The sequence below is a fragment of the Mytilus trossulus genome, chromosome 6 (genome assembly GCF_036588685.1).
Source record: "Mytilus trossulus isolate FHL-02 chromosome 6, PNRI_Mtr1.1.1.hap1, whole genome shotgun sequence".
Classification (NCBI taxonomy): domain Eukaryota; kingdom Metazoa; phylum Mollusca; class Bivalvia; order Mytilida; family Mytilidae; genus Mytilus; species Mytilus trossulus.
Genome location: NC_086378.1, coordinates 85764085 through 86052442, shown reverse-complemented (window position 1 = coordinate 86052442; position 288358 = coordinate 85764085). Strand labels below are relative to the sequence as shown.

The 288358-nt window shown below is 32.4% G+C and overlaps 16 protein-coding genes across 30 annotated transcripts in view; 9 read left to right on the top strand and 7 right to left on the bottom strand.

The window, feature by feature from the left end:
• Window positions 1-2707: 2707 nt before the first annotated feature.
• LOC134722090 (casein kinase II subunit alpha) lies at window positions 2708-17727 on the bottom strand. The gene is made up of 12 exons (XM_063585559.1): window positions 17189-17727; window positions 13768-13879; window positions 13121-13222; window positions 12478-12528; window positions 11917-11976; window positions 11564-11647; window positions 10808-10918; window positions 10005-10106; window positions 9571-9671; window positions 8546-8694; window positions 7583-7672; window positions 2708-5843 (listed from the first exon to the last, which is right to left on the bottom strand). The coding sequence occupies exons 1-12, from the start codon at window positions 17281-17283 to the stop codon at window positions 5734-5736; spliced, it is 1167 nt and encodes a 388-aa protein (XP_063441629.1). The 5' UTR covers window positions 17284-17727; the 3' UTR covers window positions 2708-5733.
• Window positions 17728-28363: 10636 nt separating this feature from the next.
• Window positions 28364-38523, top strand: LOC134722089 (coiled-coil domain-containing protein 113-like). The gene is made up of 8 exons (XM_063585558.1): window positions 28364-28539; window positions 31890-32196; window positions 32923-33078; window positions 33533-33613; window positions 34006-34161; window positions 35358-35465; window positions 37108-37263; window positions 37772-38523. Exons 1-8 carry the CDS (start codon window positions 28433-28435, stop codon window positions 37868-37870), a joined length of 1170 nt encoding a protein of 389 aa, XP_063441628.1. The 5' UTR covers window positions 28364-28432; the 3' UTR covers window positions 37871-38523.
• An 8518-nt stretch (window positions 38524-47041) lies between these two features.
• LOC134723089 (uncharacterized) lies at window positions 47042-52432 on the top strand. Its single transcript, XM_063586729.1, has one exon. The coding sequence runs from the start codon at window positions 47042-47044 to the stop codon at window positions 52430-52432; it is 5391 nt and encodes a 1796-aa protein (XP_063442799.1).
• A 3400-nt stretch (window positions 52433-55832) lies between these two features.
• Window positions 55833-58945, top strand: LOC134722088 (uncharacterized). The gene is made up of 4 exons (XM_063585557.1): window positions 55833-56009; window positions 57005-57145; window positions 57518-57634; window positions 58752-58945. The coding sequence occupies exons 1-4, from the start codon at window positions 55920-55922 to the stop codon at window positions 58908-58910; spliced, it is 507 nt and encodes a 168-aa protein (XP_063441627.1). The 5' UTR covers window positions 55833-55919; the 3' UTR covers window positions 58911-58945.
• A 3456-nt stretch (window positions 58946-62401) lies between these two features.
• Window positions 62402-92802, top strand: LOC134722086 (sodium- and chloride-dependent transporter XTRP3-like). Its single transcript, XM_063585556.1, has 9 exons — window positions 62402-62732; window positions 65316-65773; window positions 74473-74583; window positions 82596-82837; window positions 83479-83650; window positions 84335-84542; window positions 85328-85487; window positions 85915-86077; window positions 87815-92802. Exons 1-9 carry the CDS (start codon window positions 62522-62524, stop codon window positions 88127-88129), a joined length of 2040 nt encoding a protein of 679 aa, XP_063441626.1. The 5' UTR covers window positions 62402-62521; the 3' UTR covers window positions 88130-92802.
• Window positions 92803-104141: 11339 nt separating this feature from the next.
• On the bottom strand, window positions 104142-110775 carry LOC134722085 (large ribosomal subunit protein eL14-like). Its single transcript, XM_063585555.1, has 5 exons — window positions 110667-110775; window positions 110083-110178; window positions 109326-109520; window positions 104778-104831; window positions 104142-104273 (listed from the first exon to the last, which is right to left on the bottom strand). Exons 1-5 carry the CDS (start codon window positions 110679-110681, stop codon window positions 104172-104174), a joined length of 462 nt encoding a protein of 153 aa, XP_063441625.1. The 5' UTR covers window positions 110682-110775; the 3' UTR covers window positions 104142-104171.
• Window positions 110744-123830, top strand: LOC134722083 (probable D-lactate dehydrogenase, mitochondrial). 2 transcript variants are annotated; one of them, XM_063585552.1, is made up of 12 exons: window positions 110744-110896; window positions 113170-113294; window positions 114051-114192; window positions 114957-115098; window positions 115867-116026; window positions 116577-116682; window positions 117294-117387; window positions 118016-118144; window positions 118665-118792; window positions 119993-120083; window positions 120598-120712; window positions 121030-123830. In XM_063585552.1, exons 1-12 carry the CDS (start codon window positions 110810-110812, stop codon window positions 121196-121198), a joined length of 1488 nt encoding a protein of 495 aa, XP_063441622.1. In that variant the 5' UTR covers window positions 110744-110809; the 3' UTR covers window positions 121199-123830. The 2 variants fall into 2 exon arrangements, with proteins under 2 accessions (XP_063441622.1, XP_063441623.1); XM_063585553.1 differs by lacking the exon at window positions 120598-120712 and adding an exon at window positions 120466-120577.
• A 5658-nt stretch (window positions 123831-129488) lies between these two features.
• LOC134722082 (organic cation transporter protein-like) lies at window positions 129489-148795 on the top strand. The gene is made up of 10 exons (XM_063585551.1): window positions 129489-129633; window positions 131678-131889; window positions 138839-139066; window positions 139463-139665; window positions 144458-144721; window positions 145028-145162; window positions 146123-146208; window positions 147149-147269; window positions 147507-147579; window positions 148538-148795. Exons 1-10 carry the CDS (start codon window positions 129501-129503, stop codon window positions 148697-148699), a joined length of 1617 nt encoding a protein of 538 aa, XP_063441621.1. The 5' UTR covers window positions 129489-129500; the 3' UTR covers window positions 148700-148795.
• LOC134722084 (uncharacterized protein KIAA1958-like) lies at window positions 140008-142201 on the bottom strand. The gene is made up of 3 exons (XM_063585554.1): window positions 141610-142201; window positions 141087-141308; window positions 140008-140819 (listed from the first exon to the last, which is right to left on the bottom strand). Exons 1-3 carry the CDS (start codon window positions 142079-142081, stop codon window positions 140116-140118), a joined length of 1398 nt encoding a protein of 465 aa, XP_063441624.1. The 5' UTR covers window positions 142082-142201; the 3' UTR covers window positions 140008-140115.
• Window positions 148796-150206: 1411 nt separating the features above from the next.
• LOC134722078 (protein FAN-like) lies at window positions 150207-179876 on the bottom strand. 2 transcript variants are annotated; one of them, XM_063585548.1, is made up of 33 exons: window positions 179742-179876; window positions 176046-176144; window positions 175514-175592; window positions 175033-175088; window positions 174197-174290; window positions 173438-173551; window positions 173043-173095; window positions 172447-172579; window positions 172116-172187; window positions 171618-171726; window positions 170796-170838; window positions 170690-170740; window positions 170102-170184; window positions 169430-169509; window positions 166963-167053; window positions 162416-162479; window positions 161662-161767; window positions 161131-161200; window positions 160781-160912; window positions 160218-160260; window positions 159635-159837; window positions 158994-159084; window positions 157887-157945; window positions 157531-157598; window positions 157153-157220; window positions 156644-156705; window positions 156278-156339; window positions 155530-155586; window positions 155157-155292; window positions 154271-154309; window positions 153413-153515; window positions 152790-152899; window positions 150207-152225 (listed from the first exon to the last, which is right to left on the bottom strand). In XM_063585548.1, exons 1-33 carry the CDS (start codon window positions 179777-179779, stop codon window positions 152143-152145), a joined length of 2751 nt encoding a protein of 916 aa, XP_063441618.1. In that variant the 5' UTR covers window positions 179780-179876; the 3' UTR covers window positions 150207-152142. The 2 variants fall into 2 exon arrangements, with proteins under 2 accessions (XP_063441618.1, XP_063441617.1); XM_063585547.1 differs by lacking the exon at window positions 170690-170740 and having other exon boundaries at window positions 170745-170838.
• Window positions 179877-179923: 47 nt separating this feature from the next.
• Window positions 179924-190367, top strand: LOC134722081 (dolichol-phosphate mannosyltransferase subunit 1-like). Its single transcript, XM_063585550.1, has 9 exons — window positions 179924-180188; window positions 182814-182913; window positions 183468-183501; window positions 184042-184118; window positions 184620-184645; window positions 185176-185271; window positions 185958-186026; window positions 187919-188033; window positions 190232-190367. Exons 1-9 carry the CDS (start codon window positions 179959-179961, stop codon window positions 190334-190336), a joined length of 852 nt encoding a protein of 283 aa, XP_063441620.1. The 5' UTR covers window positions 179924-179958; the 3' UTR covers window positions 190337-190367.
• Window positions 190368-196820: 6453 nt separating this feature from the next.
• LOC134722077 (putative phosphatidylglycerol/phosphatidylinositol transfer protein DDB_G0282107) lies at window positions 196821-203054 on the top strand. 2 transcript variants are annotated; one of them, XM_063585546.1, is made up of 4 exons: window positions 196821-197503; window positions 197993-198090; window positions 201489-201674; window positions 202333-203054. In XM_063585546.1, exons 1-4 carry the CDS (start codon window positions 197242-197244, stop codon window positions 202411-202413), a joined length of 627 nt encoding a protein of 208 aa, XP_063441616.1. In that variant the 5' UTR covers window positions 196821-197241; the 3' UTR covers window positions 202414-203054. The 2 variants fall into 2 exon arrangements, with proteins under 2 accessions (XP_063441616.1, XP_063441615.1); XM_063585545.1 differs by having other exon boundaries at window positions 196825-197503; window positions 197993-198085; window positions 201484-201674.
• Window positions 203055-218097: 15043 nt separating this feature from the next.
• LOC134722075 (gamma-aminobutyric acid receptor-associated protein-like 2) lies at window positions 218098-226396 on the bottom strand. 3 transcript variants are annotated; one of them, XM_063585542.1, is made up of 4 exons: window positions 226245-226396; window positions 222798-222853; window positions 220169-220341; window positions 218098-219571 (listed from the first exon to the last, which is right to left on the bottom strand). In XM_063585542.1, exons 1-4 carry the CDS (start codon window positions 226276-226278, stop codon window positions 219481-219483), a joined length of 354 nt encoding a protein of 117 aa, XP_063441612.1. In that variant the 5' UTR covers window positions 226279-226396; the 3' UTR covers window positions 218098-219480. The 3 variants fall into 3 exon arrangements, with proteins under 3 accessions (XP_063441612.1, XP_063441613.1, XP_063441614.1); XM_063585543.1 differs by lacking the exon at window positions 226245-226396 and adding an exon at window positions 224328-224510; XM_063585544.1 differs by lacking the exon at window positions 226245-226396 and adding an exon at window positions 224278-224381.
• Window positions 226349-239653, top strand: LOC134722074 (serine/threonine-protein kinase PRP4 homolog). 6 transcript variants are annotated; one of them, XR_010107964.1, is made up of 16 exons: window positions 226349-226461; window positions 227992-228909; window positions 229690-229890; window positions 230616-230801; window positions 231305-231389; window positions 231984-232170; window positions 232921-233045; window positions 233658-233742; window positions 234094-234241; window positions 234484-234621; window positions 235439-235592; window positions 236116-236230; window positions 236634-236872; window positions 237794-238065; window positions 238495-238562; window positions 239253-239653. XR_010107964.1 is itself a non-coding variant. In XM_063585541.1 (14 exons), the coding sequence occupies exons 1-14, from the start codon at window positions 226403-226405 to the stop codon at window positions 237995-237997; spliced, it is 2844 nt and encodes a 947-aa protein (XP_063441611.1). In that variant the 5' UTR covers window positions 226349-226402; the 3' UTR covers window positions 237998-239653. The 6 variants fall into 6 exon arrangements, 1 of the variants encoding a protein (XP_063441611.1); XR_010107963.1 differs by having other exon boundaries at window positions 237794-238562; window positions 239253-239330; window positions 239618-239653; XR_010107962.1 differs by having other exon boundaries at window positions 238495-239653.
• Window positions 239654-249811: 10158 nt separating this feature from the next.
• On the bottom strand, window positions 249812-256826 carry LOC134722073 (NF-kappa-B inhibitor-interacting Ras-like protein 1). 5 transcript variants are annotated; one of them, XM_063585540.1, is made up of 8 exons: window positions 256802-256826; window positions 254842-254987; window positions 254073-254168; window positions 253450-253497; window positions 252753-252848; window positions 251750-251840; window positions 250865-250951; window positions 249812-250294 (listed from the first exon to the last, which is right to left on the bottom strand). In XM_063585540.1, exons 2-8 carry the CDS (start codon window positions 254938-254940, stop codon window positions 250239-250241), a joined length of 573 nt encoding a protein of 190 aa, XP_063441610.1. In that variant the 5' UTR covers window positions 254941-254987; window positions 256802-256826; the 3' UTR covers window positions 249812-250238. The 5 variants fall into 5 exon arrangements, with proteins under 5 accessions (XP_063441610.1, XP_063441609.1, XP_063441606.1 ...); XM_063585539.1 differs by having other exon boundaries at window positions 256711-256820; XM_063585536.1 differs by having other exon boundaries at window positions 256630-256816.
• A 30073-nt stretch (window positions 256827-286899) lies between these two features.
• The window catches only part of LOC134722072 (protein phosphatase 1 regulatory subunit 3G-like), a 3177-nt gene continuing 1718 nt past the window's right edge, over window positions 286900-288358 (bottom strand). The window contains exon 1 of the mRNA XM_063585534.1: window positions 286900-288358. This exon is cut by the window's right edge and continues 1718 nt beyond it. The gene's annotated coding sequence lies outside the window, so the exon portion shown is untranslated.

The window sequence follows — 288358 nt, the reverse complement described above, 5'->3', positions numbered from 1 at the left end:
CCCATGCCACTGTGTAGCTAGTCAGACATCATGTATTTTTTCTCATTTTCATTTTTTTACTCGGGTGATTGTGTTACTCTAAAACTTTTATTCTATTACACAAAGATGGATGTTTTTCCAAATGTATATCAAGTATACACGGGGATTTTCAATTGCACGAATTTGAACAGAATCAAAAGGATGTAGGTTTTTGTTTAGTACAATGCAAAATATAGACAAAAAATTCTAAAAGGATTGTAAATGCACTTCACAACAACTAATATGAAAAAAATATTTTTCATTTATTTAAAAATAAATAAAAACTTTTCCAAAATCTCTCCTATCCTGGCATAGATTATCGCATATTTTTTTGCTTTAAATGCAAGACTCACGCGAGACTACGCTGTAACATTTATTTTCATTGTAAAGATTGAGTCGTGTCAAATTATGACATTATGATTGAGAACAAATTAGGGTTCACGAAGTTGTTCATTGTGTCAGGTTGGTGTCAATTAGGCACATCGAAAGGTGATCGAACGTTTAAAAATCCTAATTTTTATGCCCCACCTACGATAGTAGAGGGGCATTATGTTTTCTGGTCTGTGGCTCCGTTTGTTCGTTCGTCCGCAGGTATAAGTTTTTGGTCAAGGTAGTTTTTGATGAAGCTGAAGTCCAATCAACTTGAAACTTAGTACACTTGATGCTTATGACATATTTCTAATTTTAAAGCCAAATTAGACTTTTGACCCCAATTTTACGGTCCATGGAACATGGAAATTATAGTGCCAGCGGGGCATCCGTGTACTTGGGACACATTCTTGTTTTTATTTATTTTACCTCAAAAATGATAAAAGAAAGAAAAAAAAATACCTTGCAACACCACTCACCACCTTCCATTCCACAATTGATTTTTTTTGGGTGTTATGATTTTTTTATTCAGCCTTTTTAAGTTGTGAAATCTTTGTCTCGACTTGTTTTTACATAACTTGTCATCCAGCGTATTTTTTTCTCACTCAAACCTGCTGTCCTACCTTTTCGTTTCCAAAAACATCCTAGCTCCCTTACGATTGTCATTTCATTTTTTTATTTCTTGCCATGCAGTGTTGTTTTTCTTTTATTGTTGCAGGCTGTACATTGACCCAAAGTTGCTAGCTACTACATCATTTTCGTCTTTATTGGCGTGCATGCAACGCATTATTTTTTGTATATTTTTGTTAATCATTAGCTGCAATGAACTTTTTAATTGTTACATGGAAAAACTTGTCTCGTTATTCAATTAAAATCTTTAATACTTCAAGAATATATGTACTATAATTATCTTTTTTCTCGAAATTGACTGCTGTTGTTTAGTATATCTGCAATGTGACCTCAGTTCTGTTTTTGCCGCACTATTGCAGACATAAAATGCTCCACATGGTGCAGCTTGATACGACCGCATAGGTCGAACCCTGAACACTTGGATCAAGTATTGACATAACATTCAAGCTTGATACAGCTTTGGATTTGGATTGTGATTAAATATTTGTCACAGCATAGGTTTCTGTCATAATGAATGTGGTCCAAGAACTTTTTTTTTTTAAACAAACCAATCAAGATCCAATATCTAAAAACATGATTAGGTTTAGCATATTAAAGAACCTCTAAGAATAAAACCCCATTGAAATTGGTCATGATATGCAATTAATTCAAGGTATAAGAAAAGTTTGGTTTTTTTTGCCCTAAATTCCTCAACAGTTAGGACCAAAGCCCCCAAAATAAATCCTTACCTTCTTTATTTAGTATGGAACCTTTGTGGTACAATTTCAGAAAGATTCATACACTTGCACACAAGTTATTGTCTGGAAACTAGAAAAATATTTGGACACCTTTTTAGGTCCTTAACCCCTTTAATCCAAGCCTTCCATCTGTGGTTTTAAACCTTGTGTTTAAATTTCAGAGTTTAAGTTATTGTTTGGAAACTGAGTGTCTTCAGACGATGCAGACGTGATACCATTATACAACAGCAAAATTTGTTTTTGCTAAAAATCGAATCTACCTTTGCTTCTATAGCCCATGTTTCGAAATGTCATGGACATTGCTTGTTGAAGACTCATATCAATGGTCTATAATGGTTTACTTTTTAAATTGTTATTTGGATGGAGAGTTGTCTCATTGGCACTCACACCACATCTTCCTATATCTATCTAAAGTCTGTCGATAGGCTGCTAATAGGCAACTGTTGTATCGCAAATTCCTACAACCAATGATCCCATTTTTCAATCCACTTAGCAGATTTTACCAGCTGATGTCTCATTGTAAATTGTTTTAGACTAGTCGGACTTAAATGTCTCATTTAAGTTGAAGGATAATTTTACCACTCAGACATCGTGTGCTCTACCGTTCAATTTGTGAGAAGAAAGCATTTAAATACATGCATTAGTATTCACAAACCCCACTATACCTAGACAAGTACTTCACATCTAATTATACTTTCCATGCTCAATGATCACTAAATCTGGGCCAAATTGGCAATATCCTTAGTTGGCACATCTAATAAAAGTTTGCATCAACTCATAATGACCATGTGTAATGTTTCCACAGCTTAATAGTACTACAAGAAATTCATACCTTTTTTCATGGTTTTTCTAATTTGATTTCTCAACATTATTGTGTACCTTTTATTACAGTCATATTATTTTTAGGACTATTCATCAACTTCAAAGTTTGGCCATAAAAAACAAGAGTGAACTTTATTAAATGTTTCATATTTGACTTGGCAATAGGTAGACATGAACCACAGCTAGTTCATCTACCTTTACATATAAAAGTATTCTATGATATGACACGCACCAGAATCAAATTATAAATCTTCAACCAGTCATCTCAAATTTAAACTTTTATAAAGAAAGGGAGAAAATATTCATAATTATCTCCCTTGCAATATCTACATGGGAGACAACTTCAGATTGAAATAAACATTCTGTTGTTGTAGACAAATTCATTTCATATTCATTTCACAAATGAACAATACAAAAAACATATCACATTTAAACTTACTTAACTGAACTGTCTTTTTTCTAGACATATTTGATCAAAAGCAATTTCAAATTAATTGTAAATACACATGGTTTAATGTTTTATACAAATGAAATTTCATGTAAACAAGACAAAAGAAACTAATAACACAAGTGAAATATCAAAAGAAAAATTTGTCTACAACAAGAAATAAACTGAATCCCTTTTTCCACATGACAATAAAAAATAAAAGGACAACTCTCATTTCTGGGGCAACATGTGAAAAAATTAAATTAGGTAAGATGGAAATAATTAACAAAACAGTAAATTATGAAAAAACAGAGCAATCATTCAAAAAATTAACAACTTGTCACCACTGAATTAAAAGAGACAATAACCTTATTTGAAGTACTTTTTCACAGGATATTCTAATACTGACAATATAATTGTTCACCATGATGTAAATACATAATTTTATATAGAATATATTGTTAAAGCTGTTTTCTCCAAGCACAATATTTGTGAAGGAGAATTTGAGTCATTGAGATTATCCATTCAAGGTCCTTTGACTGACACATACACTGATGTGTTGATTTTAAATAATTGCCAAAAAAGATTTCAGATCTATACCAAAAGGTTGTGCTTCGGACAATGACAGCACCATAAGTGTATCTTAGCATACACAGTATGACTGATGTTTGTTATTATCTTTAATTAAACACTTTAAGAACAATGTTGAACATTTATGTGATGCCAGCTTAGAGCTAATCAAACTTTCTTTGTAAGGATCTTTGGAGTCTCACTCAACTGTCACAAATACATCATAACAGCAATGTTAATGATAATCTTCATCAATAAATGCACCTTCATATGATTTTTCCCTGGAGGCTGGTCTCTCTTGCTATATTTATAATATGATTTGTTTTTTTATTATTTAAATCATTTATTTTTCAATAACCTCATTGTATGAAGACATTTATGCATTTCTCCTGAGACCCGTTATCATAAAAGTGACTTTTAGTCAGCATATATTAGACTCAATTTGTACAGTCGAATGCTAATGTGAATGTTCTTTTCTGATGCAGATATTAACCAGCCATAAACAACATGATGAGAATATTTATATGAAAACAGATCTGTGAGAGTCAGACGATACAGTGATGATAAACTATACATTGTAAACTGAAAGACATTATAATTCCAATGAGACCTGCTTTACAATATTATATAACAGCAATTAAAATCATAATTAGTAATAATACCTTTACATTCATAAATTCATTGTACCTAAAACATTCCTGTCTTCCAAGCTTTATAATATACCTAGTTGTACATTCTGGTGAAGTTATACAATGGCTATCATTATGTATCAGCCGTCCATGTCAGATGATATCAAAAACGGTAATGGTTGTAGTCGATCAAAACCAAAACTCTGTATTACATGAACACAGCAGCATTAAACTTGTTTAAGTACATACTAAAGTGTACATAACACGGCTTTGGCAATATCTAAAACCTTATCAAATCTCAACAATCTCTTTTTATAATTGATATGGATTCAATATTGACCGCCATATAAAATTTATATTTGATATCTGCATTCAGTTTAAAGGGTGTTATTCAAATTCATTATTAAATGATGTATCAAATTTTTTATCTAACATGTTTACCAAACATTCCCAGAAAACAGTTTTAAAAAGACATTGGTATGAAAATAAATATCTTTTAGACTAAATATAATCAGATGTTAAACATGTGTAGAATTTTCAAAGGTCAAGCAATTGATGGCCCAGCCTTATGTCTAACAACAGGTGTACTGTTTTTAACAGTGAAATATCAAGTCTAGTAAGAACCTAGAAGAAGCTGCCAATGCATACATCTTACTGGACACATTGCCTCTCACTTTTCTCAACAGCTCTGTAAATCAAACCTTTCCCAGATGCTCACAAGATAGCACCTGTTAGACAGTTGTGTATAAAGCTTTGCACCAATATTTGTTTCTATGGCAACAGTATTTATTACATTTTCCCTACCTACTATTTATTTATTAAACATTATACAGCCCATATCAGTATTTTGCTACACCTCTTTTCAATTATGCTTGGGAATATATTTAATCTTAATAAGTTTCTTTTACTTCAAATAAAAACAGAAAATATCAGGTTCAATTTTAGCACTTGTCAAGACATAAATTATAAAATCATCAAACAAAACATACATCATAAATGAACAAACTAATTGACATAAACAATGCTGTTCAAGAGACAATATTATCTTTCCATTCATTTAATATCATGTATTATGTGAAAAAGTAAAAAAACAAAATAATCTATATCTTAAATGATTTAACCCCATTTTTCAAACCACTACTTATGATTAATGATAAAAAGTAAGAAAGTTGACATCTTTTCTTTCAATCTTTTTTGGCAAAAAAATAGTTCTTTATTCAATAAAACAATTAAAATGTCTTATTTAGCTGTCAGAAACATGACTAATATATTTGAGAAGAAACAGTTTTGCCGCTGGGCGAGTATCGTTACCCTATAATATGAATGATAACAGGTGAACAAATGACATGTTTATCTTTGTATTGCTATTGCCCTGTTGATTTGTTCAGGTCATCACAATTTGCATTAAGTCGACACAACACCAGCTCACTAATAAATATTCGTCATCATCACCAGGCGTTCCCTGTAGCTGATGGCAAAGTTTTAGTTATCACAATAGACACGTATCAAGCCCAAGCAGACATATATAGCACTAAGATTGGGCGGTGGCCGCGGTGGCAGCTGTACTGTTAGGAAGGGGCGACATACTGGGGGTGATGACAGGTGAACTGTTCACAGCTGCAGTACTGTTCATGGTAGCACCTGTAGGCAGAAAAGAGCAGAAAAGAAGGATATGGTTATTGTTCTGTATATATTATACTAGCATGCACAAATCATTCACTAACAAGCAAATAAGCATAAAAGTCAGATCAACTCTTGTCAATTAGTCCTCAAACCTTCAAAGTCTGGATTGTTAGTACGGTGACATTTCTAAAACACATTTAAGCACTGAAATATGTGAATAATTTTTTTAAATCTTTCTTATTCAAACATGTAAGTTTATTTACATTTTCGAAACACTAAAGCAGAAAATAGTGTATTGTTTTTGAAAAATTGACTACAATTTGGTTATTAGTAAGATTCTTAGTACTGATGTAGAATTTATGGATGATTCAAAAAACATTTGTGGTATACAGGAAAATTAGTCTGGAAATGGGATATCCATACACAAACAAAAATCTTCCATGCATTTCTCAGCAGTCAATTCTTAGAACAATACATTTGATCCAATAAAAAGCCCTAAATAGTGAAGAGGGTTTTTATACTTGAGAAAATATTCAACACAATTGTGTTTGACATATGAATCAAATTACTGACCAGAAATCTCGAATTTTCTGTTTTCTCACATTGTTAATGAATATAACTATCGATCTTCAAATATTAATTAGGCAACCTGCATTTGGGTTACAAAAATTACTCCAAAAAAGCTCATTTCTAGAAAGATGTTTTGAATGGCTCTTTCAATTCTTGCACAATATTGTTTGAATTGATTTTCTACCTTTTGCACAAATTTAAAAGCTTTTAAATTCATTAAAAATATTACTTTCTCAATTCCACAATGATTGCCCTTGAAAATGCTTTTTGCAAAAATCTGGATATCTTCAATTTTTTTTCTGAGGCAATTTCCATTTACTGTGGATTCATTTATTTTTGTGGATACCATTTTTAGTGGATTGAGGAAAACTTATATGTTCTTGGATATTTAATTTTGTGGTTTTGGAGAAATCTGCACACAAGCCTATAGAAAATTTGGTATTCGTTGAATATTTTATTTCGTGGTTCGTCTGTTCCCATGAAATCCACGAAAATTGGTATCCAACGAATTATAATGAAACCACAGTAATATAAAATAAACTTCAACCTCTTAAAACGACTAAACCTTCTAATGTTTATGTCTCAGTAAATATTATAAACACTTTACTTTTGCAAACCAGAAGTTTCCTATAAGCTGAAATTTGAAGAATACAAGTCTTTGATTACACATTTAGAAAAAAAATAAAGCTTATAAAATGACAAAACTCATGCTGAGCAAATAAGATAGTGTCACCTTTTCTAAATAGCGAACAAAAGTAACAAGGATGCAACACACAATTCTATACTAATTAATCAAACAAGGCAAACAGCTGAGTGATTAATGAAAGCATATTGCACCAGCTTACCCTCACATTCTAGAATCATACCAAGTTAACATTTGGAGGTGGACAAAATCGTACCCCAAAAATTGAATTTTATATAAAGTGACCATTTCAAAAGGGGTAAAGAAATAACAAATAAACTTTCATCTTACTTCAATTCAATTCACTTCATTCATTTTTCTAGACACATTATAAAATTATAAAATTAGCAAGTCTTTTTTTCAGTGTCAAATAATGAAAAACCTGAAGTTGGAAGAGAACATTATGTCCTTCTGGGAGACATTGCAGTAATTAAGGCTGTATATGATTACAAGTCCAGTATCACAGTTTATATATACACTATAACTATATGTTATCGGGGTATACCTCCGATAGTTCCTTGATTAGGTACAGGTGTCGGTGAATTGTGCCCTGACATTGATGACGATATTCTTCCTTGCTCTTTTACTATTGGATCTGTTTAAACAAAATTATACACATTACATAAAGGCTTATCAACAATAAATGATTTATTTCAAGGAAAGAAAGAAACTCTAGAGCAAAAAGCTCATGGTGTAAACGCATTCTACATTTTAAAATATTCAAATAGTTTTTGTGGGTCTTTGAAATAGTCTATCTTTCTTTAATGATTATCTTGTATTGAAATGTCTCCTTGATTTGTTGTTCTAAACATTGTTTGTCTGGTATAACGGGATATTAGACATTCCTTTAAATTAAGTAATCATAAGTATAAATGTCCTTCATAAAATAGATTGTTGCATGGTAACAACCGGTCAATATTCATAACCTCAGAACATGTCACAAAATTCTAAATCTCATTATTTAAAGGTGTATTCCATATTGCATCTGGTCAATAAATCTATTAACACAAGCTTAATTTTGACTCCTAAAGACCTTTGATATGATCCAAAATAACCTTCTGACATCAAACAACAATCAATTTTAATCATGAAACAATTTTCTTTTTAATTGTGATGTCAAATTTAACAGGACCTTACAGTGATTTTAAGTAATGGTAGACAATTTTGCTTGTGTGAATACTTCAATAACAAGCAGGGACTCTTAGAAAAAGTTACTCATTCCAAAAAAATATCTTTTCTGTCTAGTTAAATCACACGTTTCCTTTTCTTTGACCTAAACACAAGTTTACATATCACAAAATTAACATTTAACAACATTAGCAGTATTTAAACTTCACTGTTTTTTTTAGTATAAAGACTAAGTTGTTCCTACATTTCAAGATGCAAATAAGATCTTGTAAGAAAGTTGTACCTGTGTATATTCTGATCTATAAAATGATATACCAATTCATAATTTACTATAACTTACAAAAATATGGGTGTTCCATTGCTGCCCTAGCCGTTAATCTGTCGAGATGATCATATCGCAATAATTTATCTAAAAAGTCCAATGCTTCAGGACTTACTAAATGTTGATTTTCTGAATGTACAAATCTTTCCCATCGTTTTCGTGAATGCCTGCATATAAAAATATTCAATTAGTGTTATAACGCTAAGTTATATGTACAAAAGAGTAATGCTCAAATTGTCATGATTGTTCATACTAATGAACAGAAATTGCTTCCATGTTTGAATAAAAATAATTTAGGTTTTCCTTGACTTTGATATTAATCAAAGAACCTTTGTGAGTACCAAACATTGACACCGGACAAACAAAATCTCACCGGATTCATATGTTCAAAGACTCATAACTCTACAAAAGTCAACTGATTAAATTTCTTGTGGATAGGCACATTAACATATTATGTCCTCATTAACTAAAAGATTTCATGAAATTCTGTTGTGAGGCTTCAGAGGAGTTGCTATGAAAAGCTGTTGCAGTAGTTTACTCAGGCAAGAACTCTTAAGTTCAATGGGGCATAACTCCTGGCAAAACAAAATGAATCATAATTTCCTGCCTATATGCACATCTACATAGTATATCCTTATTATCTACAAAGTTTCATGAAATCCTGTTGTTGTTTCAGAGGAGTTGTGATGACAAGAACAGGACAGATGTACAGACAGCTCAAAAACATTGTACCTGACTAAATTGCATGGAGTATAATTAGTCAGTCTAAAAGGAATTAAGTGAAAAAAAGTACAAACAACAAATCTTCAATAATGATTTAAGGGCTGTTCCAGAAAATACTATGTCCCCCCCCAGGGACGGCACTTTTTTCTAACCCCCACCACCCACAGAAATAAAATATAATTAGAACAGCATTTCCTTTGCATTTTGGTACTTCAAATACAACCACCCACATAATATTTAAAAAAATTGCCTTCCCTGGGGGGAAAATAGTATTTTCTGGAACAGCCCTAACAAGAAATCAAATTAAAATTTGTACATACCTTCCTAATATATCATTAAATCTAGGATCTAGATCTATTTGATACTTTTCTATGTATGCATACAATTCATCTGTTCCTAATACTTTAGCTATTCGTACAAGCTACAAAAAAAAAAAGTTTCACATGTGTTTTCTTAACCTCATTTCAAACGTTCTGTAGGACCGAGTGTTTAATTGTGCCAAATTGTTGCTGGATGATAATAGCAATTTCATGTCATATAAAGTAAATACAAGATTTTTGAAGAGTTTAGTAACAATGGTTGATCAATAAATCCTACAAGGGACCATATATATAGGTTAATTGACCTTCCTGCACATTAATATGTTATTCACAACTTTTTTTCTTTGATCTCCTAATTCTCAACATTTCTGTTGTCTGCCAGATTGATGTCTCATATTTTATTTACTTATAAAAATATATATTATAAAACAAACCTGATCATAGTTATCATGACCATGAAAAAATGGTTCTTTTCTAAAAATCATACTAGCAAACATACATCCTAGACTCCACATGTCTAATGAATAATCATACATCTAAAATAAATAATAATCATGTTAAACATACATCTGAGCCTCTGGCCTTTGTTAGTCTTGTATTATTTTAATTTTAGTTTCTTGTGTACAATTTGGAATTTAGTATGGCATTCATTATCACTTAACTAGTATATATTTGTTTAGGGGCCAGCTAAATGACGCCTCCGGGTGCGGGAATTTCTCACTAAATTGAAGACCTGTTGGTGACCTTCTGCTGTTAGTTTTTTTTCTATGGTCGGGTTGTTGTCTCTTTGACACATTCCCCATTTCCATTCAATTTTATCCTAGACTCCACATTTCTAATAAATAATCATACATCTAAAATTAATTATAATCATGGGGATTGTACATTTGAAATGAAGAAAACTGCCAGGCTGCTATTTTTTTTTTTTTATAAAAACAACACTGACAAACGTCTTACAAAATGAAAATGAGATTACACTTCAGGATATGGCTGTTCCATAAGAACAATTATGGTACACAGGGAAGACACTTTCAGACTTTTTACTTCCACTTGTACTGTAAATAAACCCCATTCATTGAGAGGATTTTGAAGTGCCTTCTCGAGATCCCAAGTATGTTTTAATGTAACAGCCTTTTACATCAGCAAAATAAAATTAGGATAATTTTTACCATTTTTTCTGATACATGTAATTTGTGACAAATCCAAATAATAACAAATATTCTTGTGTTTCACTTACCTGATAGTCAAGTAATAATTCTGGACCTTTAAAATATCTAGAGGCTACTCTTACATTGTATTCCATTCCACAATGATAAAATTCAGCTAAACCCCAGTCTATAAGTCGTAGCTGAAGAAACAATTAATTCGTTATAAATTATATCTTCCTATTTGAGAATTATAAATATTTTAGTGAGAAAGTTTTTTATCTTTCATTTAACTTTTGATGTCATCCCTTATGTTCAGTAGTTGTCATTTGTTGATGTGGTTTGTAAGTGTTTCTCATTTCTCATTAAATTTTTTATATAGATTAGACTTGGGTTTCCCCATTTGAATGGTTGTACACTAGCCATTTTGGGGGCCCTTTATAGCTTGCTGTTTAGTGTGAGCAAAGGCTCTGTGTTAAAGACTGTACTTAAACCTATAATTATTCTTTAACAAATCTTAAGTTGGATGAAGAGTTGTCTTATTGGCACTCATATCATATCTTTTTGAATCTATGTGTTGTTCTGCTATGCATACCCTCACTTATAAATAGAAAGTATCTGACATTTACAAAAGGTACTCACACATATATCATCATAGTCAAGCTGCGACCAAATGTGAATCATTTATAAAGTTTTTAAGAAAAGTGGCAAAAACTCTTTGTTGGACAAGCAGTCAAATATTGCAATGCATCCTGCACTCATAGAGTTGAGGTACAATCAGTGTAATGTATGCAACCTGTGTTGCCATAACATAGAAACTGCTTAGTCCACTATTTACTATGACTCACCTTTCTAGTTTCATGATCTATCATAACATTATGTGGTTTGACATCTCTGTGCATTATACCCATACTGTGACAATAATCTAATGCCTGAAAGGACAGGTCAAACACATTGGAAAGTTAAATGTTATTAACTCACTTTCTTATATTTAACTTCTAATGGAAATATCTTAAGAAAATTATTCACTTTTACTATATCTGCTGCTTTGCAAGAACTTTTACTACTAGTGCTACTTGAAGACTATTTTTTTTCAAAATGAGATTTGTTTCTGTCAGCAGTAAATTTTCAAGTTTTAGTAAATCATAAAATGCAATAATAATGTTATTGTTATACTTCAGCTGTGAATTTCTATACTGACCTTGAGTAATTCAAATAAATAAAATCTGATGTCATAATCTGTAAATGTCTGATACAATTGCTGAAATGAAAATAGATCATGTAAAATTATACTGTTTAATAAGGTCTACAACCATGCCATGTTTCACTGTCAGACTATTAAATGTGATGACTTCGTGTAAACTTGTTTTTGAAATATAGACATTCTTGAAAAAAATATTGAAGCTGAGGATAATGAATATATGAATGAGCTCAGAGCCTTGGATGTATAAGATGCACACAAACAAGTGAATTCTTAACTTTATGTCAATAAGGAGGAAAAGTTGGACTGGTTTTGGTAAAACTTCAGGAAAAATCCTTAAAGTAGTCACATCTTTTTAGTTGTAGTTTAGAGATAAACTGTGTGTGATGTTGATGGTATTATTCATGCAAGATTTCAGTATTTGCTTCAACTCCTAATATACCATAAGGTCCTTTTTTATTAGTATAAACTAATATATATTGGTAAAACTTTCCTAATAAAAATCTGTTACACTTATTTAAATCAGAATCAAAGAATATGTAATGGTCTCTACTGACTTACTTTAAAGTCTGTATTGTTTACATGTTCGAATACCAATGCTGGTGTTCTTGACTGCAAAGAAAAGAAAACGAAATTAATAATATGGCACGCAATTAATGATATGGCAATCAATAAAAAACAAATCAAAACATCCAAATTTTATGAAAATATCTGATAACTTGTTTTTTTTTAATAATACAATGCCCCCTGCACTATTGAAAAACATTAGTTTAGGAACTGAAGGAAACATTCACAGGAAGATATTTATTTGTGTAAAACAGATAATTGTTAGTGGAACAGGCTGTTAGTTTTCTTGTTTGAATTGTTTTACATTTGTGATTACTATACAGTATGGGTGTGGTTTATTGTTGAAAGCTCTACAGTGACCAATAGCTGTTAATTTCAGACTCAGTTTCTGGAGACTTGTCTCATTTGCAATCATATCACATCTTTTTTTATATTGGCCTATCGAAAACTATACTTAGCCTGAATCATTGCATCAGTATAATAATATCTTTTTGCATCAAGTCCGATAAAATTTCCTTCAAGTTGTCAGGTCTAACCATTAGATATATGTACAGAGATAGCCAAATAATCTCTGCGAATTAATGTAAACAAAAAGTTAAATTTTGCAATTGGATTATCCCCCTAACAGTTTCCTTACTACTGGGTCTTTAACAATCGCCATAAGCGATATTATATTAGTTCCACCACGAAGATTTTCCAAAATCTTTATCTCTCTCTTTATTTTCTTCTTTTTTACTGGCTGAAAATAAAACCAATAAACACTATATCCCAAAATGTATCACACATGTCATATAGAAAACACTGAATAAAAGAACAGTATTTTGTCATGCAAGGCCGTTTATAGCTAACTAAATTGTGTGGGTTTTGCACATTATTGGTAGACATGTAGAGCCTAACAGTTGTTAATATTCTATTTCTATGGTCTCTGATAAATAGCTTTCACATTTGCAATCAAAACGTATCTCATAACTTAAATGTATTTGCTAATGAACCTTTAACTATCAACAACAAATAAGACATGTCATCATCATACCTGGAGACATTATTTTGGCTTATTGGTCTTTGCTATTAGTTACACTTCTTTTATGTGTGTTTAACAGTCAAGCAGTACCAATATCAACTTTGTAACTGACAATCCTTGCAGTCATAAAAAAAATAATCACTCAGACTCAGGAGTCAACCAATCAAAATACTGGATTTGATGTTTCGAGCACAAATTTTGGGTGCAATTTTATAACTGAGAGTCCTGGCTGACATGTATGACTATGTATATGAATACCATACCTTTAAAATTTTGATGACACATTTTTCATTATTTGTGATGTTGACAGCTTCAAAGACTTCACTGTACTTTCCTCTGCCTAGTTTTCTGACAATCTGATAATCATCTTGTTGACTGAAATACATAATGAATGACAAGGACTTATTATAAGTTCAATTAATGGTCATAACCTCAACAAACAAATAACAGATGTTCAGCTGATGTTATGTTTCAGCCGAGCAAACATACTACTATGTACATTACAATTTGTACTACACTAGATAGTCAATTTGCTAACTGATTTTTTTTTATTTGCATTTATACCATGGTCATGGATTTTTCTTTCATGATGGGATGTTGGGGTTTTGCAACTGGGAATTGGTCTTTTCTCTTAACCTACTTCCTTATGAAGCACTAAAAATTGTTGAAATAATTCTATTTATAACTACTTACATGTACTCTATTTATGACAGGCTCTTTTTGTTATTTTGTTATTATAACTTATACCACTGGCTTAATGCAGAAAATGTCTGACAAATAACACGTAAAATGGGAGAATAAACATCTTCGACTAAAAGAGACAATTGGCTGACAAATAAAACTTAAACAAATTAATAGCCACTATTTCAAACCAGAAATGTAGACAAAATTTCCATTGGCATAATCACATCGATCAGGTTTTAAGCTACGATTTTAAGGGCTTTAGTCACTTTGGTGCGCTATGAAAATTAACCTTTTTTTTTGTGTGTAACAGCAAGTGACCAAGGATATATATTAATAGCTTCATATTTGACTTTGTCAGAGTTTAAAGGACTTAGGCATGATTGGCAGTCAGTATTGTAAGATTTTATTATGATAGATTCTGTCATGGGATGTTGAAACTTAGTTCACAATTTCTCTTCAGTTTGTTCCAAAGGACATTACTGATCAACAAAGTTGGATTCATTTTTCTTAAACATTAAGGAATCATAGCAGAAATTAACTAGGCCAAAAAAAATATATGTCTGTTTACGGTTACCCTACCAATCCTATTTTGAGCGCCGATCCTAAGCCGTTTTATTTCCGTCGTAAAGTGAAAAATAAACTGAACTCGTGTTAAAAGTACCCGCTAACATGTTTAACCCCGCCACATTATTTATGTATGTGCCTGTCCCAAGTCAGGAGCCTGTAAATTCAGTGGTTGTCGTTTGTTTATGTGTTACATTTTTGTTTTTCATTCATTTTTATAAATTAGGCAGTTAGTTTTCTCGTTTGAATTGTTTTACATTGTCTTATCCCGGCCTTTTATAGCTGACTATGCAGTGTGGGCTTTGCTCATTGTTGAAGGCTGTCAGTGACCTATAAATGTTAATGTCTGTCATTTTGGTCTTTTGTGGATAGTTGTCTCATTGGCAATCATACCACATCTTCTTTTTTGTATAGTGCTGCCTGATATATCCCAATGTTCATAATCGTGAAAATGATAGCTGTTCTAAGGAAATTCTTGACTCGTGTGATGAAATAATCAATTTGCCGCCATTTTTTTCCAATCAATAACAAAGGGAAATAATCCAATCATTAAAAATATGGGTAAACTCGGCCCATGGAAAGACGGACCGCACGACTCAAAATCATGGCGAAAAAAATAAAATGGAAATACCGACCTACCTACCCTATTTATTTTGATGATTTAACCTTAAACAGACATATATTTTTTTGGGCCCTAGCAGTGATTATATCACTGCATAATCATTATCCTTATAAAATGTCTAAATCAATATTTGGAATTCATTTCTTTTGCGTTTGAATTGTATATAATCCTTTTTGGAACGAGTATAACGACTGAAAGGAGTTTGTGAACAAATCAAGAATAGATCACGTTTAATTACAAATTTCTGTTTCTAAATGAAACGAATACCGGAAGTGACACGTAGAAGATAAATTCAAAATGAGTCCGGATTTATCAAAAAATGATCATTTTTCGGTTTAAATTCCTTAAATAAGAGGTATTTAATTGTCTCTCTCGTTTCATTGATTTTAAATGATTTTGTATTTAACATTTAAAATCAGGGGCTATAAATAGTCATAGGAATACTTTCATGCATGCGTAGCATACAATACAGGAAGCACCTGTTCAACTTGTAAAGACATCTCTGAACGTTTTGATTAAAGTTCTATATTCTAAATAGAAATTGTCGAAAGATTTTGATGGCAATTTATATCAATTATAACGAAAATGCGTTCATAAGACGAAGCTACAAAAAAACAAACGTGAAATTGTGATCGTTTGAGAAATATTGAAATTCAAATGTGAACTGTATGGGGGGTAACAATTACAATCAAATGAAGAAACTATACTCCTGGTTGTTGAAATGCGAACTGACTGTTTTCCTTGGGAAATAATCATGATGGTCAATTATGAGGTTTATTAATAATTAACGGATAAGTGACCCAGCGGATCAGTTGTTATCTCGACTTGTGACTCTTTCATATATTACGAAAGTGATGAGTGCTGGCAAAATCACTGCATCGATCGCTATACATCGGTGCAGCGCAAACAGAAATTTATAAAATTTACAAGATATAAACACCACTATACAAACAATATTTCAAATTCTCGAATATTAAAGTAACACCAACAGTCACTTGTGATGTACACTAAAATAAAAACAAGCATTTAAGTGAACAATTGATAAAGTTTCCCTTGAAACGAGGCTTGTATGTTGCCACTAACATTTCAGGAAACAAGCATCATATCTGCATTATTCTAGTCCAAATAATTATGACGTCTTGAAAGGCTATTATAATTTTTTTCTTTGACGCCTTACATCAACGTCATAACGCCAAACTCATATATTCAGTTGGACTTTGATAGGGAATTTACTGCTTTATAAAAACGTTTAGCTGATTTCTCCTCAAGATGCTTCATTTAAGGTGTATAAAATATATTTTTGAACCAAACTCGGTACATTTTGACCAACCTGAATTTCCGGATAATGTAAAACAATGGTTCCGGAAATTCGGGTTTTACCGAGTTTGGTGTAAAAATTATTTTATAATCTCCTAAAAAGAAATCCGACAAACGTTTTAAAAAATGCAGTCGACATGTTCCCGCCTCGGATGGAATTGTTACTTATATTATTATTTCTGTAGGGATTAATTGGAAATATTTTCGTAAAACAAACACATAAAAGGTAAGAATTTTTATATATGCATTTTGTTTTAGCCTTCTTTGAAAATTTGATGGCTAAATTGGGTCTCAAAGTTGAGAGCAAAATATGCTCTCAAAGTCCAACCGAAAATGGCGGCTTCAGCATTATGACGTCGAAGTAAGGCGTCAAGGAAAAAAATTATAATAGCCTTTCAAGACGTCATAATTATTTGGACTAGCATTATTCATGCTTTTCATGTTTCCATGACTCAAGCCAACCATTATATACGTTCATATAAGTTAGATACACATACCCCCATTCAACGACATGAGACTCGTAATCCCAATACTCCCTTGGTCTCAATGCATTCACATCTGCATACACTCTGGCTTTACTGGTTGCCGGCATTTTTTTCTTTGTGGTCAGTCTGCGAACCGAACTCGAAAACCCTTTAGACGAAAATATTCTACACAGATGACTCAAAGTGTGATAAATTTTGTATCCAAGTTACTTATAACATTGATAAATAAGATGGTAAATAACAAGCACCAAAAATATTTCCGTTACAGGATCACTTTTTGGCGCTTTTCCTACGATAATCCACACCGTGCACACTCAAGTCCATACCACACCTTATTACGGGGTAAAATATTACAATTATATGACGGTCACAATCATAAGAGTGGACTTATATGTGTTGATAAATGTATGATCTTTAAGTTACACTATCTATTTTTTCATTTGGTTTTAACTGTAGTGTGAAAATCGTCCGAAATCAGTGACAGGTCGAGTCATTCTTTCTACAAAATGGCTACCATCACCCAAGAAATAGCAGAAACGAGGCTCAGCGCCTCGTGTAAAGTACGAGTTGTCTCCCGCAAAATTCACAAAAGATTACAATACAGTCATTTCAGTTTTAACGCATTTTAAATCAGTGAAAAGCCAGTGTTACAATAGGTGGGAGTATACTAGATTATTTAACTTTCGTGAATATTTTTTCAATAAAAATGAAATATGGAGTTTTTGGAGAACTGAAAAATAATTGGTTTTTGGCCCTGAGAAAAAAAATGTTTGTTTCACTCTCAGTTGCCACTATATGTAATACTAAAATTGAAAGTAAAAAAAAGCCCCCCCCCCCTTAAAAAAAAAATCAAATGATTGCTGCCTTAGATCCCGGGATATTGCCATATTAAGCCCGATTAAGGCATATTTACAGAGAGAGAAAAAATTAAAAAAATAAATAACCGAACTTTTTCCAACTATAATCCCTGAAGATAATAGAATCATAACTAATACTATAACAAGTGTAAATACGAACAAAATCGAAAGACAAACGTGACACGCAGTGACTAATAACACTAATTGAATCCTCGACACTCCTCTCTATCATGGTATGACTCCAGTGTACAAATGCACCACTATTTATATCTTCAGTTGGTACTACTGATTAATGTATACCACTATCCTGTATGAAGCCGGTATTATTTTGAGATCTAGATGTCCTATATCTTTATGTCTTTGTAATGCTGTCAATAAATCTGAACATCATGTATTGTATTTGATTGGTGTTGCGTCTGCAGCGTAGAGCAGATAAAAAGTCGGTGGTAAATTATAATCTGATTTCAAACAACTTGAATATGAACCGTTTTTTATTGTTACATGTCCAGTATACAATCTCAGACTACTTTATTTAACACAGTTATAGAAGTTTCAGATACAATTGCAAAACTGAGATTTAATTCAAAGTTTAAGAGATAAACAAAATGTGTCACCGCCGTGAACCGTTTGCCGCCGCGTATTTTACATTTCTAAAATAAGGCAAACTATTTGTGGTTATTCAGTATAATGAAAATGTGGTCATGATTATTTCATAGTAACAGCAGCGATATAATGTTTTGTAAAATGAACTAACAAATACTAACTGATATATTTACATGTTCTATTGCTAACATTAACGAGACCGTTAGTATGTTTTAAAATTGAATTTTGGTGAAATCCGCGAACGTGAATTTGACAGCTTTGATTAGAAGACACTTTAGTACCTCAATACGTATTGTATACATTTTACTTATATTTTTATCTGAGCAATTCTTAAGTATCTCAGAACACACTCTGTCAGAGATGAATTTCGCCGTCACACTATATTTCTATAAATGGCCGGCATCAGGAACGTAGGTTATTTCAGTTCTATTTTTTATCGGGATGATTTTCACATCATGCATGTCAACGAATATTTCAACTGCGATTTATATTATCAAAATTTGTTTTAATAACCACATACATGCATCTTTTCGGATCCCTTTTCAACTTGCTGTTCGGTGTGATATATATAACGGTATTAAAAAACGCCGCCAATTTCTAAACAAATGTAACTCATTTTCGTCTCTGAAAAATAACCCTATAGTTATAGCCAAGCAACAATTCAAGCTCCCATGTAGAAACATTACAGCTAATTTCCTAATGCATGTAAAGCAAAACTTTGGTTGGCTTGTTTGCTTTGCTTGTATAATTGTTTATACATATTGTTGTTTCATTGATTATATTAAAGCCTTTGATAGTGTTTTTCATGTAAAATTGTGGTTGAGATTAGTTAGATGTGGCGTTACTGGTAAACTTCTTACTGTAATTAAATCTATGTATTCTAAATTGAAAACTTGTATAAAGTGTAATGGAAAAATTTCAGATTTTTTTAATTGTAATACTGGCTTGATGCAAGGGGAATCTTTATCCCCTTTATTATACTCGTTGTATGTCAATGATATGGAAGTAGACCTAATCAGTAATGGCTGTCAGTCATATGAATTGAAATCCTTAAATTTATTTTTACTTATGTACGCAGACGACACTGTTTTATTCAGTGAGAACATAGATGATCTGCAAAGTATGATAAATACTGTAAATTCTTCGGCAGAGGAATATGATTTATACATTAATATGTCTAAAACTAAAGTTGTAGTGTTTAGAAATAGAGGTAGTGTAAAAATGGTTTTTGAATAACAACCAAATAGATATATGTGACAGTTTTGTATATTTGGGTATTCTTTTTAATTATAATGGCAGTTTTTTACATACTCAAAAAATGTTAGCAAATCAAGGAAGAAAAGCTGTTTTTGCATTATGTAGTAAAATTGTAGATGAATATTATAACTGTGAAACATTACTGTCCTTATTTGATACATATGTATCTAGTATACTTAATTATAGCTGTGAAGTGTGGGGTAATCATAAAGCTGGTGATAGAGAAAGTACATTTATGTTTTTTAAAACGAATTCTAAAGGTTAGAAAAACTGCTGTTAATAACATGGTTTACTGTGAATTGTGAGGTTATCCAATGTATTATGAAAGACAAAGAAGACTGATTCAATTTTGGTTCAAATTATTAAATACTGATAACTGTATACTTAAAGCATGTTATGAAGATATGTTGGAGAGTTCATTTAAAAAACCCAATGACAAATCGAATTGGGCTTGTTCAGTCAAAGATATATTATGTAGTTATGGTTTTCATGATGTATGGCTAAAACAAAGTGTAAATAATGTTGATATATTCATACATGAGCTAAAACAAAGAATGAAAGATACCTTTATTGCTGATGCTAATTCTTTTTTTAATAATTCATCAAAATGTATACTTTATAGATATATATATGACACAGATAATATACTGCAGTTTTATTTAGATAGACCTGTTAATCAAATATATAAACCTTTTATATGTAAATATCGTATCTCCGCACATAGCCTCAATATAGAAACAGGCAGATATTACAATGTAGATAGAGAAAATAGATTTTGTACTATGTGCACTAACAATATTGTAGAAGATGAATACCATGTTATTCTAGAATGTAATAGATATAGTGATGTAAGAAAACTATACATTAAGAAATATTATTGGCAATATCCATCCACTTTTAAACTTATACAGTTGTTATCAGTTCACAATGTAAAAAAACTTAATAATTTAGGTAAATTTTTGTTTAATATTGAAAAAATTCGTAATATGTAGTTGTATTATTTATTTATCATATGAATTTTTGTCTCATTCTCCGCCATGCATGTATTGTGTATAATTGTTGTATTTATATTTCACTGATGCATTCAAAAAATATTGTAAAATTGTATATTCTATAAGCTGTATTGCTTCTGAATAAAGTATTATTATTATACAAGCCTTGTAAATAAGATTGACATCTTTAAACAATATATATAGGCATAGTTTTACCTCTATATATATTATATTTGAATTTAATTAGGTGTTATCCCAATGATTATACAATATAAAAACAAAACAAGCCAGCTCACTTAAGTCTTGCTCTACATGCTTTAGAAAATTAGCTGTAAAAAAATAGGAACGGAAAGGAGTTTATATTACAACTGAGGACGACTCATATATTTTTTTTTTATTTCTAAAATAATCTAAAAGATAAAAAAAATGATATGGTTTGATAAAATATAGCCAGGTGTCTCCCGGTGTTAGCTTATCAGAAATATGTAGTTAAAACATGTCTACACGATATTAATGTTTTAAAACTACAGTTTTTCGTGTTTCTATTCACCATCCATTACACACATTGATGTCTCCTGTCTGATCTTAGTCAGCAGTTTTCTAAGTAGGGAAGTAGTGCATGCGTTTTAGCACCATTATAGAATTATATATTCACGAGGGAGATAGTGAAAAATAAGATATGGCCATCTCCCACTCTAAAGTTTATTTCGTACCATTGCTTCATGATCCTTCATGAAATAAAGTCTTCAAATCACTTCAAGAATAAGATTAATTGATTGAATGGTGCTTAACGCAACTTTTGATGCTTGTAGGATATTTCGTGGCGAAGGAGGATGTCCGAGTGTCACCGAGCTTGTTTTATTGCCAGATGTAAAACATGAAAATTTCACTATCATTCCAGCAAAAAACTTTTACTTTTTATATAAAGAGTTCTCTTACTTGAAATGGTTAAATCTTAAAATTGATTCTAAAAACACAAATATTTACTATTTGTTCAATCATTTTTGATAATGCCAAAAAAATCACGTATTTTTCTTTATAAAATCAAATAGTCTTACACATTAATTGCAAATCTGTCTAAAAATATGCAGACATAGGCAAAGGCCTAGACAGATTATGTAAGTTGCTATTATATATACAATCCAAAATAGCGGTATACATGCAGTGAATCTATATATGTTACAGGCAATTTCTAAATTTAGGCATTTTGTAAAATGCCTGAAATTTTTAGGCATTTTCTAAAATGCCTGCATGCATGATTTAGGCATTTTACAAATTGACTATTTTTTTCAGGCATTTTATAAAATGCCTGAAAATATTGTAAGGCATTTTACAAAATGCCTAAAAGACTAAAACTGAATGGAATGTACTCAAAATTTAACGACTGGAAATATCAAACAGATGATTTTATTCAATCATAAAATATAGCATGCAATTTAAACAGTTACAGTTTTTTTAATTGTAATTAAATCATTTAACACTGAAGATGGCAATTATTTTTGCTTCATGTAATGATTGGATGACAGCAACTGTTATACAGTTTTTCTGACTTTTTGCAAGGACAGCGTTTAGTATTACATCTAGTCTTACCACAGCACTACAGTCACATTTTGTGTAACCCTGACCATCACACAAAGGAACTTTACTAACAGCTTTTCAAAAGGATATTTCATTATCATAATTTACAAATTGAATAGCAATAAAGTTACTGAAAGACAGTCCAAACTGATTCCTGGTGTAAAGTCCACGTAGTATTCCATCTTTAATTTCCAGTCTATAACCATGCTCTTCCTTACCAGTAACAACAGCCATAAGGTTACACGGGTCTCCTTTCTCTCAATCCACATGGGGAATTGCAACTAATACATTCACTCCAACATCCACCTCTGTCAAAACTTTATCTGATAGATTTCTAACCTTAGACGCAACGTTAGATATTGCTACCACTGCGAAAAATAGCGTAAAGTAAATATTTGACGGGATATTTTTAATAGAAATGCTGAAATAAATATTTCAAATTATACATGAAAATAAAGATTGATTCTAAAATTTTCACATTGTGATAGAAAAAGAATAAAAATTTAATATCCCTAGGCTTAGGAAGACACAGATTATCCGAAAAAACGTTAACTTAGCGTTGTCCCATGTAACAAACTCGAAACATAAAACTCGAACAATTCGCGAAAAGTGCACGCAACTCTTCGAAATTTTGCATGAACATTCTATGACGTGATATATTTCAGTATTTGTTAACATGGCTGTCTCCATTTCAAATTTGCATACATATTTTCAAAAGAATATAATGTACGGAAATGTCCCATCGGAAATTAAATTCGGAAACTGAAAACATTTCAGTTCAAAAATAAAATTTTAGCAAGATAATTCATTGAATTGTATGCACGATCGTTTTGTACTAAGTGTTTGCTCCCGAAATTCGAATTGAAAAATAAATGGAGCTACATCATAAATTCAAAACAATAGATTTGCAAGGTCTTGCGGAAATGTCCGAGTTCAACTTTCATGCCTTCACAAAACTTTTACGGAAAAAAAAACGAAGATTTGATTTTGTGAAGATTATTTTTTAGGCCTTGATAACTATACCAATAAAAAGTACTTTTAAAGTTGAAGTTGGTACACCAAATAACATTAATATTACAGGGTTATCTATAAAAAAATACGGATTAATGAAAATGTCTTGCAAGTTTGTCCATTATCATAATTTGACGTCGCTACAAGCGTAATATGCTAGGAACGGCATGCCGACTGCGTGTTCCTTCCTCCACTAGATATAAATGTCTTGCTTTCAACAAAACGAAATGATACACACATTACAAAAATACATATCTATAAGACTGTCAAAAAGTAAGAAAACTTCAGTATCATTAGTATAAGCTATTGTAAGTCACTGCTTGTATAAAATCATACTCGGGTTGAATATATAATGCAGCAATATTCCTCCAAAAACACATAATTACTAACAGTAAAATTGAATATCCTATGTTAATTATAAAATCATATTGGATTTGATTCTCACGGCATTTATACCTGTGTTTTATAATTTGCATTTACCCAAAAAGGAAAGCAGGAAGAATTAGATAAAGCGCGTTTCCAATTTAACGTCATTTTTATGTTACACTAAATGGTAGCAGTATCTGACGTTGCGTCCTTACAGCTTGTTTTGTCATTGAGTCTGATGCATACCTTCTTTCATTTTTGATAACCTCTTCCATTTGAACACAGATAACAAGTGATAGTATCAGACATTGAATGGCGCATGCTTTTCAAGTGGCAAATATTTCATGCATATTCAATTATTGACCTATGAGGCAACTTAATGGTAACAGAAGTCGTCAACTCAATCTTCATATGTGATTATGTCCTTTTTATTTTTTACTTAACCAATTGTTAAAATGTCCCTTAAGTGTATTATACTTTTATTTTCAATATTTTGCAAGATGAGCAATTCAGGCTCCTACATGTCTTAGAAACCTACAGATTTTCTTGTTAATTTTTTTAAAGAATAATCTTAAATTTATTTTACTCGACCCTTTTTGTACCTTTACACTATTTTTTTATGTTCTATTTCATGTATTTCATATTTACACAATTTGCCTGAAACAGATCAGGCAATTTGTAAAATTTTTATTAAAAATTTCAGGCATTTTACAAAATGACTAGGTTTTTTTAGGCATTTTACAAAATGCCTGTCAACTTTAGGCATTTTAGAAAATGCCTAAAAATTCAGTCATTTTACAAAATGCCTAAATTTAGAAAATGCCTGTAACATTGTATATATAATATATCTTGTTTATAACGTACTTTCTATTTTTTTTTATTCTAGGAACAATTGTATTTGCCTCCCTTGATGTTATAGATAATGCAAATAATAGTTTAAGGGTTTGACAGCCTTAAAGTTTGCATTAACTGACTCAATATTATTTTCTGCAATTATTTGCCATTGGGATTTGCATCTCATTTTAGCGACAACATGCGCTAAAGTGGTATATATTTTTATCTGGTGCGTTCAGGTTGAATACGACTCATTAATTTAGATCTATACTATTAAACGAGAAGACCTCATTTTGGGTGTCGCTTCTCTTCCTTCCACAATAAATCAATCATCATGCCTCTGTGTCCTACAGGTAACATGCATAGTCGCATTTGTCATCCATTTTTATGATTATTCAGATTGAGTTATTTTGGGAGAAAAACGACAAAAAAGGAGTCCGGATATGAATCCATCATCGGACTAACTTTAAATCATAGATTAGATTTCCGGTTTGAAAGATGCACAAATACAACCAATCGTATGATAGATAACTAAATTATGAAAAATAAATAAGCCAATCAGAGCGTTCACCATAGCATGGGGCTTAGATCGCATGAACCACATCTATTATTACCTCCTTATAGAGGACAATAATTATTTTTCGTGTTTATCTATATGTAAACTACGATTATGATACTTTAATATATGGAGACTCTCTGTATTCTGTCTACTGTTTTCTTTGAAATGTTTACTTTTTAAGGGGTCATACCAGTTGTATATATATATCTATTAAAATAATTAAAATATTTGACACAAGTACAACCAATCGTATGATGGATAAAAAAAAATGGAGAGAAAAAAATAAGCCATTCAAAGCGTTCTCCATATCATGGTGTTTAGATCGCAATAATCACAACTATTATACCTCCTTAGAGAGGACAATTACTTTTCGCGTTTCATATCACGGTGTTTAGATCGCAAGAACCACAACTATTATACCTCCTTAGAGAAGATAATTATTTTTCGCGTTTATCTACATGTAAACTACGATTATACTACTTCAATATATAGAGACTATCTGTATTCTGTCAGGGACTTTTTATGTTAGTATAGAATGTCGGCCCTGATTCTTTCTACTGTTTTCTTTGAAATGTTTACTACTTAAGGGGTCATACCACTTGCATATATGTTAAAATAAGTAAAACATGCTTAACTTCATCTAAAACTACCTCGACCAAAAACTTTAACCTGAAGCGGGACAGACATGGACGGACGGACGGACGGACAGACTAGCCTGAAAACATTATGCCCATAAATGGGGCATAAAAAATGTATTGTTGAAAGGGAAAATAGTGATTTGGCAAAAATGAAAGTAATGTAGAGATTAAAAGTAGGCGAGCATTTTTCGGGGCGTCGGGATCGTGTGTTTTTAAGCTCGGGATTTGGGGATTGATCCTTACTGGATCCGGGAATATATTTTTCGATTTCGTGATTTCGGGATATGCATTTCTTTTAATTCTGCATCTCTGGATTTCATGGTTTTAAGCGCGGGATTTCGGGACCAGGACCCCTCCGACCACCCCTCAAATTAGCCTTAGTCATTTATACATGATGCATATCCTACCATTGACATCTTAGTGAGGCTCTCAAATGAAAAAAAAACACGGATTGTCCTAGAAGCATATTTTATTAGACTAATAATGGTCTATATATAAGCAGTTAGATTTATTTCATGTTTGAAACGGTGCAAATTGTTAATTTTATTTGACTTTTACCAAAAGCAGCATTGTAGCAAAGGAGGATAATAATTTTGGTCTGTGGCCAGACACACGAAAATATTTGAATTTAACAGATAGGAAACAAATATCGGACTTTTGAACAAGGGAGAAGGCTGTTGATACCTTTAATGAAATTTCCCATACATACTATCTTTTACAAAAAAAAAATATCCTACAACAATCTACAAGCTGTATATACCCGCGATTTCGCGGGTGTGTTCTAGTATATAATAAACTTTGAATACAGTAAACATATAACTGTAGGTACAGCTGCATGAAGCAAGACACAAATGAACTGTTACGATGATATATACAAGTCATTTTGTAAGTAATTATACAGTTTGGAATTCAAGGTGTGGATTTATAGCTGACCATGCGGTATAGCCTTTTCTCATTATTGAAAGCATTTAGGTGATTTATAAAGTTGATAATTTCTATATCAATTTGTTTCATTGGCAATCATACCACATATTCTATTTATTTTACGTTATTTAAAGCTGCAGAACTGCCAATTTTGCCACAACGACTTAACAAAATATATGGCCGATACGACTAACAAAGTTTGGCCGAAATAACTATAACCGAAACGACTTACAAAGATTGGTCAAAAACGACTAACAAAGTTTGGCCGAAACAACTATGGCCGAAACGACTAACAAAGTTTGGCCGAAACAACTATGGCCGAAACGACTAACAAAGTTTGTCCGAAATGTTAGTATTGCCGAAATATCCGCGACCGAAACGTCTTTGGGGGTTCTGTTCTAAATACTTAGTCACTGGCCGGGCAATTCAAGACTACTATTCACGACTTTAAGATCAATGCGTGGCAAAAATGCACGACACTTATGACCAAAACGACAACACAAAGTTTGGCCGAACTGGTAGTATGACCGAAACGACTCTAGTACAAAGTTTGCCCGAACTGGTTGTTGGCATGGCCGAAACGACTAACAAAGTTTGCCTAAACTGGTTGAATGGCCAAAACAACTGTGGCCGAACCTTCCCGTATGGCACTGAGATTCTGTTATCTAAACACTCATGCAGGCACTCTATGCATAATTGCGATTCATATCTCTTATTTTATACATATAAAGCTGTAAACAATATATAACCATTACGTTTTAAGTTTTAATCATGCACAACTTAGCAGAACCAGAGACATATACAGACTACTACATAACAAATGATTATATGTCTCTTTTTTTATTGGACTAGCCAATCAGGTTCGTATCAGTTGCGGATCCAGAAGGGGGGGGGGGGGGGGAGTGTAACCCCGCTTTTTTGAAGATCAATGTATTTGAATGTGGACATATGGTTGGAACCACTCTTCCTTTTTTTCTGGTTTGGGACCCCTCAATCCCCCTTGAAAACTGCTGGATCCGTCCTTGCGTATGTTTAATGTGCACTCACGCCACATTTTCCTATCATGATCTATTGTACTTATTGAATGATTTGGGGGAGGTTAACTTTCTGGCAGTAATTAAGACCCGTCACAGCCAGGGCTGAAAAACTGGGTACCATATCAAATGGTCGCATACCGATACAGTGTGTTTAAATGTCCTCATTTACGCCATAACCCATGGTGGTGCTCTTAATAAAGGAGGAAGATACAAAACATGCATAGTCTTCATGAAAAAAGAGCAAAACTAAAATACCTTTTTTACAGCAAAGTTAATGAAAAAATCTGAGAATGTTATAATAAAAACTTCGGCCCTGAAAGAATGTTGAATGATTTCTTATAATTATTTATATAATTAAAAATTGTGAAGTTTTTAGAGAAAAAATATCTAGTTAATTGAATCAAAAACTTTCTCTTTGAGAACACGCAACAAATTAACAAACAAAAAAGGGTATCCTGATCCAACTGTTTAGAAAGGTTTTATATATGAAACGCATTTAAAAAAATCCAACTACGGATTTTGAAATATTGATTTTAGAACCACCTTAAAAAATTGACAATAGTGCCCGGATGTCAACCATTAGCAACGAAAACAAGCAATATGGCGGACTCGGAAAGTATGAGTTTGGACACAAGTAACGAAGCTGGGGACGATCCCCTGATGGATCTAAATGATGAACAGCTGGACAAACTGATACAACAGAAAATGTAATATTTAACACACAAAATTGGCTATCCATATGGATCCGACCCATATATACACACCCAGCGAATAATCTTCAATAAATGAATGATCCTTTACTCTTTAGAAACGTTATGTGACATCTAAATATAGTAGACTTCGGATTCGTGCATACATGTGTATTTCCGATGTTAAAATGCCACCTCAAAATTTCCATTTTCAATGGGTATCTTCAATCTTTGTTGTGATCACAGAGTATCTCTATTTAATCGCAGGACATCTCTCTTGTAAAAATTATACAGTGGGGTCCCCGTAGTCCTATAACATATGACCTCGGGGGCATTAATTACTATTTCTATTAACTGACTTTTACTGTTCTGATATTTTTTTTTACTATCAATGTGCAATTCGCATTCAGAAAAAATAGATGAAAATATCATTATCAGTATATAAAAACGTTAAAAATTGAATAAGAATGCGAAGTCATATATTATAGGACAAGGGTCCCCGGTGTCCGTGCAGCCAGTGATATCGTGCATTAGCTGTTCTTGTCATATCAATACAGTAACACAAATCAAATCGCTCTTGTTTATTGTTTAAGCCTTCCAAAGAGATAAAAGAATAAAATTGATAAGTTTAAGAATAAAAGTTAATACACCTTATCGCTAATCCCAGCTGACCCGGCTAATTGAATTTTTGACCCATACAACAATCACTTTTCCATTGAAGCATCAGATATTTTGTATTGTGACGTCAAAATTTTACCGGACCCTGTGTCCAGTAATGGCGGACAAATAGCGATAAGATGTATTGATAACAGCATTCCCGAGATTAACCATCATGACCACATTTTGCCAATTCAATTAAAAAAAATTACATCATCAGATTGAATTAATTTTTACTCTGCATCCTTGTCAGTGTGCTTGGTTCAAACTCAGCTATATTTTGTAGTACAAAATCTTTCCATTATAAAATAAGCTATTTTTGGAAGGAATGCGCGGGATAACCGGACATTGAAGGAACTCTCAGAAAAGAGTTTCCCTAATTTTGGACACACATTACACAAAATCTAGAGGATGAAACCATACAAACAGAAGATTTTTTGAAATAAAAGTATGTTATGAATGTGTTTACACAATATTATCCAAATATTGTAATTTATCAGTTGATTAAGTGAAGTCATAAGTCTTCGGTGCACAGATACACCGGACTGCACTGTAAACACTAATGTAGTTTCTCCCTTGTACTTATATATTTAAGTGTGTAATTTTTGTTGAGCTTGCAATTTTTGTCACAAATTTATACAGCTTTTTTCCACGCACCATCAAAGATTGGAATATATACCTTACCAATATGACTGTAAAATATATATAGAAGATGCAAAGGCATACAAGAACAGCCTTGCATCTTATTTAACAGCTCGTAGTCACGCAACAAACATTTAATTTTAATTTCACACATATATATGTTTTTAATGCGCATCATATTGAATGACTAAAGAACTTGCATGATGGGTCTTATAGTGATCCTCTGCATTTCAACGATGAAAATGTAGAAAAGGGAGACATAGTGATCTTACAATCACTTATCTGTGTGTTATCATTAGTGGCATCTATTAAAATGTTCACTCTGTGGTTAAAGTTTTTGAAAATTTATTAACTTTCCTTAATTTCTACCAAACCTGGTCAGAACCTTGTTTTGATCATAAGATGCATTCACATTGGAGTATCCAGAAGTATTTTTTTTTTTGTAATCCTGTCTTTCTGTATTTAACTTATAAATCAGGGGCGTAGCTAGAAAGAAACAATGTGCAAGCAACCCACGGCGAGCGGAGCGAGGCGAAAAAATTTTGGGGCCCTTTTACGCAGAAAAATGTTGTTTTTTTGGTTTTCGGTTATAGGGCAGTTGAAAGAGGAGCTACATGTAGATAGGACTTATAAACAATTTATGAATGTAAAACTATTAATAAAGCTTCTGAATAGAGTAAGTCATGGTTAATTGAAAACATGAACTACACATTTTTCTTATACAGAATTTACTAAAAATTGTCCAAAATCTGCTCTTCGGGTCTAGGCAAAAACGAACTTCTCTATTACCTTGTCAATATTAACACTGCAACACCGATGAATATGCAGTAATGCTAGAAATGATAACCAGTAGCTGTGCATTGTTAATCGTACAACAGACGTAGTACACTGATAGATTTCCATTGTAGCACTTACGAGATGTTATAAACCTGCAACGTACGTATTCGCCATCGAGCGACCTCCCAATTGAATTCGTCAAATTACATACCAGGTCAGTTTCGTATGTCTCAGAAAATGTTGAAATTTGTTAGTTTGTTATATTTCCTACAACACGAAGCAGCAGATACGGCACAAAGAAGCGATTTTCTGATAATACCAGACGCGACTACACTCTCCAGTTCCATTATCATATGGTCTATAAACGCAAATTATAATGAGACTTTCCAATACTGTTTTGGCGTGTTTGCAGGGTGATTGGCTCTGTAGTCTGTCGAACACATCGCCGTGTTATATTTTTAACGATATCGAATGGTTCTGAAAAATGTAATGCCGATTGGTACATCTCATTCCAAACAGATAAACCGTACTCTGTAAAATGTGCTCCGAAATTACATGTCTTAGACTGAGTATAACAAATTCAAATCTTGTAAAAGCATGAAAAGATACAAGTTACTGTCCGATTTTGTCATGATATTCAATAAAACTTCTATTTTGAAACCAAATGTCGTTATTTAATGACATTTCATCAATTAAAAAAGTGACAACATATGTGTTTCCTTTAAACATTTAATTTATAAATATTTATAAATGTTTATTTTGCAATTTTATTTTGCATGCCAAATCGATGTGCACGCAACTGCGTGTTGGCGTATAGGGAGCTACGCGCCTGTAAATGTAGTTAGTTTTTCTGTCAGCCACATTTGTGTAACATTACATTCACTCTGTGGTTTAAGTTTGTTTATTTCTACCTCGGTTGTTTGAACGAATTCACCATTTCAGAATCTAATGCATTCTGGGTAATATTTTCAAAAGAGTACACCAAAACGTTGTGATTGGTTGAAAACGTTCTAAACAATAAAAATGAGCCAATGACGTAGCATTATTTTCATTTTGGTGTACAAACAAAGAGATCACCCATAGTCCTTTAGATTCTGAAAAGGCGAATTCCACCAGTCTGGGGCTACAGGGCTAGTGGTATGAATCACAATGCAGGATTAAGGAAAAATTATGAAAAAAATTGAAAAAAAGTTTTTGGCCAGTTTTAATTTAACAAATAACAATACATGTTGTTGTCAATGCTGATACATATTACCGATTAATGCACAACCCCACATATTTAATATTTTCAGGATTGAAAACCAAGTGTTACAAAATGAGACACAAATGTTTGAAAAGTATCTTAAGAAGAGTGAACCAAAAGATTCAGGAGGACCACTGGGTGGGATCGGAGCTGGGTTAACAGTGTCATCATCTAATCAAGATCTATCAAGAGGAATGAACAGAAAACGATCCAAGTCAAGGGGAGCTAATCTGGACAAATCACTTCGATTAACAACAGAGCAAAAATGTGATATAGCCCAGAAGGAATTAGATGATCTAAAGGAAGATATAGAAAAATACAGAGACAACTGTGAAAGAGTTATTGACAATTTTAGAGTAGGTGTTTTGAGTAGAGTAGCTGAGTCTTATCTTTTTGTAAGGGTACATAACGTAAAGGGATCTCACTCTTAAAAAAGTTAATCAAACCCACAGTAAATAGATACAGTTTATTTATGTCAATTTATCTGTCTGTCTCAATAAATACTTCTGCGGATTCATTTATTTTATTAGTGGGTACACATTTTTATGGATTAAAGAAGACTTAAATTTTTGTTGTTTTGCTGAAGTCTGCATATAAACCTATAGAAAATTTGTTATTAGCTGAACATCTATTTTGGTGCCAGCACATGTACAAAATCAACGAAAAACTTGTATCGAAAGAATAATTGTGAATCCACAGTACCCAATAGCTATTCATGAACTTGACATTCTTTTCTCCACTTTCAGTAGTATATAAAAAAGGCAAGTTAATAAATTCTTCATCAAGATGCAAACTTCATGTACATAAAATTGCTGTTGTACATAGATTTTAAGTTGGTAGCTAGCCTCAGATATGTTATGTTCACTGAAGTCAAACTATTTTCTTTCTTTATCTTACCTGAACGAACAAACAATATCAAATTCACTTGTTGAAACATTTCTTATGAACAAATTTTGGTAGTTTTCTTTTAATCACTGGATAAGTGGGGTAAATAAAACTTTTATGAATACTTTTATACACATTCACCAATATTGAAGACTAGAATGATTGTTTATATTAAACATGATTTGTATTATTTTCAGGCGATAATGGAAGAATGTGAATTAACACTGAGTGAAACCAAGAAAGAAAGTTATGAATTTGAAAGAGACATTTTGAAAGGAGCAGTTAATCAGAGAACAGGCAAAGTTATAGCTGAAAAAGTTTCCAGACATTTTGAAAACAAAATTCTTTCCAGGGTAAGTGACGACTGTTGGTTTTGTTGAACACACCAAGTTAACTTTCTGCATTAGTTATTTATGGTAGATATCACTATATATCATCTATTGTATATGGTGTAAGTATATAGTTTTGTTTAAACTTCTAGTTAAATTCTTTGCTCTTTAGTGAAATTAAAATACCATTTAAAATATCAAAGTTTTGGAAAATATTTCCAATTTTCAGCACTTTATCAACTTTTGATTTGTACTATTCTAAAATTGAACAGACCATTAGTTCAGATATGGTGAAGCATTATGGGAATATAAAGTGTTTATGAATGGTACAGAAGAAATTTACTTAGATTCTGAGATCACACAGTGTTATTCATGGGCACCAGGGTTATTCTGAATTGTATCTAATTATGTAAGGAATGTTAAAAAAAAATAATGTTTGATTGTAAATAGTCTGAATTGTTTTGATATTTCATTGCAGGACACATTAGTGGAAAAATTACGACTAAAGAATTCACAGTTAAAAGTACAGAAAATGAAATTAGATCTTCAGTTCAAACAGGTACAGTACATGTGTTGTTGTGAGTCTGTGGCAACAGTCTATTCATTTCAGAGTAATGATATATCAATTAGGGTTGTCAATCAAGATGTAATAATTTCTAACACAATTTTGAAGGATTTCTATTAGAAGATGTTAATGTAAAATATGATACACAGTAAAAGCATTTGTATATCATCTCTCTTAAATGTCAATTTAAATCACTTTTATTTTTTAAAATGTCCCTAAATTGAAGAAACATCATACCCATTCTCCGTCCAAGATACAATGTGTAAAATGTAAACAATAATATGTCAAAAGTCTTCAACACAGAGCCTTGGCTTTATAAGTAAAATTGAATACAGATTTAAATAACATGCATGTATTACAGGATTTGTTATAAATTTCCATTTTAGAAAGAAGAAATGGGAGAGGCATTACATGAAGTTGACTTCCAACAATTAAAGATTGAAAACGAACAGTATTTAGAAAAAATTGATGAGAAAAATACAGAACTCATGGATCTAAAACTAAAAGCCAGTAAATCTTTACAAGTATTAAATTCATATAAAGTAAGTCATCAATTTAATCATTTTTTTATTTAAAATAAACATTTATAAAAGATATGAGTATATTAGGTAAACAATTATATAAGACTGCTTACTCATTTTCTATGAGTCCAGAGGGTGTTTCTTGGGTACAATTTCAACAAGGGTGATGGTCCTCAAATTAGATGTAGCAGAGAAACAAGTATATATTTTTATTTTCCAAGGCCATGTTTGTTGATGATGTCATTGCGTTTTCAGTCTCCTCAGATGAAGAAAAACCTCAGTTGAGTTGCTGGAGATGGAAAATTATCAGACAGAGGGATGAAGGCAAAATTTAAGAAAAAAGCAATTAAGGTGGCTCTCAGGTTAAATTTTATTTTAATATAGGATTTCGTTATATTTTTCTACGAATGAACTTTATCATTTACTCAATAGAAAAATAAAATAAAAAGATGTGGTCACCATTTATTTACGCTCACAATCTGCCTTCGAAAGAAGCATACATTTTTGTAAAGTTACTTTTTTTCTGTTGAACTAAAAGGAGAAAAAAAGGTAATATGGAAATAAAAAAAACACTAAATTACAGAAATCACTCAAATTTTACAAAAGTTGAGTTTCAATACAGCTTATTTGAAAATGATAATAAAAAATATGGATCACTGATGAGTTAAAAAAAGATTTTTAATTTTAATGCCAAGTAATAGCATTTTTGCATCAAAGGGAGATAATTTGGAGCTTTTTCAATGATATATATATATATTCATTTTAAAAGTCATCTGGGGCAAACACAAATTGTTAATTTTGAATGATTTTTGTTCCATATGATAAAAAAAAAGTAACATATATATATTAAAAGTAATAAATAAAATTTATAATGAAAAATAACTATTTTTTTTTCCAAAATTATTATATCCTTGAGCCTCCTTAAACAAAATCTGTTCTAGTAAATTATAAATTAAGAGAGTTTTGTTTCTACATTTTCTCATTTTAAAATTATTACCATGATGCATCTATGAACTATATATTTGTAAATTTATTTTAGTAAGGAAATGATATGTGACAGAGCTGATAAAGGGAAGTAATTAGAATTCATTATCATAACTTAATTTGTATTTCAAGATATATATACATATATGCACTTGCATAGATGTAACTTGAATGATGGCTTTTAAAGTTGAAATAAATTTATCATTCATGTGTTTTTAATTTGATCTTTTCAGAAAAAGCTACATACACTGACAATGGAATCTGAAAGATTGAAATCGGAAATATCATCACGGAATGAACTATTGACAAAGATAGATGCTGAAACTACAGTGGTAGAAGATGTATGAACAAATCTTAATCCATTGCTTATAATATGATTACAATAAAATCTTCTATATCTATTGGTATATATCAATGTGACAGCAACCAAAAAATTAAGAACAATAATAGGCATGCATCTTTACATTGAGTAAAACTCAAAATTGCCTTGAGTCTGAAAACATTGTGAATACATGTAACAGATTTACTATAAATAGCACCAGATATATAAATGCAAAAATATAAGATGTCATTGATTGACACCTAGATTCCTCAAGCTAATGTTTTCTATACAACAATGAAAGTATTGAAAGGTTGGCTGATAATATCTATCTTTTATATTGATATAAAGAAAAAGTAAAATTTTATCAAAAAGTTATACATACCGGTACAGACAACATACAATACAATACAAATAATATTTACTGGAAAGGACACATTGTTGTTGAGCCTTCAACTTAAGTTGAAAAAGTGAGACATAGCGATCCTACATTCCGTTGGCGGCGGCCACATATATTCACTCCGTGCAGGGTTTCCCCTGGGTCAATTATTTTTTTCGCCACCTCTTTCGCCAGAAAAATATATTTTTCGCCACTTTATTATTTTAATCGCCAAGTAACACACATTTATTTTTCTTTTAAAAATTTTCTTTTTTTTAGCCCCCCTCCCCCTAAATAAGAAGTTGTTTTACAACAAAACGAAGCATCTTATCACTTGGAATTGATCCCTCGTGTAAGGTGCAGTCATTACATTGAAGGGTTACTTTCATGCCAACCTTTTGAATAGATTTCTTCATAACGACAGTTTTCTTTTCTAGACCATCGTAAATAAGTAAAACTATATGCTTGAAACACATGTCACTGAAACGACTTTGAAGTACCCACTCAAATCAATGATCTATATGAAAGTTAAATGATAAAGTTTTGAATCAGAGACCTTTCTTGCTTTTAAACATTTTTCATCATAACAACAATTTCTTTTCTGAACTATTATTAAAGAAGGTGAGGAAGCGTACAAATTTTGCCTCAAACACGTGCGTCGCAAAGTGGTTAATAAATCTCTTTTGTGACATGTGACAGAAGCCATTTAATCATATCATTTTGTCATATTATACACTCAACACTTTTATTAATTAGTCCTTTGATGTCATAGCTATGAATGCAATCAGCTGATTATTGATTTTCTCTCAAAGGCTTAACGAGTTCAAGGTGAATTCCGAGTATTGTCTGATTGGTAAAATCAGAGAAACCCTGAAAAAAAGTAAATAAACAAGATGGCTGAAAATAAATCGTTATATATATTTCTTTCGCCAAATTCTTTCGCCAATGACGAATTTTAATCGCCATAATTATTATTTTTTCGCAAATTGCGAAAATGGCGACCGCCAGCGGAAACCCTGACTCCGTGGTTAAAGTTTTTGAAATTTTAATAATTTTCTTGAACTATCCTGGATTTCTGCCAAACTTTGACAGACGCTTGTTTATGTTCATAAGATAGTATCCAGAAGAAAATTTAAAATAAGATAAAATTCCATTTTTTTTGTATTTTACTTATAAATGGACTTAGTTTTTCTTCCAGTTTAACATTACATAAAAGTTGAATGATAAAGGGAGATAATTTATTAAACATGGTAATGATAAAAATATATGATATATATTTTAATAGGAACGAGCCAAAGCTGAGAAAATAAACCGTAAACTTCGACAACAATTGACAGATTTCCGAGTACCTGATGTCATGGATTATGTCACAGAAAAAGCTGATCTTTATGAAATCCAGAGAAAAGTCAAAAATTGGGAAAGAAAAGTTGAAATTGCAGAGGTAACATCTTAAAAATTTTTTTTAAATGTTTTACTGGTCTGTGCCTCTGTCCGTTCATTCGTCCCTCCGTCTGTCTCGCTTCAGATTAAAGTTTTTGGTTGAGGTAGTTTTTGATGAAGTTGAAGTCCAATCAACTTGAAACATAGTAATCTTTGATATGATCTTTCTAATTTTAATGCCAAGTTAGAGTATTTACCCCATTTTCATTGTCCACTGAACATAGAAAATGATAGAGCGGATGGGGCATCAGTGTTCTTGGTACACATTCTTGTTTTCTTCCAAAAAAAAAATCCACAATTTTACCTAAATTATCAGTGAAATGCTGTAAATGTCTAGCTGTTTGATCAATTAATTAATGCCAAATTATTTGTTTTTTCTATTTAACCCAGTATATATGTTACAGAGTAATAACTCAAATAAAATCGGCTGCCAGCCCACAATGGTTTTGCTATATACTACTTTAGACTATTTTTAATTCTTATGTTCAAAGAAGATCTTTATTTTCCAGATGGCACTTAAAACACATAAAAAGATGTGGACCAAAATGCAGATTGGGAGTGAGATGGCCAATCAACAATGGAGAATGATGGAACAGGGGGTCATGTGATAACAATGGAGAACAAAGTCATGTGATAAAAACAAAGTTCCAAGTCATGTGATATCAATGAAAACAGTACATTCACAAGTGTTGATGGATGAGTGCTGTAATTTTCAGTATATAAAGAGAAATATTTGTATAAATGAAAATAAAAAAAACATGAGTAAAAGATAGGATAAATTAATCATTCTTTCCTGAATTTGTAATTACAGTTCTGAATTAATTTATTATAAATGCCTATAAGGGTACCTATGCTATACAGGAATCTACTGAAGTGCTTTTTCACTGTTTTATTGTCAAAATATATGGAAAATGTTTCCATTTCAGACATCCTATTACTAATGTAAGTGTTGAATGTGTTCTTCAATGATGCACGAGTACATGAGTAAGAATTAACATTGGTAAAAAAAAATATTTCTTAATGTTTTGGTGTACATTTTTGAAAATATATCCATGAGTTAGTGGTAAATTGAAAGTAATAAACAGTAAAAATATTCTTCCTTTTGATCTAAAAAAAAATATCATTTTATTAATGAGAATGTCTTTAGACAGAGACACATTCCTGTATTCTTATATTTTATGAGCATTTTTATGCATGTTGTCTGTGATAGCATACTGTACATATACATTTGTTATGTAAATAAAATATGTAATATCTATTAGTCTGTGTTAAATTTACTGCCTCTATATTGTATAATATAATGAAGTTTTGTCAGATTTGTGTAATGTTCAGAAAAAAAATGGTTTATTTGATTGATTGTTGGATGCTAAATGTCCAGTTGCAAGTATTACAGGACTATTTATGGTTTGACATGAGTTTTTGAATAAACTGTATGATAAGAAATTGTCTGGGATGATCTGCTTTAAAATTCATTTGATAGATAACATCTTAACATTTAGTGCTTAATTGTGGTTGATGAGCACTTGCTTAAAAGTTCCAAACAGCTTTTCTTTTTTTTTTTTTTTTAATATTTAAGATTAAATGATTGGTGCTTAATGCCTCTTTCACTACTATTGTGCTATTTGGTGGTGGTAACTTTTTATTTGTGGATGAACTGGAATGCCCTGAGAGAACAGAGAACCACCCACCTTCCTTAGGAAAACTAAGATTGAGGTCAAATGCAACTGCCCAGTACAATTTTCGAACTCACAACCTCATCTTAACTTATACTGATATAGCATTCTATAATCAATGACAGACATGTGACAGACATAACCTGGCGTATAAAATTATAATCCTGGTACTTTTGATAACTATGTGACCAACTGTAATATTGTCTACTGGTCATAATAAACAATATTGGTACAGCTTTCTTTAACCAATGACACACATTTGACAGACTAATGTTGTCTAATAATTCTTATATGATTTTCAAATTGATAAATACATGTACTTGAATTGGATTGGTCAATTAGAACTTTTCTCTAAGTTTACACTTCGATAAACCATGTTTCTGAAACTACTTTCTTAATCTTTTCATGGTTGACACAAGCTTGCAGGGATCCCAGGATATTTCGGCAAATAGAGATTAAAAAACAAATGCATTACAGTTGTGTCTATTTAAGTGCATATATGACCATGAATAAATACACTTAAGCTACGAAAAGCTTATTCAGTTTGTGAGTTAATCATCCCGGTTTACACATCAATAACCTCTAGAAAAAATTTGTAAGGGTTCCGCGGAACCCAGTGTCTCGCCTACTTTTGCTGAAAATCACAGGCTCAACAGAAATGAGGGAAAAAATCAATAAAAATATTCCTCTTGATACTATCTTTTGATTGTAAGGAGCTTCTGTCCAAGTTTTGTAAAAATCCAGGATAGTTACTTTATGAATCTAATAAATGTTTTAAAAACTTTAACTGCAAATGGTATGTAATGTTAACTGAAAGAAAAACTAAGTCCATTTATAAGTAAAATACAGATACACAGGTACAAAATATTAACAAAATTTCCTTCTAGATACTAGCTTTTGGTCATAAACAAGCTTCTGTCCAAGTTTGGTACAAATTAAAAATAGTATCAGAAAGTTATTATTTTTTTGAAAATTTAACCACAGAGTGAATATAATGTTTCAGTCAGAAAAACTAAGTCCATTTATAACAGGGTATTAAATAATCCTAGAATTATTATTTAATTGGAATTTAACAATATCTTTATGACACTTTTATAAGTAAAAAACGGAAATAATGGAATTTTATTTTTACAAAATTAACTTCTGCATACTATCTTATGATCATAAACAAGCTTCTGTCCACGTTTGGTAGTAATCCAGTACAGTTTAAGAAAGTTATTAAAATTTCAAAAACTTTAACCACAGAGTGAATATTTGTAAACGCCGCCGACGACGACGACGGAATGTAGGATCGCTTAGTCTCGCTTTTTCGACAAAAGTCGAAGGTTCGACAAAAATGAATTTAATTCTATACTGGTCATTAATATCAGTACACTTTTCTATAACCAGTGACAGACGTGAACAACTGTAATATTATCCACTGGTCACAATAAACAATACTATAAAGCTTTCTTTAAACAATGGAAGTCATTTGATCGACTGTAATATTGTCCACTAGTCATAATAAATAATATAAAGCTTTCTATAACCAATGACAGTCATTTGACCGAATGTAATATTGTTCACTGGTCATAAAAACACTATAATAAAGCTTTCTTTAACCAATGACAATCGTTTGACCGATTGTAATATTGTCTACTAGTCATAATAAATAATATAAAGCTTTCTATAACCAATGACAGTCATTTGACCGAATGTAATATTGTTCACTGGTCATAAAAACACTATAATAAAGCTTTCTTTAACCAATGACAATCGTTTGACCGACTGTAATATTGTCCACTTATCATAAAAAACAATACTATAAAGCTTTCTTTAAACAATGACAGTCATTGGACCGACTGTTATATTGTGTACTGGTCATAAAACAATATAATAAAGCTTTCTATAACCAATGACAATCATTTGACCAACTGTAATATTGTTCACTGGTCAGAAAAAAGCAATACTTTAAAGCTTTATATATCCAATGGCAGTCATAGGCCGACTGTAATATTGTCCACTGGTCACAATCATCCCGGTTAACATCATAATAACCTCTAGAAAAAATGTGTTTAATCATATACTGGTCATTAATATCAGTACACTTTTCTATAACCAGTGACAGACGTGAACAACTGTAATATTTTCTACTAATCATAATAAACAATACCGATACAGCATTCTGTAATCAATGATGGTCATGTGAATGACTGCAATATTGTCCACTGGTCATAATAAACAATACTATAAAGCTTTCTTTAAACAATGACAGTCATTTGACCGACTGTAATATTGTCCACTGGTCATAAAAACAATATAATTAAGCTTTATTTAACCAATGACAATCATTTGACCGACTGTAATATTGTCCACTGGTCATAATAAATAATATTATAAAGCTTTCTATAACCAATGACAGTCATTTGACCGACTGTAATATTGTTCCCTGGTAATAAAAACAATACTTTAAAGCTTTCTTTAACCAATGACAATCATTTGACCGACTGTAATATTGTCCACTGGTCATAATAAATAATATAAAGCTTTCTATAACCAATGACAGTCATTTGACCGACTGTAATATTGTTCACTGGTCATAAAACAATATAATAAAATTTTCTTTAACCAATGACAATCATTTGACCGATTGCAATATTGTCCACTGGTCATAATAAATAATATTATAAAGCTTTCTATAACCAATAACTGTCATTTGACCGACTGTAATATTGTTCACTGGTCATTAAAACAATATAATAAAGCTTTCCTTAACCAATGACAATCATTTGACCGACTGTAATATTGTCTACTGGTCATAAACACAATACTATAAAGCTTTCTATAACCAATGACAGTCATTTGACCGACTGTTTTATTGTGAACTGGTCATAAAAACAATATAATAAAGCTTTCTATAACCAATGACAATCATTTGTCCAACTGTAATATTGTACACTGGTAAAAAAAAAGCAATACTTTAAAGCTTTATATATCCAATGGCAGTCATAAGCCGACTGTAATATTGTCCACTGGTCACAATCATCCCGGTTAACATCATAATAACCTCTAGAAAAATGTGTTTTATCATATACTGGTCATTAATATCAGTACACTTTTCTATAACCAGTGACAGACGTGAACAACTGTAATATTTTCTACTAATCATAATAAACAATACCGATACAGCATTCTGTAATCAATGATGGTCATGTGAATGACTGCAATATTGTCCACTGGTCATAATAAACAATACTATAAAGCTTTCTTTAAACAATGACAGTCATTTGACCGACTGTAATATTGTTCACTGGTCATAATAAACAATATTATAAAGCTTTCTTTAAACAATGACAGTCATTTGACCGACTGTAATATTGTTCACTGGTCATAATAAACAATATTATAAAGCTTTCTTTAAACAATGACAGTCATTTGACCGACTGTAATATTGTTCACTGGTCATAATAAACAATATTATAAAGCTTTCTTTAAACAATGACAGTTATTTGACCGACTGTTTTATTGTCCACTGGTCATAAAAACAATAAAATTAAGCTTTCATTAACCAATGACAGTCATTTGACCGACTGTTATATTGTCCACTGGTCATAATAAACAATAATATAAAGCTTTCGATAAACAATGACAGTCATTTGACCGACTGTAATATTATCCACTGGTCATAAAAACAATATCATTAAGCTTTCATTAACAAATGACAGTCATTTGACCGACTGTAATATTATCCACTGGTCACAACAAACAATACTATCAAGCTTTCTTTGAACAATGAAAGTCATTTGATCGACTGTAATATTGTCCACTGGTCATAATAAATAATATAAAGCTTTCTATAACCAATGACAGTCATTTGACCGACTGTAATATTGTTCACTCGTCATAAAAACAATATAATAAAGCTTTCATTAACCAATGACAATCATTTGACCGACTGGAATATTGTCCACTGGTCCTAATAAATAATATTATAAAGCTTTCTATAACCAATGACAGTCATTTGACCGACTGTAATATTGTTTACTGGTCATAAAAACAATATAATAAAGCTTTCTTTAACCAATGACAATCTCATTTGACCGACTGTAATATTGTCCACTGGTCATAATAAATAATAAAATAAAGCTTTCTATAACCAATGACAGTCATTTGACCGACTGTAATATTGTCCACTGGTCATAATAAATAATATAATAAAGCTTTCTATAACCAACGACAGTCATTTGACCGACTGTAATATTGTCCACTGGTCATAAAAACAATACTTTAAAGCTTTCTTTAACCAATGGCAATTATTTGACCGACTGTAATATTGTCCACTGGTCATAATAAATAATATAAAGCTTTCTATAACCAATGACAGTCATTTGACCGACTGTAATATTGTTTACTGGTCATAAAACAATATAATAAAGCTTTCTTTAACCAATGACAATCATTTGACCGACTGGAATATTGTCCACTGGTCATAATTAATAATATTATAAAGCTTTCTATAACCAATGACAATCTCATTTGACCGACTGTAATATTGTCCACTGGTCATAATAAATAATATAATAAAGCTTTCTATAACCAATGACAGTCATTTGACCGACTGTAATATTGTCCACTGGTCATAATAAATAATATTATAAAGCTTTCTATAACCAATGACAGTCATTTGACCGACTGTAATATTGTCCACTGGTCATAAAAACAATACTTTAAAGCTTTCTTTAACCAATGGCAATTATTTGACCGACTGTAATATTGTCCACTGGTCATAATAAATAATATAAAGCTTTCTATAACCAATGACAGTCATTTGACCGACTGTAATATTGTTTACTGGTCATAAAACAATATAATAAAGCTTTCTTTAACCAATGACAATCATTTTACCGATTGTAATATTGTCCACTGGTCATACTAAATAATATGGTCATAATAAATAATATAAAGCTTTCTATAACCAATGACAGTCATTTGACCGACTGTAATATTGTTCACTGGTCATTAAAACAATATAATAAAGCTTTCTTTAACCAATGACAATCATTTGACCGATTGTAATATTGTCCACTGGTCATAATAAATAATATTATAAAGCTTTCTATAACCAAAAACAGTCATTTGACCGACTGTAATATTGTTCACTGGTCATAAAAACAATATAATAAAAAGCTTTCCTTAACCAATGACAATCATTTGACCGACTGGAATATTGTCCACTGGTCATAATAAATAATATTATAAAGCTTTCTATAACCAATGACAGTCATTTGACCGACTGTAATATTGTTCACTGGTCATAAAAACAATATAATAAAGCTTTCTTTAACCAATGACAATCTCATTTGACCGACTGTAATATTGTCCACTGGTCATAATACACAATATTATAAAGCTTTCTATAACCAATGACAGTCATTTGACCCCGACTGTTATATTGTGTACTGGTCATAAAAACAGTATAATAAAGCTTTCTATAACCAATGACAATCATTTGACCAACTGTAATATTGTACCTTGGTCAGAAAAAAAGCAATACTTCAAAGCTTTATATATCCAATGGCAGTCATAGGCCGACTGTAATATTGTCCACTGGTCACAATCATCCCGGTTAACATCATAATAACCTCTAGAAAAAATGTGTTTAATCATATACTGGTCATTAATATCAGTACACTTTTCTATAACCAGTGACAGACGTGAACAACTGTAATATTTTCTACTAGTCATAATAAACAATACCGATACAGCATTCTGTAATCAATGATGGTCATGTGAATGACTGCAATATTGTCCACTGGTCATAATAAACAATACTATAAAGCTTTCTTTAAACAATGACAGTCATTTGACCGACTGTAATAGTGTCCACTGGTCATAAAAACAATATTATTAAGCTTTCTTTTACCAATGGCAATCATTTGACCGACTGTAATATTGTCCACTGGTCATAATAAATAATATTATAAAGCTTTTTATAACCAATGACAGTCATTTGACCGACTGTAATATTGTTCCCTGGTAATAAAAACAATATTTTAAAGCTTTCTTTAACCAATGGCAATCATTTGACCGACTGTAATATTGTCCACTGGTCATAATAAATATTATAAAGCTTTCTATAACCAATGACAGTCATTTGACCGACTGTAATATTGTTCCCTGGTAATAAAAACAATACTTTAAAGCTTTCTTTAACCAATGACAATCATTTGACCGACTGTAATATTGTCCACTGGTCATAATAAATATTATAAAGCTTTCTATAACCAATGACAGTCATTTGACCGACTGTAATATTGTTCCCTTGTAATAAAAAACAATACTTTAAAGCTTTCTTTAACCAATGGCAATCATTTGACCGATTGTAATATTGTCCACTGGTCATAATAAATAATATAAAGCTTTCTATAACCAATGACAGTCATTTGACCGACTGTAATATTGTTCACTGGTCATAAAACAATATAATAGAGCTTTCCTTTACCAATGACAATCATTTGACCGACTGGAATATTGTCCACTGGTCATAATATACAATATTATTAAGCTTTCTATAACCAATGACAGTCATTTGACCGACTGTTATATTGTGAACTGGTCATAAAAACAATATAATAAAGCTTTCTATAACCAATGACAATCATTTGACCAACTGTAATATTGTACACTGGTAAAAAAAAAGCAATACTTTAAAGCTTTATATATCCAATGGCAGTCATAGGCCGACTGTAATATTGTTCACTGGTCACAATCATCCCGGTTAACATCATAATAACCTCTAGAAAAATGTGTTTAATCATATACTTGTCATTAATATCAGTACACTTTTCTATAACCAGTGACAGACGTGAACAACTGTAATATTTTCTACTAATCATAATAAACAATACCGATTCAGCATTCCGTAATCAATGATGGTCATATGAATGACTGCAATATTGTCCACTGGTCATAATAAACAATACTACAAAGCTTTCTTTAAACAATGACAGTCATTTGACCGACTGTAATATTGTTCACTGGTCATAATAAGCAATATTATAAAGCTTTCTTTAAACAATGACAGTCGTTTGACAGACTATTATATTGTCCACTGGTCATAAAAACAATAAAATTAAGCTTTCATTAACCAATGACGGTCATTTGACCGACTGTTATATTGTCCACTGGTCATAATAAACAATACTATAAAGCTTTCGATAAACAATGACAGTCATTTGACCGACTGTAATATTAACAAAACTCGTACAGCTTTCTTCAATCAACGACAAACGTGTAACGACTGATATATCGACTATTTGTCTTAATCAATATCAGTTCAGCTTTCTATACTCAATAAAAGACAATTGACCGACTTTCTCAACTGGTCATAATTAACAATACTGGAAGGGCTGTCTTAAACAACAGACGTTTGACCGACTGTAATATTTTTCACTGGTAATTTTTAACAATACTATTACAGCTTTCTTAAATCAACGAGAGACATGTTAACAACTGTAATATTGTCTACTGGTCATAATTAACAATACCGGTACAGCTTTCTATAATCAATGACAGACATATGACTGACTGTAATATTGTCTACTGGTCATAATTAACAATACCGGTACAGCTTTCTATAATCAATGACAGACATATGACTGACTGTAATATTGTCTACTGGTCATAATAACAATACCGGTACAGCTTTCTATAATCAATGACAGACATATGACTGACTGTAATATTGTCTACTGGTCATAATTAACAATACCGGTACAGCTTTCTATAATCAATGACAGACATATGACTGACTGTAATATTGTCTACTGGTCATAATAACAATACCGGTACAGCTTTCTATAATCAATGACAGACATATGACTGACTGTAATATTGTCTACTGGTCATAATAACAATACCGGTACAGCTTTCTATAATTGTTAGAAATTACGCACAGAAGAACGTTAACGTAACGCGCCATCATTTTAGATCGGACGTCGTGTTCTTATGACGTTAATATTGTATCTTTAGTCTTCAATACAAATTCATACAGTTTAGACGTCTTTGTTATTACATGCAGTTTTTAGTAAAACCACTTTACGATATTGGTACCGTGACCAGATGAAGATGACTACAAAGCTTAAATCTATTCGAGCGGGACACAGAAGCGCAGTTTCTAGGATTTTAAGAAGATTTGAGGAGAGAAGTGAAACAGAAGATAAACCGGAAGAGGACGAGTTAGAAACAATTTTGGATACATTGAAGGAAAAGCAAGATATTCTAAAGGATTTGGATAAGAACATTTTGGATAGTGTACAAGAGGAGGATATAGAGCAAGAGATACTTGACACAGATGAGTATAAATTTAATTTAGAGACGAAAATACGCAAAATTCGTAAATTTATTCAAGCTCAAACATCAAATTTAAATGCAGCCGCTAGAAGTTTTTCGCCACACAATGAGATACTGCAACCCATTCAAAATGTTGGTCCTGTATATAGCATAAGAGATGACTCACAAAATACTGACCTCAATTTCACGTCTTTACGTTCAAATTCAAGCGTCAATAGCAGCAACTTTCATAAACTACCGAAATTGAATTTACCTACATTTGACGGAAACGTACTTGAATGGCAATCCTTTTGGGATTCTTTTGATTCCGCAATTCACAACAACAACACTCTAACCGACGTTCAAAAGTTCAACTACCTAAAATCTTTACTAGAAGGAGAAGCGTCATACACCATTGCCGGATTTGCTCTTACGCACACAAACTACAACAAAGCTATTGAACTCATACATGAAAGATTCGGACAAAAGCATAAGATAATTCAGTCGTACATGCAAGCATTACTAGACATACCCGCACCAAAGAATACGCTTACGCACCTTAGAAGCTACTACGACAGGACAGAAACATACATACGAGGCCTTGAATCTCTCGGACAGGCTCAAGACTCATACGGCTCGTTATTAGTACCAGTCATACTCAACAAAATGCCCAGTGAAATACGCAAAAACCTGACTCGTGAACACGGTTCAACAGATTGGTTTCTCGGTGATCTTAGGAGATCTATCTTTAAGGAGCTGGCCATTTTAGAGTCTGGTAACAGTACAGAAACAGGTGAGAGTCCGAGCGCTACAGCTACGTTCTACACAAATACAAAATCACGTAAAATCTGGCCAAAAAACAATTCAACCAATTCAACACAGAAATCTCATACCATAAACTGTGCATACTGCAAGGAGCCCCACTATTCATCAGAATGTACTAAATATACTGATCCAAACGACCGCATGACAATTGTAAAAAAGGAAAGACTGTGCTTTAATTGTTTAGGGCGACACAGTGTAGCAGATTGTAAATCAAAATCAAACTGCAAAAAATGTAAAAGACGTCACCACACAAGCCTATGCAACAAAGACCACGACAAAGAAACTGCAAGTACAAGTAGTACATGTACAGTACAAACACACAACGCGGAGGAATCTGAGACAACAGTTTTATATTCATCTCTAGGCCGTGATCGCCCAAATGTTTTGTTGAAGACCACAATTGCACCACTAAACTACAGAGGACAAACAATTGACACCAATATACTTTTCGACGAAGGCGCCCAAAGGTCGTTTATAACTAGGCAAGTAGCAGATACATTAGATATAAGACCAACAGGAAGAGAGGCAATAGCATTATCGGGATTTGGAGACACTGACAAGAACAGCAGAGTTCAACAACTAGATACTGCAACAGTTAAGTTACAGACTATTTATGGCGACCATATTTCAGTAGATGTTTTAATTGTACCAAAAATAGCCGCACCATTGACGACTTACATTCATACTGCCAAAACTATGCCGTATTTACAACATTTAAGATTAGCTCACGCCGTAAATAAAGATGCATCATTTGAAATAGGATTACTTATTGGAGCTGACCAATATTGGAACATAGTTGAGGATGAGAACATCAGAGGCGAGGGACCTACAGCAGTAAGGTCCAAACTAGGATATCTACTCTCAGGACCTCTGAAAGGAACCCACTCAGTGAACACAAACGCATCAATGATGAATGTAATTGTTTCAACCAAACGAGAAGAGTTTGATCTAGAAAAGTTCTGGAAGATAGAAACAACTGGGACCGAGAATATGGACGCCGATTTTAAGTTTAATCAGGAATTTCAGGACGTGTATGAAAAAACTTCGATCCGTTACTATGACAACCGCTATTTTGCAAAACTTCCATGGAAAGAGGACCACCCAACACTACCATTGAATAGACATATTGCATATCGACGGACAGTAAACGTTGTTAATAGATTAAGAAAAGATCCAAACATGTTAACAAAATATGGAGAAATCATCGCAGAACAGCAGAGAAGAGGCTTTATAGAAAAAGTTGACGACAAAATTCCACAAGACAGAAAAGTACATTATATTCCACACCACCCGGTGAAAAAGGATTCTGCAACTACCCCAATAAGAATAGTGTACGACTGCAGTTGCCGTGAAACACCTGATATCCCTTCACTGAATGATTGTTTACTAAACATTCCACCAAATCTGAACGACATAGCTGCAATACTTCTCAGGTTTCGTCTACATAAATATGCAGTAACAACAGACATCGAGAAAGCGTTTCTTAATGTGGGACTAGAAGAAAAGGACAGAGACGTTACAAGATTTTATTGGTACAGCAACCCAACAGACCCAACAGGACAGTTAGTAACTTACCGTTTTAAATCCGTTCTTTTCGGTGCAACATGCTCTCCTTTTATTTTGAATGCTGTTTTGCTGAAACATTTGAAAGACAACGTGTGCACCTGGACAGAGAGGTTAACAAATGACCTGTACGTCGACAACATTATTTCAAGTTTTTCAGAAGAAAACGATTTAATAAATTACTACAACCAGACTCGACCATTATTTGCCAACGCAGGATTTAATCTTAGATCATGGGCTTCAAATAGTGAGATATTACAGGAATTTGCAAGAAAAGACAGTGTTGTGGACAATGACAAAATTATCAAGGTACTTGGTTTAAAATGGAATGCTGAGAAAGACACAATTACATTTGCTAAAAAGGATGCACTTGGTAATAAAAACAAAGCTGTTACAAAACGAGATGTACTAAAACAGACATCTAGAATATACGACCTGTTGGGAATTTTAAGCCCAATCACAGTGAGAAATAAAATGTTTTTACAGGAGTTATGGACGAATGGACATGATTGGGACCAGTCGTTATCGTCAGAATTTACAAAACAATGGACAGAAATCGCTCAAAATACAGAAAAGGCGCTAGAAACGGAAATACCCCGCATGTACCTTCAAGGAGAGGAAGATATTTCGAACTCAACCCTACATATATTTACTGATGCAAGTGCTAAAGCTTACGGAGCATGCGCATATATTGTGACAGAAAAACAAAGTTCGCTTGTTATGGCAAAAAGCAGAGTTGCTCCGTTAAAACAGATAACAATACCAAAGCTAGAGTTAATGGGAGCAGTAATTGGCGCAAGGTTATTGGATTATATAGGAAAAAATATACATTTTTCTACCGCATTTTTATGGACTGACAGCCAAATTGTCTTGCAGTGGATGAACACAACAAAACCGCTTAACGTCTTCACAAGAAACAGAGTACAAGAGATCAAGAAACTTAAAGAGAAATACCAATGGAAATATTGCCCAACGAACTCAAATCCAGCTGACCTTTTATCGCGTGGAGTAGACTTTGATAAATTTGCCGACAGCGACCTCTGGTTTAAAGGACCAACGTGGATTAACGAAGAAAACTTGTGGCCTAAGTGGAATGGCAATGAAACAATAATTCTTACAAATTTAGAAGACACAGAAAATACACAAACTACCGAGGATAACACAGACAGGAATTCTATTAACATTGCCCATATTTCTGGAATAGTAGACATTTCAAGGTTTGACACTTCCAATAAGTTGCTACATGTTACTGCCTACGTCATCAGATTTATTGAAAATTGTAGGACAAGACAAAGGACCACTAGTCAATTGGCCGTGAATGAAATAGACAGATCAGCATTAATGTGGATAAAAGATATTCAACAAAACAGATACTTGGATATTTACGTCGATTTAGAAAGAACTGGAAAGTCAAAACATTCTCTGTTCAAACAACTTAAATTATATTTGGACGAGGACAAATTAGTTCGTTGTGCGGGAAGAATACACAATGCACCGATTAGCGATATGGCGAAATATCCGATACTTTTACCAGCACATGACAAACTCACAAATTTGATAATACAAGATGCACATAAGCGAAGCTTACATTCAGGAGTTAACGGCACAGTTACATTATTGAGACAATCTTACTGGATACCGCAAATCCGTCAAAACGTGAAAACTATTTTGCGTAAATGCGTCACATGTAAAAAAGTTACAGGACAACATTACCGTACCCCAGAAGCACCACCTTTACCAAAAGACAGACTGCGCGAAGCGCCTCCTTTTACTGTTACTGGTGTAGATTTTACTGGAGCGTTAAAAGTAAGGAATAAGAATGGAAAAGACAGTAAGGCATACATATGTCTTTTTACGTGCGCTAGCACCAGAGCTGTACACTTAGAAATAGTTACAGATTTAACAGAAGAACAGTTTATTTTAGCTTTCCGTAGATTCTCAAGTAGGAAATCACTCCCAAAAATCATGTTATCTGACAATGCGACAACATATGTAGCATCAGCGAAAGAAATTGAAAGGCTAACTTCATCACCAACACTTCAAGCAACATTGAATAGTCAAGGGACAGAGTGGAAGTTCATACCGAAGCGAGCGCCTTGGTATGGCGGTTTTTGGGAAAGACTTATTGGATTAACAAAAAATTGTATCAAGAAAGTTTTAGGACGATCTTATGTGAGTTTAGATGTACTTAATACTACAGTAATAGAAGTAGAGGCGATTCTAAATGACCGTCCGTTGACATACATATCTACAGATCCGATAGACGAGGACCCACTGACTCCATCTCATTTATTATATGGAAGGAAAATCGTATCATTACCGTATCCTAGCAACCAACACGTCGACGACAACCTTGTACAAGACTTTACGCATTCTTCCTCAAACAAACTTTATACAGTACAATGCCAGATAATTAAGTATTTCTGGTGTAGATGGAAGAAGGAATATTTAACCGCTTTACGCGAATTTCATCGCATCAACGGTAATAAGGAACAGGATATCAAAGTTGGTGACATCGTTCAAATATACGACGAAACTCCCAGGATTAATTGGCAACTAGCTATTATAAAAGAACTTGTTTTTGGACAAGATGGACTCATAAGGTCAGTTATGTTAAGAACGAAAAACGGAATAACATCAAGGCCAATAAAGAAACTTTACCCTTTGGAAATAAGTACGAATGAAGTCAACACATGCGACACAAAGGAACAGGATCATGATTCAAACTCACCGAAAGATCGCAAGGCAAAACGTGTAGCAGTAGAACGAATCAGGACTTTGACTACAGGGAGAACATGAACAGATAATCGAACGTTAAATTCAAAGTGACATTATATTATGAACTGTGGTAAAAGTTTTTTTAACCGAGAGACTTTAATTATTTTACAAGTTTTAAATTTTTACTTTTCGTGGGCCGGAGAATGTTAGAAATTACGCACAGAAGAACGTTAACGTAACGCGCCATCATTTTAGATCGGACGTCGTGTTCTTATGACGTTAATATTGTATCTTTAGTCTTCAATACAAATTCATACAGTTTAGACGTCTTTGTTATTACATGCAGTTTTTAGTAAAACCACTTTACGATAATAATCAATGACAGACATATGGCTGACTGTAATATTGTTTACTGGTCATAATAACAATACCGGTACAGCTTTCTATAATCAATGACAGACATATGACTGACTGTAATATTGTCTACTGGTCATAATAACAATACCGGTACAGCTTTCTATAATCAATGACAGACATATGGCTGACTGTAATATTGTTTACTGGTCATAATAACAATACCGGTACAGCTTTCTATAATCAATGACAGACATATGACTGACTGTAATATTGTCTACTGGTCATAATAACAATACCGGTACAGCTTTCTATAATCAATGACAGACATATGGCTGACTGTAATATTGTTTACTGGTCATTATAACAATACCGGTACAGCTTTCTATAATCAATGACAGACATATGACTGACTGTAATATTGTTTACTGGTCATAATAACAATACCGGTACAGCTTTCTATAATCAATGGCAGACATGTGACCTACTGTAATATTGTCTACTGGTCATAATAACAATATCGGTACAGCTTTCTATAATCAATGACAGACATATGGCTGACTGTAATATTGTCTACTGGTCATAATTTACAATACCTGTACAGCTTTCTATGATCAATGACAGACATATGGCTGACAGTAATACTGCCTACTAGTCATTATAAACAATACCTGTACAGCTTTCAATAATCAATGACAGACATGTGACCGACTGTAATATTCTCTACTGGCAGTATAAACAATACCGGATGGTACTGCTTTCTATATTTAATGACAGACATGTGACCTACTGTAATATTACTTGTCTCATTGGCACTCACATCACATCTTCCTATATCTATCATAAACAATATTGGTACAGCCTTATTTAATCAATGACAGACATATGACTGACTGTAATATTGTTTACTGGTCATAATTAACAATACCGGTACAGCTTTCTATAATCAATGACAGACATATGGCTGACTGTAATATTGTTTGCTGGTCATAATAACAATACCGGTACAGCTTTCTATAATCAATGACAGACATATGACTGACTGTAATATTGTTTACTGGTCATAATAACAATACCGGTACAGCTTTCTATTATCAATGACAGACATATGGCTGACTGTAATATTGTTTACTGGTCATAATAACAATACCGGTACAGCTTTCTATAATCAATGACATACATATGACTGACTGTAATATTGTCTACTGGTCATAGTTAACAATACCGGTACAGCTTTCTATAATCAATGACAGACATATGGCTGACTGTTATATTGTTTACTGGTCATAATAACAATACCGGTACAGCTTTCTATAATCAATGACAGACATATGACTGACTGTAATATTGTCTACTGGTCATAATAACAATACCGGTACAGCTTTCTATAATCAATGACAGACATATGGCTGACTGTAATATTGTTTACTGGTCATAATAACAATACCGGTACAGCTTTCTATAATCAATGACAGACATATGACTGACTGTAATATTGTCTACTGGTCATAATAACAATACCGGTACAGCTTTCTATAATCAATGACAGACATATGACTGACTGTAATATTGTCTACTGGTCATAATTAACAATACCGGTACAGCTGTCTATAATCAATGATAGACATATGACTGACTGTAATATTGTCTACTGGTCATAATAACAATACCGGTACAGCTTTCTATAATCAATGACAGACATATGGCTGACTGTAATATTGTTTACTGGTCATAATAACAATACCGGTACAGCTTTCTATAATCAATGACAGACATGTGACCTACTGTACACATTGTCTACTGGTCATAATTAACAATACCGGTACAGCTTTCTATAATCAATGACAGACATGTGACCTACTGTAATATTGTCTACTGGTCATAATTAACAATACCGGTACAGCTTTCTATAATCAATGACAGACATGTGACCTACTGTAATATTGTCTACTGGTCATAATTAACAATACCGGTACAGCTTTATATAATCAATGACAGACATGTGACCTACTGTAATATTGTCTTCTTGTCATAATTAACAATACCGGTACAGCTTTCTATGATCAATGACAGACATGTGACCTACTGTAATATTGTCTACTGGTCATAATTAACAATACCGGTACAGCTTTTTATAATCAATGTCAGGCATGTGACCTACTGTAATATTGTCTACTGTCATAATTAACAATACCGGTACAGCTTTCTATAATCAATGACAGGCATATGACTGACTGTAATATTGTTTACTGGTCATAATAACAATACCGGTACAGCTTTCTATAATCAATGACAGGCATATGACTGACTGTTATATTGTCTACTGGTCATAATAACAATACCGGTACAGCTTTCTATAATAAATGACAGGCATATGACTGACTGTAATATTGTTTACTGGTCATAATAACAATACCGGTACAGTTTTCTATAATCAATGACAGGCATATGACTGACTGTTATATTGTCTACTGATCATAATTAACAATACCAGTACATCTTTCTATAATCAATGACAGGCATATGACTGACTGTTATATTGTCTACTGATCATAATTAACAATACCAGTACATCTTTCTATAATCAATGACAGGCATATGACTGACTGTTATATTGTCTACTGGTCATAATTAACAATACCGGTACAGCTTTCTATAATCAATGACAGACATATGGCTGACTGTAATATTGTTTACTGGTCATAATTAACAATACCGGCACAGCTTTCTTTCATCAACGTCAGAAGTGTTAACGACTGTAATATTGTCGGCTGGTCATAATTATCAATACCGGTACAGCTTTCTGTAGTCTATACTAGAGGTGTCACCGACTGTTATATTGTCAACTGGTCGTAATAAACAATACCGATACAGCTTTTCTAATATTCAACAATGGACGTGTGACTGACTGTTGTATTTTCAACTGGTCGTAACTAGCAATACCGATACAAAAGTCTATAATCAATGAATGACTTTGACCGACTGTAATATCGTCTACTGGTCATCCTTAATCATTTACCGGTACAGCTTTCTACAATGAAAATTTGATATTTCCATAATCATTGAAGTAACTAAATAGTGCTGAATGTTTTATATAATAGATACTGTTCCTTTAACAATGACAGAACGTTTATGACGTGACAGGAAAGACTTACAACGTTAATAAGAACATAGTAACGTAAGTCTGAAACGTGTAGGAGAAGTCGGCTGTAACATGGATGATGATGGGAAACGAATGTCTTTGTATGGTAAGAGTGAACCAAATCCAGGAGAACTAGATGGAATATGGAAAAACGTATTGTCAGTAAGTATAGGTTTCGCCACCATTCTGTTTGCGTGGGTAACAATTTCCGTAATTCTCCCGATCAAAATACCGTATAGCGGGTTATTTTCGCGGGGTGTAAATTTTCGCTTATTTTCGCGGATAGAACAAAATCGCCAAAATAAATTCCGCCAATTTAAAAGTGTACATGCAAAGGTAATGTTAAAAATGTTGAGTCCGCCAAAATAATAACCGCCAAAATTTTTCGTATACCTTATTCAATGAAAAACGCGAAATTTTACACCCGCGAAAATAACCCGCTATACGGTATTCATGGTCCCCTGACGATACGTTCCAGTCCTTTACTGACCTTAAAAGGGTTTTAAGTTCCAAAAGTCAATCAATCTACTTACACACATATCTACAAAGGAAGATCAATTACTGCATTTTTTCTATTTTATAGTTGAAAGGAAGGAAGTGAATAGCTTAGAGTGTACATAATTTAATGATTGTATATTGGCGAATGTTTTAAATGTATATAACTTTGAGACGACTTGCTGCCTTGCCCGGCAATGCGCTAAGTTTTCACGGGACCATACACATTCAGCATGAATACGGTTCCTTTCTTGGAAGAAGAAGAAGAAGAATATAAAAAGAAGATGTGGTAGGATTGCCAATGAGACAACTGTCCACAAGAGACCAAAATGACATAGACATTAACAACTATAGGTCACCGTACGGCCTTCAACAATGAGCAAAGCCTATACCGTATAGTCAGCTATAAAAGGCCTTGATTACTAGCATATTGTAGAAGAAAAACGAATTAAGCGACCCCATGATAATACTTTATTTTTCATTTTTCCATAACTTTTAAAAAAAGAGTATGATCAATGATCAAAAAGTAACCATATTTAAGGAGGCAATACTATACCTGGAATTATCAACAATATTACCTAGATGACCTATCAACAACCGACGATTAATACTGTTATTCTGCAATTGTACTGTCATATAAAATATAATTATTTTTTCAACAGAGAACGGAAAGAATAACAAGAAATCACTTGGCTACAGTCGGAGATGGCTCGAGGCATTGGCGAGGCATAAAAACGTGGTCACGGTCAGAATTAGACCCTGTTTGTACTACCGTATACGACCACAGAAAACGAGAAACTGTTGTAAGTATAACACAAAAGGAATGTAAATTTTACATAAAAATAATTTCCCCCGACTTATTTTATTTTTGGTGTGTAATGTTTTGTTATTGTTGTTTTTGTCCATTTTTGATCGCTGTGTTGTCTGTTTTTATTGGTATTGTGGTTTTTGCGTCTTTCCTTTTATTTGTTACTTAAAATCTTACTTGACAAAATCATATCTAAATGGATGCATAGTATTTTTGTTTAGAATTTGTAATTAGGCTTAATATCCGTAATAACTACATTATAATGTATGAAAATGAAGCTGAGAGACTGAAGGTTGAAAGACTGACCAAATACAGCATCGATATGAAATAAACTTCTGGAAATATTAGAAATGTTTGTATTTTTCAGGCTGATGTATTATCAACTTATGACCGCCTTTTTCACATACAATATGGATATGACAGTAAACTGCATCGTGACGACAGGGGCAGGATACAAACTATCGGGTTGTCAGTTCAAGACGAGGTATAAAGCTTTTCTTATTTTTAAATCAAACAGTGAGGTAACTACTGCAGAAGCAAAACAGGGTAAAATATAAAGGGGACAAGAGGTGGTTCATTAACAGTTAACAAAACATATATTTTCAAAACAATAGTTCAAAAAAGCATAAAACACCTTTACAGAAAAGATCTGGCCCTCCTTATTTAAGTTTGAATTCGAAGCCAAGCGTCACAACGAGACATTCGGAGACGCGAACGTTAGATGCAGTTGGGCTATTTTAGGTTGTCTCACGTTTATTAGGAAAAACAACCTTGTTTCTCGTTTTGTATATAGACTAGACCATGGGTTTTCCCGTTTGAATGGTTTTACACTAGTCATTTTTGACGCTCTTTATTGCTGTTGGGTGTGAGCCAAGGCTCCGTGTTAAAGACCTTCTTGACCTATAATGGTAAACTTACATTTTTACAAGCTGTGATTTGGGTGAAGAGTTGTCTCATAAACACTCATACCACATCTTCTTTTATCTATCAACTAATAATTACATTAGATGTAAGTTTCATTATAATACGTTATTCTGATTGGCTAACATGTTATTCCGTAAACAATTGCATCAGACAATAACATTTATCATGCATGATGACACGAGGTCCCACAAAAAAGTGCACAGGTGAATTAAATAAAACTGGATAAAAATCGTGTTTTCATGATTTTAGCTTTAAAAAATGAAATTATAAGTATTGAATACTTCTTTTTGAAACTTTATAGGGTGGTAAAAGCGTTGACCGTGCGTACATTTTTAGAATGAAGCGCGGAAGCGCTTCATACAAAATGTACTTCGGTCAACGCTTTTACCACCCAATAAATTTACAAAAAGAAGCATTCAATTCTTAAATGAATTGTTAATAAGTAAGTAAGTAATTTCTATTGGTTTAAAATCCAAAATACAGGATTGATACCAAGACAATACATAACATACACAAATACATATCATACCAAATTCATAAACATTGTATACTAGTATATACATATATATATGAGGAGGTGGTACCACAAAGTTATTTAGTACTTAAAGCATTTCTATGATTTCAAATATGTTCCATACTGAAGCCCTTTACAAATACCAATATATTTTTGTTTCCAGGAACAACAGAGGTTTATACCTGTGCTGTCCTCGTCACATTACGGAAGTCGTCTAGATAAACCATTGGAGTCTTTCTTCAGGAAACACAGCAAAATAGAACATATATTGAAAGGTTTTTATTACAGAAGAGGAACTGGATTACCTCCCTGTGATATCTAGTTAGAAATAAACTTAAAGAACGTGGTGGAATCATATTTGTGTGTTTTTTTTTATCAGTTCAAATGTAAAACTGAGTTAAGTCTTTTCAAATGGTGATACATGCTAGTATATAGAATCAATAATGCTAGAATATAACCATTTCGATTTACACAATAGAACAAACGCTGAAATGTCTCGCCTACCTTACACTCACCATAGATAATATATCGAAATTTTTAAACAGTTATTCTAAAAGTAACACATGAATTTGACATATATATATATATATGAAAATTTGTCAGAACTGATTTGATCTAATAATCTTAACGAAACTGCTAAGTGTGTGTTATTGTGAACATATTCCAGAAATCTGCATTGTACTTTCGAAGATCACCTAAATAAATAATGTTTTCAAGTTGACGAACGAGCGTAGTGAACGAGTTCAAAAATCTTCATAATGTGTCGACCAGCTGATTATTTACAACAATTATAAGTCGTGATTACGAGTATGCTTTCTCTTGATAACCAGCCAGCTTAGTTGTTATAATGCGTATATTTCAGTCGTGATAAAAACTCTACTTCAAGTGCACAAATCTTGATTCCCATAGATTTAAAAGTTATATCTGACCACATTTACAAACACAAAGGAAAATATTTTAACAAAACTGAATTCTGTAAACAGGTTTTCTTTTTTTGTCATTTTAAGGGAAAGGTTATCTAGAGGTGCTGTCTTCTCGTGGTATTCACAAATGATGATTATATCGTAATATTTAATTAAAGAAATACATGTAATGAAAAGTGGTGCGATTGTCAATGAGAAAACTATACACCAATGACAAGATCGTAAAATCTAAAGGTCACCTTGAAAATGGAGCAAAATTATATATATCTTATTTTATGCATTGATGCAATTGCATTGACAATGTCTTTTCACAACATTTACTGCTGTATATATTGCGTAAGAAGAGTCGAAAACCAGGATTAATTTCACACTTGAAATATCATTTTTTAGGGGAAACTCCAGGTATTTCATTAGAATCCAGATAATAAAATATATTCTGTTACATGATAGCATAATTTTCCTATTCAAAAGATTTAAGTAAATGTAAATTGATCCATTTTAGAAAGAACGGATCACTTCCGTGTCGAGCAAATATGAGTTAAAGTTGATAAATACACATTGTTAAAATATTGAAAACCGATAATACAGTTAACTGAATGATATTTAAAATTTGACTACTATCTATATATAAAAAAAAAATTGTTTGTTTTTCCTCACTTGGTAACTTATTATTAGTTTACTCCTTTTAGTAACTTAATCTGTTGTATAACATGACTAACATGATAAACACACAACCATGTTCGCATCTTCAGTTGGGGTTCGTTTTCCTTCTGATCAACATCTTTTCTTTCAATTACATTGTCTTATCGGGGCCTTTTATAGCTGACTATGCGGTATGGGCTTTGCTCATATATTATTTGCCACTGGACGTTAAGCAAACAACAACTTATCAATTGTAACTTTTAAACGCGTGTTACACTACACATACAATTGTATAATTATCATTTATTTCCCCCATACTGATCAATCTTCTCGTCAAAACAAATCACATCATATTAACGAGAAGTTCACGGTAAGATTGATGGAAGAATGTTTGACTTTTTCTCTAAATGTCGCCTTCATGTCATGTAGGCGGGGACTAAAATGCATTTGTCTTACTTTTGTACTTTTCATTTGTTTTAAAACTATGTTACGAGGTGAATCTTAGAAGATTTCAGAGAACCCCCGGTAATTTTATAGAACTTCAAAATGAAATCAGAAAATATTAATAATAACATTTGTTTGCATAACTGCTACTTTTAGGAACACTAGGCATCATCGCTAGGCACTCAATGGCATGGGTGTATACTATCCACACCTAAAATCCGAATAATGATTCAATTATTCAAATGTATTGCCTGTATGTTGTGGTATTCAATGTGCAAGTTTGAACAATAACTTCAAATAAATACCAGTGCACGAGCCATGACACATTCGATGTTATGAGCCACTAAGCACTGAATGCTATGAACCATGAAAATTAAATGTTATAAACATGTTGATAGATATAGGAAGCTGTGGTATGAGTGCCAATGAGACAACTCTAGCTCCATCCAAGTAACAATTTATAAAAGTAAACCATTACAGGTCAAGGTACGGCCTTCAACACGTAGCTTTGGCTCACATCGAACAGCAAGCAGTTCATTTCTTTTCTTACTCACAGTATAACATAATGTATATGTAAATTTCATTAAATTGATTGATTGTTGGTTACTTAACGTCCAGTGGCAAATATTTCATGCATGTTCAGGACAATAAAATAGTGTACTGCAGCTATATTCATATAAAAGAGCTTCATAAAATATTCCATAGTACGTCTATCTATGCTGTGATGTTACATTATATTGTTTCAGTTAAGGGTGAAGGTTGATAAATATTTAAAAAAAAAACGTTTAAGGTCATGAACCTGCTGTTCAGCGGTTGTCGATTTTTGAAGTGGTTCATACGTGTTTCTCAAAAGTATATAAAAATGATGTGACATTGAACATAGTGTGTGTAGAAAAAAAATAAACAGAACGTGGTTGTGTGAGGAAATATGAACCTTATATTTTGGTAAACATGATAAAACTGAAGCAACTTTTCAAGGCTGTTATCTATCACTTTTCTACTGAGTCAAAGAAGTATTCTTAAGTTCACATAAACTTGATTACTCCGTGAAGCTATCTTTTTCAATCTCCTTGTAAAAGTGCAGATTCAATCAGCTGAAACATCATCACTGGAAATCGTGTATTTGTGAAGTCACTCTTACATATATCCTGTATAGTGTAATGACCTTAAGATGTCTTTTATAGGGGGTTTATGTCTAACAGACCTTTAGCAAACATTTCTTTTTATTTTACTTTAAAAAAAAGAAGTTATCTATCTTTTTTATTAAACCTTTAAAACATAAGATCTTATTTCTTTTTTTCTTTCATTTACTCCAACAAAAGAAACCATCAGATTAATAAATATGTTACATTTTCGTTTAATATTACTAAAATACTACGTAATAGTTATCTTTTTATCTATATTAAACATCTGTTGTACTTGTCGCGTCGGAAATAAGTGGTAAAGTAAAACGCATAAATTCTTATTTTTAATTTTAATTTAATTGAGAAAAGAAATAGACATACATTCTAAAACATTCTTAGTAAATTCAAAAATATAGAAAAATATATAAGTTACACGAACATGCTGCTTGCTGAGGCTGCTCGTCGAAAAAAAAGAGTATATCGTCTAGGCTGAGCGTGTGTCTCTTTCAACCACACATTTCCCTTTAAATATTTCTTTTTAAAAACTTTGGTTTTATTTATTTTTCTTTATTCGGATCAAAAGCAATAAATGAATACTTTTTACTTTTTCAAGAAACAAAAAACATAAGCAATATTTTGCTATCAACCTTCACACCCCACTGCCGACACATGGACCAATCCACTCATTCATTCATTCATTCACTACTGTGTAGTATAGTAACGGTAGTGCTGCTCTGTTTACGTTCATCCTTGCAAATCTAATTAATTAATCTAACGGATTTAAAAATAAAACTTATACAATGGGTAAAAAAGATAAAAATATGACTGTAGAAACTAAAAAGTTATATTCTGATGATCCAGGATTAGAAGTAACGATTGAAAGAGAAGTAAACGAGCAACCACGTGTTGCTTGGGATTCAAAATTACAATATTTTTTCATGGTTATATCTTACGCTGTTGGATTAGGAAATGTCTGGAGATTTCCTTACCTCTGCCAACGAAATGGAGGAGGTAATGTATGAATTATATATAGTGCGTAAATTCTGTCAAAATAAAGAAGGGGGGATCTAATTAACCGACATTTTATTCGTTTTGTTGATATAGTGTAGTTCAGTAATTTGATACTTAAATCAATATTTAAATGTGAACGATTTCAAAGCAAAGGATTTTGATAATCTTTTTTCAGTTATTCATTAAATATAATCCTTATTTGTTAAGCAGCCAAATTATGTCGTCCTAAAAACCCATGACATATTTGCCACTGGACCTTGATACTCAATAAGTCAGCATCCAAAGCAATATACTTTTATCTTCATAATGTTTCTAAGTAATGTAAAAGTAGGGACAATTTGGTATGATTGCCAATGAGACAAATATCCATTATCAACTAATGCGGATGTAAACAACGAGCTCACGGTTTTCTTAGAACACTCTCAGAAAACTGTAGTACACATAACACTGTGTTATCGAGTTATCGGAGAAGTCTATTCTTCTTTTCTGTTGATGGATGTTTGACGTAGACAATTAATTTGATGGTTGTACGTAAATGTCAAGAATCCTAAGTGTACACATTTGTTAATTTTGTGGCAATGATAACTCCCCTAATGATGAATTGTTATTATTTTGTTCTATAAGAACATTGAACTATAATAATAAATGGACATGTTATGCATTCCCTTAACAGACCCTCTTTAGCAATAAATATAACACACGTGTGCATGTTTTCTAAGAAGATGGGTTACATTCCTTCGCCACCAGAAAACCAAACTATTTTCTGCACACACATATAAATAATTCATCAAATTCTACGCCTACAAATGACTGCATTATTTCTGCAGAAATCATCGCGCAGACACCATTTTATTTTCTATTTTCTCAGAAAATCAAGATGTAAACAGCTGCTACAGACAAAACAATGTAGTATTGATTTAGAATGTATACTTGACCGAATTTTTTCTTTATTTGTTTACAAGTACGTTATTTTTAAATCGCTAAATATTTTATACAAAATAATATAATAGCATTTTTCTCGTTTAACAACACACCTTTTGTGAAGAACGGTTGGAACATGAACTTTAAATTATTTATACTTTAATTCTAGTAGTTTTCTGTATTGTGACTATTGATTGTGTTTACAAAGATCTGGTCAGTGAGGTCAACTTATTGGGCAGCAGATTGACCGGAACTTTCCAGTTATTGCCTCAGTACATTTGAGTACTTGACTTTCGTTACTACAGGGATTCGTTAAACGGTTAAGATAAGACTTGAAATAGTTTGTACATAGTGACATGATTAAGTGCATCGTTAGAATCTAGATCTGTATCTTCTGAATCCGTGTAAAAAAGGAAACTTGGGGTTATAATATGTGGTGTGTGTGTGTATTCATGTTTCCCCCAATAAAAGTCACTATAACTACTGACGTCCCTTGTAATACAAGTTTATCCTTCTCAAAGTCGTCAAATAATTTTGACCTCAGATTGTTTTTATGATCTCAAAAATGTTATATTTTAGCTCTCCAAACAGTCGATCACGAGCGCACAAGAAGCACGTGCTGAGCACGTTCAAAACCGATTTGTTTTACCCTAACTGTTACATGTAAGATCTAAGTGCATATGAACGCAACAACCGTATATGTGCACTTCAAGGGGCATTAGCTGCAAAATATGTGTTCACCGATTTGACTCAAATTCCCATACTATATTCCATATTTGATTTAATTCAAATTACAAAAAGTCCAAAAAAGACAACGAACAAAAATAATGCATAACCTTGTTTATAAAGCAGTGGCGCAGTAGTAGGCTAACAAGTGTGTCTACGTGGGGGATAGTTCTGAAACTGACAAGCAAAATAAGAAGATTTTTCTATTACAGTTTCCGTGTCTTCCTTCTTTGTCATTCAATAATTTTGATTTTTGTTTCAACTTCAAGCGGCAAATATTTTCGATGTCAAATTGTCGGGATATGGAACATCAGAAGAACAAAGCTTAATGTAGGGTTGCCGATAGGACCAGTAAATACAGAATGACTTCTTGAAGTTTAGGGATAATTTTTGATATACCATAAATGTACATCATATTTTTGACTCTAGATGATTAATTTTATCGTCCAGTGGCAAATATGTCCTGCATATTCGGGCGAATTTTTTTTTATCCTAGCATAAAGGCGTTTTTATACATGTTATACAATTATTTCAATACTGTGCAGCATAAACGACACGTAAGACTGGATTTATGATAAGAGAGTATACACAGAGAATATAACTAGCCCACAATTTCTCCACTGAAAGTGCCTCCTCGTTATGGGACATTCGTTTGGCAGGGCAGGATATATAAATACGCACTCACGTCCTTTAGGAACAGGTTCTTTTCTTCCCATGACTTTTGCCAAGATTGGCACTCATACCATATCTTCTTATATTTTTTGAAAAGAAATTTCATATAAAACAATTGCACCAACTCGTTAAAGGATTCGTATATTTATACATTCAATAAGGTTGTATTGGTTAACAAAATAATACAGATACAATTCCCTGTCATCATGCTTGGATATCTTGAGAAACGATAATTCAATTAAAATCATCATTCATTTTTTTCAGGAGCATTTCTCATCCCTTACCTCATTATGTTGTTCATCGAAGGAATGCCACTACTTTACCTCGAATTTGCCGTCGGACAGCACTTCCGGCGAGGCAGCATCGGCGTTTGGACGAAAGTTCATCCGTATCTGGCTGGCATTGGCGTTGCCAGTGCTGTGACATCATTCATGGTGGGCATATATTACAATGCCATTATAATGTGGTGCTTTTACTATGTTGCCAACTCTTTTCAATATCCACTACCGTGGTCTGACTGTGAGCGAATAAACGGTACAATAAAAGATATAGAGTGCGAAAAAGGAGGACCAACTTCGTACTTTTGGTACAGACAAGCTCTAGACATTTCACCAGGAATCGATGAAAGTGATGGCATTAAATGGAAAATGTTACTATGTCTGCTGTTTGCTTGGGCAGTTATTTATGCCTGTATATGGAAAGGGATAAAATCTTCAGGCAAGGTATGCTTAACTAGAATTGATAGGAAGGGATAAAATATTCAGACAAGGTATGGTAAACTAGAATTGATAGCAAGGGATAAAACCTTCAGACAAGGTATGGTTAATTTGGGCAGTTATTTGTGCCTGTATATGGAAAGGGATAAAATCTTAAGGCAAGGTATGCTTAACTTGGACAGTTATTTATGCCTGTATATGGAAAGGGATAACATCCTCAGGCAAGGTATGGTTAACTTGGACAGATATTTATGCCTGTATATGGTAAGGGATAAAATCTTCAGGCAAGTTGTGGTTATAACTTGGGCAGTTATTTATGCCTGTGCATGGGAAGGGATTAAATCCTCAGGCAAGGTATGGTTAACGTGGGCAGTTATTTATGCCTGTATATGGAAAGGGATGAAATCTTCAGGCAAGGTATGGTTTACTTGGGCAGTTATTAATGCCTGTATATGAAAAGGGATAAAATCCCCAGGCAAGGTATGGTAAAATTGAATAAGTTTACACTCATGACGGGTTCGGCTGCTGCATTCAAACCCAATTTGTGTTTTGTTTCGGATTTAATTCGTTTTAACTTTTTACAATTTGATAGAAATGAAAGGATATTATCTATTACACAGAGTCACTGCGTGAACTTATACGAAAAAAGAAAGGAACAGCGCTTCCATTGCTAGTTTTCTTCTCAAAATCAGAAGAATACCTTTAACATTGAGCATATAGAAATAGGAAGATGTGGTATGAGTGCCAACGAGACAACTCTCCATCCAAGTAACAATTTAAAAAGTAAACCATTATAGGTTAAAGTACGGCCTTCAAACATATTATGTTGACCATCATGCATCTGCCTCTGTTCCCATTTAATATATTTGGTCCTTTTATAGCTTGTTATGTGGCATGGGTTTTGTTCATTGTTGAAGGCAATCCGGCAACATAAAGTTGCTAACATCCAAGCCATTTGGTCTCTAGTGGATAGCTGTCTCATTTGCTATCATATCATATCTCATGTATATGCCTTCCGTGTTCATTTTCAACCGTATTGGATTCTGTTAGGCGGAACAAAAATACGTTTACAGCCCAACAGTACAACAGTACAACTAAGCATTATTAAACGAATATGCCTGAGTGTACACCTAGGCACGATACAGCGAATATTAAGCATGATTAAGCGAACAAATAGTTCTCAAACATTATGTTTATCGTTCATCGTGTTGTAGAAAACAGATCAGAAAAACATAATCATTTAACATTTTGATTGTAAACAAACATTCCTGCATTCCTTTCTATTCTGAGAGAGAAAGATTTCTGTAAGACAGACAAAAGTTATCTCTGATTACGCAAGTTAAAACTGAATTACACGTTATTTTTAGTAGATGTAATATGCTGGTATATTTCTTGTTTTGTCAATGACTAAGTCATAGTTCTGAAAATGTTCCAACAACTTTTATAATTTATGTTCGACTTAGTTACTTTGAACACGTTTAAAGAATTTGACCGACAAGGGATGTTTGCTATTTTGTTGTTGTTGTTGTTGTTGTTGTCTTTTGCCATGGCGTCAGTTTGTTTTTGTCTCATGGTTTGAATATCCCTTTGGTATCTTCAAACATTCTCTTAGTTTTCGGAAATCGTTTGAAGGACTACTGCTTCTACATTTATACATCTCCGACTTGCCGAACTGTCAGCTCTGAGCGTGTCAGATGGCTGTAAAGTTAGAAAGGCGGTTTGAACTTAGCTTTTAAGACATTACCATGTACATGTATGATATATTTTATTTTTATAAACACATTAAGCCTGTAATCCTTACGTTTAATCAAGTCAATTAATCTGGACTTGTAATGTTCAATGTTGTATGTTTTTGTTTGTATGACTGTTTTAGACCGAAATTGGTTGTAGATATTGTTAAAGTTAAGTTAAAAGGAAAAGGATAAGTATGTAGATAACACGAACGGTGCCTATATAGTCTTGAGTTAGTCACGTGGGACAGGTGTGTGAAACAGCTAACAGATATAGGAAGATGTGGCACATGTGAATGCCAATGAGACAACTCTCCATCCAAATAACAATTTATAAAAGTAAACCAGTATAGGTCAATGCACGGCATTCAGCACGGAGCCTTGGCTCACACCGAACAATAAGATATAAAGGGTCCCAAAATTAATAGAGTAAAACCATAAGCTTGGCAAAATGAAACTTGTTCAATGAGAGGATATATAAGTCCGAGAATAACAAAACTAAAAGAACTTTAAAGTATAGTAATGAATGAAATGCTGTATGTAGGTATAATGTAGCTCCAGTTATGTACCACAAGCTATTTAATTAAATATTTTGAAATGATACATTACTCCATTTTCAAATCTGATTTATGTCCTATGTCGTACACGATCCAGCTAATTATAGCGGAATCATTATCACTGATAACTTTCTAAAATGATTTGGATATTCTTTTTTGCATTACACGAATTATCCATGAGAGGCAGGTTTATAGTGATTGGGTAAATGTCTATTCGTCAGTTCGCTTCTCTGTTCGTCTGTATGTACTTCTGTCTTGCATGTCCTATATGTCCTACATTGGTGTCCACAACTGCTCCTGACTGCATTGACATACGTTCACGAAACTTTCACAGAATCTTGCTATTATAAGGTTAATATGAAAAACATCACCTACTTGTAAATTGTTAACTAAAAGAAAAAAATGAGTGGTAAAACAGTCAAATCAATATATAGGACATGGAAGAATCCCAGCAGTGGCGGATCCAGGAGGAGGGTATCCCCCTTTTTATGGACGATCAATGCATTTGAATGAAGACATATAGTTGGACCCCCCCCCTTTTTTTTGTCCTGGGTTGGCCCCCCCCCCTTTTTTTTCTAATGGCTGGATCCGCCTCTGCCCAGAAAAGTTTTATCATTTATATAATCAACCGTGGTCATACGGGTACCCAGTAATCCTGGAAAGGTTGCATCATTGTCTTTGTTTACATTACTTGTACAGTTAAATCAAGAATTAGGATAAGTTGTATATGTATATAACAGTTCTCGCACAGATTACCAAAATTAATGGATAGGTTGTATCATTGCCTTAATATTAACAGTAAACGTACGGACGGTTAACTAGGATCCTGGATACCAGGATAGGTCATATCTGTATTATTGCCTCAATCAGCAGTTCTCGTACGAGTAACCAAGAATCCGGGGTAGGTTAACATATATCATGACTTTAATTTACAGTTCTTTTATAGGTAACATATTTTATCGCTGCTTCAATTAACAGTACTTATACAATAACGCGAATAATTTGAAAGAAACTTAAATGTCTTAAATTGTAAATAATTTAAAATTTAGTTTGGTTTAAAAGATATTTTTAACAAGATATGGTATTAGGTAATTTACATAATGATACTAGAAAACAACGACCCATGCCAGAGTACATTACGTACGTATGATATGTTTAGAGAGATGATTTAGGGTAATGATAAAGCTTGAAGGTTACATTTTTATTGAATTAGATCCCAAAACAAACTTTAACAAGTTTAGATTAAGTTGAAATAAACTTAGTAAATATACCATATTTTATTTTTATTTTCGGACTTTAGCGGCAAGAATATCTAGCGAGCCTTGTAATAATATTAACTATAAGGAAACTATTCAAAATGCCGATAAATAGAAAGCCGATATGGATATCGAGTTCATGTGAACTTAATTTTCTATAAATGCTTAACCTTTATATTGCGGGATAAAAAAGGGGAGATATTTCAATTTATTCTCCTATGTTGACCGAATAGGCATGTAAGAAGATGTGGTATAAATGTCAATGAGACTACTCTCCGTCCAAGTGAATGTTTAAAATTTAAAACAGTTCCAGGACAAACACGGATCCTTAGTTCACACCGAACCGAAAAAAACCCGATTACCACCGAACAGGCTCCTGACTAAAGACAGGTACAGACACATGCAACATGTTGTTTTAAACGCTTCAACAGGCGCCAACCTTCATCCTTACCTGCAATAGTAGTGTAACATAACAAAATAAAAGGACACATGCATGAAATGGAAAGATTTAAGAAGAGGCCTTATCCCTTAAAAATTAGTTCACGTTCGGAAAATATGAAATATATATATACATGAATCTACAACGAAATAGAAGACAATATAACCAAGTCTGATTGATCAACAATTCTATTATATATCTTCGACATTAGTTATATAGCATATATACCCATTGTGTCGCTCTTGTAATCTTATCAGCTTCCTTGATTTGCCCCAAATTTGATGGAAAATATTTATTTCGAAAGAATTACAATTAAAGTACAAAGATGTGTTTCTAAACCAGTTTATAACTCATCTATAATCGCCTTTGATCATCTTTTTCGTTTAATTAAATACTATCTTTTACGGATTCTTTGTCTCTGGGAACAACCTGCAGCCGGATATGAAAGTCACGGCGCAAAAAAATAATTTCCCGCCATTCATAAACATAACATTTGATTCTGGTTAAAATGCAGATCAAAGTGAATCGTGTATAAATGCATAACCCATGCACTAAACATGTTATTGAAGTTTAATGTATTAAATACCTTTGTTTTGATAAATGAACTATCAAAACATAAACATTTCATTACATTTAAAAGTTTAATCAACAAGTTTTGTAACAAATAGTGTCATGCACCGGATTGTCTAAAACTGTTATTAATTACACTACAGATTAAGATATAATACGCTGATAATATAATTTTTTTTTTTAACTTAATCTTCTTGTAAGATTTTCTTAAACTGACGATGCAGACCAAACATTTTATCGTCTGTTGTTAAACTACATTACTTAACCTTAACATGCCATTGCACATTTTTGGCATTAAACAAGTTCATACTTTGTATATATAGACGACGGTGTTTTAAGATAAATCAAAATTCGTATATTTTTTATAAGGAATGATGTGCATATATTAAAGAAATAAATCTTAGAGAGCAGCGTAAATAATTAGAATAAATAAAAATTCGTTATGTTAAATGGAAAGATGTGCATATATTTTATTATGTTTATAGAGATCATACTTAGAGAACAGCATGATTTAGCATTGTTTAAAATATTTCACAAACCAGAATGTGTGTTCAAAGGACACTTTACTCGTTTTTCGGTTATATTTCTCCTCCCCGTTCTGATTATTGTCAATAAAAAATTGTCAATGTAGTTCTAAATCAATATTTATTTAATATCAAATATATATTCAGTGTTTCATTGGTGTAATCTTGTTCAAGTATTATTCTTGTTTCAAACCCCCAATAATGTATTTAAGTTATCCCTTGCTACCTGAAAGTTATATGCAAATACATACTTTTAACTTTGATGACACCAACATTTTTATTGAAACTTTTTACTCTTATTTTTCTAAAATACTTAAAACTTTGCGTTATGATGTTTAATCTTGATAAAAAAAAAACCACACAGAATCGAACGTTCTCTCACTATACATACTTCTATTTCTTAATGTTCATGTTGTAACTGATCATCCTATATTTTTCTAAATCTAAAACTTGTTCGCCATCTTTTCTAGACTAGTTCTTTTTGAGATCGAAAAAAGGGACATTAATTGTAAGATACGCAAATACGTGTACAACTTGTCAAAGTCACTTTCTCGCCATCTTTTCCTAGAACGAGACATTAATTATAGAATTGCATGACCGGTTTGTCTCTTAAATGAGTAACGCGACGGGTGCAACTGCTAGAACAAGAACCAAGTAATAAGTACCCTTCCAGAGCTCAGACTTAACTTCCATTTTTCTTGGAGGGTTCATGTTACTCAATCTTGAGTATGTGAGCAGTGTTTAGTAGACTTTATTTTGTATTTTTTTTGCCATGGTGTTGATTTTTGTTTTATTTGACTGATGGTTTTTGTTTTCTCCTGAGTCTCTTAACCTTTTTTAAAACAAAATCGGATAGAACAGGTCTAGACGCATGAATAGGACTTTATTTGTTCAAAAATTTACAAATACGTTGTTCTAGAAGCAATGCATATACGCATTTAAAATAATTGATATCATATATTTTGATTGAACAGAAAAATTACTAAATAAATAAATGAAATAAAGGCATGAAAACTTGAACCAGTTGGCACCTATATATGTTTACATTTATATTATGATAATAGTGGTTCTGGTTCACTCGTGTCCTACTTCTTGCTGCATGATCAAGAATAATAGTAATCTGACCGTTATTAAAATGATATCCTTTTCGAATCTCCATTCACGAAATTTCTTTTGTGATATAACTATTACTGTCTCATTTCCGCAAATATAGTTATAGATTGAACAACTGATTTTATTTAAAAACAGGATTGTCACCTTTAAAAACTTAATGTGAAGTAATATTCGAATGTTTATTTCTCTTAATTATTCGGTCCATATCTGACGCAGTCGTGACTGAAAGAATTGAGGCATTTATTTGAGAGGTCAATATAAAAAGATGTATACTTTAGTCTTTCAAATGTTTTTATACGACCGCAAATTTTGAAAAAATGTTCGTCGTGTATTGCTATCACGTTGGCGTCGTCGTCTGCGTCGTCGTCGTCGTCGTCGTCGTCGTCCGAATACTTTTAGTTTTCGCACTCTAACTTTAGTAAAAGTGAATAGAAATCTATGAAATTTTACCACAAGGTTTATGACCACAAAAGGAAGGTTGGGATTGATTTTGGGAGTTTTGGTCCCAACATTTTAGGAATTAGGGGCCAAAAAGGGACCAAATAAGCATTTTCTTGGTTTTCGCACTAAAACTTTAGTTTAAGTTAATAGAAATCTATGAAATTTTGACACAAGGTTTATGACCACAAAAGAAAGGTTGGGATTGATTTTGGAAGTTTTGGTTTGAACAGTTTAGGAATAAGGGGCCAAAAAAGGGCCCAACTAAGCATTATTCTTGGTTTTCGCACAATAACTTTAGTTTTAGTAAATAGAAATCAATGAAATTTAAACACAATGTTTATGACCACAAAAGGAAGGTTGGTATTGATTTTGGGAGTTTAGGTCCTAACAGTTTAGGAATTAGGGGCCAAAAAGGGACCAAAATAAGCATTTTTCGTGGTTTTCGCACCATAACGTTAGTATAAGTAAATAGAAATCTATGAAATTTAAACACAAGGTTTATGACCATAAAAGGAAGGTTGGTATTGATTTTGGGAGCTTTGGTCCCAACAAAATAAGGGGCCCAAAGGGTCCAAAATTAAACTTTGTTTGATTTCATCAAAATTGAATAATTGGGGTTCTTTGATATGCCGAATCTAACTGTGTATGTAGATTCTTAACTTTTGGTCCCGTTTTCAAATTGGTCTACATTAAGGTCCAAAGGGTCCAAAATTAAACTTAGTTTGATTTTGACAAAACATGAATAAATGGGGTTCTTTGATATGCCAAATCTAACTGTGTATGTAGATTCTTCATTTTTGGTCCTGTTTTCAAATTGGTCTACATTTAAGTCCAAAGGGTCCAAAATTAAACTAAGTTTGATTTTAACAAAAATTGAAATCTTGGGGTTCTTTGTTATGCTGAATCCAAACATGTACTTAGATTTTTGATTATGGGCCCAGTTTTCAAGTTGGTCCAAATCAGGATCTAAAATTATTATATTAAGTATTGTGCAATAGCAAGTCTTTTCAATTGCACAGTATTGCGCAATGGCAAGAAATATCTAATTGCACAATATTGTGAAATAGCAATTTTTTTTTAATTAGAGCTATCTTTCTTTGTCCAGAATAGTAAGCAAGAAATATCTAATGGCAAGAATTTTTTTTTAATTGGAGTTATCTTTCTTTGTCCAGAATCAACTTAAATCTTTGTTATATACAATATACAATGTATATTCACTTTTTACTACCAACTGATGAATTAAAATAATCTTTACCATTCAGTGATAACAAGCAGTTTTTTTTACAAAAGAAAATTTCTTCAAACATTTTTTTGAGAGGATTAATATTCAACAGCATAGTGAATTGCTGTAAGAGAAAACCAAAATTTTAAGTTCATTAGAACACATTCATTCTGTGTCAGAAACCTATGCTGTGTCAACTATTTAATCACAATCCAAATTTAGAGCTGAATCCAGCTTGAATGTTGTGTCCATACTTGCCCCAACCATTCAGGGTTCAACCTCTGCGGTCGTAAAAAGCTACGCCCTGCGGAGCATCTGGTTAATGGTTATAATAATAATAATAATAATAATAATAATAAAATACTTTATTTAACGAAGGTAACACATGTTACAATTACATGTTAATCTTCCATGAGGCCTTCAAAAAGTATTACTACAAATAGAAAACGCACAAAAATACATACAAAATAAAATACATAATACAGTTAAATATAGCAGCTTAAATATTGAATAAGCACATATATGAATTCAGTAGAAGAAAAAATATGCATTAGTCTAGTCAAACCTTTTGACGTTATTATTATAATCTTCAAAAAAGTTCGAAATACTAGATTTTGACCAAGAAAAACTCTCATCGTTATAATGATAAGCTAACAAATATATTGTTTACGTCACTATGAATAATTAGCTTTTCTCGGTCCGCTCAATCCTTCCGAAATATGCTTTTAACTGGGAATCGCGACAAAATTTCCGGACGCCTAGATGTAGAAATCTAGGAATCCCAATGATCTAACTTATACTGATGCTATTATACTGGACTTCGTAATATTTATGATATTCATTTTTATTGTAGGTTGTGTATGTTACAGCAACCTTTCCATACGTAGTACTCATTATATTTTTTGGACGTGGTATAACTCTCAGAGGAGCAACGGATGGTCTGTTGCATCTATTTACTCCAAAGGTTGGTGTCTGTGTCCATTTAATGAATGAATAAAAAAAAGTATTAACAAAAACACCGAATTCCAAAGTAAATTGAAAAAAGGAAGTAGTCTTTAAAGCTGACAAATTTAAACACTACACTGCTAGTATATCAACCAACAGATCGAAAGAAGCATTTTGTAGACGATGATGGGTTACTATAAATGAATTAAATTTAAAAATGAAGCTAAATAAATCCGATCCGAAAATGAACAAAATATCCAAGACGTTGCAAACGATGTTGAAACTAAATACATATACGACCTTATAAGGTAACTTTGCTTGCTTTTGGTACAAAAACAATATTACGATATTTACAATATTTTTTTGTATATTAGTTTGTATATAAACTAACACACTTTGTAATTGTATTCTGTGCTGATCTTTGTTTTGAACATCAATGTCCAATTTTGGTTGCAACACGGTCTTTCAGTAAGTCTCGTATAGTGTCTACCCGATCGTAGAAAGAGAAGAATAAGAATAGATATAGTCTTAAAAATATGTCTGAATGGTGTGCCATTGTTACATTATCGATTATAGTTCGTTTCTGTGTGTGTTACATTTTGGTGTTGTGTGTCTGTTGTGTCGTAGTTCTCTCATATTTGATACGTTTCCCTCAATGTTAGTATGTAAACCGGATTTGTTTTTTCTCTATCGAATTATGAATGTCGAACAGCGGTATACTACTGTTGCCTTTATTTATGCAATTTCCAAACATTACAATGTGTATCTTTGCCATTCAAAGTTTACAATGTGTATCTTTCCATTCAAAATTTGCAATGTGTATTTTTTCAATCCAAAGTTTACAATGTATATCTTTGCCATCCTAAGTCTTCTAAGTGTATCTTTGTAATCCAAAGTCTACAATGTAATACCAAATCTACTAAGTGTATCTTTATAATCCAAACTTAGAGTCTACAAGGTAATCCAAAGTCTACAATGTAAATCTTTGACATCCAAAGTCTACGATGTGTATCTTTTTCTTGCTAGAACATTGCCCAAACAAATAATTATAGATTATCGTTGATTATCTCAACGAGAATGATTTTCTCGCTTGAGCTGGAACAGCGAAAGTGAGAAAAGCAATCGAGTTGAGATGACCAATGATAATCTGTTTATCGCTATTTTACCTATGACGACGTTGTCAATTTCAATGTCAATTTCGTTAACAACGCACGTGGCGTCCTTAGTTTCTAGCGATAATTTTTCCATCTCAAGCGAGTAGCATGATATGAAAATTATCACAAAAAAAGATCAAAGGAAAAATGCACAAAATAGCGATAATGTGTTATAAACGTTACAAAACATTATAAACTGGCATTTACAAATGACAACAGTTGAACATGCACTTTTTTAAACGATTAAGGATTGCTTGTGTCAGGTGTTTTTGATAGACTGCACTAGTCTTGTCAATATGTACACCTGTTAATAAAATACCGACCTTGAATGGCAGTTATTTTTGCCCAAGAGAATTATATTTTTTTTACGTTTACACTATGACCCCACTCTGCACTGTGTCGTTGTCTGAACTTCAAATGAACACTGTATATATGATACTGAGATCGCATCGCAGGGTTATATATATTTTTCCAAACTCCACTGTTATCTCCAACTTTCCTTATTTTAGTAAATGTCAGCCTTGGTGGTTTTCCAATCTTTCCTAGATTAAAGAAAATAGATTCTTTTTGCGTTCTATATCTCTGGTGAGGTGTGAATTCTGTTAAGAGTTTAGAACTATTTCCAAAAATTCTGTGGTAAAAATAACTTATAATGTGCCTTGATTCTATATTTACTGGCGTATATTACTTTTGATGGAATTTAAGGCATGTCGAGTGCTATTTGAATAAAATGCGGTGTTTATTCATGCACGTGCATGTATTGATAATATTGATTAAATTCCTGGCAATTGCCTGATTTCGTATTTGATTACAATTCAAATAAGAATCACTCTTATAAATGAGGACCAAAAGTTTGGTTAAACCTGACAAGATAACCATACAAACGCCGCAGTTATAAAGTTTGAAAAATTTTGGATGAGATGAAACTATTTACTGTTCTCAGTTACGTGAATTCGGACATTTGGTTCAAGAAGCAAGATTAACCAGTTATAGCCGTAATCATTCGTTATAGCTTAAAAAATAACGATACACAATTACATGAAGTTTTACTCATTTTTATATTTTATTCGACATATAAAAGCGAAATAACATATGGTAATTCATAGAAAGTACATTTCATAGAAAGTACATGTATGTCACTTTTGATCGTCTAACAACCTGATCAAGCTATCTAGAGGGCGCCTTTTCATAATTTACAGACAAAACATTTCCGTCTAAATAATACTGACAAACGTGAACATTCTGCATTCCATAACGCATTAACGGTGTATCTCATTGTACTTTATGTCATAGTCCGACTTATGATAAACAACAAGGAAAGTTGATGTCATTAATTATAAGTAGTAGAAAGTGTACTTGTAAATACAAAGCATATAATCTAGATAAAGGTCATAGGTAGGTCAAAGAAAGAGTCTGAACTACAGAACAAGGGTTTTATTTAATGGAATCGATAGTCATACAGATTTAATCAAATATTGATTAACGGATAAATGTTATTGTACATAAATGAGACAGCAACCCACCAACATAATGACCATATCTCAATATACATATTGTTACACGAAGAGTTGTTTCATTGACAATCATACCACATCTTATTTTTACATAACAAACTCTACCGCACCGAATCTATTTAAGTGGTGAAAATGTTAAAGAACAAGAATGTGTCCCTAGTACACGAATGCCCGCTCCGATCCGCTCTTTCATTTTCTATGTTTAATGACGCGTGAAAATGGGGAGAAATCTCTAATTTGTCATTTAAATTAGAAAGATCATCATAAGTTTCAAGTTGATTGGACTTCAACTTCATTCAAAAAATATCTCGATCGAAAACTTTAACCTGAAGCGGGACGAAAAAACGTACGAACGGACGAACGGACGCACAGACCAGAAAACATAATGCCCATAAATAGGGCATAAAAACCACCAAACATTTACGACAAAAAAGTTAGGTGTTAAAAACATTACTACTGACGTTGTTCTATTCTTAAACTTCAAACGAGGTTCTTAACTTAGGACAGGCGCAATTCTAAACTACATTGCGTACGAGATTCTTAACTAAGGGCATGTAGGATGACCACATTTCTAAAGCAACTGCGTATACGAGGTCCTTAACTAATGATATGTACGTTTATTAAAGACGAATCCTTCTATTCAGATCTACCAATAATATCTTCTTTATATTTTGTATTTACTTTAGGTTAGGTAAAAGCTTCAAAATAAGCAAATAAAATAATGGGGTCACCGACCTCGTTTTCGATTTAGAACGCCGTCTTTTTCATGGAATTTGGAAATCGGGACCTCTAGTCAATAGCAGTGTAATATTTTTTTTTAAGTTGGTTTCCCATAAAACTTGTTTGTTCTGTTAACCAAGTTGTTAATACAAACTATTTTAATAATATTACCAATTTCTGAGGGCAAAATAATAGCGATAAGTTGCTATAATAATTTTCCCGCCTTTATTTATTGTGAAATAACTATGAAAGAATGATGTTTAAAAAATATTGACCAATAATTTCTCGATGAGTATTCAACAGAATATGCGTTGTTTATTTCTAGATAAAATCATGAAATAAAAAGATGGGGTCACCGGCATGGAAAAAGAGATATTTCTACAAAAGGGTTAACAATTTGAAATGGCGGGAATACATTGCGCTAATTCTTAAATAACGTCGAAAGCCGTTCCGCCAGTTTTGGGCGTTATACTTTTCCTATACCAATTACGGACAACACAGTTCTCGTTATTTGCTGTTATGCTGTTTGTTTGTTTTCAACTACTATTAATGCATATTAATTTACACGTGATAGAAGTACTTAGTTTTCAGTCAGTTTCACAGGTCTACACGTAATATAAATGTGGTGGGTGGTTGGAAAACAATGCGTTGAACAAATGTACACGCGAATTGATTATGCTTCTATGAACAACATTTCTATTCAGGTTATTTATAGTGCTTATGTGTTGAACAGAAATTCTTCTTAGAATAGTGAATACATTTGTTATATCATTTCATAGTTCAGTCAAAGTATATCTGAAAGACAAGACAGACCTTTGCTTTCAATATCATGAATTCTAATTTCGCGGTTAAGAATGGTGTTCCTTTTTATTTTGATGATAATAACTTAAAATCAATAGACTCCTAACAATAAAGATCGACGAGCCGATATTGCAAATATGAGAAAGATCGGACTTAAAAATACCACTTCCAAATGTAGTTTTATGAACCGGGTTACGTAATGCTACATAGATTTTGATCTTATGAACGAGTAACTAGGCTAGCTACATGTTCAATAGTCATAAATCTACGAAGCCCTATGTAGCCACTACGATATTGAACGCAACCCTGATCTTTGTTTAAGTTTAAACGCTTAGATAAACTGATCTACAATTCAAAATGTTTTATGTAGATATGAAAATAAATCTGCGCATGGTCAGTTTAATGTATTCTTATAAGTAACTGATTTCAGAGTTTCATCCGTATACTCAAATGATTTGACAGAACATGAAGATAAAAAAAAATGTATACGACGTTTATTTGCATCATTTTTCTGAAAGATAAATTTATGATAGCAAATAATACATATTTCCACAAAAGACCAATTGACACAGGAACTATTTATAATAGGTCATCGTACGGCCTTCAACAAAGAGCAAATCTCATAATGCATATAAAGCTATAAAAGGTCCAGAAATGACAAATGAAAAACAATTCAAACGAGAAAATAACGGCTTAATTTATGAACAAAAAATAAATAAATAAAAAACAAATATGTAACACTTTAACGACAACTACTTATTCACAAGCTCCTTACCCGTTTCAATGCTCGACTGATACCGTTCTTATTCATTCCGTATTCGCTTAATATTAGAGGTTTCTCAACATCTAACGAACGGATGAAACTGGACGAACGTATCATTAAGGAGCAGTAATTTTGTATAATAAAATCCATGACACATGTCCACCGATATTGCAGTGTGTTGAAAGGCAACAGTTAACAATTACATAGTCTTTTTGCAATGTTGCATTTGATTTTTGTGGTAAAACATCGGTGTTCCAATTTATTTTCGGTTGTTGAATGATACGTATTCTTACGTTGAGTTTCGTTTGCATATATGTCGAATATATGCGTTCGATTTATCTCCCTTAGCCATTCAAAAAGAATATTATCAGTTTATAATGTTGCTGACAACAATCGGCGTGTCTGGTTTGCATTTGATTTAATTGATTGTTTGATGTTTAACGTTCCGAGACAAGCATTCCATTCTTTTCAAGACCAGCTTAGCGTTTGTAAAAGAATTGAAAAGTGAATGAAATGACATAAGTTCAGAATTTTTCATTTATTATTTAGGGGGGGCAGGGATCCCGCCCCCCCCTTTTTGGGAAAAAATTTGGTTGCTCATATAGGGAATCACTGATGCGTGACTGGAGCGGGCCCCCTCTTAGGTCAGTCAGTGGGCCCCCACTTATGAAAATTTCTGGATCCGCCACTGTAGGTACGTAAGGTTCTAATTCTATAGATACATTGAATTTTGATTGATGATTTTCGTACTTTCTTTATGATTTGTGGAAATATAAATACAATTTACAACCTAGGCTACCAAAGAGATGGTCTCTATAGAACAGATAAGTCCATACACGAAGCAAATTATGGATTTTAGTTTTATATTATAATATGATTGACCCATTTCGAAATCCCGGAGGTCCCAAATTTAAAAAAAGTAAAGTTAAAAAAGATTCTCGGATCCCGAAATCCCGAGCTTAAAAACACCCGATCCTGGAGTCCCGATAAAAGTCCTATCTATCTCCCTCAATCTTGTTGTCGAGTATCCAGATTTGTTTTTGTTTCTTGACAGTTGTTAGTTTGCTGTTTAGTTGACTCTCTTTTTATTCATATATTTTATCATTTGCTGTTAACTTTTATTGGTTAAATGTTTCAGATACACTTAATTCACATAATTAATTTCCAATTCTGGAACATGTCTATTATATAAAACAATTTTCATTTCCTTCAAGGAAAATCTACTTATCAACACGAACGTTTGTCACTCTCTCCATCGGCTCAAAGAGGAATAACTCTCATTAACATTTTGAGTTCGCGGAAAATACGACGTCATAAAACGCTGACGGCATAGTACTGTTGCGCTTGTATATGCGCATAAACAATAGAGGGATTTGTCTTTAAGCAACTTCATAATCACCAACTGACGACGTTGTTGACTTTACGAGAGGCCCATTAGTATGTGTAGCTGTTAAACAAGGTTTTCCCCAGGTACTCAAACCCGTTATTGTTCTTCAATAATCCCATCGGTGGAATAAGTAAGTAAACACAAACAAAGACCAATTGGTGGCCTTCGGCTGTTATCTGCTCTTTAGTCGGATTGTTGTCTCTTTGACACATTCCCCACTTCCATTCTCAATTTATTTAAGTTATAATGAAAATCAGTATAGAAAAGTACATTTTACAATATATCGGTACGACAAAAGGCATAAAAGCATAGCTGCAAGTTGAACAATATTGTGTCAAAGAATAAACGATGATAAAATCGTGACAATTCCACTTTCCAAATAAATATATCCTGATTTTCAGTAAACGTGAGATAAAAACTGCCAATGGAGACGCACCGACTTGATTTGAGTGATCAAACAAATATTTTTCGTAAATGAATACATGACTCTTCGGTGCACTAGCACCGTAAGTGTTTTTAAATAAAAGTCGTCTGAATACAAGAGTTATTGATTTTGGGTGCATTATTTAAAACAAAAATTTCTCCATTAATGTGTTTGAAAATTCTAGACTGTAAAGAAATATAACTTTAAATGATATCAAGCCGTATTGCCTGGAAAACGCAGCTTCGATAAAAAATAGATTAGTTCTTCGGGAACTTTTGGAAATGTGCGTCAATCGCCGTATCTGAAATTCCGCTTGCATTAGTAAGTTATTTACATAGTAAACCTGTTTGTCATAGTTGGTTTTGAACTGTCTTCAAGTAATAAACTAATAATTCTATTTCTGAGTAAAAGTACCATTTGTATTGTCATAAAGAGTTCTTATCATGTCTTAAAATTGGAACTATGTATTTATCTGAGTTCAACCTTGAACAAAACACTCGAGTCCAAGTGCAATAAAGTATTTCTTCAGTATCATTGTTGTAAAAGCCTTCAACTGTACAAACATCTCTTCAAGAGCGACATTGACCGTTAGAAACATCAGCATTTTTAGATAAAATATGCATTAGGATCTTATTACGTTTATTATGTAAAGTCCATAAATCTTGAATAAATGCGTATTAAGCTTTTATTGAATGGGATTGTAAAAGTCTAATTGTATGTCATATATGAATAAAAGAAAATTGAATGATTTCATCGTTGAGACAGCGATCAAAACACAAATCCATTAAGAAGTCAACCCATAATATTCAAAAATATATAGGTTTACCAAATATGAACAGCCTTGAGAGAGAATGAGAGCTCACTTTCGCATTTTCATGATCACTACGTAAACTGTGTTTAGTTTAACCAAAACTATATAGATGTTAAATTATAGGCATCAATAGAGAAAACTTGACCACCAGATTCAACTGTTGGTTCTGATTGGTCAATTTTCTATATTTTATCTTCTAAAACTACAACGTAAAAATCTCATAACTTTTTGGACATCTTTCGAAACGAATTCTCATTTCATTGTGCTCATGAATCATACATGGAGACAATGCGATGTATACAATCTAGTTTGGCGGTGAGAAAAACAAAATACCGCCATGGAGACAAAATATATCCTTTGAACCCACAAAATAAAATCTGTACACACTTTGCTCGAATTGTGTTATTATTTACTAACTAGAATTGAAAAAAATAACAAAATTTAAATTCTATTTCAGATTGAAAGACTTGGAGATCCACAAGTGTGGCTCGATGCCGCTACACAGATCTTTTATTCATTTGGTTTAGGATTCGGGGGACTTATAGCTTTCTCTAGTTATAATCCCAGAAATAACAATTGTCAAAGGGACGCTATTATTGTGGCATTGACAAATTGGTTTACCGCTATTTTTTCCTCGACTGTAATATTTTCAGTTCTTGGGTTTAAAGCAACGCTAATGTTTGAAACTTGTCAGGACAGGTAAGAATAAAAAACACTTTTATTAATCTAAAACGTAGAATCGGATTCTTCAATATTATTATTCGGACAACAGAATTTCGTGTGAGGAACTATGTATATGTACATAGTGTAATTACTAGTTCACATGGCTCAAGATCTTACGTCGACGTCACATTCCATGGAATTCGTGTATAAGATATTTTTTTATGATTAAATATTTTTAACAAAAGCGTAACATGAGTATATATATGAATAAATCGCCCACCATATATTCAGAGTTCAAGATATGTTTTTTTGTGTTTGTGAGTTCATTTAAACGAGACGCGGAAGATATTGACGACAAAGTCCAAGGTATATAAGTTAAAAATGAACTGACAATATCGTGTCAAAGGGGGAAAAAGTAAAACTACCACAAAACAAACCACTGCAACACTTTATATCGAGCACCACTGAACACAGTTGCAGTTCTTTTCGAAATGAGCACTAGGTGTGTCAAACTAAGTTTACAGGAGGAATAACCAAACAATTCATTTCTTTTTCTCAAAACATATAAAAAAGTAAATCTTCAGTATAATGAAGGAAATAAAGAGAATCAATCAATCAATCGATATCCCTCTTTAAACACCAACACCAATTGAAGAAATGAATATTCTATATTACAGAAATATAAACCAGTTACTAAATATGTACCCCAATCTGAACTCTAGTGAACTTACTAGAGAAGTATATCTACAAGATTACCAGACTAATTCATCCATAAAGAATCTATTATTTAATGAAACATTGATGGGCAAACAATTCTGGTACTGTGATTTAAAAGATGATCTCAATAAGGTAAATTTTATAAAGATCCCGATGTCTATACCACTGAACCATCATATTTCTTTGAGGCTAAGACAATATAACACACATGTACCCTATAAGTTTATAAACATAGTCTACCATTGTCAAAATTAAGGCAATGACAGTTTACCGAAGTTCAATTATTATAACTCAGGAGAAACACCAAGGCAACACACACAGCATGAGGGAACCACATGTCCTCAAGGTGCAACACCGTGTGCCTCGACTGGATAAGTGTTTCTTTCAATGCATGCATCACCCGCAGGGCGAAGCCATACTCATTCAAAATGTGGCAATAGGGTATATGTTATAATTGGTAAAATTACAGAGCAGGCGGCTATTTTGCTATTAAAAGATCAATGACTTCGAAAACACGACGCTCGTGAGTTGGATACAAAACATATCATATAGGTCAACCATTAAGAAAACTTCTAAATAACCTGAGGTCACCCTATGTTATTGGAAGAGTTCTTTGAGCTGTAGTTTGTTCTTTGTTCACCATTTCACTTTTAATTAGGATCTTCAATTCAAAGTTTGAGATTGCCCATTGGTATTGTCTTCCCTTTGTAGAAGTTAAAATATTGGGAATGCAATTTTAATAAAAGATCACAAAGTGTTCAGCAATTATAGAATAAATTAAAATAACTTTGCATTACATTTGTTTTTACTTCGTAGGCAGCAGAAGGAACGGGTCTTGCATTTGTTGTGTTTACGCAGGCCATTGTCGAATTTGGTCCATCAGCGCCATTCTGGTCGATTATTTTCTTTTTGATGCTCCTGTCCCTTGGTATCGGCAGTGAGTTTGGGACTTTGGAAGGTGTCACAACATCTATCTATGACATACAAGGTGTACCGATACTTCAAAAGAAATGGTTGGTATCAGGTATGTACTATCAAATAGACAAGACAATCACATTCATTCATTTTTGTAATATCTATCAATCATTTTAGACCAATTTGGAGTAAATTTCGACTGTCATTAATTTATAAAAGTATTTCAGTAGAAGATGTTGCTCAAATTTAGAAAAAGATGAAAACGAAATCCCCACTTTTCTATTTGGTAAAGTTTTCTAACACGTCTGATGTTATATGAATAAATGCAACAGCAGTTTACTGATGTTAAAATCTCAAAATCTGACTAAGAAGACGGATCCAAGTAACAAATATAAAACTGAGAGAATTGCAAGACCTCCGAAAGGAGCTAAACAGGGAATGTAGACCGAGTAAGCGTCGTCTACTATGTCATGCGAACCCATACTATGGTATGTGGAATAATAATTCAAGAATCCAATTAAAGAATTTTAAATCTTAGCTGCGTCTTAAGTTCTCATACACTTTCTTCACTGATAATAATCCAGTTATGTGTAGGATTGTTAATGCCAAGAGAGACCACAACATATAGGTTGACATCAATAAAGACAACAGTAAAATACCGATGTTCAGTAGTCATAAATCGATTAAAAGAAAACTCGTGTGTGTGACAAATCCGGGTCACAAAATAAAACCGAGGGATATACATCAACTATAAGAGAAAAACAACGGATCAAGAGAAAAACAGATCTGCTACAAAAAAATATGCCAACAAACATTGAAACAGACTAAACGATAACAACTGCTACATTTCATTATGTGGTACAGGACCTGCATATTATTTTATTCATTTTCTAGGTATATTATGTTTAGTGAGTTGTTGTATTGGAATGATTTTTGTTCTCGGAAGCGGTTCCTACTGGGTAGCCTTGTTTGATTCCTATGCAGGTTCATTTCCATTAATCACAGTGGCCTTATTTGAAAGTATTTCTATAGGATGGGTGTATGGAGTAGACAGGTTAGTTTTATTGTTCGTTTATATTGATAGGATATTTAAAGGTGAAATAAAAAAAGAGACTATTGCATTGTTTTACCGTGTAATTTCAAATTATTACACATTATTATTATAATTTAGATGAAATGGATTGAATATTTGAAAACACACTTCATTTTTATCTCTCTTACTCTATGATAAAGCGATCACATTCGGCTGTAAAAGAACTTTGCTTTGAAAGTTGCTGCATGTTGAAGTTAAGAATTGAAAATACGAAATGTACCCTTCTTTTATTAAATTGATGGCAGCTGCAGCTGAAAGTGACTTATAAGGAACTTTCCGTTTTCAATTTTCTTTGGAGTTTAGTAATTATTAAACTTTGAATACTTAATTTATGATTTCAATTAAAGATAAAATTATAAAACTAAAATGTGCTTTGTTTAAAATTCAGGTTTGCAGAAGATGTTAGGCAAATGATAGGATCTCCTATCAGTCGATATTGGAAGATCACCTGGAAATACGTGGCACCATTTATGATAGCTGGGTTGTTGTTGGCTACATTTATTAGTAAAATTGTAAATCCAATTACATACACTGTTTATGATAAAACAGAGGTAAGTCACGTGCCAACATTATGGTGTGGTCAAATAAAGCCTGGTAGATTAAGAAAAATAGCAGGCTAGTGCCGCTTCAAGGCAGCACTCGCAAAGTGGAAAGGCGTTACTATAAGTTGCAATAACTTCTTTCCAAATCAAATATAGATAGATATGTTTAAACTATCAATTTGGAAAGTACCATTATATTGATATGGAAGGTTACCAAATGTAGGGAATTAGAACTAAGCATGTAAATAGAGCACTATGACGTACTAGTAGACGTAAGCAGCTATAGTTAATAGTACGACCTTCACCAATGAATAAAAGTGACATTAATACAGTGTACATGTACTTGGTATATTTATTGTTAAATGACACGATATACAAACACATTTTATAAACGACTCTTCTCAGGGTTAAACATAAAATATGGATTCAACTGCTAACCTGTCACTGAAATTGTAAAACAGTTTTAGATCAAAAGGACGAAAAAGGCCTGCATTGATAACTATAACATGTTTTGACTAACCTGCATTGATAAATATTACATGTTTTTCAACCTGAATGATAAAACAATGCATGCATGTTTTATTAAAGTTCACTGGCATCACTTTTAGAAAACTATTTTGAACAATTCTTACGTTCAACATAGACAATAGACAATATTTATTAGCACAAACACATTTACATTAAATAGTTATGGCATACAGTATTAAGACAATTAACTGACAATAGTTAAAAGGTAAAATCACAAAAATACTGAACTTAGAGGTAAATCAATTCGGAAAGTTCGTAACCACATAGCAAAATCAAATAACAAAATTAAAATAACAAATTATAAATTGATTATACTGTAATTATAAAAGAGTGACAGTGTTATTCACAGCGAAGAAAAAAAATACAAAGATAGTTAAAAGCGAAGTATACTCTGTTCACCATATCCATTTTCGCTCGGCATACAACAAAAAAACATATTAGAATATACCAGCTTTTTAATTAGAATTACAAGCTCACCTTTCGTCAAATTAAACCTCCTAAAAACGTCTGATCAAATTAAGTCCGAAGAAAAAGTGCGTGAAAATCCAAAAATATTGTTACAAATATGCCTTAGGCAATCTATGCCTGGGGATACAAACAATATTTTTTCAGGAAATGATTATAAAATATAATTAGATATACGGTAAAAAGTAAGTTTGCTTCATGCAATGAAATCCGTCTTAGTAAAACAATTTGAATGTGGCTTCCAAGCAATACATAGATGTCTAGCTTATAGTAACACGCACATGCATGTAGCATCCAAATTACACAACATAAATGTGTGTAGCTTCACAGTAGAACATAAGTGTCTGTGGTTTCACAAAGACACGCATGTGTCTGTGGTTTCACAGTTACACACACGTTTCCAGGGCTTGTCAGCAAAACACAAGTATGTGTATCTTCACTGTGACACACTTCCCAGCAGCTCACTAGTGTACGTGGCTCCCCAGTTATACACAACTTTAAGAGTCTGTGGCAATCGCCAATATATTCATTGATATCTTTATCTCCTACACGAAACAAGAAGACTTGATTGTGTAGCGTAGCTTTTTTCATAAACGAAAGGTTATCATTCTTATGACCTGTGTTTTTGTAGTCCCAATATAATTAAACAAACTTGTACTATTCATGGAGATGGTTTCCATATATTCTTTAACCTCTAAGGATAGTTCAGATAAATATCTTCTAGAATTACACAGCTTTCATCTTTCATTTTAGGCAGCGACAAAGGATAGTCCATATCCCTGGTTTGCTGGCATGATAGCGTCTATACTGGTATTAAGTTCTGTCCTTTGTATACCTGGCAATGCATTGTTGCGTAAATTTGGAATATTGAAAATGAGTTATTCAAAGAAAGTACAAGCTGATATGCATGGTGTGACAAGTTCAACTGTAGCCTTTTCAAGAGCTGCTGATGACGAAGAAGACAGCGATTCAGGTCATAATTCAGAAGAACTTGTAACAACACCTTTCCTAGAAAATAAAGACACAAGTTGTGCTATAGAAGAAGAAGAAGATAATGTAAAACTTTAAGGACAATTCTTCACCTTAAGTCAATTGTATATTCAGCTGTTGTTATCACTTATCACTTTTCAAGAGATATATTTAAAATTTCCTATGGAAGTCGAGAGTTGTAGTCAAAAGTTACTGGAAGCATTTATGCTACCGAGATTATTTAACATAAAGGCAGCATTTCATTAAATAGTTGACTGGGTATTAGTTGATGCTTTGATAGAAAGAAAAGGAAATGGTGAAAATGCTCTACATATTAAGGACTCCCAAAAGTAATGTGGACAGACATCACAAAAAGCGGGAGAAGATATTAGGGTAACAATTTCAACCAGTTTTCAATCAAAAACATACAAAAACAACAGAAGGTGAATCATTCTGCAAAACACCAAATAAAACCACAGATTGAGCAACACGAAATACCGGAAGTGAACGGTGATTATCGTTCATTTGTTTAGGTTATAAGTTAGTAAACCCAGTTAAAGTATAACCTGTTCAATCAATCTAGTTATAGTCCTGTTTCAAAATCCTTAATTTAACTGAAAAAGGATCTTTAAACTGAGTTTTAAATAAATCATGCGAGTGGAGAATTTATCGTTTTATAGAGCAGACACTGACACAGAAGTAAAGCAATCCATTGTAAAGTTGTTTTACTTTTATACATAGCTCTGTACATCGTTGCTAAATCATTTACCAACTAATAAGTTCTATAAAAATGCATGTTTAGGAAAATTCAACCTCGAACAATAATCAAGCATGCATTTATTAAACGTTTACGTAAAGCAAACTATAAAAAACATTCTTAAAATGTTATCCAGGAGATATCGTGGATAACTAATGAAATGATTCACAGTATGTTTTGTTTAAATATTTGTAAGTAGTAAAGTGATACAAGCTGGCAAATGATAAATTTGGTCGATAGTAAAAGCTTATGATTCACGAAAACTATCAGTATCAACATATTTATTTTCCTAAAAGTTGTTTTATATACCTCTCGAAAAAATAGTATACATATGACTTTGGGGATTTTTGTCAACTGTATGGTTGTGAATCGCACATGCGTCAGTATTCCATGATCTGAAGCATGCTCTTAATGTATTTGTCCTTGTTCAAATACATGCGTTTTTATAATCTTATTAGGAAAGATCTGATGTTTTAATACTCAACAATTATTTAGGACATGATATGAGAAGGCCACTGTTTAACCCTTTGAATTGGAAATATATAGATACTAATAAATGTATCAAATACCAGCATTCATATATGCATAGCACATTTTATCTTAGACATTCATATTTGTCTGGTATATTTGCTTAAGAGTGTCAACAAACTTCTAGCATTTAATGCTATATTTTGCTAAAATAACTCAAATTTGAGATATTGTAATGAGCTGTGATTTACCATAACATTTCTTTCTACAAGACGTCATTCATGAAGATGGTAATGTGGATTAACTTTACCATATACACAGAATTGTTATCTAAGTCAAATATGCAAATATGCACATCTTTATAACATTATATTAGAAGTGAAGTGTCCAGATTATGTTCTTTTGCTCACCTTTAAATAAAATAGTCATGACAAAAAATAAACGATTTTAGCTTTAAGCAATTTTAATTTCCTGGCAATGGCTCTTATAGTTCTTCCTCCTTTTAGTTTAGTTTCAGCTATCATTGTCCTTCAAAATCGCGTTGTTCAATACATTTTTGTTTTAAAACAAATTCAATTTATATTCTGATTTATCAAAATGACTTACATTGTAAAGTTGTACAGTTTATCATAGTTTGATTTATTTTTTGTATTTTACTAGCATTCGTGATTGTCTTTGTTAAGTTTATAATATTAGTGAAGTGCTATTCAACATTACTTGCCTTATAACTTGTACATGTTGTGCAAAATTAACTTAGATTATAGCAGTACTTTACAGAAGCATTTTTGAATACTATATGTGCAATAATTGAAATTCAAATTTACAATGCTACATAAGTAAATAACTTAGAATACTTTTTTATTACATTGTACCACGTTTTAAGCTCTGCATTTTTTAAAAGATATTTTAATCGAAATTATCATGTAAATACACAAAAGATATTTGAGTAAGTTTGCTCTTTCCAAATCCTGACTGTATAATAAGTTTTTGACTCTAACTGTAGATTAACAATTCAAGGTGAAAGTTAAATTTTTGGGGTTGTTATTACAGACTACTGATGTATAAAAATAGCTGTTTATTTGTCCTTGAATTTCATGATATTTGAGCTTGGTATGTTCATCCCAATTTTTTTTTAATTCTTATTCAAGAATTGGTTGGGAACAGACATTGAATTGTGCAAGTTTTTCATTTATTTTCAACTAGGTATAGATATTGGGATTACATTAAATGTTTAGAAGGTAAAGTGTCAGGAAATGTTTAATGGGGATTACAGTCAGAATAAATTGAAACTTTAGTACTTGATATATTATTTGGGCTAACTTATTGAGAAATAATGTAAAAACCCTAAAAAATTGTCAACTATTATCTTTTTATCATATGTGTATATGTTGCTGCTTGTTGCATTATAGGCGTGTTGTTTGCAATTATTTTGTTGAATTTTATGAGAGTTCGTTTAGGTATATTCTGCTTTTAGATCAGATATTTACTATGATATTCATCCAACATGACAGAAGTTATTATAAAAAAAAACGAGTCCAGTCTTGGACAAATCTGTATTTATCACTTTTATTTCTATATTATGTGATATCCCTGTATTTTTATGCCCCACCTACGATAGTAGAGGGGCATTATGTTTTCTGGTATGTGAGTCCGTTCGTTCGTCCTTCCGTCCGTTCGTCCCGTATCAGGTTAAAGTTTTTGGTCAAGGTAGTTTTTGATGAAGTTGGAGCCCAATCAACTTGAAACACAGTACACATGTGCCCTATGAAAGGATCTTTCTAATTTTAATGCCAAATTAGCGTTTTGACCTCCCAATTTCACGATTCACGGAACATAGAAAATGATAGTGCAAATTTCAGTATAAAGTTAGTGGTCAAGGTAGTTTTTGATGAAGTTGAAGTCCAATCAACTTGAAACTTAGTATATGTTCCCTGTGATATGATCTTTCTAATTTAAATGCCAAATTAGAGTTTTACCCCAATTTTACGGTCAACTAAACACAGAAAATGATAGTGCGAGTGGAGCATCCGTGTACTACGGACACATTCTTGTTTATACTTTCACAGATACTATACACTATAGCTTGTGCATCATTTCCAAATGGGGTATTTTTGCTTAGTACACGTCTGACATGTTGATAAATTCTGAATATTTTAACAGAATCTTTAGACATACATTTCAGGTAATGTTACGATCAGGTTTTTGTGTGTATAAAAAGTGTAAGACATTGAAATTCGATAGAAATGTAGACCCCTTTTTCATTGTAATTATTTTGGGCGTTCCTGAATGATTCTATAGCTCTATGACCGACATTGATGGTGCATACGAAGGTGAACGTTGTAATTATATTGGTTTAGATACATCAAATGTTGATTACAAATTTAGTTCATTCCATAGATGAAGATAATTTTATTCATAACTGTTTTGGCGAAATATTTTCGAACTTTATATAAAAATTTTATATGAAAGAAGGATGAAAGTTTGTCTTAATTTGAAATACGGGTGTTGTTTTAGTTTTTCTTTTCAGTGTGTTTATGATGGATATGAAACTGTATATAATGTACAAACATTTAAGAGCGTATAAGTTGATATGAAGAGAAAGAGAGAGAGAGAGAGAGAGAGAGAGAGAGAGAGAGAGAGAGAGAGAGAGAGAGAGAGAGAGAGAGAGAGAGAGAGAGAGATATGAAATATTCCTTCTACTTGTAAATAGATTACATGAGAAAACTAACAAGTGCATATTTTAAGATCTTTCAATACCCTTCCAATGACAATTTAGACAATCTGCCAAGTAATGTTTTCGAAGTCATTTTGTTTTTTAATCGTTTTTATTTCAGTATGAAGTGTATATCATAATTGCATTTACTTTTGATAAAACAATAAGGTGAGAAACAATTGATAAAGTTGAAATGCCTGAGCATCTATGCATTTTCCTGCATTAAACTGTTGTTTACATAATGACACAATAGTATGGAAATAAGAACTCTGCGTAGTCGGGACCATATCTTATTTTAGCTATTTCAGCATTTTATTCATATTTTTACAATGGACAATCAAATGTTTTAAATATTTTGCTTTTAAATCAGAAATCAAATGAACTTGTATTGTACATCAGATTTTAAACTGCATTAATCCTAATTTTTAAATATGCGAATGATAATTTTCAACTTCAAGTATTCCATAATGTTAGCAACAAAATTGGCATCGTTTTTTTTTACTTTTGATCATTTATTAAAGTAATATGTTTTTATAAATACAAATGAACAATATATACATATGTGTCAATGGATGCAGGCTATGCTTATAGTAAACTTTTATTTATCATGCACAACACTTTATCAATATTATCATTTGCTTGTATTTGCCGATGGGATATTTTTTAAAACATTTTACACATTTTACCAAAGTGCTGGCGAACTTTGTTGTCGTTATACATATAGTTGACAATTCTAACAGCCACTTCAAAGAGTGCTAATTTTGTAAATATTGTTTGTCATTGTTGATGCATTTCAAGTTGTTAAAAGTGTGTGAATAAAGGGTATGAACTTAAGTCTTGTGTTTTTTTACATCTACAAAAAGCTTAACCTGTGTTTTTGTGTTTAGTTTAATCTTAAAAAAGGATGTATAATTACTTTTGTAGGTAGATACCTATCTGTTATCAATATCAAAAATGTTGTTGTTGTTGCAGACATAGCATCAAACAATATTTGTTGGTGTAAAAAGTAGAAAGTAAAATAATAAAAATAACGAACTGCAATGAAACTTATAAACGAAAAATCCAATAAGAAGTCACAAAATCTAAAGCTCAAACATATCAAACGAATGAAAAACAATTGTCATAATACGGACTTGGTACAATCCGATGGATATGGCAATAATAGTTATCAAAGCTACCAGGATTATAAGTTATCCTTTTTTCACTTCGCCACCAAACCTATTCTCCGACAAATTTACTACAGATAAAACCGTCTGGTCTGATTCATATTCCTTTGAATGTAATCGTAAAAAAATAACTATATTTCTTCATTTTATTAGATACGCAAATTACGTAAGTGTCTACATACTAGCGTGTCACTGGTAAACAGGAACACATAAATCTTCCCAAGAAAAAGAATTAAATACACAGTTTTGATGAGGTTCATGGTTAACTTAGTCAATATTTATTCTTTAATACGTGCAATTGTCTGATTTATGTTTGGCTTTATAACTATTTTGATATGAGCGTCACTGATAAGTCTTATGTAGACGAAACGCGCGTCTGGTGTACTAAATTATAATCCTGGTACCTTTGATAAGTATCATGGGTTTTGATTGTCTACTTCATATCTTCTGTATATTCTTTTTGTAAATTGCAGTTTGATCTGGCAAGCTCTTTCAAAATTATTTGTTCAAATAACAATCAAGACCTCGCATCAGAAAATATGTATAACTATCTAGTATTTTAAGGATTTGGTATTTGAATAATGATTCAAATTAATTCTAAAATCTACAAACTTCATACCTGCGCTACTTATGCAGAATGATAAAAAAAAAAGAGGGAAATAAAACGATGATAGTGTTCCTCGAGTCATATTATCTACTCTCCTTTACAAGGATTTAACATACATAAATAAAACACAAAAATAAGAAAGCAATGACTGAGGCTGTCAAATTTGAAATATGCTTTTGTGTGCTCCTTTGTTGAAGATATGTTTGGTTTTATTGTGAATAAGGTTATAACACAATGTTGACTGCTGTACCTTGAATTTTTTACCCATTATGTCTGTTTGTTTTGTTCAAGCATCTTTGTCAATTTAATGGAATGTAATGCGACTGTCGTACAAGGGATAGGATTAGCGCTATAAACCAGGTTCAATCCACCATTTTCTACTTAAGAAAATATCAAACAAGTTAGGAATATGACAGTTGTTATCCATTCATTTGATGTGTTTGAGTTTTTAATTTTCCCATTTGATATGGGACTTTCCGTTTTGAATTTTCATCGGAGTTCAGTATTTTTGCGATTTTACTTTTTATTAGTTCAAAGTTTTATCACTCTTTGAGTCAAGTATACTATTGACATTGAAAAACAAGAGGATACAATAGATGCAGTGATGTCTACTGATATAGATTTCAATTGAAGAAAAAAATGTACAACTAACGAACAATGGTCCTTAGTGGGAAATTTCAATGTTTATGTAGTAGCATTTAAAAAATATCACTTGTAATGTATTTATCAATATTCCACAAAGTACAAGTGAGAGGTTTACCTAGATATAAAACCAGGTTTTATCCACCATTCTTGTATCAGGTAAGAAATGCGACAGTTGTTATTCGTTCGTTTGTGTGTTTGAGCTTTGCCATTTGATTAGGGACTTTCCGTTTTGAGTCTACCTTGGAGTTCGGTATTTTTGTTATTCTACTTTTTATTCCAAGTCTTGCATTCTTAATTGTTGTTTGTGCATTGTGCCGTCTGTCTCTCTTCTGTTGATGCTTAATGATTACCAAATAGTTATCAAATGTACCAGGATTATAATTTAGTACGCCAGACGCGCGTTTCGTCTACATAAGACTCATCAGTGACGCTCATATCAAACTATTTATAAAGCCAAAACAAGTACAAAGTTGAAGAGCATTGAGGACCCAAAATTCTAAAAAGGTGTGCAAACTGCTATCTTCTCACATGTATTTCCTTCTTTCGGATAAATTACATACGCTAGTAGATATAAAATGCCATAGAAAAAAATAATCGGTTACGCAGATAATTATGTCCCTTTTAAACGATTGAAAAGTTGATTTTGAATTAAAAAGGACAAATATTTATTTTAAATTATGTGCTGACATAAATCATCATTGATATGGTCACTGTTAACAAAACTTTTGAATTTTTGAAATACTAAGGCTGTTCTACCTCAGGAATAGATCACTTTTATTAATAGCTGTATTTGGCAGAACTTTTAAGAAGTTTGGTCCTCGATGCTCTTTAACTTCGTTCTGTATTTTGCTTTTTTTTTAAATGTTTTGGATTCGAGCTGAGTCTTTTGTAGACGAAACGCGTGTCTGGCGTAAGTACAAAATTTAATCTTGGTATCTATGATAAGTTTATTTCAAACATTCATGTTTGATAAGATTGGTAAAAAAATTACAGAGGTAATCAAATGTGCTATCCCATTCATTGTGTAAAAGGGGGACCAAAGATACCAGAGGGACATTTAAACTAATCAATCGAAAATAAACTGACAACGCCTAGCTAATAATGAAAGAAGACAAACAGACAAATAATAGAACCGTGACACAACATAGACAACTAAAGTATAAGCAACACGAACCCCACCAAAAACTTGGGGTGATTTCAGGTCCTCCATAAGGGTAATTAGATCCTGACCACATGTGGCACCCGTCGTGTTGCCTATGTTATAACAAATCCAGTAAATAGTCTAATTCGATAAGTCACATTCATGAAAGGTAGGGAATTGTAGTTACGACGTAAGGAACATATCTGATATCATTTGTGAAACGGTTACTAGTATTCCTTAATGGTCAACCAACTCACGATGGCGTCCGTAAAATTTACGAAGGAATGATTTCAACTTCACCATTTGAAACTCTTGGTTTAATAGCTTCCTTGTGAGCATCAATCCTCTGTCAAGAAAATCATGATAGGAAATGCAAGCACGGGAATATCGTATAAATTGGGATATATATACCCCGTATACATGTGCTGCTCGAATGTTGCTACATAGAAAACAAAGGAAAGTTCACAATTGGAAAGCTGAAATCATCTCTTTTGTCGTAAAGTTTTGTTTTCAACCGACCATCGTCAATTTCTAGATGTAAGTCAAGATATGAGGCCGACTTAACTGTATCTGTTGTATCCTTTATCTCTAGTTCGATGAGATAGATGCGTTCAAAATAGTCACCAAATTTTGAATTATTTATTGAAAGAACGTCACCAATATAGCGGAAAGTAGAGTTAAAGCATATTGCTAACTTCTTATCTTTCTTCATAAGAAGTTCCTGTATGAGGTCAGCCTCATAATAATAAAGAAACAAGTCGACAAAAAGAGGGGCACAATTGGTTCCCATTGGAATGCCCGACAGTCTGTCGAACGTAACAAATATGTTGTCAATAAAAAAATATCAAGCAATATCAAATTATAGCTGCGAGTTTGTATTTGTTGGAATTAGGGTTTGTAACTGTGGTTTCCAAACTTAAATTATACAGAGAATTAACTTTTTGAAAGGGGTAATGAAAAAAGTTTCGTGCGAATGTGATGAATACCTAACGGCTTTTGTATGAATGGCAGCAAGTCATTAATAGAGACATCATGAAGAGTGGGTAATGTATACTGACGATGAATATGACTGTGTCTACGTCGAGAAGTAGAGTTGAACATATGCATCATGTATAATGACGACGACCATGTAACACAGTGTAGATACTATTCTGTACGCTATCCGGAAGTCGTGATTTTCGAAGCGAGAACTTTTTGGATCACATTTTAAATTTGATGGATATACTGAATTAAACGGTTAGTTGATCATCTGTACATTGTTTAATGATTAATTCAGCTGACATAAATATTCTCAAATGGTTTCGAATTAAATTCATCACATTCGTAATTCGTATCTTTGCCTTAATCAAGAAATTTTCAAGTGCATCACTTAGGAAAATCAGTCGGTGAACCTAAAAACAATCTGTTTACCCTCTTAGTGTACAAATTAACGTATGAATCAGACTTAATTAACTAAATGGAGTATATTTCAAGTGGGGGTAAAAGTTTCAAGCAGATCTTTGAAGCCAGAAATAAGAAAAATACACTTGTTTGAATTTCTCACTGTACGATCAGTCTCGCTTGTATATTTTGAAACTGTATGATCAGTCTTTATTTCACTGTATTCTAGTGGTGATTTCAATGTTATATATACGATACATTAGAATGTGGCATTTTCTAAATAACACAAATATATTGCAATAAATGCACATCCTGAAAACTTATGAAACATGTGTTAGCTTGATATAGGGTTTACTCGACTTACTACATTTAGTATAAGGATGTTTAAATGTTGCTAAAATAAGAGGAAGGTCTATTGTATATCTTATTTTCAGAAATGTCCTCCGTTATACTTAAAATTGTACAAACACACATATTTAATTGTTATATAAAATTTCATGTATTTACACACATTCGATGCCATACTGTAGCCTATAATTGATCATAGTTCTCCAATGACAGAGTTTCGTTGTTTTTATTGCACAAATTTACGGTCAAAGGATTTTGCAGAACTTGTAGACCATTGCATAATTAGTCATGATTCGGAAGAATTAAAGTTGAAAGTTGCATCACATGTTTCTCAATCTATTACAAATGTCCGAACAAAAATCTTCAAACTGATACCTGCTGAAATTAAGAAGGACAATAAAAACATTATTCCACTGACAAGGTGAATCATGCACACCTAACGTATGTAATACTTCGTCGGAACTATTGTCACTTGCTCAGAAGAAACGTGGAACAGAAGTACAGTTGGGTGTCAAAGAGACAGTTCTACATAAACCTTGTCAGTGGAATAATGTTTTTATTGTCCTTCTTAATTTCAGCAGGTATCAGTTTGAAGATTTTTGTTCGGACATGTGTAATAGATTGAGAAACATGTGATGCAACTTTCAACTTTAATTCTTCCGAATCATGACTAATTATGCAATGGTCTACAAGTTCTGCAAAATCCTTTGACCGTAAATTTGTGCAATAAAAACAACGAAACTCTGTCATTGGATTATCTTGAAAAAGAAATATATATATCATTCGTTTACTTGAATGCATTACAGTATTTATATTGATTTGAATTTAACATGTACATTTCATAAACAGTTTTCACATAAAAAAAAGTCAGTGGACTAGATATTAATAATGCGCCTCCCTTTACTCCATCCCAAAGTTTACACCAGGTTCGACTTATACCAACTTTTAGTCTGAATGTTTCTATAAAAGGACAGATGTAAATGAAAAATGAAGATAAAAAAACATAGCCGACTCCCATGGAAAATCAAAACAAGAGCCTTTTAGAAGGCAGCTATACATATTTTTTTAGAATTTATTTATATCTTGCATTTTTCAATCTTTCAAGAACCATCTCTCTTGAACGTTGAATGTGAAAATCATCAATATCATACTTGACCTCCATGATATCCTTAGTAACAACATATCAAAATTTGAAAATTTGTTAACGCACGGCCACGACTGGAAACACCATTTTTATATTTTTCAAGATGCATACCTTATGATCAGAAACAGTAAAAATCGCCAATATTAAACTTGACCTCCATTTTGGCATCAATAACGACGAATTAAGATTTAAAAATATTTGATTGAACGGTTTAAGAGTAAAGGTCATGGACAATGTTTGGTAGCATTCTAACATCACCAAAACAATATAAATAAGAAGATGTGGTATGAGTGCTCATGAGACAACTCTCAATCTAAGTCCCAATTTATTTTAAAATTGCAGTACAGCAGGTTTAATCGTTTTAATGGTCGCACCAACCTTCAACCGACCAACCTATTTTTCTGTGGAAAATCCTGTTAAAAAGGGCGAAAGTACATAAACAAATTATTATCATTTTTAAAAGTGGCCACGCAATTAACAAATGTAATCAGTACAATGACATATATGAATTAACCCAGAAATCGATTAAAGTAAACTGATAAAATCCTTTTCATTTTAAATTCTTTCGTTATTGATACAGGTAATGATTTCTGTAAGCTTACCCAAATTATATCACATGAATTATCCCCCTCAAATAGTCTTTAAAATGTATTAGCTAAACGCAGATAACTGCAACGATACACTAGTTCAAAGTCCACAAGCGAACCATGTATTGCTTTTTTCTATAGGCATTTGATTTTAAATAAGACTGACGGAACAAAAATACAATTATTTTGCCGTCTACAAAAATCATAAGAAATATATTTGTATTGTCTGATGAAAGAAATTACACGTTATAGTTCCCTGGACAGTTAATAATATCACATAGACACGTATATACCTACGAATTGCCGTTGTTGGTTTTTTCAAATCACGACTGTCATACAGTCAAAAAATCTGAAATCGCTTCTAGAATACAGTCATTTGTAGACTGATCGTACAGTAATTTATTTTAGGATCCTAAGAAAAACATATCTTTTTATGGGAAATACGAACATTCTTCTTAAACACGAAAAGAATATTGAAACAGTATATATTAAACTGTAAACTGATGCAAATATTTGCAATAAAAGACTATTTGTTTTGTACTACGAGAGCAAAATTGTCCATCGATTTCACTTTTTTCTATCACGTTGGTGTGATGCACACGTATATTTTATATTCGAATGCATGCTTTTGTCACAGTTACTAATATCTATGATGCTATACATATCATGAAGATGTTCAAAGCACTTTATAGATGTAGGAGTAAACAAATGATGAGAAAAGTCACCGTAGGCAAAACCGTCCTGTTAGCCAGTTGGAAAACATCGCTTCGAAAATCGCGACTTCCGGATAGCGTACAGAATAGTATCTACACTGTGTGTAACGGATCCTACCCGTGTTGTTTACTTTTGAATCTCGAGAGAGGGAATCTTTGAAACCATTTTTGTACGTTAAATAAAGTTGGGAATGGAATGAAAGTGTATTTAACCGAATACTCACCATTTCAGTTCGAACCAAACATTTCACCTTAAAATAAGGGCGGGCGATACTATAGGGACCGCAAACTGGTAAGTCAGTCGAAAACGAACTGACAATACAATGCCAAAAAAGGTCAAGAGACCAACAACAGTCTACAATACCCAACAAAGAAAACTGAATACTTAGCAACACGAAATCCACCCTAAACATTTGGATGCAGATGATCCAGAGATGTAATCTGAAACGTCTCAATACAAGTACATGGCATCAATATTGTTGTTCGTGTTATTATAAACTTGATAATAACATAAAAGGTACAAATATTACATTACCAGATACGCATTTCGACAAAACATGTCATTGCAGTGATGCTCAAGTCAAAATCTTATTACAAATGAAGAGCTTATACTAATAAAAATGACAAAAAGTAAAGCCAAAATCAGGTAAGGACCTTATAATGAGGAAGATATTTTCAGTGATGCTCGAGTTCAAAATTATTTCAAAACCCAAATCTTATCAAAATATAAAGAGCATATGAAACAATATATAAGTCTTGCGGTAGTGTAAAATTTGAGGAAAAGAAGACGAGATTCTATTACATAAATTGGAAAATAATGAAAACAACACGTTATAAATGTCATGTATTCGTTCGAAACGCGTTTCTGGGTTAACCTTCATCAAGTTCCCTTAAAGTCGAATATGTGAAAGCCAGGGATATATAAGAACCGAAAACGTTATATATTCGTCGTCATCTTTGATACATATTTTTAATAACGGTCAACCAACGCCTGATAATGTCCGTAAAAATATATAAGCGATGATCATTAATAACTTCACCACTAAATAGAACACTTGGTCGTCTGATGGATTCTATGTAAGCAGATACCTTCTGTCAAGGCAACATGATATAGTTCAAGTTAAGGAATATCGCATCAACTGAGATATATACTAATATATTACGTACACAGGCGCTGCAGGAATGTTGTTACATAGAGTTGAATAGTTCAAATTTAAACTCATGTTTTTTTTGTCGTTAAGATTTTTTCTCAATCGCAAGTTTAACTCTATATATAAAAACAGATATAAGGAAGATTTAACTAGAGGCTCTAAAGAGCATGTGTAGCTCACCTCGGTCTATGTGAATATTAAACAAAGGAAGCAGATGGATTCACGACAAAATTATGTTTTGGTGATGGTGATGTGTTTGTACATCTTACTTTACTGAACATTCTTGCTGCTTACAATTATCTCTAGTTATAATGAACATGGCCTTGGTAGTTTCTGTGGAAATAGTCCAGTCAAACTAAGATTTAACCTCAAACTAATTGCAACAGAAAATGTTTTAGTTCTAATCTATAGTATTATGCCCTTTATAAACACAGAAAAAAGTCCCCAAAAATCTAACTTGAGGAAAACTCAAAATCAGCATTTCAAATTTCCTATGGAAATTAACATTGGGAGGGGAGATAACTCTTGCAAAAGTTGGTCTTTTTTGGTCAGATTTTGTTTGTTTTTCTTGAAATTTATGTATAGTATGATAATTTGATGGGGTTATAAGTTTGTATTTGACTTAATTATGTAATTTTCTGCTCATGAAATGTACAAAACTAAGGTGTTATGGGTAGTTTTATTTTTTTCGTACATTGTTCTTTAAAGAAATTGCAAATTTGAAGCTTTATAACCATTTTAAAAAAATAATATGAAAATTTGGTATTGTTTATATCTGTATATTATATTTTTTCAGCAACTTACTTATCTTAAGAAATTTTAAACCACAGAAAGAAGAACACATGCTTAATTATTTTTAATAAATTTGAGATTCTTTACCTTGACATGTTGAAAAATTCAATAAATGGTCATCTAATAAATTACGAAATCTAGATTATAGGTTGTTAAAATATATGAACACACCTTTAGAGTTGTTTGTTATACTCTAAAGACCTCTAAAATATCAAGAATCAATACATTCTGATAAATAGAAGGGGTAAAGTTATAATTTTGTATCAATTTGTATTGATATTTCTGCCTTTTTTGCAAGAGTTATTTCCCTTTTCAATGCAAATCTCCATAGGAATTTTAAATGGTGATTTTTTTAGTTTTCCTCAAGTTAAATTTTATGGGACTTTTTTTCTGTGTATATTTGGGGTATAATACTAAAGATTAAAACTTAAAAATCTTCTGTTGCAAATACTTTCAGGTTAGGGTCAAATTTATGCTAGATTGACTGGACTAAAAATGTTAGTAAAAATTTACAAATTTTATGAAAATTATTAAAAATTAACAACTCCTAAGGGGGTCAAATTAAGTCATGTTGACTTATTTGTAAATCTTACTTTGCTGAACATTATTCCTGTTTATCTGCATTTTACCCCTATGTTCTATTTTTACCCGTGGCAGCCATCTTGATTTGATGGCCGGGTCACCACACAAGATGATTGTGGCCAAGTTAGAATTAATTTGGCTCAGTAGTTTCAGTGGAGAAGATTTTTGTAAAAGATTATTAAGATTTACGAAATATGGTTAAAAATTGACAATAATGGGCAATAACTCCTAAAGGGGTCAACTGACCATTTTGGTCTCATTGACTAAATCTTACTTTGCTGAACATTATTGCTGTTTACAGTATATCTCTATCTATAATAATGTTCAAGATAATAACCAAAAACAGCAAAATTTCCTTAAAATTACCAATTCAGGGGCAGCAACCCAACAACAGGTTGTGCGATTCATCTGAAAATTTCAGGGCAGATAAATCTTGACCTGATAAACAATTTAACCGTCAGATTTGCTCTAAATGCTTTGGTTTTTTAGTAATATGCCAAAAACTTCATTTTACCCCTATGTTCTATTTTTAGCCATGGCGGCCATCTTGGTTGGTTGGCCGGGTGACCGGACACAATTTTTAAACTAGATACGTTAATGATGATTTTGGCCATGTTTGGTTAAATTTGACACAGCAGTTTCAGAGGAGATTTTTGTAAAAGTTAATGATGACGGACGCCAAGTGATGGGAAAAGCTCACTTAGCCCTTCGGGCCAGGTGAGCTAAAAATGAAACATTCACAACCAGGGATTAAGTTTTCACCCTTGTTGCAAAATTCTAGATGTATGTAAAAGAGTGGTTAAATATACCAAACGGATATTCATACTTAGAAATTGAAAAATAAATTGACAACGTCCTGGCCAAAAAATTAGTGACAAACCAAAAGAAAAATAACTATAAACATTGTACATTATGTTGTAGTCAATGTATGAGGCAGACCTAATTATATTTGTTGTATACTTTCATTCAAGGTCAACGTGATAAATGCGTTCAACATCGACCCAAACTTCGAATTAAGTAATAAGAGGACATCATCTGTCTAGAGGAGTGTGAAGTTCAAGGATTTGCTGACTTGTTATTATTAGTTGTTATCAAATAGTGTGTGTCTATGTATCTTGGTGTTTGTTTTTATTCTGTCAAATGTGTTTTTCCTCACTGTCCTTTGTTGTACTTCGCTCAGACACTTGTATAAAACAATATCAAGGTTAAAGAAGCTAGATCATTGAGATTGGCGTACAGGTATATTGATAGTGTTCTTACAAATAATAATTAAAACATTCCAGATTGGGTCCAAATAATATATCCTCCTGAACTAGAGATACAAATGTACATGAACCACATTTCTAGACAAATACCTTGAATTAGATTACAAGTCATCTCAATTCCAGAGCGATACGATTAATATTGAAATAGTCAAAAAAATTGTATATCAAGGTCAACTTCTGGTTAGGGAAAACTAATCTGATTTGATTGATTCATTGTTGGTTGCTTAACGTCCAGTGGCAAGTATTTTATGCATATTCAGGTTGATTATCTTATTTATAGATAGGCAACCTTAAATTAAGGTCCAGAATTTATAGATATGACTATAGTGTGGAAAGAATAAGGCGAATTGACAGCAGATATCTAAGTGCATGAGGTGACATGTATAGCAGGCCCTACTAGCATGTAATGAATAATTGTCCAACAGCCAGATGAGAATAACAGCTCCATGCAGATCCACAAAAAGTAGCATTTGTTAAGATTTTTTCCACAACAACTCAACAAGAAGTTGCAATCATTGTTTTAAGTACACCTTCACTTGTTGTTGTACTGAGAAATTAATGATACAGATTCAAATAAATTGATTTTTCACATGATCCTTTTTTTTTCCGCAAAACTTGAGTTTACCACTGAAGATTTATTAGAGGAAACAAATTTATTTCTAAACCCTTTAATAGTGAGTGTTTATTTTTTGCTTGGACGCTTCCTAATCCTCTTGGGTTTAGCTGGAGCCTTCTTGGCCTGAAGTCTCAGTTTACCAAATTCAACATTTATCAATCTGTTTCTCTGGAAAGAAAAGAGAAAATATATTTTAAACAAATACTTTATACCATGTATACAAATACGTGCATGTCAAGCATTATGTGCAAGATATGTCAAATAATCCTTGATATTTTTATTATTAATATTTTCTGTAGTAACAACAGTCTTAACATATTGTAGAAGAACTTAAATATTGTCCTCAACATGAATGAAATATCTGTAGCTGAACATTGAGCAAACATTAACCAATCATTCCATAAAAATATTTTTTTCACTTTAAAGAATAAATGCGTTTTTAATGTTTTTTCAACTCCATTTTTCTATTTCACAGCATTTTAATGAATTTCTTGGAAACAAATGACATGAGAACAAACCAAAATAATTTCAAACACAGCTGAAGTTTTCATTAAGTTTACATACACATAAAATCTTTATACAAGTAACAGTGCACATCTTCACCCATCTTCTTTATATTGTAATTTCTGATTTATTTTTAAAATGTTGCTGCAGAAACTAAAATAAACTTACTGCTTGCTTGGCCTTCATCAGTTTAAATCTGTCAAAATCTGAGAGCTTACTCCTCTGAAAATATACAAATACTTGTTATCAAATCTGTTTATATTCTGTGATATTGAACAAATATTGTTTTTTTTCACTGTTAATGTCTAAATGCCAATTTCAGCACTATATGCTATATCATGGCGACCAGATTTTGTTGGAGAACCCAGGGAGAACCATAACCTTTTGAAACGAAAAATAGCAATCCTAGTCAATTGAAACAGAAATTGACCAGTAAAAATGCTCTAGTTTCTAACACAGATATAACAAGACTAAATCTCTGACATGTTGTTATCAGCACTGCCAGTATGACGGCAATTCCTATCAAGAAAGTAAGGTTCTTCATTGATATAGTCTTGTTATATTATCAGATTATTTAGAATATTTATATGGAAAATGTAGTAGTTTTTTTTTAACATTTTGCTTATTATTTGGTCAATTCAAACATAAATCTGTTTTGATGATAATGAGTTTGTTTACCTCAAGGTGGCATTTATTGGCAAGAGTTGCTGAAAAAAATTATCATTACATACAGGGTATGTCATGTAAACTGGAGTGATAGTTCTTAAACACAAGAGGCTCTTTTGACTTCGTAATTTAGTACAAGGATATCACTTAAATAATATGATGCAAACATGTTTTTGACCAAGCACACCCAAGGTTGCAATAGAAAATATACTATATATGACAAATTTTATGCTTTCTGCTACTTTTAACAGTTAACACACATACATTAATTATTCTTAGGCAGCAAACCTTAAATGTCACCAAGGCCTCACATGTACATGTATAGTGGTTCAAATTAATACCCTTGGGTAAAATCTTTCTACTACACGTCGTCATGAGTTTTATTGACCACTGCCATTGAAGGATTAAAGAGATAAATCCTTAGAGTTTAATGTTTCTAATTTGGTATTATTAATCAAACAATAAAGACTAAATCTCTGACATGTTGTTATCAGCACTGCCAGTATGACGGCAATTCCTATCAAGAAAGTAAGGTTCTTCATTGATATAGTCTTGTTCTGATGTCATAAAATTAATTATGTGCATTTACCAAACTTGATTCAAACTACAGAGAAATCTTTGAATGGCTGTGTTTAGTCTATCAGAAAAACCAAAACAAAGTAAAACTAAGTGAAATTTATAACATGTTTTATCACCATGACAATTGTCAGATCCCATTTGATTAACTTCAATTTAAAAATATTTGGAAAGCATATATTGCAGGACATGTGAATCTTATCATTTTTTTGGGAGGTTAGATGTTGAATGATTATTAGGCCACGGTTTTTTTAATTGTTGGTTTACGGATCCGCCGACCCGATTTTGCCGATTTTCACAATAAAAATAAAATTGACTTTTCATGCTTTTTTATTCCCGCCGACCCTTATCAATGCATTATCCCTGAAAAATAATTAAAATTTTCTTTTTTTATGAAATGAAATGCATTAATCATTAACAAAGTTGATAACACTTTCTGCTGTGAAAAATAAAACTTCCTATTTACGTTTCTTAGAATAGACAAATCAATTATAACTGACCTTGAAATGTCTTTTGCGCAAATAATTTTGCGGAACGAAACCTGTGTTTAAAACCAATTACAAAACAAGTTGGTTTCCCTTATTTGTCATCAGTCCGTAAGATGCATCATCTCAGAGAAATAGACTTGTCCAAATGTGGACAGGTGGAATACATCAATTAAAGTACTGAATATTAACAAATCATTTGAAATTTTCTTGTTTCATAGAAAATAAAAAATATTGATCTGACATTGGGATAAAAACCGGATTGCATGAAAACTAATTAACCCGATATTGTCGTTTTTCCAGTGGACGAGTCTATTACGTTTTTCGACACGTGTGTTGAAACTTATTTTTGTACGACGTTTTTAAATTTTTTTTCTTTATTAGTTTTTGTGATTGAAGATCATTATTTACCCAGTTTTCTGAAATGACTGATTTAATTTCGTCTTTGTCCGTGCAACCCCCCCTTTTTTTTTACAGGAAGTTATTAAACAATGTCATGCGATGTTCATGATCACTGATCAATAATATTTCATCGAACTAAATGTTAAGAAATGATGACAAAACAGCATATACGACAAACATTTTGTTAGTAAGGTGAAATATATATTTATTTTGCATATTTTTCTGTTTTGAAAGATTTTTTTTTTTTTTTTCCCCCCGACCGGACTTTTTTATGGGAAAAATCCGTAAACCAACAAATTAAAAAACCGTGGCCTTACTTCAATATACTTTTTAGATTTTTAAAACAGAAAAGATTTGTTTTTAATCAATCAACATATTTTTTTACTGGGCTTTAAAAAACAGTTGGAGAATGATTAAATTGAGGTGTGATGAATGACTAAATCTCTGACATGTTGTTATCAGCACTGCCAGTATGACGGCAATTCCTATCAAGAAAGTAAGGTTCTTCATTGATATAGTCATCTCAACAACCTTCATATCATTGCAATAAATTACCAGAGAATATGAAGATTTATAAAGCTGTTGACCAATTTGCTTATATTCTAGGAAATCTATATCATGGAGACAATTAACTTGTATCCTTAATAACATTTAGATTCTGAGCCCAAAACAATTGTGTCTATCCTGGTGATTATTTAGAACCCACTTACTTATTTATTCACCATAGTTTCATAAGTCTTTTATTAATTTAAGACATGCACCAAAACCAGATTCTTTTTATTAAATCAGAAGATTTTTACTGGTCTTTAGCCCTTATCTAGCAGATTTAAGGTTAACTTAATCGAGGTCGGGATGAATGACCAAATCTCTGACATGTTGTTATCAGCACTGCCAGTATGACGGCAATTCCTATCAAGAAAGTAAGGTTCTTCATTGATATAGTCATCTGATTATTTGGAATATTTACATGCAAAATTTAGTCTTTTTTAAATTTTGCTTTTTATTTGAGGAGTTCTTGTAGTAACTCATAAACTCATTTGATGATAATTAAGTAAGGCTCTACATTGATATTTTCATCTCCTCTTTTCAAATCAGGGAAGTAAATTATATCAATGGAAATTTGATAAATTGTGATCTTTTTTTGAACACTTCGTACATTAATGATTTTTTATTAACTTTTTATTAGATCAAAGAATTTGTACTGGTTTTCAGCAAACATCTGAACAGATTAAGGATTGAATCTTTTATTGAATCGAGGTCTGGTGAATGACAAAATCTCTGACATGTTGTTATCAGCACTGTCAATATGACGGCAATTCCTATCAAGAAAGTAAGGTTCTTTATTCTTCTAGTCTTGTTTTATCAGCACTGCCAGTATGACGGCAATTCCTATCAAGAAAGTAAGGCTCTTCATTGATATAGTCGTCTAAACACTCTTCATTATCATTAAAATAAATTATCAGAGAACAAAAAGAAATTTATGAATTTTTATTTGGAGACATTTTACTTATATCCTTAAAAACATTGAAAGTTTTTGAGCCCATAACAAATTTGTGTCAATTCTGGCAATTATATGGAACCAACTAACTTATGTATCCATATAAATACTTTCATTTTTTTTTTAAATTTCAGACATGCCACATGATCATTTGGATGAAATAAAATTGAAAAAGGTTAAGATTTTGATTTATTTGGACTTTTTATTAGACCCTTAGTAATGAAAAGCAGAACTTTATAATAGATCAAACTATTTTAACTAGTGTAACTGTTTAGCACAACATCTTATATATATTGACAGATTAAGGAACAATTCAATTGAGGTGTGATGAATGACTAAATCTCTGACATGTTTTTATCAGCACTGCCAGTATGACGGCAATTCCTATCAAGAAAGTAAGGTTCTTCATTGATATAGTCATCTAAACAACCTTCAAATCAGGGAAGTAAATTACCAGAGAATAAAAAGAAAAATAATTCTAAATAGATAATTACAAAATTGATGAATGATTTGTTTATATCAATTTGAATTTATACCAATGAAATTTTGATATATTAATTTCTTCCTACACCCCAAAAAAATTATGTCGACTTTTTCCGTGATTATATGGAACCAAGCTTAAGTAACTTATTAATCCACAATAGTTTCAAAAGACTGTCTTATTTAAAACATTGGAAAAACCTTATGGGTGAATAATTTTTTTGCAAAAGTTAATTGGTATGATTTTGAACTTTTTAATGAATTAAAGCATTTTTTACTAATCTCTTGAAATAATTGACAGATTAGGGAGTGATGAACTGAGGTGTGATAAATGACTAAATCTCTGACATGTTGTTATCAGCACTGCCAGTATGACGGCAATTCCTATCAAGAAAGTAAGGTTCTTCATTGATATAGTCATCTAACCCTCTTCTGAACAAAGAAATATTCAAACAGAACAGCTGTTCTTCCCCTGTTCTTCTTTGTTTGAACAATCAAATGTCAATAATTGTAGCGATAAAACTGAAGAAGATAAATATATCAAGTCAGTATCAAACAGTTTCGATTGCTTTTAATGCAATCTTTACCCAAACAAAACTAAATGTATACCAGTTCTCTGTTTGCTATTTTCTGGGCCCATGTGGTTTTTCCCCATTGTTCTTGGATTTTCTCACTTTCCCATTTTTTCTTCAGGAGACCAGTACGGAGGGATCTTGGCATTTTTAATTTGATACCAGTCAAATGAATGTTTTTGAAATTCATCTGTTTCCTGGACACACCAGTGCATGGTCCATCAATCAAGGCCTGTAATGATAATGCAAACAATTTATGGTTTTACTTTGGCTTCATAAAAAAATTATGCTTGCCATATGAAATTAAATGTTTTCCACATCATGAACTTTATGAATGATACACTGAAAATACTCCAATTTATACTTTTAAATAAGAGAATTCTGCAAACTGATTTTAAAATATTTTAATTAAAAAATTTTTTTTTTGTTGCAATACACAGAGAAAAGCTAGACAAGAGCTTGACATTCATTATGTTAATCTCTGGATGTCTTTCTGGTTTATAGTGATGTTTGTCTCACCAACATATCTTATGTTAATGTAAAAAAATGTACAACAAAGTCAGAAACTAGATATCGAGTAGATTTTTCATTCACTTACTGAAAAACATGATCTTTATTAAAAGAAAATTTTGACAAAAAACATGGTTCTAATTTTACGTGACAGCCACTTATATCCTTTTAAAGCACAGAGGAAAATATGTTGAGAGAACGTGTGAAAGAGAAAACCTGCACATGGAGACAATTTGTACAAACAGGCATTAAGATTGAAGTAATTAGAATGACAATAAACTCACCCTGTTCTGATCAATAACATCAACTATAGCACATAGTTTGCCTTGGTCTGGTCCATAGGCAATGTAGGCCACACGGCCTATTTCAACAAATCTTAACTGAAAAAGAGCAATAATAAATTTAAAAATATGCATAAGTGTATACATTCAAGTCCTGATCATTATATATTTAAATCAAGAAATGCCCTGTTTAATAAAACAGCAAACCATTTCCAGGTTTAAGGACGAGTTGGTAGGGGACGACTTTGTAACGAGGCGAGTCGATTGGGATTCTATCTACTCTCTGGAAATAAATATTCATCCATTTTTCTAGAGTTGGGGATAAAGAAATTAACATACTTGATTATAATACTACATGTGTTCCATTTCGTTTGTATTTATTTACACAAAAACATCTTTGCGTGAAACCACGTGTTTAAAAATTGAACGAAAATACCTCTAATTTACAACAATTTTACTAGTTTGTAACGTTTAAATTCAACTTGAGAGACTATTTCTTTTTTATGGAATTATCTTTAAGTGATTTAATGCTATTTCATTGTGAATAACATGTTGAAAAGACGATTTTATTAGGAGAGAATAAGCACCTGGCCGACAACCATGATTCGTCGTGAAAAAGAGGCTATATAGAGGAAGTTTAACCTGACTTCCGTTTAAACTGGTTTCCTTTTTTACTACTCGGTACCAGTATCTTATTTATCACAAATCAGCTGGCCTTGGGACGAAAAAAATGTTTTGTAAGAGAGTATGGAACAGCTCTCTCCGTTGTTTGACACGTGCATATCATAAATCAGTAGATAGGAAAGGACTTGCACAGGTAATTGACGATTGACAATTTTCCAGATTTACAGAGTACTCTGTTATAACTGCATGTTAATGTTGACCATATTTTCTCCTATCAATGGAGCACTCCAAGGAGGTCTCATTTGGGGGAGGGGGGTTCCGATCCGGGATCCCGCTTACTGTTTCGTCAGATTCCCATATCCCGCTTGCACTATATATGTAAGCAGCTCTCATTTTTTTTGTCATTTCCCGGGTCCTGCTAGACCTCATTTCCTGTTTTCATGACACAATAATTTGACTTTCACGTGTCACACTTACAAAAAAACATCAATCCCGCATCACACTTAGACCCCAATGAGACCCACCTCCAACAGAATACAGAAATTTATGATAAAAAAATATGTGAAACGTCATTAAATTTCAATTCAATCCAATCCAATCAGTCACGTCTCGGTCATTACAGCTGAGCCGACGTCCTGGGCGGGCTCTCCTTAACCTGCTTTTTGATGAGGGTTTACAGTTAGATGATCAACAACTTACTACTTTAGATGACAGAAACCAATATAAGCTGTACAGTAGATGTAGAAGTAGGCATACCAGCGTTACAATGCACTTCAAAACCCATTGTATCATGGGGGAGTGTTATGCCGATTAACGTCCGAGGGCTGTATCCTAGGTGTTGGGTGATTGACCTTCATTTCACTGCCTCACAGCTTTGATCCTGATAACGCTTCCTGTCATCTAAAATACTATGTCTGAGACTTCTTTATAGAGGTTAACGGGCTGCCAAGCTGACCAAACTGGCCCTAAAAGCAGCTGTTGTGAAGAAATAACAACAAAAATAGTCGACAAAAGAAAATCAACTCACCAAAACCAAGATGGCGGCCTACATATGGCGGCCTCTACTACCTGTTTCTGACCCACGGCAACAAATATGTTAAAGCTCACCAAGCGCCTTCCGGCACCGTGTGAGGACTGAAAAGCCAGTCAAGGTTGTTAAACACTTCCATAATTATATATTAAAATGTACAGTTATCCATCACCCATGGTCCGATTAAATTCTACCATATAGTAACCGCCTTCAACAAATTGAAGATTATGTCATAGATAGGAAAGGATTACATGTACATATATGTATGTATAGTAAAGTTGAAATATTAAGTTTAACTGAGGGTACTCAGCTGATGGGTTATTTTTGTCCTTCGTGGTCGTGTTTAATTGCTTTAAATGAATCGTTTTTCCATGAATTTATTATCTGTGACTTGTGCAGTCCTGCCAATTATCTGGATTTTGGCGATATCGTCACGATTTTCATGACTCAACCCTTATCCTGATATCAGGATCGTAAATCCTGATTTTCTCAAAATAGGCCAGAACAAATTTTTGGTTACCAAATTTGAAGGTTTTTTTTAAACTTTTTATAAATCTATAGTTTTGTTGCAAAAAAATTTATGACAAGGTAACTGGTTACGATCCTACACTTATCAACGATCACAAAAGGTGCAATAATTTGTTGTTTTGGGTTAGGAGTTGGAGGGGGCAGGTCTTCACTATATATTCTTTAATTTTTTTTGCCATTTTTCTATATTCTTAAGTTATTTTGCCAATAAATAAGTACAATATAAATCATGCAAATAAAAGAAATCAAGGCTTATTTGCTAATCATCAGTATACCAAAAGAAAAAAAAAGAAGAGATACATGTATAAGACAATTTCAAGAGTAAAACACATTGCACACAGAAATGCTGCAAAAAAGTGTAACTCTTAAATCTGGATGTGCACTAAATCCCACATGAATATTTTCAAAAATGAGCAACTCTGCTCATGAATTGTGCATTTTTCGTGACTAAATGTTTTCAATTCAATTTGATATCAGTTTTTAGTGATGATCAAAGGTTTTAAATCATTTTTGTCAACATTGATGAAGGCATTTTTAAACTGAAGTGTTGTTTTTTCATGAACAGTTTTGTTGTACAAAAAGGTATTTCCTGTGAACTGTGGTCAGTGAATTTAACATTTCATGAACCATGATGAAAATTCCCATTTAGTTTGGCTTCCTTCACCTGTGAATTCTTGCTGCCATAAAATAGCCAATTTATGATAAAGTGATGTGTTAGCATTATGGTTATACCAAAAATCTATGAATCAATCTTATATGTTATTGCTTGCTAGGCCAAATTAATGGTTATATTCCATATTAAAGAAGATTTCTAAAACAGTTCATCAACTTACAGAAATTTATCCTTCAGTGGATCTAGCAAAATACTTTTAAAATATTATTTCTCACTGACATATTTTGTTTTTCAGGCTACAGAGATAATAAAAGTACCAGACAGGCTAGTAGCAGCTTTATCTGATATTGTTGGCAAGAAAAATGTGTCAACTGCAATGGCTGTTAGAGAGCAGCACGGTAGAGATGAGTCATACCATAGGTAATAATAAAAGGAAGATGTGGTATGATTGCTAATAAGACAACTCTCCACAAGAGATCAAATGACACAGAAATTAACAGCTATAGGTCACCACACAGCCTTCAAGTTGGCTTCAACAATAAGCAAGCAAACATATAAAAGAAGATGTGGTATGATTGCCAATGAGACAACTATCCACAAAAGACCAAAATGACACAGACATTACAACTATAGGTCACCATACAGCCTTCAACAATGAGCAAAGCCCATACTGCATGGTCAGCTATAAAAGGCCCAGATAAGACAATTTAAAACAATTCAAACAAGAAAACTAACGGCCTTCTTTATGTAAAAAAAATGAATGAAAAACAAATATGTAACACATAAGCCCATTATGACTTCATAGTCATATATTAAAGGTCCTAAAATCACAAATGTAAAAACAAATCAAACAAGATAATAACTAATGGTCTAATTAATATACAAAGCAATAGATAAAAAACAAATATGTGACATAACAACAAACAACTAGGCTCCTGACTTGCGACAGGCATATACATACAGAAATTGATTTTACATTTTCCATGTTTATTATTGCCAAATGGTATCTGCTAGACACATTATAAAGCTTTGGAACTTGTTTTCTGTCTTCACTTTCCAAATATGCTTCAAATCTCACGACAAACAACTGATATTTGAATTTTTTATGAGTCCAGGAAACTAACATGTATTTCAGTTTATCATATTTATTAACATGTTCTCATTGTTTTTATCCAGCTGTTGTCCACCAGAAGTAGTCACTTTCCCACAGAATGTTGAACAAGTCAGTGAGATTGCAATTCTGTGCAATGATAATGAGATACCTCTGATTCCATTTGGTAGTGGCACTGGATTAGAAGGTGGCATTAATGCTATTAAGGTACTAATTACCTCCCTTGTTCTATGTAAGAATGCTTAACTATGTAATGATAATAAGATACCACTGATTCCATTTGGTATACAAAACTATAAATTTCTATACAGTGCAGTGATAACATGTCACTGAGGTTCAGGATTAGAAGGTGACATTAATACTACTAAGGTATTTCACCTCCCTTGTTTCATGTTTAAAAACTATACAGTTTTATGAAAACAAGATACCGTTTATGTCATTTGGTGTCAAATCAGAATTCGAAGGTGGCATTAATTCTGTTAAGTTTTACAGTTATTGTCCAGTATTTGTTTGTACTCTGTGTTATGAAGACAAGATACAATCAATGGTAACTTCATTTAAGGTGTTAATTGTCTCCCTTATTCTAATAATCAGAACTGATAGTCAATGAAAAACAAATACCCTTCATTCCATTTTATTTGCTTTCATTGCTGTGCATTATTAGGTAGATATCATTGATTCAATCAAATGTAAGTAAATAGACAGTGGTATAATTGTTAAGATATTTGTGCATAAATTATCTCCCTTTTTTTATGTCACACAGTTTGACTGTATGTTTTATCAACTTATATGAATGCTTTGTTAACATAAATAGATTAATAATGAACTTTAGTAAAAATGTGTATATTACAGAAAAAAGATTTGAAAAATAAAGAATTGTCTTCTTATGTAAAGTTTTTAAAATGAATCTGAGAATGAAAAAAACATGTTCATAAACTGGTACATGTTTTTAATCAAACTTTCTATTTTAGGGAGGAGTGTGTGTTGATCTGACTCACATGAAAGAGATTCTGTCTGTTAATCCAGAGGACTTTGACTGTACTGTACAATCAGGAGTGACTAGAATGCAGTTAAACAATTACCTGAGGGACACTGGGTTATGGTTTCCTATTGGTAAATACTTGTCTAAACAAGACTGGCTACAAAGTCCATTAAAATCAACATCAATATATGTTTTGAATCTGTTCAAACTGAACCAATCCTGAAGGTGAAGGAGTCTGGTTTTTGTCAAGCCTATGTCTTTAATCGAAAAAGCGAGACATAGCAATCCTACATTGCAGCAGGGGGGTCCACAAAAATTTACTCTGTGGTTGAAGTTTTTGAAATTTTAATGACTTTCTTGAACTATCCTAGATTTCTACCAAACTTGGATAGAAGCTTCCATTTTTTCCGTATTTTACTTATAAATGGACTTAGTTTTTTATGCCAGGGTTTCACGGATCTCTTACAATTTTTTTCTTTTCATGTTTGATGAGATGGAAAATGATGTAGTAATCATTATAATACATTGTTAATAAGATACATTGTAATAATAATTATACATTGTAATTAAAATAGTACATTGTAATTATAATGATACATTGTAATGATATAAAAAAAATAATTGTCAAATCAAATAAAATATTTTATTATTCCAATCAGGGTCCCATGAGGGGCATTTCCAATAAACAATTATGATAAGCAACAAACATGAGACATTGTACAATAGTATATAACGTGAAAAATATTATCATAGACATATGAAAATAGCATTTATAACAAAAAAAAACATTAAAAGTATTCTTTAATATATTTTTTCCCCCTTCCTTATAACTATTATTATTTGATTGTAATAATGAAACATTGTCATGAAAGTATTTGTCAGCTACTGTCTGTTTACAGATCCAGGAGCAGATGCATCCCTGTGTGGAATGTGTTCTACCAGTGCATCTGGAACAAATGCTGTCAGATATGGTACAATGAGAGAAAACGTTCTAAATTTAGAAGTAGTTTTAGCTGATGGACGTGTCATAAATACTGCTGGGAAAGGAAGAAGGACAAAGTAAATGTTTATAATAAGAATATAATGCATGAATGAAATGGCATCCTACAATTTAATTTACCATGAAATATGTTTTCTAATTCCAATAAATTTTTATCCATGAAAAAATCAATCCTCAGTATAAGCCAGTGTATGTCATACTAAAGTTAAACACTGAAAAAGGCTCAGAATTTTTCAAGAATTTTTTTTCATTTCTTCTTAACAGCACTCTTGAAGTGCTTTGAAATTATCAATAGCTTACAACATCTAAGCTAAATACAAAAAGTCAAACTAGTTCTCAAATTGGTCCTTAAATATGGATAGAAAGGAGATTTAAGGTGAACGTCAGTGATAGCAACCCAACAATATAAAGAAAAAAGACATTTAAATGTCAATATAAAGGTCAGGACTGTCCAGGATGTTACTCATGATGTTATTTTGAAATATGAAACTCTGAATTTTATTGTTAAATTAAGTGTGAAGATTATCTTTGATATTAATTTGAAGGAGTTTGGTACTCCTTGGCTATAGATGTTCAGTTTGTTATAGTTTGCAATTCTTTTAATTTTAGGAAAACTTCTGCGGGATACAATCTTACAAACTTATTTGTAGGATCAGAAGGAACGTTAGGTATTATAACCAAGGCTTCATTGAAACTGTTTGGTATACCAGAAGCAGTAAGTACTACATCTTATACATATCCTCTCACACCAGTCTGTATTGGGAGTTTTGTATATTTATATTCACTACAAGACAATTTTTAGTGGGAATAAAGGAATCACCTATTTCTTAAATCCGTTTCTGTTTGTCTATGAACTCTGTAAGCAAACTCTGCATTAGGAGGAGGTAATTAGTAATTTTGCCCTTCTATACAACTGATTAGTACAGCCAGAATTTTTGTATTCATGAAAAGTACAACCTATGAGTGGAAAATGAAAACCTTCCAACATTATATTTAGATTGATGTTGATGAAATTTTATACTGTTGTAGAATACTAAGGTGAGAAAAATAATTAAAACATGGCAAGACATGCAGTGAGGAGAAATTAAAATTTTGTAATAGTATTGTGGCAAAGATAGTTTTGTGAGTTCAGTCAAAGTTCTAGATTTATTTCATATACATGTACTTTCTAGCAACAGAAGATTGAGAATGACAAAAGCTTGCTCAATGCACTCAACACAGTATTATAATAATAAGATTGCTAGTAGTTTGATAAATACAGGGAAGATAACTCACCAACACATATTATTCACATACCAGCTAATTTTGGAAATATGTATATTCCAGACTGTGTCAGCAGTATGTCATTTCCCAGATGTACAAGGTGCAGTAGATACAACTGTTCAGGTATTGCAGTGTGGTATTCCTATTGCAAGGATAGGTAATTTTTTTATCTTTCTTTGTAGCATTCTTAAATCTGGCCTTGAAGTCATAAAATTTTCAAGTCAGTTTTTTGTACTCATACTCCAAAATCAACCAAAAGGTTGGATTTCATGTTTTGATCATGATTGTTGTGCTCCGAGCACTGAGCAAAGTTTTATGACTTCAACCCCTGATATATAAGTTTTTGTTAATGATAACATTGATTTGTATTTTATGCTTTAACAATTCACACTTTTATTTTACTTTTGAAAACCAATTACCAGTATCTATTGCAAGTAGATATATAATGTGAATATGTCATTCTTTGACCTTCTCTTATATGAATACATAAAGTAAGAAAGACCTTTTTCATGAAGTTGACTAGATGGGAACAGAAAGTATCTGTTAGACATAATATGTTTACTGCATAAACTAAAAAAAATTGCATACATATATAAAATCTTACCTGATGGAAAATTGCAATTATATATTAATGAAAAATTAAATATTACAAGAAAAACATTTCTTTTTTTATATGATAAACCAAAAATTAATTGTCTTTGACTTTTTATCAATCCTTAGGCCAAAGGCTTTTTACAAAATAAAACAGAATCATTATTTAATTATGTTTTATTTTGATTTTTCAGAGTTTTTAGATGAGGTATCAATAGATGCAGTAAACAAGTATAGTAAAATGGATATGAAAGTTGCACCATCATTATTTTTAGAATTCACTGGAACTCCATCATCTCTGGATGAACAAGCAGCATTAGTTGGTAACTATAGAAACATAAGGGATCAAGGAATATTTTATATCTCAATGTGTTTAAGAATATGATGATTTGAAGATTTTTTTAGTTTAAGGTTTTGGGAAGTTATAACAAGGTTTTTGGACAAAGCAATATGAAATTAATTCATAAACCCACTTTTACAATAATTTTTCACATTTTTTTTAAAAGTGTTTGAAAAACTCTTCTCTGTTTGTTTGTTTAAAATCCTCTTCCTTTATGACCATCTTATAAAGGTAATACATGTAATGTCCAAATCTTGAAGACTTATTTAGAAACAAATACGTTATCTGTGCAGAGACCATGTACATATTAAATTAGCTGGTGGGTCTTTTTTTATGAATTCTATGTTTATGATATAAAACAACCATAAAATCTTAAACAAACTGACCATATGTATAAAAGTGAGATATCATTATGGAAAAAAAGAACTGAGTATACATGAAAAGAGTTAGAGAACTTTAATTGACATAAAAAATTATCTCATTTATTACAAATTTCATTCCAGCTGATTTATGCAGCATGAATAATGGTTCTGATTTCAAATGGGCAAAAGATCCAGAGGAAAGAAGTCATTTATGGAAAGCTAGACATGACATCTTATATGCCTGTATGGCTTTGAAACCAGGCAGTAAGGTATGTGGTTGTTAAAGATATGGCAGACTTGGTTTGTTGAAACCTTGATATCATAGCGTTATTAAACCACATTTGCAGTTTATGCCAAATATAAATTTTTGATACATATAATATTCAACAATAATCATGCAATAACCCTCTTCTTGTTGTCAAAGCTTGAAAAACTGTTTAAAACATACATGTATTTTTGTCATTGATAACTTCAATAATATACTTGCGCTTGTTACATTACATTCTGTAGGAAATTTTATATTACTTACTTTTACTTACTGCCCATAACGCCCATAGGCATGTGAGGTAGCAACGAAGAATCTCCACATCTGTCTGTTTTGTGCCATCTTCTTCAAGCTCCCCCTAGTATGTTGGAAATTTGCCATCTTAAACTCAACTGTGCGCCGCCATGTTGTTTTAGGTCGTCCTCTGTGTCTTTGAGAAAACTAACAGCCTTATTTATAACAAAACATTTTACAAAAAATAAATATAACAGACACAAACTAACGACAATCACTGAACTACAGGCTCCTGACTAGGAACAGGCACATAAAGAATGTGGCATGGTTAAACATGTTTTTGAGCCCTCAACCCTTCCCTAACCTTGGACATTAGTGTAATAGTACAATATAAGAACAAACTAATAAAATCAGTTGAATGTTAACATTTCTTTATCTTTAAATCTTTAAGCTACTTTAGTGCAAAATTTATTCGTTTACAGTTAATTTACGTTTTTTGATTGAGTTAAGCCTTCCAATTGATATTTTATCATGTAGTTTTCTATGTTGTGATGTTATGCTACTGTTTCAGAAAAAGGGAGAAGGTTTGGTACCATTAGAACATTTAAATGTTTGCACCTGTCCTAAGTCAGGAATCTGATGTACAGTAGTTGTCGTTTGTTTATGTAATTTATAGATGTTCTCGTTTCGCGTTTTTAATATAGATTAGACCTTTGGTTTTCCTGTTTTAATGGTTTTACACTAGTAATTTTGGGGCCCTTTAAAGCATTTTTGTTCGGATCGAGCCAAGGCTCCATGTTGAAGGCCGTACATTGGCCTATAATGGTTTACTTTTATAAATTGTTATTTGGATGGAGAGTTGTCTCATTGGCACTCACACCACATCTTCCTATATCCATAAATTCAAGTTGTTATTCAAATTATTATAGCAATATCCATCTTTGAACTTCTATATAAATATTATTTTCAGCCCTATTCCACTGATGTTTGTGTTCCTGTCTCTAAACTACCAGAAATAATTAAAAGATCAAAGGAAGAAATTACCAAGGCAGGAGTTTGTGGTAAGTGAATTTAGTTAATCAGAAATGAAAGAATTAATATGGCAAGAAATATAGCTTCCCCCAATGAAGTCCCTATAGGATTCCTTGTAGGTATGAATGTCTCACTCATTATTGAAATTGACCTTCAAGATGAAATAACACATTGAAATAGGTCTTTTGTGCAGTTATTACAAGAATAGAAATAAAAGGTTGCATGATTGTATATGCTATTTAGAAATATGATGCATGAATGAAAAACAAAACATCAAACAAATGACCTTAAATATTCATGTTCTATCTGCAGATAGGTTTAGCAGAAAATGATCCCAATAGTTATAAACTAAAATAAGTTTATCTTAAAGATGTGGTCAAGGCTTGACAATATACATTATATTTTTAATAGGACCTATAGTAGGCCATGTTGGTGATGGGAATTTCCATGTTTTCTTTCCTGTGGATCAAAATAACCCTGAAGAATTAGAAAAGATCCAAGAAGTTTCAAAGAAAATGGCATTGTAAGTTGTTTATTTTGTAGATTCCTTCATGTTGGGTCATGTTGGTGATGGCAATTTCCACACACTATTTTTGGCTGATCCAAATAATCCAAAAGAAGTACAAATAGTTAAAGATGTGTCAAATAAAATTGCTGAGTAAGTTCACTTTTTTTTTTATTAACAAATAAGAAATATAAACAATCAAACATCATTGTTTTATATCTTGTACTGATGGATCTGCAAACACATGTGTGTTATACTATGGCGATTGTTGATCCCCTTTAACTACCTACTTTCTCTGTTGTATTTTTCTTTAAAAATATATTCTTATCTTAAGTAGCTTGAGGAGGGGAGGAGAATTTTCTAGATACTGATAATTTTTCAGTCTCATGAAAATTACAATTTTTGTTTACAACACCTGCCAGTAAAGTTAGAATACATTATTCCTTTGTCTGATACCCTTACTTTTTCAGAATGTCTTTGGAGATGAATGGAACCTGCACAGGAGAGCATGGCATAGGACAGGGAAAGAGAGAGTTACTGATACAAGAGATAGGAGAAACTGGTATCCAGGTGATGAAACAGATAAAACAAACATTAGATCCCAAGGGCATTATGAACCCAGCTAAAGTATTCTATTAATCAGTAACTAAAGTAACCTGTGATAGAGGCCAAAAGGGGTGAAGAGTTTCAACAAAAATCCTTTAAAGATCAAATCACATACTATTAGAATTTTGGTTATTATAATCAGAAATTTGGATGTACAAATCAGTAACTGTTTATCAGAGGTGATTATTTGGATGAAAAGTTTAATGGATGATCATAGTAGCTTAGTTTTATATATTTATATTTGGAAGAGTTGTATTCACCGTTTCGATTGACTCTGAAAAGGGTAACGGAAATATGTTATTAGAGCAAATAAAAACTTAATCAAAACCAATCAAAAAGTAGTTATGAATTGTAGATTAAAAATTAAATGTGGAGGTAATTCCGAAAATAGAAAAACACATAAGTTTTTACAAAAATAAATTATTAATTTGATAAAACATATTTTATGCTTTCCAATTTGAACCAAAGGCTATTGTGTAAAACAATTGATAAGTAAATTCACAAGTGTAAGTACAGCTTTGGAAGATGAAAATGATTTCTGGTGAATAATGAATCATCCCTTTAATAAGTTACTGAGAGATGCATAGTTTCACTGTACCAACAATTACATTGAGAAATTAAAAAAAGGAAAAAAGCATTTTGTCCCCAAAATTGATACGAAATATTATTCCTAAGAGCAATTGCTACATATTTTGAATAAATACCTTAACAATGCTTCCCTTAAACAATTGAACATTTTTGGGGCAAAAAAGAGGCCCTGCTGGTGAGGCCTTAACCTGGTTAATGTTTATTGTTTAATCTCATATGGATGAAAAGAAAAACTTGTAATAATTTTATCCAGATGAGACCACTTTGAATCAATTGAAAAGGTTCATTGTTAACTCTGTCCTCTTATGATAACTTTTATTACAAGAGATCATTATGGTTAAAAGTTCCAGTTGAAAGTGCAATAGTATTTTTTGTTGAAAATGTGTAATTTGTAAATAGTAATATCTGAAAATGGAAGATTCAGAAAATTGGTTGACATTTTCTGTATACAGGTATTAAGTTGACGGACTTACAGAATAGAGATGTTGGTTCATTTGTTTTTACAAACATCAATGAAGGATCTGTTATGGTATACCCTTGTCCAGCCTTATAGTGTTTGGTTTGTAAAAATAAACTAGCTTTCAATTTTTGTAAATTTTTGCTTTCAGTTCAATTTTTCAGAAGAAATTGCTATTTAAATGTACCATTATCATTGGTATTTCTTAAATATGACCTTCTGTCAAATTACAAAACAGTTCTACAAACTTATTCACTATCTCAATGGACTTGGGCCCCTCAAGTAGACAAGGGTTTAAGTAAGTAAGTAAACATTTTGTTGTTATACCACGATGCTGAGACATCTTATTTTGTTGAGATACATTTCATGCATATATGATTATGTGATATTGGTCATGTCTTTTGTATATATTAGTATCCAAAAAAAAACCCAACCAATGGTAATATATCAATTACAACTTTATAATTTATGTGAACATTTCTATTATTATATTTTAAACACAAATTTTTACATTTTTGTCAAATCTTTGTATTATGTCTTTCATTATATATATCTTGTATGATTTTATTGAAAGCCTGCTTAACAATGGAATGTCAATTATTATTTTATATTTATATTATATATATTTTTTAAAGTAGCAACTGCATTGATTTGTTCTGTTCATTCACAGCTATGTTAATATGCCTTATAAAAACTAACATAGAAAAATAGTTATAAATATGCATTTAAATTGAGTATAAGGATGGTGCTATGTTCTGTTTCTTCATTCAAAAGTAGATAAAGTATTTCTTATTCTACTTATAGATATAAGAAAGTTTTGCAATTAATAAACTTCTTATAAAAGTGAATTTTCTATCATTCTTACTCAGAGGTTAGTACTGAATTATTGCACATGTGACTTTGCAAGGACCTGAGTACCCTTTTGTTTTAAAATTCACATCCATAGTTATTTCCCTTTAATGTATATACAGTATAAATGAATTTGTTTATTCCCTCAGATGGTTATTTACCAGATAAGTTTATTAACTCATTATTTTAGTCCTTACTATCTGAAAAATCTAAACTCTGATAATCTTCAAAAATTTGATGAAAATGTATGTTTTAATGTCAAATTGTTTCAGTTAAAGAAGATTTTTACAAATTGCATCACTCCTTCTTTTCAGTCTTGTTAACGCTGTCATGTGTAAAATTCTTGCCAGATTTCATTGAAGTCTATATCATAGATTGATATTAGCAATGTCTTGAACAAGTTCAAAAATCAGTGGAGATCAACTATTTTAAAAGACTAATGATCTTTGGAATTTGAAATTATGCAAAATTGCATTATAGTGTTCTAATGTATACAATTTGTGTCATATTTTTATCAAATATATAAAATGGATATGATTAATATTTCCAAGGGATATAACAACTGTAAAAGTATTTACAGTGGTATCAAATATGTTAGTGCTGAAGATTTTGATAAATCTTTGTTAAATTAATTGTTTATTGTTATAGTGTTGATGATTTTGTTATATATTGTTTTCCTACAATGATTGTTTACAACTGTGTTTAAAGTCATAGAACATTAGTTGCTGAAAAAAAATATATGCTATTGATTTTAATAAAATTTATTATAAATTGTTAAATTGGATGTCCCTCTGGTATCTTTCGCTCCCATTTAAAGGATACTTTTATATTGGCTCTGTTTGGAGTTCTCTGTTTATTGTAACAGTGATAGCAATATGACTTTTTGTTGTCACCAAGAAAATACCATAGTCTAATAAACCTCCTTAAGTCTAAACTATGAATGTTCAGTTGGTCAGTGACAATCCTTTTTACAATCCTATTACTAGTACATGTAATAGTTCTCTTTAGTTAGCAATTAACATTTCATATAGAACACTGGAATAAAGCATTGATAATCTCTTTTGACCCCAGTATATTTTATGTCATTGATTTAAAATCTAAATAGATATAGGAAGATGTGGTATGAGACTATGAGTGCCAATCAGACAACTCTCTATCCAAATAACAATTTATAAAAGTAAACCACTATAGGTCAAGGCCTTAACACAGAGCCTTGGCTCACACTGAACAACAAACTATGAAGGGCCCCAAAATTACTAGTGTTAAACCATTCAATAAACTCATCATGGATACCAGGACTAAATTTTGTGTATACGCCAGTTGGCGTGTCGTCTACAAAAGACTCATCAGTGACGCTCGAATCCAAAACAGTTAAGAAGGCCAAACAAAGAACGAAGTTGAAGAGCATTGAGGACCAAAATTCCGAAACGTTTTGCCAAATACAGCTAAGGTAATCTATGCCTGAGGTAGAAAAGCCTTAGTATTTCAAAAAAATTCACAAATTTGTAAACAGGAAGTTTATAAATATAACCATATCAATGACAATTCATGTCAGCACAATAAGTGCTGACCACTGGGCTTGTGATACCCTCGGGGAAATAAATCTCCACCAGCAGTGGCATCAACCCAGTGGTTGTAAATAAACTCTTCATATATATCAGGACTAAATTTTGTTTATATGCCAGACACGCGTTTCGTCTACAAAGACTCATCAGTGATGCTTGAATCCAAAAAAGTTAAAAAGGCCAAATAAAGAACGAAATGGGAAGTATGCTTTCAATACCACTGTCTTCTCCCTTGTGCCAAATGACTTCATTTGCTTATTGTTCAGCTATTACAAGGGATTTTGTAGAGCTTATGTTATAAGGTAATATTCTTCCATTTATTTCATATGCACCTGCTTCATCAAACAGAATGTAACCAGGTAATAGCAATTTATTCTATACACACTTAAATATAGTTCCCAATAATTCTCATAAAATTGAGAATGGAAATCATGTTAGTTTAAATATGCACCAATGAAGTGTGAAAATTAACGGTACATCTTTTCATATACAAGAATGTAATTGTAGGTCCGGTAAGATCTTTTGGGCCCCAAAATATAACAGTTTTACAAAATTGTTGAAATATAAACTTTTAGTTATTTATTTGACAGTTGAATGGTTCTGCTACATAAATATGGGCTGTTTTTGACAATACAATGTACATATCATATCGGGCTGTAGCACCATTAAGTCATGCTAAATTACTGAAATCTTCAAAATTCTATCATTTTAGTTAAATTTTAGACGGTTTCCGTGTAAAACGAAAGTGGCCGCATTCGTGTTCATCCTTAATATTGAAATGTAAGTTGTATTTTATGATAATACATAAAATATATAAAGGTTGTGGGTGAACACGGATGCGGCCACTTTCATTTTTGACAAAAACTATCTGAAAAGTGACGTTTTTTGGCATATTTGAGAGATTTTTCATATTTGAGCTTGAATCGGATCGTTTTTAATGACTAAATCAGTTAAAATCTTTCACATAAACGAATTGAATCAAGTGATATAGACACTTGGGTGTTTGAAAAGTGGTTAAAATCTTTCGTCAGATGAAACTGAAATTTGAGGCCAAAATGAGTCCTTACCGGACCTACTCCTTTGTCAACTGTCTGACAAGCTTGAGAATATATAAGGTTAAGAGAACTGATACAATATGGTTGACAACTGTCTTTATTTAAACACAATCGGAGATGAGATGGAGCCTTAAGTGGATTGTCCCATCATCTCAAAGACAATGATACGATCCAAGAAAACTAACTATAGTCTAACACAATTCAGCTCAGATAAAAAAGTTACAAAGTTGAAGAAGATCGAGGACCCAAAATTACAAGATCTTTTGCCAAGTACGGCTAAGATAATCTATGCCTGAGATAAGACAATCCTTAGTATTTGGAGCAAATAGTAAATTTATAAAAATGACCAAATAATTGATATTCATGGCAACACCGAAGTGATGAATACTGAGCTAGTGATACCCTAGAGGACGAAACTTCCACCAGCAGTGGCATCGACCCAGTGGTGTCAATAGTTATCAAAGGTACCAGGCTTATAATTTGATATGCCAGACGCGCGTTACGTCTACGTTAGACTCACCAGTGAGGCTCAGATCAAAATAGTTATAATGTCAAACAAGTACGAAGTTAAAGATCATTGAGGACCAAACATTACAAGATCTTTTGCCAAACACGGCTAAGGTAGTCTATGTCTGGGATAAGACCATCCTTAGTATTTTGAATAAGTCATACTTTTGCAAAAAGTAAATTTATAAAATGACCATTTAATAGATATTCATTTCAACACCGAAGTGCTGACTTCTGAGATGATGATACCCTAGGGAATGAAACTTCAATCAGCAGTGGCAACGACCTAGTGGTACCAAGCTTATAATTTGATACGACAGACGCACGTTTAGTCTACGTTAGACTCACCAGTGAGGATCAGATCAAAATACCAAACAAGCATTGAGGACTCTAAATTACAAAAGATTTTACCAAATATGAATGAGGTTAAAATCTATGCCTGGGATTATAAAATCTTTAGTATTTCGTATAAATCATACTTTTGCAAACAGTAAATTTATAAAATTGACCATATGATATTCATGTCAAGACCGAAGTGCTGACTTCTGAGCTGGTGATATAATGTTAATAAACTCATCATAGATACCAGGACTAAATTTTATATTTCGTCTACAAAAGACTTAAGATAGTTTTGAAATTATATATTAAACAATAACCTATTACTTTTTATGTACATAAGATTAAATGATTCTATAAATTAATTCCGAAAATGAATGAATAATGATAACAAATTGTTGATTTTCAACAGAAAAGACACGATACTTAATCTACATACATGTATTTAAAAATTTGCAAGTGGCGTTTTCGTTTTGCTTGTAAAATCAGTCGAGTAAAAATGTGTTATTATGGAATGATTTAACATCATGGGTTAGAATTATCTGTGATTGCTTGAAAAAGAATTAGTAAAACTTTTAAATTGTTAAATTGTTAAACCATAGCAATGTTATTCACATTACATTGCTTTTAACAAACACATATATTTGAATATAAACAAAGTGTTATTAAATTAGTTGCTTTTTCTGGAAAAAAAGGTATTCAAATGCAATTTGTTCAGATCGATAATTTTCATTGGACATTGACAAATATTTTCATTCCAAGTTCTACCAGTCTGTGAATAAGCAAAGTCGCCATTTTGAATTCCAAATTGTTTTTGGAATGTGATTTCTTAGAACATGAACAAAAATGTCAAAGTTTGTATCTCAAAAAATTCTTATTGTCAATAATTGAAACCATCCAGAAGCGTCCGAAAAGTATAAATGCATTCGGATTAATTGGACTCACTACCAAAATATTTTTGCAGTCTCAAATCTTTATATACCAGTCGATTAGAACGGCGATTGATGCATGCATAGTAGAGACGATCTGCTCCATTTTAATTAATGTATGAGATGTGACAATCGTTAAACAATTGTTGCTTTTATTATACAAAGATGATATTTTCTGGCTATTAAATCGTTGTTGACTATGTAAATATCATATATACCATTGACAAAGAGGGAGAATTATATTTTTTAATTGTGAATTGTCCATTTCTCTGTTGAAACATTTCCACAATGTTTTATATGGAGAATATATCTATCAACCGATGCGTAGCGTTTTCAGTAATGTTTTCAATGATAAAAAGTTGCTGCTTACATGGATGTTAATTATCAAAGAGTTGGTAACGGTAAATGTTGAAGGTCAAGTCATGTATTTGAAATTTTATGGACGCAATCATGATATGAAATATCTGTCGTAGATAACTAAGACTATGTTTCATTTGTCTCGACCACAATCCTCTATTCCACATTGGAAATATTCCCGGATGCGACATATACCCGGGTTTTACATGGAATGAACAACACGACAATAGCCGATGGTAGAACAAGATTTTTTTTTAATTCCCGAACTCCTGGGTTAACTTACTTTTTATGTGGTTCATTTAGCTTAATATATAGTTTCAAGTTTTTGCAAAATATTGTTTGTTTTCTTTTTAGCTTACAGGGTTCAAAGGACCAAGTGAGCTTTTCTCATCACTTGGCGTCCGTCGTCCGTCGTCGTTAACTTTTACAAACTTCTTCTACTTTGAAACTGCTGGGCCAAATTTAATTAAACTTGGCCACAATCATTATTGGGGTATTCAGTTTAAAAAAAATGTGTCCGTCGACCCGACCAACCAACCAAGATGGCCGCCATGGCTAAAAATAGTACATTGGGGGTAAAATGTAGAATTTGGCTTATATCTCTGTAACTAAAGCATTTCGAGCAAATCTGACAGGAGTAAAATTGTTTATCAAATCAAGATCTATCTGCCATGAAAAAAAAGTAAAATCACGAAAATACTGAACTCAGAGGAAATTGTTATTATCTTGAATATTATTATAGATAGAGATAAACTGTTAACAGCAATACTGTTCAGTAAGATCTACACATAAGTCAACATGACCAAAATGGTCAATTGACCCCTTAAGGATTTATTGTCCTTTATAGTAGATTTCTAACAATTTATGGTTTTTTTGTAATCTCAAAATAATCTTCTGCTCTGAAACTACAAAGAAAAAATTAACCGAGCTTGATCACAATCACTAAAAGAGTATCTAGTTTAAAAAATGTGTCCGATGAACCCACCTGCCAACCACCATAGCTAAAAATAAAGAAAAAATGTAGTTTGCTAATATCCCTGAAACTAAAGCATTTAGAGCAATTTTGACTTGGATAGAAATGTTAATCATGTTACTATATAAATTTGTCCTGAAAATTTCAGACAAATCAGAAAAACTGTTGTTAGGTTGCTGCCCCTGAATTTGTAATTTTAAGGAAATTTTGTTGTTTTTGGTTATTATTTAGAATTTTGTTATAGATAATGATAATTTGTAAACAGCAATACTGTTCAGCAAAGTTACATATACAAATAAGTAAAAGTAACAAAAAAAATCAAAAGAAATACAGAAATTAATTATATATCGCATGCTCCAGAGGGATAGTCATTTTAACATGTGACTCCCGGCGTGTTATACATGGTATAATTCGTTTTTGTGCTGACCTAAGGCAACTATTAATGTTCTATCTATGTCCATTACAATTTTTACATATTTTTGACGTTTCAATATTCGTTGTTCAAATTATTTGGTCACGAGCATATCTCATGAAGGTCATTTTGACCAACAATTTGTGTACATTGTAATAATAATATTCGTCTTTCACGTTATTTAGATGTATACCATTCTTTTTATCATTTGTAGATATGCAAGTAATATATTTCACAACACGACTCTAAATACTTATACTGTATATGATTATTACACACATTTAAGACTATATTTCAACATCTCAATATGGCTGAAAATATTGATGTAGACAATATTTGGAGGATTTTGGGTAAACGATACACAGTTCTACAGATAATTTACGCTTTCTTTATATCAGTATATATGGCAGGCTTTCCCATGCTAGTTTACGTTTTTGTTGGTGAGTATATGTTTAAGCACATACGTTTCCTTTGCATTTGCAAAAGACGTTTTATATTCTATCGTAATGATAAAGTTTCTCAAGAAGAGCATGAGCTGTCTTGTTTTTATTGAACACTTGGTAATGTTTATATCTTGAATCCTCCTAGTATAAACATTAAAGCTGCGTTTTATTTTCGACCTTTGAACTAACTGATCAACAGAGATAGATTTTTAAATTTTGTTACTTTCTTTTGCCAATTAAAGATGCCATTGTATAAAACACACAGCAGCCATGCATATACAATGTGTTGGTTAATCCCTTAGAACTTTATTAAGCCACTAAAGTATTGATAATATATATGAGTTTTCATGAAAATTCACACTCCATAATAGTTATCACTGTACCAGGACTACAATTCAGTACGCCAGGCGCGCGTTTTGTCTACATAAAACTCATTAGTGACGCTCATTTCAAAATATGTATAAAGCCAAACAAGTAAAAAGTTGAAGAGCATTGATGATAAAAAAAATCATAAACGTCATATCCAGGACCATAACATGTTAGGTACCGGAATAGTAATGCTCTTAATAAAATTAACGGCACATATTGTCTTGCCCCAGATGCGCATTTCGTTAATACATGTCTCTTCAGTGATGCTCGTGGCCAAAATATTCGAAATCCAAAGCTTATATAAAAGATTAAGAGCAATATTGTTTATAAAAATTGGTTACCGGGTTAGTAATGCTCCAAATAAGTCAACAATCAAATAGCAATGTTATCGAATGTGTGCATGGATGGAAACGTTAAAATCAAAGATCTGCTATATGTTTATGCCCCACCTACGATAGTAGAGGGGCATTATGTTTTCTGGGCTGTGCCTCCGTTCGTTCGTCCGTCCGTTCGTTCGTTCTTCCGTCCGTTCGTCCCGCTTTAAAGTTTTTGGTCGATGTAGTTTTTGATGAAGTTGAAGTCCAATCAATTTGAAACTTAGTACACATGTTCCCTATGATATGAACTTTCTAATTTTAATGTCAAATTAAAGTATTGACCCCAATTTCATGGTCCACCGAACAAAGAAAAAGATAGTGTGAAGCTCAGGTTAAAGTTTTTGGTCAAGGTAGTTTTTGATGAAGTTGAAGTCCAATCAACTTGAAACTTAGTACACATGTTCCCTATAGTATGATCTTTCTAATTTTAATGTCAAATTAAAGTATTGACCCCAATTTCATGGTCCACTGAACAAAGAAGTAGATAGTGTGATGCTCAGGTTAAAGCTTTTGATCAAGATAGTTTTTGATGAAGTTGAAGTCCAATCAACTTGAAACTTAGTACACATGTTAACTAAGATATATCCTTCTAATTTTAATGCCAAATCAAAGTATTGACCCCAATTTCACGATCCAGTGAACATGTAAAATGATAGTGCGAGAGGGGCATCAGTGTACTATGGACACATTCTTGTTATCTTTTCTTATGATGTGTTTGATTTTGACATTTGATTGGAGACTTTCCGTTTTGAATTTTTCTTTGAGTTCAGTATTTTTGTGATTTTACTTTTTACAGATATTTTGCAGTGGTAAACTGTTAAATAACTGAGTCCAAATGTCGAATATTTGTTTCGATGTAACAATTTGGTAACAAGATGAGAAGAAAAAAAAAGAGACAACAGAAACACATGCAATAGGGAATTAAAATCATAAATCTATGAAAAGATAGAAACCGTCACGACAAGAAAAAGTTGAAGAGTTAGACAATAGTCCATAAAAGAATCAATACAAAACGAAAAGTTTACAAATACAAACAATGCCTATAAATGCTGATGTATGTCAGGTTCTTGAAAGTGTAAATAATTTCTGCTACACTACTGGTTTACTTTATGCTATTTATGTTAAAATTTCATGACACATGATCGGTGATTGGGAATCGTGCCATTACAAGTTGGAAGCATTTTATATAGTTTAAATAAACAATTTAAAGAGTTTTATAACAGTTGCATCATCATACCTTCCAATATTTCTCTAATGTTTTTTTCTTCAAATCTTGAACAAGTTAACATTTGTAGGATATGCCCCAAGTCATAGATGTAAACCATTTACCAAGGATCTATATGAATATGGATACACAGAACAGTATAATACAACGTATACAGTGGTGAAGTACGACTCATGCCATACCACAATATCCCGCAATATATCCAATACCACTGAAGTTATCAGCATACCATGTGTGGAAGGGTATCAGTATGATATTGAAGTTGACACTTTTGTTTCAGAGGTATGAATGAGCTTCTAACATGACGTGAAAATAACATGAAACAAAGCTTTTAACATTCAGATTTAAATGTTTTATTTTAAAACGGCCGTTTTCATCTGAATGCAAAAGTCATTTAATGTCTTGTTAAAATTTAAAGCATGTTTATTTTGTAACCATGTTGTTAGTAATACCGCAGTCCAACTAGGCCACGATCGCACTACGATCGTTGGAAAAAATGAAAATTTTAACGATCGTGTAGATCGCAGTGCGATCGTTAAGTTCACAGAAAGGTCGTATCACGGTCGTGGTGAGGTCTTCAAGATCGTGATGAGCGTGGCCAACTTTGAACATGTTCCAACCAATTGTGGTACGTGGTCTTGGTGAAATCAGGTCGTAGTATAAGCGTAGTTAGAGCGCTGTAAGGTCGTGTTAAGGTCCCGAAGGTCTCAATACCATCGTAGCGAGAGCGTAGCAAAAGCGTGATTATATTCGGAGATACTGCGCTACGATCTCACAGAGACGTTATTATGACCTCGCGACGACCATCACGTTCCACCGCGACCCAACTACGCTTCAAATACGACTATACCACGTTAACACCACGCTGTTCAAGACCATAGTAGGATTCTAGCACGCCCATGCCGTCCTTGTCACGCTCTTCTAACGACCTGACTACGTTCATACTACGACGATCATGCTCATTGTCGTTTTCACATAAAATAGTACTAGTAGTGTGTAAAAGCTCTCAAGGCTTAGTTTGTTTGTTTGAAATTTGGAACTCTTGTCCTTTATCTCGAACTGCGCCACAATAATTCTTGACACATCTGTCTCATCCCTGCTATCGTTCAATAAAACATCGTCATTTGAGCTTGATGGACCTTTGTGATTTAGGTTTGATTGGTCAGTCCGACATCTCTGATGGATCAGGATTCGTTACTATCAGAGTTCCCTCTGCCTGGATATTAACCCCTTCTACCACGCCAAAGTGTTCTGGTAGATTTTGTTGGCATTATTGTGTTGTTTCCGAGAAATCTACGCATTAATAAGAAATAGAAGGAATGCAACAGTTTTGATACGGAACACGATGTTGACGTTATTGCTGAGAACGTACTAAGATAGCAATATGAAATTAGTAAAATCGTGGTATGAACGTGTTATAATCGCAGTAGAAGCGTGGTAAGATCGTGTTGCAATCGGATAACTCGTGGTATGGTCGTTGTGAGAATGTGATGAGCGTAGAAGAATCATAATAATCGTAGAAAGAACGTACTGAGAACGTGGTATAATCGTAGCAGGATCGTTATAGAAGCGTAATGAGGACGTAGGATCATCGTGAAAATTGCTAAAATTGACATTTTCATGCCGCTCATTCCGCGATCTAACCAGGATCTGAATAAATTCAAGAAGGTAGTGAGCGTGGTGCGATCGTGGTCTTGTGGGACGGAGGCTTTATCAAATTAGCATAAAAAGAATAGTGGAAACAAGAAAAAATATAAAATAAGTAGATACAGGCATTTGGTAAAAAAAAATCTCGCTTAATTAAAAATAATGACAACAGTAGTATACCGCTGTTAAATAGTCGTAAATCGATATGTAACGTTTATGTAGTGTCAGGTGTCGTTCATTCATGGGATGTGTTCGTTGTTATTCTGTGGTTTACATATTATAATGTACTATTATATTATTTAGTTATGTATTTCTCTGTCTTGAGTGTTCTTGCGTTTATTTGTTTTGTATTAATGTCACAAAATGTTTTTACTGTAGCGTTTTGTTTTTAATATTGCAATATAAGCGGGAGGTTCGGGTAGCCATAAACCAAGTTCAACCCACCATAATTTGTTAAGATGTCCTGTACCAAGGCAGGTATATGGAAGTTGTTATCAGATAGTCTGTTTCTATATAAGCTGTTTTTTGTTTTTCTTGCTGTTCAGTGTTTCTGTTTCGTTGTTTTCTTCTTTTATTTGTGTTTCCTTCGATTTTACTATCGCTTAATCGACTTTTGACTTTTGAACATCGGTATACTACTCATGTATGTACGGCATGTGTTTTATCTTAATTGATTTATTACTTATGAATAGCGGTATACTACTGTTGCCTTTATACATACCTCCTAGATTGGTAGCATCCTTTATCTAAAATTCACGCAAACCTTTGAGATGCAAGCAATACTTCAAAAAGATAATACTTTTCGTCACCTTAAACAGGAAATGATAAGTTTTGTACATTGTTATATTACTGTTGCCTAATGAGAAAAGTAAAACAAGAACAGGGTTTTGATTAGTTATTAATGTGACAAAATATGTGTCTTTCTCAAACTAGAAAATCAAAGTAATATGTTAGCTTTAATGATCTTCAGGATGGTTCACATTGTTTAATTGTGCATGTTGAACGGTTTTATTCTCAATAGTACAAAAGCGCTACTTCCGATTTGAAGCAGTACGGCAAGTGTCTATGATTATCACGTGTTCTACCATACAGATACAGCCCTACAGATATCGCTTTGCTGTATCTGTATACTATTGTATGAACCTGCGTGACCTCAGAATGTGTATTGCAGTCGCATTCCAATGACGTATCAATTGCGAATTACATATTACTTTTATACGTTCTGTTTGGTTTTCAAACATTTCTTTAGAGTAATAAGAATCACATCAATTTTCTGATAACATACACTCATGAACAGCAGTCTTTCCAACGATGACAACTATCGATTGCAAAACTTGAATGAGTATAATTGTGTAACAAAATCAACCATGTCAATTTCAGCATGCATGTTTAGTGGATGTTGAGTTTGAAGCGTAGGACAACTCTTATACGTTTCAAATTGAACAATGTTTTGTTATTTGTTTTTACTGTTGAAATCAGTTGTTATGTTCAAATAGATAATTATTCACCTTAAGCGATGTACTATTGTTGACCGTTCGAGATTCTTTTTTGCGAACCCGTCTTCAGTTGAATGTGTGCAGTGTAGATACTATTCTGTACGCTTTCCGGAAGTCGCGATTTTCGAAGCGAGAACTTTTTGAATCACATTTTAAATTTGTCGGCTATACTATATTAAACGGTAAGATGTTCATCTGTACATTGCTTAATGATTAATTCAGCTGACATCGATATTCACAAATGGTTTATAATTAAATTTAGCACATTCGTTATTCGTATCTTTGCCTTAATCAAGAGATTTCAAGTGCATCACTAAGGAAAATCAGTCGGTGAATCTAAAAAAAATCTTTTTGCACCCTTACTGTACAAATTAACGTACAATCCAGACTTGATTTACTAAATAAATTATATTCTAAGTGGTGGTAAAAGTTTCAGCCAGATCTTTGAAGCCAGAGATAAGAAAATTACACTTGTTTGGATTTCCTTCTGTACGATCAGTCTCGCTTGTATATTTTGAAACTGTATGATCAGTCTTTATTTCACTGTATTCTAGTAGTGATTTCAAAGTTATTTACGATACATTAGAAGATGGCATTTTTCTAAATAGCACAAATATATTTTAATAAATTCACATCCTGTAAACTTTTCAAACATGTTTTAGCTTGATAGGGTGAACTCGACTTACTAAATTAAGTATAATGATGTTTGAATGTGACTGAAATAGAAGAAGGTTTGCTTGTTTATAGAAGTTTCAGAAATGCCCTCCGTTATACTTACAGTTGTACAAACACACAAATTTAATTGTTATATAAAATGCATGAATTTACAAACATTCGAGGCCGAACTGTAGCCTCTAATTGATCAATTGTACACCACTTTGTAAAGCGATGGTTTATAGTGATAATGAAGTCCGTCTTTCCGTTCGTTCGTTGGACCGGTACAACATGTTTCGCCGGTTTTGCAAGCGCATCTCCTCATAAACCACTTAATATACATAGGGGTTTCCAGACATTTTTAAATGGAGAGGGGGTCCAATCCGGGAGAAAAAAGGATTCCAAATATATGTTCCAATACAAATGCATTGAAAGTTAAAAAAGAGTTTCAAACCGCCGGATCCCATTTTTTTTTAATCTGCACTGGTATAACTATTAATTATTTTTTCTCGGATTCTGTATCATAAATTATAATATAAAAAAGAAGATGTGGTATGATTGCCAATGAGACAACTGTCCACAACAGATCAAAATAACACAGACATTAACAAATATAGGTCACCGTATGGCCTTCAACAATAAGCAAAGCCAATACCACAAAGTCAGCTATAAAATGCCCCGAAATGACAATGTAAACGATTCAAACGAGAAAATTAACGGCCTTATTTATATAAAAAAAGGAATGTATTTCGAATTTTATTAATTTTTTTTTATGGGGTTTCTTTATATAAGATACGGACTTGAACATTGCATTATATGGGGGCACCCATCAGGTTTTTCCAGCTGTGACCTCCAAAACCAATTGTTAAACTTTTCTAAAATTGCTCCATTTTTACTCTATTAATGTATTATGGACCTTCTTTTTCGAATTTTTGGTAAGAATATTTTTGATGTTTCTATATCTAAAATACGGACTTTGTCATAACCTTATATTGGGCGTACCTATTTTATATTCACAACTTCCTTCAGACACTTGTCAATGAATCTTTTTCAGATTCCTTATCATTTAATTCAATTGTGTACCTCTTATTTTGGTTTTTCGAAAAATCATCATTTTTTTATTTCCATGATAAGGACTTTTCCACTACCTTATTGGGTGGTACCCGTTTACTATACGCAACTTTCAAAAACTTACTAGTATTAATAAAACTTCCTCATATTCGTTATTAAATGATGCCACTGTGCACCTATGATTTAGTTTTTCTGGTGGTTTATTTTTTTCCAAAACATGGACTATAGAAGTGGCGGGGTATAATTTCTTTAATTCTTTTCTCAATACCTTAAGTTTTTAAACAAAACTTTCTCTATCTATTTTTTGTAATTTTAAAAGAGACAGGCTTGATGTATGTTATCACTAATTGGTCAACGGCAGACGGTGTAAATAGTCTTTAAAAATGTAATAGTTAAACAGATAGATGCAACGACACACTAATACAAAGTCCACAAGCGAATCATGTATTGCTTTTTAGGCATTTAATTTTAAGTAAGACTGACGGAACAAAAATATAACTATTTTGCCGTCTATTAAAATCATCAGATATATATTTGTATTGTCTGATGAAAGAAATCACACGTTATAGTTCCATGGACACAATCATAATATCACATAGACACGTATATACCTTCGAATTGCCGTTGTTTTTCAGTCAAGGTCGTTAAAACTTCCATTTGTTGTTTTTTTTCTTCTTCAAAATCACGACTGGTCATACAGACAAAAAATCTGAAATCGCTTCTAGAATACAGTCAGTTTTAGACTGATCGTACAGTAATTTATTTTGGGATCCTCAAGGAAAACATATTTTTTATTTGAAATACGAACATTCTACTTAAATACGGTAGGAATACTGAAACAGTATATATTTTACTGTAAACTGATGCAAATATTTGGAATAAAAGATTATTTGCTTTTTACTACGAGAGCAAAATTGTCAATTGATTTTACTTTTTTCTATGAAGTTGGTGTGATGCACACGTATATTTTATATTCTACTGCATGTTTTTGTTACAGTTACTCATATTTATGATGTTATACATACATTTAAGATGTGCAAAGCACTTTATAGATATAGGAGTAAACAAATGATGAGAAAAGGCACCAAAACAAAGCCGTTCTGTTAGCCAGTTTGAAATCCTCGCTTCGAAAATCGCGACTTCCGGATAGCGTACAGAATAGTATCTACACTGTGGTATTACTACACGGGCTTCAAGGGATTTCAAATCGAAAATAAATGCAAAACCTTTGTTTTTGAGTCTTTCAAAACACAAGTCATATACAGAATTAATTGCAGGATAAAGACAATTACTGTTTTAATAGTTTCTTTAAATATCAGCTGTATTTGTACTAGGCTCGAATCATGTGTAATAGCTCGCTTAAAGCTCGCATATACAACTTTGTACAACTTTGTACCTTTTTTCACTTTCGATCTTTTATATCTGGGCGTTATGTATTCGGGTTTAGTTTTCTGTAATTAGTTAATACTTCAGTTTCTTTATGTATATCTCTTTCATATTCATTTGATAAAATTTACTGTTTGCAATAGCATGAATTGTTCTATATAATAAGAATGTTCTTATCCCGGGCGTAAAAACAATGCCGTATTGGGCGAAACTTTTTCAACTTTTGATATTCAGTGCTGTACAACTTTGTACTTTTTTCACTTTCGATCTTTTATATCTGGGCGTCACTGGTGAGTCTTGTGTGGACAAGGCGCGTTTTTGGCGTATTGAATTTTAAACCTGATGCTTTTTGTTATCTATTAATCATGTTTTTCTTTGTCTAATATGTTCTCCTATTTATTTGTATTGTAGTCCTGTAATATTATGTTGTCATTTCAATGTTATATTTAACTTTGCCATTAAAGTGCGAGGTTTGACATGCCACAAAACCAGGTTCAACCCACCACTTTTATTCCCCTTTAAAAGTGTCATGTACCAAGTCAGGAAGATGGCCATTGTTATATTATTGTTCGTTTCTGTGTGTGTTGTATTTTAACGTTGAGTCGTTTGTGTTTTCCCTTATTTTTGAGATATTGAGATAAGACGTGGCACGGTACTTGTCTATCCCAAATTCATGTATTTGGTTTTCATGTTATATTTGTTATTCTCGTGGTGTTTTGTCTGATGCTTGGTCCGTTTCTGTGTGTGTTGCGTTTCAATGTTGTGTCGTTGTTCTCCTATTATATTTAATGCGTTTCCCTCGGTTTTGGTTTGTTACCCCGATTTTGTTTTTTGTCCATGGATTTATGAGTTTTGAACATCGGTATACTACTGTTGCCTTTATATATACCTTGTTTCTTAACCTCGAACAAATACAGCTGATATTTAAAGACACTAAACAGTTATTGTCTATGTATTTTTGTATCTATACTTTTCAGTGGAACCTAGTATGTGATAAAGCAGGTTTAGGTGAGCTTACTCAGACAATATGGACAGCAGGGCAAGGAATTGGGTCTCTAATTTTTCCATCCATTGCTGACCGCTATGGACGAAAACCGTTAACCGTTTGTTGTATGATCTTGCTGACGATAAGTGGAGCTTCAGCCTCTTTCGGAAGTTACTATATATATGCAGTATTACGATTTTTAAGTGGAGCGTTTCAGCAGGTATATATGATTCACAAAGATAAAAACAACCGCTGTTTAATTTAAGAAATTGTTTGTTACTTAGAATACAGAAAGCTGAATACTAGTGTTCTATTCCAGTATAATAGCTGCAGTCAGATATAAGTGTCGGTCAAAAAAAAAAAGGAAGTTTTTTTCGTGATGTCAGGCACTTCATTAGTAGTATTTAACGGCAGAGAGATTGATTATATTGGTAGCCTATTTTGAAAATATAATAAAATGGGAAAATGGCATAGGGTACTTGTAAATAAGATAATACTTTTTTTCTTTCAAAACAATTTACCTTTTTAACAGACAAAATATGAGAAAAAAGATTTTATATTATTAGTATTGACTCGGTACGTAAAAACACCATAGTTTCAAAATATATCTTTTTAGGGATATGGGTTAACAATGTATATTGGAATAATGGAACAAGTATCAAAAGAAAATAGAGGAATGGTCAGCGCCCTTGCATCGTTGTCATGGTCAATCAATGTTATCGGGGTCGCTGCTATTGGATATCTAATGAGAAATATTCATTGGAGATATGTACAAATGGCATCTGGTCTCGTTGGAATTCATAGTCTGTTTGCATATTGGTAACGTATATGTTTTAATTTAAACTTATAAATTGAACAAAATATCATATATAGATTTGATAATACATGTACACCAAAAGTTATTTTCCATACCGTGGGTGATAAAAAACAAAACTGTCCAAAGCAACGGTTCACAAAACATCCCACATGTTGATTAACTTGACCCATATTTTTAACCAGTGAAATAAGTATAGATTATAACATGCCCTTTTCCATATTGGCCCTGGTATCATCCCGAGACTCCCATATCGGCCTCGAGGCTTTAGCCGAGGGCCGATATGGGTCGAGGGATGATACCAGGGCCAATATGGAAAAGACATGTTATAATCTATTTATCACATATTTAAATTTTGCAGGAAAGAGGAAAAAAAGTTCAATTATAACAATTTAATGAAACAAAACAGGTAAATCTTTTAAAAATATCACAAAAGTTTTATCACATTTTCAAATTTAGTTTTTATCATTTACTCCATAGAAATTTATTGTCACATTTCCACTTATTTTAGAATATGGCAATACACAAACGCGTGAATTTGGCATAATTGGGGCTAAATCTATAACTGTTGGTTGTGCACTGTTGCTAGTTGCCATTGTAGCAGAATTCTCCTCATAACTTTCAATGCAAGCAACCATTGCATCGACATCTACATTTGTTAAATCATCATCTGTTAAGTGTTCAATATTGTGAGTGGATGTACTTGGCTGATCAGAGACATTTCCAGGTTTATTAGCTATAGATCCTCGGTTACCAGAAGAGATGTCACTTAAAATGTTTGACATTTTTTCTTGCTGCTCTAGAGAAGAAGAGCTATATTGGTTTATAGATTGAACATTACGGTGTCCAGTCAACTGCATTATCTGGGTAGCTTCAACGTTAGAATGTAATAATGAAGTAACTGTTGTTTTTCTCGCACTGTGGTTAACTTTACGGCCTGTGAGACCAGCTTTAAGAGACATAGTTTTTGCCAGGTCACCAAGCTTGTTCTTTCCAAGTGGTTGCTTACTAAACCACAGTGCTCTAATAGGTGGAAAAGTGCTGTCAGGGGTAATATTGTGGAGTGTTGACAGATACATTCTACTGTCTGGTGTCAAAGTATCAACAGGCCGTCTTTTCATGAACTCTTTAAATGCATTTACAGGACATCTTGGGTCACCTACAAAGAAGACCAATGATTAAACTTACAAAATAAAGAAGAATCTTTTTTTTCAAAACATACAACACTTTTTATAAATATTCTTAAATGTAAATCGCAGAGAACATATGTTATGTTATGTATTAAGAATTCGATTTCGGCTTTTTTTGTGTTCTGTTCCCTATTGCTGCAAAGTAGTTTTATTGTGAGTTTATATACGAATTGATATTACAAATATGTGTTTTTGTAAGATTAAAATGTCACGATATAATTTTATACGGTATTTACCTGGGTTTTCAAACATTTTAGGTGCAAACGACCTTGTATTTCCAGACTCCCCTTGTCTTGTTTTTGTCATTCTTTCTGAATATTCAAGATAGTGCTTTCCTTCAGATGTTGCTTTCATTGTTACATCACCAAATAACATATCTGTATGCTCTTGTCTACTTCTCATTCCAAAATGGAGACTGTTATTTAACCATACTGTGTTTGTTAAGGCCTCAGGGTTACCTAAAATAATATAAATTAAATATGAAACGATGCGAAATTACATATTTATTATATACGAATAATTTATATGCAATATTGTACATTATACAAATGCAACTACCTTTTTTTTCTTTTATTGAAAGAAATTCTATAAATTGAAAGGAGAGTCTCTGGAAAGTACTTTATTAATTATAGAATAGTTTATTATATAACTGAAACGGTTGACGAATTTTAATTACTATCCTATTATAAAACGGAAACTGTGTTTTAACTATAAAATAAATTTTAAATACTTTATAAATACTTGATCATAAAAACTTACTTATTCCTAGCAGATTTTTGTTGAACAAGGAATCAATTTCATCAGAAGTGAAGGGGTCTGCACGTCTTTTTTTATTTCCAAGTCCTTTCCCTTTTAATGCTTTACGCTTTGCTCCTAGAACATCCCGAGAGTGTGCAAATTCCTTGTCCTTTAATATACTGATGTTGCTTTTTTCATTCAGATATCTGTGTATCGAGGATTGTATGCATTTTAGTGAATCCGGCTCATATTCTTTTCTATCTTTTGTACGTACTGCTATGAAAAATCTGGCCAGATACATATTCATTGCTTCAACTGGAATATCCTCTGGATTGCGTAATTCTCCTACACTTATTAACCAGTCCTTCAGAATTTTAATGTCACTTACTGTTTTTTTTCTCGTATTGGCGTTTTTCATTAGTTCCACAAAGTCTCCCGTTTCGCCATCTCCCACTGCGACGAAACGAGCACCGTCACCGTCATTGTTCGCCATTGTCGTTAAGGACGCAATGACGTCACGTCATTTAGAGGGCACAATATGGATATCTCTTTTTTGCCCCGGGCAATTTTGAGGTTATTGCATATGCAAAACCTAAGGTATTCATAACAAATATGTGATAATCTAAGATATTGACCATCAGCTGTCCATTTATTTATGGTAGGGTTCAAGTTTAGATTTAAGAAATGATGTGTAAACTCTTGTTTGTCTTTTCGGGTTTTTTTTTTAAGATTAAATGATTAAAGATTTCTGAAACATTTATTACCCAAACTTTTGCACTTATTACAAGAAGTATGAATATCATATAAATCGGTTTTTAGCATTTTTCTAAGAATAATTTTCACCAAGAGTGAAAAGAGACAAATAAAAGTTGATAAATCACGATATATAGATAGTGAGGAATATGAAGAGAGAAAAAAATATAACAAAACTCAAGTGTAATGAATCAAAAATATTATAATTAAAAAGTAAAACAACAAAAATACCGAACTTCAAGAGAAATTACCATTGCAAAGTTCCTTATCAAATGGCAACTTCAAAAGCTCAAACACGTCAAACGAATGGAAAACAACTGTCATACTCCTGACTTGGTATATGGATTGTGTACGTAGAATGAATATGGTGGTGGATTAAACCTTGTTTTATAATTTATTTTATTAACTTCTAAATTGTTTGACAATGGCATACAATTCTATTATATTGATAACAATGTGTGAACAAAACAGACACCAACAACGTCTGATAAACTTTAATAATACTTTTAGATATTTGGATGATAATTTGGCTCTCAATAATCCCGACTTCACTATATATACTAAAGAAATTTATCCTGTTGAACTTACTTTAAATAAAGCTTATACTAACAATGACTACTGCCCTTTCCTTGATCTTGATATCTATATCACTAACGGAAAGCTGAATACTAAAATCTATGATAAAAGAGATGATTTTTCATTTCCTATCGTTAATTATCCATTTTTAGATGGTGACGTTCCCTTGTCACCATCTAACGGTGTTTATTTGTCTCAACTTGTACGATTCGCTCGTGTATGTAACAATGTTTTAGATTTTAACGAGAGAAATGTATGTATTACTGAAAAATTATTACACCAGGTTTTCGATATCACAAGCTAGTCAAAACATTTACTAAATTTTATCATCGGTATACGGACATCATTCGTAAATATAGCTCAACATGCAGACATATTATACGTTCAGGTATTTCACATCCAATTTTTTTTTAGGGAAATATTCTTTATAAAGCACAAAGGTGTCATTATTCACCTCAGAAACTAACAAAACCTTTGAATAGACTTATTTAGAGGGAATATAGTTACGATACTGTTGTCAGGTCATTAAACATTGCATATTTTGGCGTTAACATTAATTCACTTATAGGGTCTTTGCATCGGAACTAAACACATTTATTCAAAAACCAGTTGTTGGCATGACACAGATTATGTTCTTCTCATATATGTTATGATGGTATGATACTAAACCCCTAACGGGAAGGATTGTGCCTGATGTTCATATGATGAAATCATAATCTTTCAGTCAGTTTAATTGTCTGGAGCTGGCATGTCAGTTAACTGCTAGTAGTCTGTTGTTATTTATGTATTATTGTCATTTTGTTTATTTTCTTTGGTTACAATTCCTGACATCAGACTCGGACTTCTCTTGGACTGAATTTTAATGTGCGTATTGTTATGCGTTTACTTTTCTACATTGGCTAGAGGTATAGGGGGAGGGTTGAGACCTCACAAACATGTTCAACCCCGCCGCATGTTTGCGCCTGTCCCACGTCAGGAGCCTATGGCCTTTGTTAGTTTTGTAATATTCTTATTTCATTTTCTTGTGTTCAATTTGGAAATTAGTATGGCGTTCATTATCACTGAACTAGTATATATTTGTCCAGGGGCCAGCTGAAGGACGCCTCCGGGTGCGGGAATTTCTCGCTACATTGAAGACCTGTTGGTGACCTTCTGCTGTTGTTTTTTTCTATGGTCGGGTTGTTGTCTCTTTGTCACATTCCCCATTTCCATTCTCAATTTTATAATAGGTAATATTTTATGTTAATACAATCATGCTGACTACCTGGCTGTTGAAATGCTCTTTGACGAAACGCCCATCATCAGTGGTATCGACTCAGCGGTTGAAACCTCATCAAATATCCAATGGTTAAACGGCGTATATTAAAAGATGGAAATTTCCCGTTTAAGCTTAACATTATTTTTTGTTTATATAGTTTAATCTCCATTTCATATAACGTTTTATATTCTCATAAGTACCACCTTAGGGCCCTCAATTCATTATTTGAAATTACAACACTTTTTGGTTAAATAGTTGATTGGTTGACATATCTTCTTTTAGGATAATTGATGAATCCTTAAGATGGCTTATAGCAAATAAAAAGATGAAACAGGCAAAGGCGGTAGTCATGAAAGTAGCCAGATTTAACAAAGTGAAACTGGAAAAGGTGTTACCTTTATTAGAAGGTGAGGCAGAAATGAGACTACTTCAGGAGCCTGACTTAGAAAAGGATATTAGCAGTGCAAAGAAGCCAAACGAGAATATGCTGACTATATTGAAAACCAAAACATTATTTAAAACATCAGCAATTATGTCATTAACCTGGTAATCACCCTTCTTAAACATTTATTAATATGTTATTTTACTGGTAAACACATTAATGAAAGTAAACACTCCAATGAAAAAATATAGAATATCATATACGCGGTTAATCTGTTAACTGAAAAAAAAAGATTTACAATTAAGTATTTTGCAATCACCCAAAATCGTTACTTAGTTTGTTTTGTCTGCCAATGTTTTTTTTATATATAATTTTGATATATTTCAAATTATTGTTATCCCCCCTTTTTCCCAAACTTGATGGCTGTGGATGGCAAATCGAAACTAATTTTAATATTGTATGTATTTCAGGTTTACAAATTCTGTCGTATACTATGGCCTGACGTTACAATCAGTTCAACTATCAGGAGATCGATACCTTAATTTCTTTATCAGTGTTGGTGTAGAACTTCCTGCAATGATAACTTTTATGTTGCTGGTTAAAAGGTATAGCATAATATTGCAACTATGAAATACGTAGACTTGTTCTCTATAGATATATAATAACGGTATAAGACTATAGATAGAATATAAATCTAATAGGAAGTTGATGTACTAAATTTCGCAGATTTTATGTGCAAAAATATAAAGGAACATAGGAAAATGTATTTCAATCAATCTGAAATGTTGCGCCGGACATGCAATTATTAACGTTAAAGTAAGATTTGTGAGATCAATAAAACAAATGTATGGTGCAAAAATTTATAGAATTAACTGAAATAAGAACAACATGTCAAGGCTTTTCTGTAGATATATGTATGTTGGTGAATTTATTTTGTATAGGCAAATGGTTGCTGTTCTAAACTCACATTATAACTGAATTTTAATCCGAACGCATGTCCCACGCAACATTTCAGATTGACGTAACGTCATTATATTTCAAACCAGTGTCATTCTTCAAACATTTTTGCCCGATGCCATGGGTTGACAAGTTTTCAATGTTTTATAATCTTTTTAACCCTGGTATTTCTCTTTAAAACCGGTTTTCTATATTTTAAGATTGATAAACAATTGTCCCCCTGATTAAGCTGTTTCAAATAAAAACAATATCATAAGTAGCTTTATTACTAAAATACGGAACAAATAGAATTTTATTTTTACAAAATTTACTTCTGGATATTATATTATGATCATAAACAAGCTTCTGTCTAAGTTTGGTAGATGTTCAGTATAGTTTAAGAAGGTAATTAAAATTTCAAAAACTTTGACCACAGAGTGAATATTTGTGGACGACGACGAAATGTAGGATCGCCATGTCTTTCTCTTCCGGCTTAAGTCGAAGGCTCGACAAGAACAGAGAAATAAATAAATACACGCCTGTGTTTTGTTAGAAAAAGACATCGTTTCGAAATCCTGTAACAAACAAAGTGTTGATATAGAAACAATACAAATATTTTTCTCATTTAGGTTAGGAAGAAAGAAAATTTCCATGATTGGTCATAGCATAGCTGGTATATCTCTGATAATATCAGTTATTTTGACAACCTTAAAGGGTGAGTGTTTTGCTTTGATTAAATCACTTATAGAAGATATTTTTGCATCTTCATTTAACATTCAAGTATATGGTCAGCAATAATTCAATGTAATATTAGGATTATACGATATTGACTTGATGCTCCATATAAAACCTGGTTTTTCACTGGAGTTCGGTATTTTTGTAATACTTGTATACATATGCCGAAAATTAATATTTCATCAAAGATGCTAGAAACTAAAACTTTAATTAAACTCGATTTTTATAAATCAATGTTATATTATAGTTCGTTTCTATGTGTGTTTCATTATTATGTCGTGTTTCTGTTGTGTCGTAGTTCTCTTATATTTGTTACATTTCCATCAGTTTTAGTTTGTAACCCGGATTTGTTTTTTTTCTCTATCGATTTATGAATTTCGAATAACGGTATACTACTGTTGCCTTTATTAATTGACAAGAAATGAATTTAGTCTAAATCACGTTTCGCTTCATATCAGGTAACCTTTTACTAAATACTTCAACGATTATATGATGTCAATCGCGTCGAGGTGAATTTAAAGGATTAGAAAGATAGTGTAAAAAGTAAATTACAAATTTAGTGTACCACTAGGTAAACCTCTCAATTGTATGACAGTCCCATAAAATACCATTATATTGACAATAATGTGTGAACAAGAATATATTTCTTATCTTGATTTTCATCTAGAAATTAGAAAGTGTCGATTGAGAAATTATCTTTAAGTCAAAAAAGTTGATACCATATTTCATATTGTCTATTATTTATTTCTATTATGCGATATTACAGCCAAGACCCTGTATCAAATCATCCCCATAAACTTGAATCAAACAATACCTTACCATTAACAAAATCATAATAGGACACTGATTTGAGGCCTTCTTTTAGTTTTGGCCTTCTTGTTTGTATAGGTTTTAAATGTATGTGTTTTTGATTTTTACAGCAAGAAGCAGCAGTTTGAACACGGCTGCTGTCGCATTTAGTTTTATTGGAAAATATGGAATAACAATTTCATTCAGTACCATATTTCTATGGACTCCAGAACTTTTCCCTACAAACTTAAGGTAAGTTGAACTTGGATTGTTTAAGTTGAGATGGAGATGCAAGATATATTTAACGTCTTCAGGCTTTAAATCTTAAGCGCTGAGTTTTACATTTAATCCTATTTCTCATCTACAGCGCTAGACTTAATATTTGCAGAGCTGTGCTGTTTATCTACATTGCTAAAGGGTTTACAAAATATATTATAGATCGTTATTACATTTTGTGGTATGAATCTGAAATAGCTGATTTTTTTTTAGGAATACCGGCATTGGTATCGGATCTGTTTTTGCTCGTATCGGTGGAATGTTTGCTCCTTATTCATCACTCCTGGTAAGTATTTGATCCATATCTGCTCGAATCGGTGGAATGCTTGCTCCTTATTCATCACTTCTGGTAAGTATTTGATCCCGGTTTGGTCACTATTCATCACACCTGGTAAGTAGTTGGTTCATCTTTGCTCCTTTTTCATCACTCCTGGTAAGTATTTGATCCATGTCTGCTCGAATCGGTGGAATGCTTGCTCCTTATTCATCACTTTTGGTAAGTAGTTGATCCCTGTTTGCTCACTATTCATCACACCTGGTAAGTAGTTGGTTCATCTTTGCTCCTTATTCATCACTCCTGGTAAGTATTTGATCCCTGTTTGCTCCTTATTCATCACTCCTGGTAATTAACATATTGTTAGTGAATTAGATATAGATCCCACATCTTATTGAGTGTGTGATCACAATTAACTTGCATTAATCTACTCAATATTTGATTACTAGTATTGATTCCTGATGAAATTATTTTTTTAACTCAGGACTCGAATCATCTAATCGGTCTCGAGCTAGCTCGTAGTAGAATGAAAAAGAGAATGATTTCAATTTCCATCTAAATGAAACGAAAGACTATAATTGTCATTTACTGCTCATCTTCGTCGTTAAGCATGTGAGGTAAGAGAAAAGAGTGATAATCAGATAAGAGTCAGAATATACACTTGATTAAGGCGACATGTTTTCCTAGCTGTAAACAATAAGCAATCAGATTGAAAATCTAACTCAGCGTATCAATCTCCTGTATAGTAGAAGAGCTCTTCAAAGAATCAGATACTGAATACAAGTATTTGATATTGTATCAGTACTAGGCAAGTATAAGATTTAGAAGAGGACAAATCATTTTATAAATGTATAGAAACGTCTATATACATTAACTATATTTTCAATTCATAATATCCTGTAAACCCAACACTAGATGTATTGGGTGCCGATTGCAATGTTCATTATATAACCATAGCATTATTTTTCAGGCCAGACATATAGAATGGGGACCAGGAGTTATATTCGGCGCCTGTTGTGGTGTTGTTACGTTGTTACAGCTCCTGTTACCTGAAACCAGCGGGAAAGACCTACCCCAGACAGTTGAGGAACTCGTTGAATGGGACAAAAAGAAGGAAAATAACTCGAAATAATCGAATCTGTTTAGGTCTTGTGGTTTATTCGTCTACATTTAACTGACTTGGATATACCATAATACTGGATTCTGAATAAAAAAAATATGAATTCTTTATTTTTCATACAAAAAAAAACACAAGACATTCGACTATTGATACAAAATTATTAATATTTAAGTATTCCATGTCTTCTGCTGAAAATGACACAATGATCATTTCAATGCTAGCTAATGCCTTTGTTTAACTTTATCCCTTTCTTTTTTTCTTTGAAGAAAATATTTTTTGAATGTGTCATCTCATCACACTGGTTCTAACTTACCGTCACATTACAAATAACTTATTTGACCACAAGATACTAGGTGGCATATAATGCAAATAACCATATCCTTCTAGAATAGTTATGTAATAATTTTGTAAACTACTCTTGAGGGAATAAGTATCCTCAAAACTATTATATGTAAAAAGTAAAATCACAAAAATACTGAACTCAGAGGAAAATCAATTTGGAAAGTCCATAATCACATGGCAAAATCAAAAAACAAAACGCATCAAAAACGAAGAGTTTTAGTATGAATTAATAGTTTAATGGTACCTGAAGAGAGGTATATGATACCAAAGGGGCATCTACAAATAAAAAATTAATAACAATGCAACGGCTAAAAAGATAAAGACATACAACAGATAATAGATACTTCTTGTTTCTTGTCTTTCTTCCTAGAAAGTTTCAAATATATAAATAAAGAAATAGGTTAGTATGGGAAGCACAGTTGGTTCTCATATGAATGTTGATTGCTTGTTGAAAAACATGTCTTCCAAACCTGAACTATATGTTGTCAATCAAGCATCATGATAATGTCAGTTTCAGATATTTTGTTTGAATGACAGTGATTTACGATTTATCTCTCCCTGAGACAATATACAATTAGCCATTCATTTTTGTGAAACAAAGTAGAACCAACTCTTTCAATTTGCCTTTTACGTTTGGATTGGGAATAGGTGTGTAAAGTGTAGAAAAGTTAAATGTTTTAATACTATTCAAGAGGAAAGCATCTTAGATTGTATGTTCTGTAAAAGATCTTTGGATTTTTTTTTAGTATTCACAGCTGATTCAAGACACCTCTAGAATAGGCAGTTTCATAATAACTTTGAAGCCCAGTATTGATTGCTGATTAAATTGATGTAAATGATTTAGACAGAGGTTTCAGTTAGTACTTAGAAGACTCAACAATTAAACGTTGTTTCTAAAGACACTTCTGTTGTTTATAGAAGCTTACATGAACAGATGTTTCATGATTTTCATTCAGGGATGCGATTGGAAATTGGTCTGGCATGGTAAATTGCTATTTTTTAGAAGTACAAATTAGGGTAACAATAGTTAACCAGTTCTCATATCTAATCAATTGATCAAAAAGATACAAACTAAGGTAAAGAAAAAAAAAAGAAAATAGCACAAACCCAAAAGAAGCAAGACCAGGTACAGAGTAAGCATCTCTTGCTATGCATGCACAAACTAATTTCAACAAAAGAATATTTCATATTTTAATAATATCAAACAGTAAATATTTACTGGTAACAGCTAAATTTTGGCATAGTAAAAATGATTTGCATTTGATTGCACATTGGTGGTTGCATATACTAAATAAACAATAATAAACATTAACATTAAATAATCATGCAAATATATAATTTAATTAACATGTTTTAGTTTCTAAGAATTTATAATTAGATGTATAACATATTATCTATAATAATTGTCTGGAAACTTTGTCCATAACCATTGCATACATATTTTTCTAATTTATCATTGGTACATGACCATTGATTTGGCACTGGCCACGACTTATAACATGCATATACCTTTTGATAACTTTTTCATTGAACTAAATCCAGAGTTTAAAAAGTATTGATTTTTAAGATATTTCCCTTAGGCATGAAAAAGTTTGTTGGTATATCTAACTTGATTTTGAACAATTCTTAACAATTCATTATAAAAAAAGGATGTTTAATAGCCAATCCTTCTTCCTCTTTATTTTATATGAGTAACAGCTATTATTTCAATTTTTTATGTACATGTATTATACATAATATCTATGGAAAAATATTCCATTTGTAAAATGCCATTATATTGAATGAATTTAAGCACCAAACATCCTTATCACAAGACTCAACAATCCCCTCTCTTCAAATGAGTTACTGTGTATTTCATGACTTATCATAGCAAGAAGAAACATATAATTCTGACAAAATACAACTAAAATAAACTACATATTCAAATATAAAAGTTAGAAAATGTGGTAAGATTGATAATGAGACAGACAACTCTCCACCTAAGGCCACACCAATCTGATTCCTTGTTCGACGGGCCCTCCTGCACCTATTTTTTTCAAAACAGAATTTTTTTATTTTTTTTATATTCCCACTTCCCGCATGTGGAAATGTAATCATGTCCATTTCCTGCACTGAAACAAAACTATCCAATCCATAGCCACTGCATGTTTATCCACCGGTCCTGATTGATTCAGGGGCCTGTTGTTCAACAGTTATTGTTTGTTGATGTTGTTCATTGGTATTTTCACGTTTGGATATATAAATTAGATTGTTGGTTTTCTGTTCGAATTGTGTATGCTTATAATTTTGGGGTCCTTTATAGCTTGCTGTTTGGTCTGTATCAAAGCCCTGTGTAAAAGGCCGTACTTTGACCTGTGTTTGTTATTATCAGGTAGAGAACAACCCTCCCTCAGACAAGGGATCATTTTACTGATGTAGAAAAGAAAATAGAAATACCAAGGATTTGTATAGTTCTTCTTTACAAAACCTTTGAAAACTTAGAATTTTGTACTCAAAAAGAGGAGAGTTACATCATATTTTAAACTACTTTTTTCTCGCCCCAAATTTTGAAGTCCAAAAATTCATAGAACAAGAAATTAAATTGGTGTGGCCTAACCCAAATGGAGAAAATGTTAAACATGTATAACAGGTGATATGTAATATAATACAAAATTTAATGACTTGCCATTAAAATCATTTCAAAAGTAAATACAACCAAACTTTTCATACATACTTATAACAATAACAATAACTATATGTTTTAACAAAATGATATCACAGTCATATGTTCAATTTTTACATGACTTCCATTTAACAGATGCATTTTCAATATTTCTCATGCCTTTATCGGGCATACTTGAACCCTACCTATAGATGTGATTCTCTCGGTACCTGTACTGTGCATGTTTAATTGGAATACCCTGTTAATCCTTTGTCTCTTAGAATACAAGAAAGTGTTCCCTTGAAACAGAAATACACATATCTTGTACTACTTTCTGTTGACCTTGACATTATAATGACCTCTATTGTTCCATTGACCAAAGTTACTTTGTGTATCCAAAATAAGTCAGATAGATCTGTTTGGTTACTGCTGCCACATAAATAAACAAGACTTCCAGCTTAAAGAACTATTTTTATGGTTTCCACAAACTGATGACCTTGTCTTGACCTCCAGTTACAATGGTGTTATTACCAATGTCTATACAAGTTATAGCATCTACAATAAATAGTAGGTTGTATGTTACAACTATTTAAATGATTTAAACAAAAAAGAATTTTGATATGGCCTTTATTTCAGTTCCTTGTAAGTTGAATTTTACAACATAACATTCTTATAAATCTGTTAAAATGTACTGTTTACTTTTTGACATATCCTTAGTCTGTCAGACATCAGTAAATAATAATTCTGAATTTTGTCAGAACAAAATTTTTGCTTCTCAATTTCAAACTTCTTGCATTTAAGGGAAACTAAAAAAAAATTATTACTGTCTATAGTCTAATTTGAGTATTTTTTCACAAGTTAATGTCTTATATAACAACCATGCAAGTTAAACATTTTTTTAATGATTTTGTTGTAATCTACATATCCAATGTAGTAGAAGTCATCATTTTTTAATTTTTTAATTCAGATATTTTTCTTTATTCTTTATTTTTTTTACCACTTTCATCCAGTCTTTAATTTTTTTTCTGCCCATTATTTCTATGATTTCATTCAGACCCTTGTATACTATAAAAAGCAAACAACACCCCTCAGATAATATATTATCCCAATAATATTTACCTGAATGTAAAGATTTCTTTACAACCACTTGACCTCTATCCATATCCCAAACTTGAAGGTCACCAGAATAGCTTCCTGTCAGTAACAAATCTCCACACCACATAAAACACCTACAATAAGAAAACTTTAATAATTCTATATGTAAACATTACGAAACGATGTATAAAAGCTCTAAATCAGGTACTCTATAAGTTTATAATTTCTAATCAATATGCAATTCCAGTTTGTCCCAAATAAATGCTGGGTCATCTAGGATTATAAATTGTATCAAATCATTATTATTTATGATAGTCTATAAGATATATAAATGCTATAAATTCAGAAAGTATTGCAGGCATTTATTATAGCCATTTTATCATTTTTAGACTAAAATATGATTTAAATTTGTGCTATCTTGAGAAAATTCCTGTTTAATTCATATAAAAAAAAATCAAAATGCCTGTTTAAATTATTGCGATTAAAACCCTTGCACATTTTTGGCAATAATTAAACATTGCAAAAATAGTTGAATTTACAAAATATGGATAAAACAAATATAAAAAAGTGATCAAATATTCTATTCATGTTAAACATGTAACTCAATGACTAAAAAGGACATCTGGATACATGTATTACAGACTTACATAATTTGGTCCTGTAAATCTTTGACAAATATTTCAGTTCCTGTCTCAATATCCAGCACTTTCAGGTAACAATCTTCTCCACTGGATAAAATTCTCTTATTATCTAGAATTTTATAAATAAGTTTTAGCTATAGTACAAAGTCTTTTACACTGTAGAATTTCATTCAAGAGTTTGATTATTCTGTATGGGTATAAGATTTCAATAATAATGCTAACTAGGGCTTATCATACATGACATAATGTTTGACCTAACACTTACAAGTTACAATTTATAACCTGTCAAGGGTTTTTCCAGTTAGCTTTTTAAACAAAGAAAAGCCAGAATTGCTCTTATACACTTTAATAAATAAATTATCAGACTGTCTGTATATAGATATAGCAAACTATCAGTTGCTTAAGATAGTAAGAAGCTATTTGTGCACGAATTTACCTAAAAAGCTGCATAAAATGGCATGCAGGTAATATTCAAATTTCCAAACTTTCAGCTACTGCTCACTTATGATACACCCAACCGAACATGCATTTGTTACAAAATTTTCAGATTAGTCACTCTGTTTAAAATGAAGCAAGTATTCTGTAAACATTAATTTGTTGAGTGATGAATCTGAAAGTGCATCACACAGTAAAGCTGACTTATATAAACCCTGAAACCAAAAATCAGAAATATTTATGATGTAGCTCCTGAGAAAGATGCGAGGAAAAATATTCATGGGAGGGATGAATGGACTGACAGATGTGTGGACAGAGGTAAAACAGTTTTATCCCCACTTTTTTAAGCTAAACAAACTAAAACAGAAAATAGTCAATGTATCAGGAATAATAATTTAATTCATTAAAATTAAGCAAGCCAATATTTACCTTGACTCAAGGTTACTGCATTGACCTTGGATGAATGAACTGAAAGGAAGAAGAATAGTTCAATTAAACATTACATGAATTTTTGTAAAATACTTAATGTGTCTGCTGCTGAAACATCTGGAGAGAAGTATTGCACAATTGTAGAATGTATACATTTTTCTATCCTTAGAATTTATCAAACTATGAGAACTAACAAGAATTCAACAATTGTAGTGATAAATAGGTTGGTTTTTTTTATATATTTTTTTTTATTATATCAGTACAAATATTCAATTGTGTTTTGTTAATTGATATGTATGTTATGTCTATCACTCATTGTTGAAGGTCATTCAGTGAACAAAAATTGTTTAAATCTGCGTCATTTGGTCTGATAGATATGACTCATTGGCAATCATACCACATCTCCTTATTTTCATTTTGCTTTTTCTTCTTTAGAATTAAAAACTGGCTAACAATTAGGAGATAAATGTATTGTATTTTAATCTCAGACAGCATAAATTGGTGATTTGATGGTCGCAAATTAAGTTTAACTGGCGACACATTAACAGAGCTAGTAAAGGGTAATTCCCTACCATCAAATCACCAATTGATGAAGTCTGAGCTAAAAATACAATATAATTATCTCCATTCTGATAAAACTGACAGAAAACAATGTTAAATCATACATTTAAAGTTTTCTTACCTTGTCTGCACTTGCTGTGTATGTTTTCATAGCATCAATTGTGAATTGATGCCATAAAATTGGTCATATCCAGTGAAAATGAAAGTTACATACGATGTTACAATAGAATATGGATTGTTCCAAAAAAAATGGTACATGTATATACAGGCTTATGTTGCATATTCTTATTTTTATTCGTCTTAAAAAAATATAGTAAAAACTTACGATTGTGTTCTGTTAACTGGTACATAGATCTGATATCCCATATTACTATTTGCCCTTCCTTTGAACCAGTAACCAGTATCTGACAGTTGCTATCAACACACTGACAGTTCACACCAGATTCATGATCCAGTTGTCCCTGTAATATTAATAAAACAGTCATAAACTTCTATAACTTGTTTTAGATTTAATTAATTCTTCATCCTTCATTTTATACAATCTTTGCTTTATAATTAAATAACTATATAATGTCAAAATTTTAGATCTTTTTTAATAGACAACAAGGATTAGCAATATGTCTGTTATATGCAAATAAACTACAGACAATTAGTCCATTAAATTCCCTTATAAAAAAAGCCAACATTGTAAAACTTACCACAAACTGAGCTGGAACAAAAGGATTAGATGGTGATGGTGGGGTAAAACTCCACATCTATAAATAGATATAAAATAATGTGATTGGAGGGTAATGTAATAATCTACATCTATAAATAGTCTATTATTTGACTGGAGCATCTATAAACATGACAATTACATATAAACTAATTGATAGGATGGTGGCTGTGGTTTAAAACTATATATAATTCCCCCAAACCTTTTCTACTTATAAATACTTAAATTTTCATTCTGTTAATTTAAAACTAAGGTTTAAATGGAAAAACTTTTGAAAAATATTTTGCATCAACTAAGCAAATACTGCATACACACAGGCACTTGTTTCTGTACGCATTCAATGGTCTGGAAAAAGGTCAATAATTCTGATCTCAAGTGTGTTATTCTGTTTGAGGGGTGTTCTCAAGGTATGTGAGAGTTGTTTTGGTGTAAAGATAAAACAATTACCGACAGACTGGTGTATGTTTATTGGTGAGTGGGACAAGGGTAAGTAATAAAATATTGGTTGAAGCTAACACATTGAAAATTTCCAATTTTTTGTACTGGTATGGATAGTAAACCCCACATTGACAGAAACAAGTGCCTGTGTGCATACAGTATCAAATACATTTTTGAACGGTTTATAAATTCGGAGGTCAGTATTTCTGTGATTTTACTTTTTAGTACTGAAAAGGGTGTTTAAATCTCATCAACATTACCTGTGTTTGAAGAACTATTTATAGCATATATACCTTTACTGTAGAATCCCAGGAAGATGTAAATAAAATGTTGTTTATCCAAAATACATCAGAAACTGAAATACAAAATTAGAGAATAAATTCAAACAAGGTTACTAAAAGTTAACTCATTTATAAGTGATCATATAAACAGAAATGAGTAAATCTAATTAAGATGATTGCTTAAAATAAAAATAAGAAACTTATGCAGATAACTTAGGGACAACTATTTTATATTGACATTACACTTTTGATTCTGTGATGAGCATTTTCAAATAAAAATGTCGGCTATAAATATTAATGATTATTTCTTATTTAAAGCCTTATCCATATGAATTTCTTCTGAACTCTATAATTATATGTAAAGAATATGAATCTAACCTGCATCATCATGTGCTATTAAAGTTTCTAAAATTCTGCCAAACTCAATACTGTAAAAATATCTACAAAAAATGAAACATCACATTAGATAAAATAAACTAAATTACACATCAAACAGTGCATAACTTCTTTGGATAAGGTGGTGGTCTTTTCATATATGTTTTGTGGTTATATCATAAAATAACAATGCATTTTCTGCATTATAAGTATAAACCATCTACTTATTTTTTATTTAATGATTTTATAGTCTATCTACTCAAACAATCTGAGCTTGAATATCCATTTGATAAACTCAATGGTTAAAAGAAGATGTGGTATGAGTACCAATGAGACAACTCTCTCATCCAATTCTTAATTTATAAAAGTAAACCATTATAGGTCAAACTACGTCCTTTAACATGGAGCCTTAGCTCACATCAAACAGCAAGCTATAATTGGCCCCAAAAATCAAGTCCATATGTTGTAAGCACCAGTCATAGATTTAAAGGTAAAATAATAAATATACTAACACATTATTGTCCCAGGATCCGACCACTATGGTTAAATTGTCTGGTAACAGCTGACATGATGATAAAGCCTGGAAGGAAATTCATATCCTTAATTTTCAAACTTATATTACTAAAATCTGACAAAAATGCCTGATTTTCTTTTCTGTATCATAAAAACTATCAAATATGTATTTATCCATCTATTGGAGAAAAAAATAAAAATAAAATAGATATAAAAAACTTGACATTTTTCATGAATATTTTGTTAAAGATGAATGGATTGCAGTGCATCAAAAACAAGTTGACTATTTCAGTAACACAAATATTTAACCAAACATAACCACATGTATAAATGAAATAATACATGTGTGGAAATGAAACATTGCATAACTAACTCACCATGCTAGATACATTTACACTTCTTAATTGCCTCTGTTCTTCTAATGAATACATCTTCAAGAAACTGTCTGTAAAATATACAAATATTTTTGTTAAAGTACACCATATCTTTTCCCTTATAATTGTGTAAATAAAATTGATAATAAAAGAGTTCCACATATATACAGAATCTGCATTGTTTCAGGGTTTATCCAATGCATTGAAGCATTTTCCTCTAAACAACTATTACATAGGGGGTATGCATATTAAGAGGCAATAGCTCATAGGTAAACATCAGTTTAAAATGTGTCCATTACTTTACGGTTGTCATCTTAATAATTATTTGAGAAGACAATTGAAATCTGTCTTAATTTTACCTTGAGAAACAGAGAAAATATTTCTTCCATCTCTGGCTAGACAAAGATCTGTTACTGAACTGTAAATAGAAAGTAATAAATTTAACAGCATTGCAAAGTGTAAACTACAAAAAATTGGTTACTTTGATAATCATTAAATAAATACTTTGGCTGTATGGTGACCTATAGTTGTTAATTTCTGGGCCATGTAGTCTCTTGTGAAGAGTTGTCTCATTCGCAATCATACACCTTCTCTTTTTTTTTTATATTTGGGACCTTTAATTTTCATGAAAATACATGCTGTTTACATACATAAAGTCAGTTATATAACAAATATTTATATTGTAAATCACTACAAGTAATATATTACCAAGAAATTACTGAAAAAGTGGCAATGAAAATATCAGAGGATCTTTTTTACTTGCTTTTGCAAAATAGCCCATCATACAACAATATACACCTATTGACTGGGTGTGAGGATAATAGCAAGTTTGTTGTTCCTGAGGTACCAACTATTGCTCGAGGCAAACTTGATATTACCCGCACAATCAGTCATTAGGTATTTTATTATACTGAACAAGTGTTAAACTTCCCATTCTTATAATAAATTCTAGCTAAAGTACACCAAACGCAAATTCACTTTTAATATACGGAGAGCGAACCCATATTATGAATAAGGTACTTTATTTTAGATCTTTAAAAAATTCCCGTGAGTATGTTTTTTCTTTTTTTTTATTGCTTCTTGTAAGTGAAATTACAATCAACACAAACAAAATCCACCGTTTACAATATTAGAGTGAGTTTGACGTTGCAAAGCATACGTAGCCAAGCAGAGTAGTCAATGCCATCATTATCGTCCACTGAAATTTAAGCATGAAAAAGTATGTGAAAGATGATTATGAAACTATTTACCGGGGCAATAGTCTTTGAAACTATTGACTGGCAAATGGTTCTGTGGAATGAAATAGCACAACTATTTCATTGCTTTTTATATAGAAAAAGCATACTGAGGTATAATAATGTTATTTAAAATCACAAGACACAACATGTGTAAGTCATGCTTCTACAAGTTTAAAGCATAACGTCCTAATTTTACATATTAATTTCTACATTCATTACATTACTTACTCTTTATGTAGAGTATACTGGTGAAATAATTCTAAATTGTTTAACTCCTGCACATCAAAAACCGTTGTTGTAGAGTGTGTCTGGTCTTCATCTGCAACACATAAATAATATAAAAAGGCTAATGGTAGTATATGTAATTGTTTGCTTAAGATGTGTCATAAAGGAGGAGTTCCTTTCTTTCTGTTTGAGTTATAATCAAAAATAGGCATTGGTTGAACAAAAGATTGATTGATTGATTTCTAGTTGCTCAACATCCAGTGGCAAATATTTCATGCATGTTCAGGACAATTGAACATAAGAAGACTGACAACAAAACACTGTTAAAAAAAAAGACTTCAGAAAAGTATTCAATTGCAACAATCTATTAAAGTATTATGATCAATTACAATAAGTTTTAAAATTACGATTAAATTAATATTTCTTACTGTTATTGTGCCAACTATGAGTTGACAAAATGCAATATAGTTCTTGAATGAAAAATAGAATTTTATATGTTTTATATTTCAGGTAAGTCAGTAACACAATGGTCATCTTTCTTTCTCACTTTCTACATAACTCAGTCAACCTGAATTACTTTACAATGTATGTACATGTATCAATAAATGAATGGATAGTTTTTCTATAATTAGATATAAAAGTACCTGTGTCTGTAGATAGCATATCATCAGAGTTTTCTGGTGTAGGACTATTTCCTTCTTTTACTTCCTGTGTAAACTGAACAGTACTCTGGGGACTAGGATGTTGGAACTTCTGTGGATGTTGTGTTTTAAACAGCTGTTTGGGTGTTTGACCAAACTCCATAATCTGGATCTCCATACGAGCTCTCTCGTTTGGATCTGATATACTGCCAATTAAAAAAAAAAAATTACCTTTACATTAATACTAATAGTAATGAACAAAAATATTGGACAGCATAACAGATTTTCACCTAAGAACACCCTGCACCACTGAAAAAGATAATTAAATGTACACGAAAGAAAAAAACATAATAAACAATACAAAACAGCTAGATTTGATGCAGTTTAATACACAATATGGAGTGTTGTCTTTGTTAAAATATTGACTGAAAATGGCAACAAAAGTTATTGCCAAGAGTACATTTAAATGCTTAATATATATTAGGATGTCATTCATGTTTTACAATGAATTAAGAAATATAATAAAACTTTTGTCCGACAAGTACCAAACAATGCTAAGTAAACAAAAAGGCTTAAATAAACCTACCTGTCTAAATCCACTGCACCTTCATAAGTCATGTAGTAAAATACTGCAATGATATAATAATGTTTGATTAAAATACAATATAAATTATTTTTTTAATATTTTTAATTTATTTTATTTTATAACTTCAATCTGTGAAAGTATTCATAAACAGGAACATTAATTCTATCTTGTTAACCTAGTTTTTGAGCGCTTCAAAATTAACCCCAATTAAATTTCTTGAAAAAACATAAAACTGTCATTGTTCAATGCTTTTGCACTGAAAAAGTAATTTTTGTGTATTCAAAATGCATTGACTATATGTATAATTGTATGGTATAGCCTGCCAATTCTGAATCTAATGCACTTTCATTATAATACTGTTAACTCAATTAACATAGCTCCATTTTCAATGCAGTTCATATTACAAAAGTCACAATAAAAGATGATTTGTTCCTTTGAGTAGTGTGGTTTGATTTATTAAATTACATTAGAAGTAGATAATCTCATTTCATTCAAATAGTAAAATTATTCCTACAAACTTTCTTTCTATCTTATTTCATTCAAAAACAAAATGATTTACTTACCATTATCTGCTTTCTCTGCCTCTTCTCCTCTTTGTTTATATCCAAAGATTAAATCAATCCAATGATGAAGATGTGATGATACATAATCAGACTCTAATGCCATTCTCAGGGACTCTTTAAAATCCTCTGGACCTAAATTTGAAAACATTTTTTGTTTTTGTTATAAGAATTGTATTTGATTCACTATCCTCCTAGTTATCAAATTCAGAACAAAATCATTAGAAGTTATACCCTTGAAACTTAACATTCATCAAGGTGCAATGCTTTTAAAAGAATCATTATTGGAAACATTTATAATGCAAAAGGGAAAACTTATTATCGTCCTTCGAATATTTTGAATAACAACTTACTAATTGCCCAAGGTGGGAGATCTACGTCACCAATTGGTTTACCATCTTGTCTGATACCGAAATTTGTGATCTGCAACAAAATGAAATTACCAATAACAGATCATTGCACAAAATATTTAGTATTTGAGAAAAATAGAAATTTTAGAAATAGAAATTCTGAAATTTATTTAAAACTTTGAGTTTTGTTCTGCTTCAGTATAAAATGAGTCAACATAAAAAGGTCCATAAGCAATTGTAGGAGTGGGTTGAAAAAATGACTTATTAAGGGAAGATAACTCAATTGTTTAATTGTTTCTAATTGACAACTGATTTATTTTTACTTCCCTTTTATGAACATTTGTGGTTTTTCAGCAAAGCATGATATATTTCAATGTATAAGTAAAATAAACATTTATCTTCAATTTTATACAAATAAAAACAAAAAGCATAAGTTTTAAAATAGCATAGTTTTGAACAACACAAATAATTTGGATCAAAATGATAGCCTGCTAATTGATGTAATCTTAGCTTATTTAGAAAAAAAATATTTACCCCTTTGTTGTAAAGGAAATCAGGATGATCCGGAGAATAAAACTCTGGTATCAATTCTTTAAAATCAGCTGCACCTTCTAAACAGTTCTGCCAGGTATCTAACAAACTGAAATGTATAATTTTTCATTTATTTTTTATTCAAAATGTACCATCTTAACAACAACATGATATAAAAGATAATGTCTGTTTGTAATGTATAGAAAACAAAAAAGTATCTGACTATAAGATGCAAGTTTTTTTCTTATTAGTTGTTATTGGCTTTGACTTAGCTGACAGTAACTGCCAGTACTCTAAGATCTGTACTTTGCGTCTTTTTGTTGTAGGGATGCATAAGTATCCTGCTATGCTCACTCTGTGTTTTTGTAGGATGTATTTCTGCTTTGTATTCTATATGTATAAGCTAAGCCCTTTTTAACTGATCTTTATTGTTTGTTACACCACTGTCCAAGGTCTTCAAACTTAGACAAGGAGCCTGTTATTCATGGTCTTCATTTGTTGCTGTATACCATATTTTTTGGTTCATTATTTTTAAAATAAATCAGGCCATTAGTTTTCTTGTTTTAAATGTTTTGCATTTGTCATATCAGGGACTTTTCAAGCTGAATAATCTGTATGGGTTTTACTCATTGTTGACCTATAGTTGTTAATTTCTGTGTCATCTTGTGGAAAGTTGTCTCATTGGCAATCATATTACATCTTTTTACTTAAATAGCAAGATAGTAAACTTTAACATCTATTTTCATATAATTTTTACCTGTTAAACATTCTGTCTGGCTGATCAAATTTACCATTTTGTAAACACAGCACATATTCTGGGGCTGAAAAAAATAAATAAGTGCTTGACTGAACAATCTACTTCCTTTTATTTTTTCAAATAATAAAAACTTAGTTGTTAACTTCTATGTAAATTGGTATTGGTAAAGCGTTTACTTTTCTACATTGGCTAGAGGTATAGGGGGAGGGTTGAGATCTCAAGTCAGGAGCCTCTGGCCTTTGTTAGTCTTGTATTATTTTAATTTTAGTTTCTTGTGTACAATTTGGAAATTAGTATGGCGTTCATTTTCACTAAACTAGTATATATTTGTTTAGGGGCCAGCTGAAGGATGCCTCCAGGTGCGGGAATTTCTCACTACATTAAAAACCTGTTGGTGACCTTCTGCTGTTGTTTTTTTTTATGGTCGGGTTGTTGTCTCTTTGACACATTCCTCATTTCCATTCTCAATTTTATCATGCACTAAATTCCTAAATTCCAAGAAATTAAACAATCATTATAAATCACTGGAAGAATTTAACTTTCACAATAAACAACTTATCCATAGGACTCAAATCAGCTAAAAAGTTTAAATCAAACTGCTTGTAACCATTGAAGGGTAAAGTTTGCGATAATATATTATTGGGAATGCATTGTCAATAAAGCATTTGTTGTATTTAAATCAAGTACAATTCTAGACAATGGGAGATAACTCCAGTTTTTAAAGATGACTTTAACAATAACATCATTAATATTTCTAGAAAATATATTAGATTCAAGCACCTTGCAAAAGTTATCTTATTTTCTTGACAAATGGGACAATACCCCTAATGCGCCTTGAAATGAGGAACACAAAAGTCACGTGTAAACAAAAAATCTCTGTGTAGTGATATTTGACACATTTCTATGATAAACAAATGACTGAGCTGAACCATTAGTGTTAATTTAGAAAGTAAGGGAACACAGAATAAATGTGTAAAAACCATGGAGCTATTAAATGTGTTCAAAGTATTAAAAATTCAAAGAACTTATTGTGTTAAAAATGGGATTTTTTACCATGAGGAGCCACATCACAAAAGGATACTCGGGGTTTGCTAAATTACGGAAAAATGAATCGCACTTCGTACCCCGAAAATTTAACCACATATGTAATCAAAGCGCTGTAAGCACTGTAGGCAGTTAACCAAAAACCAAGGCATATAATTATGAAAACTGTGGCAATGTTGCTTCAACTTTTTTTTTAAAGATTTAAAAGAACAAACATTAAACATTCATATATATTTGTACATTTATGTTTATTTAATGAATTAATCATTAAGGCAAATAATTCATATTTTATCAAGGTTTTCATTAGCAACGCACATGTACTTCATGAGTCAGCAGTGGTACAAATTTGCAAGGATTGCAGTTCTTCTAGTTGATCGTAATTGTTCGTATTAGTTGACTGTTAGTGGTTCAAGTTGACTTTAGTACGAGCTTGTAAAAGTATGAATGGACTTGCTTCCCTGGAAAGAAAACTAAGTTTGTGTTGTACAGCACAAAAGTTACAAATCAGACAAATGTTTACTACTACAGGGATCAACAGTGAGGTCTGACTGACCTGTCAATAGTGAATGTAAATGACTCCCACCTTCACCCCAAGTCCATAATGTCTATGTTTGGAATAAAATGACAGGTGTTAGGGTCTAGCAAAGTGATATGCATATGTGTCGCCTATGAGATTGACCTTGTATGTCATTCAATCTTTTTTGAAATGACAAACAGGAATGAATATGGTTTAGGCGTTGGTATCTCAATCTTTTACAAGTTCTCAAAACACACACAAGAGGGGTGACCCTAGGGACTACCCCTATTTTTCATTTGATTTCTTATATTGTCCCATACATGAATATATATGGTTTATGGGTGGGTATCTCGAACATTATCAAGTTTTCAAACAGGAGGGGGTGGGGGCCCCAGTGACTTCCCCTATATTTCATTTGATTTGTTATATTGTCCAATACATAAATATATATGGTTGAGGGGTGGGGTTCTCATCTGTTTCTAAGTTATCAAACAGGAGTGGGTAGGGTGACCCTAAGGACTCTCCCTATATTTCATTTGATTAGTTCTCATACATGAATATATATGGTTTAATTTAAAGGTGGAAGCTTGACTGTTTCCAATTTCTCAATCAGGAGGGGTAGGGGGACTGCGACGACTCCCCCTATATTTCATTTAATCTAGAGTTGGGGATCCCATCTGTTTCAAAGTTCTTAAACATGAGGGGTAGGGTGACCACAGGGACTTCCCCTATATTTCATTTGATTTGTTATGTAGTCTTATACATGAGTATATATGGTCAAGGGGTGATGATCTGGAATTTTTCCAAGTTCTCAAACTAGAGGGTGTACAGTGACCATAGGAACCCCTTATAGTTCATTTGAATTTGTGATATTGTCCAATACATAAATATATATTGTTTAAGATTGTGGATCTCGACCGTTATAAATTCTCCCATGACCTCCACCAATATTTCATATGATTTGTTATATTGTCCCATACATGAATATATATGGTTTAGGGTGGGGAATCTTGATCGTTACCAAGTTTTGGTCATATTGGTCTCTTCTGGATAGTTGTATCATTGGCAATCATACCACATCTTTATTTTTATATATAAGAAACTTCCTGTCCAGCTATTTTAACTGACCTATCAAAATTGAGAAGAAAAAATTACCCCTTGAAATTGCAGAAATATGTTTAATTTGAAAAGCATTTAACATGCATTACCAACATTTATCACTGATAAAGAAAATTCATACTGTTACCAGGAACATATATATTGTTAGATAAACTGTACCCAGCTGTCACATTGTACTGGAATTTAACATTAAAATTTGTGTACAAAATGTTTTCTGCTTTTTCTTTCTTTTACGTATATCTTTTGGTTTTCAATTGTGGTGTTTATATTTATTTACCATGCATAGATGTATTTTGTCACCTGTCTGGATTTTTTTTAAATGATAGCCAAACCCGGGATTACCATTATCCGATTCCAGAATCGAATCCGATATTGTAATTGTCTTCCCCCGCAGCCATTTTATTTTCAATGTTGTTTTTGACAGATGGAGTGAGATATGATTTTACTCGGATTTACACATTATTTGTCGGCGATTTTCTGTATAAAGCTAGCGGTTGAACAAATTGAACATCGCTGTCATGAATAGTAATGATGAAAATAAGTTTGAGATCGTTTATAAGAAAACTTTGGAAAGCTATTTTTTTATTTTCTTTCAAGGTCCGTCAGGCATGTCGGACGTAGCTAGTAACCAAGTAGAAAGTCCGACTGCAAAACTGGAAGATCGCAGACCTCGGACACCACTAATTTGAACCCATGCGTCCAAATTGAAAAGTCTAATTCAAAATTGCCGCCAATAGCCTGATCAGTCGAACTTATTTTAATAGACTACTGACGTAGTTGACTCTGTATTGATGACAAACAATATTCCTACGACTTTTGCAATTTGGGAAATCTAAACAACTTGTCTTTAGAGATTTTCGGCGATTAAATATTTCATACATTTGTTCTTTGACATCTTAGCCAAAAGCTCAGGGGATAATAAACTACATAAGGATTCCTAATGTGCTCTACTTCCTATGTGCAACTTCAAAACTTTTGGGAAAATCGACGATCATCTAAGGTTTTTTTGGTCATATTTTTTTTAATCAAGAATGAAAAGTATGAAAAAAATGTCCAATAAGTTATAAATAACATAATATCCAGTTAGATAATAACAATGGCACGTATTTCAGCATTTATTGGGTAGCACACAAATCCAGGGTGCAGCTTAACTGCCTAAAAATTTCAAAGTTGTAAACCCTTAATTTTGGCAAAAATAAGCGGAGCAGAACAAAACTTAAACTTGATCTTTAACTCATCATGGTTAGCTCTCATAGCAAAAATCATCCCAATATCAGAAAGCATTAGGAAAAAGGTTTGTATAACTGATTTTCAACAATTTATCAAAGTCCATAGCCTGTAATATCGGCAAAGATTATCAGAGCAGAACGAAACTTTAACTTGATCTGTAACTCATCATGGCTAACTGGACCAAAATTCAGCCCAATATCTGAAGAGGTTTAGAAAAAAAGTCTGTATAACTGTGATTTTCAACAATTTATCTAAGTCCAAAGCCGTAATTTTTGCAAAAATTAGCAGAGGGGAACATAACTTATACTTGATCTGTAACTCATCATGGTTAACTCCATACAAATCAGCCCAATATCTGAAGGGGTTTAGAAAAAAAACTCTGTATAATGGTTTGTTGGTGAATGACAGAATGATGAAATTACGGAATGACAGACAAGAGTAAAACTATATGGCACCAACAAATTCATGGAGGGGCCATAAAAAAAAGAAGATTTTCTTTTGCATTAGCTACACTCACATATTAGTTTCTGATTTTACTTTCCTTCAATCAAATTTTGATTTATTTTTATTGTGAGTAGACAAAACCTGTCATATTACCACTGTAACAAAATGATTGTAGTAATTTTAATATATTTACCTATTCTAGCTAGGTAAAACAAAACATAACCAGGTGTTGAATAATGAGATCCATATAAAAACTTGGGTTCTGGCATTTCTCTGTATCGTTCCTAAAAAAGGTTCAAATATATCAATTATTGAAGTTTTAATAAATCAAAGTGATGGATATCACTCATGGAAAGATAAGAACAGTAGTTTGAATTATTTCATATTAAGGTATGGTGGGGGGAAATGAACATTTATAGAGCACTATTGCTGAAAAATGCATTACAGTAGGTCTTAAGAAGGAAACTTGCTTTTTCAGTGTGAGGATAAAATGAGCTCAAATTAAATAATATAAGTCTCTAAATTTGCACAATTTTATTTAAACTGCAGTTTATATCTAATCGAAATTAGGTTGCCGATTCAAAACGTGTTTAAAAAAAAACAAAAAATGCAAAAATTCTTCTATTAAATGTTGTCAACTATCCTTGTAAGACATAAATTTAGACCAACAGCTAAAAGCTTTAAAGTGCCATTGAACAAATATAATCTAAAAATGTTGTTTTGGGGCATTTTGTTGGTTGAAAGAGAGTGATATGGCATTGAAAATTAAAAGTTTTAGAGTGCCTGTTGATTAAATTTTAAAGTATTTTTTAACACAGGGCATTTTCAATTTTATTTTTCAACATAAACCAATTAAAAACCCTATTTTATTGAAATGTGGATTCTTTCTTGATTGCAAAAATATATATTTACTTTTAGCAAAAATTTAAATGACTAAAATAGACACAATGTTTGATGGGAAATAAACTAATAAACAATGGTTTGTTATAATTAAAAGTTCATAAATTTTAAAACTGTTTCAAGCGAATTCCTGATAAAAAAAAGTGAACTAATCTAAGTTGTTGATTTATTACAGATGATTATTGGAAATTTATCAAGTAAAATAGATTGGAGTTGGATTTAGTCTTAAATTTTTGAATTTGTACTTAAAAATAAAGAAACACTATGATAAATAGATTGAAGTTAGATGTATTCTAAAAATTTTGAATTTGTACTTAAAAATAAAGAAAAATTATAATAAATACATTGGAGTTAGATTTTATTTTTAAATATTTGAATTTGTAACCTTAAAAACATGTCTGCTGTACAAATGAATGATATAAATAATATGATAAGAAAGTATAATCTTCAGATGTGGAATAAAAGTATTCTTAAAAAATATAATTACTTGGACCGATAATCAAAGATATAAAATAATTGGTGAAAACTGCTAACTTTTATATTTGTTTTTATATTTATTTTGTCTAAAAAAAAACAGAATTCATACAGATGTAAAAATAACTTATTACTTGTTCTAATATAAAAAAAAACCAACACTGTTCAATTAACAGTTGATTAAAAATTGTTTGTACAGTATAATCCTTTGTTTGCACAAGTTTTCCTCCTATTCCCACATGAAATTTTACCTTTTCTTACAAGATTTATAAAAAGTGGGAATAGAGGGAATGAACCAAACATAGGCCATACTTGAATACCTTTTATACATTCATACTTATATTCATATTTCACTTTTATTAAGATCTTGTGAATCCATTAATCATTTATCTTTCAGATATAATTTACAGAATCACTTTATGTAATGACTTAGATCAAAAGTAATTGGCAATAAATAAATCTATCATCCTTATAAATATCAAACATCTAATATACACATTTGTGTATTTAATTATGAGGTCAAATACTTGTGTAGTAAGAATTACGAATTAGATGTATATTAAGTGGGTCTGTATAGTTATGTAAGACTGAGGTTGATAGGTAATGTGATCAATTTGATTGGCAGTTTAGGAGGTGGGGCATTGTAATTAAAGGTCCACCTTGTCACTGATTGTTTAGTGATAATGACAGTTGTCAATCATACTAGTTGAATCAATACCCACTTACCTAATCAAAATGTTTTTAAAAAAGCCTCCACATCAACACACCTTAATTACATACATTCTTGAATGAACTGCTCCAATAATATACCCAGTTTTTTCAGTTTATTTGTGTATTATGTGAACATTCATGAGAACCATAGGGAACTATATTTTAGTGTGAATACATTTAGTAACAGTAGCTAACCTGTCCTGTTGTAAGGGAGGGTGGTGCCTAAGTAAAGATTTAGAACAAGTTCTAATCTTTCCAAAAAAACAAAAAAACAAGACTTTAACTGAGCTATCACAGAAAGTCCAATCTACAAATGTATGATAATAAGCAAATGAAGGAATACAAATTTTAAACATGCAAACAGCCAGTCATTGAGGGATTTTATACTTTACTAGAACAAGTGGGAAAATAATCTAATCCATGGGTTGACATTTTTTGTGGAAATTGTGAGTTTAATACCAAACAATGTGCATAAGTTCAACTGGTTTGTCAAGTGTTAGGATTAAAATTGTGTTTTTAAAAAGTAAAAACAAATAATATTTTTATAAAACAATTATCAGTGTTTAGATATTTACCCTAGTTTTCTCAATTCTGTCTTCATTTAATGCTCCAATAGGTTTGGATAAATCCCGAAAAACTGATGGGTCGTTTAAATCTAAAACAAACAATAAAACAGAATATATCATTTTTTAATAAATGTCAAAATTCTGACAGGATAGCATTTGCAAGAATAAAAACTTCCATTATAACATAGCATTTTTTATATGCAACATTTTCACTTTGATCTTGTGTTTTTGTTCATTGATGGTAAATAACAATAATGAATGCACAGAATTATTTCACAACTTGCAGTATATCCGTCATTGATATAATTTAGTAAACTGTAGATCTTTTTAATCATGTAGGTAGAGCATGCAAACAGGGAAATTTATCTTTATAATCATTATTTAACTTAAGGTGGTACCCACCACTTTCACTAAAATTAATTTGACTCGTTCAAATTTCCTAAAATTTTGGCAAAGTATTTACTTTAACCCTTTGACAAAAATATAAAACTTTCAAAAAATTTGAACCAAGCATTTTATCAGAAAAATTACACTGCTAATATAGCAGTTTGACAAGAACTAATTTTGATCATTGAGAAGCTTAATATTTCCTTAACAACACAATGTCATTAAAACATTTAGGTGATTTTACAGAGTTATCTCCCTGTAGGTTAGGTACCACCTTAATCTAAGAATGGTTACCAAGGTGACTAGATGAGTAATCTGATAAGATCCAAGGCATCACTGGGTATTGTGTTAGGTCACTAAAACTTCTGTCCGCTAAACTGAAATATAATTTTGATGACTTTAAGTATATTCACACCTTTCCCAAAACTGTTGATTGTTAATTTATAAATAAGTTATGTATTACATGTTCTCAGAACTTTAGACTCTATCAATATTTTGCATCTTGTGACACCTGACCTTCTCATAGAAGCATTGTAAGGTGTATATCCTTCAGACAGTTGTGACCTGACTTTGATATCATAGATTTGATACATTCAAATAATTCATTGAATTTTTAAATATTACTATGTCAGACATGACATGTTGGTGTGACTCCAGTTCTTTCAATTCACAAAATAATGCTTTTCCTTATATCTTTACAAAATTGTACATTTTACACCCTATAGTTTGTAAACAAGCTCAGTGACCTTTAACTGTTATGACATTCTTTTAAAATAGCTCACTATCATTTTTTTAAATGTACTGGGAAAACTGTCACATTTTGATTTTATCCCAATACTACCTTAAAACTGATAATGTAATTATAAAAGTTTGCCACCATACCTGTTTAAATACATAAGATAATGATAATTAGATATATTGCCACTCTGCCACCTACCTGTTTAAATACATAAGATAATCATAGTTAGATATATTGCCACTCTGCCACCTTAAGGTCATATCCTCCTGCCCAGGCGACTCTAAATCTAAATCTGAAATTAAATTAGAAATTTTTTTCTTATTTCAAAAGAATAGAATAATAATGTTATTTCTTGTTTAACTAAATTTTCTTTTGGCGTTCATATGTGAGAATAGTTGTTGAAAAACTTCCTTTTGAGTAAACGAATTTTATCATATATCAAGTGATTTTTTAGGTGTTTCTCTATGTACTAGAAATAAGTGTGTTCAGGTTTAATGTGCTTTGCAACTCAAGGTGCTTGTAAATTCAGTGCTATTCCTGTCTCCACAAGTTGTGTATTAATAAAAGTGTGACAAAGAGGACCCTAATAACGTAGATGACTGAAGGCAGTTGATGGCAACTAAACGTCATTTCAACTCACAGAGGAAGGAGACACAATTGTCTTTTATTGATCCATAATTTAACTTTTAAATTTAATGAAAGTACATTGTACCAGTGAATATAGTCCAATATAAAGGTAGCTATTATTATTATTTTTAAAAATCATCCACAGAACTGTAACATTCTAAATCCTATTATTTCTCATCTAAAACATATACAAAATTTAGAATTTTTGAAATACTAAGGCTTTTCTACCTCAGGCATAGATTACTTTAGCTGTATTTGGCAACACTTTTAGGAATTTTGGTCCTCAATGCTCTTCAACTTCGTACTTTTTTGGCCTTTTTAACTTTTTTGGATTCGAGCTTCACTGATGAGTCTTATGAGACGAAACGCGCGTCTGGCCTATAAACAGATTTAGTCCTGGTATCTATGATGAGTTTCTATACATCTTTACAGTTCAACTCTTACCACTTTGTTCCTTCATTTTGAAGAAAAGGTCATTGCGTAACTCTGGACTAGATAATGATAAGTACAGATGAGTACAAGAGCTGCCATCTTTACAGAAAATTTCTATACCCTAAAAAAGAAATATAATTTGTACTACTTTTTGTTCTTTCTTGTACAGTTGCCTTCTGACCAAATAACAACACATTATTATCTATTCACCCGTATGGCCATTGTCCGGTCAGCTACAAAGAAAGGATGCATTTGGTAAACCTATAAGGAATATCAAAACTTTTGTATCAAAGTAAAATTAAGTATGTTCCACTGATTCTTTACAAAATATTTGTAATCATGTTGGAATAGAGTTGAACCTTCTTTTCATTTAAATTTTACTCATACTTTGATAAAAAAAAATCTTTGAAAAGGTAAACATGACAAAAAGAGATAATACATGTAATGACAAAAGTCCAAAACTGCACAATGTTTTATAGCTGGTATAATTTTTATGTGAAAAAAACTTACTATCTGTCTCAATAAAAATCTCCTTTTAATGAGTCTGTTTATATCTTTTAATCTGATTTTTATTACTGGTATCTGAAATATAATGATAACTTAATCAATATAAGCTTAGGATCATTTACTGCACATCAGAAGGAAAGAATATTTTACAGCGTCATATTTCAATGCAATGGCATATTTAGGAAAGAATATATTTTTCCAAATTTTTGACAATCAGTCTTAACATTGATTCTAATATTTGACATTTGAAGACTTCCACAATTAAAATAACTAATGACTTCTTTGGTTGACTTAAAGTTAAAAAGCAATATTAACATATTACTATTGTACTTACACTTTCTATGTTATTAAAAGGTTGGAAGTACAATATTTTATTGGTCAACATAATACGTCCAGGATTGGTCACCAACGGTGTGATTCTGTCACCTTGGGTTTCCAGGACAATATTTTCATATAAATCTTCCAACCTGAAAAAAATATGACCTACTTTATAATGGCTAATATAAAAAGTTATGTGACCTGAATCATGATTGCAATTAAGACATGTATGCTTAAGACATTGCTGCCTCATAATTGAGTACGGTTTTAATCATGGCATGCAATCATATGTTGATACAGAAAAAGTTTTTGTGAAATTTGTGTTGCTCAGTCTTTTAATTTTATGAGTAGTGTTTTGTAGATTTGTTTGCCTCAATTTTTTATTTTCTTATTTTGTAATAGTCTCATCAGTTTTCTTCCGATATGAGTTTTTAATATCCCTTAAGTATCCGCCATATTTTTTTTTAGAACTAATCTGTGCCAAATAAATTGACTTGGTACAGAAATAAGTTTCACAGCTTAAATTGTGTACCAAAACCTTTAAACCGTAGAGGGTAGTTTCCAACGATTCGAGATCTGTAATAGGTATTTAAATTACTTGTATATACATACCAACTTGTATTGAACTTGACTCTTGATCTTCTGGATAGAACAATAGCATTTATCTGTGAAAAATAGAGATTATGTAATGAAAATTTGTAAAGGATCCTGTGGAACCTTGTTTCTTGTCAGCATCTTTCAGTATACAAGTGTAATGTTGAATAACAAAAACACATTTATTATTTTTTTCAAAAAGTTATAAAAATATTTTGTTTGATGTTGACTAACAAAAACATAATTATCAGTTCAATCTTCCCTTTTCTACTAATAAAATATATGTACTTGTTTTGTGTTCAGTAAAATGAAACCTGTCTCAGTTATAAGATTCTGATTCTTTATTCTTAAAATGTAATAAATCAAAATGGTAGACAACCCAAAACAGCATCAACATACAATTAAATACTCACCATAGCATTCTGCTCAGAAGGGGGGAGTGTAGAGGCTCTGTGTAATTGACATATTTGTGGTAAACAATCATCAACAACAACATAATTCAGTGAAAAAATGTGTTCTGCTGGTTCCTAAAAAAAAATTATATCATCAAAACCTAGACTCAAGAATTGCATATTCAAAATTTAAAATTCTACACTTGTTTTTCAAAGCAGTTGTTCTGAAGTAGACACCAATATTTTGCTTTTTGGCTCAACAGTATTCTGAGATCAGCAGAATAGCATTTCGTTTTGTTTAGAGCTGAAATACTTTAAAAAGCTAACATTTCAGTCCTTGATGTTATTGGTACTTTAAAAAGTTTCCTATAAAATACTCGAGGTTTTTCCTTGCATAAATATAGCATTGACAGGAAATCCTAGTTTCATACAAGTATCTCTGTAAACAATACCATCACTTAGTAGTCACTTATCAGTCTTATGCATGGTCTATCAAATAATGACACCATACAGAAAAATATCTGCTTGCACCATTATGTTCCATCAGTCTAAAAGTATTGGAACATTTATCTATGTATAAGTTACAAAATGTTTTAAGTTTACTGATCTTCATTATTTTCTGTTGTATTTTTCATATTTGATGCAAGTCATGCCATTTTTTACACATCAAAAGTAGCAAAAAGTAAAATAAAAATATTGAAAGTTTCTTTATTTGTTTTTGATTTCCATATAAAAAAAACACATATCTGTTTATAATATATGTTATATACACTTTATTACCTTAATGAAGACATATGGACTCAGTATGTTATTTTCTTTCATTGCTACAGTTTGTGTGCAAGCCACTTTTATCATTTTATCTTTATGGTCTATCCTGAAAAAAAAAAAAAAAAAAAACATTAGGTTTATAGTCAACAATTATTTCAAAGTAATTTTTTTTTTATCTGTAATCTTTATCAAAAAATATGGAGTGTATTTTATAGAATAAACATATCAAAATAGCTTTTCAATGGGAGATAACTATTGAGTTTGGAAGTTCCATGTTATGTCTTATATTTTAAAAATTTAATAAATTTATCAAGATTTAGGAAAGAAATAATAAATCTATACTTTTCCTAAATTAAGTTGATAAATCTTGAACTCATGTAGAGAATTAAGAGTCTTTCAATTTTTATTATGTTAATTCCTATGCTCTGCTTGGAAAGGACAAAACTCACAATTCCAATATTTGTAATTCTAGATTCAGGTGTTAAGGATTGGATTGAGATAAAAGATAATTAAGACAAAGATATGTTTTAAAATATGACAATCTATACGTGAATGAAATACTTTAGCAAGTGCCATGGTAGGTAAAAGTGACACAAAATCTTTTAAATGCAATTAAGCATAGGTAAAAAGACAAGGTTTGTTTTAAAGTTGTTTTCCATCTGAACTATAAAACCTTAATTTTTATGCATTTGGAAAGGATTAAAAGAAGCAGATTATATTTTATCTAAATTTTTAGTTACAATAGATAAACATGATAAATAATAAAATTGAGAATGGAAATGGGGAATGTGTCAAAGAGACAACAACCCGACCATAGAAAAAAAAAACAGCAGAAGATCACTACTTACTTAGAAAACAACCCACCAGACCATTCGTCTACTTCTGTCACATATCTTAATGGAAACTGTAATAGAAACAGATTACAGACTTATCATAAAAAGGTCCTTACAAATTTAAACATAGCAAGTAAGACTTGTAAAATGCAAATGTTTATAAAAAACTTAATACATGTATCAGTAAATTTGATTGGGGAAAATACTGCATTCATTTCATATAATTCAGTTCTTTAAAAGAGAGAATGGAAATGCATTCTTTCAACAGTAACTTCCATCCATAAGAGGATGTATATTTGTGTTATGTAAACTTTTGAAGTTAAAGAGAAATGGGAGATATGTAAATGCAACAATAAAATGAAAAAAAAATATTAAAAATTAAAAAAACAGCATCCAACAATAGACAAATGTCAATACCTTACATACAGCTCTATATTGCCTATTTCTTAACCATTATAATATAACATAGATTTACATTGTAACATTTAAATAATACCTTCAGTATAGGGTACTGACTTTCCTTTGGAACAAACACCATTGATTTGGAACATATTTTCAAATGTCCTCTCTGTTTCCTGTCAGATAAGAACAAATACATATAAAATGAGTCATTATCATATAACAAATATGACAAAATATTAAGAAGTAAAAGTTTAAATATCTGAAAATTTTGTTTAAAACAGCAATCAAAAAGAAATCTGAAAACAATTACATTAAAAAGTTGTAGAAAATGCAGAATATCTGGCCTAGATAATTATTTCATCTCTTGTCATTCAAAAGAATTTGTATCTGCGAAATAAAAAAATGTCTAAGGAGCAAAATTGTAGGCATATACAACTTACATTTTTTCATCTATCTTGAAATTTATACCCATACCTATGCCATTGTTTATCTTTGTCATTGTTTGAGTTAGATTTATGAATTATAAAAGTCAACATCCATCAAATGGGAAAGGTAAGAAAACATATTTTATACAATATATGAGAATTGGAAAGAATAGCTACTATAAAAGAAAAAACATTTTGCACCTTTTGATAGCTTCTTGTTCTGGAAGACCACAAGGATAATAGAAAACACTGTAGTCCTCAAAATAGATTTCTCCTGGATCTAGTAATAACAGATTAAACCTGGAAAAGAATGGATAACCTTCTAATATATCAGTCATAATAATAGTTTAATAATTAATAACACAATTTTAAAACAAATTTTCACCTGCCTGGAACTTAGAAAACTATGACAACATTTTATTCCATCTTAGCATTGGTTGGAGTTATATAACATATAACTTGAGAAAGACTAATAATCACAATTTTAAAATTCCTATGGAAATTTGCATTGAAATGGGAGATAACTCTGCAAAAAAGGCAGAAAAATCAATAAAATTTGATACACAATTGTAACTTCCATGCTTCTATTCAGCAGAATGTATTGATTCTTGATATTTAGACATTTTTTGAGAATAACAAACAACTCTAAAGGTGTTTTCATATCTTTGATCAAGCTACAACCTAGATTTTTTAATTCATTAGTTGACAGTTTATTAAATTTTCCAACTTGTCAAGGTAAAGCATTTCAAATTTAAAGAAATCAAGCATATATTCTTCTTTTTGAATAAGTTAAATGCTGAACAAATATAATTGACAGATAAAAACATTACCAAATTTTTACATTTTTTTTCAAAATGGTCACAAAGCCACAAATTTGCACAAAAATAAATTAAAAATACACATAATACTTCGATTTTGTACATTTCATGGGCAGAAGATGATATAATATAGTCAAATATAAACTTATAATGTATCATGCTGTAATGAATTTTTAAAAATCAACAAAAAAATAAGAAAAAAACTCTCTTTTGCAGAGCGATCTTCCCTTTAGAATGTTATTTTCAATAGGAAATTATAAATGCTGATTTTAAGTTTCCTCAAGTTATATTTATGGGACTTTCTTCTTTCTAGATAAAAACTGAAACATTATCTGTTTCAATTAGTTTTGAGGATAAACTTTAGTTTGATTGGACTATGTGAAATGATGTGGATGCCAATTTTTGTGACTTGAGGGAAAACTTTATTTCGGTGTATGTTTGATTTCTTAGTTTTGACAAAGTTTTGATGGTTCACTTAAGAATACTGAACATGAATTTTACAAATTAAAAAAGGTAACATACTGATAGTCCAATGGAACAATTAGTTCACTCATCCTAGGTTTCTTAAAATTGATCGGTCATCTTTCTGAATATGCTTCTTTCACATTATATAGGCAAAATAAAAAACTGTATATATATAAAAATAAGGAAATGAGGTATGGTTGCCAACTAAACAACTAATCATCAAAGTTCAAATAAAGTGGATGTAAGTAATTATAGACGACAGTGCAGCTTGTTTGGTTAGCTATAAAAGGCACCAACATGAAAAACATGAAACAATGTCTTATGTGGTCTACTTATGGTTGCAATATTTTAATCAATCTAAATTTGGCAATGGTCTTCTTCTTTGAAAATATCAAATAAACCATCAAGCAGGCTGGTGATTATTTACTTTTACATGTGTGCCCTATTTAAAAAATTCAATCAACAAGCATAAGAAGGAAATTCAAGCTAGGTACTGTATAATTGTTTGGTAGTGCAGATGAAAAAAATTAAGTAATTCAAAATTATATACAAAAGGTTTGATATATAAATGAGAGTATAGAGAACAGTTGTTCTCTAACGCTGTCTAATGCTGGAGACTGGTATTGGTAATGCTGATTTAGCTAGTTATATTGCCGTATTCACAGGCACTTGTCTCAGAATTTTTTGTCCCCTATATACCTTATTATAACACAAGGTACTTAACTTGCATTTTAGAAACATGTTGGGTGGTGACGAAGTTCCGTTATATGCCGCTTTATATGCTGTTAATCCCACTAAAGCCTGTTTTGACGTAAATCTAAATTGATTTATCTTTACAATGGTGTATAACATGCCTACATTTATTGTCGGAATCATCCGTAGCAATCCTACCAAAGTATGTCAATCGTTATAATTTTTTAAACCGCTGAAGAATTGGCAATAAACGCGTCATGCTCCTTGTATATCTCGGTTTCCGATTGGTCAATTCTATGGGAAAGTCTAAATGATTCTCGGAGTTATCTGAACTTGTTTCATTTCATACGTAAAGTCAAGAGAGAGTCTGCAAGACATAATTGACGTCATGGGAAAATTTGTAACTTAGACATACCACAAACAACACTTGTTAGATTTTTTCACGGTATATCATACATTTTTACTAACTGTATGATAAGTTCTATTCATACAAAAACTAACAGGTTCTTTTACAACGATTATTATAATAAATCATTTACTGCGGCCATTTATTGCCAATTCTTCAGCGGTTTGCAAAATTGTTACGATTGACATACTTTGGTAGGATTGCTACGGATGATTCCGACAACAAATGTAGGCATGTTATACACCATTGTATAGATAAATCAATTTAGATTTACGATATAACAAGCTTTAGTGAGGTTGACAGCCTATAAAGCGGCATATAACGGAACTTCGTCACCACCTAACATTTTTCTAAAATGCAAGTTAAGTACCTTGTGTTATAATAAGGTATATAGGAAAAAAAATTTCTGAGACAAGTGCCTGTGGCCGTATTGTAAACAGAAAGTAAGAATTAGTTCTTTTGGCTAAATATGTTGGTTTGATGTTTTGAGGTTACTTGTCACACCTTAGACTAATACTGATGGGCATAGATTTGATTGAAGTGTAACACGCACATGACTCGGGTATTAAGAAAATAAATGCTTCTAATTGAGATTTTAAATAATGTAATTAAGTTTAAATGGTGGCTTTTTTCTGCATGGCAGAAACAGAGAAAGGACTTCTGCCCGATAGTGGCCACAATCAACAAACTGATAAAAGTGATTATACTGTCATGGATTTGGTATACAATCTAATCAAACCCCCCCAACCCCCACAAGTTTTTAAAATTAAGTTCACCTTTGTCATCTAGGCTTTAAAGGCCTCAACGGGATCAAATGACAGTGCTGATACAAAATGGTTCTTGGGACTGTGGACTCAGTTCAGCCAAAGAATTGGACCACAATAAGCAAGATATAAAAGAACCACAGAAAAATTCAAACCCTTTTTATTTAGCAAAATTCATTTATAATGGATGTTTTAGTTGACTGTCACCAGTATAACCATTAGCTGGAACATACATATTGATTGTTCCTGTCTATGAGGGTAGTATATGATAATGCTCTTTACTATCAGCATCAAACAGTCATTTTTGGTTATCATTATCCCCAAATAGATTAAAATTTTACCACACCTCGTCAAAATATGCTTATCATGATTTGTCAGACGTCTCAAATAATTATCATAGTCAACATTTTGGGGAAAAAATTTGAAAATGTTTCGTCTAAATCCATAAAGCAGTCCATTAAAGAATCGTCTGAAAAAAGTGTAGGCCTATACATTTTAATGTCATGCCCCAAAAATTACTGTTAATGTCATTTTGCAAGAATTATTACTGTAATTCGTCATAAATGTATCCCAAAAACCTCCCTCAGCTATTAAACATAAAACTCTTCATAGAAATAACACAAGTCATAAGACATATAAACCACAGTCATGACAGTATGAACCCAACAAAGAAAAGCTATAAGTCATTTGTAAGTGAATGTGTATAAATTCTTATGAAACTGCATGATATATACATATAAAAATCATAAACCTTTCTTTTGAAGCAGTGTCATTTTCTAGAAAAGACATTTTTCAAAGAATTCATAAATGTGAAATTCAGTCTGTGTACATATCCATTTGGTCTGTTTCCGGGTTGATTGGAGTTTTATTCTACTTCCGGTTTGAAGGTTAAATTTAGGGACATCTCATTTTATCACTAAAACAAATATTTTTTCAATGTTGTAACCTTTGAATTCTTGATAATTTGCATGTGTAATTCTATTTTATTATATTTTAAACAAAATTTTAACTTTAGTATATCTTGGTTCGAATATATCTCCCTAACAGTAAATATACTGTTCTTGAGAAATAGCCTGTCCCTAAAAAGTGCCAACATGGCTGAGAAGAAAAACAAATATTCTGTTCTCCTTCCAACTTACAACGAAAAGGACAATCTACCTCTAATAGTGTGGCTTATTGTGAAATATTTTACAGAGAGGTAACAAATAATGATGTCATGAAATGAATAAGTCAATTTTTACATAAATTGTTGTAGAAAAAAAATACATTTTTATAAATTATAGATATTTTCTATGCCTATGGGACAGTGAGTTTGCATGTTTCCTTTGTAGATGTCAAGCATTTATATTTTTGGTAGACAAAAAAAAATAATGATGAGAAGATTATTGCCAAAAATGGATTTATTAAAATTTATTGAAAGAATTTCTCATAAGTTTTTTATGATCTACAACCTAGTCCTATAATATAAGACTCCGGCGTCCCAGAAAAAAATTAAAATAGCCTTGCCAGACGTCATAATTATTTGGACTAAGACTCTCCCAGTCTCTGGCGGTTCAACCCCAACATTGATAGTAAAAAAAAAATATCCGATAAAGAACGTTGAATGTAAATGATATGAACCTCCAGAGTCTTATATTATAGGACTAATCTACAACCATAACATTATTGCATCAGAAAATACAGTCTTCAAGTCATTTTGGCAGATCATAGTTAGAAGTGAAATTTATAATAGATTAGTTATATATATACCTATAAAGCACACAGTGATATTGTTTGCCTTAAATTAGTGGAGAACAAAGGCTTTTTCCCCTGGAGAAGAATCATGATTTGGAAAAAAAATGGCTTAAAATTATTCCCAAAAAGACAACTTTTTCCCCAAACAGTGCAGTCTCCGTAGTAATTGTGCATGAATCCAAACTGAAAAAACACTCATTTAAACAATTTTCTTGCCTGAAATGACTATATGTTCACATTTGAGGGCCTATTTATGTTTAATCACTAACAAAATGGGGTCTTATTTCAAAGCAGGGTTTGACTCTTGAAAATGGGTCTGTAAATTGAAGTTTTAGTCAAATTCATGGTTTATTTTAAATTTCCCAATTCGATGAAAATGACACATATTTTCCCCAATAGAAAAGGGTAGAGGTAGTTTTGAAAAAGCCAACAATATCACTGAGCACATTAATTTTCATTTGATTAATGAAATATTTGCCACTGGATGTTAACTACATTATACATATACAATACATACAATGACATATGCAACCAACAATCAATAATTTGAATATTCATTTTAGCCTTCAACAATATTACAAATACATGTATGCACTTAACGATGCAGTAAAATTTACTGCACTTATCAGACTTTCTGAACCTCATAAAAACAAAAGACAATATTTATCATGTTTATTAGCACAAACACATTAAATACTATAAACATGTTAAATGGTTATGGCATACAAAATTAAGACAATAAATTGACAATAGTTAAATTGATTATAATTATATTAGAGTGACAGTGGTATTCACAGCAAAGAAGAAAAAGACTATAAATGTCAGTATTAATGTTCATGAACAATTAAACAAAAGAACACAAACAAGAATTAGGTTGCATATTAAAAGAAATACAAGTAATATACAGATGTTCTTAATAAAAAAACAACCATTAATATACTTTGTGCTGATTTTTATAATGACTGGTAGACTGCTATTTATCCAATATATAAGTGTTCTTTACAAACATCTGTAATTAAGGGTATACTTTTACAAATTGTGATAAATATTAAATAGAGAGTTGTCTCATTGGCAATCATACCAAACTTCCTATATCTGTATATATAAAAAAATGAATTTCTGAATTATAGATAAGAAGCAACAAATGTAGCTGCTTTACAAACATGACAAATCTTAAAAATAAAAATCATCAGTTGAATAGTTTGTACATGTACCATTACAATACCTGTTCAAATGATAATGATGCTTTTGATTAATACAAGGATAGTTTGAAGCACCAAAACTATTGTATAGTATAAACAGAAAATACCAACTTGCACAAAAGTTAACTGACATACAATGTAAAAGACGAACAACATGAAATAAGAGATACAGGTAGCCAAATTTTGCCTCAAATTTCAGTTTCATCTGACGAAATATTTTGACCACTTTTTAAACACTTAAGTGTCTATTTCATTTGATTCAATTAATTTATGTGAAAGATTTTAACTTATTTAGTCAATAAAATGATCCGATACAAGCTCAAATATGAAAAATCTACCAAATATGCGAAAAAATGTCACTTTTCAGATGGTTTTTGTCAAAAATGAAAGTGGCCGCATCCGTGTTCATCCTTAATCTTTATATATGTTATGTATTATCATCAAATACAACATCCATTTCAATATTTTGGATGAACACGAATGCGGCCACTTTTGTTTTACATGGAAATCGTCTAAAATTTAACTAAAATGCTGGAATTATGAAGATTTCAGTAATTTAGCATGAATTAATCGTGCTAGTACCCAATATATGTGCATTGTATTGTCAAAAACAGCCCATATTTATGTAGCAGAACCATTCTACCATCCAATAGATAACTAAAAGTTTACATTTTAACAATTTTGTAAAACTGCTATATTTTGGGGCCAAAAAGAGGTCTTACTGAACCTACTCCTTTAGTACTTACACAGATCATGCAGACTGTTATGTGGTTAACCCATTCTTAACTGCACTGCCACACCTCTCCCATCTTTTTTTTATCTAGAATGTTTATATATGCTACTATCCAACTTCGAAAAGTAGCACATCCATATTTCTTTTATTGCAGTAAATATGAATTTGAAATCATTGTAATTGATGATGGCAGCCCTGATGGAACATTAGAGGTGGCAAAACAACTAGAGAAAATATATGGCAAAGACAAAATTGTAAGTTATCATTAGAAGTGGCCAAACAACTTCAGAGAAAATTTGGAAAAGATAGAATTGTAAGATATCACTAGAGGTGTCAAAACAATAGAGAAAATATATGGCAAAGACAAAATTGTAAGTTGCACATGTATTTTAACCAGGTTTATCCATATGGAGATCTAGACTTCTTTTTTATAAACATTTATTAACCATATTATTCTAACTGAAATTATGAGTAAAGGGAAATAAATCAGCCACTTCCATAACTTCATTTTAGATAAATGCAAAATTTCAAGAACTTTTGAAAAACCATCAATATGATTGTTTATATGGATAACTTCACAATTAGATTTTTAAATTTCAATCATAATTTAAAGAAGATATACTTTTCCTACAAGAAAACCTGTTTAGCCTTCATAATTTAAAATTGAATGCAAATTTTTGTGAAATACATTTTATGGAAATACATTGACTTTATACAATTTCCACTTGTTAAGTCTTGTTTACTTATGCAGCCATGTCAATATTCCAGAACCTGTAGACTTGCTAATGATTTTAATCATTGTTTACAGGTATTAAGACCAAGAGAGAAAAAATTAGGATTAGGTAAATATAGAACAAGTGCCTTTTAATTATTTAGAACTTATTGATTACCACAGTTTTATCAAGCATCAGTATAGTTAGATGTTCCATCATGTCCATGCACTGAGTTATAAATATAATCATTCAGACTTTGACTGACATGTTTCATTGATATACATTTTTTAAGCAAATTCTTAAAATATCAAACTTCATGAATACATTTAAGTATGAGACCTCACAGTAAGTACATCAGAAAACAAGTATAAGCTGAAATGAAATAAACAATGAAACTCCAAATTCAGGTTCATAATAAACCATGACCAATAGTGGCCAACTGGAATTCTGAATTACAATGTAAATCCTATATGTAGGTCCTTCAATCTCAGAAAACAGGTTTCATGAAAATTAAGTTGTCTGTACTAACAATAGTGACACTCAATAATTTTCATTGAACTGTGAGAGTTAATGCTCTTTGTAAGCACATGGTATTATGCTACATAGATTCTTGCCAAATTCACATGTTTCATTCTAAAACTGCATATAGTCAATATTTGTAAATTTCAGGGACTGCCTACATACATGGAATGAAACATGCAACAGGGAATTTTATTGTTATAATGGATGCTGATCTGTCCCATCATGTAAGTTTAAATAAGAAATGACTTGTGTATAAACAACTCAAGGAAATATTAGTAAATGACAAGATAGAATGGTTTCTTTTCTGGTAATTCTGCTATGAAACAAAATACAATTTATTTTGACACTAAGGTACATGAGTTGCCTCCCCTTATCTATAAATTTTTGCAAACATTTGGGAGGTACAAAAATTTTATGTGTTTTATGAAACATATACACGTTTTAAACAAATATGGGAATATATTGATGCAAATTCAAGTAAGTGAATTGTATTTCTATAATAGTAATAAGTAAAACTCTCATCAAGCATATAAGTTCCAAATTGACGACTACAGTTTCTAGACACTAATAGAGACACATAAGGAGCATTTAAATTATTTAAAAGATATTGGATTAAAGAAGATGATACAACAGTTAAATGACAGTAAGCACAAATATCTTTGAATATCAGATGTCAAATTGTACCTAGGATTTTATGTCAATGGTATCAGTCTTTTGTTTTTCAGCCAAAGTTTATACCAGAATTTATAAAGTAAGTACATTGTATCTACAAAAATAACACTTTTCCAATAAGCCTACAGTATAAATACTATACAGTAGCATTGTCTTATATTTATAAGGTTGATGAAAACATATGAGTATTGTTGTTACAGTGCTCTTGTATGGAACTTTGTAGTTCAGGGATTTATTTTCTGTATAGTGATTTAACAAAATGATAAAGAATGTATTGTAAATTGGTTCTCAAAATAAAATTGAAATGTTGATTATCTTTTTGAATGGATAAAACCATTTGAGGTAAAAATTTATAAACATTAAAATTTTGTAAATTAGTCCCTCTAAAGACATTGTGTAGGTTTACACCATGGTATAGTAATTACCCAATATTTGGTCAGTTTCCTTATCATTTCCCTTGCAACAATGATTCACAATATGCTATTTCACAAAATGGAGTAAATTTTGTTGCTTTTTGCTTCCAGTTTAATTATCTCCCCTGAAATGAAGAGTTATTTCTGCAGTTTTGTATTTGTTACACTATCAACATTAATTATGTTTATCTTTTAGAAAACAAAAAGAAGGAGATTATGATGTAGTATCAGGGACCAGATATAGTGGAGATGGGGGAGTTTATGGATGGGATATTAAAAGGAAAGTAGTCAGGTAATAGTCATATCAAGATGGTCTGAAGTTATTGAGTATTCTATTGTAAAAATTATAGATTATCCTTGATTATCGCAACAAGATCGATTTTCTCGCTTGAGACGGGACGGCGAAAGCGAGAAAGGCAATCCAGTTGAGATGACCAATGATAATCTGTTTATCGTTGTCAATTTCATGGCAATTTCGTTAGCAACACCACATGCCTGCTTAGTTTCTAGCGATAATTTTCCACTTCAAGCTAGTAGCATGATATGAAAAATTATCACAAAAAAAGATCAAAGAAAAAATGCATGAAATAGCGATAATAAAGATTTATTTATGAAAAAGGTGATGCTTTTCTCCGATTGTTTATCACGTCTTAAACTAAATCTGTACAAATGGTAAATATTCCAAGATTAATATCTATTGAAATAAAATAGGTGTAAATATATATGAGGTTTTGTTTTTACATAGTGCAATTTTTCCTTATCAGAATTTAGTGTTGAGGGTATTTCTTTGGAACTCTATTACATTTATTCATATTTTGACTAAATAAATAGTGATTTGGAGCTTATTATAAAGTTAAAACACTTGTCTATTATTGAAAACATTATGTTGATCTTTAGATTTTTTTTTGTGTTATTGAATTGCTGTCTTAATCTTAATATACAAAATAATGAACAAACCCGTTTTTGTTTTTGTTTCAGTCGAACAGCTAATTATATTACACAAGTATTACTTAGACCAGGTGCCTCAGATGTCACAGGTAGCTTCAGGTAATTTCCTTGTTACTGACTATACCTATTTTTATTGTTGTTGAGTCATTATATATTTTATTTTAGGTCAAATATATCAATAAACAATCTTAACAACTCATTCATCTGCATTTCTTGAAAATACAGCAAATTTAAAATATTTAGCTTTTTTGGAAGTAACTTAATATAATTCCATCTGATTTCTTATGTATGTGATGTTGACAAATAAGTTATGTTTTTATGCCAATACAAAAATAATTTTATTTTCTTATAACTTAATGCCTTAGAAATAATTTTTTATTCTTGCCACAATTTCTGTGAGTTAAGGGTGCTATGGTCAATCTTAGTCGCAAATAATAAAACTACCACAAGAAAGAGGTATATCCCCAATATGATAAGAGTGAATCATGCACTCTTGGCATTGCTGTTTATCTTATACTGACTATTGCATTAAATTTTTATGTAAATGAATAAGAAAATGAAAGGAAACTATTTCTTTTTGTATGTGTTCTTAATGAGATTGAATGGAACTGCATGGACAATATCTGGAAAACACCTATAGTTGTATGATGGCAAAAGTGTTACTAATAGTCTAATACAGATTTATTTTCATGAGAAATATAAGTTTTTATATGACTGACTGTCAAATTTATGTATTTATTAGGGATGTTAACTCAAGTACTTGCTCCATTTACAAAATGGAAACACAAATTACACCCATTTTATGTAATTTGGGTTGTTGTCTTATAAATGTAAAACCTTCAACATTATTACCTACTAAGGATTAGATGATATTCCAAGGAATTATATACCATAATCAATGGTTCATTTACTACATATACTAATTATGTAAATTGTCAATAATACAATCAAGTTATTAATTGATATCTATAGAAAAATTGTTACTCAAACAATAGTATTTGTATTGTTTAATTTTTAATACTGCTGCTCTCCATAATATTTTTTGTTTAATCATTAAATAACATTCTAATAGAAAACTGATAAGTTGGGTATCATTTTAGTATTCAAACCTCAGTACTACCGAGTGCCAATCAAGTACTCGTTGGAATTCCAACTAGTAATAGTAGTATTTATTAACAGCTTATCATTCTGACTGTGTATTATTTATGTTCTGCTGACTAATAATTATGAAATAAATGTTAACAGTTAGCAATATATAGTTCAATGTGTCACATGTAAAGATAAAACAGTTCAAGAGGTGTATGTGATAAAATTTATAAAAATTATATTTCAAATTTATACTTTCTAAAAAAAATAATAAAGCTTATCAAAGCTTTCGAATGTGTGCGTTTTTTTTTGTATATTTTCTTCACTATGAATTCAGATATTAATGCAAGACTTTTTTTTGTGAATGTGAATAATGTGGCAGGGCAAGCTACTCAATGACAAAAAGTCACATTCTGATATCAGATAAATATATTTGTATGCAGTCTTTCCTGAATTAGCAATGATGAATAACAAATTTTGGTTGGTACTGTCAAAATTGCATTGATAAAAGCTCTCAATAATTTATGAATATACATTAAATAAAATACTTTATACATCACATATTTTGTATGTCAGCCCATTCCATAGGAATGATCCAGTATAAGCAAACAATTTCCTAAACAGCTCAGTGTTTGCCTTGGGAAGTATTAGATTAACTTAATATGTTACATATCTCAAGGAGTTAAGTCTAACTGACTGAATTTAAAACAACTCTCAATTAGCACAATAATTCATTCAATTATGACTAAAATTGCACCTTTTCTCATTTACTGCCCTGTTGAAAATAGATTTAATTAATTGTAACAGAAGTTATAATGCTTTTCTGTACAGTTAAGTTGCGTAAGTAGCAGAAAGAAATGGATGAATGAAATTCTAATTGGTTTTTATTAAAAAAAAAATTGCAGGCTTTATAAAAAAGAAATATTAGAGAAATTAATTAATGCCTGTGTGTCTAAAGGATATGTCTTCCAAATGGAGATGATTGTCAGAGCTACTCAATTTGGTTGCAGTATAGGAGAGGTATGCTTTTATTTATTCATTATTGTAAATTGAATTTCTTTATGGGCATATGATACTGTACAGTTACAGGGAAGATAGAACTGGGAAATATATGTAAAGATACAGGGAACTTCAAGGTGTGCTGAACAAGGAAACTATTAGTGCATTAAGAGTTTGGTGTCATTTGAACACATTTTCCTGCTCTGTTCTGAGTCGTGCAAGGATTGGATACAATATAAGAAAGATAAAATATAAGAATAGCACAAAGTAATCTAGGACATATTTAAGTGTTGTTAAGATGTCTTATTTTCATACTGTACCATTTAGATTAGTATTGAACTCATTTATGTTATAAAAGGTGATTAAAAAGTAAAACTATTGTAACATGTTCTACAAATGGACAAGGGTCACCTAAGCTCAAGGTCACATAATTTACGCTGTCAGAATCCTGAACATTATAGGTTATCAGTATGTGTCAACAGTTATCAAGTAACAGATAGGTATAAATGTGTACAATATCAGATAGGGGAGTAGTGTACAAATAATAGATAACAATTGTCATATAGATTATATTCAGGAATTCTGATTTAATGCATCTATTTATTAACTTTATGACATATTTGGAGGAAGTTGTGAATTGTTTTTTTTTTATGTAGCATGTTTGTATGCTTTGTTTTAAGAAGGATTTAGAGAGACGGGATGGGAGGGGGGGGGGGGGGGGTTAAAATTAAGTTGATTATTTAGGGAATCACTGAAGCATGACTGGAGCAGGCCCCCTGTAAAGCATTCAGTGTGCCCCACTTATGAAAATTTCAGGATCCACCACTTTTCTTTGTGAAAAGGTTGTATTTGTTGTTAGCTCACCAATCCAAAGGAACAGTGAGCTTTAGCCATCACTTGTCATCTGTTGTCGTCCGTCTGGTGTAAACTATTTCAAATATCTTCTTCTCTGAAACTATAGAACCAATTCCAACCAAACTTAAGCTGAATGATCCTTATGGTATCTAGAATAAAGTTGGTTTTTTTTCTGTTTAGTTAAAAACATTGACGCCATGGCTAAAAATAGAACATAGGGGTAAAATGCAGTTTTTGGCTTATATCTCAAAAACCAAAGCAGTTAGAGCAAATTTGACTGGAGTTAGAGTGTTCATAAGGTCTTATTCTATCAACCCTGGAATTTTTAGATGAATCTAACAACCCATTAGATTTGTAATTTTGTGGAAATTTTGCAGTTTTTGGTTATCATCTTGGAATATTATTAATGACTAAAGATAAACTGTAAACAACAAAAAAATCAGCAAAGTAAGATCTACAAATAAGTTTGTATAACCAAAACTGTCAAATGACCCCTGAAGGAGTTGTTGCCCTTGAAAGACAATTTTACACAATTTGTTTATCATGTTTTCAAACTTTTAAAAACTCTCCTTTGAACCAAACTTAAGTTGAATGCTATGATTTTTACTGTTTTTTGTACTCTTGAATTGATTAATGATATGCATACCTGTTAACATTTCAAAATACCAGTATATACATTAAACTAAACAAAAAACTACGATGAAATTGGACACTTATACTGTTTAACAAAAGATAAATGCCAAAAAATCAAGGTGGACAACTCAGGTTCTTAAGAGCCTCTTGTTCTCTATACATTTTCAAATAAGGTTGCTGTAAAAGACTGTCATACAAATTTAAAAAGATTATAAATGACTTGACTGCTATCCTTTATCAAGGCAGAGATATCACCATCATTTAGTATTTGATTTGATATTTGACATCTGATTATGATATTTGTTTTATTACATTGGTGTGTAGAACATATTCTTGATTTAATTGTCAGAACAATTTATTTTGGGAATGAAGAATATAAACTTTAAAGTTGTTGAAATTTATTTTAGACTTATAATATTTGAGAGCTTAATGGTGATATAGGCACCTGGCTATTGTTTATGGTCTTATTCTGATTGTTGTCTCAAAATGCCAATAAAATAAAGAGGTGTAGAATGTTTAAGGTGTATTTGGCAAATTTAAAATAGCACAAAATGATATCTTTCTCGTTGTTAATTGACACAATATTACAATTGTTGTTGACATTAACCTGATCAAATAAATCCAAGTTAAAGCAGATTCAGCAGTTTATGCTACTATGATTTACATAACATCAGATGCAATTTTTAGGTACAATGTGACTTATGTAATAACTGTTGTTTTGTATTTTATAGGTTCCGATATCATTTGTAGACCGAGTGTATGGAACTTCTAAGCTGGGAGGATCTGAAATATTTTACTTTCTTAAAGGACTCTTATATTTATTTGCTACAACTTAATCTAATAAAAAATACTATTTATTCATTGAAATTTGTTATTTGTTATGTTTTTAGATAGCTTCTATTTAATTTCAAAAACCCATAAATTTATTCTTCTTACTCAACTTTAAATGTAGTTGAAACTTCACATCAAAAGAAAAATGAAACACACAAGTGACTTAATATTTTTTCAATTCTTTTTGTTGATCTTCCCTTGCTATTTTATTTTTATACTCTCCCTTATTGAATTTGGTAGTTCATAGTGATGGGATGTCTGTCTGTTCATTTGCCTATCCATTATCTTTTTGTTTTTCTTTTATATCTGCTGATCTGGTTGACATAATTTCGTGAACTTTTTAACAAAATCTTCCTCACTGCACTTTCTGTTTCATTCATCTCAATTATTTTTATGCCCCACTTAGGAGCATTATGATTTTTATACGACTGCAAATTTTGAAAAAAATTTCGTCGTATATTGCTATCACGTTGGCGTCGTCGTCGTCATCCGAATACTTTTAGTTTTTGCACTCTAACTTTAGTAAAAGTAAATAGAAATCTATGAAATTTTAACACAAGGTTTATGACCATAAAAGGAAGGTTGGTATTGATTATGGGAGTTTAGGTTCATACAGTTTAGGAATTAGGGGCCAAAAAGGGACCCAAATAAGCATTTTCTTGGTTTTCGCACCATAACGTTAGTATAAGTAAATAGAAATCTATGAAATTTAAACACAAGGTTTATGACCATAAAAGGAAGGTTGGTATTGTTTTTGGGAGTTTTGGTCCCAACAGTTTAGGAATAAGCGGCCCAAAGATTCCAAAATTAAACTTTGTTTGATTTCATCAAAATTGAATAATTGGGGTTCTTTGATATGCCGAATCTAACTGTGTATGTAGATTCTTAATTTTTTGGTCCCGTTTTCAAATTGGTCAACATTAAGGTCCAAAATTAAACTTAGTTTGATTTTGACAAAAAATGAATCGGTTGGGTTCTTTGATATGTTGAATCTAAAAATGTACTTAGATTCTTGATTATTGGCCCAGTTTTCAAGTTGGTCCAAATCAGGGTCCAAAATTAAACTTTGTTTGATTTCATCAAAAATTGAATAAATGGGGTTCTTTGATATGCCAAATCTAACTGTGTATGTAGATTCTTCATTTTTGGTCCTGTTTTCAAATTGGTCTACATTAAAGTCCAAAGGGTCCAATATTAAACTAAGTTTGATTTTAACAAAAATTTAATTCTTGGGCCTCTTTGATATGCTGAATCTAAACATGTACTTAGATTTTTGATTATGGGCCCAGTTTTCAAGTTGGTCCAAATCAGGATCTAAAATTATTATATTAAGTATTGTGCAATAGCAAGTCTTTTCAATTGCACAGTATTGCGCAATGGCAAGAAATATCTAATTGCACAATATTGTGAAATAGCAAATTTTTTTTTAATTAGAGTTATCTTTCTTTGTCCAGAATAGTAAGCAAGAAATATCTTATATTGTGCAATAGCAAGAATTTTTTTTAATTGGAGTTATCCTTCTTTGTCCAGAATCAACTTAAATCTTTTTTATATACAATATACAATGTATATTCACTTTTTACTAACAACTGATAAATTAAAATAATCTTTACCATTCAGTGATAACAAGCAGTTTTTTTACATCTTAATATTTTATGATGTATTTAAATGAGTAGTTATTGTTGCAAACTCCATTAGAATATTTCAATTGAGATTAGTTTTGGAATAAGGGAAAGGGGGATGTGATTAAAAAATTGGGTTCAATTTTTCTCATTTGAAATTTCATAAATAAAAAGAAAATTTCTTCAAACATTTTTTTGAAAGGATTAATATTCAACAGCATAGTGAATTGCTCTAGAGAAAACAAAAATTTTAAGTTCATTAGAACACATTCATTCTGTGTCAGAAACCTATGCCGTGTCAACTATTTAATCACAATCCAAATTTAGAGCTGAATCCAGCTCGAATGTTGTGTCCATACTTGCCCCAACTGTTCAGGGTTCAACCTCTGCGGTCGTATAAAGCTATGCCCTGCGGAGCATCTGGTTTGTAAATAGATATAGGAAGATGTGGTGTGAGTGCCAATGAGACAACTCTCCATCCAAGTAACAATTTAAAAAGTAAACCATTATAGGTTAAAGTACGGCCTTCAACACGGAGCCTTGGCTCACACCGAACAACAAGCTATAAAGGGCCCCAAAATTACTAGTGTAAAACCATTCAAACGGGAAAACCAAGGGTCTAATCTATATAAACAAAACGATAACACGTATTTATTACATAAACAAACGACAACTACTGTACATCAGATTCCTGACTTAGGACAGGTGCAAACATTTGCAGGGGGATTAAACGTTTTAATGGATCCAAACCTTCTCCCTTTTTCTGAAACAATAGCATAACATCACAACATAGAAAAACACACGATAAAATATCAATTGGCAGACTTAACTCAATCAAAAAACGTATGATTACACAATGAAGCATCCATTTGTTTGTTAATTTTTTCATCCCTTCGTTTGTCTGTTTGTTAGTCTGTTCGACCCTCTCTCTCCCTTCAGGTTAAATATTTTGGTTTAAGTTTTTGTTCAAGGTAGCTTTTGATGAAGTTGAAGTCCAATCAACTTGAAACTTATTACACATGTTATCATCTTTATAATTTTAATGCCAAATTAGAGTATTGACCCCATTTTACAGTCCACTAAACATAGAAAATTATACTGTCCCCCTTCAGATTAAAGTTTTTGGTCACTTCTAGTTAAAGTTTTTGGTCAAGGTTGATTTTGATGAAGTTGAAGTTCGATCAACTTGAAACTTAGAACACATGTTACCCATGATATGATCTTTCTAATTTTATTGCCAATTACAATTTTGACCCCAGTTTACCAGTCCACTGAACAAACATATGATAGTGAGAGTGGGGCATACCTGCACTATATGCACATTCTTGTTTTGTAATTTTCAAATCAAGACCACAGGCACTTGTCTCAGGGAAAAAAATCCTATATACCTTTATATATTAGGGTATAATGGGGGAGGGGGGGATCTGAGACAAGTGCCTGTGGTCAAGACCAATTGAATGATATTTAAGGTAATTCAATTATTGGGACTGCATTTATTTAGAGAATTGGTAACCGTATCTTGTCACAATAATTTCCTGTTTTTTTTCATCAATAATATTTGTTTTTTTCCTGAAACCATCCATCAATGTGCAGTCTAAAGTTGAAGTTTTTTTCTAATTACATGTGTTTTGTCTATGGTCTTGTCTATTGACTACAACAGTATTGGCACCAGAGGGCAGTAATGAAACTAAAAGAACTGTATCAAAGCACTCAAAATAATAGCACCTTCTGCAACATACAGCAATGAAAAAGCCTATAATTTGATAAAAAAAAGAGTGCACATACTAAAATGTTTAGCCTGTTTTTTTACTGATCATAGTTGATGTAAATTTTATGCATTGAAGTCTTAAAGCTGAGCATCACTTAAACTGTACTTTATGCTATAATTGTTTACTTTTTACTCATTGTAACTTGGATGGAGAGTTGTCTCATTGGCACTCATACCAAATCTTCTTACTAATAATTATCAATGATCAATAACAATGAGGTCAAGGTCAGATAAACAAAGCCAGACAGACATGTACAAATCACAACCACTACATACACAAAAGATTGTTGACCTATTACTTATTGATAAACTGTGAAAGCTTTTAACATTGACCATTGAACTAGATAAATGAGGTCAAGGTCAAATGAAACATGCCAGACTGACATGTAAGTCTTGCTATCATTCCACATACCAAATATAGTTGACCTAATGCTTAGTATTTTAACCTTGATTACTGGTCCATGACATGAGGTGGAGGTCAGCTGAACCATGTCTGACAGATATTGCACACCTTGTAATGAGCCCATATACCAAATATAGTGTGTATCCTGTTTCTCATAATAATAGAAATCACATGATAAAAAAACTGTTGACACAGAGAAATGTCTGTACAAAATTCAGGAAAATACAACCTGATGGACAACAACCATGATTGTGTTCAGTCTGTCCGTCCATGCACAAGTCCGTTATAGTTTTATACTTTATACTTGACATGGATATTAACCAACACCAGAAGGTGTATCATAATGTTTGTACAACTTCATAGGTCAAAGTTCAAGGCCAAAAACCGTTCGGTTTCAGTTGACAACCCCATGTCCTATCATCGGGTAAATATCGTGTCCGCTCTATATCTTGAGAACCGTTATTATTTCAAAGTTTATACTTAATATGTATTAACCAACACCAGAGGTTGTGTCATAATGTATATAAAACTTCCTAAGTTATAGGTCAATGTCAAAAACTTTAGTTTCAGTTGTCCTATGGTAAAGATACAAATTCTTTAACACATGTTAATATAGTCGACACTCGTTAAACTGATAGGTACTGATAGAACTGCAAATTCATACAAAATATCATTGATCTATCACAAGCAGTACCAAGTCCCAATTATACCAGTAAACACCGTCATGGATTGATCAGAATCCATGGAAACAATTCATTATATTTCTCATTTGTTGCTGACATTGTATTTTTCAGTTTAATTAATAGCTTTCTGTACACATTTTTGATATCAGAAAAAAAGGATTATTTTTAATATATAATCACCTTGTCTTCTCGCTAAGCTATCTATTATTGATAAGAATTAACTGTCTGAAAAGACAAACTTCTCTTTGTGGCTTAAGGTTGACATATCCATGTATTAATATAGCCCAGACTTATTTAGTAAAGTTTTATCAAATTTCCTGTTACATAATAATGTTTTATAGTATTTTTAACACTCTTAAAGTTGTTTATGTAGATAGGGCACCTGCACATCATTTTTAATATTAATTAAACCTCATTAATTGAAAACTTTTCTCAAGACGTCTTGACTTGTGTCACTAACTGACAGCAGAGCTTGTACCAGATTACTTACTATAAGTTTTATCAAATTTGTTTCAAATGTGACAGGAAAATGAATGGAAATAAATACCTATAAACTATTATAGTACCCTTTCAAAAATATGTGACTGTAAAACCTGTCATTTCATTGTTCTCTTACGAGATTCTTTGGCCCTGTACCCATTTTTGGGGGTCTATTTCGATGAATTAAGTTTGGAAAAAAATTATCTACATTGTAAGATAGGGTATTTTTAAATAGTTTGTCCGTCTTTTGAGGTAGAGATCTGAGCCAGTTCAAATCATAGAAGAACAAAATGTTGAGGTCAACACTAACCTTTAAGTGACCTTGACCTTTATATTAACCATAATTGAATGTCTTTGATTTAGTTTTGCACTGAGGTCAAGACCAAAGAAGTTACGTTTTAACGTTAATATGTTTAAGGTAGTTCTATATATTATAGATGTTTGTCGAGTCTGATATCTATATTACTAAAATTACGAGGTCCAATTTGTCAGCCGTCATCACGTAAAAACGACGAATCACAGATTTCAACTTTATATTTAACTAATATAGTACAAAGGTGTAGATTAAAAATTACACCACTCCAGGCCCTTTTGTTTTCCACGTAATTAATATTGTCAATAATTAAGAAGTTCCGGGTCGAGTCCGATATCGATACCAACAGTATATTCACCTGTTACCTATTACCTTATCTGTACGTTCCGCATCTGACAGGCGCACCACCAAACGGTGTATTCAGGATTAATATGCTATATACACGGGTCATAATCATAGGGTTGACACTACTAAATTGTCAAATTGTTACCTATTGTAGTAGTTTAATCAGTAAGACTTTCTAAGATAACAATACGAATATTAAAAATCTGGACTAAAAATAAGGCGTATAGGTACAGTTTTCAATTTGTTAGTGGGCATGACGTAAAACAGCGAATCAAAAAAATCAACTTTATTTATAACTTATATAGGACAATGCTGTTGATTAAAAATACTCCATTTCAGGACCTTTTGTTTTCCAAATAATTAATATTACCAATAATTGATAAGGTCCAGTTCGACGGGTTCAAACAGAAAGACTTGAAATCAGAGAAAACTGTGTATCTTATAACCGGCATGACTTTATCAGATGACAATACTAATACTAAAATAAGGCTTGCGCATAGTTATATACTTTAATTCAGTCACGGACCCGTGATATCACGGGTGTGTTCTAGTTTAGTCTATGAAGCGAGACATAGCGATCGTTCATGTACATCCCGATGTCTTCGGCATCAACATTTAATGTTTATATACTCTGCGATTATAAAAGTTTTTAATATACATATTAATAACATTATCGAATCTTCATGAAAACAGAACACAGAACACATCAATATCAGCAAAATAATCAGGGAACTTTAAGGCAGTTCATTTTAATCCCAAATATGCGATATTAATCTTGAGAGTCATTCAATAACTTATCTTAAAGCTTATTGTAATCTTAACGCATAACTATGGCAACAGAACAGATAAGTTTTTCAGCAAAAGGTAGATAAAAATATCTCGTCAAACGTATGGAAGCTAGGTGTCAAAAATGCTTTTCTTTATTAGTTTTCATACAGTCACAATCTTTTTAAGAGATCTTGACAATTTCGGATAGTTGTGTTGCACTTAGTTTTGATACGACTCTTGAAAGATGATACATTGACGCTAAAACCGGAAAACTCCAAATGAAGAAAGTAGTTCATGGAAAAGTCATTATTATGTCACTCATTAGTACATGTATACATCAGTTTATCATGTGATAAAATAAGGGGTCAAACTCTACATGTAATTGTGTTGTTAAAAACTTATCAGTGCAATTAATAGTATCATAACTAGTGGGACTGTCATTATTAACTTTTGCAACGACGGATTTTTATTGCTTGAAACTTTTAATTGGTGCCGTCAAATTGATCCTGCTGGTGTTATTTTAAAGGAATGCGCATATTTGGAATAAAAATGAACTGCCGTAAAATTCCGCTAATTATTTTGCTGATATTGATGTGTTCTGTGTTCAGTCTTTATATGATCTTTTTCAATCATGGACCACCAGAGGAAATTTTAAAAACGAATCTTAAAAAATCTGCTGGAAGAAAGGCAAACGAGGATGTAGATGAATTAACTGATTCAGAAATAGCATGGAGAAAGTTCATAAAAGACAATAATTACGTTGCTATAGGAACCTTGTGGGATTCTTGTGGTGAGTATGGAAAATAATAAGTTTAACAGTTCTTTTTATAAGGACTTCTATGGTACAGAAAAAAGATGTTGGAGGAAAGAATATTTGTGCATTAAGCCAAGGCGACTGTAGTTACCTTTTAGAAAAAAGCTTTATAATAAATAGATAATCGCATGGTTCTCTAAGGGTGTGAGACCCAGTGCGTCGACCAACTTTGTGTTATAGTTATTTTTTTGATTTTGCGAAAATCAGCAAAAAATATTCATAATATGAAAACTTCGTAGGCGATCCAAGACAATGTCGCGTAAAGTTTGCACAAGAATGTAGTTTTTCTTCATCAGATCAGTAAATTTGCATGCTATTATCATAGCATTCTTGATTATTTAAAAAAAAAGCAACAATTAAACATCAAGTTAACAATAAAGTGTTTAAAAATGTGTATGGATGACTCTCTTTAAATCATGAAATATAACGAATTTTTTTCTCAGTCATAATTTTGTTTGATTACAGATGGCGACAAAGATACTATTGGTAAAGTTATTCTATTGCCAGATAAACAATCAGGAGGAATCAAATCTCGAACTTTTGTGAATGTAACTTTTGGTGAGGTTATAAACTATTTACGTAATGTGTCGTTATCAAATAAAATTACATTGAGTAATTATCTACATGTACATCCACATGGATACCACACACAGTTTGAACATCATAATACATTTATATTACACGCACAGCCGCAAAGGTTACCAGAAAACTGTGAAAAATACGTTATGTGTATATGTTAGCCACGTAGAATACAGATAACAGTGCAAAAAAAACCACCGAACCTCGCAGATGACAAACAAATCAGACAAAGAAACACTGAAAATGCATGTCACGTATAACCACAAAATACAACATAACAGTACAAAAACACTAATAATACATTTATAACAACAAAGAATACAACAAAACAGCGCAAACAAACCGAAAGTACATTTTTAATCACACAGAATACAACATAATAGGGCAAACAAACTGAGGATATGTCTATTATCACACATAATTCAACAAAATAGTGCAAACACACTGATAGTACATACCCACAGAAAAAAACAGAACAGTGCAACCACACTGATAGTGCATGTATAACCATACTAAGTACAAATAAACAGTGCAAACACACTGATATATGTAGTACTCATAAAACAGTGCGAGCACACTGAAAGTACACGTTTAACCAGACAGAACACACAAAAACAGTGCAAGCACAATGATAGTTCACGTTTAACCAGACAGAACACACAAAAACAGTGCAAGCACAATGATAGTACACGTTTAACCAGACAGAATACAATAAAACAGTGCAAGCACAATGATAGTACACGTTTAACCAGACAGAATACAATAAAACAGTGCAAGCACAATGATAGTACACGTTTAACCAGACAGAACACACAAAAACAGTGCAAGCACAATGATAGTACACGTTTAACCAGACAGAATGCAATAAAACAGTGCAAGCACAATGATAGTACACGTTTAACCAGACAGAATACAATAAAACAGTGCAAGCACAATGATAGTACACGTTTAACCACACAGAATACAATAAAACAGTGCAAGCACAATGATAGTTCACGTTTAACCAGACAGAATACAATAAAACAGTGCAAGCACAATGATAGTACATGTTGAACCAGACAGAATACAACAAAACAGTGAAAGCACAATGATAGTACACGTTTAACCAGACAGAATACAATAAAACAGTGAAAGCACAATGATAGTTCACGTTTAACCAGACAGAATACAACAAAACAGTGAAAGCACAATGATAGTTCACGTTTAACCAGACAGAATACAATAAAACAGTGCAAGCACAATGATAGTACACGTTTAACCAGACAGAATACAATAAAACAGTGAAAGCACAATGATAGTTCACGTTTAACCAGACAGAATACAATAAAACAGTGCAAGCACAATAATAGTACATGTTGAACCAGACAGAATACAATAAAACAGTGCAAGCACAATGATAGTTCACGTTTAACCAGACAGAATACAATAAAACAGTGCAAGCACAATGACAGTACACGTTTAACCAGACAGAATACAATAAAACAGTGCAAGCACAATGATAGTTCACGTTTAACCAGACAGAATACAATAAAACAGTGCAAGCACAATGATAGTACACGTTTAACCACACAGAATACAATAAAACAGTGCAAGCACAATGACAGTACACGTTTAACCAGACAGAATACAATAAAATAGTGCAAGCACAATGATAGTTCACGTTTAACCACACAGAATGCAATAAAACAGTGCAAGCACAATGATAGTACACGTTTAACCAGACAAAATAAAATAAAACAGTGCAAGCACAATGATAGTTCACGTTTAACCACACATAATACAATAAAACAGTGCAAGCACAATGACAGTACACGTTTAACCAGACAGAATACAATAAAATAGTGCAAGCACAATGATAGTTCACGTTTAACCACACAGAATGCAATAAAACAGTGCAAGCACAATGATAGTACACGTTTAACCAGACAAAATAAAATAAAATAGTGCAAGCACAATGATAGTTCACGTTTAACCACACAGAATACAATAAAATAGTGCAAGCACAATGATAGTTCACGTTTAACCAGACAGAATACAATAAAATAGTGCAAGCACAATGATAGTTCACGTTTAACCACACAGAATACAATAAAACAGTGCAAACACAATGATAGTTCACGTTTAACCACACAGAATACAATAAAACAGTGCAAGCACAATGATAGTACATGTACATGTGTGACCACACAGATTACAACAAAACAGTGCAAAACACTGAAAGCACATTCTAACCACACAGTATTATTTACGTCAAAACAATGGTTCAAATATTACCGGTATTTCAATGCTGTTTGAGTAGGCCATTCATGCAATAAGACGGAATCCATGAAAAATATTCATTTTACTTTCAACCTTTTTTTGTATACATGAGCAATGATAATTGCGTGTTTGAATACAACGAGTATATTTGACATTGTCCTCAAAATAAAGTCATCATAGATACTATACTTTAAATTGTGTGCGTCAGACGCGGGTTTCTTATGCAACAGATAAGTAAGTAACGCTCGAATTAAAAAAAAATAGAAAAAAATAAAAATGAAATGCATAGTTGAAAAGCATTGGGGATAAACAAAAATCAGAGTGGTTTTGGTTAATGACTTAAAACATATAGAAACCCAGGTTTATGTGACATTGTCCTCTTGAAGATGCTATTTTCAAATCGATTGCAAATGATTGAAGGTTTTCAAAGCCTGCAACAGTGATTTTAAAATAACCTATAATATTACTAGGTAGAACGTTCCAATGTTGTTTTTTTCATCGGTATTAAATCTGTTTCGTTATCGATATAATCTATGTTAAAACTCAATTTACATTTTATGTATAAACCAAACTTATAAGAACAATGATAAAATGGGATTATCTTGATGTTGAAAATGTTTGATAGTATATGAGTTAACCAGCTTAAATTAGGACATGACTAAGGGATTTAACAAAAAAATATTCGTCAAATTGAGACAAATGTCACATTATTCACTTTACAGTAAAATAAGTATAGATGACGAAAATAACACCGGTGAAAATAACACTTCATAAATTCCGTGCGTCTGGAGCGCTTTCCATAACGAACACCAAATACAAAACATTTCAAAGTCAGGGATGACGTGTAAAAACGTAGACACTTTAGAATCTATATGACCAAATAGACAGGAAACAAGAACAAATCTATCTAAGTTGTAACCTTCGTATAGGTAATTTCCTACCCTCTCGGCAGTCGCGATTAACGCTTCCCAAAATAGTTAGAAACATTCTACGTGCTGCATGCATTAACGAGACAGTATCTCATACGCAAATGTTGTAGTTCATGAAATTCTCTCCCTTTTTCCTCTACACAAAAAAAAATAAATGCTAACGTACCATAATATCTGTTTGTTTTACAGAGGAGGAATATAATGGAGGAGAGTTAGGTATATCAGTGAAGTATAATGGTAAAGACCTATATGATAATAAATGGGACTTCTGTAGCATTGACGAGAACGAGGAGGAGGAAGACAGACAAGTTTTCTGTCCATACAAACCGGGATATCACGCATGGATCACAGATAGGAAGGTGCCCAAATATCTACCAAAGGTAATACAATAGAAAGGTTATACGTATATTATACTCTGGTTGATATTTTATGTATATTTTACCGCATACGGCATATTGATAACTATCAAAAATACTGAAAAGCAAATTACGTGTTGTTTTTATTTTTTTTAAGTTGCACAAAAATTTGACACAAAAATGGATTTACTTAACACAATTTAACCTTTCAAAACATAACACAATAAAATAAAACGGACAGGATTGCCAAACAATCCTTTTTAAAAAGTAAGGGATGATTAAAAATGTGACAACTTCTAGTATCCACCATCGACCAAATGATGAGGATGGCACTGTTTGGCCTGCAATAATGAGCAAAACACTTTCCGTATGTTAATCTATGAAATCACCGGCATGACAAAATGTAAAACCAATGTCAAATTTATCTATGGTAACCTCATAGTATTTCATTTGCATACTTTAACTCGTTTTTTGTTCTGTTTCACCGTGTTATATTTTACAATGAATAAAAAAAAACATCACTACTATAAACCGTGAATTAAACTAAACCACGCCTACTAACCCAATATTAAATTTACACGGTCTCCATGTGGTCACTTTTAACCAATGATATTCCTAGAAATTTATAGGAGGTAAGATAAAAATAAATGTTAACCTCTGTTATTTTGTAATTCTTTTTTAGGGCACCTATTTCTCGAAGACTTGGTTAACAGATGGGGAAGGAGAACTCGTTGCCTGTGGATTCTCAGAATTTGTACTATAGTGACATATTATAGTGCTATTTTTTATGAGATCTGAAATATAGTTTTGTATTAAGAAAACCAAACATTTTTTACTGAGCATGAACGAATCAGGAAATGTGAATGAATGTGAGATGGGCAAGTGACAGTTTGTTTTTTATGTATTAAGTTATTGGATAGATTCTCAAAGTTGTATTTGTTCAATTATAAACTTGCAGAGTTGAAAATTATTGTAATATGGTGTACAGATTTAATTTTCACGTGAGTTTTAATGGAATGTATTTCGATTTGATACATGGTAATTCCAACAATCGCCTTAATCTTAGACGAGTTAGATCTGTGTAAATTACAATACACATATACAACATAAGTGGAATATCAACTAGTACTTCTTATAAGTACCATGCTAGTGGATGATGTCAATAACCGTATTAGTGTACTGAAGTGTAAATGTCCTTAAAGATGTAGATAAGTGAATTTGTATATTAAATGAATAGCTAATGACCTTGGATATATGCCACATCGTAAATATATATAAGATATTATTTGTCATCTTAACATTGTAATATACTACATTAATATTTATTGAGACTAGCTTTATAAGTCTTATTATAACAACGCAATTTCAAAAGTTAATATTAATCATTAAAATTTTCTTTATCACCGGGTTTTTACTTATATTTTGTGCCCGACATTAGATGTTTTACTTAATGATTTGTAATTCAATCTTTACAGCTGGGGATACACGTTGTGTTTATTTTTTTTTAAATTCATTTTTAGCTGACCTCTCATAACTTACGTGGCTAAAAATATAGCATAGGGTAAAATGCAAGTTATGTCTACTATCCCGAAACAAACAAAAAGAGAATCTGATAGTGACAAACATGTTTCCAATGGGGACTAACTGTGCACAACTTATTGCGAACATGTTTTTCTATTGCTATGAGTTACAATTTATGTCAAAAATCAGCAAAGACCCATCTAAACAACATCTGAAACACTTTAATAATGCTTTTAGATATTTTGATATTTTGGCTCTCAATAATGACGACTTCAGTATGTATATTAAAGAAATTTATCCTGTTGAACTTACTTTAAATAAAGCTAATACTAACAATGACCACTGCTGTTTCCTTGATCTTGATATCTATATCATTCACGGAAAGCTAAATACTAAAATTTATGATAAAAGGGATGATTTCTCATTTCCTATTGTAATTATCCATTTTTAGATGGTGACGTTCCCTTGCCGCCATCTTACGGTGTTTAGATATTTCAACTTGTACGATTCGCTCGTGTATGTAACAATGTTTTGAATTTTAACGAGAGAAATTTATGTATTACTGAAAAATTATTACACCAGTGTTTTCGATATCACAAACTAGTCAAAACATTTACTAAATTTTATCATCGGTATAAGGACATCATTCGTAAATATAGCTGAAACTTGCAGACTTCTTATACGTTCAGGTATTTCACATCCATTTTTTTATGGAAATATTCTTTATAAAGCACAAAGGTCTTTGCATCGGAACTTAACACATTTATTAAAAAAAACAGTGAATGTTGGTGTAGTAGGTGGTTTTCTATGCGTTAATGAATAACACCAACAAGAGCTAAGGGTTCTGATGCTTTATTGTACCAGTATAAAACAAGTCACTTGTGGAGTGAGTTGTACGGTTAACGGCACATCATATAAACATTTCACAATCATGTGCTCTACATAATTACATAACATGGAGTCAGTATTCTATAATAATGTTGTCAAAAATATATGGTTTACAGGTAACTATATGGTCAAGATAAACAGACATAAATTAAATGGACTGAAATGACTATCGTCCCGTGGAAATGTATAGGTACAAAACAAAGGAAATTAAACTTGACCGCGAAATATTAACAGCCTATCAAATACAATGATTCAAGTAAATCCCTAATGAATATTCATAAAATAACGTGAATATTACTATACATAAAAGTAGGGTTTGCAAGTTATAATTCAAACTGAATATACAATATTCAAAATATGAAATTAAGCTTTATAATAAATATAGTAATTAAATAGATGATTTTTACAATATATAAAATGATCATAAAAATCACTCTGCTACATTGGCATGACACGGGTTATGTTCTTCTCATATATGTTATGATGGAATGATACTAAACCCCTCACGGGAAGGATTGTGTCTGATATTCATATGATGAAGACATAATCTTTTAATCAGTTTAATTGAAGTCTGGAGCTGGAATGTCAGTTAACTGCTAGTAGTCTGATGTTATTTATGTATTATTGTAATTTTGTTTATTTTCTTAAGTTACATCTTGACATCAGACTCTCTCTTTTGAACTGAATTTTAATGTGCGTATTGTTAGCGTTTACTTTTCTGCATCGGCTAAAGGTATAAGGGGAGGGTTGCGATCTCATAAACATGTATAACCCCGCCGCTTTTATGCGCCTGTCCCAAGTCACCGACAGCCTCTGACCTTTGTTAGTCTTGTAATATTTTAATTTAAGTTTCTTGTTTGCAATTTGGAGTTTAGTCATGGTATTCATTATCACCGAACTGGTATATATATTTGTTTAGGGACCAGCTGAAGGACGCCTCCGGGTGCGGGAGTTTCTCGCTGCATTGAAGACCTGTTGGTGACCTTCTGCTGTTGTCTTCTCTATGATCGGGTTGTTGTCTCCTTGACACATTCCCCATTTCCATTCTGAATTTTATTAAAATTTTGGAATATACCTACGGTAAATGTCAATATACTTCTTATAGGAGTTACTGTCCTTGAATGTTGACTTATTTTTGGTAATGACTTCTATAAACCACTGCCTCATTCTAAAGGTTAAGGCAATAGGTACATGTACACTCTGATTATATTATTTAGAAACAGTACAGACGTACTACTTAGTAAACATATACATATATATACGACTTTCAACATCCTGTCAAAATAAATGATGAAATGTCATATGTCAATTTTGTTTAATGCAACCAAATATACTACAATGTTATATCGCACACATGCCTGCAAAACATGTTATCCATAACAAATTCTGAATGCAGACAATATCTTATTGCAAACTGTATGATGAAAAAGCTACTAAATAGCTTTAATAATTGGACATGCTTTGATACTATATTTGCACTTAAATTTTCACTTGATAACATTTTTTTTCGCTTTGGAGATTCCTTATAGAGTCAAGTTATTGAAATTCCAATGGAGATTAACTGAGCACCACTTATTGCGGACCTGTTTTGGTATTGTTATGAGTTACAATTTATGACTAAAATAAGCAAAGACCCATCGAAACAACATTTGAAAAAGAAATTTTACAATACTTTTAGATATTTGGATGACATATTGGCTCTCAATAATGACGACTTCAGTATGTATACTAAAGACATTTATTCTGTTGAACTTACTTCAAATAAAGCTAATACTAATAATGACCACTGCCCTTTCCTCGATCTTAATATCTATATCATTAACGAGAAGCTTAATACAAAAATATATGATAAAAGAGATGAATTTTCATTTCCTAGCTATCGTTAATTATCCGTTTTTAGATGGTGACGTTCCCTTGTCACCATCTTACGGTGTTTAAATATCTCAACTTGTACGATTCGCTCGTGTATGTAGCAATGTTTTAGATTTTAACGAGAGAAATTTATGTATTAGTAAAAAATTATATATGTTACAATCTTATGGTGTTTATGTATCTCAACTTGTACGCTCGTGTATGTAACAACGTATTAGATTTTAGCGAGAGAAATTGATATATTACAGCAAATTTATTACACCTGGGTTTTAGATATCACAAACTAGTCAAAACATTTACTAAATTTTATCATCGGTATAAGGAAATAATTCGCAAATGTAACTCAACATGCAGACATCTTATACGTTCAGGTATTTCACATTCAATCTTTTATGGTAATATTCTTTACAAAGCACAAAAAAGTCAGTATTCACCTCAAAAGCTTACAAAACCTTTAAACAGACTTATTAAGAAAGGATTTAGTTACTGTTGTCAGGTTGCAAAGATTGCATATTTTGGCGTTAATATTGATTAACTTTTAGGGTCTTTGCATCTGAACTAAACACATTTATTAAAAAAAACAGTTGTTGGCATGACACGGGTTATGTTCTTCTCATATAATTTATGATAGTATGATATTAAATCCCTAACGGGAGGGATTGTGCCTGATATTCATGATGAAGACATAATCTTTCAATCAGTTTAATTGAGATCTGGAGCTGACATGTCAGTTATCTGCTAGTAGACTGTTGTTATTTATGTATTATTGTCATTTTGTTTATTTTCTTTTGTTACATCTTCTGACATCGGACTCGGACTTCTCTTGAACTGAATTTTAATGTGCGTATTGTTAGCGTTTACTTTTCTACATTGTAGAGGTATAGGGGGAGGGTTCAGATCTCATAAACATGTTTAACCCCCGCCATAACTTTGCGCCTGTCCAAAGTCAGGAACCACTGGCCATGGTTAATCTTGTATGATTTTTAGTTTTAGTTTCTTGTGTAAAATTCGGAGTTTAGTATGACGGCCATTATCACTGAACTAGTATACATATTTTTTTAGGGGTCAACTGAAAGACGCCTTCGTGTGTGGGAGTTTCTCGCTACATTGAAGACCCATTGGTGGCCTTCGGCTGCTGTCTGCTCTATGGTCGGGTTGTTGGTGCTTTGACACATTCTCCATTTCCTTTCTCAATTCTATTATGAAAGAGGGGCAAAAGATACCAGATAGACTTTCAAACTCATAGATCGAAAAAAAAGTGACAACGCCATGGTTCAAAAAGTAAAAGAATTTTAGATACACAGACAAATAATAGTACACAAGACACAACATAGAAAACTAAAGACTAAGCAACACGAACCCCACAAAAAACTGGAGGTGGTATTAGTTGCTCCGGAAGGATAAGGTGATCCTGCTCCTCACGTGGCAAATGCCGTGTTGCTCATGTTATTTCAAACTTGGTGAAAATCAAGATAATGAATTAAAAAAATATCTTCAATGTTGATCATTTCGAGTTGATCAGATTCCACTCTTTTGTGTTTGAATCGTTGTGGTGGTAATTGGTGTGGTCCGATGCCTCAAATGTTTATGGCAATTTCTGATATATCTTTTTTTAATTTATTATTGAATCTGTTATATAGCTATAAAAAGAAACTATGTCCGTAAGTTCAACGTCATTTATCACATTTTTTATGTTCAATTATGATTTCATTTGTATCGTTGCTTCTAATTTTCCCCACCTGGATGGAATGGTAGCAGAGCAGCCTGAAGTGCGGAAGGAAATGTGTGTGTCGATCTAAGATCATGTTATGGTTATTACAAAAAACATGAGAATGAGAAAAGGGTGATTTCACCATATTCGAACCAAGAACCATCTTCAAACATACGAATATAATATTCGTATGTTTGAAGATGGTTCCTGGTTCGAAGATGGTGAAATCACCCTTTTCTCATTGGCAATCATACCACATCTTCTTTTTTATACAAGCGCGAAAAGGGTGATTTCACATCTTTGAACCAAAAAAATCGAATAAGTCACGAATAGTAACGAATGGGTAACGAATAGGTTAACGAATAAGGAATAAGGAATATGTAACAAATAAGGAATAAGGAATAAGTAACAAATAGGTTAACGAATAAGGAATCAGGAATAACTAAGGAATAAGGATTAAGTAACAAATAAGGAATAAGTAACAAATAAGGAATAAGGAATAAGTAACGAATAATGAATAATGAATAAGTAACCAACTTGACGTCCATCATATTCATACAGACATAGCTCGGGATTATGGGGGTTTGATCGTTGATCTACACATATTGTTAAGTACCTTTTACCCGATATTTACATTTCGACTAACGTGTATATGAAGCACTCTAAATTCTAGATAATTCTTTATCAGCAACACTCCTAGTCCGAAGTATATGGAAAGCCTAAGATATATAAACACATCTTAACATTTTTATCAGATAAAATCTACACATTCATCACATATTATTCATTGACTTATAAAAGTATAAAACCCAGAAATAAAGCATTTTTTAAATATAATAATACAAGGTCACGCTTTCCGAGACTTCGCTTGCTTTCTTTTACTTAACCTTTGTACTAATTTGTCAGTGAAAATTATGATTTATCTTTAAGTTGTCAGTAGCGGCAATGTTATTTATTTCTCAGGGTTTCAGCAACTGCCAGTACTCTTAGGTATCTGGTCTTTTTTTTATTTCAACTTTTTAGTGCTTTAGAAATTTCCAATTTTATAATTAGAAAAAAAGCCTTTCCAACTTATTTTTTAGTTAGTTACCAATGTCCCAGGTTTGAACGGGGTTGACGTTTTACACTCTTGGACATGGTATACCCCATCACATACATGTAATATTTAATGCCAAGCCAGGATTCAATAATACAGTGGTCGCCGTTAGTTGTTACTTACTGATATTGTAGTACATGTAGTCCACATCAACCAACAAACATGTGCTTTGCTCATTGTTAAAGCCGTACAGTGTCTTACGGTTGCTTAGTTCAACGATACTTTGTCTCTAGTATGGTATAGAAAGATAGGTAAAGTTGCTACAGTTGTTGGTGTTTCACTACTGTCGCCTGAGAATGTAAACGAAATCATCAGAACTACAAGCTTGTTCCATGACTAATCATTATAAATCTGAATTTTTAATGAAATTCCCGTTTTGAACAAATACAAACTTTAGTTGCGGACAATCGATCGGACAAAACACTTAACGATTAAATGATGGCTCTTTTATTTAGATGATCCATAAACTAATACGGAAAATGACCTATTGAAAGAAGATTAAGCCAGTTAAAAACAACAAGCTTAGGTCAGCGATGGATACTCAGTAATACCTTAAAGTCCCTAGGGCTAACTTGAACAGTAAGGAGAAGCTTGATTATCAAAGTTGGGAGACAGGCAGATAAAGCATTTTTATGGGTATGGTTCCTGGCAGAGCTTGATCAACTCCGTCGGTGGACCCCTTGTAGACTGTCGTTGACAGCGCCGAAACAGTCAACGAGAGAGGATCTACCTGACAATTGAACCAGCTGAGCTGTGTGACCACTGTATTTGAGGTATTCACACATCTGGAGACTCCAGTGATTATTAGGAAAGACTAATTGATAACCACAGAAAGAATGGTGTCAACAAGGAAATATTGTTGTCAACCGAGGAAGACCGATACCAAGGCATACAACGGTTTGGCAAAACTGAGCTTAACAACAGTTATTGAGATTCTAAAGCATTGATATGGACAGATATATGATAATACAATAATACATTTCATTATCGTGCGACAGGATGAACACTCACTCAATGGAAACAACTGGAACGTACACACTGACAACGAGACAATGGACACATCTAGAGTTTGTAGGTATGGAAAAATATGCAAGAATGAGAAAGGACTAAAAGTTCATTGCACAAAGTTGGACTGTTCAGTGACAACAATTCTTGAACGACACAAAGGGAACATGATGAGACGGAGGAGAAGTTGAACCAGGAAACATACCACAGTTTTCAACACCTCTATGTACAAGATGAAAAAGCAATGAATCAGTTACGAATGAATCTAAACAGTCAACAGGAAGGAGGGAAAACATCATGGGGAAAGAAATGACCCACCAACACTACCCCCTCAGCATGTAAGAAAGAATGAATCCAGTGTGATGAGGATGTATCACGAGTGTTACATTCATAAATGGCAGGAGATGTAGACAGAAAGATAAAAGCAATGAGTATCTTTATCAATACTAGTATATGAAACAAGTGCGACAAGAAAGCAGAGATACACAAACAAAAGGCATCAAAAGAGGTAAGAGGTGTCAACAGAGAAACGATACAAACACTGAGGAGAGCAGGGAACCATAGAAAGCACAAAATGGTAGGTGCTACGAATGGAATCAAATGATAAACTAATTAATTTTGCAGTGTAAAGAAACATCTTGGAGATAAAAGATCAGGTAGGTATAATTGCCCAAAACAAGAGATTGAAATTATTTTAAGAGTTACTAATGTGATCCGGACAGAGAAAAAGATTTTGAAGACCAACACTGCTTAATAAGTCCAGATGAGAAAACAATAAAGTTTGACCCAAATTTCATGCAGTGTATCAACTTCAAAGAAAGCGAGAGCAATACTAGCACAGGACCAAATGATATTCCATACAGTTTTTATGAGAGCTGTCAAAACCTCGCATATCAACTATGGAGACTTGTCAATGTGATATGTAGAAGAAATCAGTTACTAGTACCAAATCAGATGGTTGTTTAATTCCAAATGAGGAAGATTCTAAAGAGATGGATGAAACAGTTTAGAACCATATCATTTCTCAACTATGCGGTAAAAGTTTGTCTGACAATCTTGGCAAAGCGGGTTACAACATAATATAATTGGCACTCACACCACATCTTCCTATATCTATTGAGAAAAACTATGTTGGCTCCTCAGTTCAGAAAGGTGGAGTACCAGGAGAACTAGGGTGCATCGAACAAACATGCGTTTTAACTACGATTGTTCAGGAAGACAAAGTGAGCAAATGTTTACGGAAGTACTAGTATATCACACACGCTAGAGGACCTAATCCTGTATAAATACCGCATACCTTTCAAGGTTAGAGAAATACTTCAGCTCTATTTCAACAACTTTACAATAAGGTTTACAGTTACAGACTGACAAAAGCGTGACAAAGCTATAAGTGGGCATCGTTACAGGATGTACCATATCAGAAGTTCTTTTCTCAGTAGCAATTAATCTACTGGAAAAATCAGCAGTAAAGATGAGAAGAAGACCATTAACAAATCTGGGTTCAGTCAACTTCTTACAAGAGCATTCGGGGTTGACATGACAATAACAGCAAATTCAGTTTTAAAAAAGCGAGTGGATGCTGCAAGACCTGGGTGAGCTTATAGACTGGGCATTCATGATGTTCAACCCTGCAAGGTCAAGGAGTCTGATGGGCATACATGAAGTTCAAACCTTCAAGGTCAAGGAGTCTGATGGGCATTCATGAAGTTCAACCCTTCAAGGTCAATGACTCTGATATTTAAGAAGGGAAAAGATCTGATATCACCAATCATTGAGAAACCAGTCAAAAGCTTAGGCAAGTGGTTTCTTTGAACGAAAGAGAAAAGTGTAAATGAGATGGTATTACAGGCAGGAAAGTAGAAATACATTATTGAGAAGGTGTGTCTAGACAGTACCAGGCATGGTTCTATCAGAAATGGATAGTACCAAGAATCCCATTGCCTCTGTTGATGTACCTCTGACCAAAGTTAAAAGTCTAGAAAGAATGTTCAACAGACACTTACGCAAATGGCTTCGGGTTCCAAAGAGTTTTTGTAGCTTTGGTTTGTACACAACCAGTTCAAAACTTCGGCTATCACTGACTTCTATTACCAAACAAAATATGGTGTTAAGAGACAGTAAAGATGACATGGGATAGACACACATGTTGATGTCAGGACAGGACAGAAATGGGTGACCAAGAATGCTGTTGAAGTGCAGAGAGTCGATTAACTCATAGGGACATAGCTGGAGTGGTAACATCAGAATTACATGGTTTTTGGAAACGTTTAGCAAACATTACGGTACTAAGCAGATGCAAGACATAGAAGATAACTTGTTCAGATACATTTCCTCGTCGTGGCGAAGAAAAGGGTCGCCAAGTAAGAGCCGTCAGAATGACAAAACAAATACAATATATGAAATGAAAGATGGCAAGACCAAGAAGGATCAGTTGACATAAGATGTGGAGAAAAAGATCAAGAAGGGGAGCCACCATCAGGTATAAACTTAGAGAGACATCAAAAGGAAATCAGCTTAGAAAGGGTCTCAAATCAAATGATTAAGCATAAAACAAAATGATAATTTTTGGTGTGTTAGACAACTATGATGACAGACAAAATTGCGATAATATCAACTACAATTTACCTATAGAACTAAGAAAAACAGACATATAAAGGGAAACGTAAGAAGAAAAAGTGTAATTTTGAAGACCTGAAATAAACGACAGAACAATCAGCCGTTCTATGAGAATTAGATACTACATACAAAATCAACATCTACATAGAAGCACAAAGTATAGAAGAAGTAAAAAATAATGTCATTTATATCTGAAATGGCAAGGCAGTTATTCAATATAATCGACCCAAATATAATTAATGTCGATAAAAAGTGATCAGGGTGCATTGTCAAAAGTATTTTACAATGGTTTCATCATCATATTAAAAGAAGACGACATACTATCAAGGTAAAAAAAAGGGAAATAGAGAAACTTTAAATTTCATTGGTCCCAATTGTTATTTAGATTTACTCTCATCAGGAAAGCTCACAGCCGAATATTTGACAGCTATGGATGTAAAAGAACCGAAACAGTTATTGTCTCATTGTGAAATTACCAAATAAAAACAACCTACCTAATTGTGAATTCAAGAGAGAGGTAGCATTCAATCTTATCTCTATCTAAATTCTAAAGTGAACTGAAATTTTTGTCTTTCTGCATGGTTAATTAGCAAAGGGAACCTTTAGAAGATAGAGAAAATGCAGTGATTCCAGAGGGAACAATAACGGCAACATTGTAAACCGCTGTTCGAAATTCATAAATTGATTGAGAAAAAAAAAAACGATTCTGGGTTACAAACTAAAACTGAGGGAAAAACATCAAACATTAGAGGTGAACAATGAATCAAAGCTTGAAATTCAAGATGCTAATCTAATGTGAAAAATATTCATGTCATTATATCATATCCTACGTGATATTGAAATATATCAAACTGAACATCAATAGATCCAACCTTCAGGATACCTCATAGAGATTAGTACTAATATTGAGCAGTGATATTTTAACGTTAACTATGAAAGACTGGACCAAAACTGAGGGGGAAGGTTAAAAAATCTCAATTCAAATGAGATATGCCAATTATCATTACTATCCATAAAATGTTATCTATTCAAATGTTATTACATGTTAGGACCATGACTGAAAGGAGAATATCAATTAATCTCCATGGGAATGAGATGCATATACAACTGCATACCAAATATTACTTTTCTTCCATTAATCAATGGTTCCCTATAAAAGAGGGACAAAAGATACCAGAGGGACAGTTAAACTCATAAATCGAAAATAAGCTTACAACGCCACGACCAAAAACGAAAAGGACAAAAAATAGTACACATGACACAACATAGAAAACTAAAGAATAAACAAAACGGACCCCACCAAAAACTAGGTGTGATCTCAGGTGCTCCGGAAGGGTAAGCAGATCCTGCTCCACATGTGGCACCCGTCGTGTTGCGTATGTGATTACAAATCCGGTAAATAGTAAATAATTCGGTAGGTCACATTCATGAAAGGGAAGGGGATTGTAGTTACGACGTAAGGAACATATCCGATATCATTTGTGAAAAGGTTATTCCATAACGTTTAACCAACTCGTGATGGCGTCCGTAAAATTTACGAAGTGATGATTTCAACTTCACCATTTGGAACTCTTGGTTTAGTAGCTTGCTTGTGAGCAGCAGATCTCTATCAAGAAAATCATGATAAGAAATGCAAGAACTGGAATATCGCATTAATTGGGAGATTTATGCACAATATGCAGGTGCTGATGGAATGTTGCTACTGGGAAATAGAAAGTTCACATTGTAAAGCTGTAATGAACTCTTTTGTCGTAAAGTTTTGTTTTCAACCGACCCTTATTGTCAATTTCTAGATGTAAGTCAAGATATGAGGCCGACTTAACAGTATCTGTTGTATCCTTTATCTCTTTATCAACATAGTCACCAAATTTTGAATTATTTAGTGAAAGAACATCATCTATAGAGCGGAAAGTAGAATTAAAGGATATATATAACTTCTTATCTTTCTTCGTAAGATGTTCCTGTATGAAGTCAGCCTCATAATAAAAAAGAGGCAAGTCGAGAAGAAGAGGGGCATAAATTGTTCCCCTTGGAATGCAGACAGTCTGTTGAAAAAGACGTCCTCCGAACGTAACAAATATGTTGTCAATCGAGAAATCAAGCATCTTGGTAGTGTCAGTTTCTGAGAGTCTAATACTATAAATTTACCTGTAAAATTAACAGTAACACAAAAAGTTCTTAAGATTCATAGTTGATGAACCATTACTGTTGGGACAGGACCAAATAATCTCAATGGAGAAAAGATTCACCAAAACTAATTCACACTGTGTACTTATATGAGTGGTGCCTCTAAGAGTGATTGAATCAAAATATTACTCAAAGTGATTGAGACCACTAAAGAGTAATTTATTTTGCAGTGGAAAATTTAAATTAGCTTTTGCCATTCATTAAGCATTGGAAGGCAATAAAATCAATTGCAGATACCATTGTAGTTGTTTGAACTACAGTTTATGGATAAAGGAAGATAACTCAAATTTTAAATATAACTTCAACAATGACATCATTGATATTTATGGAACAAATAGATCTACTAGATTCATGCATACACAGTTTCTTTAATTTTCTTGGTTATGAACATACACATTATTTCATAACTTGAGTATTTCAGTATATACTTCATTGATAAATTGTTTTGGTATGTAGTGTGTATAGAATGTTGTGTCCAATGCACTATGTTTCTGTAACTATTAACACAGATATGTCACGTCTTTTTGTAATTCTAATAATGCATATGTTGAAATCAAATATCAATACCTTAACATGCAAGCTATGCAAATTTTTAAGGTTAATGAACCATGACTGACGGTACAGGGCTATACAATCTCCTTAGATATGAGATGTGCCGATGCTTATACAACTGCTGAACAAATACCATTTAATTTTCATGCATTGTTCCCTTTAAACAAACCTGGACACAAACATTAACTTGTAAACCATGTAAAAGTTTTAAAGTCAATGAACCATGATGAGGGATGGGCCTAAATAGTCTCCATGGAAAGGAGACTTGCAATTGCCAATAAATTTGCATACAAAATATAATTGACTAAACATTAGCAGTTTCAAAGTCAATACCATGACTGAGGGGCGGGGCCATATATCCTTCATGGAAATGAGATGTGTCAATTCTTATACTACTGCATACCAATAAACATTGACATACCACTAGTCAAGTGGTTTCCCATAAACTGACCTAATATGTTCTCCCATTTATTTGTATTGTAGTCCTGTCATGTGATGTTGTCATTTTAATGTTATATTTAACATTGCCATAAAAGTGGGAAGTTTGGCATGCCACAAAACCAGTTTCAACCAACCATTTTTTTCTTAAAATGTCCTGTAACAAGTCAGGAAAATGGCCATTGTTATATTATAGCTCGTTTCTGTGTGTGTTACATTTTAAAGTTGTGTTTCTGTTGTGTCATTGATCTCCTCTTATATTTGATGCCTTTCCCTCAGTTTTAGTTTGTAACTCAATCAATTTATGAGTTTCAATCAGCGGTATACTACTGTTGCCTTTATTTACTAATCACAAACTAATACATGAAAACTAAGCAAAAGTCAGTAGACAATTACTCAGGAGCCTTGAGTCAAATAATCTTATCAACTGCATACCAAATATCATTGACCAACAAGTGGATCCCCATCAACTGCATACCAAATATCATTGACCTACAAGTGGATCCCCATCAACTGTATACCAAATATCATTGACCAACAAGTGGATCCCCATCAACTGCATACCATATATCATTGACCAACAAGTGGATCCCCATCAACTGCATACCAAATATCAATGACCTACAAGTGGATCCCCACCAACTGCATACCAAATATCATTGACCAACAAGTGGATCCCCATCAACTGCATACCAAATATCATTGACCAACAAGTGGATCCCCATCAACTGCATACCAAATATCATTGACCAACAAGTGGATCCCCATCAACTGCATACCAAATATCAATGACCTACAAGTGGATCCCCACCAACTGCATACCAAATATCATTGACCTACCACAGGTGGATCCCCAACAACTGCATACCAAATATCATTGACCAACAAGTGGATCCCCATCAACTTCATACCAAATATCATTGACTTACAAGTGGATCCCCATCAACTGCATACCAAATATCATTGACCAACAAGTGGATCCCCAACAACTGCAAACCATATATCATTGACCAACAAGTGGATCCCCACCAACTGCATACCAAATATCATTGACCTACAATTGGATCCCCACCAACTGCATACCAAATATCATTGACCTACAAGTGGAAACCCCACCAACTGCATACCATATATCATTGACCAACAAGTGGATCCCCACCAACTGCATACCAAATATCATTGACCAACAAGTGGATCCCCACCAACTGCATACCAAATATCATTGACCAACAAGTGGATCCCCATCAACTGCATACCAAATATCATTGACCAACAAGTGGATCCCCACCAACTGCAAACCATATATCATTGACCAACAAGTGGATCCCCATCAACTGCATACCAAATATCATTGACCTACCACAGGTGGATCCCCACCAACTGCATACCAAATATCATTGACCAACAAGTGGATCCCCACCAACTGCATACCAAATATCATTGACCTACAAGTGGATCCCCACCAACTGCATACCAAATATCATTGACCAACAAGTGGATCCCCACCAACTGCATACCAAATATCATTGACCAACAAGTGGATCCCCACCAACTGCATACCAAATATCATTGACCAACAAGTGGATCCCCACCAACTGCATACCAAATATCATTGACCTACCACGGGTGGATCCCCACCAACTGCATACCAAATATCATTGACCAACAAGTGGATCCCCACCAACTGCATACCAAATATCATTGACCTACAAGTGGATCCCCACCAACTGCATACCAAATATCATTGACCTACAATTGGATCCCCACCAACTGCATACCAAATATCATTGACCTACAAGTGGATCCCCACCAACTGCATACCATATATCATTGACCAACAAGTGGATCCCCACCAACTGCATACCAAATATCATTGACCAACAAGTGGATCCCCACCAACTGCATACCAAATATCATTGACCAACAAGTGGATCCCCACCAACTGCATACCAAATATCATTGACCAACAAGTGGATCCCCACCAACTGCATACCAAATATCATTGACCTACCACGGGTGGATCCCCACCAACTGCATACCAAATATCATTGACCTACAATTGGATCCCCACCAACTGCATACCATATATCATTGACCTACCACTGGTGGATCCACACCAACTGACCTAATCACTAACTAAAACATGTAAACTAAGCAAAAATTTGAAAGTCAATAGACCACCACTAAGAGGGTGGGGTAAATAATCTCTAAGGGAATGAGATGTGTTACTGCTTATACAACAGCATATTGAATATCAATGACCTACCACTAATGATTCCCAATAAACTAGACATAATCAGAAACTAATACATTGTTGATCAAGCAGCAGACACCATTAACAGTATACCTATGACTTGCTTTTTACTCAATCAAGGTGAGACAAAAAGAAGCGCTAATAATTAAAAAATTGATAACTATCAACCAACCACATTAGGATTTTGATTGTCTGAAAGCAATCTATTCCCAAAAAATGTTTGATGTCACCACAGAAATAGCATACTTTACTCTCAACCACCTGACTTAGTCACAGGACAGACAAAAGTTATTTGACTAAATTTACACTAATTGCACCATACTTTATTATCATGATACAGGTTTAACAAATAAACACAATAAAATTTATACATTCAACACATTCATGTAAAAGTATAAAAGTTTCATAAGGAAACGTATTTCTAATTTTCTATATAAGTTTTCAAGAATTAAGGTATAAACTTGCAGTATTGTAGTTCTTGGCTTAAATGTTTAAAAAATAAAACATAATACAGAAAACCAGTGATCGACTCTGACTTTAAAAATAATTGAAGTACTTGTACTGTTGCACATTATTGTGCCTAACTTTAAAGTAGCCATTGAAAATCTTGATCTCAAAAGTTGGTGGTTATTTTATATTTTTTTCTTTCGCATAAAGCGTCTTTTAAAAAGCAAAGTTATTTTCTTTTTTTGTTTGACTTAAAGTGCAAATTCGTTTAATATCATACACAACATTCACACATTATCACATACATAAACATATATACAGTTTAGCTTGTTTTGTTCAATCTGTTCAATGAAAGCAATCAATATAGGCAACAAAAGTAGAAAAGCAACACTTAATTTGAAAACCAAAGTGGTATTGTACAAAACCAAAAAATGGCTGCCCTATATGTTAAAATACAATAACAATTTTTTATGGTGAAATTATTCAAGCAGCAAAATTTCTAGAACAAGTTTAATACTGTTTTCCCAGCAACCAATTCAAATTTAAATATGCGTAAAAATATCAGGTTGCAAACTGGTAGGTTTTATGATGTTTATAGCTGGTATTAATACATGAAAAAATACATACAAAATCATATGTACCATTTAGCTCCTTCAAAAGTTTATGTCATGAAATAGTAGCCTATATGATAAATAATGTGAAATACCCATAATACCTTATGATTTACTGGTAGTATATAAAACACCCTTGATCTAATAAAAATAAATAACAAAATTCATGGCTAGTGCCATAACTTATACATGTTTTATACAGGTGGATTTGTCAAGAATCATCTGGCTTCGCAATTCAAAACACCTAGATTCTAAAGTAGGATCTGGTGTATTCTAACGCTTAGCGCAGTACAATTATCATGGAATAAAAATAATTTGAAACTTTCTAAATTTTTCATATCAAGTTGTATATGTATATTGGAACCTTTATCATTCTTAAAAATATTTCAAAATTTTTAAATGTCACCTTCAATGTTACACTTTGGTGGTAACCTAAATTAAAATTGGAATAGCTGTCTACTGTAAAGTTTTAACATATTTCAGAATTTTTGGCATTTATTTTAAAATTGTCAATATTTGAGTAACTGCAAAAAAAATATTTGACATTCCATCGAAAATCTCCCAAAACATTATTTTTCCAAAATGTTCACATTAAATTTATCATTATTCCAGGAAGGTCCTTGGTCTTACAATCAACATCCAAATGTATTTTCTCCACTATAAGCAATGTATAAGAAACCATCATCATCTTTATGTTCTTCATAAACTTGTCCCATACTGGCACTGAAATAAAAGATTACAATATAAATAACACTAAAAATTAACATGCTCTTCATAAATTTTATAACAGAGACTTTAAATATGTTGTGTAACAAGTGTTTTTATTCAGTTTGGCAGTCAGTATATAAGTTAACTACACAAGTTTAAAGATATATCAAGGATTGATAAGTGACTAAACCAGCACACATTTCACAGTTAGAAGTCTATTTTTCTATTACCAAATTATTCATGTATTTTCGTTGTCATATTGACTTGTTGTAGTATCTGAAACATGTTGTTTATAGTTTGTAGATAGTTTTGGTACAGAAGACGTTCAGGATTATCCCATGCAATTTCTTGTGTTAATAGGGACATAATATTTTATTTAAGACGTTGAGGAAAAGGTGATATTTTGTATATATGCAAATAAAAGTAAGAGTTAGTCACTGCATCATTCAGTACCTTAACATTGTGTTCAGTAAGAAAAGTGAACATAATTTCATGTGATAAATTATGTTCACATGGTTTCAAAGCAGCTGAAGCATTTTAGCACATAAATAGTGCATGCTTGTTAAAACAAAGTAAATTTAAAACATAAATTTATTGTTACACATTGTGTACCTGGATTGTGGCAGTACTTTGCCAACAAACAAGAAGATAGCTTTCTCTGATGGTAGTTGAATTCTTTTTCGTATAATCCACATAAACTGAGCTACAGAAATGTCATTAGGTACAAGGAATTTTCTTTTGTCTATATCTTGTATGTGAGACTTTGGATCTTTTTCTACTATTACCTAAAATAGAAAATATATCAACAATATGGGATGTGATTTCAATTTTTTTTTGTCTGTTCAATAAAACAGCAGTGGATTGTATTATCACTTAATAACAAAGCGTTTAAACAACCTCAGGAGAACACTGTGTGAGGTAAATTCCAATGTAATAACAACAACAATATAGAACAAGAGGCTCTCAAGAGCCTGAATCGCTCACCTTAATTCTTTTGGTTAAATCTCTCATCAATGATTATTTTGGCTTATCAATTTATTTAAATGTTTTTTGGATCGTCCTATTTTCTTCAAAAGCAAAAAAAAAAAAATTTCTCCTATGTTCTATTTTAGCCATAGTAGCTATGTTTCTTGACATACAAGGAAATAGAATATAAAATTTATACTAGATACTCTGAAACTCATTTAGCCTAAGTTTGGCTGAAATTGATACAGCAGTTTCAAAGGAGAAGATTTTTTAAAGTAAGTCAACATGATGAACAAATTGTGAAAAAAAGTCTTTAAAGGGCTATAACTCCTTATAAAGGGGTCAATTGACAATTTTGGTCAAATTGACTTAATTGAAGATCTTACTTTGCTGAACATTATTGCCGTTTACAGTTTATTTCTATCTATAATTATATTCAAGATAATAAACAAAAACAGCAAAATTTCCTTAAAATTATCAATTCAGGGGCAGCAACTCAACAACAGGTTGTCTGATTCATCTGAAAATTTCAGGGCAGATAGATCTTGACCTGATAAACAATATAACCCACTGTCAGATTTGCTCTAAATGCTTTGGTTTTTGAGTTATAAGCCAAAAACTGCATTTGACCCCTATGTTCTATTTTTAGCAATGGCGACCATGTTTGTTGATAGATCATAACTTCGGATACAATTTACAAACAAGATACCCTAAGGAACATTCAGTGAAAGTTTGGAAGTATTTGGCCAAGTAGTTTCATAGGAGAACAATTTTGTAAAAGATTTCTAAGATTTACGAAAAATGGTTAAAAATTGAATATAAAGGGCAATAACTCCTAAAGGGGTCAACTGACCATTTCCGTCATGTTGACTTATTTGTAAATCTTACTTTGCTGAACATTATTGCTGTTTACAGTTTATCTCTATCTATAATAATATTCAAGATAATAACCAAAAACAGCAAAATTTTCTTAAAATTATCAATTCAGGGGCAGCAACCCAACAACAGGTTGTCTGATTCATCTGAAAGTTTCAGGGCAGATAGATCTTGACCTGATAAACAATATAACCCCAGGTCAGATTTGCTCTAAATGCTTTGGTTTTTGAGTTATAAGCCAAAAACTGCATTTGACCCCTATGTTCTATTTTTAGCAATGGCGACCATGTTTGTTGATAGATCATAACTTCGGATACAATTTATAAATTAGATACCCTAAGGAACATTCAGTTAAAGTTTGAAAGTATTTGGCCCAGTAGTTTCAGAGGAGAAGATTCTTGAAATAGTTTACGACGACAGACGACGGATGACGACGGACGCCAAGTGATGGCATTTATAAGCTCACTTGTCCCCTCGGGACAGGTGAGCTCAAAATACAGAAAAACATCAGAAATTAATTCATGTATTAAACCAATTTTTACATTCAAATTTCCATATGAATAAATTTTGTCAAAAAAACCCACAAGTGATTTAACTCCTATTTTTAAAACTAACTCCATGTTGAAGTCTGTACTTTGACTTATAATGGTTTACTTGTAAAAAAATTTTGACTTGGATGGACAGTTGTCTCATTTTGCACTCATACCATATCTTCTTATGTCTTTATTCAGATATGAAGATGAGATTATAAAATAATTTCTTCTAATATGATTGCATTAGAAAATGAAATAGTACATTTTTGGTCAGTTTACAGCTGCATTTTGTATGGTTTAATAATGTCTCTTTGAGGAGTATCAATCCCACATCCTACCCCTTAAACCTGTGAATATCTATACATTAATGAACCGTCAATCTAGAATGAAACTATCGGAAAATGACTTAAGTAATGTAAGATACATTAGAATGAAACATGTACACGATGCAGAGCTGCTTTTTTTAAATTCTAAAATGACAAAGGTAATATTGCCATGTTTCAAGAATACTGTAAACCAACTTATTTCCGCTGATACTTTATTTCCCGTTTAGCTCTTTCAATGCCATTTTGCGGTGATTTAATTTCGCGATTCTAAAATTTACTTGATGTAGTTAAGTAAGAAAAAATCAAAGTTAAATAAATTCACAACGATTTATATTCGCAGTATTTTTCTACTTGTGAAATTCACGAAAATAAATCGCTCGCGAAAATAAGTTGGTTTACAGTAACCAAATGCCAGGTTGAAAAGGTATGTAATGAAGCATTCAAGATGTATTCAAATTGTGTGAAAGAATAATGGAAATGACATTTGATCAAAGTACCTCAACTTTGGACAATTTAAGACTAATTAATAATAATACGTACAGGTATTCTTTCTGGGTATTTATCTTTAATCTTTGTTGATTCTGCTTTTCTTTGTTCTGTAAAAAACAAAATAATTGGTTATAAGTTTACAAAGAAAAATTCTTAAGGGTTCCTCCGAACCCAGTCATGGCCAGTGTCTCGCCTACTTTTGCTGTAACTCCAAGGCTCAACAAAAATGAGGAAAACAATCAATAAAAATATTCCGCTTGATACTATCTTTTGATTGTAAGAAGCTTCTGTCAAAGTTTGGTAAAAATTTCAGGATAGTTGATGAATCGAATAAATGTTTTAAAAACTTTAACTGCAGACTGTATGTAATGTTAACTGCTTTAAAAACTAAGTCCATTTATAAGTAAAATACAGATACACAGGTACAAAATATTAACAAAATTTCCTTTCTAGATACTAGCTTTTGATCATAAAAAAGCTTCTGTCCAAGTTTGGTACAAATTTTAAATAGTTAAATTTTTAAAAAATAAACCAGAGTAAATGTGTTGTTTTCTGGCAGAAAAACTAAGTCTATTTTAAAGTATACATGTAATACTGAAAAAATGAATTTATTTTTTTTTGCAAACTTTACTTCTGGATACTATCTTATGATTATAAACAATCTTCTGTCCAAGTTTGGTAGAAATCCAGGATAGTTTAAGAAAGTTATTCAAATTTTAAAAACTTTAACCACAGAGTGAATGTAATGTTTCCCCGCAGAAAAACTAAGTCCATTTATAAATAAATTACAGAAAAAATGGAATTTTATTTTTACAAAATTTACTTCTGGATACTATCTAATGACCATAAACAAGCTTCTGTCCAAGTTTGGTAGAAATCCAGTACAGTTTAAGAAAGTTATTAAAATTTTAAAAACTTTAACCACAGAGTGAATGTAATGTTTCCCCGCAGAAAAACTAAGTCCATTTATAAATAAATTACAGAAAAAATGGAATTTTATTTTTACAAAATTCACTTCTGGATACTATCTAATGATCATAAACAAGCTTCTGTCCAAATTTGGTAGACATCCAGTATAGCTTAAGAAAGTTATTCAATTTTCAAAAACTTTAACCACAGAGTGAATATTTGTGGACGCCGCCGCCGACGGAATGTAGGATCGCTTAGTCTCGCTTTTTCAACTAAAGTTGAAGGCTCGACAAATAAATAATACAAAAAGGTCATAACTGTTGGATAAACTGTTGTCCTGGCATAAATAAGAAAGAATAATTCAATTTCTGTTAAGCATTTAGAAAGTGATATTTTTTTACCTAATAGTTTCTACTATAAAAGAACTGGTATAAAAAAAAACACTTTGGATATGATGCATTCTGTAGATTTGATTATGCTTTATTTTCATTGTACAATGTTGTAGGTACCATGGACAAGTTAGGTTTCATCTTGTTGAGTGTATAGCAAAATACAAATGAAAAATGAAAATAAAAGACAACAAATTTACTCCCAAGATAAATCCAATCTTTTCAAATCCTACCTGTCATGCCTATGCTTATAAAATACAAATATGAATGAAAATATTTTTACCAAAAAGAGTCATCCTTCAATGTTCAAGGTTATGGTCTTTGTTTACACGTATGTGTATTTATATTTGTATATTTTTTGTCTTACACCTGTTGCAACATGTTCCTGTAATCAACAACCTGATCATTGTGTCAAAATGATCAGTGTTAATTCAATTGTGTAATCATATGTCATTTACTCTAATTGAATCACAGATTTGTATATTTGTAAATAACAATTTTGGATTGAATTAACTAATTAAGGCTATTGACAACATAACCTTAGGCTATACCATAAATTATGTAATACTTTTAAATAATTCCCTTTAATCATGGGTCATTCCAAAATTTACTAATGATGTCTCTTCAATCCCCTAAAGGCATTTAAAATATTAGAAGTTCTGATGAGAACATGTACAAATAATTGATCAATTTAAAAAAAACCATGACGTTAAGAAAGGAAAGACATCTGTTTACTACAATAACATATTGTAACAAAAACATTACAGAGTCTAGGATGTATTATTCAACCTACAAAAATTAATATATTATATCAGTTGGTGAAATACATATGGAGAACCATAACCTTAACCATATACATATATCATTGTAAATCTGGTTGAAGGAATCTTTTCTTCACTCAGTCTGATTTTGACTCATTCCTAGTTTGATGTATATCATCAGTATGTAAATATATGTCGTAATATTAACAGTTAATCTACCAATACATGTATCATTTACACACACTAGCATATCTACATATATTAGGCCATGTTTTTTTATTTGTTGGTTTACGGATCCGCCGACACAATTTTTCCGATTTTCAAAATAAAATTAAAATTAACTTTTCATGCTTTTTTTATTTCTGCCGATCCTTTATATGAATAAAAATGTACAAGACAAAACCCAAAATATAATAGGTTAAAAAAGCCTACAACAACAGATATACCATCTGTTAAGAAGTGATCAACAATCAAAATAAGTTAGAATTTTCAACCAAATAAGATAAACTTGCAACTTGGTTGATAGCTAACCATCCAGTTACTTCGAGAACTCTGGTCTTCTTGAATTCAACTGAAAAACAAAACTTGGAACCAGTCTGGGCAGTATTGGGCACTAAATAACATGTTTGACCTCACCAAATTCTATTTCAGTCTGAAATTCTGGGTTTGGTGTTTGTTGCTGGACATCATATTTTTTGTTTTGGACACACATGTTCATGTTAATCAGGCTGTTTGTTTTCTCGTTTCAAATTGATTTTATTTTGTTTTGTCTGGGATATCATGGGTCGTAATGGGGTTTGTAATATAAATTGTTCTGTAGTTGCTAACATCTTCTGTATTTCATTTAAGTCTCAGGTGAATTGTTATCTGATTGGCATTCAACCTACATCTCCTCTTTGAATTTTCTACGAGTACAAACCAAGCTTACAACAACAAAAATGTATGACCATCACCTTACTTTTATTTAATCATCTGATTTTTTAACTTTTTTGAGAAATGCATGGTTCATAAATGCAGGTGAATGTACATGATATTTACCAATAATCTAAAGCTAAATAAAATGTATGACATCTATTGTACTATGAGTAAATCTATCAGTTATGTAATCCACCATGACAAAAACAGACAATCTCAAGTTTAAAAATTATAATTTATATATATCAATGTTCAATATATTTAGACATTATTTAACCTTTACATGGTTTATTTCACAGTTAGGTGTTAGTATTAAAGTAAATGTCTTATTTGAATTACATAGGACACTTTCATATATTGACTTTCTTAAGTAGGACAGATCAACAATGGCGTTTGTTTACAAACAAATCTTAGTGAAAAGTGAACAAACACACATATCCTATTTTGACCTTGTTTTACGAAACCTTATATTGTCACGCTTCAATACCAGCAGATTTTACCAAAACAATCTTAAAGATACAAACCAAATGTGTGCTCTTCTCTAAACTTGAACTTCATCCTGTTAAAATGCGGAAAGTAAAAATATGTGTGACGATTTGACAGCTGACTTCGACTATGGTTTCTTCTTTGTGACGTAAAACCGGAAGCGGAAGAAAGAATAAACGAGGCAACAACGAAGAAAATGGCGAATGCTGAAGTTTATACAAATCATGTTTCTTCTAGACAAAACGAAATATTAAGGTGTGAAGCGCACTTTTTTCTTTAATTTTCTTCTCATACTTATATTTTTAATTCGTTTAAAAGGTTGTTAAGTCCGTCAAAGTTATTGTTCGGACTTGCCAGTTCATAAAAATTGCTTATTTTCCTTGTTGACATTCAGGTATCCTATTTTACTTGAGTTATGTCTAATTGGCTTATTTTGCGATAACACCTAATTCATGTTTAAAGTAATCAGGGGCTCTGGGTCTTAAACTTAGGAGATAACTGTATTGTATTTTTAGCTCCGACGGCATCAATTGGGGATTTGATGGTCGCAAATTAAGTTTACTGGCGACGCGTTAGCTGGCGATGGGTATTTGCGACCATCAAATCCCAAATTGATGACATCAGAGCTTAAAATACAATTTTGTTATCTCCATTCTAATGAAACTGATTGAAAACAACGTTAAAACATGTATTTAAAATCTGTCATATGCCGTCTGCGCTTGCGTGTACGTCTCATAACATCAATTGTCAATTGATGCCATGTAAGAAAGTGACGTTATCCAATCAAAATGAACGTAACAAACGTTGTTGCATTAGAATAAGGTATCGTGTCCATTCACCCTGATTACATGAGGTAGTAATTCCCTTCACCGTCAGGATCTGTCAGGCGTCACACGGAAAATTATTTTTGGCTACTGTAGCCGTCAAATTAATTGGTAGTAAAAATTCTTTGATTTCATCAATATGTCCACAATGTGAATCTTCAGATGTCTCAAATAATTATCATTAGCGTTATTTTTGGAAAATAAATAGATCTAACAAAAATTTTGCATTTAATCATCACGCATTATACACTACCGTTAACTTCATTTAGTAAGAATTTTAACTGTTTTCGTTTTTAGATGTAACCTCATATTAACCCTCTAACATCTTTGCCCTGAGTTTGTTTAAATTTTTGAATGACCATTAATAACAAAAATTTGAAGATTTCATGCAAATTTACCTCAATATCAACTTGCTATTAACTAGTGTTTTGTGCGTTTGAGATAAGCAGTTTGGTTAAACTGAACATTATACTGCACCAAAATTGGAAAAGAAAACTTATCTCTAGAGTTGTTTCCCATTTTTGGCTAACTATAACTTTATTAAGTTACAACCATCTGCTCACCACCAGTTATAGATTCTGTTTGCCTTGGATTTGTTCTGCTAATATTACGGTTATAATTAAAGCTTTAATATACAAATTATTAAGTTATATAATATATATATACAGAGTCAGTTTCATAAAGAATTAAAGATTACAAAATTATTGCATGAGCAGAGTATGTTATAAAAAATATTTTGATTGGAATAGATTCATAAGTACTTTTTAGGCTGATTAGTTTTATAAATCTAGGTCAGTTCACCCTGAATGATGGACCTGTCCACGCTAATACCTGTTCTTTGGTCCATTATTGAAAAATGTTCGCTGAATGCTGACACATCTATCAAGTCTTAGAAGACTCCTACATGTATATTAAAATACTGTTTTTGATTGAGATTGATAGACATTATATTTTATTTCAGTGATGGGGAAACTTCAGGTAGTGAAGAACCACCAGTTGTAGATGAAGGAGAAGGGGTAGATGAGGAAGAAGGGGAAGTAACTCATGTTTCCACATCTAAAGACAAAAAAGACAAGAAGAAGAAAAAACATAAACACAAACATAAACATAAAACAGATAAACATGAACGCCATGGGAGTGATAAACACAAACATAAAAAACGCAAGAAACATAAAATGGAAAAGACAGAAGAGGAGGAGGAAGAAATGGATGTAGATAATGTGGAAAAGAAGAAGCGAAAGTTTGATGAAGACATTGCTAAGTTAGAAAAAGCTAGAGAGGTTTTGAAAGCTGTACTTAGTGTAGATAGTAACAGTAATCAAGAAGCTGAAATGAACCCAATGGACATGATTGCACAGGGATACGCTGCATCAGAATCCGAGGAAGAAGATGGAGAGGTGGATCATGAAGAAACAAAAATAGAAAAGAAGATCTCAAGAGAATGGCAAATATTAGAACAGGCTTTAGCAGAGAAAGTTAAACAGGAAAAGAAAGAAGAAGAAGACACCGACCATAGAAATGATAAACGTGAAAAACAGTCGCGTTCAGATAGACATAGATCTAAGGAAAACGATCCATACTCTAGTGAAAAACATAGATCTAAGGAAAATGATCCATACACTAGTGAAAAACATAGATCTAAATCACCAGTTGTTATTGATCTCACAGATGATTCAGTTCCAGACAAAAAAAGATCCAGAGAGAAAGACAATAGAAGTGTTTCAAGATATAAGGATGGTAGACGATCACCCTCACATCGGTCACCTTCACGCAGGTCACCCAATAACAGGTCAAAGAGTAGAGATCTAATGAGAGAATCACACAGGTCCAAAAGTAGAGACCCTCATTGGGTCAGATCTCCTGGTAGAGAAAGACCTAGGTAGATTATTAATTTAAAGAATTACCATTTGATTGGATTCAATATTTATGAAAACATACTCTTGTTCAACATCTGACCACAATCAAAACAATTTCAAATTATAAACATGAAAAAGAAATTAATTCATCAGTAAACTTCAACTGATAGACTGTATTAACTAAACCCCAAACTAAACAGTCAACATACACCTACATGTACAAACGAAACTACTAATTGGTTGCAAAAAAACAGTAATCCATTGAATGCAGTATATCAGAACTATACTTTATTTTGATTTTTTTTAAACTTTTCACAGCTAATGGAAAGAGCCTTTCAAAGTCAAAAATTTTTAAGTACATTATCAAATTTTATTGCCTTTCAATTCTGAAGATTGTATCATTGTTGAGATATAAGTGTTTCCTCATTATATGAAGTTAATTCAATGACATGAATGTGCATTATGATCTTATAATCACCAATATTTAGAAAAGACTAAAGGGCACTGTAGATGTGCAAAGAGTTTTGAGAATACTGAAATACTGAAAAAATGGAGACAACTTAAATGAAAGAATTTCAAAATGCACTTAATCTTCTGAAATTTTACTAAAAAACATGCAAATATGTGTATTCACTGTTTACAGGACTGTCGCTTAGTGGCAATGTAGGTAGGGTGACATTTTGTATCTGTAACAGTTCTTCTCTTTCTTTCTTTTTTCTTGCTATCATATTTTCTTCATCTTTTATATTGCTTGCAATGCCAATGGCAACTCTTGTCTAGTTATATTTTCCTTTATCTTACAGAGACACAAGGAATAGATCACCAGAAAGGAGAAGATCTCCTGATCGACGACCAGATAACAGACGACTTGATGAAAGGAGACGATCACCTGATTGGGGGAGACCTGTAGAAAGAAATGATAGAAGTCGTGAGAGACTTTTAGAAAATAGAGGATCTCCAGAGAAAAGAAGATCTCCTTTTGTTACTGCATTTAAAAGCTACAGGTAAATCTTGCTTGAAACACTTTATGGCAACCATTTTGACATGAACTTTATTATGAAACATTTTGTCCTGTTAATTTTTACTCAACGCACATGGACCAAAAGCTGACATGGCTCTAAAATAAACACAGCATTTCATTATTGATGAACAAAATTTTACCAAGCAAATAACTTAAAGTAATTGGTGAATGCACATATATATGATGTAAAAAAAACTGCGACCAATTTCTTTAGAATATAAAAAATAACATGGGTAAAATTCAGCACATTCCTGGACCTAATTCTTTCTTTATTTTTAGAAGAGAAAAATGGAATGCATTGCCACAGTAGTGAAATATTTATTTTTTTCAGGGATTTGTACATATTTATAGAATAACCATACATTGTCTCGAAATATCAGTTTTATTTGTACAAGGCTTAGAAACAGGTAGAAAGCTAGGCTGTACCTAGCATTTTATAACTGTTCTAAGTGAAGTATTTAGGGTAAAAACCATCATTTTTTAATTTTGAGGGGAAGACGTAGAATTTCGGCAAACATAACCTGTATGTTTTATTGATGTCAGAAATAAAACTCGACGGAAACCCATTGTCAACGTCATAAACAAGGTGATATACGGTCAGTGACTGTATATCACATCTGAATATATGGTCAATGCAATTTGACTGCTCAAATAGCACAGCTGCAATATATATTTGAAATAATGAGATATTGGGTATTTCCTTTTCAGGGATTTATATGGTGGAAGAGGTAGAGGACAAGATAGAGGTCGTGACAGGAGAAGTAGATCACGTGACAGACGACACAGAAGTAGATCGAGAGACAGACGAAGACGGGATAGAAAGAAGGAAGATAAATTTAAAGGCAGCTTATCTGAAGGCATGGCAACACACCAGGATGATTCAGATGATGAAAAGTTAGTTTACATGTCTTCTTTAAATCTGTGTAAATCAGACAGGAGTTGAATGATTGATCTTTTTCTGTAATATCTAAAAGTTTGAATTAAAAAAATTGTTGATTTTGGAACTCACAGTAAAAAAATGTTGACAAGTCTTCATATATTTGATTTATAGAACAACATAGAAGTTATTTACTCTTGCATTAAAAGAAGAGAGAGATGTAAGTGATATTCACCTCTCAGGTTTGAATTATATTTTTAAGAAATTGTGAATTAAGTAAAGTTTTTCTTCAACATACATGACATAGCACCTGTACTACTCTAAATAATGACTTCATATTTATGAATAGTTTCGCAGTAAAAAGTTTCTTTGGATATCTTAGACACCTTCTTCCTGTTAAGTAATACTTTAAATTACAATTAGGAGGGGGTAAGGGGAGTATGCTTAACATAACATGTGTATGTTGCTGTTTTTCACCAAAATAAATGCATCCACAGTGAATTTTATATTTTTATTTCAGTCTTGATATCGACATTCCTGATGATGATGAAGATGAAGAAGATATGATAGCTAGAAGAAGGAAAGAAAGAGAAGCACTGTTACAGGTACAATGGTGGACTATCAAGTTGTTCATGCTAAAGATGATATATGATTAAGGGCTACTTCATTTAATGTGAGGATTGAAATGGAAGTTATGTTTCTGGACATGGGTTTTAGGACATTTGTAGTTGTTGTCCAATAGTTGTATGCATTATTACATGTAAAGCATTACACATCAAAGCAGGGATGTTGGTCCTGGGAGAATTTTTTAATCCTTTTTTACCCTCCCACATTCATTTTAAAGGAATAGTCCTTGGTAAAACCAAGCTGTGATATGGTAAATTAGAGCAAAACTTTGCAATTTGACATGCCCCAAACTTAAACAAATAACTTAATTTCTTGGAACTTGTCAAGCTGAAATTTATTTAGAGCTAATATAAAAATGCTTAGGATTTGCAAAATGTTTTCAAGTGAGTTTACTAAGTTTGACCTAGATAAAGTATCTTATTTTGTTGATAACTGTTTGAAAATTGTAATAATGTTTATAGAGCAGTAACAAAGTTTATACTTAATGAGGTACAAGCTCAAGATATAAATTCCTGTCAATTATTTTAGCTTTAAACTGATTTCATATATAAGTTGTAAATATCTATTTATAGAAACTAACATTTGCCAGTAATGAGAACAGTAGGATGTCTCAGGACGATGATACACAAAGTGAAGATGAATCTCGAGCTTCATCAGATAGTGACGAGGTGGCAGCACGAGCAGCAGAGATTCTAGATGAAGAACCACAGGATTACTTTGAAATGTCATATCATCAGAAAAGACAAATCTTTGGATTAGGTAATTTTCATTTTTAAAATATGATGTACATTGTTTTATGTAAAGTGTGGAAAGAAACTATTCATGTATGTTTGAGTCCGCTGAGCCTATAAGACTAAGGAGAAAGAACTCTTTATATGAAAAAAAATAAAAAGAATTTTGTTTCTGGGTGGGGGATACTTCAGCTGCCCAAAGTAACAACCATGTATTCTAATGCAACAGTGTTTGTAACGTTTATTTTGATTGGAATACAATTATCTTTTTCATGGATAATTTGTCCGCCATTACATAACATCACACAGGTTCCCGGAAACTTTGACTTCATAATTCAAAACATATGACGTCACAACTAAAAAGTAATTGTTGCTTGACGTCAAAAGGTTATTCGGAGGTGATGTAAGGTTATTCGTAGGCAAAATACAGCTAAATACCAAAAGTGTAAATATGTTTATACAATTATCTTTTTCATGGCTTCTCACCTTCTTCAAGCCTTGCATTTGTGAAGTAATAAGAAGGATAATTATACCATGTAAAGTTTTTCATTAATAATTAAGGATCTGTGTGACCTACATTTGCTGCTTGAAATACTTTGATGAAATACTATTTATAATATTTTTATTTTTATTTTTACTATAAAGTAAAATATCTCATACAGACGCTTGGGTTTCACATCAATTAGCCTAGGTCTAAAACTATGAATTAATAAACTACTTAGATATAATTGTGGTGCAAAATTATATACATCCCATACATTTTATTTTTCATTTACAGAAGAGGCAGAACAGAAAAAGAAAGAAGAAGAGGAAGAGAAGGAGGGGGACAAAGATAAGGAGGGAGACAAAGAAAAGCCAGCTGACATGTTTTCAGAAAGTGACATGTTCAGTGAAAATTATACCGTAAGTTGTTTTATTTTCATTAACGTTAAAAATGGAGAACATGTTCAATTATCAGGAATTGATAATTGAAATATTGATATAGAAAAGGAATTCTCGCTATATATCTATAGCACAAGTTAGAAAACTTAGGAATATTTGAATGTAATAACATTGTACTGAATTCAAGGAACAGAAAATATTAAAAATATTGTAAAATTGGAATAAAAATCCTTTATGTTTATTGTTGTCTACATTTATAACAAATAAATTCTGCTTTATGCACTTGTTACATGTTCATATCTTAATGCATTTGAAAAATAAGGAATCTTGTTTTCCATGAAGTTGAATAACCTACAAAAATGCTCAGAGATGTTCCATAAAAATATAAATTGGTAAGGGATGTTATTTTAAACCTCTACTTCATGTACTAGGGATAGGTGTCAAATACAATTTGTGAAGTGAAAACGTAAGTAATATATTCTAAAATTGTCTCTATAGGGGCAACCCCATTTCGAAAGTGCCTTCACTAGGCACTGTGTATGTTTTAAACAGCCATAACAATAGATACAGTGTTAATCAGTACATTTAGTTGATCTTTTAAACACTAAAGAATACTTGTTTTGTTTATTACAGAGTCCTGGAGTAGCCAAGTTTACTTCTAATGTTAATGAGAATCCTAGTCTACTGGATAATTGGGATGATGCTGAAGGCTATTATAGTGAGTACATTTATACATCTATCATCAAACATTAAAAAATAGGAGATTAATTTCAAGGTTGTTGTTTTTTTCTTTCATACTGCTTTTTACTACCAGGCTTCTGTTTTAAATTCTGATGTAGTTAAGGTAACTCATTCTAGTTATAGGCTTCTTATTTTCAGATTTAATTTTCAGTTATATCCTTCTGATGGTGGTACCATATCATTGGGGTTACTGGTTAATTGTGATGTGAAATTTTCAGAGGAAAAGGTGATTGGATGTTGAAATTGTACTAAAAATTAGAAAGCGATTTAATTATATATATTGCATCTCCATGAAGGATTCAAACAAAACCTATACTCTTTATTTTAGGAGTGAGAGTTGGAGAGAACTTAGACAAGAGATATTCTGTGTATGGTTATACAGGACATGGTGTGTTCAGTAGTGTAGTCAGGGCTAGAGATGAGGCAAGGGGCAAAATGGATGTAGCAATTAAAATTATTAGAAACAACGAAATGATGTAAGTATTATATATATCAATAAATTTGGAGACGGGGCATAAAAAATGAAGTGGGGGATAAATAAATTTTATACAATCCCATTTTGTGGAATGGGAACTTCAATTATTAAATTCACAGACTTCTGTCAATAAAATTTCTGTTGTATTTAACAGACCCGGACTGGTTTAAAGGAATAAGAGTTCCTATGTAAGCTGAATGATTTAGTGATAATGATATAATATTTCTATTTCTTTATTTTCAGGCACCGTACTGGTTTAAAGGAATTAGAGTTCCTACGTAAGCTGAATGATGCAGACCCTGATGACAAGTTTCATTGTTTACGACTGTACAGACATTTCTTCCATAAAAACCATCTCTGTTTAGTCTTTGAATCTTTGAGGTAAATACTAGTTAATCTTAGTAGATATATTTTGAAATGGAAAAATGAACAGGACTTAAGAACTGAATGCATGTCGCCATTAACGATTTTAAGAAATGGTTGATGATATACCCTCTATTGGATTCTGTGGTCAGTGTAAAGATTTTGTGGTTTGATCTGTTTCTCAGGTACTATAAGCAATGGGTCCATTATATCTGTTTCTCAGGTACTATAAGCAATGGGTCCATTATATCTGTTTCTCAGGTACTATAAGCAATGGGTCCATTATATCTGTTTCTCAGGTACTATAAGCAATGGGTCCATTATATCTGTTTCTCAGGTACTATAAGCAATGGGTCCATTATATCTGTTTCTCAGGTACTATAAGCAATGGGTCCATTATATCTGTTTCTCAGGTACTATAAGCAATGGGTCCATTATATCTGTTTCTCAGGTACTATAAGCAATGGGTCCATTATATCTGTTTCTCAGGTACTATAAGCAATGGGTCCATTATATTTTTTGTTTATGACATGATTGAATGTGTACATGTCATTCTAGTATGGTTCATCTGAAAGTGATCTCAATCTCATAGAACATTGATAATGTTAAGTTTAAGTGATGCTTGTTATAAAACCTTCTTGTTACAGACTATCAACATTAATTCAAACAAAAGGAAAGCAGGTGAGACTTATCAACATGTTGCTCTTGTATATTTATTTGAACATAAACGTTGAATTGTACCATTTAAGTGATTTTAAGATCCAACAGACATTCACTTCCTGTTCAACAATACTTTAAAGTCTAATTGCAATCACTCTTAATTTTTTTTTCCCAGTATGAATCTACGAGAAATATTGAAGAAGTATGGTAAAGACATAGGATTACATATAAAAGCAGTCAGATCATATGCACAGCAACTGTTACTAGCTCTCAAACTTCTGAAGAGATCCAGTATATTACATGCTGATATTAAACCAGATAATATATTGGTACGTTTTCTTAGGTTTAAGGGGGGATGAATATCTGTTACATGTTTTATGAGAGTTTCAAAAGAGAAATATGTGAAGTAAATTTCGATTATTTGAATTTGAAATCCATTTGGTAAGAACTTTCAATTGATTAACCAAGAGGAGTTCTGAACAACAATTTGACTTTACAGCTTCTGCTCTTTTCAAGTAGGGAACATATTTACCATGCAGTGTGTACAAAATTACAAAACTTGATCCTGAGCCTAAACCTGGTGATAAACATGGTGTAATAATAAATGAAAATACTGTCAAATGAAAATTCTTTGCTGTATAAATGATTGTTTCATACATAACTTGCCGTAACACATGTTTAATTAATATATATAACAGCCTTCTGCATCAATTTTTAATTACTGGGTGTCTGAGCATTAGGTGAGTTGAAATAGACTTCAAATATGCCAATAGCTAATACAATTTAAAGGAAGTCAGATTTTATATACATCCTGAGGCTGACCTAAGAGTTGTCTTTTCTTTGTATTTGTAGGTAAATGAGTCCAAGTTACTGTTGAAATTGTGTGATTTTGGTTCAGCATCTCATGTGTCTGACAATGACATCACTCCTTACTTAGTCAGCAGGTTTTACAGAGCTCCTGAGATTAGTAAGTATTCAGATATAATGATATTCACATCTATTTAAAAATTAATTCATTATAATGTTAAATTACGATTTAGACCCTGTGTTCATGCTTCAATAAACATAAAAAAAAATAAGATTGTGTGAAATTAGAACATATATTCAATTACCATGTTGACCCTGATTTCATGGTTCCCTGTCAATGGATGTATGATCATGCAAGAAAGATATAGTGTCCCATGGACACATAATCTTGTTGTAAATATATTTCTATGGTGTGCCTGCAACTACAAGTTATATACCAAGTTTTTGTTAGGAATATTTATAACATGTAAATAAACATAAACAGAGCAGCCCTATTTGTAAATCAAATGATTTCTCTAGAGTTCAGTTTCAGTTGTTTTTTAAACACATATTTTCTATTTCAGTTTTGGGTATGGGTTACGACCATGCTATAGACATGTGGTCAGTTGGATGTACCCTGTTTGAACTGTATACGGGAAAGATCCTGTTTCCTGGAACATCAAACAATGAAATGTTGAAGTTTATGATGGATGTGAAGGGTAAAATGCCACACAAGGTGATACGTAAGGGTATGTTTAAGGACAACCATTTTGACAGCAACTACAATTTTATGTACATGGAAGTGGACAAAATTACGCAAAGGGTAAGTGGAGTATTAGTTATGTCATGTAATGTCAGAATTGGAGGGATTTTATCTACGACAGTAATTATTTTGATATATATATCTAAAAAAAAAATGATTCCAATTCCTTCCTATGCAACCCTCTAAATCAGGAGTGTCTTTATTAGTTTTTTTTTGCTTTTGAAACTATTGATTATAGTATTTAGACATGAAAATGGATTAATTGACCATTAACTTCTTTGCATTGCACAATACAAATAACTTTTATCAGTTGTAAATGATATGACCAGATTTTACCTTTAAATGTAAATGTTTTAATTTGATAGTTATTATAATAGGTTTATCTGTTTTATTTGGAAGGAGGGTTTTGTAGGAATTCCAATGTAGAGAAGTGGTGGTTCTAGCTCATATGTCATTGTTTTTCATGGAATTTATATAAGTTTTGCAAAAAAAGAACTGAAAACCCCGAAATGGAAGAATTCTCTACTTAATAACCCATAATTGATTAATAAAATGTTAATAGCATTCGCAATATGTGAATTGATTATTTCTAATTGAGAACAAAAAGACTCAGCTTAGTGTGTTTATTTTTGGAACAGCTCAGGCTTTATCATTCATTTCAAAGAAAATATTACTACGTCCCCTTGAAATTGAATTTAATTGTAATAAGTTTTGATAAAAGTTTTGCTCATTTGCTATCATTTAAACTTGATTTTGCTTGAAATAGTTGCTTAATTTGGGTTTTCTGATGATATCTTCATCCCAGGAATTGTTTAAAATTTTTGTCAATCTTTTTTTTGTTTAAAAATAAGTATAAATAAATAGAAAAAAGAAACTGTTATGCATACCAACATTTTTAGTTGGGTCAGCTAAAGTAAAGCAAATTGTTCCAATAAACTATATAAACAGCTGTCTCCAGGTCGTCCATCTTTGTCTTTGTAGGAGAAGGTGACTGGTATGACACAAATAAATATTTCCAAACCGTTATTGTCCGAAATGGTTGGCTTCCAGCGACTTCCCGAGGACCAATTGAAGAAAGTGATGCAATTAAAAGACTTACTGGACAAAGTTCTCATGTTAGATCCAAGTAAACGAATCAGTATAAACCAAGCACTGACTCATCCATTCATTCAGGAGAAAATATAAATTATAGTGTTATTCATATTCAAGTAGGATTAATGGATATAAATGTTTGACATGAAAGAGGTTTATTTGTAAGTCTAAATGATGTTGTACGGTAAGATGTAGTGCCATGGAACGAAGCTTGACATTGAATGTGAAACAAATTCGCGCAACAAAATATACACTGAACATTACATTAAGAATTGATTAAGATTTCAAGTAGTCTTAATTGTTATACAGATCTTAAGCATAGTTATTTTCATGAAATCCGTTTAAACTTACAAATTTAAATGATTAGAAAATTGAAAGTTTTTCTTTTTCCTTTAAAATAGAAAAAAAATGGAAACCATGATCTCATGAAAATCTCTATGTTTATAGTAGTAAAATACTTCAATTTTAGTATAGCAACCAGTGATATTATATTGAATTTGAAACAGACATTATAAGACAAGATATGTAGTTGATATGTAGAAATATGTAATTTGTTGTGATTGAAACTAACATGTTAATTTGTGTTTCAGTTCGCTGTGATATGGTTTAATCACAGACTGTTACCTTTTTACTGATCAGTTACAAGAGTTGAGCAAAGGTAACCATACAAACATGGGGAAGGGGTATCAGTTTATTTTAAAATTGGTTTATATTAAACTTATTTTTTGTTCAGAGTTCAATAGGTAAGTGAACCTCATTTATGTATGATTTAAGCATTCAATTTTCATCTTCATTCAGTTTTATCCATATGTGTCCAATATTAGTTTTCACAAATCGTTCCTAATTTGGAAATTTTATAAGGGATCATAAACAACAATCAAAGTTTAGACATATATTTGCTTCTGGTAAAGGAGGCAATTTCAAAATGTTTTAAAAGTTTTTATTCAAAAGCTTAATATTCTCAAGTGAAATTGATTGAAAATTTGATTTTGGAAACCATTAAACACAGGCCAAGTTTCATTTAACATTCCTTAAGTTTGAAGAATCAAAATTCATTAAAAAAAGTCAATATTTGCTAAACACAATTATCGTTGAACTAGAGACAACCCATTTTATATGCATCATTTTTGTTTCATTATACAATTATATGATTAATAAATGTTTAATAAATGATTTTTTTTTTAAATAAACATAAAATAATCAAAATGTTAAAAAACAAGTGTAAATATTTTATTTATTTTAGTATTTCATTTTACACATTTTAACAAACAAATTGAAATTGTTTGGAATTTGAAATAAAATTAATTTCCTTAAAAATAATCATTTTTGATTGGGGTTTATTTTTCAGATATTTGAAGAATTCTGTTTCCAACATATTGAGGTCTTACAATTTTACAGTCTTATCTAAAGATAAGTGCTTTATGAGGTAGCAAAGTGTGAATTTATAGTTCCTAATTATCTGTTTTCACCAAAAAAGTATTTTTATAAAATGCATGTATAACACTCAATTTAGTTGCCATAGCAACAACTTTGCAATATATTTAACATATGTAAATTCATCTTGTGTTTATGATTGTTTAAAAAAGAGCATACATATTTCTACAGTTATGTAAAATTTAGCAGCAATTTTTGTATATCTATGTTAGTGATTATGTATAAAGACTTTTAATTGATTTTATGTAAATTTGTTGACTATGTACTTTTTTCATGCAGGAAAGTCCAGGAATAAAATGCAGACTTGATATCAAAGAGGAGTTTTTCTTGTAAAATTGAGTGGTTATGAACCAGTGCTGTTGTGGTAATAACCCTTTATATATTTATATGGGTATTACTATTGTTTAAACCTAGTCATGTCAGTTTAGGGGTTTGTTCAAAAAAGCACTGCTTCTGGTGCATGTTGTATGACTGGTTTCATTTCCTCGTGAGAGACAAATTATCTGAGCGCTTTGAAAATATAAAACAAATTCCAATGAACAATTTAATTTTGTTTATTGTTAAGGCTTTTTCATTTTATAGCACCTTCTTTTGTTTTTTTGAATTCATTTTTCAAATACTGCTGGTTGACCTTTTGTTTTTATTGAAAACAGATACATGAATGCAAATGCTACTTAAAGGCAAAAGCTGCAAAGCACCAACAACTAATTATTTGAGAACAAGTTTCCTCATAGAATGACTCAAGATCCTTTACTACACAATAAAAAATGTATTAGAAATGCATTTTTTTCTTGATCAATACTCCATTATCCGAGTACCAGACCAAGTTAGTACAGTATGACATCCTCTGTCATGTGACACAATAGCAAATCCAGTAAACAACAAAGACATTTTGTGCCATAATTGAAGTTTTACCAATAAAAAAATGAAAACAGGCAATCTTTGCTTTGGTTATCACTAACCAGTAAGGAAAATGGCAAGTAATTTGTTCCTGGTTGTTAATGGAGAACCTTTTACTTTGGAGGTTGAAATCCATTGCAAAATAAACAGCATTTTTCTATTCATGACCCACTAGGTATCTACAACATACAACGTTCTGCAAGTTTTAGAATAACCTCCTTCATTAAAAACTTTCTATCTTTCTAAGAGAAGCTAACAGCATTTCAGTGGGATGTTTGAGAGCGATTGTTATTAAAAAATGAACTAGCAACATATCGATGGGCTCTTTTAGAAGGTGATTGTGAGAAACTAATATTAAAAAATAATCCCAGATTCTTGCTGAACTTTTGAAAAGAATAGGGCATGGGCAGACAATTTTATTATGTACTGCTTTTGACAGAATCATTGCAAATATTGAAAAAAAAATAAGATAAGGGTTTCAGGATAAGAATCTAGGATTTTAGTTCTTATGGTTTATTGGAAGAATGCAAAGACCAGCTTGTTACGCCATCAGTAATTTGAAAGGAATATGTTGTAGAAAACAAAAATAATAACAAATCATCAAAAGATAAGCTTTATAGAGAAGTAATGATATATCTAATATATTTCTTTTTTTCTTTTGCACCACCTGAACATGTCAAGTGACGATTGCCACGGTGGAGAGAAGTCAGCGCCACAGGAACATGATATCATGTAATGTTGATGATAGCATCAGTTATTGTTAAAATCTAGATTTATTAAAGTACTATGGCGTAGAAAATGATTCCCTAGGGAACGCTGGTAACTACAGGGTATCTGTTCATTGTTATTTCCTTGATAAGGGTTAAGACTAAGGGTTGGTAAAATATAATTTGTAATTTTTCTTATAAATAATTTTTATGAGACTAAAAATTGAAAATTGGAAGCCATTGTGTTGTTTATTTTTGTGTACATTAAATAAAGTTATACATGAATTTCTAAAATCCTACTTTTCTATGAGAAATAAACTTTGTTTGGTTATTAGCAATGTAAATAGAGTGATAAAAATGTATGAAACAATTTTAAATTGTGTTTGGTTTGTAAGTCACATAGAAAAGTTTTTTTTTTATTTCAGTGCTATCACTTCTTTTCAGATAAAAAAATGATATTTCAGATTTCTTCAGAAAAATTTGATTAATTGATTTTATTATTGAGTAGCAAAATATTTTTTTTGGCTAAGAAATCTTGTTGAAATACACATCTTCCTTTTGGGTGGAACATAAGTTTTGACACGGCTCTTTACCAAAATGCTGTTTCACTGCTGTGAAATTTTATTATTTTTATTTCAGTTGTCAATGAATTCGGAAGATATGGTTTTACTTTTTGAACTTTAATGCGACAATTGATTTGTAGAAGATTTATAAAATATTTTATAACATTTTCTGTTTTTCTGTTATTTATCTTGTAGGACAGACCAGGAAGAAAATTACAGAATACAGATGGGTTTATAAGGTTGTTATTACAGGGATTTAGATTAACTATATTTCTAGAGTATCCAAGCTATGGTTTTAACAACACCTCTGAAACCACAAACTAGATTTCAATGAATCTCACAGAATTATACTTTCATTCATAGGGCCACTTTGTACTTTCAATGTAATTGCTTGGGTTTTACACAGAAAAATATATTTGACAATTTTCTCAAATGAAAAAGAGCAGGGATATGACTTGTTTGTGATTTTTGTTTTTTTTCTGGTTTAAAAATTGATCATGGTGATTATTCAGATAGTTATTGCAGTAATTTTGAAAGAAAATTTGTTGAAATTTAAAAAAAAATGTAGCATAAAAGTTTAAACTGGACACTGAACTGCAGTTATTTTATATGACCAATTAATGCAAAACAAAAGGTTAGTATCTTTTTTTGATAACCTTAAGGTATCCTTTGAGACATACAAAATATCGGGAGAAACTAGTTTGTTTTTAATGCTGCTTGTGTTATGGCTGAAATGAAGAACAATGCGAGAAGATCAGCTGTAAGCAAATTTCTGTATTACTGCAGAAATCTTTTATTGTACAGTTTTTCACTGGATCTAAGCATGATATCTGTCATCTGCGAGAATCTCAAATTAGAAATATTACAACTCTAACATCCAAATATGCTTTACGACTCAGTAACTCAGTATCGTGTTGGAAGAGGTTAGAAATCAAAGGACAGTGCTGCAATTCAGAGGCACAGGAATAACTCTTATAATGATCACTAATTAGACAAATGTCTTGATCTTATGCTTTTTAATTTCAGCTTTAGTGGGAAGATTTTCATATTTAGAATGTTACTTTAATCTTTTGAACTCACCATTGTTTTTTGTTATTTTAGGTATGTACTAAGATTGAATGGTTCTGGTTCTGGTTAGAGAGATGTGTTTCTATGATCATATACAGGGAGCTAATTGTTGGAGAATTGAAAAAGGAGACATTATGATGAGATCGCTTAAACTTCACGTTTTAAAAAAATACTCTTGACATTTTCATCACACATATTTATTTATTCAACATGTTCAGTATGATAATTTTATGTTTATAAAGTTTTTATTTATAAAATATTTATTCAGTCAGTTTGTTTTGATTTTGTGAAATGATGATGAGTAAAATAAATGTTTTGAACATGAAATAGATATAAGAAGATGTAGTATGAGTGCCAATGAAACAACTCTCCATCCAAGTCACAATTTATAAAAATAAACCATTATAGGTCAAAGTACGGTCTTCACCACAGAGGCTTGGCTCACATTAAACAGCGAGTTATAATGGGCCCTAAAATTACTAGTGTAAAACCATTTAAATAGAAAACCAACGTTCAAATCTCTATAAAAGACGAGAACCACATCAACAAACAACTACTGAACATCAGATTCCTGACATAAGACAGGTGTAAACAATTGCAGCAGGTTTAAAGGTTTAAATTGGTACCAAACCTTCACCCTTATCTGAAACACAATAGTTATACACTTGTAGAATAGTGAAAAATGTCATATTAGTGTTGAATGATGTTCCAGCTTGATGTTACATAACAAAAATGGAAAGACTATTTACTTAGTTAAAAATAAAAGAATCCGAGATGGTTATTAATGTATCAATATTTACCCTATTGGTAGTAATGGTACGAAAAAAACAATTCGAAATGACTACCTGTTCAAACTCAAAATGTGATGAAAAATTAAGAATCCAAGTTGTTCATGTCTCAGATCTTGACCTCAATTTTATGGTGCAATAGTCAATTGCTTGGTCTGTTTCTCTGGTACTATAAGGCATAAACCAATAGTAAAATAATAAAATGTTTTGGGTATGGAATGATTGTAAATAAAATTGAGAATGGAAATGGGGAATGTGTCAAAGCGACAACAACCCGACCATAGAGCAGACAACAGCAGAAGGCCACCAATGGGTCTTCAATGTAGCAAGAAACTCCCGCACTCTGAGGCGTCCTTCAGCTGGCTCCTAAACAAATATGCATACTAGTTCAGTGATAATGGATGTCATACTAAACTCCAAATTATACACCAGAAACTAAAATTAACAAAGGCCAGAGGCTCCTGACTTGGGACATATACCTATAGCTAATGTAGAAAAACAAATGCACAACAATATGCACAGTAAAACTCAGTTTTAGAGAAGTCTGAGGCTGATGTCCAAATATGAAACAAAATAAAATAAAAAAGACAATAATAGATAAATAACAACAGACTACTAGCAGTTACTGACATGCCAGCTCCAGACCTCAATTAACTGATTGAAAGATTAGGTCTTCATCATATTGTAACAGGAGGGTCGGGCTTGGATTCTTCCGTCCCCTCTAGTTAGTTGTTTATGTCGTGTTAATAACTGAGATATCCGACTCTATACACCAAATATACTGATATCTATATAATGTGTTGACGATGGATGCCAAGTGAGATCATTAGACTATCTCAGTTCTTATAGTTCTTCTCAGGGAACTGAGCTATGGCAATAGGATAAAAAGATAATAAAGATATTTATATTTGTATTTAATAAACATGATGTAAAGCAACAAAAACAGTATACAATATCAACAAATGTAAAATTGTCTAAAAGGTAAATTAAATTCAACAGTTTATAAGTTTAACAATAGTAAAATAGTATTCTGAGTAGTATAACAATTACTTACATTTCAAGATAAAGTTGAGTATTCGAGTGGACCTTAAGTTTTATAACCCGTTTTTGTTTTGACCTCTTATTTATAGATTTGGTTTATATTTAGAACTGTATTAAATACTTTAATATATTTTAAATATTATAGACCATAAAAGAACACGCTGTGGTAGTATTTAGGAAAGGACTTTCAAAGTAATAGAAATAACTTTTCTACATCTTTGGTCTATTACCTAGACAAACCTAGTGTCAGTAAAAACTGAATACTATGATAATTGTGAGCCTTACATTAGCTACTGGTCTGAAGACAAACCATTATTTGAACTTAGATGATATGTATAAATTAATTATTTACGATACAAAGGTTACATATAATTTTCCTTCTTCAAAAATATCTATTTATACTCCGAATTTTTCCAAGATAATTTATGGCTATTTATAAAAAGTGATAACCTATAAAGATCATATATTACAACTTTAATTTACTTAAGGTGGTATCGGAGTCTAAAATAAAAATGATAGAATTTGTTCATACTTTGTCAAAATGTAGTCTCTATTGATACATGTTAAAAAATATTATAAAAATGATAGGTCACCGTGCATTTTTTCAAGCTACGGGTCGTGACAAAACGACACATTTTGTATGGATTATACAGGAAAAAACACCATTTTGTGAATAGAAACTAAACGAAATGATAGAATTGTAAAATAAATTAGGAAAATATAGCTTTCAAACAATGCTTTGATAATATCAAAAGAAAAGATAGGGTCACCGTGCGTTTTTTCCGGCTAAAATACAAAGTAGGAAAATTCCATGAACAATCCAACAGAAAATGCACTGTTTTAGAGTTACCTCCCCTTAAAATGACAATTTAAAAATATTTAAAAACAACCAAAAATAATCTACACTTGTACATATATTTATATTTATAAGTTATATTCTTATAAATTGGATCTTTTAAATGTAAAAACACATGAAATATCTGCATTCTTGCATCAAATTTTGCTAATTTGATAGAAAATATGGACCTTAGATTCTCTGTTTTTTACAATCCAAGATGGCGAAAGACACCCATACCACCTTAACAATATTAAACTAATAACAAAATTAAATAAGCAAAAGGGAGATAATAATTCTTTATCTTATAGCGAAATTGTTACAATATGAATATCAGGCACAATCCCTCCTGTTAGGGGTTTAGTATTGTATTACTCAATTTATTTCACTTGACTGGGCGAAGTTTAACCGTTTCGCTCATAATAAACCATTCCATCTATAGCTAGGTGTTTTAGGATAAACTCATCAATGATGTATCCAGTTATTCTTTTGTTAATTCCTTCGATGGCATTGATAGGTGATTAGAAATCAGTAATAATTATAACGGCAATCATCCTAATCACACACATCTTCAAATAGACTGTCCTTATGCAAATTAAAACGTAAGCTCCGCCCGATCAGTTGAAATGACATTGGTAATACCATCATGAAATATATGAGAAGAACATAACCCGTGTCATGCCAACAGCTGGTTTTAGAATAAATGTGTTTAATTCTGATGCAAAGACCCTACAAGTGAATCAATATAAAGCCAAAATATGCAATCTTGAATGACCTGACAACAGTATCGTAACTATCCCTTCTTAATAAGTCTGTTTAAAGGTTTTAAAGTATACAAGTCTGAAAGGACCAAAACACAAAAAAACATTAAACTAAAAAGACCAGCAATAAGCAGAAATAGCCATAACTGTATTGGAATCTTATATATAGACCACAAAAAATAATCTGCAACTAGTACTATAGTGTATAAAATCACCGCCACACATGGTTGGGGTCAAGGGATTGATTATCAAATGGGTCAAACTGAAGACTAGATTATTAGTTATTGTTGCATCTCTCCAAAGCTTAATAGTAGTTACTGGTAGAGTGACTTGTCTTCAGATATTCCTGGAAACTGATCTAGCTTGTTATTCCTGTACAAAGCAAGGTTCATTTTTTGTCGAGCCTGCGACTTTTGTCGCAGAAAGCTCGACATAGGGATAGTGATCCCGTGGCGGCAGCGCAGCGGCAGCGGCAGCTAACTTCTTAAAAGCTTTATATTTTAGAAGGTGGAAGACCTGGATGCTTCTACGAAGTTTCCGTCAGTCACATGTCCAATGTCCTTGACCTCCTTTTCATGGTTCAGTGACTACTTGAAAAAAAAGTTCTGATTTTTTGAAATGTTAATTTCTCTCTTATTATAAGTACATTGTAATAGGATAACTATATTTGGTATGTGCCAACCTTGCAAGGTCCTCCTGCCTATCAGAAAGTGTTCACTTTACCTCGAACTCATTTCATGGATCAGTGAACAAGGTTAAATTTTGGTGGTCAAGTCCATATCTGAGATACTATATAAAGCAATAGGTCTTGTATATTCGGTGTATGGAAGCAGTGCAAGGTGTACATGTCCAACTGGCAGGTGTCATCTGACCTTGACCTCATTTTCATGGTTCAGAGGTTATAGTTAAGTTTTTATACGATCCCAAAATTTTTTTGGGATCATATAATGGTATAATGTCGTCGTCTGCGTCATCGTCCGAAGACACATTGGTTTCTGGATAATAACTTTAGTTTAAGTGAATAGATCTTCATGAAATTTTTTCAGAAGGTTCCATACCACAAAAGGAAGGTTGGGATTGATTTTGGGGATGATGGTCCCCACCGATTAGGAATAAGGGGCCCAAAACAAGCATTTTTTTAGTTTCAGGATAATAACTTGTGTAGAAGTATTTCAATTGCTCTGAAATCATACCGCAATGTTTAAAACCACAAGTAGAAGGTTTGGATCCATTTTAGGGGTTATGGGGCCAAAGTTTAGGAGGGCCTAGTTTCAAGAAAATAACTTATGTGTAATTGTATGGATCCCTCTGAAATTGTACCACTATGTACCATATAACAAAGGGGAGGCTGGGATTAAGTTTTGGGTTAATTGCCCAAAATATGTAGGAATTAGGGGCCAAAAAGAAGCATGTTTCTAGTTTCCAAACAATCATGCAGTAACTTGTGTTTGAGTGATTGGATCTCTCTGAAATTGTACTACAAGGTTCAATACTGCAATATAAAGCATGGGATTGAGTTTAAGGGTTATTGCTCCAAGGGGGTTTCAAAAAGTTGGGGGGGGGGGATATTTTTTGTTTACCATTTTTTGAAGGGCTTCCTTTTTTCAAAATTTTTCAAATTTCGAATTTTGAAAAGTTTCAAGAAGAAATCTTCAATTGCACAGTATTGTGCAATAGATTTGTTAGATCTTTGACCACATTAATTTTGTGACAAAAACCTATATTATGTCAAAAATTTGATCACAATCCAAATTCAGACAGAATCAAGCTTGAATATTGTGACCAAATTTGCCCCAACTGTTCAGGGTTCACCCACTGGGGTCGTATAAAGCTGCGCCCTGCGGAGCACCTGGTTGTGTTTTGGTCTGTTTATCTTGTACTGTATGCAATAGGTCTACTATATTTGGTGTATGGAATGATTGTAAGGTGTACATGTCTAGCTGGCAGGTGTCATCTGACCTTGATCTCAATTTCATGGTTCAGTGGTCAAAGTTAAGTTTTTGAGTTTCAGTCTTTTTTTCTAATACTACATGCAATAGGTCAACTATATTTGGTGTATGGAAATATTTTATCATCTATATGTCAGTCATGCAAGTTTTATTTGACCTTGACCTCATTTTCATGGTTCATTGCTCAGTGTGTGTTTTGGTCTGTTTTTCTTAAACTATAAGCAATAGGTCAACTATATTTGTTGTATAGAAGAACTGTTAGCTGTACATGCCTGCCTGACATGATTTATCTGACCTTTACCTCATTTCATGGTTCAAGACTATCAATATAATATCAATGATTAGTAAAGAAGGCGAGACATATCAGTGTGTGCACTCTTGTGGTTCTCATAAACATGCTTATGTCCTGATATAAATGCAATATTTACCACTAAGTTATATAGCTTCTATCGTCATATAGAGGAACAAAAAGCAACAAGCAAACAAGAATGTGTCCTCAGTACATGAATGCCCCACTCGCACTTTCATTTTCTATGTTCAGTGGACCGTGACATTGGGATAAAAACTCTAATTTGGCATTAAAATTAGAAAGATCATATCATAGGGAACATGTGTACTAAGTTTGAAGTTGATTGGACTTCAACTTCATCAAAGTCTACCTTGACCAAAAACTTTAACCTGAAACGGGACAGACGGACGAACGGACAGACAGACGAACGGACAGACCAGAAAACATAATGCCCCTCTACTATCGTAGGTGGGGCATAAAAATGGTTAAAATCAATTTACACGATAATCTCAAGGTTTCTTTTAATGGAAATAGACCAAATACTCAACAGTAATCTAGAAGGATAGCAGAAAAAAAAGGAATATCTGTTTACACTGATTGTGTTCAGGTAAAAATAGCTCAAGTTATGTTTCTCTAGACTAAAATTCAAATCAGTACACATCCTATGGATTTTGTGTAAAGAAATCAAAAGCATGGCCTCTCAAAATACCAATACATGAGTATTCAACAAGTAGGACCAATTGTGGAGGCAACTTACTTTACAGTCAAACTCAGACTTTGCTATCTTGTGTTTTTTGTGTCTTGTTGCATATTTTGTGTGTTTTTTTGCCAATTTGATGAGTCAATTTTTTTCCATCTGATTTTTATGCCACACCTACGATAGTAGAGGGGCATTATGTTTTCTGGTCTGTAGGTCCGTTCGTTCGTTTGTTCGTCCGTCCCACTTCAGGTTAAAGATTTTGGTCAAGGTAGTTTTTGAAGAATTGGAAGTCCAATCAACTTAAAACTTAGTACATGTTCCCTTTGATATGATCTTTCTAATTTTAAGGCCAAATTAGAGTTTTTACCCAAATTTCATGGTCCACTGAAAATAGCAAAGCATCTGTGTACTAAGATTTTTTTGTATTTGTCCTCCAACTTTAGTTTGCCTCAACCAAATGGTATGAAACTTATACACCATGCTTATTACTACAAAACTCAGATCAATAAAACATTTGGGAGTTGTCACTTTTACCGTTCTTCAGTAATTCCCTTTATATGATATGCGAGTGGGGGCATCGGACACATTCCTTATTTATTCAAACTTGAAATATTATAACAGATGGATTGATATTCATTTGAATAAGGTTGTTTACTATCAAATATAAACTTTCACACATTCATAATTTATAACTTTCCAAACGTTGATTTCTAGTCAACCTAATGATGATTACGGTATCTACAGGGATCAGCAGTGAAAAGTATCACACTTATTGAAACATCTATCTCAAATTTCATCTCTTTCTTTTAAAATAAGTAAATAACAACATATAGTTTGAAATCACATACAGTACAAGTATTTTATTATAACAATTTAAATATAATCCTACAAAATAATATACATCTATATTGCACATAAGTTTTCATATATATAACAAGAGTGGTAATTGATTCAAACAGGATCTTATGATGAGGTCATCTTTTTAGTCCCTTTAATTCAATATCAAAACATAATTAATCTTGACAGAGTTTACTCAAACCAGTAAATATTCCCCACATATTTGATAACCGATATATAAACATTTCTCAGATAATTTGTCAGGGGGACTACAAACAACTGAGATACCTTCTAATTTAAAATCTAAATGTTACTTCATTTCATAAATCTTGAGTTCATAAGTCCAATTGCTGCAAATCTATTCAATTTACTAATAAAATATAACATCCAATCAAGTCGCTGACCAGTAAGGTACAAGATCGTTAAATCATCTATTGGTCAACTGGTTGATATTACCATTATCTACTGGTCAACATTCATTAACCTTGATTTTCTCCCAGGAAATATTGTAGATTTAGCTGAAAAAGAAATAAATAAATAAAACTAAAATTTCTCTGATATATGACTTGGAATTAATACAAAGACAATGTGCAGTAATTAATCAAAGAAAACATTCTACACTTATACACATCGGACATAGAAAATTACCTTAATTGTCCTTGTCGAATTAATTGATGCAAGCTATACTTTATAGTAGTTTTAACATGGGTGACCATTACACTCCTGTTATTTTAGCCATCACTATCACTTGGGCAAAAATAATCACAAATATCATGCCTACCCATTTTAAAACTACAATAAAGTATAGCATAGCTTGCATCAATTATTTCTTTAATCAAATGAGTAATAACCTTGAAATGAAAATATGCAGAAAACAATATCTAAGTCTTGTTTTTTATCACTCTGCAAGGCAAGACAAAAAAAAGCTTTTTTCAAATATCTTTGCTTTCCTGATAGTTATATGCAATTTTTAAAATATAAAGACTAAATATAAATGAATTGTAGTAATTAATTTGTAGCAACCACTTAATTTATTTAGAACATTTCAATAAAGAATGAATGCTTTATGTTTAACAACATAAACTAACCTGGTGGCTTGGTTATCATTGATGTCAGATGTACAAAAGGTTCTAGCAAAGATTGTCTCGTCTGGACTGAAGCTTCCCATAGTCTCACTGTAATTAAATATATATATAGATATTATCATTGATGTCAGATGTACAAAAGGTTCTAATAAAGATTGTCTCGTCTGGACTGAAGCTTCCCATAGTCTCACTGTAATTAAATAAATATTTTGTCTATATCTTTTTGAATTGTGAACCAGCTTTTAAAGTGTTACTGATCAAATAATCTTACATAAAATTCTAAGCCCATCTTTTTTGTTTGTTTCTTTAGCTGCAACTTCAACAAGTCGTATGTAATGAAATTCAAAAATATATAACTGTTTTGACCAATGCTTTTATGCCAAAAGTTTATGTATATGTAATATAAACAAGAATGCTGCTTTTTTGTGCCTATCATAACTCCACTCCTGATTCATCAAGTATCAGAAACGAGGAAGTAGATATCTGACAGAAAAATAAACACAAGTTAGAAGTCATTATTTTTTAACTGCTAACCAATATGAATTAATCTTGAATCATTCTTCTAAAAAGTATTGGAGAAAATGTGACAAAAAATTTCATGTTCAGTCAACATATTGATAAATTCAAAGTATTAGCAAACAGGAAGTATAGGTCTGAAATCAATTCATCATTGTACTGGACAAAATATGTAGTTGTGCTGTTTTATTTGCTAATGAACTGACTGATTGACAAGTGATTGTAATATAGTAACAAAAGTTACAATGTAATATATGTAATAACTCACACTAGCTGTTCAACAATTGTAATAACAAACACCTTAAAATTACTGCCAGTTAATATCAATTAAATGTTACCCTACAATTACACCTAATTTTTCTGAAAGCATACCTTTCTCTTTTGTAGCCCAGGCTTGTGCTGTAGAGAAATCTACCTGTCTAGTTTCTTCTTCTGTCTTGTTACCAATGACAACAATGTGCACCTTTCAAACAAGTAAATAAGGTCATATGTGTGTTTATTGTAGTATTTTTAACATTTTAAAAATTATACGCAAGGTTAAAACTATCCAAATTACTCATTTTGCATGAGAAGTGAAAATGATTGTTGCTGCAAAAATCTGCTTTACTTATTTTTTCCCTTCTTAGACCTACAAAGTTCAAGAATTATATCATTTGTTGTTTTCATCATTTTATGTGCAAACATGATAATGTTTTCATTCAATACAAATGTTTCAGTTTATTTTACAATGAAAATATATCCATATGATTGACAGATGAAATAGATGAAAACAACATTATTTACTTTGCTTTTGAAAAAAGTTGATCCATTCCTTAAATGGAATCTTCAAGAAAAGTTTTGGTAAAAGGCTTTATGAATTTTTCTATAACATTGAAAAGTGATTATTATTGTTATAATGTAGCGTCAAAAAAGTTTTTTTTCAATAAAATTCAGCCTATATAGAAAAAGATTGTCAAAATTACAGATATTTAAGTAAGCCTAGCAAGCCAATTTGGATAACCAGTCTTGTTACTTAAACTTAAATCAATAGAATTGAGAATGGAAGTGGGGTAGGTGTCAAAAAGACAACAACCCCACCATAAAACAGACAACAGCAGAAGATCACCACTAGGTCTTTAATGCAGCGAGAAACTCCCACACTCAGAGGCATCCTTCAGCTGGCCCCTAAACAAATATCTAGCCAGGCTTTGTTTGATGGTTTTTATATGTATGTTTTTGGAGCAGTCAGTTGTTGGTTATTGATAAGGTTGGTCTGTCTGGTGTATTCAGTGATTCTTTCTATCATGTTTATGTATTATTACTTTCAAAAGAAATCTTATAAACAGTCAGATCTTACATTAACCATCTACCACTTAAAATGATATCTATGGCTTACCTCCCTTTTATCTTTATACTTGTCAATATCTTTCTTAATCTTTTCTAATTTTTGAAATGATTCCCAACTGGTAACATCATAAAACAATACAAATCCCTGTAAAAATAATTAGTATGCAGCTGTATTTTATAGTGTAACCTATTGGGTAAGAATGAGTAACTTAAAAAAAAAAAGGGAGTTGTATGATTTTTTGAATTACAATAATTTTTTTCTGACCATTATGCTGGATCTGCCACATTTGAAGTATAATAATTATAATCTAAATTTTGATATGATTTCTCATAATTACAGTCATGGTCACATACTCATTGACTAAAACACAAAAAGAAGTGTCACAAAAATGGCTTCAATACAGTATATGAAGTTTATTTATAAAATTATTTGTTCAGACAAAACCAATTAGTCTGTACAGTGTTTAAATTTTGTAATAACAATGTCCAGTGGCAAATATTTTCTGAATAGGATTTTTTTTCTTTTGAATAATAAAATGTTCAGTGGAAAACATTTTATGCAAATGAATCAATATAATACTAATAGGTCTTGTAGAATAGGTTGGCTGTTATATTCTGTAGAGACAGAACATTTGTTATGGTTTATTTGTGCACAGAGAAGATGGCAATTGTCATGATTTTTTTTTATAAAAAACAGTGAATACTGTTAAAACATATTTGGAACAGTTGATATCTTACATACTTACATCAGGAAAACTAAAGTAATGTCTTGGTAAATCTGCTTTACTGCCTTCCTGTTTAAGATTAAAAGAAAGATTAAATACATTTGCATTTTTGCATATAAAACTTGTTCAGCAAAATATGAGAGCAACTTTGGAGTTCAAATGTGGTAGGTTTTGGAAAAGGGATATTCATTTGCTAGTCTTAACTACTTATTGAAGCAGGAAAACATAATTTATATCCCAAACTTTGATGACTTAAATGTCTGATCAAATAAAAAAGGTATGTCCCTTAAACTTCAACTTATATCAGTTCAACTACAATACAATCTCTTACCAATATCATACATGTATATTGTGACTTTTTCTTTAACTCCTCTATTATATTCTATCATAGCTGTGTATATATCTTACCAGTCCCCCAATATCATATATTCTGACTTTTTCTTTAACTCCTCTTTCAGATTCTATCATAGATGTGTATATATCTTACCAGTCCCCCAATATCATATATTCTGACTTTTTCTTTAACTCCTCTATCAGATTCTATCATAGCTGTGTATATATTTTACCAGTTCCCCAATATCATATATTCTGACTTTTTTTTAACCCCTCTATCAGTTTCTACAATAGCTGTGTATATATCTTACCAGTCCCCCAATATCATATATTCTGACTTTTTCTTTAACCCCTCTATCAGTTTCTATCATAGCTGTGTATATATCTTCAATTGTTGGGTGCATTGGCTGCAAACAAAGAAAGATATGTTAAATAGGATTTTAAAATTTATTAAGAAACTCAAGTGCATAGCAGATAAAATGCGATACAATGGTAAAAAACATTCAATAAGAATTTATATTTAATTACTTTATAAAAGGCTTTTGAAGAAGAGACAGACAAATCTTAATTTGTGCACAATCACAAGATATCTGAAAAGTAAAACTTATGGAACTGAATGAGAATAATTTGTACAGGAACTTTATTCATCCTCCCTTCCAAGTTGACGAAGTACTTTTAGACAAAAATATAAAGATGTGACTTTCCAAATAATAGGTTTTCAATGGGAACTTGTGCCATTAATGATTCAATCAACATTCAGCAAACTTCTGTTTCCATGCAGATTCAATGCATCTTTGGCTGTTTTTTTCTTGAGGAGAAGAGTTCTTAAAGTAAGTCAATCAAATTATCAAAATCAAAGAATGCCTCTTTTTCATTGTTTTTGTTTTTCTTGAACGACCATTCTTATTATTTTTTTATTAATTTCCTTTTATTTAGACATGTTAGAGATAAACCTTTTTAAAAAATCTTTACTTCTAAATTAACTTAATCAATCACTCCATATTGAGTTACATTTCCTCATTATTATATGTAGGTTTTTTTTTGTACATGTAGCAAATATCTGTTATCACTATGACTTACAGTTCCTATGACATGGTTACCAAAAATAAGTTGTTCTATGGCAGCAGTCTTGCCAACACCAGTGTGACCACATACTACTATCTTACTTATCTTACCCATAATGCCTTGGTTTTGTTACTTCATCATGTTCATTATTCTAAGGTTATCTGAAATAAAACCAAGAATAAACATAAAACAATCTTTATGACATACATGAAACTAAAATTTATAAGATTAGGTTAAATGGATTCACTACATCTAAATTGTATGTTGTACTGAGGGGAGGTCGGAGGGGTGCTGGTCTCTAAATCCTGGGCTTAAAAACATGAAAAAGGGGGATAGTAGGGGTCCTGATCCTGGAAATCCTGGGCTTAAAAACATGGAATTCTGAGGTCCCGAAACTTAAATAAATATAAACCCTGACATCGCAAAATTCAATAAACAATTCATGGATCCTGAAATCCTGAGCTTACAATGTAAAAACACCCGATCCTAGAGTTCCGATGAAGATCTTATCCCCCTCATGAAATGATTAATCATAAGGTACGAAATTTAAAGAAATTTAAATACCAACATCCCGAAATTTGAAAAAGAATTCCTGGAAGCTTAAAGGATGAATCCCAAAATTCTGAACTTAAAAACATCCAATCCAGGAATCCTGATAAAGGTCCATCCCCCCTTCATTACTGGTCATCACAAAAGTTCTCAGAAATTTTGATGTCATAACAGAAAATATCTGAAGCCACAATGGTAAAGTGACTGTAACCTGACTTTCTCATGCATGTAACCATTGTAACCTGATTCTCCATGCATGTAACCATTGTAACCTGATTCTCCATGCATGTAACCATTGTAACCTGATTCTCCATGTATGTAACCATTGTAACCTAATTCTCCATGTATGTAACCATTGTAACCTGATTATCCATGCATGTAACCATTGTAACCTGATTCCTCCATGTATGTAACCATTGTAACCCAACTTCCCATGCATGTAACCATTGTAACCTGATTCCCCATACATGTAACCATTGTAACCAGATTCTCCATGCATTTAACCATTGTACCAGATTCCCCATGCATGTAACCTGATTTCCCATGTATGTAACCATTTTGTAACCAGATACCCCATATATGTAACCATTGTAACCAGATTCCCCATGCATGTAACCATTGTAACCAAATTCCCCCTGATTCTCCATGAATGTAACCAACCTGATTCGTCATGCAAGGGTTGCCCGGGTTGCCATGGTAACAGAAATTGCATGTGTGTAACCAGTGTAACCAATGTAACCATTAGGTGAAGGAAAGTTACAAATAAACTGGAGAAGTTGTGAATAATCAATGATAGTTTGTATGGGTGTAACCAATGTAACCAATGTAACCATTATGTGAATGGGGGTTACAAAACAAGATACCTATATTCAGGTGCACATTTTGTGCCTTATATGTCGCTATTTGTCCGCCATTACTGGATATCACACAGGTTCTTGTAAAATTTTGACGTCATAACACAAAATATTTGACACCACAATGGAAAAGTGATTGTTGTATGCATCAAAAGTTCAAGCCGCGTGGCTGCCGGCCGATAAAGCAAATAGCGATAAGGTGTATAGTGATAAGGTGCATTTGAACCAATTACATCTGATTCACATCTGCTCCTTGTTTATTAACTGGACGTGCTAATTAAAGGGTTAGCCCTTAAACCTCTATGTTGGCAGCAGCAACTGTATATCATAGCTATATATATAATATATAAACCTGGCCAACTGTTCCGGGTATGAGTCGATGATTTAAAAGTTTGCTTACTATCGGTTTGCTTTTTGTGGTAAGTAATAACTTAAAGTTCTCGTATACAGAAAAGCAGCATTTAATTTGAAGTTTCTGCACCTTTCAGTCTCTCGTTTTCTCATGATCAAAAACTGTTAAACATGTTAAGTAAAGTCAAAAACATTTTTTTCAAGAAACGATGTGCTGGTACCTTTGTTGTGCAGTAACTGGGAACCAGACGTAATAAATATAAACCAAATAAAGTTCGGATACGGTTATTATTTGGTTAGCTCTACGTAGCACTAGCCTAGGGTAGTATGAATATTCATGAGTTTTATAAAACAACGCGAGGTACGAGATCACGTCATTGGCGCGATAATTATCTGACAGAACTCTCAGCAAGCGGTAAACAAAACAATTTTTTTTTCCAAAAGCTCCCAAGATGACGGGCATACATCACTGGAACAAAGACGACATGAAAATTAGATAATAAGCGCTTTGAATACTGAATTAGCTTAGATAGGCCTATTGACTTTGTACAGAAACAGCATAGGCATTCAAAAGACGATTTAAAAAAGGGGGGAGTTTCACACAACGAAATATGACTATGCATTCGAGGGGTTCTCTTTTTGTTAATATGAAAATATACAGAACAGCTATATTAAACCAGCGACAGTAACTCTGCGGAAAAGGGGAGGGGGGTGCTGCTCCAGTCCTGGTCAATCGTCCACATCCATTTGAGAAAAAAAACGACCCCCCCTTATGCAGAAGATTTATTGGCTATATGTCTGATCTGTAGTCCAGTCCCTATGCTACAATCATGTCTGGATGATTCCCATTATAGACCACCAAATTTTCCTCACTAGGGGGGAGGGGGTTCTAGTCAATCGTGACTCGTCCATATCCATTTGAAAAAAAAATATTCCCCTTAAATGCAGAAGATTTATTGACTATATCATGTCTGATCTGTAGTCCAGTCCCTATGCTACAGTCATGTCAAACCAACCTGCTCCCCCTAAATCTGTTTTAGAGACGCATTAGTCCAAATAATTATGACGTCTGGCAAGGCTATTTTAATTTTTTTTCTGGGACAAAGGAAGGCGTCCCAAAAAAAAAAAAATAGCCGTCCCAGACGTCATAATTATTTGGACTAGAGATGCATATACACTTGTATCTTTGTCTCAGAACAAACTAATCTAAAACTAAACCTAAGCCTAACTCAGTAACTGATTAGACCAATAAATAAGATGTCTAGAAAGGCTTTTTGTCATTATTATCTAGACTACTATTAGTAAAATTAAGTAAAAAGTAGAAGTAAGGGAATTCTGACAATTTAGGAGTGCATGTATTTATTTTTCTGCATTTCTTGTTTCAGCAACTGCTGTACCTTTCCAGTTACTTATTATGTGTTGTGTATTTATTTACAATGGACTATAACACTTTTGAGTGACTGGACAGGTTGATTATGTTCATCTATAGAAAAGATACTGGAGAGATTGGTAATAGTTTTAGACAGCTGCAATTGAAGGTACACAATTTCCGGTGGTCATATACATTTGTAAGCCTTAAAAGATATATTATAAATAGCCCAGGCTAGGGGACATCAGACATCAGTTATATCAAAAGCCTAGGGTAATGGTCAATTATAAGGAATCACCAGTTATCATTATCAATAATGGTCTAGGGTAGTCAATTATCCGAAATGATTAGTTAACAAAGCCATGTCACTAGCATAGGTAGTGCCCATTATTCAGGAATCACTAGTTAGCAGGGATGTCATTATGTTTTGAAGTTATAGGAGAAATATGATAAGTTACAAATCAAAATAAATTATTGCCATTCATTATAAATAAATTTCTATCAAAAATAAGACTCAAAGAACTTATTTTATATTATTTATCTTGACAATAACAACGTACACACATGTTGGCGTATGAATACACAACGTCAGAGTGGGCGTGTCGCCATCAAAGTTGAAAACATTGAAAATAAAACTAATAATTTTAACCAATCAAAAGACAGTAAATACACAAAATTTATTTATAATGCAATGCATTCCATACATGGTGGAATATTTCAAATATTAAGTCATATCACTAGCCTAGGGTACTGCCCAATTATCAGGAATCACCAGGTTAGTGGTCAATTATCTTGATAGATCAGTCAACAGTCATGTCACTAGCCTAGGGTAGTTGTCAATTATCTTGAATGATCAGTCAACAGTCATGTCACTAGACTAGGTTAGTGGTCAATTATCTAGAGTGATCAGTCAACAAAGCCATGTCACTAGCCTAGGGTAGTGGTCAATCATCTTGAGTGATCAGTCAACCAAGTCATGTCACTAGCCTAGGGTAGTGGTCAATCATCTTGAGTGATCAGTCAACCAAGTCATGTCACTAGCCTAGGGTAGTGGTCAATTATCTGGAGTGATCAGTCAACAAACTCATGTCACTAGCCTAGGGTAGTGGTCAATTATCTGGAGTAATCAGTCAACAAAGCCATGTCACTAGCCTAGGGTAGTGGTCAATTATCTGGAGTGATCAGTCAACAAAGTCATGTCACTAGCCTAGGGTTGTGGTCAATTATCTGGAGTGATCAGTCAACAAAGACATGTCACTAGCCTAGGGTACTGGTCAATCATCTGGAGTGATCAGTCAATAAAGTCATGTCACTAGCCTAGGGTAGTGGTCAATTATCTGGAGTGATCAGTCAACAAAGTCATGTCACTAGCCTAGGGTAGTGGTCAATTATCTGGAGTGATCAGTCAACAAAGTCATGTCACTAGCCTAGGGTAGTGGTCAATTATCAGGAATCACCAGAAAACAAAGCCATGTCACTAGCCAGTAGCTTAGGATAGTGGTCAATTATCTCGAGTGATCAGTCAACAAAGCCATGCCACTAGCCTAGGGTAGTGGTCAATTATCTTGAATGATCAGTCAACAAAGTCATGTCACTAGCCTAGAGAAGTGGTCAATTATCTGAAGTGATCAGTCAACAAAGTCATGTCACTAGCCTAGGGTAGTGGTCAATTATCTTGAATGATCAGTTAACAAAGTCATGTCACTAGCCTAGGGAAGTGGTCATTTATCTAGAGTGATCAGTCAACAAAGCCATGTCACTAGCCTAGGGTTGTGGTCAATTATCTAGAGTGAGCAGTCAACAAAGTCATGTCACTAGCCTAGGGTAGTGGTCAATTATCTGGAGTGATCAGTAAACAAAGCCATGTCACTAGCCTGGGGAAGTGGTCAATTATCTTGAGTGATCAGTTAACAAAGTCATGTCACTAGCCTAGGGAAGTGGTCATTTATCTAGAGTGATCAGTAAACAAAGCCATGTCACTAGACTAGGGTAGTGGTCAATTATCTTGAATGATCAGTTAACAAAGTCATGTCACTAGCCTAGGGTAGTGGTCAATAATCTGGAGTGATCAGTCAACAAAGTCATGTCACTAGCCTAGGGTAGTGGTCAATTATCAGGAATCACCAGTAAGCAAAGCCATGTCACTAGCCAGTAGCTTAGGATAGTGGCCAATTATCTCGAGTGATCAGTCAACAAAGCCATGTCACTAGCCTAGGGTAGTGGTCAATTATCTGGAGTAATCAGTTAACAAAGTCATGTCACTAGCCTAGGGTAGTGGTCCATTATCTTGAATGGTAAGTTAACAAAGTCATGTCACTAGCCTAGGGTAGTGGTCAATTATCAGGAATCGCCAGTAAACAAAGTCATGTCACTAGCCAGTAGCATAGGGTAGTGCCCAATTATCAGGAATCACCAGTTAACAAAGTCATGTCACTAGCCTAGGGAAGTGGTCAATTATCTAGAATGATCAGTCAACAATGCCATGTCACTAGCCTAGGGTAGTGGTCAATTATCTGGAGTGATCAGTCAACAAAATCATGTCACTAGCCTAGGGAAGTTGTCAATTATCTTGAATGATGAGTGATGTTGTCTAGTTACACATTACTGACAACACCCCTTAGCTGGTGACACATAAGGGACTGCATCACTATGCTCGTGACACATTACTGAAAGCACCCTAGGCTAGTGAAACATTACAAAAAACATCCCTAAGCTAGTGACACATTATTAGGGCCCCGACTAAAAGTCGGGTCGCCCTATAGTGATCAGTCTGTCCGTCCGTCCGTCCGTCCGTCCGTCCGTCTGTCCGTCCGTCCGTCCGTCCGTCTGTCCGTCCGTCTGTCCGTCCGTCCGTAACACTTTCGTGTCCGCTCCATATCTAGAGAACCATTATGATTTCATACTTAATACTTAACATGATTATCAACCCACACCAGAGGGTGTGTCATGTTGTATGTACAACTTTCTAGGTCAAAGGTCAAGGTCAAAAACTTTAGTTTTAGTTGACAACCCCCTGTCCTGTGGTGAAGATCGTGTCCGCTCCATATCTAGATAATCATTATGATTTCAAAGTTTATACTTGACATCCATTTTAACAACCACCAGAGGGCGTGTCATGATGTATGTACAACTTTCTAGGTCAAAGGTCAAGGTCAAAAACTTTGGTTTAGAGTTGACAACCCCGTGTCCTGTGGGATTGTGTCCGCTCCATATCTAGATAACCGTTATGATTTCAAAGTTTATACTTGACATCCATTTCAACCAACACCAGAGGGCGTGTCATGATGTATGTACAACTTCCTAGGTCAAAGGTCAACGTCAAAAAAACTTTGGTTTCAGTTGACAATCCTGTGTCCTGTGGTGAAGATTGTGTCCGCTCTATATCTTGAGAACCATCATGATTTCAAATATTATACTTGACATCCATTTTAACCAACACCAGAGGGTGTGTCATGATGTATGTACCACTTCCTAGGTCAAAGGTCTGTCTGTCTGTTGGTCTGTCCATCGCTAACAAATTTGATCCACACTATATTTTGAGAGGACAGCTGTTATTATTTCATACTTTATACCTGACAAACATTTTCAACTTAACATATATATATATAAACCAACACCAGAGAATGTGTCATAATGTATGCATCCTAGGTCTAAGGTCAGTCTGTCGGTCTGTCCATCCGTTCGTTGTTCTTAACAAATTGTGTCCGCTCTACCTCTCGAGAACCGTTAATATTTCATACTTTATACTTGGTGGGTCATAATATATTGAAGGCATAATTCTAAAAATATGTGACAAATATCAATTGGGCAGCACCTTTAAACATATTGTTCAAACATCAATCCATATATCCACAAGTCACCTTAGAGTAGTCAACAATTAGTTCACATCATGCAGTCATATCACTATTATACTTTGAAAGTAAGATGAGAATATTTTAAGTTTTAACTTAAAATCTTAGATTGAAATCACACATGAGACTATGTAATAACTTCAAATAATGCTTCATATCAGATTATCCATACAACTTATTTACCCAACGTTATTGACAGTGGGGCCCACAGAGATGGCTTCCATCTCAATGATATCTAGTTGACAATACCCCTAAGCTTGTTACACATTACTGATAACACCCCTATGCTGGTGACCTATTTATGACAACATCTCTAGGCTAGTGACACATTATTGACAACACCAACAGGCTAGCAACACATAACTGACAACATCTCTAGATTGGTGACGCATAACTGACAACACCCCTAGGCTGGTGCATGAGTGAAAACATTTCTAGGCTAGTGACACATTACTGACAACACCCTTCAGCTGGTGACACACTAGTGAATACATCCCTATGCTCGTGACACATTGCTGACAGCACCCCTAAGCTAGTGACACATTACTTACAACATCCCTAAGCTAGTGACAACACCGCTTAGCTAGTGACACATTATTGACAACACCCCTAAGCTGGTTAAACATAACTGACAATATTTTTAGGCTAGTGACACATTTAGTGAAAACATCCCCAGGCAAATGACACATTACTGACAACTCCCCTTAGCCGGTGACACATAATTGACAGCATTCCTAGATTAGTGACAATACCAAAAAGCTAGTGACACATTACTGACATCTCTAGGCTAGTGACACATAAGTGACAACACCTCTAGTTTTGTGACACATTACTGACAACACCCCTTTGCTGGCGCATGAGTGAAAACATCCCTAGGCTAGTGACACATTACTGACACCTCCCCTTAGCTGGTGACACACTAGTGACTTCATCTCTAGGCTAGTGACACATTACTGAAAACACCCCATGGCTAGTGACACATAACTGACAACACCCCTATAATGGTGATCTATTTATGACAACATCTCTAGGCTAGTGACACATTATTGACATCCCCATTAAGCGTGTGACACATTAATGACATTATCCCTAGGCTAGTGAGACATTATTGACAACACCCCTTAGCTGGTGACACATTAATGACAACATTCCTAGGCTAGTGTTTCATTACTGACAACACCCCTAGGCTAGTGACACATTACTAACATCATCCCTAAGCTAGTGAAAACACCACAGTGATATCTCATTAACAACCGTAGGCTAGCCACGCATTACTGACACTATCCCTAGGTTGGTGGTATACTATTGACAACACCAATAGGCTAGTGATATGTTAGTGACAACCTATGTCAACCATAGGCTATTGACACACCACTGACAACTTCCTTAAACTAGTTTTATGACATGTTACTGACAACTACCGTTTGCTAATGATACGACTAATTTCTGACATCTACCCTAGACTGGTGCATGAGTGAAAACATTTGTAGGCTAGTGGCACATTACTGACTACATCCCTCAGCTGGTGACACACTAGTGACTACAACCCTATGCTCGTGACACATTACTAACAGCACTCCTAGGCTAATGACATATTACTTACAACATCCCTAAGTTAGTGACAACACCACTTCCCTAGTGATCACTGCTGACAATTGACAACTAGTATAGGCTAGTGACAAGATTTGGTAACTGCAGATTACTGATAATTGACACAAAATTGTTAACTGGTGATCATGATAACTGACCACTACCCTTGGCTAGTGACATGACTTTATTAACTGATCAGTCCAGATAATTGACCACTACCCTAGGCTAGTGACATGACTTTGTTAACTTACCATTCAAGATAATTGACCACTACCCTAGGCTAGAGACATGTTTTTAGTGACTGATCACTCCAGATAATTGACCACTTCCCTATGCTAGTGATCATTCAAGATAATTGACCACTTACCAAGGCTAGTGACATGACTTTGTTCACTGGTGATTCCTGATAATTGGGCACTACCCTAGGCTACTGGCTAGTGACATGACTTTGTTGACTGATCACTCCAGATAATTGACCACTTCCCTAGGCTAGTGACATGGCTTTGTTGACTGATCACTCCAGATAATTGACCACTTCCCTAGGCTAGTGACATGGCTTTGTTTACTGATCACTCCAGATAATTGACCACTACCCTAGACTAGTGACATGACTTTGTTGACTGATCACTTCAGATAATTGACCACTACTCTAGGCGAGTGACATGACTTTGTTGACTGATCACTTCAGATAATTGACCACTTCCCTAGGCTAGTGACATGGCTTTGTTGACTGATCACTCCAGATAATTGACCACTACCCTAGGCTAGTGACATGACTTTGTTGACTGATCACTTTAGATAATTGACCACTTCCCTAAGCTAGTGACATGACTTTGTTGACTGATCACTCCAGATAATTGACAACCACCCTAGGCTAGTGACATGACTTTGTTGACTGATCACACCAGATAATTGACCACCACCCTAGGCTAGTGACATGACTTTGTTGACTGATCACTCCAGATAATTGACAACCACCCTAGGCTAGTGACATGACTTTGTTGACTGATCACTTTAGATAATTGACCACTTCCCTAAGCTAGTGACATGACTTTGTTGACTGATCACTCCAGATAATTGACAACCACCCTAGGCTAGTGACATGACTTTGTTGACTGATCACACCAGATAATTGACCACCACCCTAGGCTAGTGACATGACTTTGTTGACTGATCACTCCAGATAATTGACCACCACCCTAGGCTAGTGACATGACTTTATTGACTGATCACTCCAGATAATTGACCACTTCCCTAGGCTAGTGACATGGCTTTGTTGACTGATCACTCCAGATAATTGACCACTACCCTAGGCTAGTGACATGACTTTGTTGACTGATCACTTTAGATAATTGACCACTTCCCTAAGCTAGTGACATGACTTTGTTGACTGATCACTTCAGATAATTGACCACTACCCTAGGCTAGTGACATGACTTTGTTGACTGATCACTCCAGATAATTGACCACTACCCTAGGCTAGTGACATGATTTTGTTGACTGATCACTCCAGATGATTGACCACTACCCTAGGCTAGTGACATGACTTTGTTGACTGATCATTCAAGATAATTGACCACTTCCCTAGGCTAGTGACATGGCTTTGTTTACTGATCACTCCAGATAATTGACCACTACCCTAGGCTAGTGACATGACTTTGTTGACTGATCACTTCAGATAATTGACCACTACTCTAGGCGAGTGACATGACTTTGTTGACTGATCACTTCAGATAATTGACCACTTCCCTAGGCTAGTGACATAGCTTTGTTGACTGATCACTCCAGATAATTGACCACTACCCTAGGCTAGTGACATGACTTTGTTGACTGATCACTTTAGATAATTGACCACTTCCCTAAGCTAGTGACATGACTTTGTTGACTGATCACTCCAGATAATTGACAACCACCCTAGGCTAGTGACATGACTTTGTTGACTGATCACACCAGATAATTGACCACCACCCTAGGCTAGTGACATGACTTTGTTGACTGATCACTCCAGATAATTGACAACCACCCTAGGCTAGTGACATGACTTTGTTGACTGATCACTTTAGATAATTGACCACTTCCCTAAGCTAGTGACATGACTTTGTTGACTGATCACTCCAGATAATTGACAACCACCCTAGGCTAGTGACATGACTTTGTTGACTGATCACACCAGATAATTGACCACCACCCTAGGCTAGTGACATGACTTTGTTGACTGATCACTCCAGATAATTGACAACCACCCTAGGCTAGTGACATGACTTTGTTGACTGATCACTTTAGATAATTGACCACTTCCCTAAGCTAGTGACATGACTTTGTTGACTGATCACTCCAGATAATTGACAACCACCCTAGGCTAGTGACATGACTTTGTTGACTGATCACACCAGATAATTGACCACCACCCTAGGCTAGTGACATGACTTTGTTGACTGATCACTCCAGATAATTGACCACTACCCTAGGCTAGTGACATCACTTTGTTGAATGATCACTCCAGATAATTGACCACTACCCTAGTCTAGTGACATGACTTTGTTAACTTACCATTCAAGATAATTGACCACTAACCTAGGCTAGTGACATGACTTTGTTCACAGCTGGTGATTCCTGATAATTGGGCACTACCCTAGGCTAGTGATATGACTGTAACTAGTGATTCCTGAATAATGGGCACTACCTAGGCTAGTGACATGGCTTTGTTAACTAATCATTTCGGATAATTGACTACCCTAGACCATTATTGATAATGATAACTGGTGATTCCTTGTAATGGACCACTACCCTTGGCTTTTGATATAACTGATGTCTGATGACCCCTAGCCTGGGCTATTGATATGACTTTTAAGGTTGATATGACCACCTGAATTTGTGTACCTTCAATTGCAGCTGTCTAAAACTATTACCAATCTCTCCAGTATCTTTTCTATAGATGAATATAATCAACCTGTCCAGTCACTCAAAAGTGTTATAGTCCATTGTAAATAAATACACAACACATAATTAGTAACTGGAAAGGTACAGCAGTTGCTGAAACAAGAAATGCAGAAAAAAATACATGTACTCCTTGCACTTTACCTTTTTGTATTAACATGGTTAAGTGGACTAGTGAAATTAATATATTTGACATTAGATTGATTTTTTTTTTAAATTGTCAGAATTCCCTTACTCCTAGTTTTTACTTTTAAAACTAAACAAAAAGTGATCAGCTTACTTTGAACAAAATACATCATTTGTAAATTTTCCTTTTTAATAAGAGCATGTATATAAGTATATTTAAATTATTAATAAAGATACTTCCTGTCTTCACAAGTGTCAGATGTTTTTCACTCTTTGTGTTAATCAGATTTAAAGGGAAAAAAACACATCAGAACAATAAAAGAATTTGAGTAGGCAGCTAAATATACGTATGGATTCTTACAAGCAAAAATAAATGTACAATAAATGTAAATGAATGGGGTGTCAGATTCTGGTTTACACCAGCCAGATGTCTGTATACATACATGTACCAAAGCATGTAACTGTGCACAAGATGAAACAAGCACAGGATAGCCCCCATCCCCTTTGGCCATATGTTTATGGTGGGATCATAAGTAGTAGTAGTCTAGATAATTATGACAAAAAGCCTTTCTAGACATCTTATTTATTGGTCTAATCAGTTACTGAGTTAGGCTTAGGTTTAGTTTTAGATCAGTTTGTTCTGAGACAAAGATACAAGTGTATATGCGTCTCTAAAACAGATTTAGGGGGATCAGGTTGGTTGGACATGACTGTAGCATAGGAACTGGACATATAGCCAATACATATTCTGCATAAGGGGAACAGTTTTTTTTCAAATAAATATGGACGATTGACCAGAACCCCCCCCCCCCCCCCTAGTGAGGAAAATTTGGTGGTCTATAAAGGGAATCATTCAGACATGACTGTAGCATAGGGACTGGACTACAGATCAGACATATAGCCAATAAATCTTCTGCATAAGGGGGGTATTTTTTTCAAATGGATGAGGACGATTGACCAGGACAGGAGCAGCACCCCCCCCCTTTTCCGCATAGTTACTGTCGCTGGTTTAATATAGCTCTTCTGTATATTTTCATATTAACAAAAAGAGTAGCCTCCGAATGCATATTTCGTTGTGTGAAACTCCCCCTTTTTTAAATCGTCTTTAGAATGCCTATAATATATGCTGTCTCTGTACAATATCGAAGCTAATTCAATATTCAAAGCGCTTATTATCTAATTTTCATATCGTCTCTGTTCCAGTGATGTATGCCCGTCATCTTGGGAGCTTTTGAACATTTTTTTGTTTTGTTTACCGCTTGCTGAGAGTTCTCTCAGATAATTATCGCGCCAATGACGTGATCTCGTATCTCGCGTTGTTTTATAAAACTCATGAATATTCATACTACCCTAGGCTAGTGCTACGTAGAGCTAACCTTATTATTTCCGTACATCGAAAAATACGGATGGGATTAACAGACTATAAGAAAAATAGGAAAACCAATACAGAAAAACTATGGAAATAAAGTATGACTAATGTAGTACGAGCACCATGGTTTATGGTTAAATATGTATTTTATTCAGCAGTAATTCAGAAATATTAATGATTAAAAATTCTCATCTCTAAGTTAATAGCTAGAGAGGAGTAGAAAATTATGCAAGTTCAGTTATTTAAATAAAAAGAGTGTCAACATTGAAAGTGAAACAAAGGGAAATCATTTGATTAACTGATTCTATCACATAAAACCGTGGCCATTCTCATTCAGGACCCCTCTTTTTACAGGTAAAACCCAAAATTAACTTATTTTCTAAACAATTACATATAACATGAAAACAAACAGACATATAAAAATTCAATTGCACAAAGTTGTTTTCTATTTATAATTATGTTAATGTTTAAACATTGTATTATGTTACAGTCGGCAGTTTTCGGAGGTCCTCTTTCACAAGCCCCAGTGACAAAAAGCTGACATGCACTAAAAGTTCCGGCCTGAACAAATAACCACGGGGAGAATGTATCTTGAAGTGCTCATTTGTATAAGAGATATATGCTAAATAGAAAAGGAGTTGGTCAGATTGCAGAATTTTCTACAAGGAATGATAATAAATTTATAAACTTTTTTTTAATAACCCAGCAAGTAAAGTTAAAAAAAAGTATATGTAAACAATTTTAGACAACCGTGCGACCTTCAACAATGAGAAAAACCAATAAATGGTCATCTATTAAAGGACCCGACAAAGTTTTCCCTGCTTCACTTAGTTTCAAACAGAGCAAAACCGTGACTTACTGCTTATTAGGTGTAATAAAAATGTCTTCAAACACACAGGCACTTGTCTCAGAAAAAAAATCCTATATACCTTATTATAACATAATAAGGTATATAGGATTTTTTTTTCTGAGACAAGTGCCTGTGTTCAAACAGAAAGTATAACTGCCCAGCAGATTTGACAAGATAAGTGAACACATAGTATAACGGTAAAAGCAACCTTATAAAAATCGTCTGGCAGCTATAATTTAATATATCTTTAAGAAAACAGGCACCATGCCAGAAACAACATAGTATACTTCAGAAGTTTGCTGCCGACTGTTATATTTTTTATTTGTTCATCGGTTTGTAAAAATTCCGGGTTTTTTCTTTTTATGTCGAGGCCCTTTACAGATGACTACACGGTATAGGCTTTTTCTCATTGTTGAAGGATGAACGGTGTCTGTCAATTGTCAAACTTCACGCATTATTTGGACTCTCATTGGCATTCATACCACATTTCAATCTTATTTTGTCGTTTGATGACTGAAGTTAGTTGGCAGTTTTTGTCTACTTTATGTGGCCAGGTCATTAATAAATTATGGCTCTTGACCCTTGGTATGTTTTGATTTCAATTTTACTAAGTTAAATTCGATATATGGAGGATTGCGTTATCAAAATCATAAGTTATTTATTAAATTACTGTCTAACCAGTGCGTTTTAAACCATAATTGTTTCGAAGTTAGCCGTTTATTTTTGTTATATCAAGGACATCACGATATCGTGTCCACTGTCAAGACTTACAATAGTATAATGATTACTAGTAACATTTACAAATATGATCTTATAAACGGATATATATATGCACTTTTAAAAACAAATAACAAAACTACCCATTATATATAGATATATCTCACAGTTATTACTTAAATCTTTAAATTTTGTAGGTCTATCGCTCAGACATCCGTGACAACAAGCGTTTCAAATATGATTATATTATCTTTTAATTAAATCTTTATTTTACCTTGACAAATATTGTTGACCTCGAAAGCATTGAATTGATGCAAAATAACCTAAAATAAGGACATGTATACTCGTAGAATCGTTATCCTTAACATATAAAATATCCACCATGCCATGTCTCAGTCTTTAATCAACTTTGTCATAGGGATGGGATACCCCCTTGGAAAGAGATGAACAAAAGGCGTTGGGATTTGGGGAGGGGGAGGGTGGAGAGACACTGATTTGTCTTTCAGTTGACGAACCTTCATATGCACACAAGACACCCTTTTCACAGGTGAAATGTTTCTGGACGAGCTTGAAAATATCTGGAGCCGCCTCTGCCCACTGATACGCTTCTTTCTAGTTTTGGACCCGATAAAATCCTTCCGATGGGTTAATTGGTGCTAAATCTTATACACCTGTTGTCAGTATTTCGTAGGTTGATGTCAATAGATTGTCATTAGACCTTTGTCTTGTATGCTTCTTTTTGATTGACATTTTGAGTGTCTTTTTCTCTATTTCCCATGTTTCCATCACGGTTTTTTTCTTCAAACCTGAACTTTAATTTCAATCTGTAGTCGTCTGTTTTTGCTTCACTTTTTTCTGTCTTCTTGACACACAATGCTTTAATCACTTAAATGTTTTGCTAAACAAGCCAATCTAAGTGTAGATTATGTAGACGAACAAGACTGTCACGTGCAATAGACAAAACAACATAATTATTGTCACCTTTTCGTGTTTTAAAAGACGATACCTAGGAATTTTGAATAAAATGTTGTCATTTATCAGTCTACTTTAAGGATGCATATTGTTTTACTTAATGTATGCCGTCTGTAAACACTTTTCTCCTTATCAAGGTTATAATCGACGCAAACACTGTCAAATTAAATCTTCTATTTAGCATCTCACCAAAATCAACCATTTATGTAAATTATCTAAGCTACATTATCAAGGTGAATTTTAACTAGCGGCTCTAAAGAGCCTGTGTCGCTCACCTTGGTGTATGTGCTTATCAAACAAAGCCGGCCACAGATGGATTCATGACAACATTGTGTTTTGGTGATGGTGATGTGTTGGTAGAACTTATTTTACTGAACATTCTTGCTGCTTACAATTTTCTCTATAATGAACTTGGCCCAGTAGTTTTAGAGGAATAAATATTTTGTAAACATTTTCAAAAATTTATGAAAATTGTTAAAAATTGATTATAAGGGACTTATCATTTTTTTTATCTGGGAGGGTGGGCTGGTCAAAATGCAGGGGGATCAAGTTTTTTTCTTTAGGTGGAAAAGGGGGGTTCAAGTTTTTTTATAAATCAAAAGCACAGACACTTGTTTCTGTCAATATAGGGTTTACTATCCACACCAGTACACAAAAACCAGTTTTTTTGTACTGGTAGGGATAGTAAACCCCATATTGACAGAAGCAAGTGCCTGTGATCAAAAGTGGGGGGATCAGAAAATTTTTGCACATAGAAATATGTAGTTTACATACTTCAAGAGGCATAATGTGTAGAAGAATATCACTAAACTAAAGTCTAAAGTCTAATCGAAGCATATGTTAAACACCATTCATAATTTATACAATTAAGAAAGACATTATGTACAAGACTTCGGTGATGTAGGAAGCTGCCATTTTGTGTCATATTGTCCCATATAAAATACACAGGTGCTTCATAATCCTTATAACTCAGTCGTTATATTTCACTCACTTCAATCACTTAATTAACAAGCATTACTGCCAAGTTTTGTTATGATCAGCTTCATAGTTTGAGAGAAATTATGTATGAGTTGAAACGAAATCATCAGCAATTTGTGCAAAATTTGTTCAAAAATCCAAATTACGCCACATCATGAACGAATATGGTGTAGAAAAATAAATCATCCAATAAATGATAAGATATTTATCTAATCTGCATACAGACAGTTGAACATTGATACAAAAGATGATTCTGAGATGACGAACACCACTAATGTATCTTTTTTTTTCAATACAAGATTCCTTATGGTTCCTTCATTTATACCTCTCACTCCCTCAAAATTTTTGAGGTTACTATCACACATTCATGAATAAAAAATTTCAATAAATGAGTAATTGAATTGGTGTTCAAGCTGACAGCATGAACTATCCATATATATAAAAGTTTTGCGACTCAATGGAGGTTTCAATAAGGCCTAACGTAAAACTTGAGTTTAAGGGACATATAACAGATCCCTATTAGTAATTATATAGATAATGTGTTGTTACTGATTTAAAAAATTTACTTTTAATGTATATTTTTTTACACAGAGTTACTATAAGGATCACGTCTTCTTTAATAGCCCATTGTAGGAAATTACAAAACAAATGTCAGAAAAAGCTTCTCAAAGCACTAGCTTGTTCTACCTTCTAATATTCATGGAAGAACCCTATTTCAAGGCAATTTTCCCTCAAATATGTTTTTGGACTCAATCCAATGAGAATTTTTCATGTTTTCAATACTTTCATGAAATAACATCTGATTAACATTTTTATCCTTTTGTCAGATTTGCTCTAGACGCTTTGATGACAGATATATAAGATATAACATAAAAACTGCATTTTACCCCTATGTTCTATTTTTAGCCATGTCGGCCATCTTGGTTGATTGACATGGTCATCGGACACATTTTCTAAACTATACCACAATGATAATTGTGGCCAAGTTTAGTAAACTTTGGCCCAGTAGTTGCAGTGGAGAAGATTTTTGTAAAAGTTAACGACGACGGACGTCGGACGACAGACGCCAAGTGATGAGAAAGCTAACTTGGTCCTTTGGAGCAGGTGAGCTAAAAAGGACAAAGTATACATTTAATCATTTTCGAAAGCTGTAAATATATTATTAAACCAATATTTATTCGCAACTGGTCAATCGCTTGATATTTTACGATTCGGTCAGTTTATTTCACGAATTTCATACAAGTGAGAGATTTAGCTAGCTGTAAACCCAGGTTTAACCCACCATTTTCTACATAAGGAAGTGCTTGTACCAAGTCAGGAATATGACGGTAATCGGTTGTTTTTTATCCGTTTAATGTGTTTGAGCTATTGATTTTGCAATTTGCTAAAAATAATTCGTGCGAAAGATACCAGATGGACAGTCAAACTCATTAATCGAAAGTAATATGACAACGCATATGCTAAAAGAGATAAAGACAAACAGAAAAATAAAAGTACAAGAGACACAACATAGAAAACTAAAGACTAAGCAACACGAACCTCATCAAAATATGGATGGTGATCTCAGGTTCAACCCTCTATCAAGGAAATCATGATAGAAAATACTAACCCAGGAATATCGTATGAATTGGGAGATATATACTCCATATCCGTATGTAGGCGCCGCTGAAATGTGCTACATAGAAATGAAAAGTTCGCATGTCCTCCAAATGTAACACTGACTGTATGTATGTTGTCAATCAAGAAATCAAGCATCTTCATAATGTAAGTAACAGTATTTTTTTTGTTTGAATCAATTTATCCCTCCCTAAGACAAGATACTTGTATCTACGTTGGCCATTCTAAATGACTTTTAGTTTTGAATTTTCCTTAAAGTTCGGTTTTTTGTTATTTTACTTTTTTGGTAAAAAGAAAAAGGAATGTTGAATGCGGATGTGCATTATCAATCTATCACAGTTTTGGAACAGGATCATATCAAAATTTATCTAATTTTCTATGTTTATCAACGCTAGAGGTCATATCCGATTGATATTAGGGTCATAAGAAATAGCTTTTAAAGTGGACTAATAAGAATGATGCAGACCAGGTTGTATAACAGATTAAAATGTATTATAAATCGTTTTGTTTAAGGATAAGCCTGGCTTTGCATGGCCCTAATCTTGTGTACACGCTCGGTCTAACTCCGTTCAGAGTTTGTGGTTATCCTGTTTTGTCTGTCTATCCCTCTAGATTGGTGTATTCATAATTGTTGTATGAACGTCGGATAAGGAAAAAATTATCTTATTTTCCACAGTTGGAGCAGTCAAAAATTAATAGAAAGACAATCTGATTAAACTAGAGATCCTAAGCTTTGCTTGCCAGACTTGAATATTGACAGTTTTCAAGGTCTGTGTTCGACCAAATATAGTTATGTATTTTGAATGGACAAGCTTCGGGTATTTGATTATTATACATTGTAAGATATTTGTGTAAGTTAGAGAATGAATGCAGAAACACGGATAAATTAAATAGATTTAACTGATTGTAAATGATTTAAGTTGACAATACATTCAGTTTGATTAGTTTTCATCAAGCTCTATCTCTCTAGGGTGACATTAATAGGAAGCATACTTAAAGATCAATAAGCGGTTTGCTTACAAGGCACATTTGCAGGCTGAAAAAGAGGATCGTTGTTTCGATTTACCAATATAAGATTGAGAAATTATCGAATTATCAAACCGATACTATCTTTCCCAGTAAGGGCTCTCCCGTAAGCGGGCCCCATCGAATTTTAACGGTCTATTGTTATTTTGTTTGTATTCTTCATTGTTGATTGTCTACATTTACTAAACGATGAAAAGTTTAGTATACACTGCGGTCATTTGACTCAAGAGATCAATAACCCTGCGCATACTGCTAACACACAAATAATTATAGAAGTCATCACTAAGTTACGTTATCCAACATAATGGACACGCACCACATAATAGTTTATATATAAAAAGTAGAGCTACTAATTGTAGGTGAAATAGTATCATTTCAGGTTGTGTATGTAACGAAATATATTTACTTTTATTACAACCATTCTGATTTCATATAATTTTTGTACAGACTTGACTTGACCTATAATTAATGGTTTAATTTTATAATTGTTATTTGGTTGGAGAGTTGTCTCATTGGCACTCATACCTTCCTATACCTATATTATACAACCATTACATGAAACAAAACACAGGTTGTCCCAAAAGGAGTAATCACCACAGTCCACTCCAAAACTGCATCTACTGTTTAAGAAATATATGATAATGAACGAGACACTAGTGTATAGCTGATTAAGCAACTTATTGACTTATTCATCCAAATCATAACCCTGACCAAGTATAAATTGAATTTGTTCAACATTCAAGACGTACCTCGACAAATAACCTGACTCTCGGCATATTTAAATGTATATCTTTTATAAAGTTACTGAAAGATGAAGTCTTGTACATAAAGTAGTTTGAATCTTCCTGAGAAATGTTTTGAATATTAAATTCCATTTTCTAAATGCTTCAAAGTGGGACGTCCATTCACAGGCACTTGTCTCAGAATTCCCCCTATAGATACCTTAATATTAAGGTATACATATAGGATTATTTTTTTTTGGAGACAAGTGCCTGTTCGTCCTTTTGGTTGAGCGAGATGGAAAGGTACGCATCCACGTGTTATCAAATTAGAGACATTAAATGCTTCGATTAAAATGTTAAAACTATGTTTTTGGCTGTTCTGCATCACCGTTGACCCCTCGATTCTGATATTCATCGAGCATAGCCCGGGAAGACATGAATCATTTAGTAGTTGTAATTAGCTTTGAAATAGCGTTCAATAACCTCCAGTTCTCTAAGACCTTCACAGTTGTTTTTTGTGCTTAGTGCTGATCTGATGAAGCATGCAAGCCAACCAATTTTTTCCTTTTTTCTTAAAGATGTTTTGTAACACCGCTGTCCTAGATTAGGGGAAGGTTTGTTGCTGTACTATCTTGTTTTGTTTGGTTTAATTGTCAAAATCTTAACTTTTTAGCTGCTACACTTCTATGTTAATCAGTGTGTATGCTGATCTATGCTCTACAAAGACATAGTTTTAATTACTCTTCATTTAGATATATCACTGAAGCGCAAAAGTTCAGATAAGAAAAGGAAAAGAAAAAACAAAACAAACAAACAAACTTACAAAAGCAGAAGTCAATTTCTGATAACTATAGACAGATAATTGAGCGAAAAGGTTTGCTTATCATTTATTAACTTTTCTTGAAAGGTTGAGAAGAAAGAACGACTTCATGAATTCAGTTTATGCATTGACCATGAAAACCAACGACCTAGTATTTACTTTATATATGTTGCGTGAAACTTAGGTATATCTCATATCACATTTTTCTCTCTCTCAATTATTAGACCAGTAATTGACAGTCAATTTAGTCGCTTACATTACATATCAATCATATAATTTATATTATTTTCTCACGGCTTAAAAAAAAACCCCATTACTGTATTAATGATAAATAATTTCGTATTTTCCTGAACATGTGGGTCTTGAACATATTATATGGTTTGATTAAGTCATTTGCCATTCGTAAATCCTTCTGATTTTGTTTTTAAAAATGCAATATTGCATACATATTTACTAGGAAAAGCTGATGCCTTATCCACTATGCTCTTATGTGTTAGACTAAATAAAAAAATGCGTTTTATGCTACCAACAATTTAATTCAATCTACTAGTAGAACAAAAAACGTATTCAAGTGCACCTTTTTTTTTTATGGTGCTCTCGAATTTGGTGACTCAGCACGAGGTTGTTTTGATAAGATAAGCATTTCTGTAAACAAGAAACGGCAGCATAAAATGAACACAAAAAACAAGTGAGTAATCTATGTCCAAAATATGAAAGCGTTAGTCGGTGTAAAGAACTTTTTAAGATATCTTTAAATTTAATAAATATAAAAACGGCTTGCCATATTTACATTGTAAAAATCGCGAGATTGAGAGCACAAAAGTGCTGAGCAATTAAGTTTGCACAATTAATATGATATATGAGTAGCGAATAAGTACTCATTTATTATACACTCAGTGACTCTTCAGCTATTCAGAAAATACATGAATTTATGACATTTTGTTGTTATACCTTTGGAATTTTTCTATGTGATTTGATTTACTTACATTCAGGACACTGACCGATAGCCAAATTCAAAACATACTGCTTTAAATCAGTTTAAGTCTTGTTAAGCTATTTGAACATCCAACAGTTTAATAACCTCGTTAATATTCGGTTAGGTAAAGGTGATATATACCATATACGTGTGTTTTGCTTGGAACCATATGCTAACAATTGTATAAGTCCATATAGGTCAGTGTTACTGTATTATATATTAATATATTATGAGTTTACCGACAGTTCAGAATTGGAGAATGGTTTTGAATCTTGCATTTTTGGTCAAATTTAAAAAACAAAAAATAACAAATACTAGTAAATAAAACCACTAAGAACAAGATCAGGTGAGAATAAACTGAACAAAGAGAATAAAGAATGTACACGTTAAATCATGGTCAATGACATAAGATTAAGCTAGCTCTTGTCAAATAAATCATCAGTAATATCGGCCAAGTGGTAGTAACATGGACTAAATAAAAGTACCCTTGTTATAGATTATGAAGCCACTAGCAAAGCCAAAGTTCGACCAATAGATAAATAATGTTGTCCTAGACTTAAACACCAGTCAGTACACCTCTAACATTACTAGTTTTATAAAATCTGAGAAAATCATACATTTGTGTAGCTCTTTGGTCGGGTCTCTTTGACACAGTCCCAATGTCCGTTCCCTATTTTATTTGTGCAATTATAGTATTTTTATTTTTTATATACATTTTTAAAAAGCACATGCTAGGAAACATTCTATACAAACGTTAATCCTCGTTTTCTTTAATCAATCAATTTAACCTCGTTTTTGTTTTCTTCATCCTGAGAATCAAAGGATAAATGTATACGTATTATGGAAGAAATGCATTGGCCTGTATGCGGGGGAAGATCCAGCCATTCTTAAAAGGGGTTCCCAACCAAGGATAAAGTTTGGGTTGCAATCATATGTCCCCATTCTAATGCATTTATCGTTCAAAGAAAAAAAAGTGGGGAGGGGGCCAAACCCTCGGAACCCCCTGGATCCGCCACTGGTTTGAAAAAAATACTGAATAATGGGTCCATTCCAGTTCTTCATATTTAACTGTTAAAATTGGCTGCAACAATAAAGCCAATTTTGTTGGAAGTGGCGCGGGGGTACAGCAACAATTAGTCAAGCAATCTGATTTGTAGGTCTTGTAAAACATGCGGTTGACCAACTCCAATAATTCCTGCTCGTGAAAATGCGTATAGCTTCAAAGTGTCACCATATTGTCCTCTTTTTTAATTGGTGATTGTTTTGTTGTCTTCTCTGTCCCTTACTCGTAAAAATCGATGGCTTCCAATTTTTCCAATACCGTTCCTTCATTATGAATTTTGTGAAATTTGCTATTTCGATACTAGTATTATTAATTATAGGTTGAACGTGCTGGAGAACACGAAGAGCTAAACATTTCAAGTTTACCTTGACCTTTTCGCTTACATTTCGTATACATTTTACGAATAGTAAATGCAACGTAGGTAAGAATACTTGTAGTTGGATAAAGATCAGAGAACACTAAATGCCGTAACCACGACATAAACATGCATCGTCTATTGGCTTTTAATATCATCTATTCAAATATATAGATATATCCTGGCATACAAACACAATATTTTACAAATGATTTAGTTTGTCAATTCATTCTTCGTTTTAAACGGCGGTTATTGCAAACTAAGTCATAAAACATAATATAAAGATTTTGATTTATAGAAAATTAATTCTGTAAATGAGTGAAGCAAAACGGCGACGATAATACTGAAGTTGTAAAAAATTTACTCACACTCCGTTTGCTTTCACAAAAAGCTTAGTAACCTTTTCCCAACACACAGCAGAAACCACACGACGTTGTTCAAGGTCAATCTTCAAGTTTTCTCGACATGATAACAGACAGCACATGACACTGCTCAAGGTCAAACATAACGGTTTCATAACATACAACAGATACCACACGACGCTACTCAAGTCAAACATAAGGTTCTAACAACATACAAAAGCAACCATGCATGTGACGCTGTTCAAAGTCAAACATAAGGTTCGAACAACATACAACAGCAACCATGCACGTGACGCGGTTCAAAGTCAAACATAAGGTTCTAACAACATACAACAGAAACCATGCACACAGCAGACTGCAGCTGCTCAAAGTCAAACATAAGGTTCTAACAACATACAACAAAAACCATGCACGTGACGCTGCTCAAAGCCAAACATAAAATATCCCAACATACAATAGAAATCTCATAATGCTGCTTAAGGTCAAACACAACATTTGCCAACATACACCAAAATCCACACAACGCTGCTCAAGGTCAAACTTAAGGGTTTCCCAACATACGACAGAAAGCACACGACGCTGCTCAAGTCCAATAAAAAGTTTCCTCAACACGCAACAGACACCACACGATGTTGTTCAAGGTCAATCTTCAGGTTTTCAAACAACAGACAGCACACGACACTGCTCAAGGTCAAACATAACAGTTTCATAATATACAACAGATACCACACGACGCTGCTCAAGTCAAACATAAGGTTCTTACAACATACAACAGCAACCATGCACGTGACGCTGTTCAAAGTCAAACATAAGGTTCGAACAACATACAACAGAAACCATGCACGTGACGCTGTTCAAAGTCAAACATAAGGTTCTAACAACATACAACAGCAACCATGCATGTGACGCTGTTCAAAGTCAAACATAAGGTTCTAACAACATACAACAGAAACCATGCACGTGACGCTGCTCAAAGTCAAACATAAAGTATCCCAACATACAATAGAAATCTCATGATGCTGCTTAAGGTCATACATAAAATTTGCCAATATACACCAAAATCCACACAACCCTGCTCAAGGTCACACTTAAGGTTTTCCCAAAATACGACAGAAAGCACACGACGTTACTCGAGTCAAATATAAAGTTTCCTCAACATACAACAGAATGCACACGACACTGCTCAAGTCAAATATAAAATTTTTCCAACATGAAATAGACACAACACGACGCTGCTGAATGTCAAACATAATGTACAACAGAAACTAAATGATGCCGTGAAAGGTCAAACATAAAATTCCCCAGCATACTCCAAAATCCATACGACGCAGCTCAAGGTCAAACATAATGATTTCTCAACATATATCAGAAACCACAGGACGCTGCTCAAGGTCAAACAAGGTTTTTCCACATTCAACAGAACCCACAATACGCTGCTCAGGGTCAAGCAAGGTTTTCGCAACATTCAACAGAAACAACAATACGCTGCTCAATGTCACACAAGGTATTCGCAACATGCAACAGAACACAAACAGAAACCACATCATGCCGCTAAAGGTCAAACATAAAATTTCCCAACATACACCAAAATATATACGACGCAGCTCAAGGTCAAACATAATGTTTTCTCAACATATAACAGAAACCACACGACGCTGCCCAAGGTCAAACAAGGTTTTCCCAACATTCAACAGAACCAACAATACGCTGCTCAAGGTCAAACAAGTTTTCGCAACATTCAACAAAAACCACAATACGCTGCTCAAGGTCAAATAAGGTTTTCGCAACATGCAACAGAAACACTGCTCAAGGTCAAACAATGTTTTCGCAACATTCAACAGAAACCACAAAACGCTGCTCAAGGTAAAACAAGGTCTTCGCAACATGCAGCAGAAACCACACAACGATGTTCAAGGTCAAACAAGGTTTTCGCAACATACAATAGAAACTGGTTGCCGCTGCTCAAGGTCAAACATTCTTGTTGAAAAGAATTAATATAAATACTAGTCTTACGTTAATTTGAAAATTCACAGAAGTTTGTTTTAAATTCCGTCTTTTCATTACATGGAAACTTATTGTTTTGGAATTTCACATAGATTTGATGAGTGTATTCAAGTTAAAAAAAAAAAACCCAACTATTACTCTTGCAAAGCTTGTGGAAATTGTACGATACAGACATTTTTAAAAGGTTATAACTATATGACCAAATTACAATGCATTTATCGTCTAAGGAAAAGGGAAAGGGAAAAGGGAAAGGGGTTCCAACCATCCGCCACTGGATGAAATTTTATATCGCTTTCAGTTGTCTTTCGTTTGAAACTTTTGCCTATCAGGTAGAAAAACCGTACGTAAATCTAATTTAAGACCCTTAATTTTCTGTCGTAAACTTTTATCGAAAAACAAACAAAAGTTCTAAATTTATAAACATAACCGTAAAATTTTACCTGAAGGAGTTTGACCCTTCAGTAACAACAACTTTATCATATTGTATACATATTTAATATAGTGCCGTACTTAAGGGCTGACTACTGCTTGTATGAATATCGGCGAGCAACAGATGGTAATTATTTTCTCTTCCATCCTCCGGTAGTCTAATAGCTTGTAATTCAGTGGTTGTCTTTGATTGATAAATCTGGCTGCTGGTTTTCTTGTTGGGATTGATTCGCGTTTTGATACTTGTAGCCGACTATACGGCATGGGGTTTCCTCATAATGCTATTAGATTAGCAACTATACTTTATCTTCTTAGTTTTATATTGGCTTGTAGCGATATCTTTTATGTATTATTGCACTGACTTTGCTTTGGGTAGTTAAGTTCACTTAATTAAAAAAAATAAAAATTAAGGATTTTGTTCAGTGATAGAGGGAGAAGATACCTAGGAGGAAAAATAAGTGAAAGTCAAAAAGACAACATGGTTAAAAAAAAAAAGAAGACATTAAAATAAAGATTTCGTAAATCCAACCCCTACAAAACCAGGGGTTCACTCAAGTTCTTATCGCTCTATAGAGCCCGTTGTGATGCTCATGGCATATAGGAATAAAAATCTACGTTTTCAAGACAACCTTTTTAAAAGATTTAAATGACGCAACCTTATGATCTTACTGCCTGCACGTCGCATATTGTCTCAATATACACGAGTAAAGGGAGACATGAGTATGTGTCAACTAGAATCAACTTAATTATCATATAAACCACTCAAGACATTCGGGAGAATAATCGACACAATGATTTAAATGGAAAAATTCTGGACGTGCATACAATGCGATATCCACATAGTAACAATTATCATTAAAACGTCAGTTGCGGGAAATATGAGGGGGACAAAAAAATCAGAAATCATATTTTGCAACAATTTTATTGTTAACTTCATAACATATAATATCACAAACAATTTATATAATAACATCTCTATGTGTCTGCCAAGACATTCTATTTTTACTGTGGTAATACGTTGATTGCACCACAACTATAATCATTAAAACACCATCCTTTCATCCTTCCATCACGTACATTAACAATCATTTAACCTTCCGCTATCAAGGTTAAAACATATAACTTAAGTCTCATCATAAACAACCACTTAAACAAATTTTCCCGAACCCCTAAATTACCTAAAACGGACCATCGGCAAATAAATGATTATTTCTAACCTTTTTTTTTTAATTTAAAAGCGTGAAATCTTGGATTTCTAACATAATCAGATTTGCAGCTCCTGGTTAGGTATTTTTTCAAGAAGATACCAAGGGCATCAGGTGAAATATGCAATACATTTTTAACTATTTTTAACCTCAATAAAAACCTCAAACCATCAGTACGTTGATCGTTTTCTGTAACGAAAAAAAAGAAGAAAAAGAACAATTAACAATGTCTAATTCATTATTCTAGAGATCACCATACATGCTGAGAATGTTCTCTTTATACTATGAGAGTATAAAGATTGGGAATAAAGTCGAAATGACAAATTGGATATAGTTTATGCTTTTAGAAAACCAAACGATTGTTAACTGATAGAAGTTTCTACAGGGCACTATATTTTTAATATCAAAAGCTACTTATATAATTTAAAAAAACAATATTGCAAAACGAACAATATGAATAATAGAACGTTGAACTTTTCTTAATATACTATCAAAGGTCACAAAATTCCTTATTAACTAGACTTGGCACAGAACCTATAATACAGATAGAATGCATGCTTAACGGAGGGGAACACATTTCTGTAAATTTTTGGGGAGATAACTCATCGTGATAAAGGTTGACAAGTAGTGCCATGTAGGATATAAGGTTTGTAAATTAGACTTCACTTACGGAGTAACCAAAAAAGTCTAAACTATACTTATTCTCCCTTTGCCGCCAAAGAATTCCCCTTAAGGCGGCTAGCCTCGGGTAACACCAAAATTTAACCCCTGTTCCGGCAATGCTGGAATATATTTACAGTATGGAATAGATTGGGGTACATGCAGGGTTTGCCAAAGTTGAATTTCACTGCGGAATTGACGTTTTGAGTATGAAATAAATATATTTCCGTTTAGGCCTAAAAACAAATCCAAAACACTTTTTTTTATTTATGTTTGTACAACTTCTTAATATGAATAAGCATGCCTGTTTATGCGTAGTAGAAATACATTTTAAATGCTTTTGCTTTTTGCAGAGGCGGATCCAGAACTTTTCATAAAAAGGGAGGGAGTGCTATCATGCTTTAGTGATTCCTTTTCTAATCAATCATTTTTTCCAACAAAAGAGGTGGGGGTGGGGGGTGGGGGAGGTGGGTGGGGGGCATGAATCCGCATATGTTTAGTCTATTTCAGTCATAATTTAATTAACCATAATCCTTCCTTTCTATAAAAAGGCATATTAACAAGAATGCATGTAGATAAACAAAAACGTAATTTTTCACACATCTACATGAGTTCAAAGGTTAACTAACCCTAAATGATCCTAAATGTCCTATTGAGGAATTAAATGGATTTCCCACTGGTAATAAGATTTAATAAGAATAACAATATTTTGATTATTTCAAGACGATTTAGGAATTAAAAGATTAAAAGGAGCAATTACAATACCATTTCAGTTCACAAATTCCTTTAGAATAAATACTTGTGTATAATATTGTTTTAAAGCTAGCTAAGGATTTCTCTTAATATAAAATTGGCTCGGTCTGGAATTCTCTAGTGAATATTTCAACTCTGTAAAGATATCCATATTGTTGACCCATACCAGATTATTCTAAAATGTCTGGTTGGTCAAAGTGTCACTCAAACTTGCAACCTTAAAAAAGCGTTTGTTTTTAAATTGGTATGATCTGAATTTAGTTACAAACTGGTAAAGACCTAGTTTTGATCAACAAATAAAAATATATCTAAAGGAAACCGTGATCTCCCTGGTTTCAATGCAAGTGTTCTATATGATTTTCTTTCTCTCTTCCTCTCTTGGGATTAAAACTGATACTCAATAAATATAATAATGTTTACCTACATTCAATATATACACATAAATAACACTATAACAGATGTACAAAAACAGATCAATAACATTGATTTATAAACACTAACAGTTTATAACAAGCATTCAACTTCTAGTACAGTTTAAAACACAAGACTTATTTTACATTCTCTGATGAACGACAGTTGTGTCGACAGTTTTAAAATATATTTACACCTTTGCCGGAAACGCATAATGCCTCATCTCTTATTTTTTTTGTTTTTAGTTACAAAAGTATGAGTGACTTTTCTAATTGGCAAGCAAAGCATCTTAAATTAAAAGTACTAATGCGAACAAATGAAGACAACATGATATTATGCAGAGTTTATTGAAATATTATGTATGTATTTCGCAGTCTAAAAAAATGGAAACCAAATTTTGCATTGTAAAAACAAATGGCACGATTTAAACAACTCTAAGTAGCATAACAAATATCACAACGAATATTTGCGAAACACACCCACAGCAGACACATTTTTGTATATCCCGATACAAAACTCCGTGGAGCGATCCAACCCCCAAGGAGCAATTTCACGACATCAGAATACGGTGGATTACTTACTAGTTGTAAAATCTGGGATAATCTTTTGTAGGAATCGGATACATATTTTACCTTCTAAACAAAGCGTAATTGCTCCTTGGAATTCGGTTGCCTCCGCAAATTTCGGATCGGAACACATGTCTGCTACACACCTAAATTAATCGCAAAAAAGAGAAGTGCAATAAGAAAGTTTACGTACCGAATAGTTGCATTTTACACTTTTTACAGTGTAAAGAGATCTGTTGTATTTCAATGAATTCAATAATTATTTACCTCGTTCAGAGACGTAAGAAACTACTTTTGTATAATAAAACAACCTTGATGATTTTAAACATGCACAGGAATATGTTTTAAAGAAAATATGTCCAACTTAAGAGGTAGTTAATGTAAAGAAACATGACATGAGTACTTCTATGATATTTATATACTATCGATTACATTTGTAATAATCATAGCATATAACATAACGACTTAATCGCACATCTAGTGTCAAATCATTTTATTTACCCAACTGATGTAAAATCTTTCCGGTGTAAATTCGATCGAGTTACCTAACTGGTGTAAAATCTTACTGGTGTGAAGTAGATTAAGTAATAGTTACTAATTAACTGGTGTAAAGGAGATTGAGTTACGCGACTGGTCAGTGGTCCAAAATAAATTGACTTTCCGGCCGACTGGTGTAATATCTTACTTGACTCAAATCGTTTAAATTAACTTACTGGTCTAAAATCGATGGAGTGACCTAACTCGTGTACAATCGATTAATTTATCCAACTACTGGACAGTCTAGTGTAAAATCGATTAAGTTACCTAACTAGTGTAAAGTCGATTGAGTGACCAAACTGGTGTAAAATCGATTAAGTTACCTAACAACTGGACAGTCTAGTGTAAAATCGATTAAGTTACCTAACTAGTGGACAGTCTAGTGTAAAATCGATTAAGTTACCTAACTACTGGACAGTCTAGTGTAAAATCGATTAAGTTACCTAACTACTGGACAGTCTAGTGTAAAATCGATTAAGTTACCCAACTAGTGTAAAGTCGATTGAGTGACCAAACTAGTGGACAGTCTAGTGTAAAATCGATTAAGTTACCTAACTAGTGTAAAGTCGATTGAGTGACAAAACTGGTGTAAAATCGATTAAGTTACCTAACAACTGGACAGTCTAGTGTAAAATCGATTTAGTTACCTAACTAGTGGACAGTCTAGTGTAAAATCGATTAAGTTACCTAACTACTGGACAGTCGATTGAGTGACCAAACTAGTGGACAGTCTAGTGTAAAATCGATTAAGTTACCTAACTAGTGTAAAGTCGATTGAGTGACCAAACTAGTGGACAGTCTAGTGTAAAATCGATTAAGTTACCTAACTAGTGTAAAGTCGATTGAGTGACCAAACTGGTGTAAAATCAATTAAGTTATCTAACTAGTGTAAAGTCGATTGAGTGACAAAACTGGTGTAAAATCGATTAAGTTACCTAACAACTGGACAGTCTAGTGTAAAATCGATTTAGTTACCTAACTAGTGGACATTCTAGTGTAAAATCGATTAAGTTACCTAACTAGTGTAAAGTCGATTGAGTGACAAAACTGGTGTAAAATCGTTTAAGTTACCTAACAACTGGACAGTCTAGTGTAAAATCGATTTAGTTACCTAACTAGTGGACAGTCTAGTGTAAAATCGATTAAGTTACCTAACTGGTGTAAAGTCGATTGAGTGACCTAATTGGTGTAAAATCGATAAAGTTACCTAACTTGTGTAAAGTCGATTGAGTGACCTAACTGGTGTAAAATCGATTGAGTTACCCGGCAAATCGCTCAAGTTAATTTATATTTGACACTAATGACAAATCAAGTAAGTACCCTAACTGGTGTCGGCTGTGGAGGACTTCAGTAGATTTATGCAAATTAATTATTTTATGCTTGGAATTGTTTTTTAAGGAGGTATTACGCCTTTAATATATCGAAATAATATATACTTTTATGTGTTTAACATGCCAAAATTACATGAACTTTATAAGGCTTAATTGTCAAAGTTACATAAACTTTTAAGCGTCTTTAATGCCGAAATTATATGTACCTCAATGTGTCTTACATGTCGAAATTGAATGTTCTTTTATGTACTAGTATTTGACATGCCAAATTAGGTACCTTCAATTTCGAAATGTAGGTAGTTATAAGTGCATTAATTACATACCAAATTTTAGTTAGCACCCCAAAATCATTTGCATAGTTAACGCATCTTAAAAAATTCCAAGAAATAAATCACGGTTTTGATTTTTGCTCAAACTACAATAACTGTAACAGTAAAAGTAATATGACTAATGTTAAAGAGTAAAAAGTAAATAAGAAGCAAGACCCTCACACGGCTGAGCATTGTTCTGTTCTGAAGACGTGATGGCATGCTAACATTGAGTAACCTATGCCTACACTATGTTTAGTTTTAAAATGATGATGCAGGCAACAGGTCTCGGACACACACGTGACAGCTGATATGTTAAAAGGAGCAAAAACACCACATTTTTGCATAGGCACTTGGGGGCATGACATTTTTTTGGCCTTTCCCCTTCCTTTTTTTTTAATATAAAATCCGTGAATTTTCGTTTTCTATTTCGTTTTAGTATTTCAATTATTTTGGAGTTTTTCTATATAACAAGAACATAAATATACTAAAAATAACTTGTATAAATTGCTAATTCCTATCAATTTTAAGTTTACTATCCACTGATATATTGTATAGAGATATCAGTGACCGCTGTGGATAGTAAACTTGGAATTGATAATAAATAGCAAATCCAAGTTAATATAAAACGGAAAAATAACGGATTTTGGAGAAGGAAAAAAAATGATATCTCCCCATTTTCCTATGGATTAATGCAGCACTATTGTATATATCTTTAAAAAAAACATAGGTATGAACCCAATCATACAACATACGAATCAGAATAATAAATATGAAAAAAATCAGATGTGAATCATATCAAGTTCATTTTGCTGGTGTCAGAGTCGTCAACTTTCTGATATGACACATCACTTAAAAAAGATTTCCAGTCAATAGGGGATCAGATAGAATTATATGTATCCTTTATCTTCTTAATGTGGAGGCAACTTCATGTGTGATTTACGATTGACTAATGCCCTTGTATATTTTGGTCAGCTTAGGGTTAGGGACGACATCAAAAGATCAATGCAAGATAAAAAAAAAAAAAGCCTTAATTCAAATAGTTTGGGGGTGGGGGTTGAACTGCTGCAAGATTTGGTTATCCGTCATTGATTTTTACATATATCCATATGGGTCAATCAATTTTTCCCAAATTAAGTTAAGAGGGGGGTAGGGGGTCAGTGAAAAAAACTATGTGATTGAATTAAGTTTTTTTTTATCCTTCATTGAACTTTTGATGTCGTCCCTTATGCTTGACATTTACTCAACAACAATTTTAATTCATATAGAATTTGTCATTTCATCAAGAATACTGATTTATAAGATAGCTCATAGAAGACGAGACATTTGTTAATACTGATGGCAAACCTCCAATACATGTATACCAGTTTTGATTTGGATCTATTTAGAATAAATGCCGCCGGTCGTTCCCTTGTTCATTGAATGTCATTTACAGATTTTAACAGAAGAAAATGTTTAATCCTGAATAAATTAGCATTTAATAAAACTTTGCAACAAATATCCTACATCAACAGAGGTGAATATCCACACTTTAAATCTGATCTTAAGACTTATTCTAGACAGATATTAAGGAAAAGCAATGATTGTTTTATTTTTAATTTTTACTTGGAATCATTTTTTTTTAAAAGGAATACTAGTTGATCCACTTTTGTAATCTATGTACCCGGCAAAGGGTGCAGTTGTACAATAAATTTTAACAAGGAAATAAAAAACTTTGATTTAAAACACGAACTATTTCAAGCAAACAAAGAAAAGGAAGTTTGTGGATTTTCAACCGAAGTTAAAGCCTTTTAAATGCATATTAATCATACTGATATTATACACCTATTTCCCTACATGTGTATAGAACATAATCCGGGAAATATGTACACATA

Excerpts from the sequence above, each read along its gene's own strand:
- LOC134722077 (XM_063585546.1), top strand. The coding sequence starts at position 197,242 with ATGCGCATATTTGGAATAAAAATGAACTGCCGTAAAATTCCGCTAATT. Across the intron at positions 197,504-197,992 it reads AACCTTGTGGGATTCTTGTG|ATGGCGACAAAGATACTATT; the intron begins GTGAGTATGGAA and ends GTTTGATTACAG. Across the intron at positions 198,091-201,488 it reads TGAATGTAACTTTTGGTGAG|GAATATAATGGAGGAGAGTT; the intron begins GTTATAAACTAT and ends TTTACAGAGGAG.
- LOC134722074 (XM_063585541.1), top strand. The coding sequence starts at position 226,403 with ATGGCGAATGCTGAAGTTTATACAAATCATGTTTCTTCTAGACAAAAC. Across the intron at positions 226,462-227,991 it reads AGACAAAACGAAATATTAAG|TGATGGGGAAACTTCAGGTA; the intron begins GTGTGAAGCGCA and ends ATTTTATTTCAG. Across the intron at positions 236,231-236,633 it reads TTACAGAGCTCCTGAGATTA|TTTTGGGTATGGGTTACGAC; the intron begins GTAAGTATTCAG and ends TTTCTATTTCAG.
- LOC134722090 (XM_063585559.1), bottom strand. The coding sequence starts at position 17,283 with ATGCCGGCAACCAGTAAAGCCAGAGTGTATGCAGATGTGAATGCATTG. Across the intron at positions 8,695-9,570 it reads TTTAATGATATATTAGGAAG|GCATTCACGAAAACGATGGG; the intron begins GTATGTACAAAT and ends TTTTATATGCAG. Across the intron at positions 7,673-8,545 it reads AATGGAACACCCATATTTTT|ATCCAATAGTAAAAGAGCAA; the intron begins GTAAGTTATAGT and ends TTGTTTAAACAG.
- LOC134722086 (XM_063585556.1), top strand. The coding sequence starts at position 62,522 with ATGGGTAAAAAAGATAAAAATATGACTGTAGAAACTAAAAAGTTATAT. Across the intron at positions 65,774-74,472 it reads GGATAAAATCTTCAGGCAAG|GTTGTGTATGTTACAGCAAC; the intron begins GTATGCTTAACT and ends TTTTTATTGTAG. Across the intron at positions 86,078-87,814 it reads CTGTTTATGATAAAACAGAG|GCAGCGACAAAGGATAGTCC; the intron begins GTAAGTCACGTG and ends CTTTCATTTTAG.
- LOC134722084 (XM_063585554.1), bottom strand. The coding sequence starts at position 142,081 with ATGGCGAACAATGACGGTGACGGTGCTCGTTTCGTCGCAGTGGGAGAT. Across the intron at positions 141,309-141,609 it reads CAAAAATCTGCTAGGAATAA|GTAACCCTGAGGCCTTAACA; the intron begins GTAAGTTTTTAT and ends ATATTATTTTAG. Across the intron at positions 140,820-141,086 it reads TAAAATGTTTGAAAACCCAG|GTGACCCAAGATGTCCTGTA; the intron begins GTAAATACCGTA and ends TCTTCTTTGTAG.
- LOC134723089 (XM_063586729.1), top strand. The coding sequence starts at position 47,042 with ATGACTACAAAGCTTAAATCTATTCGAGCGGGACACAGAAGCGCAGTT.
- LOC134722088 (XM_063585557.1), top strand. The coding sequence starts at position 55,920 with ATGGATGATGATGGGAAACGAATGTCTTTGTATGGTAAGAGTGAACCA. Across the intron at positions 56,010-57,004 it reads TATGGAAAAACGTATTGTCA|AGAACGGAAAGAATAACAAG; the intron begins GTAAGTATAGGT and ends TTTTTTCAACAG. Across the intron at positions 57,146-57,517 it reads ACAGAAAACGAGAAACTGTT|GCTGATGTATTATCAACTTA; the intron begins GTAAGTATAACA and ends TGTATTTTTCAG.
- LOC134722089 (XM_063585558.1), top strand. The coding sequence starts at position 28,433 with ATGGCGGACTCGGAAAGTATGAGTTTGGACACAAGTAACGAAGCTGGG. Across the intron at positions 35,466-37,107 it reads AAACTACAGTGGTAGAAGAT|GAACGAGCCAAAGCTGAGAA; the intron begins GTATGAACAAAT and ends ATATTTTAATAG. Across the intron at positions 37,264-37,771 it reads GAAAAGTTGAAATTGCAGAG|ATGGCACTTAAAACACATAA; the intron begins GTAACATCTTAA and ends TTTATTTTCCAG.
- LOC134722082 (XM_063585551.1), top strand. The coding sequence starts at position 129,501 with ATGGCTGAAAATATTGATGTAGACAATATTTGGAGGATTTTGGGTAAA. Across the intron at positions 144,722-145,027 it reads GCAATTATGTCATTAACCTG|GTTTACAAATTCTGTCGTAT; the intron begins GTAATCACCCTT and ends TATGTATTTCAG. Across the intron at positions 147,580-148,537 it reads CTCCTTATTCATCACTCCTG|GCCAGACATATAGAATGGGG; the intron begins GTAAGTATTTGA and ends ATTATTTTTCAG.
- LOC134722078 (XM_063585547.1), bottom strand. The coding sequence starts at position 179,779 with ATGTCTTTTCTAGAAAATGACACTGCTTCAAAAGAAAG. Across the intron at positions 173,096-173,437 it reads CTTCTGAGCAGAATGCTATG|ATAAATGCTATTGTTCTATC; the intron begins GTGAGTATTTAA and ends TATTTTTCACAG. Across the intron at positions 159,085-159,634 it reads TATGCTATCTACAGACACAG|ATGAAGACCAGACACACTCT; the intron begins GTACTTTTATAT and ends TATGTGTTGCAG.
- LOC134722073 (XM_063585540.1), bottom strand. The coding sequence starts at position 254,940 with ATGGGTAAGATAAGTAAGATAGTAGTATGTGGTCACACTGGTGTTGGC. Across the intron at positions 252,849-253,449 it reads ATTACTTTAGTTTTCCTGAT|GGATTTGTATTGTTTTATGA; the intron begins GTAAGTATGTAA and ends TTATTTTTACAG. Across the intron at positions 250,952-251,749 it reads CTGGGCTACAAAAGAGAAAG|TGAGACTATGGGAAGCTTCA; the intron begins GTATGCTTTCAG and ends ATTTAATTACAG.
- LOC134722085 (XM_063585555.1), bottom strand. Across the intron at positions 109,521-110,082 it reads ATGTTATTGATCAGAACAGG|GCCTTGATTGATGGACCATG; the intron begins GTGAGTTTATTG and ends TTATCATTACAG. Across the intron at positions 104,274-104,777 it reads TGATGAAGGCCAAGCAAGCA|AGAAACAGATTGATAAATGT; the intron begins GTAAGTTTATTT and ends TTTTCTTTCCAG.
- LOC134722083 (XM_063585552.1), top strand. The coding sequence starts at position 110,810 with ATGTTTTGTAAGAGAGTATGGAACAGCTCTCTCCGTTGTTTGACACGT. Across the intron at positions 116,683-117,293 it reads TGTTTGGTATACCAGAAGCA|ACTGTGTCAGCAGTATGTCA; the intron begins GTAAGTACTACA and ends TGTATATTCCAG. Across the intron at positions 118,793-119,992 it reads CTTTGAAACCAGGCAGTAAG|CCCTATTCCACTGATGTTTG; the intron begins GTATGTGGTTGT and ends TATTATTTTCAG.
- LOC134722075 (XM_063585542.1), bottom strand. The coding sequence starts at position 226,278 with ATGAAGTTCAAGTTTAGAGAAGAGCACACATTTG. Across the intron at positions 222,854-226,244 it reads TAGAGAAGAGCACACATTTG|AACAAAGAAAAGCAGAATCA; the intron begins GTTTGTATCTTT and ends TGTTTTTTACAG. Across the intron at positions 219,572-220,168 it reads AAAGTACTGCCACAATCCAG|TGCCAGTATGGGACAAGTTT; the intron begins GTACACAATGTG and ends CTTTTATTTCAG.
- LOC134722081 (XM_063585550.1), top strand. The coding sequence starts at position 179,959 with ATGTGTAATTCTATTTTATTATATTTTAAACAAAATTTTAACTTTAGT. Across the intron at positions 182,914-183,467 it reads TATATGGCAAAGACAAAATT|GTATTAAGACCAAGAGAGAA; the intron begins GTAAGTTATCAT and ends CATTGTTTACAG. Across the intron at positions 184,646-185,175 it reads TTTATACCAGAATTTATAAA|AAAACAAAAAGAAGGAGATT; the intron begins GTAAGTACATTG and ends TTTATCTTTTAG.